The sequence below is a fragment of the Mus caroli genome, unplaced genomic scaffold, assembly GCF_978045245.1.
Source record: "Mus caroli unplaced genomic scaffold, Mus_caroli_1 scaffold_1, whole genome shotgun sequence".
NCBI lineage: Eukaryota > Metazoa > Chordata > Mammalia > Rodentia > Muridae > Mus > Mus caroli.
This window is the reverse complement of record NW_028227256.1, coordinates 146929016-147205131: the sequence shown is the minus strand read 5'-3', so window position 1 is coordinate 147205131 and position 276116 is coordinate 146929016. Positions and strand designations below refer to the sequence as shown.

The 276116-nt window shown below is 39.1% G+C and overlaps 2 protein-coding genes across 3 annotated transcripts; one reads left to right on the top strand and one right to left on the bottom strand.

The window, feature by feature from the left end:
- The first annotated feature begins 48894 nt into the window (after positions 1-48894).
- On the top strand, positions 48895-183410 carry Pla2g4a (phospholipase A2 group IVA). Of its 2 annotated transcripts, XM_021162091.3 has the most exons (18): positions 48895-49007; positions 75377-75475; positions 85849-85930; positions 103797-103945; positions 105018-105131; positions 118949-118986; positions 120405-120546; positions 133565-133701; positions 140852-141074; positions 142097-142211; positions 148546-148683; positions 148786-148878; positions 152625-152696; positions 156147-156386; positions 162427-162611; positions 170506-170701; positions 172093-172250; positions 182837-183410. In XM_021162091.3, exons 2-18 carry the CDS (start codon positions 75443-75445, stop codon positions 182966-182968), a joined length of 2247 nt encoding a protein of 748 aa, XP_021017750.1. In that variant the 5' UTR covers positions 48895-49007; positions 75377-75442; the 3' UTR covers positions 182969-183410. The 2 variants fall into 2 exon arrangements, with proteins under 2 accessions (XP_021017750.1, XP_085697890.1); XM_085841764.1 differs by lacking the exons at positions 48895-49007; positions 75377-75475 and adding an exon at positions 85587-85741.
- An 81550-nt stretch (positions 183411-264960) lies between these two features.
- On the bottom strand, positions 264961-265323 carry LOC147006152 (ferritin light chain-like). The gene has a single exon (XM_085834735.1). The coding sequence runs from the start codon at positions 265321-265323 to the stop codon at positions 264961-264963; it is 363 nt and encodes a 120-aa protein (XP_085690861.1).
- Between the last annotated feature and the right edge of the window lie 10793 nt (positions 265324-276116).

The following is a 276116-nucleotide window of genomic DNA, read 5'->3' as shown; positions in this document are numbered from 1 at the left end:
TTTATTCTTCAGTTTTATGCCTACTTTCTGCTGCCTTGGTTCTGTCACATAGTGATGCTATCTCCCAGGGGATACCCTTTATCTCCACATGAGCAATGGGTCCAGCTAATGGTGTCTGCAGCTCTTGACTCACTCTGACTCTGCTAAGATAAAAACTAACCACACATGCTTTTGACATCTCGTCTATTTGGGAACATGGTACTAGACAATTGCTAAGAAAACAACATGCTTAAATGGACTAGAGACTGCAGGACAAACTGTCCTTGGGGCAGCAGCAAAACCTCCAGATTGTCAAACCATCCAAATTTCAAAGGTGCTGACTTGTGTGAAGGCAGCCATAAGATCCCTGTGGTTGCCATCAGGATCCAAAATGTTTTTTTTTTTTGTTGTTGTTGTTTTGTTTTTTTTTTAGAAACAATATCACAATTTTAATGATTAGAAGTTTTATTTCTTTTGGTCTTCTTATATGCTTATAATGTTCCCCCTTTCCCTTACTAATTTCTTACCTTCCTGCTCCTTAAGTATTGGTGGCATTCTCAAAACATATTTCATGTCCTTCCTTCTTTACTGTCTGCCTGCCTACCTTCCTTTCTTCCTTTGCTTAATTTTGGAGACATTATCTCAGGTATCCTAAGCTGTGCCCTAACTTTTTTTTTAATTAGGTACTTTTTTATTTTACATTTCAAATGCTATCCCAAAAGTCCACCATACCCTCCGCCCCAATCCCCCACCCACCCACTCCCACTTCTTGGCCCTGGTGTTCCCCTGTACTGAGGCATATAAAGTTTGAGAAACCAAGGGGCCTCTCTTCCCAATGATGGCCTTCTTCTGCTACATATGCAGGTAGAGATATGAGCTCTGGGGGTACTTATTAGTTCATATGTTGTTCTACCTATAGGGTTCTGACCCCTTCAGCTCCTTGGGTACTTTCTCTAGCTCCTCCATTAGGGGCCCTGTGTTACATCCAATAGCTGACTGTGAGCATCCACTTCTGTGTTTGCTAGGCCCCAGCATAGTCTCACAAGAGGCAGCTCTATCTGGGTCCTTTCAGCAAAATCTTGCTGGCATATGCAATAGTGTTTGGGTTTGGTGGCTGATTATGGGATGGATCCCCAGGTGGAGTAGTCTCTGGATGGTCCATCCTTTCGTCTTAGCTACAAACTTTGTCTCTGTAACTCCTTCCATGGGTGTTTTGTTCCCTATCCAGGGAGGAATGAAGTATCCACACTTGGGTCTTCATAGAGCCAAGGATGAGCTGGGAATTAAGATTCTCCTGCATACATCACCATGCCTGGGGTCATATGATCCTTAGGGTTGCTAGGTAGGACTTCATGTATACAGGCAAACACGCTACCAACCAGATTATTTCCCCAGTCATGTTCTTGCTTCCTTCTTACTCTATCTATCTATCATCTATCTATCCTAGACCTATTTTCCAAATTTCAACTATCTTAACTATCACCTTGGGACTGGTGACCCAGTTCACTAAGTAAGAACACTTATCTCCTTATCTCAGGCCTGAGAAACTGAAAATAACCCTCAGGAACCTACATGGTAGAAGGGGAAAAATGGGGACTAGAGAGATGGCTCAGCAGTTAAGAGTACCGTCTACTCTTCGAGAGATCCTGAGTTCAGTGTGCAGCACCCACATGGTGGCTCATAAGGATCTGTCATGGGAATCACCCTCTTCTGGTGTGTGTCAAGACACAACACTCACTAATTAACAATGTTTAATAATTTTATTCAGTAATTAATATTTTTAATGTGAAGGAGAAGGGGCAAGAGAAAATCAGCCTGGTCTGTACAGCAAGTTCCCCAATGGTTAGGGCAACATAGTGGGAGTAAGGCTGATTTCATTAAAGGTTTTTCTTTGGGGGTTGGGGTGGGCTGGGGTGGGGATGGCGGTCTGGCCAGAGGTCTTTCTTCTACTACTTAACCCCTTGGTGATTTGTTGTCTCTTTCCTGTGCTGTAGCTGCTTGTTTATGGTGTGGCTTTCTAACCTTTATCTCTCTAGAGATGCTCTGGGTGCATTCCCCTGAGGCAGAAGGGACTGCAGAATCCGCCCATTTGCCTTGAGAGTTAAGTGGATCTTACTCCCTCCCTTTGTGTCTGTCCACGCAGAATAAGATTCCAGACACAGTCTAGCACCGATCCAGTCCTCACTTCTCATTATTCGCCACGCTCTGAAAAATACAAAGAACAGGGCTGAGCCTGTTCTTTGGTTTTGGGGATTCCCTCTGTGGTGTGATGCCTTTTGGAGGAACCTGAGCAAGGAGCGCAGCTCCTCAGGCTCTTGCGTTGAACTAACAGCAGTCTGTTGTCAACCTTAGAGCTGCAGCCTCTCACCCACTACCGATGCTATCTGTAGTCAGGCATCCTGCTGTATTCCTCTGACCCGTTTTCTGATTTTTCACCTTTGACGTTAGCATCACACTGTGCCTACGTAAGTGAGCCACACCTGTCTGTCTCACCAGCCTGTGGCAAGAACCCGCAGTTCTCAAAGAATGCCGCATACCGTTAAAAGTTGTCCATCTTACTTTACCTGCCCTCCTTCAGGGTGACTTCCATGAGCTATACTCTCTTTTTTATTCTTATTCTCGTAATTTAATTTACAAAATGATATAACTTAATCACAAGGTTTCTCCCTTCCGTTTCCTCCCTCCGAATTCTCGCATATACACCCCGATGAACCACACTGGCTAACTGTGATTTCTTTATTTCGTTCTTTTCTGTTCTTTCCATATCATTTTCTTTTTCTGCTTCTCTCCCCTGTTGCCACCTCTTTCATCATCTGTTTAACTGAAAACCCAAAGAGCGGCTTGTGGTGATGCACACCTATGATTCGAGCACTTGAAAGGCAGAGGAGGCAAGAGCCCAGAAGTTCAAAGTCACCCTTGTCTGCATACACAATTCAAGACCAGCATGGGCTATGTAAGACCCCCGTTTCGAAACAAAGGAGCACACAGAGAAGCAATAGAGTGATATTTGGCAGGCCTTTTCTGTTCCATGGATTTATTAGATGGATTTCTAAATCCAAACAGCTCAACATGCTGTGAACCAGATTGTTCTAGTATACAGGCCTCCAGCTGCAGCTAGGCCTAACTTTAGAGTGAGCAGAGGTTGCAACTTTAGCTGGCTGTGCGGAAGGGAGGCTCCTCCCAAGATCCTTTGATAATCTTTTCTTGCTTCATCCCTGCAGTGTGTGGCTGGCTCCAGGCAATGTGTCTGGGAGAAGCTGTCTTATGCTGAGGGAAGCAGTACGCTGAAGGCCTGCCTTGAGTATGAGTGAATGAGAATGAGTGATGTCACTGTCATGGGCGTGGTATGGATAAGGTGAGCCTTTATCCTTTGAGGGTACATAGGTCTCTGATCAATACCGGAGTACATGTTCATCTCAAGTCCTCACCACTATGGCCTTCTTTAAAGCTTCTTGCTGGATTTAACACAGAAGATTATCTATACACTCACAAAAGTCTTATTACCTGAACGGTGTTATTTTTATTATCCTATTAATAGAGAATTGCCACAAAACCACTCAGAAGCTCAGCCATGTACCTTCCCCTGTGGAAAGAGAGCCCATGCTATGTTAACAAACGCAGCTCCCAAATTTGCCAGGTGGCCAGGTGCTAATTGTTTCTTGCTGATGACCTAAGTCTAACTTTTCTTTTTTTTTTTTTTTGAGACAGGGTTTCTCTGTGTAGCCCTGGCTGTTCTGGAACTCACTTTGTAGACCAGGCTGGCCTCGTACTCAGAAATCCACCTGCCTCTGCCTCCCGAGTGCTGGGATTAAAGGCGTGTGCCACCACGCCCGGCTTAAGTCTAACTTCTTGCAGGAAGAACTCTCAACTAATCAAGGATAGTGTTCTGTGATGCCCTGTTTTCAATGTGCTGTGAATAAGTCCTTTCAGCTGAGAAATCATAGTAACACATAAAACAGGGTGAGACTTAAATGTGGGGCACAGCTGCGCTGAAGTCTTGTCTTTTGGAGCTAGAGAGGAATCTTTGAGGTTATTAAGTAAAGCCCCTCCCTCGTTTGTAGATGAGGGAGCAAAAGTCCAGAGGAGGTTGGGAGTAGCTCCGGGTCACATAGAAAGCTTGTGCCAACCTTAATTAAGAATTAAGGCCCATTCTTTTGTTTTTGTTGTTTCTTCTGAGAGACACCATTTCTTCTTTTCTTTCTTTCTTTCTTTCTTTCTTTCTTTCTTTCTTTCTTTCTTTCTTTCTTTCTTTTTAAAGATGTATATTTTTTATTTATATGAGTACATTGTTGCTGTCTTCAGATACACCAGAAGAGGGCTTCAGATCCCATTACAGATGGATGTGAGCCACCATGTGGTTGCTGGAAATTGAACTCAAGACCTCTGGAAGAGCAGTCAATGCTCTTAACCACTGAGTCATCTCTCCAGCCCTGAGAGACACTATTTCTCGTATTCACCATTTCCCTTACCTCACCTTCTGTGAGGAGCTCTGCTACTGGCTTCATGGTTCCAGGACCCTAAACTCTAGCAGCCATACTTATTTTCATTCATCAGAGAGTAGAGTTGCCATTAGATTGGTACTGTGGATCCTAGGGAGATATCTCGGGCTTGTGATTAGTGTTTCCATGATAATGGGGGATGCTGCTCAGATGGCAGTGCTTGCCTATCATGCAGGAGGCCTTGGATTAGATCCTCAGCCCTGTATAAGATAGGCACGGTGGCACAGGCATGTCACCCCAACACTCAGGAGGTGGGGACAGGAGATCCAGATCATACTTGGCTACTGAGAGTTTGTGGTTGGTCTAAATAACCTTATCCTGTTATGATCATTTTAATCATAAATATATCAACTGTAGAGAGTCACTATATTACACCCAGTACCAAATACTTGATGTGTTTTCATATGCTTTCTTCCTTTCCCATTGCCTGTAACTGTAAGCTTCCATGTTTGATTTTTTTGTTTCAGCATCTTGAAACAAAATTAATCAACAATCAGCTAAATATTATAAAGGTACTCATGTCAAGTGGCTGTCCTTGGGTGTAAATCTAAGGGGAGTTACATATAAGGACCATGCAGTAACTGGTGCCCTTTCTCTTTTAGGGGGATCAGATGAAAAACATTCCTATTTTATCTTCAGAGGATATCTTTTTGGAAAGAATTCTTAAAGGTGTGTCTTTCCCAGTGTTAGCTTTTTATACTAAGAATCTTGAATGTAATCACAAAGAGCAGTTGGAATGGAGCAACCATTTTGGTAAGCAAACAGGACTCTAGCCTTGGTTTCTCTGATTCCTGTAAGAGCCTGTATCTTTTTAGAGGACTTGTTGCTGTCCCCAGGGAAAAAAAATAAACATTAAGAAAATTGGAAGTGGTCCTGTCATTGGCTCATGTGCAAACACAGTGGGGGACCACTTTTGTTAACATCCTGCTTTGAAAGGGAACTGGGGAAGCCGAAGTTTATCTTTTCCTGACAACTTTCTGCTTCTGGCAGGACCACCCCACTGTCCATGCCCTCAGGACCTCCGTCTTCTTGCATCAATAAACAGGCCTTTCTGACTTCGTCGTCCAATCTAAGCATAGTTTCTACTCAGCTTTGCCAACTCATTTACACAGCATTTATATGCCATCATTTCTTCTCATGTCCTTTGAGGCAAATTCAATGACTGCTTCTCTTACTCTAAAGTTTATTGCAATTTACCAGCTTTGTCCACCTTCCAAGGAAGGTTGGAGGCTTACGTCTACCAAAAAGTTCTCCATTCATGCAAAGCTCTGCACATATAAGCTGCTCCTGCTGCTCTTGTTCAGTCTTGGGCAGTTCAACTCCTGTTTCATGTACATCCTCATAGATGAACTATACTTTGCATAGCTGCTTCTTCAGGAAGACAGGCCTTACATAGTATTTTGTCTGTGACTACAGGGTCTCACTACATAGTCCAGGCTCTCTTATAGATCATAATTAATGAAATTATAGGCACATATCACCATGCCCAGCCACTAACCAGTGAGTCTGGCAGTGTTTTAGTATTAAAGTCCAGTTACAAATTAATTGTAGTTCTAGATACATAATTTTCAAAACTAATACTAAAAGTAGCATCTACATCACCTCCCCAAATATTTGTAATTAATGTATAGGAGTAACACTGCTGCATTAAAACAATAAAATATTAGTGAGATAAATTAACAAAGTCCTTAATATATACAAAGACTCAATATTGTTAAGATATTCTGTGGCCTCCAAATTCCCCAATCCTTGTGCAGTGTCTCTAGTCTTTTTTTTTTTAAATAAGAGCCAAAGGAGTAAGTGCTCAGCATTCCTTTTTTTAAAAAAAACAAATTTATTTATTCTATATATGTGAGTACACTGTTGCAGTCTTCAGACAAACCAGAAGAAGGCATCGGATCCCACTACACATAATCATAAGCCACCATGTGGCTGCTGAGAATTGAACTCAGGACCTCTGGAAGAGCAGTCAGTGTTCTTAACAGCTAAGCCATCTCTCCAGCCCACATCTCCAGTCTTAACTTTAAATGATTCTTTTAAAGCACACTTTCTAAAAGTAGAAGTTGACAAGGTAATTGTAAAATGCATATAGAATTGATTCAAGCGACTTAAATAAAACAGTTCTGTATGTGACTTTAATTGTTTTACAGGGTGATTCTCTAAACTACATGTCCCTATGAGCAAAGCAAGTGTGACCTCTACTTCAAGTCACAGACCCATGGCCACAAATGCAAAAGTCAAAACATGGAGTTCCTAGTTAAAAGAAATAAAGGAAATGGATTGCAATCGTTTACTCGGAAAGTGCCATGTGCTGTGGGTTTAGAAGCGACAGGTAAAGCGAGCCATAGAAGAACCAGAAGGAGACTGCTGACAACTCTGGTTTAGCAGTACACACTTTGAAGAAGATAGATAGATAAGTCCACCTCCCCCCTAAATACTTTCTTAACTTTTAAAAACTAGTATTCAGAATATATAAAGAATTTCTACACCCTCCACCAATTCATTCTATCTTGAATGCCAGTGTTTTGGCCTCTCCCAATTTTTACATTTCAGTAATAATGAAAAGCAACCCAGCAGAGGTGTGAAGCAAAGACTTCAGCCTGTACTACACAAAGAAAGATCCACGAGTGGATAACACACATATGAAAACTCGTTCCTGTCTTTAGTCTTTAGAAACCCCATATTAGAGTGTTTATATGAAATCACTTCACACACACACTATAAATGCTGAGGTACAAAGGCAGGGCTGGGCAGGCAACTTAGTGCCTGAGATGCTTGCCCTGAATTGAGTGGCAGCACCTAATAAACCAGGTGTGTTGACATACATGGAAACCTAGAATTCCAGCATTCTGGAGGCCTATACTGAAGGATTAGTAGTTCAAGGCTAACTCTAGCAACATAATGCATTCAAGACTAGCCTGGACTACAGGATTCTTCTCAAACATACATACACATAAATAAATAAATAAACAGATAAATAAATAGAAAAATGAAAGAAAAATTTCAACATTACATGCTGACAAAAGCACAAAACAAATGAAATTTATTTTTCTTGGTGGGAATGTAAAATAGTTCATTAAAAAAAATGATTTGGTTGGTTTTGTTCTTCGTGTTTACTCTATAGCTCAAGGTAGCCTTGAACTCAGCAATCTTCTTGTCTCGGTCTTCCAAGTGTTTGGATTACAAGTGTGGGCTACCATGGCTATCTTCTTTATTTTGTTTCAGACAAGATTTCCCTACTTAACCTTTAAATCAATTTTCAAAGTTGAGGGTTCTGAAATTTTTAAACAAATCTTTCCCTGTGATCTATAAATCTCACCCTTCAGGTTTTAATCAAGAGAAATTATAGTAGGTGTCCAAAAGGTTTGGATATGAACACTAACAATATACTTGGCTAGAAAAAGCCTAATTCTGGAAATAGCCTACATTGACCTCCGTGAAGGGCTTGATACATAAAAATATAATGGATGGTTGCCAAATCATTAGAAGAAAGAAACTATAAATAGTTATCATAATATAGTAGCATAATACAGAGTAATGCGATTCTGACATAAAAAACACCTATCTAAAGCCAGATAGAAGAAACATTTTAGAGTGATACAAATCAGAGCAAGGCTGTTGTAGGACAGGAAGACATTGGCTAGAAAAGGGTAAAATGGGATCTCTTGGGGCTGCTATCCCCATGTTTCTGTAGGACATGGGACATACACATTTACCTTTTTAGGTTGTTTTGCTTTGTTTTGGGACAAGATTTCTAGTTTTGGTTGGCCAGGAACTAAGCACCTTAAGTTTTTAGGAATGACCTCAGGCTTCTGGTATTCCTGCCTTCTTCTTGTAGATGATGGGGTTACAGTTGTGTGCTATACGTCTAGATAATACATTGTCCCTTTGGGACTCAGGTTTCCCTCTCTTTTTCTTCTGGAGAAGATTAATGGGGAGCAGAGGATGACGGAGCCCACAATGGAGGGGGATTTAGAGTCTAGCTCAATGAGTCATGGGAAACACAGGGATCACTCCCTCATCCACATAGTTTTCTGACTCTGCTAGTCTGTCATTATGCACTAACCTCAATTCTCACTCAGCAAGTTTCCCATGACATTGTAAAATATAATTTTCCATTGTTATTCAGGGACAGGTCATTGAGTCTTTATTGCTAATGTGGATTTCTTCAGATTCCATAGATTATTGTCATTTTACAGCACAAGTCCTCTATGACGTGGTGTTCCTTCTGCCAAAAGTTTTAAAGTCATAGACTAGTGTGTAACCTGTGGTAAAGAATCAATCTCTCTCTCTGTCTCTCTCTCTCTCTCTCTCTCTCTCTCTCTCTCTCTCTCTCTCTCTCTGCTTAAACAATTACCTTACGTCATTTTCTTTTTGACTCAATAGCACACAGAATAAGTGCCTGGCAAGCTTCTTGTTTCCTAGGCTACAACCAAATTCTACTTTAGTGTTCTATTGTGTTTTCACTGTGGTTTCCATGTTATTATCTGTCCATTGTCTTGAGAGTGACTGAACAATACTAATAAGTAACCTGTAGGTCATAAAAACTGAGACCTTCTCAAACAGTGTATATAAATTCTAAAATCTAAACATAATTCACTTTCTGCAAATGGATTTGATAAAGAGATGAAGAATTTTCATACTTGTTAGGACTTCTGCATGGATATATTGAGTAAAGAGGCAGTTTCTTTTCTTTACTAGGTACTCTTGAGTGTGTCGGCAAAGTGTAGAGGAGTTCCTGTTTTCTGAATGTATTCCAGGTTGCTAAAATGGGGCTTCATGTTTCTGTTTTGAGGATATGAGCAAACATACTCCATGGATGGAGACATGGATTATTTTGTTTATGTTTTAAAACAACCACACATACACAAACAAACAAAAAAACAGGCAAATGAGTGGGTTCTTGTGGGGCAGTGGGCATGGGGGATACAGGGAGTGGGAGAAAACCTGTGTCCCACCAGAGTGCTCTGGGTGGGCAAATGCGGAAGGACTACTGCACGCTTTCCAAGCGGCCTTGGGTGGTTGTCTAGCTGCCAGAAGCTACAGACCCAGCCTCTGGGGCTGGAAAAGGGGCAGTCCAAGGTCTTTGGGCCTCATGGAGGTCAGAGATAAAAGGTTCTCAGCCTCGGGCATCCCAGATGCAGCTGGACATGGCAGAAGAGCTGAGAACAAAGTGGAGGTCCCGGGGGTGGCTCTGTCATCCTTGGGGCTGAAGGAAAGAGAGGGCAGGGAAAGAGGGGGCGCTGGGTGGTTCCCACATGGGGCAAGAGTCCTTGGTCCAATCCATGGCTGGATTGCAGGAAGGCCTTCCCGCAGGAGGTTAGATGCAGCTCTTTAGGGAAAAGCCTATTCCATCGTTTAAGCACAGCGGGCCTTGATGGGCAGAGATAGTCTATGGATTTAGAGCTCTATTGTAGAAAGGCAAAGAGAAAGAGAAAGTGTAAAAGAAAGAGAGAAGCTGGCCATGGTCATGTGGAGAGAAAGGAGGGAAGGGAGAGAAAGAAGGAGGGCTAAAGATGAGAGTAAGAAAGGTGAGAGTTCAATTGTGATTAAAAACTGATGGTACTGGTATAGCGACAGACAGGTATATCAATGGAATAGAATTGAAGACCCAGAGATGAACCCTCATACCTATGGTCACTTGATCTTTGAAAAGGGAGCTAAAACCATCCAGTGGAAAAAAAAGAGAGCATTTTCAACAAATGGTGCTGGTGGTTATCATGTAGAAGAATGCGAATTGATCCATTCTTATTTCCTTGTACAAAGACCAAATCTAAGTGGATCAAAGACCTCCACATAAAACCAGAGAGAGTGAAATTTATAGAGGAGAAAGTGGGGAAAAGCCTTGAACATATGGGCACAGAGGAAAACTTCCTAAACAGAACAACAATGGCCTGTGCTGTAAGATCAAGAATTGACAAATGGGACCTCATAAAATTGCAAAGCTTCTGTAAGGCAAAAGACACCTTCAATTAGACAAAAAGGCCACCAACAGATTGGGAAAGGATTTTTTACCAATCCTAGATCTGATAGGGGACTAATATCCAATATATACAAAGAGCTCAAGATGCTGGACTCCAAAAATTCAAATAACTCCATTAAAAAATGTTTACAGAACTAAACAAAGAATTCTCAACTGAGGAATACCGAAGGGCTGAGAAGCACTTGAAAAAATCTTCAACATCCTTAATCATCAGGGAAATACAAATCAAAATAACCCTGAGATTCCACCTCACACCAGTCAGAATGGCTAAGATCAAAAGTTCAGGTGACAACAAATGCTGGTGAGGATGTGGAGAAAGAGGAACACTCCTCCATTGTTGGTGGGATTGCAAGCTTGTACAACCACTCTAAAAATCAGTCTGGTGGTTCCTCAGAAAATTGGACATAGTACTACTGGAAGATCCAGCAATACCGTAACTCCTGGGCATATACCTAGAAGATGTTCCAACTGCTAATAAGGACACATGCTCCACTATGTTCATAGCAGCCTTATTTATAATAGCCAGAAGCTGGAAAGAACCCAGATGTCCCTAAACAGAGGAATGGATACAGAAAATGTGGTACATTTATATAATAGAGTACTACTCAGCTATTAAAAACAATGAATTTATGAAATTCTTGTGCAAATGGGTGTATCCGGAGGATATCCTCCTGAGTGAGGTAACAGAATCACAAAAGAAGTCACTTGATATGCACTCACCGATAAGTCGATATTAGCCCAGAAACTTAGAATACCTAAGATACTATTTGCAAAACACAAGAAAATCAAGAAGAAGGAGGACCAGTGTGTGGATACTTCATTCCTCCTTAGAATAGGGAACAAAATACCCATTGAAGGAGTTTCAGAGACAAAGTGTGGAGCTAAAATGAATGGATGGACCATCCAGAGACTCCCCAACCTGGGGATCTATCCCATAATCAGCGACCAAACACAGACACTATTGCATATACCAGCAAGATTTTGCTGAAAGGACCCTGATATAGTTGTCTCGTGTGAGGCTATGCCAGTGCCTGGCAAATAAAGAAGTGGATGCTCACAGTCATCTATTGGATGGAACACAGGGCCCACAATGGAGGAGCTAGAGAAAGTATCCAAGGAGCTGAAGGGGTCTGCAACCCTAAAGGTGGAACAACAATATGAACTAATCAGTACCCCCAGAGCTCATTTCTCTAGCTGCATATGTAGCAGAAGACGGCCTAGTCAGTCATCACTGGGAACAGAGGCCCCTTGGTCTTGCAAACTTTATATGCCCCAGTACAGGTGACGCCAGGACCAAGAAGTGGGAGTGGGTGGGTAGGGGAGCAGAGCACGGGGAGGGTATAGGGTATTTTTGGGATAACATTTGAAATGTAAATGAAGAAAATATCTAATAAAAAATTGAAAAAAAAAGAAAGGTGAGAGCTTAAAGAGAGAGAGGGGAGGGGCCAAGCAGCCCCTTTTATAGTGGGCTGGGCTACCTTGCTGTTGTCAGGTAACTGTGGGGAGGAGCATACCTGGCTATAGTCAGGTAACTGTGGGGTGGAGTCTAGCCAGAATGCCAGAAATTTGGGACATTGTCTGAGTGACTTATAGACACAGAATTATGGATTTGGGGACTCTGTGGTGGCAGGCACCTGTCTCTGGGAACATGGCTTACTGTTCTGTCTCTTGAAGAGTTTCCTACCGAGTCTCTGGAGCAAGCGTCATTCAGCCAAAACAGGCTGCCTTTCACATCCCCCATAGATTCTATTAAAAACTCACCTTCCTGTGAGAAGAGAACATTGTTTTAGATCCTTGACTTCTGGCAATTCTTGTCCTTGTGAGTCCAAAGAGGAAAAAAAAGTATATGTCATTGTGTAAACTCAGGTATAGCTGGACTTCACACAGGACATTTAGAAGGGATCTGGCAGTGAGTTTGGAGTTGCCCGAAGCTTAATCTCTCGAGAAGTGTACGCTTGAGTGCTTGAGTTCCTGGAGGCATGTTTTCCACTAAACCCAAACATGATACTTAGGTTTTAATATTCATGTATCTGGCAGCCAAAGCTTCATGAAACTTATACACTAGTACTGACAGGTAAGGCTGTCATCATTCCTCCGCAGAAAGTCTTCCTTATTTTAATTTCTTCTCCATTCCAGGACACTCCTCTATGTTAGGAACATGAGCATTTACTGATTGTCTTAGGGTTTTACTGCTGTGAACAGACACCATGACCAAGGCAACTCTTATAAGGACAACATTGAATTGGGGGATAGCTTACAGATTCAGAAGTTCAGTATATTATCATCAAGGCAGGAGCATGGCAATGTCCAGGCAGGCATGGTGTAGGAGACACTGAGAGTCCTACATCTTGTTACTGAGGCAAACAGGAAAAGATGGCTTTCAGGGAGCTAGGATAAAGGTCTTAAAGCTCAGGAAAGGGGCATGGAATAGGGAGGTTTTCAGAGGGGAAATGAGGAAAGGGAATAACGTTTGCAATGTAAATAAAGAAAGCATCTAATAAAAAAAGCCTTTCTCCAGCCTCTAGTTATGACTAATCTAATTTTGTTTTTTATAAGTTCACTTATTGTAGATACTATTGATAAATGCAATCACACTCAGTATGACAGCCTTTTTTTTCACTTAACATAATACTTTGATGATTCATCCATACTTTACCAGGTTTACTTTTTTATTGACCAGGCATTGTATTGTAAAGAATTATACTGACATGTTATATTCTATTTGTCCATTATCACTTGATCAGTGTTTGGATTGTTTTCTTTTTTGCTATAAATAATGTACCTGTGAATTCTTATGTACAAGTCTTTGGGAAAGCGTTTTCCTTTCTCTCAGCTGCTTCAGAGGGAACTTGCTAGATCACATAGCAGTTTTGTCCAACATTTTAAAATTCTGCAGAACTGTTTTTCAAAGTGGCTGTGTCTTTTTTACATGCCCAAAACACTGTATGACGGAATCACTTACTACCCATGTTTGCCACCATTTGTTATTGCCTGTCATTTTTGACTAGAGTCATCATATTGAGTGTGCAGAGGTGTCTCACTATCACACTCCCGTTCACTAATGGCCACTAAATATCTTTATATTAGGTTATTAGATAATTATATATGTATATGTATATGTGTATATAGGTAATTAAATAATTATATATATGTATATGTGTGTATATTCTTTGGAAAGATGTCTACTCAAATTCTTGATTCATGTATAAATTCATCTCCTTGACTCTTTGTTATTGGATTTGTAAGGCCTATTATGGATACAAGTCCTTTGTCTTATAGATCTATCATTTATAATTAAACACATGGCCATCATTTGCAGGTGTGACCCTTAAATTATAGGGATGACAATTTTATTTTCTCACAATATGCCAAATTTTGATCATTGTCAGAACTTTCTGTGTGGAAATTTGAACAAATGGCTACTCACTCCAGGTAGATTTCAAAGACAGAACAAAGGATCATCCAACAAATAATTTTGCAAACCACTGAGTTGTCTTGGCTTACTTACAAAGCATAAGTTTCTAAGCATATATTACTCACAGGAACAAGAGTGACCTCAAAGCATCTAGTTTTGTGTCAACTTGAAACAGGCTGGAGTTATCACAGAGAAAGGAGCTTCAGTTGGGGAAATGCCGCCACGAGATCCAGCTGTAAGGCATTTTCTCAATTAGTGATCAAGTGGGGAGGTCCCCTTGTGGGTGGTGCCATCTCTGGGCTAGTAGTCTTGGTTCTATAAGAAAGCAGGTTGAGCAAGCCAGGGGAGGCAAGCCAGTAAAGAAACATCCCTCCATGGCTTCTGCATCAGCTCCTGCTTCCTGACCTGCTTGAGTTCCAGTCCTGACTTCCTTGGTGATGAACAGCAGTATGGAAGTGTAAGCCAAATAAAACCTTTTCTCCCCAACTTGCTTCTTGGTCATGATGTTTGTGCAGGAATAGAAACCCTGACTAAGACAAATTGGTACCAGCATAGTGGGGTATTCTTGTGACAATCTGACCATGTTTGGGGAGGACTGTGTTAGGACTTTGGAACTTTGGGCCAGAAGATCCATTTGGTGTTAAGAGCTCAGTCGAATGCTGTGTAGGAGCTTGGAAGATAATGTTGAGAACAGTGCAGAAGATGGAGGCCTGGCTTGTGAAATTTCAGAGTGAAGATTAAAGACTCTTTTCAGGGCCAATTATATTTTGATTGTGAAGATTCTGTGGTTCTGGTTAGCTGGGGCTGAAGAATCAGCTGTGATTAACAAGACACCAGAACTACTAAAGCAAAACCTTTGCATTACTTGGATTATTGATGCTGGTTAGCTGGAGCTAAGAAATTAGCAGTGATTAAGAGAAGACCAGGAGCTAGAGAAAGTACCCAAGGAGCTAAAGGGATCTGCAACCCTATAGGTGGAACAACATTATGAACTAACCAGTACCCCAGAGCTCTTGTCTCTAGCTGCATATGTATCAAAAGATGGCCTAGTCGGCCATCACTGGAAAGAGAGGCCCATTGGGCACGCAAACTTTATATGCCCTAGTACAGGGGCGCCAGGGCCAAAAAAATGGGAATGGGTGGGTAGGGAAGTGGGGGGGGAGGGTATGGGGGACTTTTGGGATAGCATTGGAAATGTAATAGAGGAAAATACGTAATAAAAATATTAAAAATAAATAAATAAAATAAAAAAATAAAAAAGAAAAGAAAAGACCAGCATCATTGAGGTGACATCTTCTGGGAAATGTTTTCTGAGAGCACAGAGGCTGTGCTCCAGAGATAGCCAAAGTTGTACCTTGTGCTGTGGCTGGATTTGGTAATGTGTAAGTTACCCAGGTGATACTGTGAGAGGCCATGGAAGGCCACTGGTGAAGGTGCAGCCTCAGTTGCAATTGATGGCCCAGGACTGAAGGGGTCATGCAAAGGAGTTGAGGCTTGGTACCATGAAGAGAGCCTATGAGAGGCTAGTGTTGAAGCCAAGTTACAGTGGAAGACAGTGGTGTTTTTGAGATGCCAGGACCATGAGATGACCACCAAGAACAGCAGCAGCAGTGGAGTACAGGCAGCTGGAGCCTAGAAGACAACATGTGTGCTACAAAGGGCATGGCTGGAGAAGTGACCCAAGCCCTTGGAGGGGCCCAGAAGATCGTGAGTTAGATCCCAGACTTTGGACATTTGGAGTTTAATTTTTGCTTTGATTGTGACTGTGCCCTGATATTTCCCATTTTGAAGGAAGAAAATATTTTAGTGGATCCCACAGTTAAGAGACTTAATTGTAAAAAGACTTTGGATTTTAAAAGATATTGGGTATTTTATAAGGATTGAACTTTTAATATGTAAAGACTGTGGAACTTTTAAAGTTATTTAGATCTTGGGGATGAATAAGAACTAAGGGTTGAGGCTTACTAGTGATGTGTTTGTGTGTCAAGTTGACAAGGGGTCAATTGTACTGGCTAGTTTTGTGTCAACTTGACACAGCTGGAGTTATCACAGAGAAAGGAGCTTCAGTTGGGGAAATGCCTCCATGAGATCCAGCTGTAAGGCATTTTCTCAATTAGTGATCAAGTGGGGAGGTCCCCTTGTGGGTGGTACCATCCCTGGGCTGGTATTCTTGGTTCTATAAGAGAGCAGGTTGAGCAAGCCAGGGGAGGCAAGCCAATAAAGAACATCCCTCCATGGCCTCTGCATCAACTCCTGCTTCCTGACCTGCTTGAGTTCCAGTCCTGACTTCCTTGGTGATGAACACCAGTGTGGAAGTGTAAGCCGAATAAACCTTTTCTCTCCAACTTGCTTCTTGGCCATGATGTTTGTGCAGGAATACAAACCCTGACCAAGACAGTGTATATGTGCCTATTATCAGCAATTCTTATCCTGTAAGTTGCCACCCCTGCAGGGGTTACATATCAGATATTCTGTATATCAGATATTTACATTACAATTCAAAACAGCAGCAAAGGTACAATTATGAAGTAGCAACCAAAATAATTTTATAGTGTGTGTGTGTGTGTGTGTGTCACCAAAACATGAGGAACTGTGTCAACGGGTTGCAGTATTAGAAATGTTGAGAACCACTGGCCTATATGCAAATAAGCACAGTTACTGTTGAGTGTTTGAAAAGAGTATTGGATTCTCTGGCACTGGAGTTAAAAGAGTTGTGTGAGCCACCTGATGTCCATGTTGGGAACTGAACTGAGCTTCTCTGTAAGTATACAGGACACGGATATGCACAGTGTTCTCTGTTATTCACTGGGTTATCTCTCTTGCTACCCGGTTATTTATTTGTTTATTAATTAATTAATTAATTAATTAATTTATTAATTTATCAAGACGGGGTCTCATTCTCTAGCCCAGTCTGTCTGCAAACCCAATCCATGTGCTGGCTTTGAACTTGAGTTATCCTCCTGACTAAGCTTTTTAAGTGTTAGGATAACAAGTATTGACACATATATCTATCCTTTGATCCCTTTACACTCCATGATGCTAGAAATTCAGTAAACATGTTTTGAATGCTCTTTTCCAAACTTTCATCTTTGTTGTTTGTTTTCTTCCATTCATACCTGAATACATTTGAAATCTCATGATTTTCTATTTATTGTTCATTAAAAGGCCAGTGAAAAGAATCAGACCCTGAGGTCCCAGCATTTAGACAGTGTTCAGTGAGGTTCACAGATCAAAACTAATGATTTGTGTTACTAAAGGCATAGAGTTCTGATCCAATTTGTCAAGCCAGAGCAGTATTTTCTGAGAAGAGGAATTTGAAGGATTTTATGACAAACTAAAATTTATTAGGTGAAAAGCATGTGAGAGATGTTCTGGGAAGAAGAGATATTGGCATGGCCCATTAGTAGAAGGGTCCTGGTATATTCTAACTCTCAAGAAAGGCAATGGGCCTGAATAAGGAACATCATGAAGAAAAAGTAGCCAGTGAGAAATTTGGGTCTGAAGCAATCTGACACTAGTCAGAGAGGTTCAGAAAAGTTAAGTAGTCTCAGGTATTACCTTGGAAGAGTCAAAGAAAAGAGAACATCATGAAGTTGGTTTTATCAGCAGTTCATAGAGATTGATGTGTGAGAGTCAATTGAAGTGACCAAAGTCTAGACAGATTGGAGAGGTAGTTTAGTGTACTGTCAAGATTCTGGGGATGGGGGATGCCAAGAGATAGGATACGACAACCAAATATTTATTCCTTTCACTGAAAGAGGTGTTGAAAGGGTGGGACAAAGACCAAAGTTTTAGTGTCAATCTTAATACATTTGTGGTATCTTTTAGGTTTATATGGAGGTTTCAAGTAGAATGGCTGATACACCTGTCTATAGAGGAAATGCGGAGAACAAGTGTGGAGTGGAGGCTGAAGGAAAGGCCATCCAGAGACTGACCCACCTGGGGATCCCATCCCATATACAGTTACCAAACCCAGACACTATTGTGGATATCAAGAAGTGCTTGCTGACAGGAGCCTGATATAGCTGTCTCCTGAGAGGCTCTTCCAGAGCCTGACAAATACAGAGGTGGATGCTCAAAGCCAACCATTGGGCTGGGCATGGGGTCCCCAGTGGAGGAATTAGAGAAAGGACTGAAGGAGCTGAAAGAGTTTGCAACCCCATAGGAAGAACAACAATATCAACAAATGAGACCCCCTATAGCTCCTAGGGACTAAACCACTAACCAAAGAGTACACATGGAGGGACTCATGGCTTCAGGTGCATATGTAGCAGCAGATGGACTTGTTGGGCATCAGTGGGAGGGGAGCCCCTTGGTCCTGTGAAGGCTCAATGCCCCAGTGTAGGGAAATGCCAGGGTAGGGAGTGGGAGTGGGTGGGTGTGTGGGAGAAGAGGCTCAGAGAAGCAGGAGGAAGGGAGATGGGATAGAAGGTTTCGGGGGGGGGATTGGTAAAGGGGATAACATTTGCAATGTAAGTAAAAAAAATCCAATAAAAAAGAAAGATAAATAGTAATTTAAAAATATTAAGGGTCAATAAAAAGAAAAAGTTGTAGCCTACAAAATGTTACAAATAGGCAGTTTCCTACTTATTTACAGTAAGGAATGACCTTACTGTAGGCCTTACTAATGTAGTAGGCTTGCTAAACATGATCATTTATAAAATTATGGAATTATCAGTAAGAGTTTAAGAACACAAGAAATATTCCAACATAACACATAACTCCTTCATAAAGCTAGATCAAGCATGTCCCTCTCTTCTAAATCACCTTGATTACGACACTAAATAACTCTTCCCCACTTTTTTTCTTTTTGCAAAAATGTTTTATGATGTACTCCTGATAATTTTGTTTATGAGTTTCAGTGTGTTTAGGTATATTTCTATGTATTTTGTCTTACATTGTTTCTCATTGTATTCATGGTATTATACATTTTTCACTGAGTGGAAAAGTTTGTAACTTTCTAGTGAAATTTCATAATCCCAGATAGGTCACAGACCCTTGAGTACGTGATTTGAATTTCTCAATGATGTGAACCAAGCAAATAGAGTTTGTGTCACTGAGAACCCTCGTGGTGGCATCACTCTCATGCTCATGGCAAGTAGGCCCTCAACTGGCTTCCTAATTTACAAACATCTGTAAATATTTGCACGTCTCAGAAAAGAAATGGTCTCTCTCAAGTGATTATTTGTGGGAATGTGAGTAGGAAATCATAGCTTATTTCAGATGATCACATCTGGATCTCAGATGGAACTTTTGATGGTGTCTGACTGTAGCAAACTTAGAAGCACAGTCTCAGAAGGTAAATGCTGATTCAGTCATGAGACACTAATATAGAGCTCTGTGGAACATTTACATTATGTTTTTAAAAAGATTCTTTTTAAATCACCCTAATTAATAGACTGTAAGAGAGCTAAGAGATATCTAGAGTCTGTGTTTACATAAATTAGAATATCTCTCTCCATTCATTTTGAATCACTACTCTATTTATTCCACTCTGCCACTGCCTCTATGTAATCTCCACACCTCCTCAGCAAACAATTCTTGGAATCACCATTGTTATCTCATTCCTTCATACTAAAGTTACTAATTTTTGAAGCTATACCATATAGTATAGGCTGGCCTTGAGCTTCCTTTGTGGTTGAAGATGAAATATGCATTCCAGGTCTTCCTACCTCTATCTTCCAAGTTCTGGGATTATAGATATATGTTACCACACTCCACAGAATGTGCATTTTTGATGCAAATTCCTCTAAGGATGGTAATTAATAGAAGCTCACTTATTTAAATGCACTTTACTATCACTATAGGAACCAGATAATTTTCCAATACAAGGTCACAACTGGAAAAGAAATAGGAGAAAGCTATTGTCTTAGTCAGGGTTTCTATTCCTGCACAAACATCATGACCAAGAAGCAGTTGGGGAGGAAAGGGTTTATTTGGCTTACACTTCCATACTGCTGTTCATCACCTAGGAAGTCAGGACTGGAACTCAAGCAGGTCAGGAAGCAGGAGCTGATGTAGAAGCCATGGAGGGATGTTTCTTTACTGGCTTGCTTTCCCTGGCTTTCTCAGCCTGTTCTCTTATAGAACCCAAGACTACCAGGCCAGGGATGGTACCACCCACAAGGGGCTCTTCTCCTCTTGATCACTAATTGAGAAAATGCCTTACAGCTGGATCTTGTGAAGGCATTTCCCCAAATGAAGCTCCTTTCTCTGTGAGAACTCCAGCCTGTGTCAAGTGGACACAAAACTAGCCAGTACAACTATGTTAGATAAGAAGAAAGATATCATAAGAGAAGAACAATAATGGAAGCCTGGAGTTCGGGGTACAAGTTTTCAAGTTGTACCTCAAAGAAAGGCTTTCTATTTCTCACACAAAATGCTTCCAAACAATTTTTGTTTTAAGGATTTACTTATTTTTGTTTTATGTATATGACTGTTTTGCCTCCATGTATGTGTATCCAACATGTACATAATAACTGATGCCCACAGGCATTAGAGGAGGACTGTGGTAGTTTGGATGAAAATGGCCCCTATTGGCTACTAGGAAGTGACACTATTAGGAGGTATGGCTTTGTTGGAAGACGTGTGACACTGGGGGTGGGGTGGGGGGTGGAGTGTGCTTTGAGGTCTAAGATGCTCTAGCCAGGCTCAGTGTCTCACTGTTTCTTCCTGCTGCCTATAGATAAAAATGTAGAACTCTTAGCTCCTTCTTCAGTACCATGCCTGTTTACCTACCACCATACTTCCAACCATGATGATAATGGACTAAATCTCTAAACTGTAATCCAATTAAATGTTTTCCCTTATATGCATTGTTGTGGTCATGATGTTTCTTCATATCAATAAAACTCTAATGAATATAAGGGCGTCGGATCCTCTGGAACTGGAGTTACAAAAAAAATCCATTCAATAGATGCTAGGAAATGAATCTACTCCTCTTCATGGGCAGCAAGTACTTTCTGTTAGCTCTCTCTCTCACCTCACAGATGCCCTTTAAAGATTTTTGTCATTTCAATGCTCCAGAATACTCAGTTGTAATAGATAAAAGCAAAGAGGGGCACAGTGGTACAGTCTGGTAATCCCAGAACTTCGTAGGGAGAAACAGGAGGATTAGAAGTTCAAAGTTAACCTTGACTACACAGAATATTCCAAGCCTGCCTAAGCAAGGTAAGGTCCTGTGTCAACCCTGCCCCCGCACCCCCCCCCCGCCAAGTAAACAAAAGTAGGGTCAAGCACACAAGTGCAGATCATCTATAGGTAAACATGTATCAAGTATGACCTTGAAGGGAACGAAGTTCACATTTTCAAAGGATAGACCAATTTGATCAGTCTTTTTTTTTTTTTTAATTGTGAGGGAGAGTCAGTCAGATAACTTAAACTCCTCCAACCATCTCTTTTTCTAAGTTGATTTGATAATGATGGAAAATTTTAAGCTATTGAGATGTACATTTAGGTGTCTTCATGAATGACACAAGAAACATGTTCATCTCTTCAAACACAGATACAATAGACTAGGAAGTAAAATAAGCAAGGAAGTTCTAATCTGGGGTCATTAGTTATATTACTCCTAAATAATAAAAATCATCTCAACTGTGCTTAGGAGCCATTGAGCTAAATATTTAGGGGATCACCTAATTACTTTCAACTCTGGAAGTTCTCCCAGTCAACAAAGTAAATTGTTTATTGTTGCTGATTTGTAGCATCGTAAGGTTGAATCAAGTTGTGACCTGACTGTTTTGAGTTTCTGAGACATAGTCTCTTTCAATAGCCTAGCCTGGCCTTAAAATCACTCAGTAGCTGGGCCTGATGTAAGATTCCTGAAGGGTCATCAAGAAGACTCTGAATAAAGGTGCTCACCACCTAGCCTAGTAACCTGAGTTCATTCCCCACAATCAGCACAGTGGAAGAAGAAAACCAACTTCTCCATGTTGTTCTTTGACCTCAACATTTGTGCCATGGTATGGTCCATATTCTCTAAGGTTCTTTAGAGATTGTGTTTAACATTCAACTAGAGATACAAAAGTGTATAGTGTCTTGTTTGTCAATTCAGGATGGTCTATGATGGCTTACCTGATCCTAGCAGATAAAGCACTTGAATGCATTGTTAAGGTATGTAACAAGAAAAGAAGTCAATCCATGTCTGCGGGGGTTTTCATGAGCCCAGAAGTGCAATTTTATGTGCTGATATGTTTGTAGATATATTTGGGGTCATTTATCTAGAGATAGGGTCTTACATCTGTAGCTAGTTTCACTCTGAACTCATAGAAATGCTCCTCTCTAACCTCCTGAGTGCTGGTGTTATTGACGTGGAACACAACTGGATTCATGTAGACATTTAAAAGAGTAGTAGTTTCTTCATGCAAATTAGAAATGGTCACTACTGTGCTTCTCATCAAGAAGTGTCCATGTTCTCTTACTCACCCTCACTATGGAAGTCTACATTCTTAACCTTGACTCATCTGGTCACTTGCCCATTCAATCACTTACTGAAGTGTGTTTTCAAGACTTAATGAAGTATGTACTGTAACATAGGTGCTGCAATGATCAGGAACTTACCTAGAGACTAGCCTGCTTACCCAGCGTTTTCTCATCTACTGATCTTCTACATTCAGTTGCAGATCTGTAGATTTGACTTCCTTACCTGTATTAGACTCTGCTGTTTTCCTTTCTTCTACTCCTATCAAAGGCTAAGCACATCACTGCTTCTCGTGTAGGCTTTAATGCTCTGGAAAGCAGACAGTGTAATTAGTTCTGAGCCAGACTGTCTATAGTGAGACTCTATCTTCGAATAAACTGATCCTAAATAAACCTAAAAAAATTACCAACTCAGAGTCAGTGTAATGAGTCAGGGCTGGTGTGCTTTTGGTGTATACTGCTCTCTCAAGTTTTAGGGGCAGAATCAATTAAAAGGGCAGACAGAGAAAATGAAAGCATTAGTGTCAATGTTTTCTCTTTCTTTTTACTTCATTTATGGTCTGTTTACTGCTTACAATTACTTTTCAAGGAATGAACCATCTGCATATTAAATTGGTTGCTCATAGAAGTAGAGGTTCCTATGCATGGTGGCTCAAATGGAAGTAGACTCGGATGTTTGAGTGCCTTGTCCCCAGTCAGTAGAACTGTTTTGGAAGTACTAGTAGGTGTGACCTTGTTGGAGAAGGTTTGGCCTGTTGGAGGAGGTGTCTCTGGAGGTGGGCTTTTGAGATTTCACAAGCCCATGCCAGGCCCAGTATTTCTTCCTCCCTGCAACATTGCAGATCAGATCTGAGTTCAACCTGTTGCTCCAGTGCCATGACTGCATGCCTGTCACTACACTTCCTGCCATGATTATTGTGAAACTGGAAGCAAGTTCCCACTTAAATGCCTTCTCCTAAAACTTTCATTGATCATGGTGTCTCCTCATAATAAAACAGTAACTGACATACTATGAGTGAATGTTGCTACATGTATGAATATTTTCAGCCTTCTATTTTCATTTTTAATAGAGTGTTGAGAATAGGAAACAAGAACCATGAAAGGCTGCTCCTAAAGAGGGACATGGTAATGAAGGAGAGGTTAGAGACCTTCCAAAGAGAAACAACCAGTCTGGCTTCTAGCTGATTGTCATTACTTTCTAGAGAAACACAGCCAACTCATGTGTGCCTTTGATACAGCACTATTTAAACCAGGCATGAAAGAGACTCTAAGAACTCATTGGTACATCATCAAATATACTTGAAACTAAAAAAATAAAACAAAACAATCTTCCTTCCTTTTCTTCAAAGCACCCTATAAACTCAAGCATTGATGAAAGCACTTCGGAGACCACATTCAGAACAAGGGAGTTGCAGTCAGCAATTATCCTCAATGAGGGAGGGGTCATGGTGTGGAAGCTGGCAATCCCCAAGCATGATATTGAGGTGTAAGCAGCTCCCCTCCCCTGTGGAAAGAGAAACAGTCCTAGTGTTACTCTTTAACCACCCAGAAGCCTTGAAAGAACTAGGCAGGGCATTCAGAAACCTAATGAACTATGCTGTACATGTAAATGTTCTCAAGACTTCTTTCCCAAGGCGGGGCAGGTTTATTAATACAGTCACAATTTCAAGGGCACACAAGGTTTTTCACTTACAACTCCGTTTAATATTTTTAAAAATCCTTGTACCTGCACTGAACACATTTAGCAGCAAAGTATTTATTTTTATTTGCTTGTTTCGGTTTTTGATGTTTGATTCGGGATTTGACTAGACTCAAACTCAGTATATAGCTAAGGATAACATTGAATGCCTGTTACCACAGCTCAAGTTCTGGGACAAGAGTAATACTTAAAGATTTTTTTAAAAAAAGTTTTTTGTGTTCTGCCTGTATGTATGTCTATAGCTACAGAGGCCTGAAAAAGGCATTGGATCCCTTGGAACTAGAGTAACAGATGCTTGTGAGTCTGTGCTAGGAGTCCAACCCAGGACTAGAAGAGTTAGCCAGTGCTCTTAAACACTGAGTCATCTCTGCAGCCCATGAGTAAAAATTTTAATTCAATACACATACCTTGAAATATCTCTGTTCCTAGAATGTGAGCATCACTCCATCTCCAAGTGAGCTGCTTTGTTAAACACATTGACTTGCCATTGAAATCACTGAAATTCCACTCAACATTCAATGCTTTTTCAGACTCCCTTAGGATATCTCTGGTGAATAGATAGTAAGACGGACTGCTTATGTTGCCTTTGTGTGTATATAGAAATCATTGGGTACAAAGTTAGGTTAAAGAGAACTTTGTTTAATATAGTTGCCAATATTTTTGGGAAAAACAACCATTGCTCAAAAATTGATAAAATATCTTAATAGGTCTCTAGAAAGTGTTTGCCAAGATTATTTTAAGAATAAAAATAACTAACCTGTAAAAATTGCTTTCACTCTTAAAGCTGGAGCAAAGATCAAGTAGTCCAGGAACAGCTCAGCTATTTTTATGTATTAATGTATAAGGCATAGAATATATAACTGTTTAGCTGCTTCCATTTCAGCACACAGGGTGTTAATGTGGAATGGTAAACTCATGGGAGGGGCAGTGAGAGTGGTCATGGAAGCAGCATCAGTAGGTTTCTGGCTTTTATTACTATGCAAAAGGAAATGAAGATTCCCCTTATTATTCTTAAGCATTTCTTTTATCTCTACTTTTAATATTTAGATTTAAAATGAATGGAAATCTCCAACTAATGGGGGTGAGGAGGTTGGGGGCATCTCCAGGATGAGACAGAGATCTGGGATTAGGGAGGCATCCAAAAATCAATGGGACTTAGTTGTGACTCACTACACTGGGGTATGGAACCTGAAAAGGCCACCTCCTATATCTGGACAGAAACCCCAGTGGATTGATAGAAACCCCAACCCACCCATAAAACTTTCAAGTCAAAATTTATCCTGTTGATAAGATATGCAGGCATCGGGGAGGGAGCAGAGACTGACAGAATTGCCAACCAATAACCATCCCAACTCGAAACCCATCCCATAGGCAAGCACTCATCCCTAGCAGTGTTAATGATTCTCTGTTATGCTTGCAGACAGGAACATGTTATCCTCTGTAAGGCTCTACCCAGCAGCTTTATCAGACAGATACAGACACTCACAGCCAAACAGTGGATGGAGATTGGAGACTCTTATGGAAGAACAGGAGGAAGGATTGTGGGCCTCACAGGGGATAGGAGCTGTTTTAGTTAGAATTTTACTGCTGTGAACAGACACTGTGAACAAGGCAACTCTTATAAGGACAACATTTAATTGGGGCTGGCTTATAGGTTCAGAGGTTCAGCCTATTATCACCAAGGTGGGAGCATGGCAGCGTCTGGGCTAACTTGGTGCAGGAGAAACTGAGATTTCTACAAGGTGCGAGCAGAATACCGACTTCCAGGCATCTAGGGGTAGGGTATTAAAGCCCACACCCACAGTGACACACCTACTCCAATAGGGTCACACCTAGTCCAACAGGACCTCTTCTAAAAGTGTCACTCCTTGGACCAAGAATATACAAATCATCACAGGAGCTCTGCAGGAAGACCAACAATGTCAACTAACCTGGACCATTGGGGTTCTCAGTGTCTAAAACACTCACCAAAAAGCTGAACCTAGGCATCCCTGCACACATGTAGCAGATGTTCAGCTTGGTCTTCATGTGGGTCACCAACAACTGGAGCAGGAGCTATCTCAAAAGCTGTTGCCTGGTTGTGGGATATGTTCTTCTAGCTGGGCTGTGTTGTCTGTCCTCAGTGGGAGAGAAAGCACCTAGTCTTGCAGAGACTTAACGTGCCAGTGGGAGAAGGGATCACCAAGGGGACCTCACTGGACAAGAGGAGAAGGGGGTTGGGGGTAAGGATTGTGGGAGGGGGTGACCTAGATGGGGGCAGTGAGTAGGATGTTAAGTGAATAATTTTTTAAAAATTCAATTAAATTTTAAAAAGCTTTTATTTTATATGTTTCTTTTTCCTTTGTTCAGTCTCCCTCATGTCATCTCTATCCCTATTGTCCTCAGACTTCTAAGCATCTTGGTACCATATTCTATGATCATGTGAGCCTTAGGCAGCTTCCCATGTGTTAGGCAAGCATGAAGTATGAAATATTCCAATCTTACTACAAGACTGTGAGCACACTGCTCCTTACTACCCGAGACACTTCTCCTGAGTCTATGTCTTTTGAGGAACATGAGAAATGTGATTCAATCAATCATCTTTAAAATACCAGTTATAGTGACAATGAGGAATAAAAGTGTTTGCAAAGGATGTGATAACATTTTAAGTAGGTCTCAATAGCAATACACTGATTTCTTGCAGACTGCTTGGAAAGTAATTATGGAAATGCAACATTAAATGGAAATACTGAGGAGTCTCAGGTGGGTAAGTTCCACCTGAACTCTTGGCCTGTTTAGTCATTCTGCAATTAGACTTGCTTACTGGCTAAGAAGAAGGGCTGGTGAGGCGACACACCTACCTGCTGACCTATTGGAAAATGCCTGGCTCACTGACCTCCACATGGGTCAAGTCTCTGTTCCTTTCCCATTTGTCATTGTGGTGGTTGGTGAGACATGCCCCTTTATTTTTGGTTTCAATACAAATTAATAACTATAGGAAAGTTTAGGAGGATTAAAATCAAGGCCGTTCTTATTCTGCGCAGTTAGCTTCCTCAAACTTTCTTGCAATTTAAATACAATTTCAACAATTTAAATCATGAATGTGCTTTTCTGGTATACCACAATATCACCAGCCCCACTTTCTAAGTTACTTAGGATGATTTTCTGAAACAAATTTCACAGATATAGAAAATTGAAGATAAGGCTAATGAATGTTTAGCAAGCATTTAGATAAGATGGCCTGCACTTTATGAAAACTTCTTGGCTAGGTGTCTTGATTAATGATGGCTGGCATACACTAACGTCAACGCGCAGACTAAACTTTTGTTTTGTGGTGTCTCTCATTGGGTACTTCCCCCAGACATTCATGTCTGGGTAGTTCTGTATGATCCTTGGTTTGTAACATGAGCTAGTTCAGTATTTTCCTCTAATGAACACAGATATGTGACTCTCTTCCGTTCCCGTCTATGCTTTCTTTAATTCTTGATAGCCCCCTAATGTACTGATTTCTATTATACAACAGTTAAGAAAGTAGGAAAATAGGGTTCTATAAGGAGTTTAAACTAAAAATGTATATTTTTTGCTATAAAAGATTAAATCCTCTGTCAACTACATGGGTTAATATTAAAAATTATGGAGATCTCATGATAGTCAGCCCCATAAATGTGAAGATTTTATTATAGATTGTTAGTTAACATCATCTTAGGTTACTTTTTTTTATGTGTATGGGCATTTTGCCCATATATGTATGTATGTATGTATGTATGTATGTGTGTATTTATGTATGTGTGTGTGTGTATATATATATATATATATATATATGTGTGTGTGTGTGTGTGTGTTTATGTACCATGTACATTCTTGGTGTTCTTAGAGGCCAGAAGAGGGCATCAGACCACTGGGACTAGTGCCAGGGACAATTATATATCTTGTGGATCCTGTTTACTCTGACTTGCTGTCTTTACACTAAGGTAGAATGGGTAAATTGGAGAGTGACTTTTTTCATTACTTATTTTCAATGATTGTCAGACAGTGCTGTAAACAATAAACCATGGAATAAGAAGACCAATTTCAAACTCCACTCGTAGCATAGATAATTCAGATCATGCCATATTCTTGTAGCTTTAAATCTTATGTATCAATGAATCTGGCAGTAGCATGTATCCATAATCACAGATCATTGTGGGCACAAATATGAGAACAGTAAAACTTCATGTATCTGACATGGCTCTACAGAGGACAAAACCTATGGGATAGATGATAGACAGGTAGGTAGGTAGATAGATAGATAACTAGATAGATAGATAGATAGATAGATAGATAGATAGATAGATGGATAAATGATAGATAAATAGATGGTAGATAGGTGAATGATAGATATGTAGATAGATAATTGATAGATAAATAGATGATAGATAAATAAATGATAGATAGATGATAGAAAAAAGATGGTAGATAGGTGATAGATATGTATGTAGATAGATTATAGATAAATAGATGAAAGATATATGATACATATATAGATGATAGATAGATAGATAGATAGATAGATAGATAGATAGATAGATAGACAGACAAAATGATTACTAAGTGATTTCATATGGGAATTGATGCAGTAATATTGAAATCATGAAGTTCCCAAATTGCCATCCCCAAACTAGAGAAATGGGAAAGGTGGTGGGGCAATCCATCCCACGACATGAGCAAAGGCTTGAACACTACTCTATCCTGTAGAGTAACTCTTGTTGGGGTGAAATGTCCCCCAAGCCAAAGCTCTTACGAGCCAGGAGCTCCAATGTCTTAAGGTGTGAGAAGGTATGACCCATCTCTGGAACAGAAAGTTCATTACATTCATACCACCCCTTGGCATATTCTTTTATTGAATATCACAGTGGTAAGGATGTATATTTTTCACTGAATATCTTGATCCAGATGATGACCATCTCGTGAGACACTTTTGCAGTTGTGTTTACTAACTTACATGGCATTCCTAAGCCCAGTCAAATTAACATCAAATTTACTATCACTCTATATAAGAGTGTTTGTTATTAATACAGTCATTGATGCCAATGTTTCAGAGTCTTATGTGTAAATGTGTTTTTATACTCCCAGTAGTTTATGAGATAGTGGAGGAGATGTTGGGATTATTATTTTTTTAATGACTGAATAAACAGTTTATACAAAGATTTGAATAAGTCATGTTGAATATACAAATGAATTTTTATAAAAAGTAAACCTAGGAGGGCTGTGGTAACCCAAAAGTAATTTTCACTTGTTTTCTTTTTTCTTTGTTTTAGAAAAAAATTACAGGGTAGAGAAGAGAGTAAAGTTTTCAATGAGGAGTTGTCTCACAGAGAATAAAATAGTCATACTACTGAAATCCTGTGGACCACAAGAATTTAACAATGATTCCAAGATAAACCATTTGTAGCTCATTCACTTGAGAATGAGGCTGAAATTATGCAGGGAAAGAATGAGCCAAAAGCAGAAGAGAATTAAATATGAATCAACCAGAAAAATGAAACAACACTAAAAAAATAAGTTCAGCTCAATTCTGGGAAGATAGCTTGCCTCTTACACAAAGGAACCTATTAAAAATTCAACCTGATGTCATCTTTATATTTAAACTAGTATTGATTCAAATCAGAAATTAAAAACATATGAGGTCCTGTCATGAAACCATGCTGAGATTAATAAGTCTCACTGCTTGCAGAGTTGTAAGAAATGTTATATAAACCCCAACAATATTCTGGCATAAATCAATACATGCTACAGATAGGATCTTTTAGGGGAGATTTTTACTGTGTATCCCAGGGTAGCCTTGAATTCACAACAATCCTCCTTCCTCGGAATCCTTAGTGATAGGAATACAGACATTAGACAACACAGCAGCTCAGGTATCACTGCATTCTGATCTAATGAGAATGTACAAGGTTAGGAATAAGACTGAAATAAGCTGGCATGGAAAGCAATATAACTCTTGCATATTGTCAGTACTGTACAATGTAATTGCATATTAAAACGTTTACTATAAAACCATCCAAGACCTAAAAAGGGAAGTAGACACAATAAAGAAAACCCAAATTGAGGCTACTCTGGAGATAGAAACCCTAGGAAAGAAATCTGGAACCATAGATGCAAGCATCCGCAACAGAATACAAGAGATGGAAGAGAGAATCTCAGGTGCAGAAGATTCCATAGAGAACATCGGCACAACAATCAAAGAAATGGAAAATGTAAAAAAAGATCCTAACTCTAAACATCCAGGAAATCCAGGACACAATGAGAAGAGCAAACCTACTGATAATAGGAGTGGATGAGAATGAAGATTTTCAACTCAAGGGACCAGCAAACATCTTCAACAAAATTATAGAAGAAAACTTCCCAAAGAGATGCCCATGAACATACAAGAAGCCTACAGAACTCCAAATAGACTGGACGAGAAAAGAAATACCTCCCGACACATAATAATCAGAACAACAAATGCACTAAATAAAGATAGAATACTAAAAGCAGTAAGAGAAAAAGGCCAAGTAACATATAAAGGCAAGCCTATCAGAATTACACCAGATTTTTCACCAGAGACTATGAAAGCCAGAAGATCCTGGACAGATGTTATACAGACACTAAAAGAACACAAATTCCAGCCCAGGCTAATATACCCAGCCAAAGTCTCAATTAACATAGATGGAGAAACCAAAGTATTCCACGACAAAACCAAATTCACACATTATCTCTCCACGAATCCAGCCCTTCAAAGGATAATAACAGAAAAAAACCAATACAAGGACGGAAACCACATCCTAGAAAAAGCAAGAAGGTAATCCCTCAACAAACCTAAAAGAAGACAGCCACAAGAACAGAAAACCAACTCTAACAACAAAAATAAAAGGAAGCAACAATTATTTTTCCTTAATATCTCTTAATATCAATGGACTCAACTCCCCAATAAAAAGACATAGACTAACAGACTGGCTACACAAACAGGTCCCAACATTTTGCTGCTTACAGGAAACTTATCTCAGAGAAAAAGATAGACACTACCTCAGAATGAAAGGCTGTAAAACAATTTTCCAAGCAAATGGTAGGTAGAAACAAGCTGGACTACCCATCCTAATATCTAATAAAATCGACTTCCAACCCAAAGTCATCAAAAAAGACAAGGAAGGGCACTTCATACTTATCAAAGGTAAAATCCTCCAAGAGGAACTATCAATTGTGAATATCTATGCTCCAAATACAAGGGCAGCCACATTCATTAAAGAAACTTTAGTAAATCTCAAAGCACACATTGCACCTCACAAAATAATAGTGGGAGACTTCAACACACCACTTTCACCAATGGACAGATCATGGAAACAGAAACTAACCAGGGACACAGTGAAACTAACAGAAGTTATGAAACAAATAGATCTGACAGATATATACAGAACATTTTATCCTAAAACAAAAGGATATACCTTCTTCTCAGCACCTCATGGTACCTTCTCCAAAATTGACCACATGATTGGTCACAAAACAAGCTTCAACATATACAAAAATATTGAAATTGTCCCATGCATCCTATCAGATCACCATGGACTAAGGCTGATCTTCAATAACAAAATAAATAATAGAAAGCCAACACACACGTGGAAACTAAACAAACTCTTCTCAATTATAGCTTGGTCAAGGAAGGAATAACGAAAGAAATTAAGGATTTTTTTGGAGTTTAATGAAAATGAAGCCACAACATACACAAACTTATGGGACACAATGAAAGCATTCCTAAGAGGAAAACTCATAGCTCTGAGTGCCTCCAAAAAGAAACTAGAGAGCACACACATTAGAAGCTTGACAACACACCTAAACGCTCTAGAACAAAAGGAAGCAAATTCACCCAAGAGGAGTAGACGGCAGGAAATAATCAAACTCAGGGGTGAAATCAACCAAGTGGAAACAAGAAGAACTATTCAAAGAATCAACCAATCGAGGAGCTGGTTCTTTGAGAAAATCAACAAGATAGATAAACCCTTAGCCAGATTCACTAGAGGGCACAGGGAAAGTATTCTAATTAACAAAATCAGAAATGAAAAGGGAGACATAACAACAGATCCTGAAGAAATCCAAAACACCATCAGATCCTTCTACAAAAAGCTATACTCAACAAAAATGGAGAACCTGGATGAAATGGACAAGTTTCTAGACAGATACCAGGTACCAAAGTAAAATCAAGATCAGGTTAATGATCTAAATAGTCCCATATCCCCTAAAGAAATAGAAGCAGTCATTAATAGTCTCCCAACCAAAAAAATCCCAGGACCAGATGTGTTTAGTGCAGAGTTCTATCAGACCTTCAAAGAAGATCTAATCCCAGTTCTTCACAAACTATTCCACAAAATAAAAACAGAAGGTACTCTACCCAACTCATTCTATGAAGCCACAATTACTCTGATACCTAAACCACAAAAAGACCCAACAAAGAAAGAGAACTTCAGACTAATTTCCCTTATGAATATTGATGCAAAAATCCTCAATAAAGTTCTCGCTAACCGAATCCAAGAACACATCAAAACAATCATCCATCCTGACCAAGTAGGTTTCATCCCAGGGATGCAAGGATGGTTCAATATATGGAAATCCATCAACGTAATCCAGTATATAAACAAACTCAAAGACAAAAACCACATGATCATCTCGTTAGATGCTGAGAAAGCATTTGACAAAATCCAACACCCATTCATGATAAAAGTCTTGGTAAGATTAGGAATTCAAGGCCCATACCTAACCATGATGAAAGCAATCTACAGCAAACCAGTAGCCAACATTAAAGTAAATGGTGAGAAGCTGGAAGAAATAACACTAAAATCAGGGACTAGACAAGGCTATCCACTCTCTCACTACCTTTTTCAACATTGTACTTGAAGTCCTAGCCAGAGCAATTAGACAACAAAAGGAGATCAAGGGGATACAAATTGGAAAAGAAGAAGTCAAAATATCACTCTTTGCAGATGATGTGATAGTATATAAAAGTGACCCTAAAAATTCCACCAGAGAACTTCTAAGCCTGATAAACAGCTTCAATGAAGTAGCTGGATATAAAATTAACTCAAGCAAGTCAATGGCCTTTCTGTACACAAAGGATAAACAGGCTGAGAAAGAAATTAGGGAAACAACACCCTTCTCAATAGTCACAAACAATATAAAATACCTTGGCATGACTCTAACTAAGGAAGTGAAAGATCTGTATGACAAGAACTTCAAGTCTCTGAAGAAAGAAATTAAAGAAGATCTCAGAAGATGGAAAGATCTCCCATGCTCATGGATTGGCAGGATCAACATTGTAAAAATGGCTATCTTGCCAAAAGCAATCTACAGATTCAATGCAATCCCCATCAAAATTCCAACTCAATTCTTCAAGGAATTAGAAAGGGAAATCTGCAAATTCATCTGGAACAACAAAAAACCTAGGATAGCAAAAACTCTTCTCAAGGATAAAAGAACCTCTGGTGGAATCACCATGCCTGACCTAAAGCTATACTATAGAGCAATTGTGATAAAAACTGCATGGTACTGGTATAACGACAGACAAGTAGACCAATGGAACAGAATTGAAGACCCCGAGATGAACTCACACACCTATGGTCACTTGATCTTTGACAAGGGAGCAAAAACCATCCAGTGGAAAAAAGACAGCATTTTCAAGAAATGGTCCTGGCACAACTGGCGGTTATCATGTAGAAGAATGCGAATTGATCCATTCCTATCTCCTTGTACTAAGGTCAAATCTAAGTGGATTAAGGAACTCCACATAAAACCAGAGACACTGAAACTTATAGAGGAGAAAGTAGGGAAAAGCCTCGAAGATATGGGTACAGGGGAAAAATTCCTGAATAGAACAGCAATGGCTTGTGCTGTAAGATTGAGAATCGATAAATAGGACCTCATAAAGTTGCAAAGCTTCTGCAAGGCAAAAGACACCGTCAATAAGACAAAAAGACCACCAACAGATTGGGAAAGGATCTTTACCTATCCTAAATCAGATAGGGGACTAATATCCAACATATATAAAGAACTCAAGAAGGTGGACTCCAGAAAATCAAATAAACCCATTAAAAATGGGGCTCAGAACTGAACAAAGAATTCTCACCTGAGGCAGAGAAGCACCTGAAAAAATGTTCAACATCCTTAATCATCAGGGAAATGCAACTCAAAACAACCCTGAGCACTTCACACCAGTCAGAATGGCTAAGATCAAAAATTCAGGTGACAGCAGATGCTGGCAAGGATGTGGAGAAAGAGGAACACTCCTTCATTGTTGGTGGGAATGCAAGCTTGTACAACCACTCTGGAAATCAGTTTGGCAGTTCCTCAGAAAATTGGTCATAATACTACCAGAGGATCCAGCAATAGCTCTCCTGGGCATATATCCAGAAGATGTTCTAACCGGTAAGAAAGACACATGCTCCACTATGTACATAGCAGCCTTATTTATAATAGGCAGAAGCTGGAAAGAACCCAGATACCCCTTAACAGAGGAATGGTTACAGAAAATGTGGTACATTTACACAATGGAGTACTACTCAGCTATTAAAAAGAATGAATTTATGAAATTCCTTGGCAAATGGATGGACCTGGAGGGCATCATCCTGAGTGAGGTAACACAATCACAAATGAACTCACACAATATGTACTCACTGATATTAGCCCAAAAACTTAGGATACCCAAGATATAAGATACAATTAAATGTATGAAACTCAAAAAGAACGAAGACCAAAGTGTGCACACTGTGCCTCTTCTTAGAATTGGGAACAAAACACCGATGGAAAGAGTTACAGAGATAAAGTTTAGAGCTGTGACGAAAGGATGGACCATCGAAAGACTGCCATATCCAGGGATCCATCCCATAATCAGCTTCCAAACGCTGACACCATTGCATACACTAGCAAGATTTTGCTGAAAGGACCCAGATATAGCTGTCTCTTGTGAGACAATGCCGAGGCCTAGCAAACACAGAAGTGGATGCTCACAGTCAGCTATTGGATGGATCACAGGACCCCAATGGAGGAGCTAGAGAAATTACCCAAGGAACTAAACGGATCTGCAACCCTATAGGTGGAACAACATTATGAACTAACCAGTACCCCAGAGCTCTTGACTCTAGCTGCATATGTATCAAAAGATGGCCTAGTCGGCCATCACTGGAAAGAGAGGCCCATTGGACTTGCAAACTTTATATGCCCCGTTACAGGGGAATGCCAGGGCCAAAAAGTAGGAGTGGGTGGGTATGGGAGTGGTGAGGGGGGAGTGTATTGGGGACTTTTTGTATAGCATTGCAAATGTAAATGAGGAAAATACCTAATAAAAATTAATTTAAAAAAAAAGTTTACTATTTGTCTTCTGAGCAGCAATCATGATACTCTGATAAGTGATACGAAAGAATTAATAATCGCTAGCTTAAAAACATATACAATGTAGATGGTGATAATAAACCAACTTGTAAAATAACATAACTAAGATCAACAGTCTAAAAGATTCAAATTGGTACAGCTTGAATAAGCAGCATGCGTGGGTGATTACCCAGGACTACCATGGAAGATGGTTAGGGGAGGCCTGAAACACTTTCCTTAAGGTGATGAAGCCCTATCCACTCCTACAGCCAGTTCTAAGCAATGACCCATGCAAAGGCACAAGGACAAATGATATGACCTTGGGAAGGATGACAATTAGATTTTAGCTGAAGTACAGGTTAGAGTATAGAAAATAATGGGTGACTTATGTGTGAGTGTTGGATTATGGGCAAGTCTTGAGATTTGAAAATTACAGTGTTGGTAAAAATAGGAATCTACTGAGTCTGGGAGTCTAGGGAGCAGGAATCTGTGATTAGAAGTCAGTGAGGAGAATAGAGATACCCATCTGCCCATCTTTCTCTCTCTTTCTCTCCTTCTTTCTCTTTCTTTCTTCCTTCCTTCCTTCCTTCCTTCCTTCCTTCCTTCCTTCCTTCCTTCCTTCCTTCCTTTCTTTCTTTCTTTCTTTCTTACTTTCTTTCTTTCTTTCTTTCTTTCTTTCTTTCTTTCTTTCTTTCTTTCTGTCTTTCTCTCTTCCTCCCTCCCTACCTCCCTCCATCTCTCCATTTCTCTCTCTTTCTTTCTCTCTCTCTTTCTCTCTTTCTCGGTTTCTCTCTTTCTTTCTTTCTTTCTTTCTTTCTTTCTTTCTTTCTTTCTCTCTCTCTCTCTTTCTTTCTCTCTCTCTCTCTGTCTCTCTCTCTCTCTCTTTCTTTCTTTCTTTCTTTCTTTCTTTCTTTCTTTCTTTCTTTCTTTCTTTCTTTCTTTCTTTCTGACAGTCCTAGAACTCACTCTGTAGACCAGGCTAGCCTTGAACTCAGAAATCTGTCTGCCTCTGCCACCCAAGTGCTGGGATTAAAGGCATGTGCCACCACTGCCCAGTGTCTGCACACCTGTTCGTCACTTGCACATGTCTCAGAATGTCCTGTGAATTTGGGGGCAAAACAAAGAATACTCTGAACATATTTAGACACATGGTGCTTATGCCCCAGTGAAAGGATTTACAAACACACAAGACACAAACAAATGCCATAATTACCAGATTACTGCAATGAAGGAAATGAAAGTGAATGAAGATGTGGGAGGTGGGGAGCACGAGCATATGCATGCATGTGTGTCCCCCCAACACAAACACACACACACACACACACACACACACAGAGATACATAGAATACTTGTATGTTTATTAAGACTGACCTCACTTTTCTCTGCTCCCAAGAGTCAAGAGTACAGCTCAGCTATGAGATTTATTTATTTATTTATTTATTTATTTATTTATTTATTTATTTTAAATTTGGAGCTAATGCAAGGAGAATGGAACCTCACCTCAGTGACATCCCCATTTGGATTTGAAGACTTGTTGATAGAATGCTTTCCTGGCATGCACAGGGTCTGAGTTTGATCCCTTCAATTAAAAACAAAGAATAGGTAAAGCTGAATAAAACATATGCAACAAAGAAGAGGAAACAGGAAGGCATAGAGAGATGATACAATTATATTATTATAAAGACTTACACCAAAAAGCATGACCTCAGTTCCAAACTGACGTCTAGTACCCTAACCATCGGCAACCCTACTAATTTACATGACAGAGTCCTCACAGCTATGCCCCACATACTGCCTCTTTATTTGATTTGTGTTTGAAATCATATACTTAGGATGTGGTCTTAGTCTGGTGAAGTGATTCCCAGGAGACAGACAAAATTCAAAACATTGGAGCACACTGGAATTTAGAGGGAGCAGGCAAGAACCAGGTGTTCAAGCAGACAAGATGTGTAATGAGTGAAAAAGGAAGGACCCCAGGTGCTTAAACCTCCTCTGAGGTAAAGAGGCAGTGTGTCACCAGAGCTAGGAGCACCCAGTCCATACATAAATTGAGTAAATGACCAGATGTCAGTTTGGAACTGAGGCTGTGAGTTCTAGCTTAGATCTTTGTAATAATATAATGGTATCCATCTCTCTGTGACTTACTCTTTCCTCTCTTTGTTGCATATGTTTGATTCAGTTTTGCCTACCTTTTGTTTTGTTTTAATTTGTTTTGTTGTGTTTTTGTCGTTATTTTGTGTTTTGTTTTGTCTTGTTTGTTTGTTTTTGAGTCATAGGGATCAAACCCTGCCCCTTCTGCATACTGGGAAATCACTCTATCAGTAATATTTGTGTTTTTCTCCTCAAGAGTTTAAGGATCCTAAAAAAATTCTTAACCCAGAGTGCATTATCAATACCACAGTTATGTGTCTTCATATTTATTTCCTTTTGAATTAAGATCTCATACAGCCTAATCTGCTCACAGGCTCACTGCTGAGGTTGGCCTTGAACTCCTAGTCTTCTGCCCCCACCTCTCAAGTATTGAAATTACAGATGTGTGATGGATATTCTTACTTGAGATGATTTTTCATTATTAATGTTACCATGTTTTAAAAGGTAATTTGCCAATTCAGGGTTGGATATGACCTTAAGTTTAGAATGAGGGATTTCTTTACAAAAGTTTTAAACTGCTAAAGGCTTGGTCTCTCGCTAGGGTGTTATTAAGACTGAGTGGAATGTGAGGGTTCCACCTGCACCAATTGACTCAAGTTACCGGCAATAGGACAGTATTATTATCCCTCATCTCCTCTACCCCCCATTCTGTCACTGTCTCTTTCTTGTTGAGGTTTGGTATTTTGCTGTGTATTGCAATGCTACCAGCAGGTCCCCACAGACAAGATAGAGTCCACAGATCGACCAAAATGATGCTATGTGACCCTGCCCCCAAGTTATTTCTAATTGGTAAACAAAGATGCCAATGGTCAATAGCTGGGCAGAAGAGACAGAGGCAGGGTTTGGATTCCCTGGCTTGGGGTCTGAGGAGAACCTAGAGGGAGAAAAGGAATGAAAGAGAAGCCACCATGAGTTAGGTGAGTGATAAAAATGTGGCCCCGAGGGCTGGCCATTTGGAGTTCAGAGCAGCCCAGATGAAACATAGTACGTATAATTTGGGTCCATCTTTAGGGAAGCAGATGCTAATAGCATAGAAGGTAGATATCTGCCCAGTTCTTGTGCTGTTTAAGGCTTATTGTAAATAATAAAAGTTGCATGTCTTTGATCTGGGAACTGAATGATCAAAGGTGGGGTAGAAACTCCTGATTGGGATTAAAAATTTCTACACTTTCTCCGATTTTCTCTGTCCTTGTGTCTCTCTGTCTCTCTGTTTCTGTCCCTGTCTCTGTCTCTGTGTCTCTATCTCTGTCTCTGTCTCTCTCTGTCTTTCTCTGTCTCTCTCTGTCTCTCTCTGTCTCTCTCTGTCTCTCTCTGTCTCTCTGTCTCTGTCTCTGTCTCTGTCTCTGTCTCTCTGTCTCTCTCTCTCTCTCTCTCTCTCCTCTTTCCCTCTGCTTCCTGGCTACAGTAAGTTGAGTAGATCTGCTCCATTGCACCTCAACACCAGGAAGTTCTGCTTCACCACAGGCCCAGAAACAATAGAGCCAGCTGACCATGGACTGAAAATGAAACTCTTTTTTTTTTTTTTATAAATTGTTTCTCTGGACTGGAGAAGTGGCCCAGAGGATCAGAGGAGTGCCTGCTCTTCCAGAGGTCATAGGCTCATTTGTGAGCGTCTCCACCGCTGCTTACAGCCATCTGACCTCCACTTGCAGGGCATCTGATATCCTCCTCTGGACTCCTTGGGCACCACGTATGCTAGCGGTACAAACACACACACATAGGCAAAGATACAATTTGCTAAACGCATGAAACTCAAGAGGAATGAAGACCAAAGTGTGGACAATATGCCCCTTCTTAGAATTGGGAACAAAACACCCATGGAAGGAGTTACAGAGACAAAGTTTCGAGCTGTGATGAAAGGATGGACCATCTAGAGACTGCCATATCCAGGGATCCATCCCATAATCAGCTTCCAAACGCTGACACCATTGCATACACTAGTAAGATTTTGCTGAAAGGACCCAAATATAGCTGTCTCTTGTGAGACCGGGGCCTAGCAAACACAGAAGTGGATGCTCACAGTCAGCAATTGGATGTATCACAGGGCTCCCAATGGAGAAGCTAGAGAAAAGTACCCAAGGAGCTAAAGGGATCTGCAACCCTATAGTTGGAACAACATGATGAACTAACCAGTACCCCGAGCTCTTGTCTCTAGCTGCATATGTATCAAAAGATGGCCTAGTCGGCCATCACTGGAAAGAGAGGCCCATTGGACACGCAAACTTTATATGCCCCAATACAAGGGAATGCCAGGGCCAAAAGAATGGGAATGGGTTGGGTAGGGAAGTGGCAGGGGGGTATGGGGGACTTTTGGGATAGCATTGGAAATGTAATTGAGGAAAATACGTAATAAAAAAAAATAAAATAAAAAGGAGAATTTGCACAAAAAAGGAGAAGGTTTATGGTAGGTATGTGAGAGAGAATCACCAGAGTTGGGGACCTCTGGGAGAGTTCAGGGTGGACACGACTCTGAGCTGGGTCAGGTGAGGAGATGGGGAAGGAAAAGAGGGGAACCAGGTACAGCAACCAGGAGCCCCAAAGGCACAAAAAGAACAGGCAACCAAAATGGTTGGATCATATAGGGAAGAGCAGCCCAGTCCTGTGGGCTGGAGAGTTCAGGATGGTGGGGTGAGGTATGCCAGCCAGGAGAACCCTGCTACAGGTAAGTACTGAAGGGTGCCTGGAGAAACTGGTGGCCAGGTCTGCTTGGATATGTTAAATAGGCACCTCAGCATTTGTCCAGCATTTGAACCCTAACAGGAACCAACTGCCACACATTTTCCACTGACCATCACAATATGCTTTGGCCTGTTTGTCCTACCATTCATAAATAAATAAATAAATAAATAAATAAATAAATAAATAAATAAATAAATCTAATAAGACATTTTATTTTTAAGTCCTGGAAATGGATGAGTGTAGATCAGGGTGTAACCCTTGCAACCAATGCTTCAGTTCCTCACTTGTAAAATAAATGTTCTCTCTCTCTCTTTCTCTCTCTCTCTCCTTCCTTCCTTCCTTCCTTCCTTCCTTCCTTCCTTCCTTCCTTCCTTCCTTCCTTCCTTCCTTCCTTTCTTTCTTTCTTTCTCTCTCTCTTTCTTTCTTTTTGGTTGTTTGTTTGTTTTTGTTTGCTTGAGGCAGTATCTCTGTAATTCTCGCTCTCCTCAAACTCACAGAAATCCTCCTGATTTTGCTTCCTGGGACTCAGACTGGGAAGAGCATTTAGTTATGATGATTTGAAGAGGCACTGTCTTCTCTAAATGTGTAAGATTTTGCAAATCAAAACCAATTTTTTTTTTTGCTCATCCCTTTATCTTTTGTGATTTCAAGATGATGGCCCACAAGATAGTCATCATATGAAAGCAAAGTCTGTTTATAACCAAGGATGAGTTCGTTCTCTCCCTCGGGTGTGTACAAGCAGCATGGTTAGGACTTCAGGCTGCCTCCAGGTTCAGGAGCTTTCCTCAGCACAACTACTGGAGATTATTGCTCTCCCATTTTCTTACCTTCCTCCTGTTCCTCCCAGTATGAATCGTTTCACTACAATATGCTATTCAGACATGACTGGAGAGTCCTGCTTTCTTCAGTCAGCCAGTTCTGGTATGTGGTAAAGTCTATAAAAATCCTAAGGCCACAATAGGAGAAAGAGCAGCATATCAGAATAGGTTAATTGTGATAAGAATTCAAGCCCTGTGCCTTATCTTATAAAAAGTGTTTAATCAAAATTAGAGAACACTGTTAAGCTACACAACAGCAAGCAGTATAGGAACACACATTGTATGTTACATGCAGAAGAGAGGGCTCCTGGCTTTTGGGATATTGGTCCATCATCATGTCCCATTTTCAATTAGTTGATGTGAGCTGTTGATTCAAATTATCAAAACTACAAGTTAATAGAGAATTTTGCTAGTTGGATATTATTGTCAGTTTCATACAATTTAGAGTCATTTGAAAAGAGGGAACCACAGTGGAGGAGTTGATAGTTGATGTGGGAGGGCCCAGTCCACTCTGGGTGGCAGAATAGATTTTTGAGATAGTCCAAGGAATGATACAGGATGCCAAGCTTCCAATCTGAAGCTACTACAAGTAAAGGAATAACAAGAGTCTGTTATACAGCAAATAATGCACACACACACACACACACACACACACACACACACACACACACGTAGTAGTGTGCTAAGTTATGTCCATAGCTCCTCAAATTACTTTGTTACTGTGTCTTGGTTAGCACAGTAAAGCATTTGCTTTACTGTGAACAGACACCATCACCAAGGCAACTCTTATAAAGGACATTTATTTGGGGCTGGCTTACAGGTTCAGAAGTTTACTCCATTATTATCATAGCAGTAAGCATGGCAGCAGGCAGGCAGACATGGTGATGGAGGAGCTGAGAGTTCTACATTTTGATTCAAAGCCAACCAGGAAAAGACTTTCTTCCAGAAGCTAGGAGGAGGGTCTCAAAGATAACACACACAATGACACACTTCCTCCAACAAGACCACACCTCCGAATACTGCCAATTCCTGGGCCAAACATATTCAAACCATCACAACATGGGATAAAGCTTGGTGTGATTAGAGGAAGTGATTGCTTTCCTTGTCATTTTTCCATGAAAAGAGAAGAAAACGAGAAGCATTCGGTTAGTTTTTAAACCAACTTTTCAATGAATGTACTGTCTTAAGGTCAGAAATTTCCTAAATCAAAATCAAAAACAAAAACAAAAACGAGGTTGTTCATAGAAATATTGGGTTCACTGATGCATCATTAAATTGTATTATTAACCTCTTGTTGCTTAAGTCTACTACTCAGCCTTCACTGCCCAAAGCCTAGCCTACTCAGATAGTTGGAGAAGGATGGTGTCACCTATTGCTGAGTCTACATCTCAGCATCTGTGGTGTTTCTAAGCAAAAGCAATATGGGCTCTGCAGACTAGTTTGAGATCCATCCAGTGTTATAGTGACTATAGAGACCACTTATGCCATTTATAGTCTATCAGTTTCTTGGTGTGAGCCTGGTCCCTCATGGATACATGGCAGATTTAAGTTCTGGGAGCTTTGTGTGGCTTGTTTGATCTCCCGGCCAGACTGGACCCAGGTGGAAATCAGCCTCCACTCTGAATAGATACCACACATCATTAGTAATGAGCTAACAGAGCATGTTAGCATTACCACAATACCTGCTGTAACTATGGGCATGCTTTGAAGGTTCTTGAGTCTTGAAGTTGAGAAAAATTTATTCTGATGACAGAATTAGTAAAACAATCCTATGTTCACTTTATCAGTTTCCTATTATATCAGTATTTAGTAGGTTGATAATATGACAATATTATTTTTAAAATTTTTCTTCTTTAGATTTATCTTAATTTTTGTGTGTTTACATGAATACATGTATGCATGTATGCTTGGATGCATGTAACCATGAAAGCTGGCAGGGGTGTTGGCTTTCCCTGAAAGTGGAGTTATAAGGCAGTTGGGAGCCACTGTAAGGATTCCAGGAACTGAACTCAGGTTCTCTAAAAGTGTTCTTAGCCACTGAGCTCCGTCTTCAAGCCTCAAGTGTCATGCTATTCATAAAGATTCTCAGGAGTGTTCTAGTGACAAATAATAGTTGGGAAAGCAAAGTATTTCCATGGTTGTCTACTTGAAACGTTCTTGAATGATAAGAACCACTGTTCCTGAACCAGAGAGAAGCATGCTGCTTTCTTCTCTGAAGCCTGCCCTTGTAGTTCCCATTTCTAGTCAGGTCTTTTGAGCAGACTTGCTCTGAGTTCAAGTCCCCAAATTCTACTTAGAAGATCCCTTGCCTTCCTACAAGTGACCAATTCAGCCATGCCTGTTTTGCACACCAACATTGGGGTGGCGTGTCTGGCAGAATGTGGACCATGTGTTTAGCTCATAAAGACCCCAGTTCCTAGGATTCCCACTCTCAACTCCTAGGGATTGGACTCTCAGCCATAGTCATGGGTTTTGTGCCAGATGATAACTTAATCTTGTGATCTTATGTTCATTAACTTCTTACAATGAAGGAGTGGGCAGGTATGCTAGAACATTGAGTTTGCTATCACTCTCTGCTGAATTCCTTTGAGACATAGTCTCTCCCTGACCTAGAGGGAGTGTTGTTTAGCTAGGCCAGCAGCCAAAAAGCCTCAGCACTTCTTCAATCTCTATGCTCCACTGCACTGCAGTTTCAGGTATACAAGTCTGTCGCTTGTATAAAAACATATGCCTTGTTGTAGGGCCTGCTGGGATCTGTACTCAGGTCTTCCTGGTTCAATAGTAAGCAGTTGTAACCACTGTGCCATCACAGTTGCTGCTTTTATACTCTAAAGAACTACAAGGAGAGGTCCCTGAAAAATGAACCACAGTCTTGCCTCTGGATTGTCTTCATTGTGTCTTTTAAACAACAATGTAAAATCTTGATATGTATAACTTAAAGATCACAAAGTCCAAGCAATAATTTTTGCTGTATAAACTTTTAAAAATCTCTTTGGCAGTTGTAGCTTGCTTTGTTTTGTGTTATAGAATGAATGGTAGTAATTATAGTCTTAGAAAGGGTATTTAAAACAAAACATGATTTGTAGTGCCAAATATTCCCCCTCAGTATTTTTTTTTCTATAATTTTTAGATGACAGAACTGATCCCACCTAAGATTAAACTCTTTACTTGTTTGGGCATAGTTTTTCAATGTAAACAGCATCTTGAAGATATACATCTCAGACTTTGGACAGGATGTGTTAGTGCCTGTCTGTAATTCCAGAACTTGCAATGTGGAGGTGGGAGGGTCAGGAGTTCAAGGTCAGTCTGAACTATAGGACACTGTCTCAGCAAATTAACAACAAACAGACAAAACCATAAGTCATGCATATTGTGTAAGCCTGTACCAAGTATGTGTAAGACATCAAGTCTAAACTGACTCTGAACTGTGGGTCTTATATTAACTAACGTGCACAGTACAGAATTGCAGCTAACTTCAATCTAGTTTATTACCAGCCTGTTCCACCCTGAGGGGCCCCCTCCTATCATGCCCTAGTGCACTATGCCTGCTTGATAGTGTTCGATGTTTCTCTTTTAACATCACCATCTATCCCATTCCCATCTAATCTGCTTTTAAGAAGTCTAGCTACTGCAGTCCCTGCAAAAGCTCAAAGAGACCAATGACAGCAGCCTCTGAATTCAGAGCAGAATGTTCTAAATAACCCAGAGCATCTCATTCTAGCTCCAAATCTAGAAGTCTGTCAAAACTTTTAAAAACCTCACCTCCGACATACATTTCTAAAGTTGCCTCCAGCTACTTTCCCCATAAGCTCTGCTGTATGCGAGAGATGCTTTTTCACTACACTGGGTTAGATCTGACCTCCTCTTCTGTTGTTTGTTTCCCCACCAAATTCCAACAGTGGCTTCAGGATCCCCATTGGATTCCTGATTTAATTTAGCCCTTGTTTCTTCCTCATTCACCTCAGTGCTTGTTGTTCAGGCTCTACTTCACCCCCTAGCCCTCCCCTTCCCACTGTCCACCCCTCCTAATTCCCCAACCCCCAGCCCTCCCTCCTCCCTCTCCAGCCCCCAGCACCCCCCCAACTCCTGCTGGAATTCTCATGCATGTCTTTCAAGTTTCATGGGCCAATTTAGATTTCATGGGCCTACCTCCTGGTTCTTTTGTCTGGAACATTCCTCCTATATTTGGTTTCCTCCTCCAAGCCTCAGCCAAAATGTCACTTCCTTAGACAGGCTTTCCAGGACCACCATAGCTTCTAGAGTCCATCTTGTTCTCATCCAATACCTTTCAAAGTCCATCATCTAGGATATAGGTCCAGGAAGACATGGAGCCTGTCTGCCCTGGCTGTTCTCTCTCTCTCTCTCTCTCTCTCTCTCTCTCTCTCTCTCCAGTACCTCCTAGAATGCTATTTCATTTCACTCCTTTGCCCCCATGGATTAAGGAGGATGTCTATTGATTTAAAGGTTGATCTCTGCTAGTAACCCCACAGGGATCCACTCAGAAATGATGTTTTCCCAACAATCTGCTTTCCCAATAACCCTAGACTAGTTCATACATAAGGTTTATGTACCAACACAGTAGTGTGTGACAAGATATTTAACTTGGCTGTATCATCAATGCTTTTCTTAATGGGCCACCAACAGGAAAAACAATTGGATTATTTTACTGATTTGTGTGTGTGTGTGTGTGTGCATTCGAACAGTGCATGGTGTGTATATGTGGATGTTTATATATGTTATAAGTATATACCTGCAGGCTAAAGGTTGATATCTACTGCCTTCCTAGGTTACTTTCCACCTTATATATTTCTAAAAGTTATTTTACTTTTTTCTGTCACTTATCTGTGGATGGCCTAAAAGATATGAGATTTTCTGGAGCTGAGATATAGGCAGTTGTTTGCTGCTCAACATGGGTTCTGGAAATCTAGCATCAATTCTCTGAAAGAGCAGCAAGGGCTCTTGAGCCATTTTCACCGACCCCTCCTCCTTATTTATTTATTTATTTATTTATTTATTTATTTATTTATAGGCATGATCTTTTAATAATCTTGGAGCTCACCAACTCAGTAGATTATCTGGCCAGCTTACTCCAGAGAGCTACATGATTCTACTCTCCAGTGCTGTGGTTGTAGAAATGAATTGGCATTAATAGGGATTCGAGGGACAAGGACCCAGATCCTTGTGCCTCCTTGGCCAATACTTTTAGCAGCTGTGTCATCGCCCCAGACACTCATTTAGCTTATTTGGAGCAAGTATCAGTCTCTCATTAATTAAATGTTTCATTATTTATTTTTCTATGTTTATATTTACTCCTATTAAAATTGTGTTTATTATATGAAATCATATATTATTCAATATCTTGCACATGCATGTGCACATGTGTACTTCTGGAGGTAAGACGATAACTTTCTAGAGTCAGTTTTCTTATTCCATCATAGTGTGGGATCCAAGGATCAAACTTGGGTCAACACAGTTTTAGTTTTTGTTTTTTTTTTTAAACCTACTGAGCCAGTTGGGCAGCCTTGTTTGTTTGTTTGTTTGTTTGTTTGTTTTTCCTTTTCCTCTCTCCTCTCTCCCCTCTCCCTTTTCCTCTTTCTCTGAGCCTAGGGCTCATGCAGCTGTAGGTGGCCTGGAACTGCCTATGTAGACCAGACTGACCTTCAACTCACTGAGACCTGCCTGCCTCTGTCTCCCTCTGGAGGGCTAAGATTTAAGGGTCATCCCATGACCAGCAATTTTTGGAAAAAGCGGTTTGCGGTATATATTTATTGCAAGTTGTCACATTTTTTTACTTTACTTACAAAAATAAATGGGATAACTGTAGACTTTGAAGCCATGTGATAAATAAAATGAAATGAAGTCCTGGCATATGACTATTTTTTGTTATTTGGGTAAAAATCAAATTATCCGTTTTGTAGTGTGTCTAATTGAAGAAAAATGACGTGAATGTAAAGAATGAGGATTTTTCAAAGTAGGTGCTGAGGCCTGATTATGTATTTGAGAGACTGAACAGTAGACTGTTCCTGAGCTTGCAGGCAGTGGTGTTATAAACATACATATAAGAATTCTGTTATTATCTTGGCCCTAGGCAACTGATGTGCTAAAGAAAAACCTTCTAGTGACATCTTTCAAGGCTTGGCTACTTGAGAAATACAGGAAACTTACTCAGAGATAATTCTCTCTACTCAGAATTGCCTCAACACAGAGGCAATGGGCTTAGACTACACACTGTTGTCAGCACATTTAAATTCCAACAGCATAAATATTTTCAAAACCCTGCAGTGCCTGGAAGTCCTTCTGTGAGATGAGTAATGGGGTTTGTGCCCATTGTGACAGAGTCACTAAAATTGGATAGGCATTCACTGCACCAAATTTAGAGGGATCTTGGAGAGCAAAAAACAACTCGTGAAATTATTGCTGCAAGTGGATAGAAGGAATTAGGGCAACCTAATTCCTAACCCAAATGTTGGTGAACACAACTTACGTGTAGCCATATTTTCTGCAGTGGATTACCATATTTATCTTAACTGCGTGAATCTTTCTATTCATACCACATAAACTTGTACTTTGTGATAGAATGGAGGTGTCAGATTTGCCTTTTACTTTACTCATGAATGGAAAAGGAGCCTTTAAAAGTGCAACTGCTAGGCATGTGCTTTTGATTTCACGGAGGTGGTGGCAGGAAAGTTAGGAGTTCAAAGTCATCTGTTGCTAGCCAGTTCACTTTGAGTCCAGCCTTGGCTGCATGAGAGCCTGCCTCCTACATCAAAACGGAGTAAATTATGAAACGAGAACAAAAATGCATCCCTCCTTGGCTTATGCTTCAGGTCTTGCCTCCCGTCTTCTGCTTTGAATTTCTACTCTGACTTAGCTTCCTGATGGACTGTCAGGACCTGTATGCCCAAATAAAACTTTCCCTTCGCAAGTTGCTTCCGGCCAGAAAATTTTATCCCAGCAATAGAAAGCAAACAGAAGAAGAAAAGATGTGCTTTTAAGAAATATTGAGGATATTAATTAGGAGATAAATGGTGGAGTTGTAGAGAGGAAGGGGCTCTGCTAACTGCCGTTGATATGGAGAAAGCCCTGAAAACTTTCTAACCAGGGTACTTAGAGTAACAGGATTTCATGAATTGTCAGGACGTCTGTTTGCCTTGAGATATGGCTTCACTATGTAACATAGGCTGACCTTGAACTCATACATGATTATTTTTTTCTACTTCACACATGCTGGGATGACAGTTGTGAGCTACCAAGCTTGTAATAGATACAATACTTTCCTCACATAGATGTTATTATATGCTTCAAATTAGATTGCAGATTCTTCCTGATTTGTTGTTATTTCTACGTCGGAACTTATGGGTTCTATTCTTTGAAATGGCTTAAACAACTCAGAGGTTTTGAGTTTGGGGAGAAAAGCTTGAACAGGTTTGCTTTTCAAGGTTGTCCAACACTGTTCAACTGTAAAATGTATATGCATTTTGTATTTGCGGTTTGTTTAAAACTTCACCTTTTAAAGACTCTAAAAATTCTCAACATAATTCATTATCTTTTCAATTTCACTTTTAGTCTTTTGGAAAAAAGAGGAAGTAGTGACTGCTTAAGGGCAAGCAGCAGCAGCAGTCTCTCTCTCTCTCTCTCTCTCTCACACACACACACACACACATACACACACACAAACAGGCACGCACATGCATACCCCCAGGACCAGTTAGGTCACATGTTTTTAAAGCATATTTTTATGCACACCCCTAGGACCAGTTAGATCACATGTTTTTAAAGTATATTTTCTGACTTGAAAGGCCTGTTTCTGAAAACTAAACATGTCCATTTAGAATGGTAGGCTTCACCAGAGGAGCTCGCTTGAATTCCACCTTAACATCCACAGAGACCAGCCCACTTCTTAGCCCCTCCTACCAGCGGGAGAAGACTTTCTTGAAGTCGGAACTGTGAAGGGCTCCCGACTGAGAGCCAGAAGGCACAGAGAAGCCTGAGGATTCTCTTTTAATTCTGGGAACTGTAAGCAATGCATTTACTCTCCCTGCCTGCTTCCTCTTGCACTTTCCATCGCTATCCGTGGGCAGCTTCCCAGGAGGAAGGCAGCCACGCGTGCTACAACTTCACTTCTTTCACTCCTCTGCGTCTGGGAAAGGGTCACAAAGCAGGCTTCAGTTTCCTTCTAAGTGATGAGGGTTTGGTTTCCTGTGTTTAAGAGCAGATTGGAATAAAGGTATAGGTTGTTTCCTTCAGCGGGTGCTGGGAAATTGAGTCTTTATAGAGAAGTGAGTTGGCGCGCCTTTGTGTCCCACGTGATGCTACCCAGTGATTCCTGACTCCTGAGTTTGAGTGCTGCTTGTAAAGATGTTTAGGGGCAGTTTGGTGACTCATTTAAATTTTAATTGATAAAAATAGTTATATACGCAGAGCATTCCTGGGTATTTAATGGTTTGCTGTGTGATGTGACATATAACACTGAAAAACTAACCTTGAGCTAACAAGCACCCTTGCTCTCAGGCTTTGGGTAACTTGTAACAGGAGAACAGGTCAAACTTTTTTTTGGAAAATACTCTATCAAGTTGCACGCTTGAATTTTGAATGTGAATATCATTTTAAAACTGGGGTTCAAAAGATGGAAGGGGGAAAGGGACTTGGTTTTGAAATAAGTGACTTAACCTCTTTACGTCTTTTACAATTTGTAATGATTTAAATAGATTCATCACTTCAGAAACTTGGTTATGAAAAATGCTCCTGATGTTAGCTGTTGGTTTAAACTGTTTTCACTGAAGGCTGGTGAAGAGCATTAGAGATGTGCCACTTAGAAGGGGTGGATTCGCCGGGTGTGGTGGCGCACGCCTTTAATCCCAGCACTTGGGAGGCAGAGGCAGGAGGATTTCTGAGTTCGAGGCCAGCCTGGTCTAAAAAGTGAGTTCTAGGACAGCCAGAGCTATACAGAGAAACCCGGTTTCAAAAAACAAACAAACAAAAGAAACAACAACAAAAAAAGAAGGGGTGGATTCTAGTATTATATTTGGGATTCTAATTTGGGAAAAGGAGTGTATTTTGTGTTGCTTCTATTTGTTGGATACATTTGAAATTGCAGTCAAAGAGATTCACAGAGAATTTAATGAAATAGACCTATCCAGTCTGAAATTATATCACAAATATAGTGAGACCTTGCCAATGAAGCTGGTCTCTGTTTTCATTGAGCTCACGAAGAGTTAAATTTTAAATTAAGCAATAATTGTGAAATGCATAGAGAAGTTTAATGGCCTTCTCTCAAAGTTTTACAAAACTTCCTCTAAGAAAAACATATTTTATGGGACGAGACACTTTCATTTTAACTGTATATGTTTTTTAAATAGCATTTCATATTTATTTTTAAATAGAAGAAATAAAATTATGAAACACATGCCTTAGCCTTTGATAAGGTTCATGTCAGAGAACTAAATTGGCTTGTCTTTAACCCTTGTCTTTCCTAGTGTTGTTCCTAGTCCTGAAGCTGATTGTTCCATTGTTTAAATATTAATAAACATGCTTGAGGAGTATAAAAAGAGTAAGACAAAAGTTTCCATGTTTGTTTTCCCTCCCTTTCTGTATATCACCACATCTCCCCACAGTACTCTATCATGCTGGTAAAATTATATATATATATATTTTTTTCTTTTTCTTTCTTTTTGATCACTAACTCCTTTACAAACATTTTGAGGACTCAGAAGTTCTCCTAAGGTAATGAACATATGCTTGTCCAGTGCACACAAATTTGAAAGAAAGAAAGCAATTCACATATTTGCCAAAGACATGGCCATTTCATAAACCTCTGGATTTTCTTATCATTTATCAAAGTTAAGCAGCAAACGCTTTCATGTGTGAGTAGGAGCTGCCTCACTGTCATACTGAGAATCTCAAGGGGCGCTTGTTCACTGATAGGCACGCTAAGCACCCTACTACCATGAATAGAACCACTTCCTAGAAAGCTAGTGACCTAGATTCTAGACTCAATTCCAACAATGATCTCCATGAAATATTAGGCCTATCATTGTCTTCAACTTTTGATGAGTCTTTTTGCTTAAACACAATAAGCATAAGGGAGAAATAGATGCAAGTTTTTCATTGGATTCTGAAGTATATCTGTATATTCTGCTTTTGTCCTAACATTCTGAACTGTATTTCTCAGATTGATTGTGTTTTTTAATATTATTTTTATTACAAAAATAATTCACACTTATTGTCAAAAATCTTGTTAAATAATAGAAAAATTGCAAACATATTTTTAAATAACTGTGACTCTATATTCATCCATACTTTTAGCAAATACTATTAAGTCTCTGCTCTGAGTCATATATCATGTAGGGGATGATAACCTATGAACTAAAGACTATGAGCTGTCTTCAGTCTGTGGAGATGTTGAACTGACCAATCATACATTATTGAATATTTAGATTGATTGTAAATATTAATCTAGAACCATTATATTAGTTTGTATAGCTCAGTATGGTTCAGCCTTACAAGTGCATTTCTAGATAGCAATGAGATCATAAACTACCTAGTTACTTAATCTCCATATTGTTATTTTTTAGCTGTAAAATAGGAACAAAAATAAAATAAAAATGAAATTCAGTATGCTGACAGTTCTCAAAATATTTAACTAAATGGCACTGAGTACTAGTTCATCTTTGCCATTTTGCTTTGGAAGAGTGTATCCATTCTTAAGGAGCTTGAGTAAGCTTAAGTAGCTTAAGTATTGGAGTTTGCCTAAGATAACATTGAATGGTATCATGCAGAATAAGAAGAGAATCCGGTCATTCAGACAGCTGCTACCTTATTTACAGTTGTATCTCTTTCTTAACCAAGTTTGGCAAATGTTCAGAATGGTTACTTATAAGGGTGTGTTCCATGTGACTTTAACAATTTTTTTCTCAGTGTTAACTTTCAGCCTAGCAAATCTGAACGGCTATAGTTCACATTATCAAACATCTTTTAGAATTCTCATAGATCTCGGAGAATGTCAAGGGTCTTAACAATACAGGTGTAATTCCAAAGTAGAAATAGTAACCCTGTAGACACTCTTCCTTATTTATTTATTTATTTATTTATTTATTTATTTATTTTTGGAGTTTGTCTCAGTGTTGAATGGAACTTCCCTTCACAACAGATGGTAATGCACAAGAATGTGAGAGCAAATCATGTTCTCAGAGAGTCATAGTTCAACAAAATTGAGGAAATGCAAGAGAATTCTGAGAAGATGCCTCAAGATTTCTGTAGCATCTTTCACAGCACTGGAGAGATCCAGGCTTGCTTAAGAGAAAGTAGAGCAAAAGCCAAGAGCTTGTTATGTGATGGCTGCCAATAAGAACGTTTGTAAAAAGAATGCCCACGTTTGTTTGTCAATAATCAACTTTGACCAACTCATCATCTTTTACATCTTGAATACTGGGGTAGCAAACTGGGATCAAAAAACAAAGCTGGGAACAGACCATGATTAAGGGTTTCTTTTTAGAAAAGGCAGCTGGCAGCTAGCAGGGAAAGTATTCTTCCGATCTTTTGATACCATCACCTGTGTGTGTGTGTGTGTGTGTGTGTGTATTGCAGGTGGGGCTGCAGCATGCTTTTGCTGCTCTTGGTGTGTAGACCTCAGTGTTTTACTGTTCCTGACTCTTAAACCACTCATAGTAATCTTTAAATACAATTTCCTTCTCTTCTTAAACAAATGTAAATAACTCAATGCTGACCAGAAGCAGTTTTGAAAACCTGTACTACCAGTTTACTCATTTAATTAATTCAAATGTCTTTACGGAAACTCAACAGGCATTTGTTGAGTAAACTGGGACTAAAAGACAGTAGACAAGGCAGACTTTATCTTTCTCTTCTTTCTCATTAGCATGTGCAGCTGTGAACAATTTGCTTAGTCTTCCACTCCTTTGCTTGGCCTTGGAGTCTACAGGCAATTTTATCTATTTTAAGTAAAGAGTAGGTTTTGAGTTAGCAGAAAGTGTCCCAAATATGTCTATTTTTTTGTATTCTTATCAAATATAGAAAACTTGTGTGTCTGCAAAACTCAACTTATATTTTCTTGCTCATTTGTTTGTGTTTATGAACCATTTTGCAGTTGTTTAGTTTGAAGAAAAATATGAGTTCTATTATTATCTCCTATTTATATAGTGCTAAATGGTTTATAGGAAGGCTACATAAGAACTTTATTCTTAACTGAGTCTGGTAATCCCAGCTATTTGGGAAACTGACACAGAAGTTTAGCAAATTCAAGGCCTACTTGGGCTACACATTAAGGTCCTTTGCTTGTCAAGCATTCTCTACACTGTAGATTCTTCCCCAAATACTGAAAAAGAAAAACGAAACAAAACAAAACTAAAAAACAAACACCACAAACAGAACAGAAAATTCCATTCATTTTTTGTTTTTTGTTGATGTTGTTGTTGATGAACTAACTCAGCAGAGCACTACTGTTGACATTTACAGATATGAAAAGATAAATTGGGGGGAAAATCAAATCTCTCTCTGTACAAGCTTGTGTTCATGGCATCCACCTGATATACTTTGTATACTTTTTATTGGAGCAGCCAAGTTGTTCTTATTCCCTCTTCTTGATGTGCCTTATTCGTGATTGTTAGCCTTCTCCAGCTGGGGTTAACAGAAAAACTCTAACAGGAGGCTCAGCACAGATCATGGTCCCAAAGCCCAGTCCCACAGAAGCTCATTGCTCTGTCCTTGCCAGCTGCTCAGTGATTGACAGGACACTGCTCCGACATCCCAGAATGACTGAAAAGATTAGTTTCAGATTTGTAATTTCAGGGTGAACTACTTAGTATTTTGTATAGGCACATAATGCTTTAAAGAAAATAAGGCACATGATATTTTATCAAATCTACAAAATAGACATATTAAAGACTGATTTTTTTTTATGAATCACAATAAGAAATACTTATTTAACGGAAGGATTTACATCCAGGTAGCAACAGAAAAATTTTTTTAGATTATGTGGAGTCTTAAGGTTCTTTCAGTCTCTGATTATGCTGGACCGTATAAGGCATTTGCATTTACTCTTTGTAGAACAAAGTGAGAAGTTGACTTTTCCGTGCAATCTAGAAGCTTACAGGCAAGAGGACAGATGCTCTTCGCAGGGCTTATAAACTTCAATTACGAACTATTCTCAGTATGCACATGCATGACTTGGTCATAAGCAACAGCCAATGCCTGGATGCTGGGTGCAACTCCGTCTTTAGAAACATTAGGTCAGCAAATAGCTTTAGAATTTCAGCCAGTGAATTGGCACACTTCCTATTTGCACCACACTTCATACCCACAGCTTTGACAAGATAAGCAAGTTGAATGCAGTGTAAAAGCAGCGAACTGGTTGTTAACCCCTGGGTGAAAGATATGTCCTTGTTGGATTCAAGGATCTGAAATTTCAGAAGATATTACTCATTTGGGGTCATCTAGGGGAAGAAAAAGTGTGCCTTAAATTTTTTAGGTTCTGATGTTTATTTATGGAAACAAAAAGGCAATTGATTCTGTGGATTTTTTAGCCCGTATTTTATGCAATATTTTGAAAGCATTGAAAGAAGTAATTTAGAGCAATTATGTGAGAATTTATAAAAAAAAATCAATTTAGAGGAAAATGCATTAAGATGTATACATGTATAACGATATAGATCACTAATACATACTATTTCATCTATAATTATGGTGTCGTATTAACAATCAACTACTTATTCTGTCCACCATAACCTTAAATAGCTTTCTATATCCTTTTCATCCCACTGTCATAAAGAAGAGGGGGATGATTTTAAAATCAACTGAGTTTATGAAGATAGATTAAGGAATAAAAACTGGCATTTTTATAATTCATGGAAGAGAGTTTTACTCTCACTGTACAATGCACATTCCCAAAGAACATCTTCTAAGTATTGGTAGAGTCCTGATTCTCAGAAGGTACAACTTACACACTTTACAAAGATTCGTTGTAGCAAAAATTATAATTTAAATACATTTCTTGAAATCAAGAGTTAGATGCATGCCTGTAGTCCCAGGCAGGGAAATCACAACTTGAAGGATTACCTGTGATACAGTGTGAGTTCAAGGCTCGCCTGGTCAATTTAAGGAGGTCATAAGTCACAGTGAGGAGAGAAACAATAGGGATAGGACAGAGCTCAGCTGTAGTGTATTTGCTGAACCCTTATATCAAAACTAAAAAATAAGTATCAAAACAAAAAGGGTTACTTTAAAGCTATTAAACAGCTATTATAATCTATTACTTATAGTTATTTCTTGAGTCAGCAACACACAGGGATTTAAATTTAAAAAATATAAACATTTACAATATGGAAACAGAACTTCCTCCTTCCTTTGCATTGTCTCCAGTGATGCCTCTCTCTCTTGTCAATGGCAAATGATGAAATGGTCGACGTAAGAAGACTGGAGGGATGAGAGGCCTTGAGCTTGAGGTGCATAGAACAAGGGTAGCACGGCTCATACACGCTCCTGGCAGAGAACAGCATTTGTAAAGGAACCTGCAAAGAAGCAACCATAAAATCAGATGGGAAAACAGGGGTTTAGGGTAATGTGGGAGCTCGGGAAGGATGGTGGTTCCAGAGGAAACTTAAGTTGGGTAGGATGCGGGTGAAGAATTGGCTTCTATGTTAGAGAAGGTGGAGGTTGTTCCTGATCTTCCCCAGTTCCGTCTCAGGGCAGTGATGGAGACACACTTAGAGGAGAAAGCAGACGTGGAATAGAGATACCGGAAGCAGAGGGCAGGGCAGATCTGAATACAAGGAAAGGATCCTTTCTAGAAGGATCAGGGACTGGTGGAGACTATAGTACGCTGTCCATTAGATGATCTGGTTGAAGCTAATGTTTGATGATTCAGGAAAGAAAATCTTTGCCATCAGAGAAGAGTCCTTGAGGGGTAAGGAGGTAGAAATCTCCCATTCAGAGCCATGTGCACTAGGTCTATCCAGGGGGTGGAAGGTTGCCTCTTCCGTGAGTGATCTTCATGTATAGGACGGTCCTAAGCTAAGAGAGTATAGGAGGGTGAGGTCCTGGAAGGTGAGACGGAAGTCAAATCACTTCCATGAGTGGGGATGCCTCTTCACGTTCTGAGGATGGGAATCTAAGATACACCCGTGGCTTGGGTGGGTGGGTGGTGTCTCGGTAGCAGTTGATTTTAGAGTGAGTGTGTCTTCTGTTTTAGTTTTTTGTTCCAAAAAGGAGAAGGAAGGAAAGAGAAAGGGAGAAAGAAAGAAGAGAGAAAGAAAAAAAGAAAGAAAGAAAGAAAGGAATGACAAAGGAAGAAATGAAAATCTTGAAAATAAAAGTGTATTAAGTAAAACAAAGAGCCAAATAGTACCAGACCTTAAACATAAAACACCTCAAACAAAAATACATAGAAATCCAGGAACGTTTAGGACTCAGGTTCTTTAATGCAAGTTAGTTAGTAACTGGCAGGGTTTGCCACACTTTGGCTTGGTTTCCAGTAGGCAGGAATGGAGCCTTTGTTCTTCTCAAACCTCTGTTGGATTCATGCCTCTCCCTGTCCATGTTAGGCCTGCTTCCACACTTCATCGAATCTCAATGACTTTCGACCTGTTCCAAGAGCCGACACACTCTGGAATCTATTTTCTTCATGTACCCAATTGGTAGAATTACTGCTGAAGTTGATTTGAGTTCTGAGTTCTGTTTGCCTCCTCCCTGGCTCCTGGTAGTTCCCAAGTGATGTCCTTGGGTCCCACTTGAAGTGCATTGAAAGCCTTTTGTCTACCACGTCAGTTTCAGAGGTAAAATTAAAAATACATTATTATTTTAAGACAGCAATTTTGGGCTGGAACTCAATATTTAGCACACTGTGGAGCCTCAGCTTCCTCCTGCTGTGATTACAGGTCTGTGTAACACCTGGTTCTGGAGTGTGGGTGGATCTGATAAGAATTTGATTACACTCATGGAATTCTACCGTACCTGGTTGGGAATTAGCAGAAGAGTCCTTGCCTGGCACGTGTGAGATTCTGGGGTCTATCCCTAGTACCACCATAAGCAAAAGTAAATCCAAACTGAACCAATCATATTATACTTGAGACAATTAGTAATAAAACAATAATCAAAAAGAGAAGCTTTCTCAGAATCCTACTATTAGACTGTGCTGTTTTCAACCTGACTTCTTTTCTTTTCTTTTCTTTTCTTTTTTTCTTCTCTTCTCTTCTCTTCTCTTCTCTTCTCTTCTCTTCTCTTCTCTTCTCTTCTCTTCTCTTCTCTTCTCTTCTCTTCTCTTCTCTTCTTTCTTTCTTTCTTTCTTTCTTTCTTTCTTTCTTTCTCTCTCTCTCTTTCTCTCTCTCTTTCTCTCTTTCTCTTTCTTTCTTTCATACTTTCTTTCTTTTTTTTTAAATCTGAAAGTCATTTCTTTTGCTTTTTTTTCAAGCACCAGAGTCTTGGGGAACAGCTGGCTATCATAAGCAAAGTGATGGGTTCTTCCTACTCATGACAAAAACAGTATTATTGAAATATTGACTCATATATTTCTTCAAAGCTAAAAATAAATCACATTTTTAAAAGTCCATTAGCCATTTTCATAAATTCTCTGTACATAAAAGAGCCTTACTTCTGAAATAATTAGAACCTAAGTCTGAGAGGCTCAAGCTGTCCAGCATGTAAGAGGAGTGGACACACTGGTCAGAGGCTGTGAAATTTTCTCTGGCCTTGCATTGAATAACTGTACTGCCCTGTGCTTAAGAACCCCTTCCCTTCCCTTCTTTCCCTCTCCCTCCTTCCCTCCCCCTTTCATGAGAATCATGAAATGGAAAGTCACTGTATGCTTCTCTCCTAGTTTGGGCCGTGTTCCTTAGGTTATATCTTGGTTAACAGTCAGCCAACTCCTCATCTGTAAAACTAAAGAGAATGTCAGACAGTTTTGTTTTATATATATATATATATATATATATATATATATATGTATATATATATATATATATTGAAAGAAACTCACCTGAGACCCTACAGATTTGATTAAAACCTCTGGTATAGCTTTTTAGCTCAGTCACAACGGTGGAGGAGATACACAGCTGATATTTGGAAGAAATTATAGTTATTTTAGTCATCTAATTCAATCCACCTTTGTATAATATTCAAGGTGTAGAACAGGAGCATTACGGTGCCAGCAAAGGACAGTGGCACAGAGAGAATTCCTTTTCTCTCACTTTACCCAATATAGTTCTGCCAAGGTACTGTATCTCATCATAATGGCTTCCCTTTATAATCTGATGGCTTTGTTAAATGGATTTCACCTCAGGCTGTATTGAGGAGTTCCTTCCTAACCTTCACTAGACTGCCACCAGGTACCAAAACCAAAAGGTGAGTAAGAACGATTGAGAACACTTCCCTCTAGTATAAACTTTATCTTTACAGACACCTTAATCCTACAAAAGACTGGGTTTGTTCCTCATTTCAAAAGGGAATTGCCTTTCATAGTATCTGGAGATATATTTTTAAGATTTCTTACATTTGAAAAGAAAATTGTGTCTTCAAACCCCTTTTCCATGTTACAAAATACTGGACCCTCAGACTTGTGTTCTCATGTCTAATGATTAAACTTCATCATGATGCTTAGACAGCTGTGTGAAGTGCTCCCCCAAGTTTGCACACCCCCCTTACAGTTTTTAGTTCAGTTGTTCCACTTAAAGATTCTGTTGACATCACATTTTAAAGTACAAACAAGACCAGTATCCCAAATTTCCAAATTAGTTGCTAATTTATGCTGGTCAAAAAGCCAAGCACAGAAATTCATTTTGAATGAAAATGGAGACAGTTCTTGTCATCAGATAGATTTCCAGAAGGATTTGCCTGGACTTTGTAGGGCTAGGAACAAAACAAAACAGAATCCCAAAGCTCATTGGTTAAAGAGCCACTGGGTCCCAAAGAAGGATTTCCATAGAGCCATATTTGCAACTTCCAGTCTGTAGAGAACTCACAGCCTTGGCTTCAAAGCACACCCAACTTCTTGGCACTTTGTGCCACTTTGTTAGATGTGTTTTAAAGGGTTGACACTGCCTGAATCACCTTCTCAGTGTCTATACGGGGAAGGCAGAGCAATCTTCTCTATATTTTCTGAAAGTGAGTGTCCAGCTGTCCCCTAGCTAAGCTAACTTGTCTGGGCTTGTCTGTTTCTTAGGCTGCTGGTTATAAACTTGATGCACAATGATGACTAGCATGATAAGTGTGTTTCCTCCAATTTCAAAATTTTACAACTTTAAAATATGGCAAGAATGGGCACTTGCTTAGGTGAAAAGATGGAAAATAACAGCCAACATGAAAGTCAAGGAAAGAACATGAGAAAATTGTCTGGGGACTGAGGTGGTTTGCTTTGTTTGTAATTCACTATGTAACTGGGCTGGCCAGTTTGCTTACTCTGAAATGCACAGGTCTCCCCTCTCACCCTCCCCCACCCACACCCCACACCCCACCCCCAGTCAGTGTTTCCTAGTGGCAAGGTGGTGTAGGAAAATCCTACTGGGAGGGAAGCAGTAACTAGTGTTCATTGATGTGGAATGCCCAGGGCTGTGCATTGGAGCTTGCTGAATGGTCAGGTCTGGTGGCTGCCCCAGGGAAATGGTGAGTTCTGCCTTCTAACCAAAACTCTGGCTCAGTGATGGACTCAAAACAGGTAGGCTTCTCATTGCAATGCCTACTTCAGCAATTAACCCCTAAGCATCCACAATCCATTCCTCTTTGCTGAATTCTGGATTGCTATGCCTATGTTATTGAACTGTGTTTTAAAGGGATGATCAATTTAGAAAAAAGATCCATCAGATGGGCCATAATCCAGCCAGCCAGATGTTCTCCTAGCAGAAAATTTGAACACACAGACACATGGGGCATTTGGGAAGAGGGAAGAGACATGTGGGGGCTGAGTGACAAGACCAGCACCTGTATGCAACAAGGGGTGCTGAAGGCACAAACATGCAGTGCTTTGAGTTTGGACTTCTACTTTCTAGAACTTTAAGAAAATGAATAATTATCACAAATCTGTAGTCTGTGTCTCTCTCTCTCTCCCTCCCTACCTCCCTTCCTTTCTCTCTCTCTCTCTCTCTCTCTCTCTCTCTCTCTCTCTCTCTCTCTCTCTCTCTCTTTCTGTGAGACAGGACATTTCTGGCATGTCTCTAAGGCTTCCCACTATTTCATTTCTTCTTTTGCAATTTCCAAATTCTTCTGGATATTGTCTTTTAAAAACTGTTTATTTTGTGAGCATATGTGTGTATGTAGATATTTCTTGTGTTCAACAGCTGTATGTGCTCACTCTCCTTTCCTCTGTTTCTGTCTCTCTGTCTCTCTGTCTGTCTGTCTGTCTCACTGTGTGTGTGTGTGTGTGTATTTTGGTCAGAGTACAGCTTAGAGTTAGCTTTCTTCCTTCCGCCATGTGGGTCCTGGTTATTGAACCCAAGTCATCAGGCTTGGCAGCCAGTGACTTCCCCACTGAGTCATCTTGCTTGCCCTTTAGAATCTTATTTGCCATGTCAGAATGATATAGAAAGAAACAATTGCTACCAAACAGGTCAGAACTCTAGGGCTGGCTTAGTCCTGTTAATGTTTCAACCTACTTGGGAGAAATGTTTTATATCGCATGGATGTAGAGTTTGCCTGAGTTCAAACTGTCAATTTGACCAGTTATTTGGCCTGCTAAACCCATTTTGTTTTAATCTCAAAATTGTGAATAATAATTACTATCTTGTAAAGAAAAATAAATGTGGAAGTATGTATACATTACTTAATAAAGTAGCTGGGGAATGATTAACAAGTGTGTATTTAATCTTATTGTAACTTGTTGTGTTGTATTCCATTGATATTCCTGGGAGGCCTGCTCTTTTCTTATGGGAAACAGAGGAGTGGATCAGAGATAAAGGGGAGGCAGAGGGGAGAACTGTGGGTGGGGACTGGGGGGAGAGGAAACTGTGGTCAGTATGTATTTATTGTATGAGAGAAGAATAAACAGAGAAGAATAAAAAAGTCCAAAATATTTAAGTAGACATTTAATGAAATCAATTTGATCGATCATATATCTATCACAAAAATAAAGTTTGATATGGAAAAAAATTAGTACTAAAACAAGCAACTGCTTAGATACCTAGTAGTTTATTGTTCTAGGTTCTATGAATAGAGAATCCCCTTACATGTATTCTCAGTGCATGATTCATTTATACTCTGGAAAGTTTTCTCCAGTATACTATGAAAAGTCATCATTTGCTTATTTGTCCTTTTAATCGAGAGTAATTAAATAATTGCTCCTGGTCCAAGTTGAGAACGTGGGGAAGGAAGCAGAACTCTCCTTGTGCTTTTCAGAGTCAGGGCCACCACTGTGTAATGAAGTACACAGCTGTGCTGAGCTATCACATGGAAACACAAGGGTCCGAACTAGTAGATATATCAAGAATGCTTCCTCACATTGCATTTATGAAGAACACGGAATAGCTGGCAGACAGCTCCAGGGAGGACCTGGAATCTTTAGCACTAAGTCTTTCCTTAACGTTTCCTTGCCACCTTCCTGTGTATCTTCCTACTTTGTGCTTCTCAGAAGTCTTAGTTTAGGCCAATAGACTGTGTTCTGCTGGCTGGTGCATGCTCTGTATGTGGTTGTGGGTTTAGAGTGAGCTTTAGGAAGGCACATGTGAGTGATCAGGAAGAAGCATTAGAGACCTAAAAGAGAAAGCAGGGAGAAAAAAATACATCAGCGCCAAAGGAAGAGCATGGGTTCCAGCGTATGGCAACAGGTGCCTCGTCTTGATATGCTGGGTAGGCTCTTCCTCCACATGCCTGCTGGGAACCTAGTTGATAACCTGTGTCTTCGAGACTGAGAATGCGCATTTACATCTTCAAGGGAACAAGAAAGCGCTCAGGCTTTCTGTGCTAAAGTAATGTGGCTTGGAGGACATTTCTTATACATGCCTTCTTAACTACCTTTTTATTTGTTTGTTTTGAGACAGGGTTTTGTTATGTATCCTTGGCTTACCTGGAACCCATTATATAGACCAGGCTAGTCTCTAACTCAGAGACCTACGTGCCTCTGCCTCCTGAATGATGATGAGATTAAAGGCCTATGCCACCATGCCTGGCACATTTACTGTTTGATTCCTATTACTCATTTTTCTCTGTCTGTGGTTGATAGAATGCTTTGGTTAGCTCTAGTTTAAAAAGGAGAAGCATCATTCCTACCATTCCAGAACAGAACTTTAGTAATGCCTGAGTGGTTATGCATATCTAGGGAAGATGCTGATAGGACCCAGAACCAAGTTCTTTTGTTTCCAAAGCAACTGCTTATCCACCATACTGAAGAAAACCTTGGTTCTAGTTAGCATCAGACAAGCCAGTGGACCAGTGTTTTTACTTTTTAAAGAACTAGTTGATTCGAAATGTAAGCACTTTATATTTTCTAGTAAAACTCAATGTTGACCATTAAAAAAAAAGCACAAAATCCTTAAATAAAAGAATTGCTCCACAAACTGTCCAACTTCAGACTTCTTAAAACTCCCCATAGAGCCGAACACCTCCTATAAAGTTGAGGCAGCTTGGGAAAGCATACAACAATACATTATTTTCTTCATTTCATTGGATTGTGGTTGGAGTTGACATATATTTGCTCATTTTGTCCAATGAGTCTGTGAGATGGAAGAGCCACCTCTTCATTTTATACAACAGAATACACAGGGGATCAAGACAGGAGAGGGAGCAAGCTCTATTTGGCTCTGGCTGAGGAGGTGGTGCTATGCTGTGAAAGCTCATGTCACTACACAGGAAATGCAATTCCTGTCCTTCGTGCCACCAGATGCCACAGCTCTAATTATACCATGCTCTCCCTTTGTTACATCATCTTCTGCAGAGAGACAGAAGTGACAAAGCACTTCAGGGCAGACTTTTTGTTTTTATTCACTTCTTCTGAGAAGCCTGTGTTGCTCCAACATGACTAAATGGATTTTGGTCACAGCATACGATATTAATCACTTATTGAAAGCCAACAGAAGCAAGTGGGCGTTGGGAAGTGTATCCCAACCCTGAGTATTCCAGAGGTTTCTAATTATAGGGCATTGGGGTGGGGCATAGGGATGTATAAAAGACCAAGTGAAAACAAAAAACATAAAAAATAAAACCAAAACCCTCCCAAATCAACCAAACTGTGAGGTTCATATCTCTTACTACAGGCTTGGAGGTAGTCTTTACGCAGGAAGATTGGTTGTTTAGCCTAGTTAGAAGAAATGAGGAAAAACCTTCTGTTTTGTGAAGAGTCATTATAGCAGTTGTGCAACTTGGCTGTAGCAAGATTTCCAGGACTGAGCTAATTGTGGGGGTAAAGGCATTTTCCTAGTGTTTACTATGGATAGTTGGGTAGAGATGGCTTGATACCACAGAAACCTAAGGTATCTGCTGCTGTTCCTGTCAGTCACGGGCGGGGGAAAGTGGGTGAGAGGAAGCTGACTCCTAACCAGAACTATACAAGTGGACTCACTGACAGTAACTACTGAGGAAAAGTGACTGTATCCTAACCCAATTACCTTAGGACTGCTTCACTTCCTGGAGTGAAAATTGTACATATAAATGAGGTCTGTTGACATTTCTTTTTAGAGACACAGCCTCACTATGTAGCCTTGGCTGATTTTGAACTCACAGATTCACTTTCCTTTGATTCCAGAGCCCTGGGATTAAGGGCATACATCACCACAGCCCCCATAACATGTACTGGGTTTTAAAATAAACTAGAGATAGTTAAGATAAGAAATCATTAAAGTGCTATACAGAGTTTTTGTGTGCCTTTTACTAAAGTTCCCCATTGTATATAACCAAAGCCAGGACACTAACATTGGTATAGTAGCATAAATAGGCTGCCACGCTCAAGTATTACAGACTTTGTTTATATGCTTACAAGTCTTTGGTAATATTTAGTCTGAAAGCTATTGACTTTTGACTGCAAATAAATTTGCTGTTTTGTTTTTGAGAACATTTCTTACTATGTAGGTGTTCTTTATTGTTTTTTTTATTTGTGCATGTGTTTATTATTATTTACTTAAATGTTTAGGTTTTTATTAGCCTGTTCCATGATGTGATTTACGGTGATATTTTCAAATATGTTTATAATACATTTTGACTACATTCACACCTCATTACCCTTGGTTCCTTCCCACTTCTGCCGATTCCTTTTCTTTTTTTTCCCCACTTTTTTTAAAATTAGGTATTTTCTTCATTTACATTCCCAATGCTATCCCAAAAGTCCCCCATACCCTCCCCTCACTCTGCTCCCCTACCCACTCACTCCCACTTCTTGGCCCTGGCATTCCCCTGTACTGAGGCATATAAAGTTTGCAAGACCAAGGGACCTCTCTTCCCAATGATGACCGGCTAGGCCATCTTCTGATACATATGCAGCTAGAGACATGAGCTCCAGGGGCTACTGGTTAGTTCATATCGTTGTTCCATCTACAGGGTTGCAGACCTTTTCAGTACTCCTTGAGTACTTTCTCTATCTCCTCCATTATGGGCCCTGTGTTCCATCCAATAGATGACTTCTATATTTGCCAGGCACTGGCATAGCCTCACAAGAGACAGCTATATCAGGGTCCTTTCAGCAAAATCTTGCTGGTGTATGCAATGGTGTCAGCGTTTGGAGGCTGATTATGGGATGAATTCCCTGGTGCAGTAGTCTCTAGATGGTCCATCCTTTCCTCTCAGCTCCAAACTTTGTCTCTGTAACTCCTTCCATGGGTGTTTTGTTCCCAATTCTAAGAATTGAATGGGGTACAGAGCTAAACAAAGAATTCTCACCTGAAAGAAACTCTGAATGGCTGAGAAGCACCTGAAAAAAATGTTCAGCATCCTTAATCCTTTGTTCTTCTTCAGTTTCATGTGTTTTGCAACTTGTATCTTGGGTATTCTAAGTTTCTGGGCTAATATCAACTTATCAGTGAGTGCATATCATGTGAGCTCTTTTGTGATTGGGTTATCTCACTCAGGAGGATACCTTCCAGGTCCATCCATTTGCCTAGGAATTTCATTAATAGCTGAGTAGTACTCCAATAAACACATTAGAGTTACAGCATAGGCTATTTAATAGGCTATTTACAAAAGTATGAAAAACTGACCAGTGGTTCTACCTCTCAAGAAAATGTTTCTCTCGTTTAGCACCCACTAAGTTCTTCTAGGTCTCCAGAGAGACGCTGGGGCTCCTAACACTATCCTATTCTAGGACACGATATTGTACATCCCCATCTTGTTCATGTCCTGTGATGGTGATCACAGATGCTGAGTGCTCAGGAGGATGATGACCCTGTCATGTCCAAACGACAGACTCCACACCACTCTACTCCCTTTCCCCAGCTATTAAATTCTTTCCATCTTCTGGTCTACAGTGTCCCTTGAGCCTCTGGGAAAGGTGATATAGATGACTGTGCATTTAGGGATGCCTTATTCTTAGCATTTTGACTAGGTATGAGTCTATACAGTAACCTCTACACACTACACAAAGTGAGCTACTTGATCAAAACTGACACCAGCCTTGTTTATGGGTAAAAGCATAAATATTTTAAGGCAATTTGGCAGACCATCATATCTATCTCTCTCCCTATCCCTATCCCTATCCCTATCCCTATCCCTATCCCTATCCCATCCCTAACCCTATCTTAATCTAATCTATATCTATCTTATCTCTATTTATCTCTATATCTTTATCTCTATCTCTGTGTATATCTCTATCTCAAAAACAAACTAACCCCCCCCCCAAAAAAAAACCCAAAGCAATAACGACAACAAATAAACAAAACAAACCAGGGTATCATCACCAGTAAGGCCCATGACTTCACTGACCATTGACTTTGATCACGTTTTCAGTACCAGACATGAATTCCTTCTTGTGGAGAGAAGACCTCAGTTCCAATTAGAAAGTAATTTGTTAGCCCACAGTCATGCCAATATTGTCTCATTTTGCCTTGCAGGTTGGTAATACAACATACAGGGTCCATAGCTGAGAATGTTGATGATAATTATTCCCTAGCAGCCCAAGAGCCTGTATAGTATCTGTGAAAACTATAAAACGAGCTGTCTGGGAGGAAGAATCACTTTCGTCTTGAATTCTCTAGTCTTGTATGCTGTGCCTTAAGCAATAGAGTCTTATGATTTACTCCTGGCAGGCAACCAGCAGCAGATACAGTAGCTCTCAGGGTTCTCTCTGGCCAGGCTGACCTTGAACCTATAATCTTCCTGACATAGCCTACCAAGTGCTGGGATTACAGATCTGTGATGCCTCATCTGGTTTCATATTTATTATTGATAGAGATAGGGTTTGAAATTTTCTCTGCCATTGAGGTTTCTGTTTAACTGCATCTCATTTCTCTATTGACTTATTTTTAGTCTTCTGATCCCTGTAATCAGTAGCTACTTTCTGGTGATCCTGTTTGTTTGTTTGTTTGATTTTGGCCTGGTGGTTCATTTAGATAATTTTGTTAATATTTCAATGATATTTGAATGAGTTTGTTAGTAGTTCTAGGAATTAAGCTAATGTATTAATTTATTACAGTCTTCTTCACGTGAGTAGTAACTTATTCTTGTAAAATAGTCTTTCCATGTAGTTACAGTGCTTCTCTACTTATTTGGCTATTGCTGTTCCATGTATCATATCTGCATTGTTATAAATCATGTTTCTATAAACCTCATCCTTCTATAAAATATAGAGATAAAACTAAAACTTATATTGAATCTGATATTCTTCATTTCTTCCTGTGAATTCAGATCATCTGTTGTCATTTCCTTACTCCAATATAGCTACATTTATAACTATATATATAGTGGTAAATAAAAAATGATCAACAGAATAGGCCATTATACTGATATTCTGTCTGCTCATATTTCTGAAAGAGTTTGGTGGCTCTGTTTTTCTCAATGTACAGCTTGATTCTTTGTGTACTTTGACCATGTGGTCCCACTGTCTTCAGGATGTTGTTGGTTCCAATGAGAAGGCATTTGTTGATCTTTGGTTATCTCATGCATGTGCAGTTGTTATTTCCTTGCTCTTAAAATTCTTCTCTCTATCTTTGAATTTCACCAGGTTGATTATGTGTCTAGACAACATTCTTCTTTGTATTTACCCTACTTGGAGGAACTGAGCTTTATTGAAATGTTTTTAAATCAGGTCCAATGGAATTTCAGCCAATTATTTGTTAGCATTTTTTTTTTCTTTTCCTCTTTCTCCTTGGAAATTTTTGGTGTATGATTAACACTATTTTTTGTTGTCCTTTTTATTATTCATTTGTTTGTTTTAAAAACCTTGTTACATTTTATTTATTTATTTATTTATTTATTTATTTATTTATGTATTTATTTAGCGTGTTTATGTGTGTGCTTGCCATGGAGCTTGTGTGGAGGATGTCAGAGAACAATGTGCAGAAGGGGGTTCTTCCTTCCACCATGGGGATCCTGGGGTCTGAATTCAGGTCCTCACGCTTGGTGGCAGTCATCTCTACCAGCTGAGCCCTCTTCCTGGCCTTCTTATGTTTACTTCTGAAAATGAAAGTCTAGATTACACACCAAAGTGTAAATTGTATGTGATGGTGTCTTTTGATTCTGAAATGTTCTATGGGTAAGTTATTGCTACTGTTGAGTTGTTTCAGTGACGGTCCTCAACTTTTTCACAGACGTGCTCTCTTGTGGTCAAGCTTAGGAATGTTTGCTCAGGTTACCTCTGTCCCCATTCTTGCGTTTGCTTTCTGTGTCCTTTTCTTAAGGTTCTTTCTGGGTTAGCATGGTTTAGTTGTCAGCCAGTGCTTGGGCAAAGATTTACTTAAGGATCTTAAATAAGTAGTACATCTCTGCTATGACATCTGTCTTGCAAGTGGCTTGAAGAATACCTTCTAACTTCGGACAGTTTATAAGTCCCTGGCTATGTTTTCCTCTCTGCCTTTAGGATCCTCACATGGCATAACTTTACCCACTTTCTTTTTTTTAAACATATTTTTATTATTATTATTTTTAATTAGGTATTTTCTTCATTTACATTTCCAATGCTATCCCAAAAGTCCCCCATACCCTCCCCCCTTCCCCTACCCACTCACTCCCACTTCGTGGTCCTGGCGTTCCTCTGTACTGAGGCATATAAAGTTTGCAAGACCAATGGGCCTCTCTTTCCACTGATGGCCGACTAGGCCATCTTCTTCTACATATGCAGCTAGAGACAAGAGCTCCGGGGGGTACTGGTTAGTTCATATTGTTGTTCCACCTATAGGGTTGAATCTAAGTGGATCAAGGAACTCCACATAAAACCAGAGACAGTGAACCTTATATGGGCATTTGCCCATCTTCTTTCAGTACATCAGGAATATGCTGGACATCACCAAGGCCTTTCTCCATCAACCTTTCCACATCTGTTTTGTTGGAAATTGTATCTGGAGCCTTACACATTGTTCTTTTTGCCATATTTAATTTTCTGGCTAGTCTATTGTCTGGTTTTGTTGTTGTCTCAGACAGTATGGATCACATTATAGCATAAGATGTATCTGGTGGTTGCTTCTGTGATCTTTGGTTTCTCTGACAACCTCTGGGGTGTGGAATTTTCCATGTTCTGTCCAGTAACAACCAGCAAGGCAGCAGAGATGTGTGTATTCACAAGGCTGCACTGCCTTACTAGTTAGAATTTCATGCTGAGAAACTGGGGAGGGTAGGAACAACTCCTTCCTAAAATGCCAAAGGTCTTCATTCTCTCTGGTTCTTGGCATGTTGGAAGATATGTTCCTATGCCTTATATTCTTTTGAAGAGTTGTTAATTGATTACTTATGACATTTCTGCTTTGTCAGTGTTTCTGTAGCAAGAACTTTTCAACTTCTTTTCTCTGCTGTTCTGGAAGCTTGTTTAGCTTGATATTCAACCTTTAAGTGGAACTTTTAGCCAAGATGCTAACATATTTTTGTAAAATAAAAAATACTAAATTTGGATTATTGGTGTACTTTATATATTGTGCATGGTTTTGTTGTTTGTTCTGTTGGTTTTTGTTTTGATTTTGAGATAGTGTCTCATTTATGACAAACTGACTTCAAACTCATGTAGCTGAAGATGACCTTGGATTCCTGATGTTTCTATCTCCTGACTACTAGGATACAGATGTGTATCATTAGTTGATTTGGTTCTAGGGAGTTGACTATAGATGTGGTGTGACTATTTGATGTCTCACCTTGATTTCTCCTTAATAATGGTCTGGAGCCTATGATTGTAAGCCAAATAACCATTTTCCTCATCTAAATTGCTCTTTGTAAGTGCATTTTGCCATAGAAAAAGAAGTTTAAAAAATGGAGCAGAAATATTAGATCTAAGGAAGGGAGAAGGAAAGTAAGTGATCCACTTTCTCTTCCTGCAATAGTTTCTGCTTTCCATTCTAAATGGACCTGGTATCTAAATCCATGAGTTCATTACTTTGGCTCATTGCAAAGGTTAACGGAAATCTTCTAAGGCAGCCTGAAATTTCATGAGAGATGGAAAAAGTTTAGACCTGGGTGGAATTAAAGGAGACAAGAAAAAGGAAGTTGTTCTAGGACTAAAGGATTAATGCCATGAGTCATGTTTGTCTATTATCTAGTTATCTCGTAGTTCTTAATGCTGTAGCTTTAGAGAGGTGGAGACAAGGAAAGATGGGGGTGGATTTAATAATATTAGTTGCATCTAAGTACACTGTATGCATATATGAAATTACCACAGAATAATATAAACATTTAGAAAGAATATTAGTTGGATACTTAACCTGTTAACTGTCTCAAACACATTTCCTGCCAGGGAAGTGTCTGTCCAGGTCTGGCTGGAGGATGTGGTTTTGGCTAATAGTCGGATGGTGAACATGGTAGTTATGAATGGAGTTACTGGATGGGAAAAGAGGAAATAAAGTTGCTGACACCAGGCTTTGGTCCCCAGCAACAGATTTCCTCTAAATGAAGAGTCATCTCAGTTCTTGTGGAATTTTCCTTCTTCCTCTTTTTATTTTTTAAAGTGCAGGCTCATTTATAGCATCTTTTTTGCTGTTAAATATAGTTAGGAATGAACAGGAGGACCATTGAAAGAGTGTTATTGTGAGAACTTCCTATATGCACACGCTTGCCATTATTCCTAGTTCTGTCCATCATCCATCATCCATTGAACACATCTTTATCTTGAACCTGCTCTGCTGTAGGCACCGTGCTATGCACACAGAACAGCAAGGTGAACATGGCCACTGACTATAAGTCTGGCTTTAGTTCCATAAAGGAAGGCAGACATGTTGGAATGGGAATTAAAGGCTTGAAGAAATATAAAACACAAACATAATCAGACATGCTTTGAAGGTCACCGAAAAATCTCTCAGTGGTAGTGACCTTGAAGCTGAGTTCTGACGCTTAGGTCTCTTTTAGCTGGTATACAAGTGATGCCTACCGAGGCCTGCAGGATCTAACCCAGCTTCCTTTGTAACCTCACCACCAACCATTTTTGCTGTTGGTTTTTATTTAGTAGCCACAGGTTCTCTCTCACTTCCTCCACATGCCTGCTGGGAACATTATCTTCTAAATCCACTCGTTTACCCTCTTCACAGCCTCGCTTTAGGAGACGCTTGCCTTTTCCTGTTACGTTATTTGCTTTGTGATTGTTCTGTAAAATATAAGTTCTTACAATGATGAGCAGCTATGTCAATTGTCGCTTTATCTCTGGGACCTTGGAATATGATTGATAGACATAGCTAAATATTCTACTTGAATATTTGTTAAATAAGTGGATGGACAAAAGAAGCAGATTATAGTTTTGCACCTGAGAGAACTTCCTACACTTGGAGAAAGGGAAGGTGATCTGTATGGTTGTGAATAGAAAAGAGGAAGGAAATGGGACGGGAATGGGGATGTAGATGAAAATCTAATCTTGAAGTCTCCTACATCAGTGTTCGTCAAATGGTGTGAGTTGAGCCATAAAACGATTTTGGTGGGCTTCTCTTATCATTTAATCAAACGGGACAATACAATACTGTACCATGTTCCTAGTGAAAGCATCACATTAAGCTTTCTTCCACATATATATGTATGTGTACACATTCATATTATGGTATGGCAGAAAAAGTTTTCTTGTTTTAGTGTGAAGTAAATAAGTATGAAAAAATCATTTACTGATCAAGTGAAGACGATCTGATTTTCTGCTATAAGACTAAAGGACTCATGAAAACTATTTTCACAGAGGAGGTAGATTTCAAGGTGCCCTTCCATCAGAAGGCATCAATCCGAGAAGATGATCCTGCTTTTAGTAACATAGAAGCGTTAGGTGTTGTGCAGCACTATGTTGTTCTTTGCTTTGTCTACAATCTCTAGGTTTCTGGGAGGCAGGAGCTCTGCCTTGTTTACTGTATCTGGTGCCTAACATATGCTCGTACTTAGCAATGACCTAGGGGTTGCATGAATGACCAGATTAGTCTACCGAGAAATGTTTGTTTCTCTAAAGCTGCAGTTTGTGAATTCAATAGCTATAGAAGTCAACACACATGCAAGACAGCCATTCTGCCACAGAACTACACCATAGCCCACCTACAGCTTTTAACATGAATAATTTGGGTGAGAATAATTTTCGTGAAAATACCAGTCATAACCCTCTTTGCTTTCACAGATTCCAATATGGATCTACTATAACAACAACAAAAAAAACCTAAACATTAAAAAAGAAACAAAACAAAACAAAACAAAAACCCATAGTAAGCATAAAAAAACTACCAAAACAAAACAAAACAAAGCAAAAAGTGCATTTTGTGTTAGCCAGTTTCTCCTGGAATGTGGCCTGCCCTGACTTATAGGTTATATACCCAGAGATAGTCTATTGGAGAAAATAATTTTCCCTTTCTCAGAAGGTATCGATTGATTGTAATAGCTTCTAGGTTAGGAGTAGAACTCTGTGTTCATCTCCCCTTCTTAGAGCTGGGATTTTTTTTTTCCCTTTTTGAACCTGTATAGGTATTGTGTATGTTATCACAATCTTTGTGAGTTTTGGACTTATGTATTATTTTCAATTGTAATTATGTTCATGTGTTTATGTTTATGTGAGAATATGTGTACATTTAAGTATTGGTGCTTGAAAACTCCAGAATACAATGTTGGATGCCCCCTTGAGTTGGATTAGCCTCGTGGTTAGGGATTAGCAGAGTGAGATAGGGTTGCAGTTTACATGTAGTTTATCTCTTCCAAACCTCAGGTTGTGTGTTAGTCATACCCTTAGTTTGCTTCTTTCTTACTAAGATAAAGACCGTGGGCAAGGGCAACTAGAGGAGGAAGCAGTTAATTTGACCTCCAAGTTCATGTTACAGAGTATCATTTAGAGAAGCAGGACAGGAATTCAAGGCTTCCTGGAGGGAGAAGCTGAGCAAGATGAATAATAATCTGAAATCATCAATTGCATTTTCTTTTTTAAAATTTTAAATATAGGGTCTCATGTTGCCCAGGGTGATCTCAAATTTTGAAGGAGTAGATAACTGACCTTGAATTGCTAATCTGATTATATCTACCTCCCAAGTGTTGGAATTATAGGCATGTAGCATTCCATCTGACTTTTGGAAACTAAATGTCAAAATTAACTTCTGTGAGCCCAAACATTAAAACTGTAACACAGAGGTCCTTGGTGATAGCCTCATTTATCATCACATTTTTCTATGGGTGGTGAAAGAAAATAAAGACAAATATCTCACGAAGCCCAGGTTGGACTTGAACTCCTACTGTTCTTGCCTCTACCGGTGAGTCCTGGGAATGTGTGTTTTGCCATGCCTGGAAAATGTTTCATTTAAGTTTAAAGTAAGGCAATGAAAAACAGAAACACACAAACAAACAAAACCCACAACAGCTTTATATTGGTTTATTGAAACAAAACCAGAAAGATGGTTTAAAGTTGATTTAAAATTCTGTATACATGCTAGGCAATGATGGTTCAGCCTTTAATCCCAGCTTTTGGGAGGCAGAGGGAGGTGGAAATCTGTGAGTTTGGGGCCAGTCTGATCTACAGAGATAGTTTTAAGACAGCTAGGGATACCCAGAGAAAACCTGTCTTGGAAACAAACATGCTTTGTGCAGCCTGATAGAAATATATGATAAGCAGGACCAGCGACGTGGTTTGCTGAGTTAATATGCTCAATTCCAAGCCTGCAACATGAATTTGGTTCATGGAACCGACATGGTAGAAGAACCATTCCTATAAGTAACCCTTTGACCTTCACCTACAAGTGACACATTTGCATGGATATACACATAAACACTCACACACATTCTCTCTCCTGCACAAATAAGAAAATGTTAAAAATGCACAGCTAAAAGTAAACATAATTATCTTTAAGCTGGGCATGATGATATGCTGTTTTAATCTCAGCCTTAGGGAGGTGGAGACAGGACCAAGAACTCAAGCTCATGTCCAGGTATATAATGTTCAGGCCTTATAAGCCCCATTCACTCATGATGAAATATTGATGAACTTGGTACTGGCAGGTTGTAGCATGTAACAATTAAAAATCAATCCACGCTGATGCCAGCTATGCTCCAGTAATGCAGTTTCCCCTCCCCCATTGGTAACTGCAAACTGTGATGGTCTTCCCTGTTTCCCCTGGGTGGTTCTTCCCTGTCCCTCCCTCCCCCCATCGCTCATATCTTCCCAACCATCGGCCCCTTGTGGCTAGCTGTCCCAAATCCCCATAACCTAGTAAAATCAAAACTCTAGAGGCTTGTAATTTATCAGTCAGATTTATAGCAATAAATTCTCAACCCACAAAATGCCCACGCAATGAACTCAGAGCCAATTGATATTGACACAAGCTGCCCACCTAGATTGGTCAAATTGCCCTATATTATTCTATGCTCTTCTATGATATCCATAGCTACCTGTGGCTATTTAAAGCCACATGGATCCAGTTTGTCCTCTTCCTCTATCTTTCTCTCATCTCTGTCCTTTCTGTTCCCTCTCCTCTCTCTCTAAAATTCATTGCCCTGCCTTCCTTTTTTATTGCCCAATCATAGACTCTACCCTTATATTTCACCTGCTCTCATCTGCATAGATAGCAATCCACAGCATGTAGCCACAACTGTTATGAGTTCCTGTGTACAGGAGCCATGTCATGTTTACAAGACAGTGTTTCACAATATTCCTTCACAACCTTCAACTCTTATATTCTTTCTGTTCCATCTTCCACAATGTTCCCAGAGCCTTAGTGCCAGGGGTTAATATAGATGCTCCACTGAAGGCTAAGGATTTAACAGTCAATTGTTCTAGCACTTTGACCAGTTAAGAATACTGCCTACTAAAAAATGAAATCTGGTGATGCCTGAGATCAGCACTGATATGTAGTATAAACAGAAATATTTAGAAGTCCGTTCTATATGCTCATTTAAGAAAATAGGGAGAGTAGACACTGTCTTAGGACTCATGATTTTCTTAGCCACAGGGTTTTGACCAGGTTGTTAGTACCAGGCATAGATTTCCTCCTGTGGAGCAGGATTCAAATTCAACCAGAAGAAAGCAGTTGGACACCCCTTTCACAGTCATGCTACTATTACATGAATGGGTACATCTTATTGGCAGGTTGTCACAGCTGTGTAAGAGCGTTGATTGACATAAATCGATCAATTAATAAATAAACTGGAAGTCTACTTTCACTTAACTGTTTCCATTTAAACTGGAGGCTTAGATGTAAAAGGAAATTCTATCAGCAAAATTCACATTTAATATGAATGCATTTTAAGACTCCTAATAAATACCTAAGGTGAGAAAGCTATTATTTTCCTATTGTGAATTTATGTAATGCTAAGGAACTGAAAATGCAAAGAATATGCATCATTTAAGTATTCTTGAGGTAATAATTTTAGAAAGAACTTTACTCCTTTTAGTTATGCATATGTGTGAGTGAGTGTGGATTTGCACTAGTGAGTGTAGATATGCTTGAAGGCCAGAGGAGGGCTTTGTATGTCTTGGACCTGGAGTTAGTGGTGGTTGGGAGATGCCTCATGTGGGTGGGGTGAGGTGTACCAGGTCTTCTGCAAGAGTATTACAGTGCTGTTAAGTGCTGAGCTATCTTTCTAGTCCCTCATTAATAATTTTAATTTTCTAAAATTCAGTAAATTTCTCATCATGTACTTGGCAAGTAGAAGTAAACTAAGACAAAAATCTTTTGAAAAAATTTGAACGAATAAATATAGAAGTTAAATGCAAACTATGCTTAACCTTCCCCTATAAGCTGTACATAAATAAAAAATATATACTGAAAAGTCATATAGAGAGAGCTCAGTAGACCTGGTCTACTTCTGTAGACTTGCATATCCTAAGATGCCTAGTCACCATGGTTTAACCTTGGAACTTAGTCGAGGAGGAAACTTAATGATAATGATTGCTTGTTTTGTAGGTTTCAAGAAGCTACAGTACCAGAGAAGACCTGGGAAGTGTGAGAATTTCTGCAGCTGGGACCAAAATGTCTTTCATAGATCCTTATCAGCACATTATAGTAAGTGGTACATTCCTTCTGGGAGGGAAACTTATGTGGTGTGTGTGTGTGTGTGTGTGTGTGGCACACACACACACATGGGTGCCAGCAAACAGAGCCCATCACAATTATTAATTACTTAACTATAATACAGAGGATAAGACAACAAGATTGCAAGGTATGAGAAGCCTCATCATCTGTTTTCTCAAGATGGAGACACAGAATATGTGGAGGCATAATTTAGTGCTAATATAAAGTCCTGTCTTAATTTCATTTCCAACTGCTGTGATAAATTACTCTAACAAAAGCAAATTAAAGGAGAAAGGGTGTGTGTGGCTCATAATTCCAGATTAGCAGTCCATCATAGTGGGGAAATAAAGATGGAGTGATATGAAGTAGTTGGTCATATCCACAGTCTAGAGCAGAGAGAATGAATGCATGCATCTTTGTGTTCATTGAATTTTCTCATTCAAATAACATAGTTAAGATAATACCCATAAGACACATCCCCAGGTCAACTGATCTAGACAGCCCTTCACTGAGACTCTTCTCCCAAGTGATTCTAGTATGTCAGGTTGACAGTTAAGATTAACCATCACAGGGCTTGAGAATGAAGGGGATATGTTAGTGTTAATTACAGTCCAAGAACTCATCTTAGGCGAGATGAGACTTCTCAGCTCAAATAGCAAGACAAGGAAAAAGAAAGCACCCTCTATATTCTGTTCTATTCAAGTTCCATCAACAGATTGGGTGATGGAAATCCTATCACAGTGAGGATGGTCTAGTTTAGGCAGTTCACTAATTCAAATTAGGAATCATATTAAGTTGATTGTCAAAAGATCCACCGTAGTTGATGATTCTTCTCTTTTACCCATGTCTGGCCACAAGCTCTCTTTTTACTGGAAAAAAATGTAGACATTGCAATTACTATTCATGTTTTTGCTTTTGTACCATGAAATGTATTTCAGAAATCCAGAGGCTACCAAGATTTTTAAAAAGATAATTAATTCATTTTTAATTTTGTGTCTGTGTGGGTATGTGAAGGTGAGCTCAGGTATCCAAGATGGCCAGAGGTGTCCAATCACCTGGAGCTGGAGATAAGACAATTGGGAACCAACTGATTACAGAGCTGGGAAGCTTATCATGGTTCTCTAGAAGAGCAGGATGCCTTCTTAACCATTGAACCATCTGTCCAGACTAAGGCTATTAATGTTTATCTTTCACTTCTCAAATTTCTCCTTAGTTCTTTATAAAATCTCATCAAGTTTTATAACTTCCATTCCATGTGGTTGTGGTCCTATGCACTTCCACTTCTTGAGATTTTCTTTTAAGGACTTTTAAGGACTATGGCAAGAATATGGGTAAGTCTATCTTTGGGTCATTGTCTTGATGTCTTACCTCTTCATGCTACTAATTGCCTCAGAGTTTGCTCATGAAGAAATCTAAAGGTAGAATTATTTCTCAAGGACAGAGCTTGGTTTGCTCCTATCAGATGCTGTTGTAATAACAGCTTCCTCCAAGATTGAAGTGTTCTGTTCTGTAGGGATTCTCCTTAAGCAGGAAGGAGCTAAACAACCCATAGTAGGTTCAGGAAGATCCAGCTTCCTGGAAGGAAATTTAAAACTAGAGTGACTTCCAAAGGACTTTCTCCAACCTGGTGAGCTGTGTGCAGGCTGTGCAGAGTGCTCCAGGTTCCAAGCTTTTGGAAACTGTCACCCATGCTGGGGTGGGTTTTGGTGATGCTGATGTCTTTGATATATTTCTGCTCCTGTAAGGAACCTGGCACTGATACTCCTGTAGTTGCAGAAAAACTCATTAGTCCACTGTGAGTTGGATTGTGGTAGCATCTGTGTTTTGGTCTGTCATAGACTCACTGTCTTGGAAGAATAGATATGTTTGTTGCATCTCCCTAGGGAAAGTTTTGTCAAACAACAGATGCCTAGAGAAAGTGACACACTGAATCTTAGTTCCATAGTGGTTGTTTTCTGGATGGCCTGGGCTGCATTAAAATGTCTGCCAGTGCATGGGAGGGTTTTATATGTTATCCCCATGGTACACATTGTGTAATTTCTTTCTGTTCTTTTTTTTTTTTTTTGAGACAAGCTCATGAACTCACAGTCTTTCTGTTTCTGTTTCAAGGGCTAGGATAGTCTTAACTGAATTTTCTCCCATCAGTTGTTGCAGCTATTGGACATTTTAATCAGTTTGGAATGGTATTTCCAAACATCCATACAGCATGCATTCATCATATCTGTCTATCTCTCCTCTACCATCTACCCCACATGCCCTTCTGAGTCCCCAGTTATCAATTGTTTAGTGTGACCATGAAAGGGAGTCTGTGTGCTCCTACAAGAATGAGACAATGCTGATCATTCCTTTAGAGAGAAGGAACAGGATGGGGCAGTACCCACACTAGGTACTTGTCCTACAGTGAAACTGCACATCAGGAAGTGAAACTGAAAATAAGCAAGAAAGGTGAGGGTAATATCAGGGTGGAGGTTTTTTTACGGCTCTGAAATCAGTTGGAATTGCTAGTTGCTGATCAAAGATCACTATCTCTCTTCTCAGTAGTAAGATTCTGTCCGTCCTGACTGTAATATCATCCTTAGTGCAGCCTTCAGATTAGGGTTTGGTTAAAGTGCATCTGTTTATGTATAGTCTCTATCTTCTCTTCCACCTGATTAGTTTTAGGTTAGTTTCTTTAGCTCTTTTAACAGTACAATTTTGACTCTAGGCAAACCATCACAGTGATCATATTGGCTTGATCTAAGTTGGTTGACTTTTCAATGTTAATCATCTTAGTTACCAATGTCAACATAATTGTACAGAATCAACTGAGTACACTGGCTTTTTTTCCCCCTATTGTTTGGTAAAGTTTAATTCACTATGGAAAAGATTAAGGATGAGGACAGACACTCAAAGTAAGGTAATTCTAGACCTGCAGGCAAGGCTTAATTTTGGTGACTAAGTCAGAGACTGGGGCTTAGATTTGACATCTCAATAGAAATAGAGCCAGCTCCTGCCTAGTACTGTCCTGAGTCACTGGTTTCCCCTGGAGAATGTTAGTTATGGAGTCAATGTCATTTCCTTTGGCGGCATCTCCAAGCCATAAGCAGCCGTCTATCATCCAAGTTAGGACCCAGCCCAGACTAAGCTCCTTTGAAATGATATGTGATACTGGATACTGGCTTTGGGATGCCATGACAAGACACTCCTAGACTATAGGGATAATCATTTATCAACAATGAACACACATTTCTCCAACAGTGCAAGCTCTGTCTGCTTTATAGCTACTCCCTTCTTCATGCTTACAACTCTGAGGATGAGACGGTGGAGACTGTGGTGGCAGTGTTTAGGAAACAGTGCGACATCTGAAGCTTTTTTAGTGTTTCCAAAGTTAACTTGGGTAAATCAAGAAAGTGGTCTGTTTGGACTGATTTCTTATGAGGAATATGGGAGTGCGCCTTACTTGTAATTAAGATGAATTGAGACTAATGCAAATAGGCACAGATTAGAACAGAGGGCTGGAAGGGTCAGAGTAAGACTAGCTTCGAGATCTCTAGGTAGGTCAACTACACATGCAGAAACAGGACTTTTTCTAATGTAGGAAACCATCTATTCTCTTCCAGTAAGTGGAAGCCATCGTAATTACTATTGGTTTGGCTTTGGTCTCTGTTCAAGCCAGGAGTGTACAAAGGAGAAGACACAGAGGATAGTCATACTGGAATCTAACAATGGTTTACCTTTTATGAAAGATAACTCACCAATAAATCATTTAACCTAACAGAATTATACTTTATTGATCTTTAAATGTAAGTATTAATACACAGGGCTGGAGAGACGGTTCAGTGGGTAAGACCACTTGCTGTTGTTCCCAAGTACCAGAGTTTGATGACCAGAGTTCTAGCAATGTAACTCACAACCATCTGTAACTCCAGTTCCAGGGCACCCAACAACCTCTTCTGGCCTCTCTGTGCTGCCCACACACATGGCATACACACACACACACACACACACACACACACACACACTCACTCACTCACTCACAAATAAATTATCTTAGATACTAAAGCCTAATATAATTTATAGTAATACATATTATTTTTATAAAATCTGTTATAAAATAATGTTGTCTCATGGAGTCGACAGAAGGCATCTTGGGAAGACTGAGAGGCAGCATCCAGTAGAATGCCTTGAATTTGATGTGTGCTCAACAAGCCCTTGTGATGATAATATTTTTCTTCTGTGCTTTATTAAGAAGCACTTGTGCTGGGCAGTGGTGGTGCATGCCTTTAATCTCAGTACTTGGGATGCAGAGGTAGGAGGATTTCTGAGTTCGAGGCTGGCCTTGTCTACAGAGTGAGTTCCAGGGCAGCAGGACTACACTTGAAAAACCAAAAAGAAGAAGAAGAAGAAGAAGAAGAAGAAGAAGAAGAAGAAGAAGAAGAAGAAGAAGAAGAAGAAGAAGAAGAAGAAGAAGAAGAAGAAGAAGAAGAAGAAGAAAGAAGAAGAAAGAGAAGGAGGAGGAGGAGGAGGGGAAGGGGAAGGAGAAGGAGGAGGAGGAGAAGAGGAGGAGGAGGAGGAGAAGAGGAGGAGGAGGAGGAGGAGAAGAAGAAGGAGGAGGAGGAGGAGGAGGAGGAGGAGGAGGAGAAGCAGCAGAAGCACTTTCTGTGAATATCCTTGCAACAATTTAAGGATTAAGGTAGAGATAGATAAAAGTATTGCTCATAAGTTTCATACTACAGGGGAATTTTAGACATTGAATATTCATAGGCCATTACATGTTCAAAGACATAGATGAGCACAGATTTTTGGCAGGTAAGCAAGCTTACATGTAAGAATAATTTTATGTGTGTGATCTCTTCTTCCTCCTTCCCTCCCTCCCTTTCTTCCTCCCTTCCTTTCTTCCTTCCATTCTTCCTTCCTCTCTCTTTCTCATTTTCCTTCTCCTTCTACCCTCCCTCTTCTTCTACTTCTTTCTCTTTTTCCTCTATCTTTTCCTCCCCTCCTGTCCTTCTCCCTCCTCTTTCTTCCTCTTCCTTCTCATTTTTCCTTCTTCCTTTTTCTTCATCCCTCTCCTACTTTCCTTTTCTTTCTTTCTCCTCATTATCTTTTTTCTTCTTCCTCTTTTTCTTCCTGTTCTTTAACAAGGATCCCACGAAGGTTAGCCTAGTCTCACCTTATGGCAAGGGCTGGTTTTGAATCCTTATTCTCCTGTATCCATCTCTTGTGTGCTAGAGTTCTAGCAGACATCTAAACTAGTTAATTTTGAGGTCTCTTAGGTAGAAAAATCCAGTTCCCAAGGTTGGATTTTCCAAGGCATTTTTCATTTTATTTTAAGCCTAAGTATTATTAGTCTTGGTTTGTCTTTATCTAGATGTCTAGTTGTTATAACATCCAAATTTATGAAAAGGCAAAATCTCTTGCATTGTTAACTTGTCTGTTATTTTAGAAGTACCATACCCTCAACTTTCTCCCTCTTCCTTAATATCCTTTTCTCCTGTCTTGTGATCTTTTGTCTAAATTTATGTGTTAAACATGCAGGGAGATAAAAGCAAACACCTATGCATACATTTACATGTAAAAATTTAAGTCTAAAATATGCATATGAAAGAAAATTTATTTTTCCTGTTAAGTTTGAATCATTTTACTTAAGATAATGGCTTCTAGTCCCAGCCATTGCCTGCCAAGTTCCATGGCTTGTGACTCTATAAATATTAGACTAAGTTTGCCAATATTTTGCTGAATACTTTTGCATCTATGGTAATGAGGGACATTAGTCTATAATTTTCTATTGTTGTAATATTTTTATCTGGTTTTGAAGTTCAAGTAATGCTGCTGCCAGCAGTGAATTAAGTACTACTCTGCCTGTTTCTATCCTCTGGAATTCGATTGTACATAACTCTTATAGTTTTTCATTTGGTAGAACTCACGAGTGGATTAGGTCCTTTCTCTTTGGGAACGTTATCTATCCCTGACTCACTTTGTTTTGTCAAATGTGTGGTATTCAGAATCTTTTCTTTTGATGGATTGTCCAATGAATTGTTCTAGTTTACCTACTTTTGTCAATTTTGAATCAATTTTTTAAGAATTCCTTTTACTATCATTTTGTTGTCCATGAAATTTATTGCTTTTTGATTTCTGAAACTAAATAACCCACATTCTCATTTCTGAAATGCCTTGGTTAAAGGTTTATTGAATTTATGCTATTTTGTTTTATTTATTTACTTTTCTGAGACAGGGTTTTACTATGTAACCCTGGCTATCCTAGAACTCACTATATAGTACAAGTTTGCCTTGAACTCACAGAAATCTCCCTGTCTCAGCCCTTTAATGTGGAGATTAAATGCATGCAATACCACACCTGGGCTAGTGTTTTCAAAGAAGGAAGGTTTTTTTGTTTGTTTGTTTGTTTTTGTTTTTGTTTTTGTTTTTGTTTTTGTTTTTGTTTTTGGATATTGCTTTTTCTCTTCTCATTTTGAATTTCAATTTTATTGATATTGGCTTTAATTTACTATTGTTTGCTTATTTGTATTCGAACCTGTTCCTTTTTTGTGTTTCCTTTTTTTGTTGTTTTTTGTTTTTTGTTTTTTGAGACAGGTTTCTCTGTATAGCCCTGACAGTCCTGGAACTCACTTTGTAGACCAGGCTCGCCTTGAACTCAGAAATCCGCCTGTCTCTGACTCCAAAGTGCTGGGATTAACGATGTGTGCCACTACTGCCGGGCTTTTGTGTTTCTTAATATGGAGGATTAGTTTACTTATTTTGGATGTTTGTCTTCGTTTTAGTCAAAGAATTGGATACTATAGATTACCCTCTCAGTTAGATAAATTTTCCTAAGCTGTATTCTATTTTTCCTTTAATTCCTGCTATTTGTGATTTTCTTTTATTATTTCTTTGACTCACCTGTTATGTGTGCACTTGTCTCTGTGTATTTGGGGGACTTTATGAATCTTCAATCTTTAATTTTTAGTTCATTTAATTTCCTGCCTTATGAAAACAGTTTTATTTCTGTATTTTAAATACATTGGGGAGTGCTTATTGTTTGCTTTGGTGAATGTGCATATGAGATTGAGAAGAATGAGTGTACTGATGGTAGATGAGATGCTCTGTAGATATTTACATGGTTGACTGACTGAGCTCTAAGGTAATATGTCTTTACTAGGTTTGGGCTTGCTGTATCTTACTGGTAGAGGGCTATTAAAATCTCAAGCTGCGATAACAGATCTTGCTCTTTCTTCTTGCTCTTATATATTATATTTTGCCTCATGTATTCATGATATATTACTTGACACATACATATTAAGAATTATTATGACTTCTTGAAGAATTTACTCCTTAATCCTAAGTAATGCTCCTCTTTATTCCTGATCATTTTTCTTCCTTAATGTTTGGTCTGTCTGAAATTAAAATTAAAATAGCAAACCTGTTTTTTTTTTTTTTTTTTGGATTAATGTCCACCTGGCATATCATTCACCATTTTTCACATTTGTAGTGGGCTTACTCCATACAGCTAATGCAACCTAATTTTTAACACACACTAGAGAAATGACAACCATTTTAACAAATGTTCACACACGCACACACACACACATATGCACACACACACACACACACACACACACACACACACACACACACTGAATCAAAAACCCTATTGAAAGACCTGGAATTTCAATAGTACTAATTAATAAACTTTATAATGTAAGACATAAACAATGACATTTTCAAAACAACTCTATAAGCACAAGAAATAGTACTAAGAATTAGCTTAGGGAATAAAGTGTTTGCTGTGCAAGCATGAAGATCTGAGTTTAGATTCCAGCATCCATATTAGTTGGGCACAGCAGTAGCACACATCTGTAACTCTAGTACTGGGGAATGAGTGATGGAGACTAATAGATCCTGGGGGCTGATGGACCAGCCTTTTTCTTTTTTTTCCAAAATGAAGAGCTCCAGGTTCACAGAGAGACACTGAATTAAAAAATTAAGGTACAGAGAAGGTTGAGAAAACACTAGATACTGGCCTTTGTCTTCCATCAGTACATAAGAGTAAATACACTCAAATGCAGATGTGCACACATGCAAACACACACACACACAGAGAGAGAGAGAGAGAAAGAGAGAGAGAGAGAAAGAGAGAGAGAGAGAAATACAAATGGCTAGTAAATCTGGAAAACATGTTCAGCATCTTTAGCTATAATGATAACAATCCTGGCATGGATATGGACAAAGAGGAGTGTTGATTCACTACTGGAGGGAGTGGAAGCTGACATGGGTGATATGGAAGTAGAGACTCTTCAGAAAGTTGAAAACAGTATTGCCATATTACCCAGATCTGTCATGCCTTAGTATGTATCTGAAAGACTTTACATCCTACCACAGAGATATTGCACACAAATATTTATTGCTGTCTTCTTCACAATAGCTAGTAAATGGGAGCAACCAAAATATCCATCAAGAGATGAATGAGTAAATTGTGTTACATATACATTTAAAAAGTTTTGTTTGGGCATAAAAATGAAATAATGACCTTTGCTGGAAATTAGGTGAAACTGAAAATAGCTATGTTACATGCAATAACCCAGATCAAGAAAGTACCACATGCCTCTCATACCTGGAAGCTAGCCTTAAATTTATGCACAAACACGTGTGTGTGTGTGTGTGTGTGTGTGTGTGTGTGTACATCTTGAAAGTAAAGGGGAAGTTATCAGAGGGTATGCAAAGCTCAGGAGGGAGGTGAAAAAGACAGGGTGATGGCTTGTATGTGCCATGAGAACAGAAGGGAGGATGCTGATATGGAAAGGAAGGGGGACAGGCAGAAGTTTATGGAGGGCTCTAGGAGAGGAGTATGAACCAGGACAGTCTATAATCACATGTGTGTTTAAGAATGCCATGATAAAACACATTACTTAGTGTGTTTATTTAAATTAAGTGACTTGATCCTTGGCACTGCCTAACAGGAGCTGGAGGAGACACACAGGCCTGTAGTAATAGCTATTCCACAGGCAGAAGCTGGAGGACTCAGAGGCTCACCTGGGCTACATAAGACCCTGTTAATCTGTGAGTCAGCCTCAGTTATCTTTTAAGCCTTTTGCCTATAAATTACCACTACTCCATAATATTGCCATTATCTCAGATTTTTTAAAAAATTAATTTTAAAAGTGATTCGTTTGTTTTATATATTTGAGTGGTTTGCCTGCACATGTGCTTGTGTATCAGATACCCGCAGAGATGAAGGCCTCAGAGACCCCAGGACTGGAATTACAGGAAATTGTAGGCTGCCATGTGGGTGTTGGGAATTGCAACAAGCACTCGTAATTGCTGAGGCGTCCTTCCAGTCTAGCTTTTAAAAAAATAACTGTAGACATTTTATCTTCCTGGTAGGTGTATTAATATTAACTGAAGTAGACTTCCATAAGCTTGAAACAAGCAAGAAACAAAACGTGTTTTAACTATTTTTCTCTTCCTTCCTACTTTCTTTCTTCCTTCCTTCTTTCCTTTCTTTCTTTCTTCCTCCCTTTCTTTCTTTCTTTCTTTCTTTCTTTCTTTCTTTCTTTCTTTCTTTCTTTCTTTCTCTCTCTTCCTTTCTTTCTTTCTTCTTTTCTTTCTCTTTCTTTCTTCTTTTCTTCCTCTTTCTTTCTTTCTTTCTTTCTTTCTTTTTTTCTTTTTTTCTTTCTTTCTTCTTTCCTCTTTTCTTTGTCTTTTTTTTTTTAGTTGCTCTGAAAACTATGTACATTCCTACTTCCCTGTTTGTTTTAGTGAGTAAGGTTGTGAGATATCCGGTTTCCATTTCAGCCAGGTGTTTAATGACCCCCCTCCCTGTTAACTTTATTATGTGCGTGCAGACTTCCAAGCTCTTAAAAAACAGAACACTGTTTTGAACATAGTTTATAACAAATGCATTTAAATCAATAAAAGTAGTTCATTTATCATTGCTTTGGGTCCAGAGTATTTTGACCGCTGCCTCAGAAATGTCATGCAGAAGACTTCTGGTGGGTTCTGGGTAGCAGCAAGAGAAGCAAACAAGCCTGAGTGATAAAACCTTCTTGCTAGGGTTCACCTCTCTGAGCAACACTTCCTAGTCAGAGGACAAAGCCCAATTGTGCTCCTTCTGCCTGCAATCCCGATTTACATTTTCCCCTCCAAGTAGCAAAGACTATCTCATGCTCACAGTTAAGCTGTAGTGAAGGCTTAAGGCAAGAGCTAACCTCCTCAATGATTCTGTGGTGGGTGAAAAGAGAGAGTGAAGAGAGGAGCAAACCCTAGCATCACAAAATGTTTCTGGTATGTGTGTGCTGGTTTTCAGCGAGCCTATTCTTAATCTGTCTCAGGGAAACAATGAGATTCCTTGGGAAATACTTGTTTTATGTTTCTTATTATTTGATTTCTAGGTGGAACACCAGTATTCCCATAAGTTTACTGTTGTGGTTCTACGTGCCACCAAAGTAACGAAGGGGACCTTTGGCGATATGCGTGAGTACTTGATTTGTTGTGCGATTGGAGATGGGGATTATGTATGTCTCAGGAGGTGGGGGACTTACTGTTCAGTAGCTTGATTCCTTGATAAGCCAGGGGTTTTTCCTCCTTAAGTGCAATTACCTGTGAATGTCTGAACCATCCTGAGGCTGTTTGTCATCTGTCGGGATAGCCATTTACTTTGTCTTTACATTAGCTGAGAGCAACTGCAGTCCGACAAAATGACAATCTCGTGACATAGCTCTGTGGAATTCAACATTCTATTTCATCCTATTTGGAAAGAGTGCTGAGTCAGGACTTCAAACAGGTTGCCTTTGTGAGGTATTGTGCTTATAGGATTAAAAAGTGCAGTGCTCGGAATTCTTCTGCCTCTGAGTGTTTATTATGTATGGGATAGCTATAGAAACTGGTGTAGGACACAGCCTGGGGATCAGGTTGCATTAACTTGTTGGCTGTCTCCTTCGCCATGCTCAGCAGCACTTTTCCTTGTTCTTCTGAGAAGACCAAAGCTCAAGGGTGTGGAGTGCAAAGAAAAAAAAATGTGTAAATATGGTGAAGGTGAATTTGTGTTTGAGTATTGCTATAGTGGGGTAATGGGTGGCTGAACCCTCAGAAGTCTTGGAGAAAGGATAAAAAGCATACCTTTAAAACGGCCGGGCACATGGGCAGCAACCCACTGCACGTGTCAGAAACACATTTGTTTTGTTTCTCCTCAGCCCACATATCACTCTCAGCTAAGACCTCTGACACCAGGTGTGTGGGGGTTTTCACCATCAGCAAGGAAGCAAATTGGTTGTGAAGTAGACATCAGCAGTGTCTCTTCCGACTCAATTCAGTGTGTCTGATTTTGGCTGTGGCTAACTTTGGATCACACAGGACTGCGTTCCCAAGACTTCTCTTCTCTCCCCACACTTACAAGCATGGGGCAAGCTCCCACTTTTTAACTTGGGCTTCTGAGCAACTGGTGAACGAGTAGTGCTTCCTTAGCTCCCAATTCATTTGATGGGAAAATGGCTCATGGAGCCAGGGAAATATGTACATTTATCACTTTGTTATGGAGACATCTTTAAGGCACTTAAATGAAGAGATAGACCCAACATGGTGGCAAATACATTTAATTCCAACATAGTGAGTTCCAGGAAAGCCAGGACTATATAGATATGTAGAGAGACTATCTCTAAAGAGAGAGAGAGAGAGAAAGAGAGAGAGAGAGAGAGAGAGACAGAGAGAGAGACAGAGACAGAGACAGAGACAGACAGACGGACAGACAGAGGGGGTAGGGAGACAGAGAGACAGATCAGGGTGCAGAGTTCCCTGACTTCTTTGGGCATCACCCTTTGAGAGCCTCTCTAGTTCAGCAGATCTGATGGGTGTTTTTCTAGTCCTGTGCTTTGGGTTTTTGTGGGGACTATATCATGTCTCCTGCTGATAAAACTGGAACCCAGCAAGGCTTGTCTCCTTAAGTGTTTTTCTTGACCTATCTGGACATAATTGTCCCCTCCAAGGTGTGAGGCAAGCCTCTTCTGGAATCAGTTGCATCTTATGACTTACTGTTATACTAGACTGGGTGGCCAAAGAATTTCTTAATGGTCAGAGGGAAGAATAAAGTTCCTGTGATCTGCTGAGAGGGTGGGAAATGCTAGTTTCTGTGGCTTGTCTTGGAGAAGAGGTCATGATTCAGGAACCATGGAGGAGAACAGAATGTGCTTGACCACAGCACATCTGCAGAGTGACGCTCCATGATGGTGAGCAGGGGGAATCTCAGGCAGAAGGAATCTTGGGTGGAGAGTGGCTAGCATTGGTCCAGCATTGCTAGTCAGTAATAGAGACTAGATGAGTATGCATGGCTAGGACAGCAAGCACTAAGGAATCCAGGGTCTGGGAGGGAGACCATTGTCTAAGTGGTAGGAAGAATTGGATGGCATTGAAGTGGCCAATCACAGGACCAAGTTTTCACTGAAAATGTTCGGACAACAATAGATTAGATGTTTAAACAAATGAAGTAGTTTGGTGGAGAATCAGGAAATGGTTTTGTTTTTAAAGACTAGGAAGGACTTGTGCTTGCTTGAAGTAGTAGTGAAAAGGCCGAGAGAGGAGAAAATTAAATACTAAAAAAGAATGACTGTAAAGACTTAGCACATTCCATCAGTAAACGCAGAAGAAGCAGGAGGTTGGTGGAAGTCAACATTAAGAAGAATGGGGCTGACTCTAATGGTGTTGGTAGAGCTGAACAGTAGAACTGAGCATAAGAATAGCAATTTCTTCAAAACTAATGAGACTCACTGGTTTAGTGCCTTGAACATCATGCTTCTGTCTAGCCTGCCTAATCCTGCTTGTCACTGTGGTCCTTTTATTCTTATTTGACCTTTTACAATTCTTTGCCCTTCTGTCATTTTAAGTCAGAATTTTCCGTGAAAAAAAAAAAAGCATATACTAAGTACATGGCCAACACTTACCGCTTCTGATATTAGCAACCATGTCCCGGAGAGACCGGCAGCTGCCTTGTTCTTGCCTGATCCAGAACCCTTAGTCAAAAATCCTGGGAGTGGAATGGGTCAACTGTTAAATGAAAAGGCCTTTCTTCCTCTTGTGAAGCCCTGTGCCAATAACTTGCCAGCCATGCAAACAATAGTCCTGATTTGACTTTTACAAATATGGCTTTTATCTCTTAGACAAAGCAGCCGCGGTCCTCTTCCACCAATAATCGTTCTGTTGTGTAGAGACAATGGGTGTGGCTACACTTGGGATGTGACTCGGACTCACTGTGCATATGTGTATATTAACTAGAGCTGTGTGGCCTCTGATAGTCTAGACTGATAGGAAAGCCTCTGATAGTGTCACCTGGTGTGGACTGGATTCCTTTGGAACCTGAGGCATTTACTGTAATTACTCCAGGAAGTAGACTAATGAGAATAGTGCTGAGTTGATTTCCGTGCCTACAGTGGATTTGACACAGGTTAGACCATTGGGCTCCAGATATGTTCTTTTAAAAGTAGGGTTAATGAGAGGAACTGCCATTGAATATAGGTGAAAGGCTCAATGATCAAGTGTTTAGTCAGTGTTCCCAAGACCTGGAACACATGAAGAGCAGAAATCCCTATTCCATGTTTATTTTACATATGTGAGTGTTTTGCTTATGTGTATGCATGTGTCTGTAGAAGTTAGAAGAGGAGGTATGCTTCCCTGGAACTGTGGGTGCTGGGAACCAAGCTTACAAAAGCAACAAGTGCTCTTAATTGCAGAGGTATGTCTCCAGCCCCACCATATTTCCATTTTATGCTTCCTGCATTTATTTGAAAAGAAAATGTTAGCTCTACATGTTGGTATAGAAGAATGATGGCTAGCATTTTGACTACATTTTTAAAGGGGTGGGGCATTGTTGCCAGCTTCTAATATCAGGTAATGATGTGACAGAAGTAGGAATACACAAGGAGGAGAACCAGAACCCTAAGGCAAACAAGAACAAGATAGTTGTCAGTCTCTTTTGGGCATGGCTGATGATCTTAGAAGCATTAAATGTTGATACTACTGTGCATTGTTTGTATCTAATGTCCCAGAACCAAACACATTCTGCATCAGTGTGGTCAAGGTTGTTAGAAATGCAGCATAAAGTTCAAATTTGCACCTGGCTAAAGATCATCACCATACTCTCATTTCTAAAATAGGTAGTTTGCATTAAATTGATATACTCTTATTTTGAAGTCATAGTCAGTTATCTTACATGTTGCACGTAACAGGCAGCATGAATGCATAGGTTGGGAGCTGAGTCTTGGTGGGTGTGACACTTATTCCATGACTTTTCTCACAGAAGTTGTACCTGCGAGGAACGGCTGCACTGGTGGCAGGATTTCAGTAAGTTCTCCCTATGTCAACAGAACCATGATGGTGAACTAATTGTGGAACCAAACACATAGCAGAGCAGAACTATTTGAGTTCCTGTACTGAATTCTTGCTTCTTAATTTTAAAAAGTGCCAGGGAATACATAAGTCATGGGACAGCAGAGGCCAGTTCTAGAGTTTAGATGCAGGTAAAGCCAAGCTTCATTCTCTTAGAAGAGATGAGACAACAAGTCTATTGGGCTTTGTTCAAGGGGGTCTTTAAAAACTAATGTAGAGATTTTAATATGTAATTATTGTTGGTATCTATGGAAGAGGATTTTGTGTTTATTTGTTATTGAGACATGGCTATGTAGCACTGGCTAACCTTGAACTCATTACAGAACTCCTCCTGCCTCAGCCTTCCCAGTGCTGGGACTCCAGGTATGTTATAGCATACCAAACTCTTAAGGCTTTTCTTGGCCTCTTTATTGGACACTGAGAACTTTCCTCTGCGGATTTTACCCTAAAAATATCGGGCTTCTAAAGATACTTATAGAATCATAGGTAGGCCTTCCTTTTCATTGCTCAGGAGACAGCAGAGCTTAATGAGGACTTTTAAACAGAACAAAACAATTTAAGAGTGATATGTACATGTTTACAGGGTCATAGTATTTATATGATTACCAGAAAATTTTATTAAAAATTGAGAAGTTTCATCAAGGAGATGAAGATCAAGCATGTAAGTGATGTAGGCATGGACGATCCATTGAGCACTTTCAGCAGGCAGGATGCTTCTGTTGGTTTTCATTCTTCCTTATGTGTACAGCTTCAATATTGAATAGTGGAGTAAACGTCCAAGTGTTTTTAGTTTTTACTGCTTGTACTTATTAAAACAAATACCATAAGCCCCTTACCACCTTTATTTTGCTTTCTAATTCCTATAACGACTGCGCAATTCCACGACTAAGCATTTTCACCTAGAAGACTAACAGAAACAAACACAGAGATTTAAATCCTGCATCACAATTCCATTCTTTGATCCTGAAATTCATTAGACTGGAACCATGATTAAGCCAGGATACTAGTAGCAAAAGTGCATTGTTTCTTTTTATTGCTCCAAGGACCTCAGTGCCTACTCAAACTCAAGTGGTCGCCTTTTTGTCAGGTCCTGTATACACATGAATATTCCCAAGCACCTAAGTGCTGCATCTCCTATCCCAAGGGATTCCTAGTGCTTAATGCTCCTTCATCTTAGTTTGTGACTAGACTATATCATATTTGCCTGGTATTTCCTCTGCTTTTAACCACTGCAGCATTATAAACATTGTTTTATTCACCTCTGCAAGTAGCTTTGGTTGAGACAAGGCAAATCTTGTTAAGAATGTGTTGTCTGTGTGAAATTTAAATAAATATCATCATTTGTACAAATTGCCAGAGAATATGAGGTGTAAAATCAAGTTTACTGTCAGAATGTAAATGTGTTTTTGAAGATTTGTATGTATGTATATATGTATTCGTGTGTGCCTGCATGTGTGTGTGTGTGTGTGTGTGTGTGTGTGTGTGTGGGTGTGGGTGTGTGTGTGCTTGTGCCCTTGTGGAGGTTAGAAGAAGGTGTCAGATGTCCTCCTCTATTTATTCCATTTCTTCCTTTGCAATAGGGGCTCTTTTAGAACTAAGAGATTGCATTTTCTTGGCTAAGCCGAAAGCCAGAAAGCCCTATTGATTGTCCTGTCTCTGCCCCTCTTAAATGTGGACTTAAAGATGTATGCAGGGAACCTGATCCTTGCATAGTTTTGATCTCAGCTTCAGGCATCAGGAATTCACAGCAAGTATTCTTAACAGCTGAGCCATTTCTTTAGTGCCATGGAAGAGTTTTTATGGACATTCATGGTATGCCTTGATTTTACTAGCTTCTGAGAAAAGAGATACTCTAAAGTTCCACTTCCATCTTCAAGAGAGATGCTCACTTATGAGTCAGCAACAATTCTGAATTGGCACTTAAACAATGCAGAACAACCACCCATGACATTCCAGAAATAATGATCAAAATGCCTCTAAAATTAAGTTTTAACTACATGTCCATGTACAAAGTGATTATTAAGCATACGATATTTGCAAATGCTCAGTGAGTCTTGAATCTACTGTGTTGTATATTTTGCATTCTAGTGATCAATCATTCTTAACACACCAATGAGTGGTCATGTGACTTTTTATGCTCACACTCAGGGAAAGCAACACTCAATTAGCACATTTCTAAGTCACTTTGGGTTTGACTCTGGGTCTGTTTTGGTCAGTGTGACACAAGTTGAGGTCATATGGAAACCACTGCACAGGTGATTCTGGGTCATATTATAAATCTGACTGAGCAAGCCATTATGAGCAAGTCAGTAAGCAACATTCCTCTATGGCCTCTACTTTAGTTCCCACCTTTAGATTCCTGCCCTGCCTTCCCTTTGTGATGGACTGAAATAAGTAGGAAATGAAATAAGGCCTTTCTCCCCCAAGTTGCTTTTGGTCTTGGTCTTTGACCATAGCAAGAAAAAGCAAACTTAAGACCAAGCCCCAACTCATTAAAGGTAATGAGTGTGGGTGGTCTCCCTTATTCCCTAAGAAACTACAAGAATTCTAGGTGTTTAGAATTTCCTATAGTGCAGAAGGAAAGCCTGCAGCAAGCATTGATGATGACTTCACTGGCCTCCATCTTCAGTTCCATGGTTTTATGGGTCCTGGCCTTCTGCTTTTGTCAGGAAATGAAATCCCTAAGGGAAGACTTCTTCTTAGTTTGTGCAACAATAAAGAGCACTTGTGAACCTCCATAGGATAATGATGTTGACCCCAGACCCATGGCTACCAGATCAGGCCTCACACAGTGGGTGAGAAGCATAGCTTTCTAGCCCTTTGGAATGCAAGAAAGTTAAAACTCAGGTGAATTTCAGGAAAGATTGCCATCTTTTTTACAACTGATTTTAAAATTGTGTGTGTGTATGTGTGTGTGTAAAATACAAATGTATGCTCATGTGTGTTAATGTTTTTCATGCATACCACAGCCCATATGTATAGTCATAGAGCTCTACAAGTGTCAGTCAGTTATACTTTCCACCTTGTTTGATCAGCTCTTGTTCATAGCTTCAGACCCTGGCTACCTGACATACAAGCTTCCAGGAAATCTCCTTCTTTCTGTGAGGACATTGTGACACTTAGTGGCTTGCCTGACTTTATGTGTTCTGTGGATCCATAATTACATCACCACGACTGCACAAAATGCTTTTGTTTTCAACCTACCAAGCCATCTCCCGACTGACCTTTTTCAGTCTTGTTTTTAAAGCATCAAGGTAAATTCCTCCTTTAAGTCCACCTGGTTAAAGCCTCTTCAAAAGACCACAAGTCCTAGTGATTCCCCATTACAAGCACCCTGTTTCTAGACAACCTACATGCCCTCCCTCTGACTTTGTTTACTTTGTCTTGGAAATGTGAACATATCAGTTAGCATTAAGTTACTTATCTGTGTGCTCGATACACTGCCTGTTGTTGTGGAACCATTTCCTGTATCCACATAAAAATGTAAATATTCTCAAACATCTCAACTAAGAACTTAAGGAGTACTGGGGAAATAAATCAAGTTGATGAGCTTCTTTTTGCTGCCTCAGTGAGGAGAAAATTGGAAAAATAGCTTTATGTTACTCCTCCTGTCCAGATTATAAATGTCTGTGTTATTTCTGTCCACATTTTATTAGAAGTTTTCTGAAGCACACAATATAGAGATTTTTATTAGTAATTATGTACTTTAATTACAGAATTTCAAATCTTATTCTTTGGAACTGACTGACCTTGCTCTTTCCCATCTGCTACCCTGACGTGTGTATTTGGTAATTTCTTTCTCTAGGGTCAACCTTTAGGATATGACTGAATATGAGTTTTTAAAGAGTTTACTAATATGTTTGGAATGTTTTTGAGTCCACCCAAAAGTTTAAAGGGCTCTAAATCTAATGAAATTATTCCCCAGCGGTCATTTCAGAGGAGATAATTTCAAGATGAGTCAAGTGTCTCCTAACATGTTTATCTCACATGTCTTCACTCTATGTGACAACGAAGAGAATGTGTTAGGCATGGAGAAGTACCAGGTGCTAAAGTGGAATGTTTTCCTCGTCTGCTTAGATCCTCACATTCTATGTGAGTTTTCAAATAACTTTAGGAGTCCATTTAGGCATTTTCCTCTGCACTTAAATTTGAAGAGGTTTGTGTGTGTGTGTGTGTGTGTGTGTGTGTGTGTGTGTGTGTGTATTAATTTAAGTCTTAGGGGTTCAGTTAACAATGCCATTGTCTATTTCAGTAACCTTGGCTAGGTGGGATTTCACCCAGTTTAGAGAATTTCACCCTTTATTTAATAGAGTACGCAGAAGAGGGTTACAGCAGTATAGGTATATATAGGTGGCATTGAAGAGAAAGTTCATTACCTGTCCCAGTAGGGATCCCTGCACCCAGCCCATGTGCTGCTTTGAAGGCTCAGCCATCATCTACTCATTTTGGCCCTCATCACTCCTGTCTCATTCAGGAGCATCCTTGAGTTCCTGCTTTTACTTTTATGTACACTTTGAAAGGCCAATGTTCAGTCAAGTGAGAACAAAAGCTTATTTTCCAAATCTCTCTTACAGTTCAGTTATGTTCTCAGTCTTCTTTGCATGGACTAAAAGCATTCTTTTTTTGCTGAAAAAGTTATAAAAGGCTATGATTAAAATGTAAAGGAATTAACTTTTTTTAAAAAAAATGAGATTAACCTTTCTTAAGTTCCCAAAGTACTTTCTTAAAATTTCTGTGTCAAATAAAATAGCCCCATGACTCTAGAATTTTAAACATTTGTATAAACATGTCTAGCATATTATTTTTAATGTTTTAAAGTTTTTTTCCTGAAAATAAAAAACTTTTATGTTTTTAGAGTTGTGTAGAACTGGAATGGGTAATTAAATATAACACAGATATAGTTGGAATATCACCTAGTATCACATCTCCATCCTTGGAAGTTATTTTCTGTTTTTACAGCTCCTTTGATATATCAAAATACTTCAAGTTTTGCTGTTGTTGTTGATGATGTTTTGTTTTGTTTTGTTTTGTTTTTGTTGTTGTTGTTTTGTTTTGGCCAAGGTTGATCTTGAACTCTATGTGCTGGGGATGAACTTAAACATCAAACATCTTATCATTCCGTCTCTACCTCTCAAGTGTTGGGATCACAGGCATGCACTGTCATGTCTGGCTTCAGTGAAATCACTTACGTAAATTTTCAGATAAAATTCAAACATAAACTGTAATAGCAACATGGGAATTTTGACTTTGGAAAAGAAATATTAAGGAAACATAACCAAGGCTTATTGTAGCAACTTTCTTTCACTAAGGTCCTTACTGATAAATGCTTAGTGTCCCTGTGTAGTCAGGGCTTGCCAAGTCCCTCGAAAAAAATAAGAGAAGCTTCCTATCTGTGGCAAGGAACTACACTGAATGTGGCTTTCCCACCAAAGAGGAAGCTGTGCAGAGGCCAGAGCCAGCACTCTGTGTATTGCTAGGCTCACGTGGCCACTGTTTGTCAACTGTGTGACCTGGGGGAAGCTGCTCAGCCATTTCATGTCTATTCACTATTGACTGTTACCTGAAGTGACAGTTACATCTTCTTCTCAGGTTCCTTCACAGCATAACTATTTGTTAAATAACCAGAGGGGCTGAGCGAAGTTCTCAAGACTTATACTTCATGTCTTTCTGTGACTCTATGAAACGTGGTGGGTTGTTGTTGTTGTTTTGGAGACATGGCCTCATGTAGCACAGATTGGCCTTGAACTCACTACATAGGCTAGGATGACCTTGAATTTCGGATCCTCCTGCCTTCCCCGAGTGTTAAGATAGCAGGCCTGTCTGGTTTGGGCAGAACTGAGATTTAAGTGGGGATTGAGCTCAGGGCTTTGTGCATATTGGGTAAACTAAGGTCCTTAAGTGTATGCAGCAAGGACTTAACCAACTAAGCTGTCTCCCAAGACCTAAGAGTTACAACAAAAGCATTTTGTTCCCTTCTAAATGGTACCACAGAGACTTAAATAAAATGGTCATACAAAAGCAACAAAAGTTGAATTTTGTTGGAGATCTGCAGATACCATGTATTTTTTTTTCCACTTCAGTATTTTCCACCATTCATTGGTGTTACCTTTCAGTACTTTTAGCCCGAAGGATTCCAGTTCTTAGCCTTTTCTGGAGGGAGCATGGGCTGATACCTATAAACACCTACCCTGATGCATTCCTGTTCTGGTAAGGAACTATTCAGGGAGACTCAGAATTTGTTTTTCAGTCTTTCTTTGAAATACAGATGAAATACAAATACACTTGGAAGAAGTGGCTGGCACTAATTTTTTTTGAGATACAAATCAAAAACAATGGGGGCTATATTACGAGAGTTATGGCATATTACTGAGGAGTAGAATGGAGATAAGATTGAGCCAATAGTGAGACCTACCTGTTCCTCAGTGTCTCTCATTATTAGATAACCTTTTATGATATTCATTATATTCTTGTGATGTTTTGTATTTCATAATTTGCTGTTGGCTTCGCCATTCTACCATTCAATACTGGATAAGAAGTAATGGATCCCTGTTAGGATTTACAGTGTAGTACAGACAGAAAATACTTAAAATTGCTTTATTTGCTGCAGCTGTGGCTTAGAGAGACTGAGTTAAAGCCTGTTGTTTGTTTTCTGTCCATATATACTTCTGTGCATGTGTGTAATATGCATGTCAGTGTGTGATATAATGTGTACTTGTACACATACACTTGTATAGACCAAAGGATGCTGCAGAGCATCCTTCTCTATCATAGTGTGTCTGATTTCTTTGAGGCAACGTCTCTCACTGAATATGGAGCTTGTGATTTTAGGTCAGCCTGGTAGCCTGTAAGCTCTACAGATCCTCCACTCTCAGTGGAGTATAGAGATTCGGGCATGCAAGGGAACACAGTAGGCTTTTGATGTCAGTCCTAAGATTCAAAGTCCACCCTCATACATGTGCAACTAGTATTGTTAACCACTCAGCTATCTGTTCAGCTGAGTTGAAGCCTGTTTCTGAAGGATCTTGTTTGACTCGGTACATGTCCACAGGTCTGTCTTTTTCTCTGTGGTGGGAGTAGTTGTGTCTAATGAGTAACTTGCATCAAGTTACTTGTCTGTAGATGCATATATACTAAGCTTGCTGGGAAAATGAATTTTAGTTGCCAGTTTCACCCTACTGGAAAGCAGAACAGTCAATTCTTTGCCTAGGAAAGTACAAACTAAATTAAGAGCATGACGAGAAGACCTTATTCCCTTTAGTCCCAACTCTCCTGTCTTTGAGCTCTTTTCTTGAACATTCTTAGGACAATAGCAGTGGCTGGATAACTTTTTAACTTTCAATCTGGAGAGAAAACAATGAGAGGTGCAAATCTGAAGTACAGCTCTGCTGTGTTAGAACAAAGATTTCTACTCCCAGCCTGCATGGGCAGAATGTTTGAAACAAGGGGGATCTCAGGGTGCTCTTTGGTTTCACTGTTAAAGACAAACAATAGCATTGCAGTGTGTGCTAGAGGAAGAGTCGCTGACCACAGGGGAACTTGGGAGTTGGTGAAGGGTCTTTCTGGTTTATTTTTGTCCCCCGCCTCACCATGTTTAGCCCTGGCTCTGCAGGAAGTAAAGTTAAATACTGTGTTCCAGAAATCCAACTGTGTGGTGTTGTGAAGAGTGCCTGCTGAGTTATCCACTGCAGGTTTTGGATTATATTATGTTCACGGTAACCTTGGTGCTTGGTGAACGAGGGCAGCAGTGTGTGTGGAATTATTACTGACGAGCTAGATAGAAGGTTCATTTTTAAGGTGTAAGAAACAAGAACTGTGGAGAAAATTGGATGTAAAAAGCTCAGAGGGAAGGGAAGCCACTCTGCTTTCTAATTCCCGCAGCTGTAAATGATGGTGGTGCAAAGTCAAAAAGCAAAGCCAGGGAAGAGTACAAGGTTTACGTCTAGTTTTTGTTTTGTGTTGTGTTGCATTTTGAGAAAGAGAGATGGAAAGGATATGGGTTTGGTTTCTGCATACTGAAGGATTTTTCCAGGTAGTAAGAACAGATTTATGGCCTCACAATGGAGATAGAAGATGTGGATGAGAGAGACACCAGTGCTCTGTGTAAGCCAGAGCCCTTGAGGGACGGTTAAATGGTGTTGCTGACCACCCTGTCCTAGGAGCTGTGGGAGCCACTCAGCTATCTTAGAATATCAGTACGGAAGAGACTGGCTATCCTCAAACCTGCTGATTATCATAACAATTTCAAAGAAATGGCTACATTTGGAAACATCCACAGTCAGGCTTTTAAGCAAATTCCTCCTTAAGTCCTGACCTTTCTGGTTTGGGGGTAGTTGAAAACTAAAGTTTAAATAACAGCTCAAAACCTCAAACAAATTGCTGACCATCATACCTGCTTTACTTTATTCTTGGAGATGGTTTTCATGTGGCTACTTGAAAATAAATAAGTGTTACACAGCATCAGTAGTGGTTAGCTGGACTGTGCTTAACAGTGTATGGCTGGGTAATTCCTGTACAGGAGGGCAAGATAACATTTGTTACGTTCCTTATGCCAAGTGTTTATATGGGTATTATTAGACTGTCATTGTTTAGTTTATTCTAACCCTATAGTGTATAAGTCCTTGGTTTTGAAAGGTGTGTAAAACAATCACCTGATTATGTTACTAGAAATGGAGATTTCTAAACCAATCTGAAGATTCTGATGGGAGCTGCATTTTCCTTCCTTCCTTCCTTCCTTCCTTCCTTCCTTCCTTCCTTCCTTCCTTCCTTCCCTCCCTCCCTCCCTCCCCCTTCCCTCTCCCTTCTTTCCTCTCTCCATTTCTTTCTTCCTTTGTTCCTATGTGTTTCTGGGATGCACTTAAGGCTTTGCACATTCAGATGAGTCCTCAGATATCCCCAGTTCCAGTTTGCATTTTAAACCCACCACTGTAGATGATTCTGGCATAGTAACCAATGGTCTCAAAAAAGAGAAACAAACTTTTTTTGTTGTTCTGTTTTGTTTTGTTTTCCAGACAGGGTTTCTCTCTGTAGCCCTTGCTGTCCTGGAACTCACTCTGTAGACCAGGCTGGCCTTGAACTCAGAAATCCGCTTGCCTCTGCCTCCCAAGTGCTGGGATTAAAGGTGTGCGCCACCACTGCCCGGCGAGAAACAAACTTTTAAGCTCTCTACCACTTATGGTAAAATGGATTCTGCATTTTTGGGAACCCTCTTTTTGAAATCTTTGGGGTTTGTTCGTGCCTCACCTCCAAATCAGTAAATTACTCATCAATTTTATTTCAAGCAAGGAGTTTAGATTGTCTTGGGGTAAAGTGGAAGAGAAAAAATAGATTTTTTTTTTTTTTTAATAAAATTGGGAGTTAAGGAGCTGCACCCGTTCTTGTCATGAATCACATAGTCTGTGACCTGGATAAAGCTGAGTGACAGATGGGACTGTTATGACTTCAGGCAGGCGCTCCTAGAGTTTATGAGTAAGTTTCAGAGCCATGGAATTGTGAAGCTATTTCTGGAGCATGTAGCTTCATGTCATCTTTATGATAATAAAGATGGTCTTTATCCTACACCCCCATCATTTTTTGTTTGTCAAGAGGTAGATAAAGGATGAGAAGCAGGAGAGTTTCTGCCCACACATATTTTCGCTTCATTACTTCTTTAACTGGAAACAATTCAGGTGTTCACTGGTTAATGATTAGTGGTGCAGCATAAATGAATGGACCTGTGGGTATTAATTTATAAGATATTAAATAGACAGGGGGTTCTGTTCTTTTCTTGCCTTTTATTGATTCTTTTTTTTAAATTATTTTTAAATGCATTTCTAGGAAATTCTCTTAAAGCATTGGGCTAAGTTTTTGCCATCAAAATGGACTGATTTCCCTTCCCACAGATTCTAACTGTGCTACTCTTCCAGCCATTATTATAGTTCCTATAGCATGGACATGAACTTTAAAACTCATACCTTAAAGTTTCCTTTCATTCTGGAGATTCTCCCAGGGATGGTGTCTCCTGCCTTTCATGATTAGCAGAAAATGAGACTAAAACATCAGAGTTTGGAGCTGTTAGTAGTCCTCATTCTGACAGCTGCTCTCGTCAGCCCATCAACTTTTGACATCTTAACTTTCAAATCTCTTGCTGAAGAAACAATAGGAGAAACAAACAAACACAAACAAAACACCAAAACCAAGCAACAACAAAAAAAACCCCAATAAACATGTCCCTCTTTTCAAGCATTTTAAGCTGTTCACTTTGACTTTATTTAAAAATAAAGTAAATATTTGCAAGGCAAAGGAATTGAACGAGATTCTAATTTTCAAGATGTTTTCGATAGTTTGACATATGAAGATGGAACAGATGTCTTTAAATATGATTTTTCCTTTCATTTTGTCTAATTTAAAATGGTTTAAACCAAGGCAGGCACTGAGAGTCCAAACTCACTAAAAAAAAATGGTCCTGTTATTAATTGAGACCTTACACTTTACTAATTGCTACTTCTTGTTTCTCTTTGGTGTCTTCCAAGGAACTTTACCTTCTGTTTCCTTTCCCTGTCTGCTCTGTGATCTCTCCTTCTTCCTCTGAGACTCATAGGAAAGGATGGAGAGATAACTGGATGGTCAAGAGCAACTTGTTGTTCTTACACTCTGTATCTTACACCCGGTGCAATTCCTAGTACCCACTTGGTAGCTCATAACCATCCTTCACTGCTGATCTAAGGGATTCGGTGCCTCTTTTCACCTTCAAGGATATCAGGCACACATGCAGTGGGTGCACATTAAGTAGGCAAAATGCTCATACACATAAAATGAAATAAAATAAAATAAAAACATCTCTGATATAAGACTCAAATATCAAGCCTCAAATAACAATCCCTCCACCTACGACTTGACCTGGTTTTTGCATAACCACTTGGGTGAGTGAGCGGGGAGTCACCAGTGTGATGTATCTGCTTGTCTCCCATTTATCTTGCTGTTAAAATTAGGCTATTTGTTTTTGACTCACTTTCATAATTCAAATCTACAGTTTAGGGCTTGGCTCTTTATCAAAGCCAAAGTACCTTTTGACAGGCAATCCTGGCCTACAGTGTGAGCTTGAAAGTGCATTGCGTGAATGAATGATTATCACCCACATGCCTGCCCTTCCCATATAGCTTTTATGTTCCAGAGTGGGTTTTCTTAAGTTTCTCCCCTAATAGTCTGGGGAATATATTTGAAAATGAACAAACACACAAAGGGCCCAGTGAGAAAGGACAGGCCTAATGGGGTGACAAATAGCAATGTTCCTTTCTTCGTTTCATTTGCTGTATCATATTCTCATAGAATGTATTTACTTGTCTTCCACAGAGGAAAGCCTGCTTCTCCTTACATTCTCTGTATGCCATAACTGTTCTAAATATGCTGATTTGCTTCTTGTTTGGCCTCTAAAGCTCTGGCTAATTGTGTAGAGTCAAAGGAGCAAGTTGAGGGGACAGAACCACCCCAGTGCCTTTCTCTTATCACACTTCATGGATGCCTTGCTGTCCTATAGCTCTTCTTGCTTGGTCTGGGAAACATACATGCTGTCTTAGAAAAGGCAAGAGCTGCCTGTTCTCCAGAGTGGGATTTCACCTGTGTCGTCAGAAGCTGTCCTATGTTGGTGATGTCAGCTAGACAGTACATTAATGCATTAATGATGAAGCCAGCACCCTGCCTGCTCATTGTCGGTTTAGGGGCTGAGATGAGTTTTTACAAAAGCTCTGGACATTTATATGTCACACTTGCCTTGAGACTCGCTGTCCTTGTCCAATGTCCCATGAGGTCTGAGGTAGAAATTTAAACATAAAACAATTCTTTGTGTATCTTTATACAATTAGGACAAAAAGAAAAAAAAACCTAATAAAACAAACTGTGAGCAGTGTTTCAAAGAGTAAGTGAAGAACATTGGTTATGTTATTTGATGTGATGATTATGGAACACATGATATATATGGATAAAAATTTATTTATATCTATGAAACAACACTGGTCTTTCTTATGCAAGCTCTAGATGCTGACTTATATGCCTTTCTAGCTTTTGCTCCTTTGATCTTCCTCAAATGTCTTGCTCCTTGTCGTCCAGCACACAGCCATCTGTTCACCACACTGGTCCAAGGTTGATGGGCCGCCAGCAAGAAGCTCATCTCATTGGATCTGCTCTTTCATAAGACTGCCACCTCTTCCACTCTTTCTTTTCATAATATATCTCTTTTTAAATATTTTTCATTAATCACTTTTTTTTAAAAAAAAAATATTTCCTCCTTAAGAGCCAGGTTGGCCCTCTTCTCTCAATGTAAGCAGAATGAGTAGTGAGACACCTCCCACTGGCTGTAGGGTGTGTTGTCAGCTAGCACCATACAGTTATTCATGAGGGGTTTGGTGCAGACCAGCTCATTATTAGATGTGTTGTAGACAATATGAGTGGTCATCATTCTGAGTATAACACAGGGTCTTAGGTGAAGCTCCTGAGGTGCAGTTGCAGGACGCTGTACTGTTTCCTTCCTTAAACTTGGGCTGCTGTATATGGGAGGGGTCAATTTTAGTGTTGGTAGCAGAATAGCTCAGCTTATTCTTTCTTTCCTCTGGTAGGGCTTCCTCTTGACCCCAGTCTCCCAGTTCTTGTGCCAGTTGTTCTGAGTGATGCCCGTTGCTGAGTTGATGGTGTTGGCTGAAAAGATATTTATATTTCCTTATTTCCTTGCCTCTCACTCTTTGTCCAGCTCTTCTCTTCATGGAAATCTGTGTTTTATGTTCTCATCCTGTTTCTTAGGGACAAGATATCATTAAGGCTTCAGCTGATGAAATTAGATGACCCAAGTTCAAGGTGTTTCTCTGGAGCTTAGCTGTAGGTCAGAGGCCTGACACATGTCAGTTCCTGTTGCTTTCTTCATATGGAGTATTAAGATAGAGTACATATTGTATTGTGATGTGAGAGTTAAATGAGATAAATGTGTATTGAAAAAGTTTATCAAGAACCATCACTAATTATTATTGGTGGCCACATAGGAAAGGTTGTGTTAAAGACAAATGCAGACCTTATATTTTACTGTGGCAGGTTTTAGTTGAGAGATTCTGAAAGCATGAAAGGAACATATTATGATCCTTGGCCTCAAGGTATTTATGGTCTTAAAGGAAACAAACAGAGGTATCGTTTCACACATACAATAAAAGTACAAACAGTGGTATAACATTATCAGGGGAGTCAGTGTACTCAAGGAAGAGGGGCCAATCACCATGTATATGATTTGAGTAACTTAGTTAAGTATAAACATAGTAGGAATAAAGTAAAATAGTTCCTTTACACGCTTCTCTTTCTTTGTCGTTAAGGGAGCATGAATAGGCATGACTCAAGTGGACTTTTATGTGACATAAAAAGGGCTTTCATTGTTTTAGACATCTCATTTTAGTTTGATACTGCCACAGTAAAGACAGGCTAAGGGCTAATACGAGTGCTGCATCTTAAAGCTGCCCAGCCTAATTTCAGGATACCTGTTCATTTTGGAGATGATGGAGTTTCTGTCAGTAGCAGTACTCATTTTGCCGTGCCTTTTACTGTGGTGTTAGGTAAGCAAAATAAGCAAGATGATTTTTCTCATGTAGACCAATACGAGGATCTTGAATTTGTGATCTTGTTACCGTTACAGCCCTGTAGTGAGGGTCGTGCTGTAGAGTTAGATAAATGCCATTCCTCTCATTGTGGGGTAGCTGGATCCAGCAAGATGCTGGCCCTCCAGGTGGGTGAATTTCTGAATAGATTGCTCTATAAATGATTCCTTCTCATTCTTCTGTAATGAAAGGAAGGGACAGATGATGGAAAAAAGATACCACCTGGTGATGTTCTGTTGTATGTTATCACATTTTGATGTATAATACTGCACACTTACTGGAAGTAACTTAACATCTGACATTAACAAAAAGGTGAGACTGTGAGACAATTTTGTCTTCTTCTCTTCCATTGATTTCCATAGTGGACACTCCAGATCCTTATGTGGAACTTTTCATCTCTACAACCCCTGACAGCAGGAAGCGAACGAGACACTTCAATAATGATATAAACCCCGTGTGGAATGAGACCTTTGAGTTCATTTTGGATCCTAATCAGGAAAATGTTTTGGAGGTAAGTGAATCATCTGGGGGATGTGAACAATGCTCGTTCCCATGCAGCAAGACATCAAGGATCTTCCTCACTGACTTCCTTCTCCTCAAATTACTGTGATTGCCTGTGAGCTGGGTGTCATGCTTGCTGAGTGTCTGGATGGTATGCATGGAGGTATGTGAGGATCCAGGTAGAATTTCAGGATACTTGTGCACTTTCGAGAAAATGTGGTTTCTGTTCTAAAGATGGGAATTCTTTAAACAAAAAAACAAAACAAATAAACAAACTAGAATATAAATACTGTCAATTGCTCATAAGGTCTATTTATAGAGATTTTAAAAAGTAGACACATTGATTTTCTGTATTTCTTTTATATATTTCAAAACAAAGAGGTAATAATATTCCATTTTTATAAATATTGGTCAGTCAGGAATATGTAAAATTTATTGCTTTCAATAGAAATGTAGTTTTAAGAGGGAGAAAAAAGACTATTTTTGTGTATTAATTATTGAGACTTCTAGGGGATATGTGTATAGCTTACTTGTCTAGAATGGACTAAAATTAAAAACAAAACAAAAACATGAAATCCTTAAGGGACTATGAAATATTATTTTAGATAATTTTAAAATAATTTTTGAGACAGGTTCTTGCTACATAGACCTGGCTGACATGGAACCTACTTTTTAGAGAAGACTGGCCCCAAACTCCTAATATCTGCCTGCCCTGCCCCTTGATGCTGGTATTAAAGGTTTTGTGTTACCTTACCTGATCTAGAACTTTATATGATAAACAGGTTCTTTAAAAATACCTTATTTTTTGATATAATGTGTTGAGTGTTTGGATGGTATTATGTCTGTACACTATGTACATGCAATGCCCATGTAAGCAAGACAAGGACATTAGATTCCCTAGAACTGGAGGTACAGACAGTGTGACATGCCACAAGGGTGTGGGGAATTGAGCCGAGGTCCTTTTGGAAGAATATCTAGTGCCCTTAACTGATGTACCATCACTCTTGTCCTCTGAGACAGACATTTTAGAGAGTGCTTCTAAAGATTCCGAGAAACATCTTACGTTCTGCTTTGCTTTGTAGATCACACTGATGGATGCCAACTATGTCATGGATGAAACCCTAGGCACAGCTACATTCCCTGTATCTTCAATGAAAGTGGGAGAGAAGAAAGAAGTCCCTTTTATTTTCAACCAAGTAAGTAGCAGCATAATCATGTTCCACTCCATATTCCAGATGCATTGATTTATTTTCAAAAGTTGGGCTTAATGTTTGGAAATATATTTTTTCTTATCAACTTTATCTTTCATCTTGTTTGCTCTTTTGCTCCCTGTCTTTACTTTGTCCTCTCTGGTTATTCTTTGTGGGGTTGTGGCTTAAACCCAGGACCACAGCCCTTACACAGGCTAGGCAAACACTCTATCATTTAGCCATAGCCATAGACAATTGTTCTAAATATTCTCTTATTGTTAAATATATATACCTTGATTGAAATGATAGATACTATGAGGTATTGATATTTTGTTGTTCCAAATAATAGCAGTGAAATGAAGCATCTATTTTGGACTCCACTGGAGGGTCTGTTAGCATTTGGGATGATAAGATGGTTGCAAAAGGCAAAGTATTTCAACCTTGGGTCCTACTTGTTAGAACATATATTTACTATCACTATTGTAAGCACGCATGTTTACTGTCAATATATTGCTGTAAATTAAGCATCTCTAAAGAAATAATTCTGTCTCAAATAATTAGGTCCAAATCAGTAAAAGATCAGAAGAAATAATGTTGGATTAATTTTATTATTTTTGTACTTTCAGAATTATCACAATTCGGTAGTTATTTATTAATTTATTAATGAAAAAAGAATTCTTGGATAAATTATTTGTGCAGAACAAATGCACTGTATCTTAATGCATGAGAAACATATGAGAATCAAACTAGACGTCTTAGGTGAGACATGTAATTGACTGGTAGGCTAGTGAGCACACAATATCATGCCCAGGGAAACATTGCTTTCACTCACCCTTAGAATGACTTCAGGTTCCTCCTCTCACACAAACCTCTAACATAACACTCAGCTACCCCATGCTGCTTATCCTATGGCAATCTCAGATAACCTTGTCCCATTTGATCTGGTATTTTCTAGCAGTAACTTACTCACACTACCCAACTTAGCAATTTCCACTGGTAAATCAAACCATATAGACTAAAAAAGTCAAATACTAATTATATGTGCCTGCAGAGTCGGTCAATGACTTATGTGCATACTATGGATGTGCAGTTACTTAGAAGTTAACTGGAAATCACAAGGTTCCTTGAGTAGTCCATGTGATCTCATTACCCAGAGACTTTGAGAACCCACATCTGTGCATTTCCATGGGTCCTTTCTCTTCTCTGGAGGGCATGTGTTCTATGCAGTAACAAGAGATTCATGCCTGACTTTCCTGTGGATACCTCTTAACTTCTTTTCATTCATTCATCTTACAATCATTTATTGAAAAAACTATGATGTATCAGCCGTTTTATTTGTACAGTCATATAAGGAATACGATACAGGGAGTTCTCTCAGTTATCTTCTTCTGAGGTAGAGATGGTATTGGATTAGTAATAGTAAGTGGAAGGAGGTGTGTGTGTGTGTGTGTGTGTACATGTATAATAATAAGAAATCACCATTCATTGAGATAAATATCAGTAAGGTCAGTAAGGTGTGTATAGAGTTTAATTAGAGTGCATAAGAAAGGAAGTTTTTCTTGTGAGAGGAGTTACCAGGTCATTTGAACAGTTTGAATAGTGAACATAGTGGTTAATACCTTGACATTTAAAGCTTCCATTAGGTCTTTGTATTCTTTATCATCATTTGTATCATGGAAATTTAGTTGTTTCTTTGTGACTCATCTTATTCATCTATAAAAATAGAGAGAATATCTTACAAGGGAATTATTATGATAACTATACATGTTAAAATATAATATAATGGTCATAAATAAATTGAATTATAACTTGTTATACTTTTTGCATAAAATATAAGCTATATGTCATTTTGATAGTTTAAATATTAATATAATATAGTGTTTTCTATATTAAGTATAAAAATTAAAACATAAAGAGTAAGCATGGTATATGCATGCATATATAGAGTGCTGCCTAGAACAGTGACTGGTACCTATTAAGCACTATATATGAATGTGTTTTGCTTTTGGTATTGTTTGACTTGAGGAAAGGGTAGCTTTTCAGGGGGCAGAGATATAGATTTCAGCATTCCAGACATAAGCAACTGCAGTCTTGAAAGTAAGAAAGCAAGATGAGACCTGTTGAGTTAAAGGTTTACCAGGTCCATGCTGGTGAGTGCTGGAGCAAGGAGCATAGAGGTGGTCAGAAACACCTGAAAGCTCCCCCATCTGGTACTGTAATAAGATTTGTTGAGAGCGTTGTAAGCTTGGATTAGCCTTTCCGAAAACAATTTTTTTATTCCTCAATCTCTGATCCAAGAACTGATTATGTAGGAAGACATTATGGAGAAAAAAAATTTTTTCCTCTCCCTCTGTCATTTGCTATCGTTAAGTTATATAACTTGTGATCTCTGAAGAGATGGTCTACATTCCTGAATTGAGAATAGGTTATATAATCACTTCCCTTAGTGTGTCTTGGAAAATAGTTAGGCTTTTCTTCATTACTTTTCTTTCTAGAGTCCCTTGAAATTTTTATTGAATGTCTGCCTTCCATCTGATGAGCTCGAGTGCTCACTGGGAGAAAGGGAATTGGCTGGTTGAGTGAAGGGTCCGGGGTTTTTTCTCGGATCATGTGGGAGAGCCCCATGGGAGCCTTGCCTTCCTCTTCATTTCCTGAGATAGGATCTGCCCTAGGTGGGTGGCTTTCTGTCTGCAACACTCACAGACATGTAAGAAAGAATGAGTCGCTAGGGAATGCTGGGAGAGCAGAGACTAAAGTAAACCTTCACCATGATTATGACAACATGATATAATAAGAACACTTGGCTTTGGTGAAAAAGCACAGAAATCACAAGCCAAGACATTACTAGTCAAAGCTCTCTCAAACTTTTGGCATTGGGAAGTTAATACTGGCTCAACCCGAGGAGAGTCCATGGCCAGGACACAGCTGGGGAATCAGCAGGAACCTCCAATTGGACTTGGGCTGACTCCCAGGGACAGCTCTGTCCATTTGGCTGTAGAAACAGAACTAGGCATCTGTAATCTTGTTTGTATTGACATTGTTCTCCTTTCAGATGTTTGACTTGTTATTTGCTTTCTCTGAGTCTCACTTTCATCCATAAATGATGGTTTAGAATGCATTATTTCCAAGTTCCTCTCTCCCTTCGTTCCTTTGACTACGTTCTCAAAACGGACCAGCAATTCTTCCCATTTCACAGACGTTCAAAATAAAACCAGCAAGGACATATTACATAATTTTAAAATTCTGACTTTGTCAGTGGAATGATAAGCTTCAATATGAGGAGAATGTGAGGGCTTACTGCATGCCTGAAGCTTACTAAGTATTAGGGAGAGGCAGAGACGACCGTGCTCAAGAACCAAATGATCTGTGTGAAAAGTGGGTAGTCATGTGTACTGTGCCGAGTAATACGTGAGGAACCTGAGTGCTCCCTCTGACTTCTTTAGTGATGAATAAAGAGTAGATGACATGATGGGCAGAATCCTAGTTCCAGAGACTCACATTCTGGTAAGGATGCTAACAGGGCAACAGTGAGCAACTATGTAATCACTCAACAGCAGCTCGTGATAAACACCAGGAAGAAAATTTCACAAAGCAGTGTAACAGTGCTGGGTGTGCCTTAGGGTGTGGTGGCACTTGCCTGTTACAAGCACCCAAGAGAGGCTGAGGCAGGAAGATGAATGTCAGGCCAGTTTGGCCTACATACCCAAATCCTATCTTCCAAAAGGAAAAACAAAAGGGTCTGTAGAGCTGCTTCAGGGTGTAAGGGCACCTGCGACCAAGTCTGACAACTGGGTGTCTCATTTCACCCAGAGTGACGTGGTGGTGAAGTCATGACTTATTCTAAGTTACCCTTGCACCTTCAGTTAAAAGTGCTTGTGGCATGTGTGGGAGACCGCGTTACACACATACATACATGCACATTAAATAACTAGTTGAAATATAAAACAACAACAACAAAGCCACCCCCACCCCCAATAATCTGACGGTCTGACAGATAGCACTTGGTAAACACCTAAAGTTTAGAGTTCATACAGCCAGGGAAGAAGGCCGTCTAATCCGTGCCCTCACCCCCATCCCCAACACCAAATTTTATTATGACGTCTTTCAAACATAAAAGTTCAAATGTTTCTACAGCAAACAAGCACATATCTGTCATCAAGTTCTATAGTTCACATTCTCCTGTTGCATGTGCTTGCTTCGGGTTTCTGCAACTCTCCACTCATCCATCAGCTAACTCCCTTTGATACATTTCTAACCAGATGGCAGATGGCAGCATGCTTTACTGCTAAGCACTTCAGTATTAAGTGCCAATCAGGAATTCTCTAGGATCATTTTGAGTGCCATGTGCCTAGTACAGAAAACGTGTGCATAGAGCTAAGGAAATAAGCCACTCGTTTATTAATTCATTCATTTCACAAGCACTGTTGCCTTCTGTCATTAACCTTCGTCTGTTGTGTTTGTTTGCCACCCATTGCCCATCTTGTCACAAAGAACCACTGAACACTCGGGAATGTGCAGTTACTTCTCAGCCACTGATTTCCACCTTGAGCAAACAAACAAGTGTCCTGGTCTTTCTGCAGCTAATATTCTGTGTAGTAAACCAGATGAAAAGCAAGTTAAACCAGGGAGAAAATGCTCCCTTTAGTAGTACAAACAAATGACATACAAATCAGGGAAGAGGAATAAAGGGATTTACATATGTGTGTGGTGAAGTCTGTAGCAAACATCATCCTAGAAAGTGTGGTTGAGGAAGGAATCTTAAAAGCTGAGAGCAGAAGATATCCCAGGTAGAAAGCCTCTTCCTCTGGTTTCCATGTGTCTTTCTGGGATTCTAGGCTTGGGAATGTGTGGCAGTGTTGATAGGTGGTGGATTGGAGCCTTTAAGATGTGGGGCTTAGTAGGAGGTATGTAATTGTGCGCCTTACCTTTTGAAGGGATTGATGCAGACCATTCTTGGAGGATGAGGAATTGTTAAAAGAACACAACTTGTACTTCCACATGTTTTGGTTCTCTGCCTTTGACATAATCTCTGGAAGTTCAAATTGTTGCCATACCATCCGTCATGAGGCCTTCATGGCGCAACCTGATTTGAACTTTCAGACTTTTAAACTATCTAAGTAATGTAACCCCATGTTGTTGTTTGTTGTTGTTTTATTAATAGCATACATAGCTTCTATGGTTGTAATAACAGAAAACTGACCAATGCAGTCTAGGAGCCCAGATTACCTGGCAAAGTACCTGTGATTCTCATTAGAATTGCCTGAGGAAATGCCTGAGGGAAGCGATCATCTTGGATTGGCACAGCAGATTCAAGAACATGTTTCTAAGGCTAATCACAAGAGGATTAATGAATGGATGAAGAACAGGTACAAAGGCTCAGGACACAGCAGCACTTGGATTTGAGATGCAAAAATTGACATAGGATCTTCCAGTACGAGTAGTGACTCATAGCAGGTTTGTGCCCAGGTTACAGGAAGCTGAGAGCAAGCAAGATTAGACTTTTTCCTAAGAAAGGGTTAGCAAGGTCAAAGTTACCATGTAAAGATACCTGGTGTTGAATGTGTGTCAAAAGGGTGGATGTCCTAAGAGTACAATGTTTCCCTGGAAAGTAACTAGAACAGGAATGGGCATGGAAGGTGATAGACAGAGAGGTGAAAGCCTCTCTGACATCAGCACTAATGTGTAAGAGTTGACTCGAGCAATTTCTTAGTAGGGGTGAGGGCTGGTGAGCTGGAAAATAGGAATTGCTGTTTGAGGTTCTTCCCTAGAGCTGCAGACTTATCTGTTTTAGAGTTGGGTCTCCAGTTTTTGGTGCAACGGGCATTTCTCAAGTCAAGATTAGGTTGTATTGTTGTCAGAGCTTACAGAGCAGCATAGCTTTCTCCTGAGAGAAGCCTAGTGGCCAGTGGAGAGCATCTGGAACGGCCTCTGGGACGGCCTCAGTCTCAGAGCTGGGAGGCTTCTGCTTGTTGGAGTTCATGGCTTGTGACTGATTAGCTTGAGCGATGGTAGACTCGTCATTATTGCCTCATCCCATTATCGAGGAAGGAGAGTTACACCTCGTGCCTACATCGTAGAATTGTGGTGATGGTTAAGGAGGTTGATTAACCTGGGAACGTATTAATATAATACATGGTCCAGCAACCACCAGATAAATGCTAGATATTCTCACTATAATTGTTACTGATCAGATTCAACTGAATATGAAGCACACATGCTTCATGAAAGTGATTTAGCTGGATAATAAACTTATTTGTCTTTATTGACGTAAATGCACTCATTATTTAAACACAAAGAGAGCTGAATTCAGCAGCCATTTGTCTGAAAATGATTCAGACTACTCTAGTCAGCCATTCGTGAGTTTATCAAATACAATCTTTAGGTTATAATTGACAATTTTGGTTCTCAGTTCCAAACCTTTCTAAAGCTGAGACCCTTTAATGCAGTTCTTCATGTTGCCGTGACCCCCAACCATAAAACTATTTCATTGTTACTTCATAACGGTAATTTTGCGACTGTTATGAATTGTAATATGGGACTGGAGAGGTGGCTCAGATATTTAAAGTGCAGGCTGTTCTTCCAAAACTCCTGAGTTCAGATCCCAATAACTTTATGGTGGCTTGTAACCATCTATAATGAATCATAACATAAATATCTGTGTTTTCTGATGATCTTAAGTGACCCCTATAAAGTCCAACCCCCAAAAGGGTCATGACCCGTAGATGGAGAACCACTGGTCTAGATCCTTCAGAAGTTATTTGGATGTGTGTAAACTAGCCCTCTTCAAACAAACCATGAAAATGCTACAGTTTGGAAGCCAGACAGAAAATATATGTTCATTCTTTTTCTGGATAAAGTAAGTTTGTTTTGGCCAATACTGCAGCTTCAGGTTTATACTATGTTTTAATTTTCTGTCTTTATTTAGATGTTAGCATTATTGCTTAAAAATAGCCATATTTCATGCTTCTGTGGCAGTGGTCTAATTTTGGCTGATTGCTTAGTCATGATTCTCACTTAAAATGAGTTCTGTGGAAGAGATAGAGTCAAAACGATGAAACAATGGAAGCTATGAGTGTGAGTTCAGGATGTTAAGTTTCTGTTGGGGTGATTTCATTGAGGAACTATGTCTCGTGTGAAGTCAAAGACTCCACATTAGGTAAGTTCAGGAGATAAGGTAGAGTTTGGAGGAACATCAAGATACTACAGTGACCCCAGGTCATGGTGTTCAGCAGGATTCTGGCTTTACAGTGTATAGAGCACTGATCCATTTACTAGAAGTCATACTTTAAAAGTTGTGAATTCTTTTCTTTCTTTCTTTTTAGTTTCTTTTTATTTTAAATGAACACTGAAGATAGGAACCTGCACTTAGGTATGTTAGGCAAGGATTTCACCAAGGAACTGTAGCCACAGATTTTAAATTTTGCTGTTTTGTTTGACCACCAGTGGGAGTACACTACTATTACTCCCATCCCACTGTACCATCAACAAAGGATCCAACACTTTACAGGGCACTATTTTGCTAATCCAAAGTGAGCTGGTGGGTTAGGTGCATTCAATGCCTTTGAATTATAGTTCCTTTGTCCTAATAGGTTTATCAGCACACAATTTAACATCAGTGACATCATTTCATGAGAAGTATGGGAATCATTGGATAAGATGGTGTGCTGTAGAATTTTATGTCAACTTGACACAAGCTAAAGCCATCTGAGTGGAGGGGACTTCAGTTAAGAAAATGCTTCTATAAAATTTGGTTCTAGGCAAACCTATAGGGTCTTATCTTAATTAGTGATTGATGACAGAGAGTACAGCCCATTGGGGGTGGTACCATCCCTGAGCTGCTGGTCCTGGGTACCATAACAGAGTTGGCTGAGCTGTTACCACTTGGAGCAAGCTGGTAAGCAGTGCTCTTCCATGGCCTCTGCATCAACTCCTGCCTCCAGCTTCCTGTCCTGTTTGAGTTCCTGCCTTGACTTCCCTTAGTGTTGAACCGTTACCTGGAAGTATAAGTTGACATAAACCCTTTCCTTCCTAATTGCTTTTGGTCATGGTGTTTCATTACCCCAAGTAACCCTCAGACAGATGTCAAGGACATCAGACCGTCAACTATGCACAGTATAGTCCAAATGAAGGTCAAACAATTTCTGGCTTTAAGAAAGAATAGATTTTTTTTTATTTTAGACTTCTAGGAATAGGCACTGTGGTGAAGTGACACATCTCATAGAGCAATCTTCACAATATATCATATATCACATCTTCACAATATATCATATATCACATCTTCACAATAGCTAACTTTTAAATGACAGGGTATTTTAGAATGTTCCTTTATTCTTGCTGTTCCTGTTTTAGGCAGTAAGTTCTGTGAAGGAAGTACAAAATAAGCAGCTACAAGCCATAGTATAGCTAGAGTTGTTTGAATACTTTTGTTAGTGTGAAAGATTGAAAACTTGGGATTTGCTTAGCTAGTACTAATGAAAATTGTGAAGTTTAACAGACAAAAGCTAGAGAGACCACAGAGACAAAGTGACTCGTTGACAGTGTTTTAAGGAACCTGGGTTATTGTATGAAACTACTTACTGTCCAGGTCTTCATAATTCTCACTGATGGCTACATTTGTTAAAAAGTTAAGTTGAGGAACTGTAAGGTTATAGAGCACAAAGAGGAACAAGCCACAGGAAAAATCGTGGAGCATCTTCATCTTTTAAATCTTTAAAGATTGCCAAGGGTAGACTCTGGATGGCGGTTTAAGTCTTTAAAGATTGCCGAGGGTAGACTCCGGATGGCAGTTTAAGTCTTTAAAGATTGCCGAGGGTAGACTCCGGATGGTGGTTTAAGTCTTTATAGATTGCCGAGGGTAGTCTCTGGATGGCGGTTGTTGAGTTCTTGAGTAAGAAAAGTTTCTCAATAGGAAACACGAATTTTATGTTAGTCCAGTTTTATATATTAAAAATGCTATTCCTAAGTGTCCCCTTGTGCCAGTGACTCCAATTGCACTGGCAGACTTGCAGTCCCCACTCCCTGTTCAGAATACTCTTTCTTGTCAAGTTCATATTTTGTTCTTCCCAAGAGAGAATTATAGGCATGGTATGGAAATATGACTCTTTCTAAAAGTAACTCTTAACTTTCAAAGTTTCATTTTATTATCTTGCAAGGGTCAGATAAATGCAAGTACACTGAAAACGTCATTGTCGTTCCTTTGAGGGATCAGAATTCAAAATAATGACTTATTGACAGGAAACAGGTATTAAAGTGTGTGCATAGTGTATTATAAGAAATTTGAAGACCTCTTTACTAATAGGAAAATAGTGTTTGACTGCATGGATCTTTTCAGTGTACTACTAGCTTAAAAATATCTCTGGTACCAGACACTGTATTTGCTTTTTTAGTTTCATTCTTTTGACATATTCAAGAGAAGCCATGGCTTAGGCACATTAGAGATTATGTTAAAGTCTGAAATGCTGTTTTAAACAATAGTTTCTCTACTCTGGTTGCCTGTGCTTTCTCTGACTGAACATGTGCCATGGGAGATGTCAAAATTCTTCTCCACCATGGAATGCAAAGAAGAGACTTTTAGTTTCCACATGGGTGCTGCCTGCCTTTTACATCTCTGATTTTGAGAGAAGTTGGAGTTATGATTTGTTCAGAAGGGGCTGATGGTGGGGAGCTGCCTCAGAGATTTGGTCCCCCTTCTTTCTACTGCAGTGTGTGGGAAGAAGCTTCAGTCATTGTCTAAGACCTCACAGGAAGTGCATATTTTTGTAGCTGTTTTAGCTGAATGACATGTTCCAGGTAGAAGATGCAGAGATCATGAATATCAGATTTCATGGCAAGTCTGAACATAGTGCATGGAGCGGGGAGGCAGCTAAACTTCCTTCTGATCCTCTGTCATCTGCTTGGGCAACACAAGGAAGTTAGGGGCTGACCCATGACGAGAGCCTCAGCAACACATCCTGAAATGTTCCAGATGACAGAAACATCCTGTACCTGCTTTTATGCTGCCTTTACCTCAAGATCCTTGTCTTCTATCTAGGATCAGAATATCTTAAAAGGAACATGGATAGAAAGGGTAACACAAATATAGCCCCAAACATGGCATACCAAATTTTAGATTTTTGTTTTATCAAGTCAATGGAACAGTGAGGGACTAGATACCTTCAAGCATTGAGTATTTTAATAACAAAGTGGTGTCAGAAGCTGCCAGTTGAAAATTCAGTTCTTTATTAACTAATCTCATGAGGCACACATTGTGATAGGGCATGAGAGTTTATTTTCTATCCATTTGTACGTGGAGATTTGGCCCTTTGGAGAGAAATACACTCAGCCTAATAATGGCAACTTTCATTATTTCCTAGGAACAAAACAGAATATACAGCCAAGTATGATGGGGGCATGGTTGTAATTCGGAGCACTGTGGCTAAGGAGGAATTACCAGTTCTAGCCCAGCCTAGATTATAGAGGGATACCTTGTCTCAACAAACAATCAGACAAACAAACCCCCAGTACCAGTGGCCACTACAAAACAGAACTTGTGTTACCTATGTCTGATTTATCTTACTAAATATCCCCAGTAAAATTATTCAGTATAAAACCTTTCCCACATCCCCTTTTGGAAAGATTTAAATGGAAATTTCAAAATGTGAAATTAGGCATAATACCCTGGGATGTGGTCAGGCAATACTCCCATTGATAGATGCTGATTATTTTAAAGCCTGTCATTTTGACTAATATTGAATGACAATTCATCTGGGCATGTATAATTTCCTTTGTCCTAGAATATCTGGAATATTTTTATCAGCTAAAAAAGTAATATCTAAATCTTTCATGGATTAAGATTTGTAAAGTTAGGCAGAGGAAATTTTCTGTGGGTCAGACCATCCCAAGGTTTTATCTATTAGTGATTGTATATTTCTCGAAAGAACAAGATTGTCAATGTCCTTCACAGACACATGTGCATTCACCAAGCATTCATTAGGAATGGATTGCCCATCAGTTCCAAATACTACTAGCAGTATTTGAACTAGTAGTAGAAACCTACTGAAGTTCAGTACCTGTGAGACAAAGTTTAATATAGATTTTATTAACTTTTACTTATAAAGTTCATTCTGAGAATCATCTATGAACTCATCTTAAACCTTTAAAAAGCTCCTGCTATTTTGTCTTCTTCCTATACCATGAACTCCAAAGTAATAGAAATTCGATAGTAGCAATTGAGCAGTCATTCCAACCTAAGTTCTTTTGCTAACTGGCATAATAAAAGTAATAATATCATCTTAAAATTATACAACCACTTTCAGGACATTTTCCCATTAGTTCTTGTGACAGTCTCTAGGGATATTATTTAGTTCTGATACCATCAGTACTAATGACAGAGGTCTTGCAATACAGCAGAGATGTACTCTCTGCAAAGGCACCATTTCATAAATTTCGGTTCTGTGGATATTAGTTAATCCCCTTAAGTTAAACAAGATTTGACCAATAAACTTGATATCGTTTGGTTAGCGCTCAAGTGAGCTTGAGAAAATACAACCAGGATTTCCCACATTGCATTGATAGATGTGTCTTGGAGCCTACTAGGTGTCCAGTAGCTAGCTATGAGTATCCCAGTTCCCGACCTGTGGCTTCTTATACACATGCATAACTTCCTCCAAGGCTTTCTTTAGTTTCTTAGCGTGGTGGATGTTGAATCTTCAAACTTAAGCAACTGGCAGACAGTACACTCAACAGGAGTGTACCATTTTTGTGTGTGTGTGTGACTTTTTTATTGATTCTTTGTGAGTTTCACGTCATGCATCGCAGACCTGTTTGTTTCCCTGTCCCTTTGCATCCATCCTTCTCCCTTGCAACCTCCCCCTCAAAAGAAAATATAAAACAGAAAACAAAACAAAGCATAAAATACATCTTGTAATAGAAGATGTGGTGTGTCACAGTGTGTCCCACAGTACACCTCTGTGTCCACACATCTTCACTTGCAAATGTTCATTGTAGTGAGTCATTGGTCTGGTTTGAGGTCTCTGGCTTCTGCCAGATCCTTATCAGGACTCCTCTTGGCTATCCTGTTGTTTCCCTCTGTTATGGAGATCCTGAAGCCTCGGATCATCTGGACCAGACCTTTCACACACACACACTATAACAGTTCACAGATGATGTAGATTTTGGGGTGGTGCAATTCAAAGACCTGGATCTGGGCCTGGGTCTTAGTTGGGTTGTTCAGCCCTCTGACTCTCCCACATCTGCACTTCCAGGTCAAACTCTCCAGCACTATCCTGGTTAACCCATCCAGTGATACTGTTGGCAGGGGCAGAGTCAGCTCTCCCACTGTCATTACCTAGGGCTTGGCTCACCTGCACCTATGCCACCAATGTCACTTTCACTGTGATGGACAGTTGAGTTGTGGTGCCCACTCTCACAAATGCTGCAGCCTTCAAGGAGTTGGGCCAGCTCTCCTGCTGGGACTGGTTCACCCATGCCTTCACCATCAAGGCAAGCTATGCTGTGTTGCCTAGACAGGGAGCAGGGCCCACTCTCCCAAGTGATGCTGCTGGTGAGGGGCGGAGGAGGCTCTCCCACTCTTGTAACCCCAGGGCCAACTCTCCAGCCATTTTGCATATTTTCTGAATAATAATTATAGAACTGAGTACTTTATTTTAATATAGGAAGAAAAGAACAAAGCAGAGCCATTTCTTTCTTTTTTAATAAAATTACCATATTTGACAATTTCTCTCTCTCTCTTTATATATATATATGTATATATATATATACATATATATACACACACACACATATATATATATATAATTTAAAATATTTCTCCCCATTCCCACTCTCATCTCCCTTCCACTCCTGCCACCATCACGTCTTCCTCCTTCATCGTCCTATTTTTACTTTTTGTCTTCTTGTTTGTTTTTATGATGTACTTATTTATTAAGAGTTGCTTGCATGAATGTGGTTAAAAGTTTACTCACTGGAGCATGGGTAACTTACCAGTGGCTATTGAAGAAATTGATTTTCCAACCATTACCTGCTAATAACTCCTCAAGGAGGGGTGGAGCATCATGAGTCCCTCTCCTGTCTGTGATGGAATATTGAGGGGTCCAACCTTGTCTGGACCTCGTACAGGTAACCATGGCCTCTGTGAGTTCCTACATGCAGTGGCCATGACATGTATGGAAGACAGTGTTTCATAGCATGCCTACCTATCCTCTGCCTCTTACATACATTCCAATGCCCTTTCACTGTTGTTTCCTGAGCCTTGCAGTTGGGTAATAGAGATGTTCTACTTTGAAGCTGAACACTCAACATAGTCAGTTAATTTTAGGACTTTTACCAATTATAGGTCTCTGCATTAACTGTTTCTCACTGTAAACCAAAGCTTTTCTGACCAAGACTGGAGAACAGTAATCCATGAATTTAAGCAAATATTTAGAAGGCAGTTTGGCACCATGACCACTTAGTAAAACAGCAGCAATAGATTTCACCCCAGGGCCTGTGACCTCCCCTGCTGCCATGGGCTTTTGAACAGGTTTGCAGTATGAGACATGAATTCCCTTCTGTGGATCAGGTCTCAAATCCAATCAGAAAGCAGTTGATTATCACCGTAACAACCATGCTACTGATCAGGAAAAATACTTGCTAACATAACTTATTGTGTAGAGGTGTATAATACTAACAAAAATGTAGAAATGTATTTATATAGAGAGATCTGCATGGAACTTTCACTTTTCTTTTATTCTTTGTTTTACTTGTCATTTAAAATTTATTTTGATTGCTCTATATCAATCACATCTGTTTTATTAGCTCATCTAAGTAACATGTTCCTTTTATAGGTCACTGAAATGATTCTGGAAATGTCTCTGGAAGTTTGGTAAGTTTATTTATTTAATCAGATGATGAATATTAAGTTATATTACTAGAGAAAATACTTGATGTGTGAAATAATTCCTAAAGTTTTGAATATATAACAGTATCATTATAGTCTCCTTCAGCTATCTACTCATTTAAAATATCCAAATGGCAGAGTTGTGCATTCTTTTCTTCATTTTCCAGTAGTCTGGAAGCAGGGTAGTACTTAGCAGAATAAGAGCTTGTTTTCAAGGGCTCTCCTTCTAGTAACATGTTTATTCCCATGGGTATAATTACAATTTTTAAAGCCTATTTCCTATTGCAGATTAGCCCCTATAAGTGTAATAATTCTTTCCAATGCATTATGCTTGATGTGGTTTTTTAGCAGAGTATAGGTTTTAAGGTATTGTTACTATCAGTATTCAAAAGAAGTATTATGAATACTGGGATTTCAATGTCTTATAGATGCCCCTAGATTTGTGGGTATCTGGAGTTCTGTTATTTAAAGTTCTTTACTTTTCGAAGGAGTCCTCCATTAGACAAGGGAATTTATCAAGATAATATTTCTGAAAAAAAAAATGTTTTCTGGGAGTCAAGCACTTTGTTCTGTTAGTGAGTATTATGATGTTAGCATAGTCAGGGTGCAGAGACAAGGGACGAACACCTGACCATGTAACCTCATGAAGGACTGAACCAAAGACCCACAAACATCCTTCTGTACCGAATCACTTCTGAAAGTCTTTACTCTGCTAATATACAATGTGAGTTGGACACTTTTCCATTGCTGTTATAAACCACCACGACCAAGGCCACTTATAAAAGAAAGACTTGGCTTGGGATTGAAGGTTCCAAAGGGTTAGTGTTCATGGTGGTGGAGTAGAGGTAGCAGGTGGAGGAGATGTAAGCAGCAGTTAAGAGCTCACATCCCCATCTAGAAACAAAATGTAGAGGGCACACTGGGAGTGGCAGGAAAGTGCAAACTCGGTCAATAAGTGACATTCTTTTCTTAGCATCACCATACCTCCTAATTTTCTCCAAACAGACACTTGGGCAGCAAATTATCATAAGTGCCCAAGACTTATGAGGGACATCTCACCCAAACCATTACAAGATGTATTGGGGACTCTTTTATTTTACCTAAATATCACTGGTTTTTTTTTTTGAGAAAGCATTTTTAATTTGTTCACATCTGAATACATATTATTAATATTTTATTTTCTCTATTTTGAGTTCAGTGTTAGATCATTGTTTGCTATAGGACACACACTGATTCAAGATAATAATCAGATTGTGTTCTTGTTTAAGTTGCTTCCTGGGAAATGGCTTGAGGGAAGCAGTTGACGTGTATTAATGCTCCTTTGGGGAACTTAAGAGGGTGGATGCTATAAAACAAGGCTCCTGGGAACACTGGCTTATTGACTTTTCTGTTTTCCACCATAGTTCATGCCCAGACCTACGGTTCAGCATGGCACTGTGTGATCAGGAGAAAACTTTCAGACAGCAGAGGAAAGAGAACATAAAGGAGAACATGAAGAAACTTTTGGGTCCAAAAAAGAGTGAGGGGCTTTATTCCACACGTGATGTGAGTCCAGAAATTTTAAACGTTATTACAGTCTACCGATAACATTCTAGTATTTTCTTCAAATATATCCCTTAATGTGGACATTTTTTCTTCAGCTTTTGGAGTGGAACAGTGGTTCAAGAAAAAGCTTTGAGGAAGGTCCAACTGAATATTGATCATATTTGGTAATAGTTAACAGCTATAGTAATCATTTTATAAGTGTTAGTTCCAGAGAAAAGCTGAAAGGAAAACACAGAAAATTCCCTTCATGTTCCATTCACACATCTGTATAACCACCCAGGCTTAGAATTCTCTAGTGAAACCGAACCAAAATCGTGGGGTTTAGGAGAGAGAGAGAGAGAGAGAGAGAGAGAGAGAGAGAGAGAGAGAGAGAGAGAGAGAGAGTTAGTTTAATATGGAAATTGGCTCCTGTATATTATGAGCAATATGAAGTCCTGTGATATGCTGTCTGCAAGGCAGAATCCCAGAGAATACAGGAATATAATTTAATCTGAGTCCAAAGTATTTGATGCTATAACTATAAAGGCCTAAAAATTAGGATGGCTGGGGTAGTGCGATAGTGCTGTTGATATCATGCCTCAGAGACTCAAGGCCTGAGAAGCCATCGGACTAGGAATCCAAGGACAAGAGGAGATGGATGCATATTTTGCCATGACTCTTCACAAAAAGGACAGAAGTTATTCTTTATATAGTCTACTGATTTAACACTAGACTTCTTGGAAACCACCCCTATAAATGAATGCAGAAATACTGTCTTCTTAGCCTGCTGTCTGAGTATTCCTTGACCCAGTGCAGTTAACACAAAACTTACCATTGCATTTTTTAACTGTTAATCTTCTACATCAGAATGGTAAACTTGTTAACATCAACAAACCTGCAGCTGATGCAGAATGGCTCAAAGTCCACAGTTTACGTAAGGGTTTGTAATGAATGTACATTTTATGGATTTTGACAAATGTGTAATGGCCCATGTCTACAGACTCAGGGGAGATAGTTTTGTTATCTTGAATAGCCATTGTCTTCTACCTACATGGTTCTTCCTTTTACATCACCTCTGACATCCACTAGTCTTTCTTCTGGCTATCAGATAATATGAAATCTTTTCAGAGTTGATTATTTTATACAATAATAAAGTAAATTTCAGTTTATTCCACATTTTCTCATGTTTTTTTTTCTTTTTTCTTTTCTTTTTTCTTTCTTTTTTTTTTTTTTTTTTATTTTAGCTTCTTTCCTCTTCTTAGAATTGAGCAACCTCCACTGTGTGGATGTAAAACAGTTTGTATTCTCTAATGCAGGTTTAAGCCTTTTCCCCTTTATTTTTATTCATGTGTTTTGTTTGGGTGTCTTGTCTGCAAGTGTGTCTGCTCACTGCACTTATGTAGCTCCTATGGAGATAATTAGAGGGCTTCGGGTCCCCTGGGACTTGAGAGAGTTGTTAGTGGCCATATGGATTCTGGGAATTGAAACCAGGTCCTATGGAAGAGCAGCCAGTGTTTTTTAACTGCTGAGCTATTTCTCCAGTCCCCAATATAGTTTGTTTGTTTGTTTGTTTGTTTGCTTTTTAAATAAGGCATGCAAGTACTAATCCTTTTAGAAAAAAAATTACCAAAAGATGAACACAGAAATAAGGTTTGCTTAACTAGTTTTCTAACATTCTGTAGCTGAATTGAGTTCTTATCAAAAGAAGAGATTAAAAAAATGTAAGGTTCTATGCCTCAGTATAGGGGAATTCCAGTGTCAGGAAGCAGGAGTGGGAGTAGGGGGAGAGGCAGACGGAAGAGGGGACTTTCAGAGGGGAAACTAGGAAAGGGGATAACACTTGAAATGTAAATAAAGAAAATATCTAATAAAAAATAAAAACATAAAATCAAAAAATATTTATATTTCCTAGCAAAGAGCTTCAAAAATTAACAAAGTAGTCAAAAAATGAGTTCTACCTATCAAGAGCTCAGAATAAAAGAACTGAAGACAGTTATTAACAGTACAATATTTGAATTTACTTTAACTTTTTTTGCTTAAATTACAGTGAATATTCAGTAATATATTATGTAAACCTTTTATCATTCACTTGCCTGTTTGTCTGTATATGTATGTATGTAGTATGTATGTATGTATGTATCATCCTCATCATCTACTTAATATCCCCTGTATCCCTCTTTTCCTCTCTACTTCTATTTCTCTATTTTTATCAATAAAATCTATAAAGATAAATTACTGCAATAAAATTTCTTGTTAGTGGTAGATCAGAAATTCTTGGTTTATTTCCATTAGCTTTTTCTTTTAACTGAATATTTTAACTAACATAATTTTGTTCATTAAATTCATGAATATGTACCCTTCCTCTCTCTGTCACACACACACACACACACACACACACACACACACACACACACACACACACACACACACCAGAATTTCAATATAAATGAGAATTAATAACTGAGTAAGGTCACCCACGTGGCATGAGATGGGAAATTTCCAGCTATGTTTTCAGGGAGCCCTGAGGTGAGAAGCCAGCTGCTGATGTTGGAATGGCTTTGATTTCCGTGGAACCAACTTATCAGTAAGATAAGGTACTGCCACTTAGGGATTTCATGAAAGGGAGAAGTGAAGCCTCCATTTAAATTTCTATTTTAAAAAAATGCAGAGAACGAGTTTTCTTTAATTGTGCAACATCTTTTTCAGTCTGACAGATCTCTTGAAGAATTTATGAAAGCTTGTTGTGTTTGGCTACTAGTATTTGGAGAAACCACTTTTTTTTAAGCATATAGTTTGTTTTGTTTCTCTATTTGTTTTTAATGTAGGTAAGAAGGCTTTCACCAGCAGTTCTTCAACTGCCTTTTGTTTCTGTCTTTGCTGTTGTTAGACCATTAGCACCTAGAAATTATATTTCAAGTTGTTCTGGTTTCTGTCATATGTCACTGACTGAAGACACCTGTGCTAGCTCCTGGAGATATGGGTGGCAAGGATGGTTTCCTTACTCGGTGACTTTAAAGCCTTTTTTGACAGATATCTAAGCAAATGAAACAAATGATGCTCTAAGGGAAGCCATGTGCAGGGATGCTGGAGTGGGTGGGAAGATGGGAGAATACTGGCCAGGCCATGTGGAAGGAAGGAGCCTGCTGGGATGAAATGGAGGTTCTCTGCATTCATGGTTGTCTCCATCCCTCAGAAGAGCCTGGCTCTCAGGAAGGCCCAGATCCCAGGCTCTCAGCCTAGCTGCTGTTCAGTTATTTGCAACCATTTTATTTTTCACTTCAACTCTCTTTTTACTCCATTCACAGAGAATAACTTGGCTCCTCATCAAAGACAAGTAAAAGTTGAGAGCTAAGAGTTCAATAAATCTTTCTCTTCTAGTTTTTGGCCATAAGATTGACAGGTACCATCTGTACCTTTCCTTTCTAGTTTCTCTTCTACTTTAACTAGGGAATTTCCTTTTCTTTCAAATGCAAAACCACATCAGATCACAAGCTTTTCATAGGAACCAGGATGTGTTAATTATGCAGCCCTTCCCAGGCCCCTCCACATGGCATCTATGTTGTCAGCTTCCACTTGGGTATGGATATTTTATACAAAAGGGTCTGCATGCTCTTTGCAGCCCACTTTGTACCTTTTCATGCTTGAGGCATCCCTCTTCACTGCTCTATTGCATCAGTTCCCTAACAGATGCTGAAAGTGTCTTATTTGGCCTTTCCTAACCACACAGCTGCTGATGTCCTCCTGACATTTGAAGCACTGCCCCTACACTTTGCAACATCTAAGTCATCATGGGTCTTGATTTTCTTATCCAATCTCCTTGTTCTCATCTTTGGTTTCATCACCAGTGTGCCTCTCAGGATCCCCAACTTCATGTTCCTAATACTGAAAACACCATCACTATTCTCTATAACTCCTCCTTCCAAAAAATAAATGTGATTGCATTATACTCTGTTTTTGTACTAGAAGGTATACTGTTTGTTTGTTTTTTCTGAGTCTATCATGCTTGTACCTAAAAGTACTTGTACAGATATTCATTTGATATCTGCTTTCTCCATTAGCATATAAGCTTGAAGAGGGCTGTGTACTGTCTGTGATGTCTACCTGTGTGTTTCTGGTACCTAGCATAGCTCCTAAAATACGTTACTTAGAAAATATTTTATGTGACTTAGGAAGTACGATTGGGTAGGAGTTGACAGCATTGCATTAATGGAGAGGTAAAGTAGAAAAAATGGAGGAAGAGGGGGACAGAAAGGAATACCACGCTTCCAAAACAGAGGAACACCACTATCTGGATGATAGTGAAGAGACGAAGGTTTAGATGAGAGGATTAGATTCTTAAAGCAGACACATCTGTGGGCCATATGAGTCTGGATGTCCAGTGGTCATTTTTTCTTGGGGTTTCAAAAGAGTAGTTGCTGCTGCGACCCCTGATCCAGCATTTCCTAATGGGAAAAAAGAAACATATTAAATCTTCCTAGAAAAATCAAATTTGGCTTCATATTTGTAAATGTGGCAGTATACTAAGTTGGTTGTTTTGTTTGTTTGTTTGTTTGTTTGCAGTAAATGGATAGTTAGGTAGTCCCTTTTCTCAAAAATAGTATTCAAAATGTAAATTTCATTTATTTGAAGATGGCTCCTAGAATTCTGGTTTGGCGTTTGTCTATCCCTTTCTCTCTTGTCAGAAATCATCAGCTTAGACATAATCCACACCTCAGACTATGTGATCAATAGTGTCATTTCCATAAAAACAAGATTTCTCTATTATCATATTCATCTTTGTGTCTTTTAATCTGTCGTTCTCCTGCTCTCTATAAAGATCTTCAAGTTCTCATCAGTATTTCATAGTTGCACTCTAGGTATGGGACTGTAGGTTGTTGTCCTCAAGAACTGTCTTAAGAAAACCCTAAAGTCAGGAATGTCCCATCCTGCTCTTGCTTTTCAAAAGGAGACGGTATTCAGTGCAGGACCTGATGAGTTTAAATCTTGAGTGAACTTAGGCACACACTGTGTTGCTTGTGCTTCAGCCATAAAGTGAAGATGATATCTCTCATAGAGTCAAGGCAATGGACATCAATGCTTAGGATGTATCTAGCAAAATGTGCAGAGCACACAGTGAAAGACCCACAACGTGAGGACTCCCTCACGTTCTGACTCAGGAGAGGCGACACCCCAAAATCACCCACAAGAAACGATCTTGCTGCAACTGCAAGAGGATTTTTATTCGAGAGCGTTCTCGGGCCCATGGTCATACACCACGCAGGGGTAGAGGACCATGGCGCCCCGAGTAGCTGAGTAAGGGGGTATTTAAAGGAAGAAACCACAATTCATGGAGGTGGGGAGGGTGTTGTTGGAAAATACCAAAAATACCAGTTAAGAGTCACAAGGAAGTATAAAGTCACAAGTGTCAGGTTATCTCTCAAGACAGTTTCTAAGAGCCCCTAACAATCTAAGAGCCCCTTAAAGATAGCACATTTGCATTGCAGGTTCCAGTAATGGTCAGGGTGCCATTCTTTGAATTGAACCCAGGAAGAGGGTAGGTGGAGGAATGTCGCTATCTGTTTTATGACCAGTACCTGGAGTACCTGGAGCACTAAGCCACAAAGGCTACACTCCCAAGCCTGGGCCCAAAAGCCTTGAATTTTGTTTTTACTTTGCTATACTTTTTTAATACTTCTTCATTCCCCACTTCTTCTTGTTAGTAGTTCTAATCTTAGAACTAGACACTATCTTTTCCCTGACATAGTTGATCCTTTAGGGCATGGTACTGTTGTCTCAAAACTAAAAGCCACACTGCATTAATTCTTGTTTTAATAAAGGTGACTTGCCTATTTAACACACAAGGTCCTATAATGAAAAGCAGAAGCAAAATCAAAAGGGGTCCCATAAAGGTAGAAAGTAGGGTGGTCAAGAGTACAAGATAAGGGCCTTTCCACCCGAGTCTCAAGGTTTTCTGCGTGGAGACGTCTAGCAGGTCTTCTGGAGCAGGCCTTCTGGAGCTGCTTTTTCACTCGCTGTCTCACTCACTGGAGCACCTTGAGCCTAGAGAACAAAGGCTGGGAAAGCAGCATGTCAGCACTATGTACAGAGGCTATTTTTACCAGTGGAGGGGGCCCCCTATAGAGTAATTTATACAGGGGTCAGTCTAAACTGTCCAGGGGTGTTTCTATCCCTGAAGAGCAAAGGGTAGGAGAGGAGAGCTATCCAATCATTAGCGCCAGTCTCCGCTGTCAATTTGGTAAGGGTCTCTTAATGGTTTTATTTATTCTCTCTACCTGTCCTGAGCTTTGGGCCTGCATGCACAATGTAACTTCTAACCGATCTCTAATATCTTGGCCAGTCCCTGATTTACCTGGGCAACAAAGGCAGGTCCATTACCTTGGGAAGATTTCTTTTAGAAATTCTACCTCATCATAGCACAGGCCTTGCAGCTTTTGGCTATTTCTTCTGCCAAGTCAAAGAGTCCTATAACATAGTAGTGAAAGGACCTAACCACACCTTTGAATTTCTTGGCCCCCAGGCCAAGTCAAATACTGTCCATAACTTGATAGTGCTCAGGGGTGTATCTAAAGCTGGTCTCTCTGATGTCATAATAATCTTTAGGCTCCTTGACTGCCAGGATCATTGCTCCTTGAGTCACCTGTTTGGCAGTTAGATCTGCTATCTGATTTTCTTTAGCCACAGCATCTTAGGTCTTTCTCTGCAGATGTCAACAGCCCTCTCTGTCTGTATATTGCTCCGTACAGTGGCAAAAGCATACCTGCTGTCAGTGTAGACTTTTCTTTTGCCATTCATAGAGCTTGTCTCAAAGTCACAAGTTCAGCTTTCTGGGCCGACGTCCCTTCAAGGAGGCTGCTGGCCTAGATCACTTGCTTTCTGTCCACCACCGTACTGCTGTCCCCGCCTTCTGCTTACCTTTAACCTCAAGGCTACTGTCATCAGTGTACCAGCTCGAACCCTCAGGCCAAGGCTGATCTGATCCTTCAGATCATTTCAAGTACCAGTTTCTCAGCACAGTGATGAGTAGGTGCAGTCTCACGCAGTGGGACAGCAGGTGGAATGAAGCGAAGGTCACTCGTACAGTCAACAAAAAGTTCTGATGTGTCACAGGAGCGTTGGTAGTCATCCATCAGTCAGGGGGCTTTTGGATAATGTTTTCAAGAGCGTGGGATGCCATTACAGCTAGTTGCTGTCCCAGAGTGAGCTTATCAACATCCTTGACAAGCAGATTATGGCAGCAATAGCTTTCAGGCAAGAAAATCACCCGCTGGCAACAGGGTGTAACTTGGATAGGTAAGCCACTGGCCTTTTTCAAAGTCCCAAAGTCTGAGAAAGGACTCCTCTGGTGACCCCTGATCTCTCTTCCACATAAAGAGTGAAAGGCTTGGTTAGGTCAGACAAAGGCTGGCCATCAGTAGGGCCTGTTTTATTTCTCTAAAGGCTTTCAGGTGATCTGGGATCCACACAAACACTTCCCCTTCCTTGGTTAGGAGGTACAATGGGAAGCTAAGGTCGCCAACCCAGGTGTCTAGAGTCTGTAGAAGCCAGCAAGTACCCAAGAATTTTCTTACTTGCCTTGGCATAGTTAGCCACTACTTCCCGTCTCGAAGGGTATCTCAAATAAGTAACTTCAGTCTGACACAGCTGAGCCTTTTTAGCTGAGGCTCGGTCTTCAGTTGCCCAGGTTTCCTGTCTAGATCCTGTCTTTTTCTTTCTCTCCTATCACTGCAGCCAAGATTCTAGTCAAAATTCTCTCTTGTCTAAGATCCCTCCTGTTTTCTCTTTCTTCTGCCTCCCGCCTCTCTCTCTCTCACACACACTTTCTCTGCCTCTTTCACTAGATCACATAACTGTCTCTCTCTTGTAATACACCTTCTAGTCTCTGAATTTTCTTCCTAGGTAAGATCAAAGGGAGTGAACCGCCTGAAGGCTTCCATAAGCCTTTCAAGGAACATTGAGGGAGGTTCGATCGGCCCCTGCATTACCTCTTACCTTAGCCAAATTAGTGGGCCTGTCTCGAGGCACCTTGGAGACCAGAGCCTGGCATTAGATTTTCAAGCTCTCCTTACCTTCAGCCATGTTGCAGTCGCAACTGGGGCGAGTCAAAGGGAATCCGATGTCCATCTCATTTTGTAGCTGTGTAGACCGCCCGTTGGCTCCCGGGCTATTTTTCTAGCCTCTAACAGAATTTTCTCTCGCTCTTCGGTTGTTAAGAGCATCTACAACAGCTGTTGACAATCATCTCAAGTAGGCTGATGAGAGAACATAAGGAACTCTACAAACCCTGTGAGGCATTGGGGAGCCTGAGAAAGGGGGTGGTTAGTTCTCCAGTTATATAGATCAGCCGATGAAAAAGGCCAATATTGCAAGGGGACAAGTTCATTGGGTCCTGGTGGGGGGCCACCAACATAGATGCGGAGGGGTAAGGCAATGGTGGAATCGGGCCCATATCCCCCCTATGGACTACAACCTCTCTGACTCCGTGTTCCCGCTGCGGGCCCTAGTCCTTACTTCAGTCCAGTGATAAAGAGTCAAAGTCAAAGGAGTTGTCACTGTCTGTCCCATCTCGAGCTCGACAATACACACCACACAAGCAGACACAAACATAAAAGAAAAAAGGAACCAAAACTTCGTGTCAACCAGAGACACCAAAAAGAGTCAGCCGGCCTAGAGTTAGGACGCTGACACATATTGTCAAGGAGAAAAACTATCTCTTGACTACCGCAGGGGTCCACCAGGCGTCCCTGGTCCTCCCCCTGTCCTCCCAGGACGTCTCCCAGGGTGAACGGATGGTGGGCACCTGGATACGTCTACCCTTACCCACCCCACTCTCCTTCCTGGAGCACAGTCTCACTACTGAGCGTCCGCAAAACCGAAACTGCGATCGCACCGAACAGAACACAGAATCAACACAGAGACTACACAGAGAATCTTACCTCCAAGTGGGGTCTAGGACCCCTGGGTGGTCTCGCAAAGAAACATAGGACAAGACACAAACAACCCAACACAACAAGCACACGTTCCAATGTTTGTTTCAGAAAACAGACACTCAAAACAGAGACACCGGCCGGCACACACACAAGAGGGGATCCCCATACCTCCAAGTCGGTTCTTGGGTGTTGAGGGGTGGTCGCGTTTTCCAGCCAACGCACCAAATGAAAGACCCACAATGTGAGGACTCCCTCACGTTCTGACTCAGGAGAGGCGACACCCCAAAATCACCCACAAGAAACGATCTTGCTGCAACTGCAAGAGGATTTTTATTCGAGAGCGTTCTCGGGCCCATGGTCATACACCACGCAGGGGTAGAGGACCATGGCGCCCCGAGTAGTTGAGTAAGGGGGTATTTAAAGGAAGAAACCACAATTCATGGAGGTGGGGAGGGTGTTGTTGGAAAATACCAAAAATACCAGTTAAGAGTCACAAGGAAGTATAAAGTCACAAGTGTCAGGTTATCTCTCAAGACAGTTTCTAAGAGCCCCTAACAATCTAAGAGCCCCTAAAGATAGCACATTTGCATTGCAGGTTCCAGTAATGGTCAGGGTGCCATTCTTTGAATTGAACCCAGGAAGAGGGTAGGTGGAGGAATGTCGCTATCTGTTTTATGACCAGTACCTGGAGCACTAAGCCACAAAGGCTACACTCCCAAGCCTGGGCCCAAAAGCCTCGAATTTTGTTTTTACTTTGCTATACTTTTTTAATACTTCTTCAACAGTAGTTATGCAATAAAATGGTTCATCATAAACACTTTTGGGGGTTGTTGATTGCATAGTACCCTGTAACAATAATTGTTAAATGTACTATTCTCAGTTGCCTGCCTGGAAAGTGAGCTAGTCAAATTGTTAAGATTTCTAATAGTCTATAAATACTCAGCTTTAAGACAACCACAACCACAACAACAACAAGCTGCTATTTTGCATGCCCGATGTGTCCACTTGAAGTAAAGTTTTTAAACCATCACATTCTCTTTCATTATTGTAGCTGTCAAATTTAAATCTGATAAGCAAGCTTGCTATTGGAATAATGTCTCTAATTTGAGTAACTGTTCCCCTGGTGAAGGGCTAAAGTGAGTGCCTATGAGTAAGACCTCTAAGGGTTTTGTTGAGGGAGGTTTGCTGTGTTAGGATTGTTCAGAGTCCATTATTTTAAGACTGATTTTGATTAGATGAAAATTTCAGATTAATTTGTGTGATGAAAATTAATCAGATGAAAACTCAGGTCTTTTGTGTGAAGACAAATGTTACTGTGTAGTCTCTTTGTTCCTGAACGTTGATTGGGGTCTACAATGTGGATTTGGAAGGGTGGAGAAATGAGAGAAGATCCACCCTTCATCAGAGAGTTACAACAAACATGCTTTTCCTTAACAGTTATGTCATAGGATACTATGCAGTTAACAACAACCCCCAACAGTGTCTATGAAGAACTGTTTCATTGCATAACTACTGTCTCAGCCATTTGTGTTCATTTCCTTGACCCTATGAGAGACATCATCTCCATTTTATGGCTGAAGCACAACCAACACAGTGTATGCTCACATTCACTCAAGATTTAAGGACTGTATTTCATGTTAAACAAATCACCTTAGACAACCAAGAAGCATGAAGTGACCCTTATCATATTCCATATCTGAGTGTTAAACAAAGACTAGAGAAAAGAACAGACAGAAGAAAGATAGAAAAAAGAAAAAAACAGCTTCTGAAATGGATTGTGGAAAGACCCTTGAGCTGTTGAAATAATGTTATCCTGTTTGTATGTTTCATGTGGACCATTCTCCCTCTCAGTTCCCCTTTATTCTCAAGTGAGACTTTGCACTATTGATTCTCACTCTATAAATTCTTAAAGATTGTCACAGGGCAGACAGTGTAAGATGTCCTTTGTTGAGTCTGGAAAGGTGAACTGAGCAGATGAAATCTTACTTGGTGCCAGTTCTCGAGCACAAGCATTAGACTGAATGTTTCTTATCCAAGGTATTTGCAGGACTTGAATGACCTTGGAATGCAGTAAGAGCTGGAAAGTTGTCCTGAAAAGTGATGGACAAGAAACCCATACTGCAGTCAACAGGGGCCTGAAGGCCCTTGAGAATCAAGGATACAGAAATGAATGCATGTATGAGAAATAATGATCTGGGGACTGTGGGGGCAGGTGTAGATTTGTGGTAAGTCTGGTTGACTACCTTAGCACAGATTACTCTCTGTCAATGGTTGGCTCGTATTCAATAAGCTAGAGGACAGAATAAAAAAAAAAAAAAACTGTAGGCTGCCTAGTCAGGACGGACTTGCACAGTACTTCCTTTGGACTTTGTACCATCAGCTTTTCTGGGCCTGGACCTTGCTAGTACATATTGCAGGTTTGGACTTTCTATTCTCTACAGTTGTGTGAACCGATTTCTTATAATGAACATCTTTCTCTGTAGACACACATTGTATTGGTTCTCTTTCCTTACTGAGCACTAGCACAGGGTGATGGAAAAAATGTCTTTTGTGATGGTTAGATCTTGGAGTCTATGGAAATGTCAAAGCCCTTAAGCACCTCAGAGCTTTCTTCTCTAAGGAAGAAAATAGTATTTGCAAACCCATACATCGAGAGAGATTAAATCAAAATATGGGCCTTTCGGTAAAGGCAAGTTCATTTCCTGTAATCATACCCGAAAGAATGTGAAATATTTTTGGACACATTTATACACAAATATTAATGATGTTAGGTCCAAATATAACCTAAAACTTAACATTTCTTATCTGATTTTCTCCAAATAGCAACCAGGACTAACAGATGCACAAATTATTTCTCTGGATGTTATTTCAGAAATGATTGTTTAGAAGACTATTTTAGCATCCAAATTTACTCTTCATGTACCAATTAGATACATGAGATTGTAGCAGGGAAGACAGTGTAGGATGCCCTTTTGGGGGAATCTGGAAAGGTACATTGAGCAGATGAATCTTTACTTGGCATAGGTTTTAGAACTCAGCAACGTTATGCTGATACAATTTGATGTTATACATGAGTATGAAATACAGTTTGCCTATGCATCTGGGAGTTTCTCTCTATAAACACCATATTTTTCTATGACAATGACAAAGAGGAAGGCATTAGTTGTACCTTAGCTTGAGTCTTGGCTGTTATGGAGGCTATATTGTGGGTGCTTAACCCGTTTCAAGTGAAAACAAAAACGGCCTCTCATCACATGCCCAACTCTTACTGCTAGCACCAGATCAGTTACTCTGTGTTAAAGATTCTCACTATAAACATGCCTTGAAAGCTAGCTGCTTGCTCAACTGTAGGTTACCAGGTGAGAGGCTGACAAGTAACAATATTCTTTTTAGGCCTTTATGGGATGTTTGAGAGACCAAATGAATCAATGACCTGAAAGCAAGGAAAGCAAGCTACAGGCTACACAAGGCTAGGCAAGCATAGAGATTGGCTATGGGTATTATTGTAACTCTTATTAAAATAAGATGTTTTCCAATTGACTATGATTCTTGATTTTTAAGATGAAATACATTTTGGGTTGTTTTTTTTCTCTCTCTCTCTCTTTTAAATGTCAAGTTCCTTATTTACTTTACATCCTGATGGAAGCTTTCCCTCCCTTCTCTCTCCCAGTCTATCCCTCTCTTTAGCTTTTCCTCCTCTTGTTTTTCCTAAAAGAAGGGAGGCCTTCTATGGATATCAACAAGTCTTGGCATATCAAGTTGCAATAAGAACACTAGGGGAATTTTCTTCTGTTGGGGCTAGAGGAGGCAACCCAATTAGAAGAAGGAAGTCTAAAGGCAGACAATGTAGTCAGAGACAGCCTTGCTACTGATTTTGGGTCAACTAATGACTGGCCCAACTTGAGATCCATGCTAAGAAACACTTCTTGAAAAAAATTAAATTTACAAAATAAGATGAATAAACATAGAAAAGAAAATTCAATACTGCTGATGCATGAATAACATATTTCTTTATATTAAAATGAAACATGCTTAACCTTAAAATTGAAACTGAAAAGAAATTAATCTATAGTTTTTGCTGTGTGTATAATCTCTGTGTTGTTTCATTTTAGGTGCCTGTGGTGGCCATTTTGGGTTCAGGTGGGGGTTTCCGGGCCATGGTGGGATTCTCTGGTGTGATGAAGGCACTGTATGAGTCGGGGATTTTGGATTGTGCTACGTACATTGCTGGTCTTTCTGGATCCACATGGTTAGTATACATTTTTAATTAATTTAAATTTAATTTTTCTAAAGGTTCATAACTTATCTAACTCAAACATTAGGAAAAGAGGATTTAACAAATTGAGTCTTCTTATTACTAAAATGTTTCAGTGTTGTGCTATAGTCAGTTTAAGAATGTCTTACAATAAACGTTTCTATCTAGTTAAGACTTTGACTATTGGTTTACTCTTTAAAGCCAGTTTTGACGAACATTGTAGTTAGGGCATAAAGCAAAAAGGATAACCTAGTTGAAGATAATTTTAGATAAATATGACAGTAGTGGAATAGCATACTCCACCCATAATTAATTTAATCTGCCTATAATTTGCTGATTTGAAGTCCTCCAGAAACATGTCTAAGTCTATATGATTCACTAGGTATTCATCTTCCTCTTTAGGGCAAATAGGAAAAAAATTGCAAGATGCTAAAGACAGCAGAAGAAAAATGGCTCTGGGCAGCACAGACACAGTAGGCTTCATTGTTTCTCATCTAACTAAATATTAAGCTAGATATTTAATTCGATTTAAACTCCCCTGAACTAGGTGGATAGTGGTGACATTCATATAGCTATTATTTATGTCCTGTGGAATTTTTATTTTGTGAATAATAATTATATAATGTTTTCAGAGAAACACTACATAGTTTTTGGTGTGCCCAGCCCACACAAGCCCACGAAAAAAATCAAACAGACAACTGATCTTGTAGTGCCACACAATGTGAATCCAAAAGCTCAGGAGGCAAAGGCAGATGAATCTCTGAGGCTGAGGCTAGCTTGGTCTAAAGAATGAGTTTTCAAGACAGCAGGAGCTACATAGAGAAACCCCATCTCAATCCCCATCTCACTACCCTCCCAGAAAAGCCAACCCCCTCAAAAAGAAAATCAAATAGACGATCTTATTCCGAAATCTCAAACCAATTGTAATAAGATGCATCACCTTATTACAATATATCTGTCTCTGGCCTAGAAGGGCAGTTTAGTATCTAGGTATGGCAAAATTCATGTGATATACTATTGTTTATATATTTAGCATTTTTAAAGTATCTGCGTCATTTCATCCCATGAAGTAGAATGTTTTTTTCATTTTTCTTTTTTTCTTTTTAGCTAAATAAAAATGGAGTCACAGGCTAAGTGACTTGTTTATCTCTAGATGGACCAGCTTTAAGTTCCATATTCTAATTTTTGGTACTAAATTATAATGTTGTATTAGAGAGTTGGATATATGATATATGATATGATATGATATGATATGAGTGCCATGTTCTAAGCAATTGAACCAACTAGCTACTTCTTACATATTATATAGAGTTTCCTATGTAGATAATACAGAGTTGTTGAACTCTTTCCCTAAATCCTTTGAACCAGATTCTGTGATTAAATAACCAATAACCCAGGGCCACATTTGCCACCTTCATTGTACCCTCCACATGATTTATGTCTTCTGACGGAAGGGTGTAGCCTGTCATTATTCTTTCCCTTGAAGGAAAGAGCACGCACCTGCCTGTTCAATGAGTAATGTAATGTAAACACTTAGACCCTTTTGTTCAATCTCTTACTTAATAAGTTTGTGATTTGCCTCTGCACAGTTTTCTTCACTCAATATTAATTAGATCCTTGGGCCCTTTCCTGGCTACTGCAAGAAGTCCAATTTCTTAAACTCACCCAATAAGTGATGTCTAAGCCTTGAACACTGACTTGGGGTAGACTCATGTTCTTGAGATGTGGGTTAGACCTGTAGTCATTGCGTTTGTCATTGATTTGGCAGTATCTTCTTATATAATCGTGTAAGGAGTGTGATAACATGCCATATGAAGTGTAAGAGAGTTTTAAATTTGTACACACTTTCATACAGACATGATGTCAGCTCTACCCCTTTTCATTTGAATATCTGCTTTACCATCTTCATTCCATTTTCAGGAATGACCTTCAGTCTTTAAATATTTGTGATACATGCTCACTCACAGGCTACTCCATGTGTATATATTGTATATATTTTCCTTTATTTCTTTGGTGGAGTAAGGAGGTAAGGGCTGTGATGTGTCAGACATACTGTCCTTCTTTTAGGTTCTATGGCATCCCATCTAATCGCTCTCTCTCTCTTCTGTGACTTCATTATTTACTTACATGGATTTCTTCCTGACGCTAGGCTTTCTCCATGACTTCAATTTTGCCATATTATATGTGCACAACAAGCTTCAACAGTTCTACAAACCTTTACAAATTGACAACTTGGCGCTGTTGTAACAAACAGTTTAGTTTGTAGAATCCTGAGAAGGGTACAATGTAACACACAAAGAAAAGAGAAAGAAAACTAATAGAAATTGCAAGAGAGGTGAGAGAAGAGACTGGAGGGAAAGATGAGTCCCAGAGCACAGGCATGGGGATAGCTCTGAGAAACAGGCTATCCTGAGTTTGGAAAATGTATGTGGTTTTAATTAGGAATCACTTAATTCAGTTAAGTGATGTCCTTTCGGTCATGGAGTTATATGAAAGAATGCAGAAATCAAACGTGGCAATGTGAATGCTTGAAAAAGTGGGATAGAAAGGAAAAAAAAAGAGGACAGACATTGTTTGAGGAGACTACAGGGCTTCCTTGTTATGTTTTGCAAATTTAAGAGACTTGGATATTGAGGTAAATGTCTGAAGTGCAGGGAACAGCACAGAGAGGTAGTTGAAAGACAACAAAGGAAAAGGTCATAGATCATGAGCAAAAAAAGATTTAGAGAGAGACAGATCACAAGGTAGAGGCCACATACAGGGAGAAGTCAACTCTGAAGAAGCAGCATTTCCCGGGGTACAAGAAGGGTGGCAGGTAGGTCATGCTAATGAGTCTTCTTTGAGTAAGACAGGTAAGAAAGTAAAATGAAGAATTTAGAAAGACTTGGAAAAACAAACTACACTTCATTGTTCTGTAATGCTTCATGTTCATAATTTGGCAGAAATGAGTTAGTACAAATATATGTGGAGTAGCCCTGGACCTCCCAGACAGTTTTCTGTGGTCACAATATTCAGTTTCAGGTTAGACAAAGGTTCACTTATGACTGTAGCTACCTTTACAGTAATTATTTCTGAAATTATTTTTGGATGGTTCCTATGACTCATTAAATATAAACTCAGGAGACTTGGCATGAGTAAGTACGGAGTGTCATGGTACTAATTCTGTGTTCTCTTGCCTAGGCTCTTAACAAAGCTCTCTCCCACAGAGAAGCTGTTGTCTTGTAGCACTGGCAGAGGCTATATAATCTTAATTACCATATTTGTACTGGATTACTGTCTAAAGAGAAATCAAAGTGTCTCTGTGTCTGTAGACAATGATAATAGTGTCTTGTCAATTAAATTGACTAACATAAAATTTGAGAATTAAAAATGTTCACTAGTGTGGAGGACTCCTAAGATACTGTGGACAGTCTTCTCAAGTTTACAGAATCTTGATTGAGAAAGAGAGTTACTTTGGCATGTTTTTGCTATAGAAAGTCTGTATGTATGCACCCAAGAATTCTAATTCAGAAAATCCAAGGACTGGGACACTAATGCATTGCAGTGTGCACTGTGGCCTGTAGTATTGGAAGATGGGGTCTACACTGAGCCTTTTCCTTCTGAAATGGCATAGCACTGAAAAGTTTACACTTAAATTCATTTACATAGAAATAATGATGTCTCTTCTATAAAAAAGTTGAAAATTATAAGTAAACACTTACAGATTTTCATGTGAATAAATATATGACCGTTTAATTCATTGATTTACACATGTTCTGCCAAAGACATTCCTCAGAAACTTGATTAGTAAAATTGGGATCAAAATTAAGGCTTAACTGTAGAGTCATAACATGGAATGACATATATGAACTTCATCTGTCCTTATATGCATTAAACTACATGTATTTAGTTCTGAGTCCATCCAAGGAGACAAAGAGGCATTTAATCTTAAAGAGATGCACAGAAAAACTAGTTGCCTATTATTTTATTTTTAGCTACCACTCAAGCCAAAATTCAAATCCAAGTAGACAATGATATCAAGGAAAGGATCCCGGCTCACTCTGATGAATTCTAAAGAATATGTACTCATAGGGCGAAACAGTAAAGACCACTAACTTGGAGCCAAGGTTTTTGTGTTTTGTTTTTTTACACCAGAACTTAAATTCCCAATCCAAGTGCTTCCTGAGAAAAACGGAAAGTAGAGATAGAATGAAATTGAATGACTCTACTTCATCATTTGTAAGATAGAGGCAAGGGAAGAAGGGAGCCCTTCTCCATGGGATCCAGAGAACAGTGAGCTCACATCACAATACAATGTATGCATTATATTCCCTCGCAAAGGCCTTTCTCTGACATGGACAATTGAAGATTATCATCAACCTTTAGCTGTTGAGGAAAGACTTTTCTTAACTTGCAGGAGGGATAGATTAGTATTGAGAGAAACACAAAGGAGGAGAGAGTCTTTTGATCTTGCTTGAGGCAAGCCTTTGGGAAGAGTACTTGTTACAGTTCATATTGATTTATTCACAATTTAACTAAATATAGATGAAGAAGTTGTACTGCAGTGTACATAGAATTTAGATAATTTATATCTGTTGGTATACAGTAAGGAATGTCAATTTCCAGAGACAGAATGACCACATCAAACCCTTCTCACTTGGGTTTAAAAAAAAAATCATACTTTGACTCAACTGCTCCCCGATATGAAGCATTGCGTGCCTTATTCACATTTATCCTGTCTCATTCTGGGAAAGACTTAATGTTCTTTGTCATAAAACAGACTAAATTTGGTACATTAAATATAGAAATGAAAGAAAGAGAAATGTAGTTTGAAGTAAGAAAATAGGTGCTATAATACCTTTTGTGGGCATGTGACAGTTTAGAGCAAAGTTTTCTAGACTTCAGAAACATGAAATGTGTGTGAAGATAAATAGTACACATTTTGAAAAGTTACAGGCATATATGTTGAAGTAAATTAGTAATTTGTGTTGGTTTTTTGTTTGGTTTGGTTTGGTGTTGGGAATTTAACTGAGACTCATACATACTAGCCAAGTGTTCTACTACTGAGCTAAATCCTCAACTATTCTTGCTAATAGAACAAAGAATTTCTTTTTAAAACTCTGATAGGGTGTGAACTATATTCTGAATATTTTCAGAGGTGAGCATGTTAAGAGTCTCGAAAGGGTGATTTACTTTCAAATATTATGATGTCCTTAAATTTAAAAAAACTATAGCTACATATGCATTTATTCAGCTTAACAGGGTTCAGAAATTTGGGTTCTTGTTGATGTCTATGAGTCATGATGTAGACTTTTGGATAATTATCCAAGTACATGAAGACTGTATTTTTAAGTGCTCTATGTTGTACTTTTATAGTTATTTGATGATTGTACTAACCAGAGTTCAGGGTTTTTGATGACGTATCTGTACCAGGTGTTGGAGGAGTTATAAATTCAGTTGGTATGATCAAAACATTTGAGTAGTTTTTCTTTTTTGTTGTTGAGCATCTGTTTTGTCTGTGATCTTTCATTCTTTAATCATTAATTTATTTTTTAAATCTATTATTTTCATCTTGTTTATAAGAAACTCTGCATCCACATGGACATTCTAATAGACTGTTTAGTGAGAATAATTTTGTTCAGTGAAGACTAAGATCCTGTAAAGTCATTAAAATCTCAAGCCTACACTTTGGAGGCATTGGGAGTAGCTTTGCAAGTTCAAGGTTTGTCTAGGCTGCATAGTGAGACCATGTTTCATAAAAGCAAACAAACCATACATGTTGATGAATGCCTTAATCCCAGCCTTTAGGAAACAGAGGCGGGAGCGAGTTTGAGGCTAGTCTAGTCTACCTCTTAAGTTCCAAGACAGCTAAAGCTAAATAATAGAAAAACCCTGAAAAACAAAACAACACATAAATGATAGCCAATTAATGAAGAAAAATAATAAAACTTACCAGAAGATCAGACATGCTTTAAATTCTAATTCTCTTTTATTGATTGATTATATGGAAATCTTACTGACTAATTAATTCTTTCTTTCCTCATTTTTATGCCAGAATATTTGCAGGTCACGTGACTCTTTAAGGCCTCTTTAAGATTACTAGGAGTATTTAACCCAAATAGTGCCTAAAGCCCAGCATGTCTCAGTAAGTTTGGCTTACCTTCCTGAAGAGAAGATAAGCCACGATGGTGGGCAGAGATGAAAACCTATACTATTTTATGGATTTGCTTGTGTGGAATGGTAGCATGTCTTCCATTGCACTTTGTTCTGTTGGAGCAGTAAGCTGTTGCATATGTCAGATTACCCACTGAGACGGAAAATGGTAATAATAATTTTCCCAGAAGAAGGTCAGAATTTATTAATGGAGACAGATAAGGAAAGAATCTCTCCATTTGATAACTACAGTACTAGAGTTTTGGGATAGCAGCAGAGAGGCTAGTAACAAAATGATCCATATCTGCTTAGTAAATTAAAGGCTTATGGTGAATTTTTTTTGGTATCACTTGAAGTAGCCAAATATCTGATGGCCAACAGGAGTCATCTGGCAGGACTGCCTTAATCTTCTCTAGGCTGTTTGACTTAGGTTCATACCATTAAGAACGCAGAATTCTACCTGAAGCACCATTTTGGATTTCAAATAGTTGGCCAATGCCAACAATTTTAAAAAGAGAGAAAGGAGAAAAAATAAGGAAAGAGCATAGAAAAAAAGAAAAATCTGCCTCACAAGTGCCAAGCAGACAGCACAGTTTCTCCATGTAGATCATCATGGAAAGTGAGATTATCCAGTCCCTGACTGCTTTTACATCCAGAAAAGGTCAGTTAACACATGACTCAAAAATGTTGTCATCCATGTCCAGTAAGTATGATAAGGACAATCATTCTTCGCAGACTTTTGGGTAGTAGGTCTGGCCATCCTTTTCTTTCAACTATGAAGAGTCTCCATTGCTCTTCCAAATACATTTTCCCCTAAATTGCTTCCATCGTAGAGCAGATCAAACCCACTTACATCTTTGTTTCTTAGATAATTACTACTTTCAACCAGAAGGAGATGTTAGCCAAATATATCTACTGTTCTTTATCTTGTGGTGAGGAGTGCCTCCTTTCTTTGTAGACCTTCTAAGGAATGCCTGCTATCTTTACTAATGAAGTTTTGGTTTATTTACAGGTACATGTCAACGTTGTACTCTCACCCCGATTTTCCAGAGAAAGGTCCAGAGGAGATTAATGAAGAGCTAATGAAAAATGTCAGCCACAACCCTCTCTTACTTCTTACACCACAGAAAGTTAAAAGATACGTTGAGTCTTTATGGAAGAAGAAAAGTTCTGGCCAGCCTGTCACCTTTACTGACATCTTTGGGATGTTAATAGGAGAAACACTAATTCAAAATGTACGTCATAGTCAAATAATAATCCCTTTAACTGTAATAGGAAATGTAAATTATGTTTGTTGTCTGACCTTGAAGTGGGTATAAGACATTTTGTACAATCTACTTTGCTCAACTTATTTCTTCACTAGTGTATGTGCTAAGCCTATCCATCCTCTCTGCCAGATGTTACAATTCTTCACTGCAAACCAATGCTCATCAATGAATTTAAACTATTGTCAGTATGACATGGGGAAGAACTTTTACATTGTCCTTTGGAAATGTCAAATTGTCACTGCCACTCCCCCCTTGAGTGGTAAGATGGTGAATAGAGGTACTATTTAGGTGAGATTGTGAATACAAGTGATATTAAAGGCAGGAAAGAGGAGGTTTTCTCTCCTCAGCAGATAAGCCCATGCACTGCTCTTGTGGGGACATGAGTTCAATAACCAGCACCTATGTCTGGCAGCTCATAACTACCTGTAACTCCAGATTCAGGAGGTGCCAATACCTCTGGCCTTGGTGAATATCTGCACTCACAATCATATATGCACACAGAGATGCATATTCATATACATATTTTATTTTTTATATTCATATTTTAAAATAATAAATTGAAATGGTAGAAGAATACTCTCTGCCTCATAAGAGACAAATAAGGAAACGGATCATGGGAAACAAATGGACTTGATGTGTCACCAGAGGGTAACATTTCATCTGAAGATAAAGCAGGGGAGACAGGACAGCCTGTGCCAGGGACGCCAGCTGAGAGAACTAGTTCTCAGCACTCTAGCTGCCAAGTCTTCCTCCACTTCAAATGTTGACACAGTCTTCTGAGATTTAGTTGTTTTAAAATACACACATCCTTTTCCCTGGAACTTTATTTCTGTCGTCTTCTTGAGACCACAGATTTCCAGAAATAATAGGACTTCATTTCATTATAAAATGCAAATTATTTGCTTAGAAATATTATCTTGAATAGCTTTTATCTGTGCCCATGTCTATGTATTTAAAGCCATCTCTTCTTTCCTTATGTTTGTGGACAGAGAATGAGCATGACCTTGAGTAGTTTGAAGGAAAAGGTCAATGCCGCCCGGTGTCCTTTGCCTCTCTTCACGTGTCTCCACGTCAAACCTGATGTGTCAGAGCTGATGTTTGCCGGTATGTTCCATTTATCCTAACATTCCTTGAAATGGAGATTTCAAATGCTTTTCTTTACAGACAAAGTCATAATCAAGTTCATTGCTAATTATAATACATTTTCTGTAACCTCAGACAGTTTGAAAATATTAAGTAAGGTGACTTTTTTTCCGGTTCAAAGCGGGTATCCCGCCAAACTTTATCTCATGCCCATTCATTTACATCAGAGAACTGAAAGGCAAAGTCATGCTGAAAGAACTTAGTTTCAGACTCGTCCCCTTTTTGCTGTCTGCAGACAGTACGATGCCTGGTGTTCTTAAGGCATGTTTATATTTGTGATTGAAAAGCAAAATGCCTTACCTCTAATAAGTAAAGTTCTGCTTGTGTCTTTTATAGCTTCAGTTCTTGGGTGCTCTGAAAGTACCTCATGTCTCTGGGGACTCCCAGCCGCGTTTGTGTACAATTCAGGGACGGTCGTCGTGGACTGGTTTTAGGGATACAATAACTCAGTAACTTTATTCACATCATGCTCTTTGAAAAAACAACTATGGATTAGCAGATGTGAATCCATAATCCTTTTGTAATTTATGCCTCTTTTTTCTTGACTAAATATGCTCACACAAGAATATTTAATAGTTTATTTTAAAAAGTGATTTGTTCACTAATATATAATTATTTATTAATGATGTGGATCAAAATATTTTTTGTGCTTATGACTTCCAGAAAGCACTACTTACAATGAGCGTTTTAATCCACATTTAGTGGATCATAAGGAGGTAAGTATTTTTAACTTTGTTTTACAGGAGTACAAGTAAAATCTTAGGAACAGGATGTGACTTGTATCATCAGCATGATCCCAGTCCACAGCAGAATTGAGAGATGACCTTGGAAAGCCTTTGTTCTTGTTTTGTTTTGTTCTGTTTTGTTCTGTTTTGTTTTGTTTTCCCGAGACAGGGTTTCTCTGTGTAGCCCTGGCTGTCCTGGAGCTCACTTTGTAGACCAGGCTGGCCTCAAACTAGAAATCCGCCTGCCTCTGCCTCCCAAGTGCTGGGATTAAAGGCGTGTGCCACCACTCCCTGGCTGCCTTTGTTCTTTTAATAGCCTCGTATTGTCTAATTATTGACCTTGTTTGGAGGCAGACTTGTCAGGCTCTCAGAGTTACCCCTCTCTCTTGCTAAAGCACATTTTTCTTGTCTATAAGAACTTGTCATTTCTTTGGGAAATTTACAGTAAGTATCAAAGAGATCGAAAAAGACTACGCTTATCTTTTGGTATACAGCCATCAGCTTCTTGTCGCCTACATTCCTTCATCTCTTAATAATGTTTTGACAAATGCCTGTGATAAAATATAGGAAATATGTCAATCAACATCAAGCCCTAATTAAATTTCTGTCCCATTTTCACAAATTTGAGTGTTCTATAAAAGTTGAATAAGAAAAATCAGTCTCCAGGATCTTAAAGACAAATAGCATTTTGTATATAAAAGTGAGTTTAGCGACTGTGCTGTCAATGATGGGAGGGAGGCGTCTATTCAGAGTGAATATGCATATGTCCAACAGCATGAAGAATCACAGCTTTGACCAGGAAGTAGTTCGTCAGGGATGAAGCTTTATTATACAAGGGAATTAAGTGCTATAATGATACACAGCCCCCTCTGTAGCTATTCTTTTAGAGTTGACTTGAAATGTTGGGGATTGGCTTATACCTTAGCATTCACATTCTACGTGAAAGATTGGGACAGCTGGAGAGATCATCTTTTACCCTGTAAGCATTGAGGCAAGACCAGAAGAGCATGAGGATTTAATTTTTCAGCCTTGGCTTCTATGCTGAAATCTCTCTGGCAGGTCATTTAATCTCTCTCATGCTTACTTCCCTCACTGTTTTAAATATTACCATCCATTACCTTTACCATGTGTAAGAAATTATAATGACAACTCCTGGGTTTTGCACAAAACTGACAGTTGTAGAAACACATATTCTATTAATATTGTTACAATAACGGAATGGCCTTTTCACAGTGCCAACTATCTTCTCTGAGATTTTAGTTGACAGTCATTGGCAAGGAAAAAATTAACTATAGTAAGAATAAGTAGTTTCATGGAGGCAAATGGCCCAGTTTCCTCTTTATCTTGGGTCTGGATGCATCTGATCTAGAAATGCCGTTCTGAGATGCTATGTGCCATTAACCTTCATTGCTAAGCCTCTGTGATAGATAAGGAGGGTCAAGTTGTGTCTTCCATTAGCTAGTCAAGTTTTGTACTCAGATAAGATGTTCTGAGTTGCATATCATGACTGTTGAAATGGTTTGACTCAAATAATTAGCAAAGAAAGAAAGGAAGGAAGAAAGAAAGAAAGAAAGAGTGTAAACATGCCTTGTGTTTACTGCTTAAAATGCTTTTTCATACAGAACAGAACGGCTGAAATAACCAGTGAATTATTTTCTAGAATGCTGAAGAACCCTACCAGCTAAGAGAAGCTTTATCAACAACTGTGCTTCATAAATACCAGAGAATGTTTTTCTTCCTTCTTGGAATATCTTTAGACGATTTTTCCTTTGGAAGATTTTCAACAAATGAACATTAGTGTTTAAACCATTAAATCGTCTGACTCCTCCACTGTGTTCCACTGCTAAGATTTAAAACTACATTTAATATTTTCACAAGGGGTGAATAAATTACATACACTGAGTATGACTTATGGTTATGGACTCAGCATCATGATAAACTAATCAATTTTGAGACAAGATCTTGCTACACATCTCATGCTACCTGCCTTAAATTTCTCAGTTGTTGGGATTACAGAGATATGCCACCATGCCTTGTCTTATGCTAGCTTTTATGATTAAAAGCGTAATTTTGGAACTCATTGCCTTTTCTCTCAAAAATCTCACTGAGGACACAAAGTTAAAATCTGGACAAACTAACAATGTACATGTAACATATAATTGTTGGAGTATGTAGATATGACATAGGATGACATTGTATATCTTTAGTATAGTCATAAAAACACCTCACAGGGACAATTGAAGTATGATTCAAGTTAGATGTGGAGGCAAAAGGCATCTTTGAATAGGAATGGCATGGAAATATTTAGAAAAAAGCCAAAGGTCTATTCTAGGGAGTCACTAAAATTCTTGAGCTCTGCATTTTGGAGTCCAGGACTTCTTCACACACTGGTGTAGACTAAACGTCCATGAGAAAGACTTTAGTGCTGAGTTAGGAACAATTTGCTCCCCAGCTCTGTCTTTACTTAGTTTTATGACAATGGGAAAGCGTTATTGTTTTGGTGCTAGGCAATTAAATTAGTAGGCTAGTGTTTTTGCAAAAGATTTTTTTGTTTCTTTGTTTGGTTTTTGTTGAGGGCTTAGAAAGATGGCTCAGTTAAAAACACTTGATGTTCTTGGAGAAGACCTAGATTAGGTTCTCATGATAGATAACAACCATCCTCACTTCCAGTTTCAGAGGAGCCTGTGCCTTCTTCTGATATCCATGGGTACCAGTCATACATGTGGTACATATACATACATGTAGGCAGAATATTTATATACAAAAATAATAAGCCTTTAAAAATGTTTTCAAAGGTAACTGGAAAGGAAAGATGGTTGAAGAAGAGATGGTTCTTATTTCCAAATTCAAATTGAATCCCTGTGATGAGTTCCTGAGGGCAGGGAGATACTCTTTAAGAAAGAAACAAGTAGGAAGATGTTCAAGGCTAGTCTACTATGATGACAACTTTCACAGACTCAAACAGTTTTCAGCAATTAGTGAAGCAGTCAGTCAGTAGCACAGTTGCCTGGGCTGTGATAATGTAGTTTACCAAATAAGTAGGAGAGGAGGGAAGGTGATTTTTTTCAGACAAAGCCAGTGGGAGGTGATGATAGAACATCTGAGTGTAGTCCTGAGCAGGAAGTGGGAGTGAGCAGATGGGGGTACAGGAGTGAGGCCGAAATTGAAATGCATGAGTCAACAGCTAGAGAGCTGGAGGACTGGGGAAGAAGCCTTCAGCAAGGGGTGGAGGGGAGATTTGAGTTTTGCAAAAATGTCTGTCATCACAATGGATAAGCCAACAGAAGCAATAAAGGAGGGATCAATCAAAGGGAAAGAGGAAATTTTCACAAGGTCCCAAGACAGTGTTAGACATGGAAACACTGACACAGGAGTTTGCCAGGTACCCTCTGCCTCACTGCTAGTCCTGTCTCACCAATGCCACACTGCTCAGTTGAAAACAGGCCTCTGTCCTATGGAGCATCTGTAGGGGTCCCATTCAGCTTGGATTTGAATGAACCATTCTAGCTCATCGCAATTATGATTTTACAACTTGCTTTTTGAAAGAGGCTAGTGTTCTCCTCCCTTGAGTAAACAGTACAGGTGAAGTAGGATTTATTTTTTTCTTAAATGATAAAATTATTCTTGGGCATTCAAATGCTTGAAAGTTAAAAATCTTTCCCATAGTTGATATGGTTCACTATCCCCATTGAATCAAATAATCAAACAGCTGGTATTTGTTGAATAGGAGAGATCAGCATTTGACTGGGATAACTAATACAGGAAGAGTGCCCTTCCCCACAGTGAGTTCAAGTATTACCACAAAACAATCACAGAATGGCTTGTGATTTTTGTCGTCATTTGCATTTTGGTTGTTGAATGATATATTTGAGACAATATCACCTCACAAAAATAAACAGAGCAAAACTGGGGTGGGATAAGATTGGGAGTGGAGATGGAGTTACATGATGTTGCGTCTTTATAGAGAATTCCTAATAACGACATCAAACTCAGGGTTGAAAGAAGCCATGTAATTGCAGAAGGGAATAATGAGTAGTGGACCCTGTGGAAATGGCCTTGATTTCCAAGGAATAGCAAGAGAACTTGCATGGTGAGGGTGTGTGATAGCAGAGTTGGTGGGAGACTGCTCAAACTGGGCAGATGGCGAGTAGGGTGCCTTTCAATTCAGAGCATAAGAAGGCAGCCTTAGAAGGCTTTCAGTTGGTATCAGTGTTCTGTGATTTCTATTTTTCTATGTTTATTTTGATACTAGTAGGTGGGAAGCAGAATGGGGAATGCTGAGGGAAAGAAGAGGGTTGAGACATTTTAGGAAGTCACCATGGCGATCCAGGGAGAGGGCGGAGCACTCTGTGTAGTGTGCTGATGATTTCTGTGGTGATGATGCTATATCGAAACATGTCTGATGATCGACCATATAGCACTTGAGTTTTCAGATGTGAATTATTATGTCAAGGGAGGCAGTCATAAAAGATGTTAAAGTAAGATTGATGCTGTGAACAGTGGTTCTAAGAAGGGAAGCCAAAAGGAACAGTAAGTATGGAAAGCAAGAGTCAGATCCCAGACATTCTTTTTAGATTCACTAAAGTGAAGATCACTATTAGACACAGTGATGCCATGGGCAGACCACAAATATTGCAGTGGCTGCTATTAAGTGAGCTATTGAGATGTGTCATGGCTTTCCCGATGCTTCCTACATTTCTTAGTTCACTGGGACTTTAATCTTACAAACCATCTACTGACTTTATTCATGCTAAGATTAGGGCATTAAGACCGGTGGAGATAGTTGATTTAGTCAGATGAGCACAGTTAGCGAGCCCCAGCTTAGGGATGGATCCCAGACTGTCTGGCTCCACTGCTTCTGTTGTGCAGTGTACCTTCCTGTTCCTGGCTTGGTGTATTGCTAAGAAATCAGAATCATAATTTGGCATTATGGTTGGGACTTTAGAACAAATGACTAACAGAAAAAAAGTTGAATAAAGGTACTGAAAATTCTTCCCCATTTTGTTAGAGGTTTGATTTACTATAAAGAGTTTGATTTCTTTAGTCTCCTTAATGGATTTTATGTCTGAGTTAGACTTCTTCACTCAGTTTTACAGTCTTAAATTTAAGATGGACTATGCAAAAGAAGTCTGAATTTTTAAATAGAAAAAGATAGTCACTTGGTGCCGATTAGAAGAGAACTTTTTTTTTAATTTTTAATATTTTTTATTACATATTTTCCTCAATTACATTTCCAATGCTATCCCAAAAGTCCCCCATACCCTCCCCCCCCCCACTTCCCTACCCACGCATTCCCATTTTTCTGGCCCTGGCGACAAAGTTTGGAGCTGTGACGAAAGGATGGACCATCTAGAGAAGGGAACTTTTATATTGTCTTTTTCATCTGTTTTTCTTCCTCAATCACTACACAGTGTCATAGGGATTGGTTTGTTTGTTTTTTTTTTTAAACTAGCTTAAATAAGTGAAATTAATCATGGTTCTGTTAAAGCCACTATTAACTATGTGTGACTATATATGTCAGTATGTCATTTTTCTATTAATGAAGTGTCTTGTTTCTAAAATGCTTTTAGATTGGGTGGAATTTAGTCCATATGAGATTGGCATGGCAAAATATGGTACCTTCATGGCTCCTGACCTATTTGGAAGCAAGTTTTTTATGGGAACAGTTGTAAAAAAATATGAAGAAAACCCCTTGCATTTCTTGATGGGTGAGTGATCAAACCCTCTCTCTCCCTCTCTCCCTCTCTCTTTCTCAACTAATTTAAATATGAATGCATTTTAAGTTACTCTGTGTTTCTCTTTTATTTTAGGTGTCTGGGGCAGTGCCTTTTCTATACTGTTCAACAGAGTTTTGGGAGTTTCTGGCTCACAGAATAAAGGTTCTACAATGGAAGAGGAATTAGGTATTGTAAAAGTCTTGGGATGATGAAAAGCTACACTGATAATTAACTATACTGATAAATGACTCACATATATGTGGAGAACATTAAATCTTCATAAGGATTTTAATTCTGAATTCATCAGTAACTTGGTTGAAACAATTTAAGTGTTTCCTAAAAATCATGTCCAAATTATTGAAGCACTGTTAATGGCATTTCAGTTGTGAAATTTACAAAGATTACTCATTATTCCTAAGAGCTTTACATCTGGCATTCGTTTCTAGCTTATCAGATGATTCTAGTTCACACTACAAAAGCAAGAACAAAAAGTAGATAAATTAAGTCATGTCTTGTAAGCTAAAACTAATGATTTTCTTTAAATCAAACATCCTATAATAATTCAAAAATGAGTGTTCTAAATCTTTAAAAAATAGACAACCTCTATGAAGAACTAGTGGGTTATATTCATTATTAAAATAGAACTCTAGAAATATGTTTTTCTGGATGAATAAATTTGACTTAAAAAAAAAGTGGTGCATATCATCATGACTTGCCCAGAGGTTTGAGGTCTACACCCAGTAAGCACTATGTTTTGATGAACTGTGGAATTGAATGCTGAATTAGAGATTTTGGGACAAGGATGTGGTACCATGTATAGAGCACTCCATAGCCTGCAACATCCTGCATTTGATCCCCAGGAACATGAACCCCGGCATGGGGCACAAGTCAGAGAACTCCTCAGGACACATGAAATCCTGTCTCAGAAAGAAAACAAATAATAATGAATGAGTGAATTTGGAGCCAGTGTATCAGGGATTAGGGCTACCAGTCAATTACATCTTCCCCGCCCCCCTGTTCATGAAATATCTCTGGTCTGTTTGGAGAACACAGAATATAAAAAATGACATGTTAAAAATAATTAAGTCATTTTTTAAAATGTGTTTATGTAAAATATTTACTTGCTCTCCCCCCCTAATATGTGACCTTCAGCGATCATGGGCAATGGCTATTGACATAACGAAGCTTTATGCAGAAGAGAATCTAATTGTAACATGGCGTGGAGCACCACACCTGTCCTTCTGAGCAGTAGCACTGTTTCTCCTCCTGAGAGATTTCCTTTCAGTTGTTGATAATTATATATAGCATGCAAAGATTCATCAGTCTGTTCTTTAAGCGTTCCATTTGTTCATTTGGATCATTCCTAAGTAAGTATTGGGAAAGTGATTGTACCTTTTCATTAGGACCAACTATTTCTAGATACACATTAAATCAAGCAGAAAGGGCAGTTATAGCTTGTAGTACTTGGTCTATCCAAGCATCACTAAGGTAAGGGGCGGGCAAAGTGGGTACTACCTGGAGCCAGAGGTGATCTTTAATACAGAGTCACTATTTCTTCATGGTTAAAATATAATCAAAGTATATAAAGATGAAGAAGGTCTGCGAGGCAGCTTCACTGGTCAATAACTTATCTGGCATGTGCAGGGTCCTAGATTTGATCCCCAACATTATACCACCAACAACAGCAAATCGGGGTTCCCCACCAGAAGATCATAAGATGACACCTAATCTGAGCTTTATAGGAAGATCTAGATTAGCCTGAGCTAAAGTGTAGGGATGAGGTAACCCTGCTTGGTTTATTTTAGTGGCAACCCAGGTAGATGACCTGTTCAACTTTAGCTTTGTGGAAGTCACTGAATCTTTTCTGAATCACTCAAGTCTTTTCTGAACTACGTGAAGGTTTTTAAAAAGAGAAAGGAAAGCAGAGACAGAGCCCACGCGGGTGGCCTGCTTCCTGTGTTCCTTCTCTGCTGAATAATCCTGATAACTCCGGTTAATTATTATTTTTTTCCTCCTAAGGCAGGAAGAGAATAGGGCCGAAATTACACATCAGAAGGTGGGCGAGACAATGGCGGCAGGCCAAGGAAAAGGAAGATGTTTACAGTGCACAGTGCTGAGAAATCTCTGTGGAGAAGTCCCCTCGGGGCCAGCAGTCTGGCCACTGGCTGTTTTGTGTCAGACTGAGGGCAGTGGATATTGTGTTCTTGGGCTCCACTGGTCAGCAGGAGGCATGTTAGCTCAGATTATGTAAGGGTTTCCAGAAATGAAACCGAAGAGGTGACTGAGGGGTCTCGGGACTTCTGGGGACTGCTTCATCCTTTGACTAAGTGGGGTCTCTCTTTTTAAGGGGCACCCAGAGGGGACTTGTTTGCCTGTTTGTTTGTTTGTTTGTTTGTTTGTTTTTTACTCTATTACCTTAGTGAAGATTTTAAGGTGAACTGGAACCCTGATTAAATAACTTTAATGAAATAATTTACTTGCTCAAAGAGTTGTTTGATGTGAGAAATTTTACTACTAAAGTGAGCTATGTGAAGATACAAGAGATGAGTTCAGATAAATCCAGTCAAGCTCTAAAAACATCCTTATAAAGAAAACAGTGCGATTTTCTTAAATTAGCTTACCAAATGCAGCCAAAGTAGGACGTACCGAAGCCATAGAGACACACAGGAGAAAATGTTTAAGGAAAGAAAAGTGCAGATAGCAGCAGAGCAACCCAAAGTGTATGACAACTGGGCTGTGTCTTTCTTACTGCCTGCCTCTGCTGTGCAACAGAATTACTGCTGTCACAGTTATAATAGGAAAAGAAAAATCACATTTTGAGTATTTTATTTTGTTGAATTTTGTAGTTATAACTAATGCCAGTAAAAGTGAAATTTAACCTCTCAGGAATTTACTACCCTTTTCATTATGTAACTGTCCATGCATCTGCTATTTATGTGAGCTTAACAAATATAAAGAGAGTAATATGGGAAGCTGCATGCCACACCCCTTGGTTTTTTGAGCTTGCGTTTTCCCCAAGTGGTTCTGTGAGTAAAATTGCTAAATTTGGATCTAGTGTATTGTGATTGAATAAAGAAATATAGTTTTTTCTATTTGCTAGCAAAGAAAAAGAAAGTCACTACAAAGCATAGTGCACATGAACCAGCAGAAAGTCTGATTTTCCTACAAATATTAATCACAAGAATTGTTGTCAGGTTTCACAAATTAGATGCATTTCCCCTGGGAAAAGGAAGGTGAATTGTTAGACCAGCTTTTACCACTATGTCGATGTCAAGGCTATGTAGTGCTTCTTAGCTTTCATAGCTGGTCTTAGTATGCTTTGAAAAAAAAAAAAAAACACATACTGGAAACCGACAGATGGTTTTCAGTGTTGGCAAAAAAAAAAAAAAAAAAATCAGAAGTTAAATAAAGTGAGTATTTGTTCTCCATGTTCTGGAGACTGTTTAGTAGATCATTTGTAGATCTGGTTTTGTCCTTTATTCTCTTTCATAAACACTATTTAAAAAATATAATCAAGCAGTTATTAAAGTTACAATGAACTCATAAGAGCCCTGGCCTTAAAACTAGGAATTGATAAATTTACGCTAATTTTGTTTACTGGGATACTATTTCACTCAGTGATACATTTTTTAAAAAACTAGCGAATCTGATAAGTCTTCACTTACAACACTAAGGCTAAAGTTCCAGGTAGTCTCAGTAGTCCTCCTCCTGTAGTTTTGCTCAGATCACTTCTCTATAGTTAAAAAGGAATGCGACCACCACATAGCCCTGGTTGGCTTGGAACTGGCTTTGAACCCGGAGAGTTCTGCCTGCCTCCCACCTCCTGCGTGCTGGAATTAAAGACTTGCACCAATACTCCCTCATCTGCCCCGTAAATTTAGTTGTGAATCTGATCCCCAAGATGTCTCAATGATTTTGTCTTCTTCCCATAGAAAATATTACAGCAAAGCACATCGTGAGTAATGACAGCTCCGACAGTGATGACGAGGCCCAAGGACCCAAAGGTGAGAGAGTGAGAGCTTCTGGGAGAGTGTGAGCGGAGGAGGGAGAACATTGTCCATCCAACCCATCTCTATGTCTCTAAGCACTGATGACCTTCTAAGTCCTGAAGTGTCAGCATGGGGGCTATCCAGAGGCAGACAGGACTGTTGCATAGAACATGAGAGGCAACACAATCACACCTTTCCCTTGCTTTTAACGTCTCACATATATGTACATACTCCAACAGATGGGCCTGTCTGAGGTGGTGCCCGTACTGAATTCTGTCCAAAGCCCAATTAACGAGCTGGGACCTCTTAGTGTAGAAAGTGGGACTGGGGAATATGTTTAGTGTCTTTAACATTTGTGAAAATATTTATATTTAAATAGTCATTCAGCCATGTGAAAGGTCTGCCTGGGCTCCTTAGCTTTCTGCTATGGCTAATAAACCAACTCTAAGTAAGAACACAGTGGTAAAATATGTTAAAAGCATCAAGACTTGTTGCACATTTGACCTGTGGGTATCAGGGATTCATTTTGCATTGGGACACAGCAGCAAGATATCAGTTTGGTGTGGGTCAGAGTGGTCAGCAGGACATTTGGGATGAGGATGAAGGTGAGGAGGATGAGTGAGGATGAGAGAGATTGGTTGCAGCATCATGGTATTTGTTGTTAATGAACAAATGAGAAGATTGCATATGTGGACAACTTTCCAACAAAACAGTTGATAAAAATGCACCCAATAGTTCAAACATACACACACACACACACACACACACACACACACACACACACACACCCATCCCAGTTATCACTAAAAAGTAAGATTCTCTTCTCATAGCCAGGTTGCTCTTATGTCTTTATAAGACAAGTTTATGCAAGGCTCAGAGCAGTTACCTCACCACAGGATGTAGCTGCTCCTGACCATGGCATAGGGAAGAATGTGCTATGTCTTATAAACACACACACACACACACACACACACACACACACACACACACACACACACACACACACACGGGAGGGGGAGGGAGCAAGAGAGAGGGAGAGAGAGAGAAATAAAAAATAAAAAATAAAACAAAAAACTAAAAAGCAGCCTCCCTTCTGGCATCTAAGCCTTTAGCAGGGTGGTGCCAAACTAGGGTTCAGTGCTGGGTTACCGATTTGACTGTTAGCCCTGCTTAATAGCTGAAGCCCTGGAAAGACCCCAGCCCGCAAGAAACACACCTTAATTTGAAAGTCTTCATTTAAAAGTTCAAATTTTACATTTGGCTAGTTGATCAGACTTGCAATTTTAAATTTGTTTTTGATGAAGGAAACAAGCCAAGTACAAAGGGGCCCTATGCCCTATGTCTAGTATTTTGAGAATAGTTAGGAAAGGTCATGGAATGGACGTAGCTGATTGTTACTTACTGAGTAAATCACATGAGTGACCAGGACATTTAATCACAATTCAGCAGTAGCCAGTTTTTGAGGCTGAGAGGTTTAAGAACGTTGAATTTGCTGTTTTTGTTTTAGTTTTGTTTTAAGTTAGAGGTTGACACTGTGAATATTTTTTTTTTCATTAGTTCTTACTGTTCTTTTAAAACAAGCATTTTAGGTTCCATGAAAGATGGAACAGATAGGTCATTTTGGTAAATCTCCTGCCCCATTCTCTCCCAGACAATGCCCCCTCCCCGCCCACACTATACCTTGTTCCATCAGAGTGGTGCTCTCTGTTACATGGATGCCCGTCAGTGGACATGTCCTGGTCTCTCTGCGCTTGCTTGCAGGAGAGTTCCCTCTGGGGGTTATGCCCAATGTGGGTGATGCACTAGAGTGTCACATGGAGTCATTTTCCAGCTCTCAAAATCTTCTCTACCTAAGTAACCATTGGTCAGCTGGGGAAAACTAATTCCTTTGCTCCCTCCATACTGTTGTCTCTCCCGGAGTGGTATATAATTGGAAACATGCCATCTGAATCTTTTTCAGATCCATTCCTTTTTTCTCTATAATGAAGAGTTACTCTGATGTCTGCTTACGGCTTTATGTGTGTTTAGTATATATTTATTGGAAATTGTAGAAGTTGAATATAGATGCTCATCTTTCAAAGCACACGAGGTGGTGGTGGGTGGAGAGAGTTGGCTCAGCAGTTAAAAGCATTAGGTGCTCTACCAGAGGCCCCTGGACTCCTGTGGCAGCTTACAACCGGCTGTAACAACAGTTCCAAGGGATCTGACGCCCTCTTCTGGCCTTCTCAAGCAATACATGTAAATGTGCAGACAAAAACACCATAAAGTACAAATAAGGTTTTTTAGAAATTAAGAAAAATAACCCATGGGTCTGGAGAGATGGCTCAGTGGTTAAGGGCGCCGACTGCTCTTCCGAAGGTTGTGGGTTCAAATCCCAGCAACCACATGATGGCTCACAACCATCGGTAATGAGGTCTGATGCCCTCTTCTGGGATGTCAGAGGACAGCTACAGTGTACTTACATGTAATAAATAAATAGATCTTAAAAAAAAAAAGAAAAATAACCCATTAATACACAGAATTTTATGTGTGCGTGTATAGTTATGCACTTGGTTCCTAGATGCCAGAGCAGAAGTGTTCTGATCAGGTGTTCTTTGACACCGATAAGATTATGCTGCAGTTTGCCAGCTGTAAGGCTTTCTATTCCCAGCTGGAATCTAAGGCCAGCCACTTCCCTGAGAACTTTACCCTGAGATCCAAATCACAGTAACTCTCATTATAATTCTGTGCGATTGACTTCCTAATGAGGAAAGGAAGGCTGGAAAGTGGTTCCTTCAAACTCACTAACGGTGGAGAGGATTAGAGCACAGAATGAGCCCTCCCCTAGAGTTGATCTGGGCATAGTTTGCGAGGAGGAAATCATTTGTCATTGCTTCTCTGGACCACTGGTGAATTTTAAAACACTTTATATCATTTGTTTAAATTACAGAATTTTAAATCCCCAGGCTTTATAAGCAGGTCATAAGATCGATGCGTGAGAGTGTTTATTTATCAGCAGTCAGATGGTGGGTCTGCTGTCCTGCCTAGCTTTGTGTAATCCTCGGATGTTTATTAAGCAGGATATGGACTCTTAGGAAAAATTAGAAAACATAGGTGGTATGAAGTAATATGGACTCTCAGTGTGTGTCTGTGGTGTGTGTGTGTGTGTGTGTGTGTGTGTGTGTGTGTGTGTGTGTTGGATGAAAGAGAGCTAGGGAGAGGGAGAAGGAAGAAAAATTTTTATGTGAAAAATTTAAATTAATCCAGAGGTTTCAGTGAAGATTATAGACTGACCTTGTGTGTAGGTAAAAGGTAACTATGAGGACTTGAAAACAAACAACGACTGGGCGTCTATATTATTTTATTGCACAAAAGCCCTAGAACTTTAGTTTTAATTTTGATGATTAACAAAGCTAATAATAGCCAAAACCTGTACATTTGGCATGTGTGTAAATATTTGGCGTGTGACATATTCCTCCCCTTCAGGCACTGAGAATGAAGAAGCTGAAAAAGAATACCAAAGCGACAACCAAGCAAGTTGGGTCCATCGGATGCTAATGGCCTTGGTGAGTGACTCAGCTTTATTCAATACCCGAGAAGGACGCGCGGGAAAGGTGCATAACTTCATGCTGGGCTTGAATCTCAACACATCCTATCCACTGTCTCCCCTGAGAGACCTCAGCTCTCAGGATTCCTTCGACGACGAGCTCGACGCAGCGGTAGCAGGTATGTAAGCAGTGTAAGCTACTTCAGGATATCTTTATTTTGAATTGGGGAGAAGCATTGTAATTATGGCCAATATTTACCTAGACTCAATTTTAAGAACATTGACTTGTGAGAGACATTACTACTACTGCTACTCCTACTACCACCACTACTACTGCTGCTACTTTGAAGAAAAATACATTGGTTAGGAAATGGCCTAGCCATGCTAGTATAGAAAATATTCCTTGAAATACTTTCTTGATTGATCAGGGTTCCCCTAGAGACAACAGGAAACCTCTACCGTAATACTTATAGAATAGTGTAAAATAGGGAAATAGGTGCTTCCAGAGTTATTCCAAGGATTAGAGAAGCAAGTCCGAGGCTTCCAGGAGTGACTCCAAAAACACCAGACTCATTCCCCAAACGCCTCCACAGTCGTGCCTGGCAACGGAAAGAGAAGAAGCAGCAGCACAGCTATGTCTCATTTCCTCCTTTCTATCCCGTGGGCGGGTCTCTTTGGAAAAGGCCAGGTCTCTACAGATGGGATCTTTGAGGATGCGATGGAAGTTCTCTAGGCCTGGCGCCCCCTTGTGGTAACAGGGAACGTGCAGCACAGGGGTTGGAGTGGAGCCTTCTGCAGTGTCCATCTGGACAGGGAAAATTCCTCTCCAATTTTCAGGCAAGATTAGGAAACTTTGTGAAGTTGCTTGGTTAAGAATCTAGTCACTTTCACACTTGTCCCTAAGTGAAGTTCCCAAGTGTAGTAACCTTTTATTCTTCAGTTCCCTGTGACTTAAGATTAAATGTTACGTTAGCCTTGCTGGTAAGTACTATGGGATACATCTTTTACGTGGTGGCCTGAAATTTTCCTTTCAGTTACACCATCATCTTTTCTTAGTCGTCTAAATATCATTTCTTAATCATCTCTGTCTTAAGGTCATTACTATGATGCGGTAAAACTTTAGATCAGATATTTAAAACAACAACAAAACTCCCTGAAGCTTTCCCAGCGCCTTTGGAAATTATGATAGGCTTCAGAATTTGTTGTTGGTTTCTGTTTGTTTGACTTTAAGGGGAACAAATATTGCATTCTGTGTTGTGTGCACGGCCTTAAATTCTTGGATATGAGTTACCATTTTTTCTTTATTTCTTTATTTCTTTTTTCAAGATAGGGTTTCTTTGTTTAGCCCTCACTGTCCTGGAACTCACTGTGTAGACAAGGCTGGCCTTGAACTCAGAAATCTGCCTGCCTCTGCTTCCCAAGTGCTGGGATTAAAGGCCTGCGCCACCACTGCCCGGCATGAGTTACTTTTAATTATACATTTATTATCCCTAAATCTATGCATATTATCTGTAATAAAAGTCTAATTGTGATAAAGTAAGTTTACCCGAACTAAAAATGGATTAAAACATAGAGCTGGAAGTATTATTTTTCTTTTTTTGTGACTATACTGTTTGTCTTGACTGTCCTGTGGCAAATGCTTCTTTTGAAACTTGTGCTTTACGGTGACTGCTGACAGAATGAAGCAAATTATACTCATAGCTGGTAGATCTATAAAGGACCTTCAGCTACTTAACTTTCTAGACAAAGGATATCAGAGAAACCAGTTCTGTTGTCTTTGTTCCAAATGGCTCAGCAAATCTTGGCTTGGGCCACAGGTCTCAGGGTCTGGCTTCTAAGTCTTCCCTCCATCACACACCACCCATCCCTGTGGCTTCATTAGTCATTGTTTTGCTGATGTAAGAATGGAAGTTTTCTTGGTGTATACTTTGCTTCATCTCTTTTTCAGTATCATTTTGCCAAAACAGTTCATCTGAGGTTTGCACTGCATACATCCTAGCAAATGTGCCCCACATTTCAAGAACTTCCTAGTAGTTTTATAGTGTCGGATATGCTTTTATTTGTCAGTGTTAGGACCATAAGAGAAAGCACAGAATTCCAAATTAATTTTTGTTAATATTAAAGAATACATTTATGTGTATATAAACAACACAAAAACATTTGGGACATATTGAGAGTAAGCAATCATTTGTTGCTTAAGTGAGATGAGAATTGAAAGGGGCCACCCTGTATTTTGACTAGCCAAATTTGGTGACGGTAGGAATTATACCTCTTTATTGTTAGTCTTAACAGTTGTTCAAAACCCTCACCTGGCTTCTTTCTTTCATTCCTTTCTGCATTCGTCCAGAGTTTAGATGCACTTGCAACATGCTTGGACCTCAAGATTCACTGGGCAGCATGTTCTGTGTAACCACTGCTGTTGTGAAGATTAAACACACTTTAAGGCCTTTCTTCCAAGAGCTCGCTCATGGAAGGATTTCTCTGCTTTGGCTATAATAACACTAATAGGAAAGAGCAAATGAGCCATTCTGAGGGAGCTCTAGGTCAGTGAGGGCATAGCTATACACAAGTGTGGCCAGGCTGGGGATTCCCCTTGCTGTGAGGTTTGGAGAATAATTGCTGTGTATATATACCTTGTCTCATACCTTTTCCCTGAAAAAAAAAAAAAACAACCAGTTATTAGCAATTTAAAGAAGTAAAAACAACATAAGGAATGAATCATTCTAAAGTATATAGCATATGCACTAAATATTTGTTCTTGAGATTTGTTTTAGAGTATTACATTTTTGTTATCTAATTATGTGTCAGTATATGTGCACAAGGAGGCAAGAGAGGTGTTGGCTCTTTGAGGCCAGACTTCCAGTTGTGCACTGCCTGATGTAGGTGCTAGGAATTAAACTTGGGTCCTTTGCGGGGACAATTTGTGTCCTTAAACACTGAGCAACTCCTCCGGCTTCAGTGTTTGAGAGGCTCTTGACATGTTCTAATGGAAAGTTGGTTTCTGTACTTGGAAAAAGGTTTATTCTTACATCTCAGTAAATACTTCATTTAAATTATTTTTAATGTGTTTCATGTTTACTTGATTGAAATACATATGTAAAAGTTCTAATTAGTTCAATAATAAATTCCTCCAAATGTATTATTTAGATACCACCATTGCTCGACATAATTGTGTATTAGGCTGAATTCACTGAGCTTGTTAGTGTACATACAGATGAGGGTTTTCCAGAAATAAACCTTATCTTCTTCCAGTCCTGTAGGAGTTTTAGAAAAATCCCATGTTTACTGTGAAGGCTAAAAGGTTTATCACAAACTGTGATCCCTGTGGTTCAAAGGGGTTTAGTAAATTCCTGTTTATAGCTCAGTGCATAAAGTCACTTACTGTCTTGTCTGACACCCTAAGTGAAACCCCCAAGACTCATAGGAAAGATCCAACTCCCTCATGTTGCCCTTAGCCTCTATACATGGGCAGTAGCATGTGCGTGACCTCCCGTCCCACACAGAAAGAAATAAATAACAGTAATAAAAAGTAAAACAAAACCCCAAATACCCCTTCTATATTGTACAACTGAAATGCACCTTTAAGATAATGAGGAGATATTCCCCTGTTTAATTGTCCACATTCTTTATGGGACCTAAGGAAAAGTAAAGGCTTTACATTTTAGATTTTGTCCAAAGTACACATTAATATTGGAAGAGGCTTATATCTTATTCTATGGCAACTCTGCTCATACATATTAAACTTTGAGTGCCTTAAAACAGTTTCTTAGTCTAAAATGAGTAAAAAGGTGCAGTTATCTCATAACTATGACTTCAGCTTTCAGACATTTTGAAACAAGATGAATTATAAAATAATAAAAAATCGCCATATTAGTTGAGTGTAAAATAGTTAATTGTCTGTAGAAATAAATTTTGGAGGAGTTATTCATCAGTCATGTGACTTCTTTCCTGTTTACTTTGTGTTTATAGTGTTTACTGTGACACACATTATCTTGACTAAGATGTGGATATGAGATAATTCAGGCCAGAGTTCAAGACACAGATATCCAAATATTTATCTGTTGTAAATTGAATCTATGTGATGGATTCATCAGATACAACTTAACTCTTTAAGGCAGAATTCTCAACTGGTGGGTCACTACGCCTTTGGGGTTGAACCTTTCATGAGAGGCATATATCAGATATCCTGCATAACAGATATTTACATTAAAATTCATAATAGTAGTAAAATTATAGTTATGAAGTAGCAACAAAATTATTTTGTGATTGAGAGCCAGAACTGTATTAAAGGGTCGAGACATTAGGAAGGTCATGACCCACGGCTATAAGGAACCATTACTGACTTATAGCAGTGTTGTTTCTGTGTATGTCAGAGAACCAGATTAACTCACTCACAGGCTTGGGGAGTTTGTGTGCTTTCAATCACAGGAGCATGTTTGCCCATTGTAGCCTAAAACACATTTTCCACATATTAGTACTTGTCGTCACATGATAAATTGGTCCTAAGAGTACAAATATACTTTCAAAACCCGATCTCCTCCCAACCCCCATCCCTTCCTCATAAAATACTGGGAGAGTCTACTGAGTTTAGGTCCTACTTTGAGGGCTCTAATACTTTCAAAGCCAACTGACACTTAAAACCCAACCAGGCCTTTTAATAGTTGGATATCTTCACCAATTAGTTGGCATAATTCCTAGTTTGTTATAAAGTAACAATGAATGGTAGCTTACTGTGGGGATTAAGAGGCTCTTCACACAAACCATTGTTATTCCCAGGGATGGCAAGGAGAATAGTAATATGCCATCTATATGGCTATTCCTGTAAGATATTCAATTCTGACTTGCTGAAATCTGTTTGATGATGAAAGTCTTATTTTGTATGCAGCACTGCAGTTAATGATTCCCAAACGTATGCTGATGGCAACACAACAAAGGTGGCTCAGTGTCAGTTTATCTTGGAGGCAGGACAGTGGCACTCAGTTGCATGCTGTTTAGGAACCCACCTAGAACATGCTCAGCTCCTCAGAGACAATCTTGGGCTTAAGAAAGGGAGACAGCTGGTTTTCTGACCTGTTTTTGATGACTCTCTTAACTAAAACCAAAAAGAGAAAACACTGGGTTTGCAAAGCCAAGCTACTTATGAATTCTTGTGTTTTATTATACTAGGAAACCTCTCTGCAGTAAACAAACATTTAACGCTGTGTTTACCCATGCTCAGGTGCTACTGATGTGTTGCCATGGAGCTTGAAGGCATTCGTGGGTCATCTCTGTGCTCTCCAGTGGCTGCCTTTTGAACTATCTACTACAAATGACTTCAGTGTTCTTGACTGTATGCTGCTCTCTCCTTAGCCTTTGTACTTCTATGTTGTCAGGTCTTTGAGGCAAGGGTTCTGAAATTATTAAATAGACAATTCCAGAAATATTGGTTCTGTGGTTCTATTCCAGATCAAGGATGTCATCTCAGAACGGTCTCCTGTGGTCATGGAATAGGTGGATGCTCACTCCTCCCTCACCACGGTGTCTTCTGATACTTTTGCCATGGCATTCCTCACTGCCATGTCCTGTCAGTGCATTTACTTACAGTAGTGACAGTAGCCTCACAGCATCTATCAGTGTGTACTCGGCTTGTTCAGTCCCCAGACTTGTGCCTGAATGTGGACACACAACTAGTGCTTATGGAGTGTGCTGTTTAGACTTTTATCTTGGATCCTTATCTCATAGTATAATGTCCACTCAGTCCAGATGGAGGCAGATGGATCTGTTCCGACTCTGCCTCTTCCCAGATGTTTCATTTTAAAGATGGCTTTTATTTTGTTTCATCCTCCACTTCTAAATGTCCTCTCCTTTGCCTCTCTGACAAATAATTAAACAAGATGATGTCTGAAGAAATGCTTTCAAGTCAGTTAAGACACTGTAATAGCATATAATACTATCAAAGGCATCATGGCTAGTGTCAATACTGGAGGCTGAGCTAAGTTCTTCCCTTAGCATCTTATTTCATCATTGCTTTCATTTTGATACTACAGATGAAGAAACTAAGACTTAATGCTATTCATTTAACTACATTTGTTAGTGTTCAACCTATACCCGAGTCTAACAAAGCTGGGGAACCTATCCACATGATGCTCTGCCTCTCAAGTATAAGATAAACATTTGTATATCTGAACTAATGTCAAATGACCACTTCATTCATTCTTCCCGTGCCTTTCCTTTTTAAAGATCCAGATGAATTTGAACGAATATATGAACCACTGGATGTCAAAAGCAAGAAGATTCATGTGGTAGATAGTGGGCTCACATTTAACCTGCCGTATCCCTTGATTCTGCGACCTCAGAGAGGTGTGGATCTTATCATCTCCTTTGACTTTTCTGCAAGGCCAAGTGACACCAGTCCCCCTTTCAAGGTAAGGAGGACAATGCTCAGGGTGCACCCCACAGTGGGCTGGGTGCCTGTTACGGTTTGTATATGCTTGACACAGGTTGTGGCACTATTAGGAGGTATGGCCCTACTGGAATAGGTGTGTATTTGTGGGCATGGGCTTAAGACCCTCATCCCAGCTACCAGGAAGTGAGTATTCTGCTAACAGTCTTCAGATGAAGATGTAGAGCTCTCAGCTTTGCCTGCACTGTGCCTGCCTGGATGCTGTCCTGTTCTGCTCCCACCTTGATGATAATGGACTGAGCCTCTTAACCTGTAAACCAGGCCTAATTAAATGTTGTCCTTTATAAGACTTGGTCATGGTATCTGTTCACAGCAGTGAAATCCTGACTAAGACTGTGCCCTTATATAAGTTAAGAATCAAGGCAATACCTATATGCCAATCTGATCTGAAAAACCACTCAATTAGTAGTTCCTTCTTAGGTGACTCTAGACTGTATGAAATTGTCCGTTCAGTCTAATTGTGGCAAAAGTTCCTAGGATGAAAAGTGGATAATACTTTAAAAATGTTAATATTCAAAATATATTAATATTCAGTCTCTTTGAGGCTGTTAGTGGTATTCAACAAGAGAACAGGAATTGGTAAGATAATGGTAAGTTCTATGCCTTGTAAAACATCAGGACATGAATGTGTTGATGCTTCCTGGAGTCAGGGAACAGGGAAGTGAGTGAGTGAATGGTATATAAACTGGCCAGACATGACTGCCAGCACATTGGAAAGACTGGGCTGCTCTGATTGTGACCAACAGATAGTAAGCCCATGAGGAGGACTCCAGGGAAAAATTTAACACTGGAAGGTAGGAAATGGAGACTTGGTGGAAGATTTCCAGCAGACAAATAAAATCATGAAATTGGAATCTTAGGATGATTAACCTGAGTTGGCAGATGAAAGGCGAAAAGGTTAAAGTTATGACTTACTGTAAGCCCAGTCTAGGATAATAAAATATTGTACTATGCAAACCACAGGCAGAAACTGATGACCCATGAGGGACAAAGAGGTGGTAGTCTCCAGTGATGACTCCAAAGAGGTGGTTCTGATGGTGGAAGGCACAGGAGTATTCATTTAACCAACAGAGTGAAAAATATCAAAGCCATCACTTTATGAGTCAGAGCTTTACTACTGAATGAGATGGTACTACCACGGACTTCTAGGGTACCACTTAGTAACACAAATAAGAGAAATATTTTAAAGGGTTTAAAAATGTTTCATTCTTATGATTAAGTAGAACATATACTTAGTAAATATATGAAAAAACAGAATATACATATGTATATATCAAACATTTCTATATAAAAATGCTGATGTTTTGATGATTTGTTCCTATTCTAGTCTGTCTTTGAAGGCATGTGTGTATGTGTGTGGATGTCTGTGTGCAAGCATGTGTATTATATGTATGTGGTATACTCGTTTGAGTTTGCAACACCCACTACTTTAGGCATACATTAAGGCCAGAGCAGTATGTTAAGTATCTCTCTGTACCTTGTTCCTTTGAGAAAGAACCTCACCATCTTTGCTAGGCTGGGTAGAGAGCTAGCTGTCATGGCCTGCCTGTCTCCCTTCCCTGGCTTTTGATTGAAGGCAGTAACAGTCAAATAGTATTATAAGGACTGCTGCTTTCTTTAGAGCAGATAGGACACACTGTTAAGAAAATATCTGGTGTAAAGAGTCTCATAATTCCAAACATTATTCCTATTAGTTTCTCTAAGAAGAGCAGCCCCGTGTTTCATTTTTCTTGAGTTTCACTTTTATTACTCATTTAATAATGTAGGTATAGACTGTTACTGTTTGACTTTCCATTTAATGCCTACCTGTCAGTAGCCCCCATGATGCTTGTCTTAGTGGCCAGATCATTCATGAATAAACAGACTGAGTTTAGGGGGAAGGCTGCTTTGGTTTTTATTGAGGAACAAGTCAGCTGGGGGTACAGCAGAACTCAGGTTTACTACTGGTATATTTTCCTGTATTTTATGAAGAAATATTTCAAGCCATGTTGTTAAAACTCGTTCTAGGTTATATCACATATCATGTATTGCACATGGGTCTGGGTAACTCTTTCAATGTTCCTTTGAAGGATTCACATGCAGAGGCCAGCCACAACATTGGATCTACTTTGTCCAATAGAAGGAAAAGGAAGGAGGCAATGAGGGGGGCAAAGGACAGAAGTATCAAGGAAGCTTGGCTGGCTATGCATACATGTGTTAGGAATAATGTGTGTTAGCTCAATTCATCTCCATATAGGTCATTTGGGGGACCCACAAATAGAACAAACTAATCTGTGTTTGTCTACATTAGCCTCATTTATTTGTTGGTCATGGTCCTTGGTATAGAACTACCATGCATGTAATTTACTTCTTCACTTGGGTCTCATCATAGTCTACAAGAACTGACTCTGGGCTCACTATCCTACCAGGCCTAGTGAGGGGAACTACCCACTCAAGCCAGTCCAAGAGACAGAACTACAGACAGCAAGGCATCTTGGATGATGGAGTGGCTTGCAGAGACACATTAGCCTGGGTTAACTTTGCAAATGGCAACCCATCATGCCTGTGGAGGACTCTGACTGTTGTACCTGTAGGTTTACCTCTCCAGTTACTTTCTTAGAGTGGCTATTTAAAAAATGACATCATACATAGGGCTTAAAATTACAAAGAAGTGTAGTGTTGCAGTTCTGGGGAGCCAGTAGTTGATGAGGGTATGAGCACGGCTGTGTTCACTATTAGGATTCATGGTAGAACTGTTTGATTTTGTGGGTTCTGGTAGCTCTGCACATGCTTTGCAACGTGGTTTGGGGACCTTGGTCACTACCTCAGTTTTTACTTGATATTTTTATTTATCTATTATTAGCAAAACTGTCATGGTACTTAACCCCTACCCCACAATCAAGGCTGATCACAGCTCAAGAGACTTAATTATATTGTGAAGAGCCTTCTTCTGGCCAGTAGGATGACTCAGGGATGTTATCCTTTGACTTACACACACACACACACACACACACACACACACACACACACAGAGAGAGAGAGAGAGAGAGAGAGAGAGAGAGAGAGAGAGCACAGCACTCATACATATACACACAGACACATACATTCACATACACAAATACACAGGCATACACACACAGAGTAATGATATTATGATAATATGTTTTTGAAGAACCCTTTTCTTTAATAAGGCCACATTCACAGGTGGGTGACTAGGTTATAGGATAATCCTGTTAGGGCCTCCTTTAAGTCACTGGAGGTTAGAGCATTGTGGTGAGCACATATACCCAATATTAATTTTCCCAGAGATGTTTTTGCAAGCATATACCCAGATTTTAGTGGAGCACTAACTGCCCCAAGTGTTATGCAAGCTTTGTGTCCCCGTACTCAACTGCATTATGAGGCTCATAAAGTCTAACAAAAGCAAGTCCCTTATTAGAAGAGATGGTAACTATAACAACCAATAGTAAATTCTAAGTGGTGGTTCTGTCTGTCCGTCCTACCTTAGTTCCTTTAGTATTTTTAATGATTATATTGTTTTAAACATTAATTATTTATATGCTGTTAGGTCATCTATCTCCACAATCTTAAAAATAGGCTTTAAATAATGAGGAAATTATAGAGTAGTAAAAAAATATGTATACTATGTTTGCATACAGATGAAAATATCATTTTCTGTTGTGAAAAACCTATTTATTATTATGTATATGTCTTTGTATAGAGAAATATATTGTAGGTCCAAATTAATTAATTGGTAATTCTTGTGAAAGGGCTGTTAGATCATTCCCTAAGGGGTCACAACCCACAGGTTGAGAACTACTGTGTTAAATTATTTTAAGATTTTTGTTTGTTTTTCAATTATAATTTGGTACTCAAACAGGAGTATGGGCATTTTTGAAAGTATCCCTTTGAAAGCGGATCCCTAATTCTTTATTTGATAAGAAGCTGTGTTTGCAGTTAGTACTATGTAAGCTTAAGATGTTGACAACAGTGAAGCATCTTGGGGTATCAAGCAGCCACTGACTCTCTGATGTTGTGATTTGAGAATCAAGCCTTTTGGCTCACTAAAACGTTGTTTTTGTTTTAACTCTTTCAAATTGGGGGGTTTACTCACAGTCTGTGTCATTGTTTCTCAGTCTTACTGGAGAGAAAGGAGACGTCAGGAAGGAGACGTTTTCCATCCTGTAATCACTGCCCTTGCAGTCACCGGTGTTTAATCTTTTCCACATTGGGATTGGAGCAGAAAAGGGAAAGTTTCCATCACTTCCTGATCCCAGCATAACTCTGTCCAGCTAAAAATAGCCAGACCTTTACCTCAACTCATTCCCTTTCCTTCTTTCTCCACATAGCCACATATCATTTGGTCATCCCCTGACTCATGTTAGTAAACACTAGAAAGCTGCTTTGCCTGGCCCTCACGCAAGTTCCTTACTGTACGAGCCTTGGTCTGACTGTGGTGTTGAATAATCAGGAATGAATAACTGCGGATAGGATTAGACATGAAATAGCAAGAGGAGTTTGGCAGAACGGGGCAATGGGGGAGGAAAGAGGAATAAGAAAAGTCTTCAAGAACCTCAACCAAGAAGTTTTACATCTGTTAATTTCTTCTTAGCAAAGCAGAATCATATTCAGCAAAAACATTTTATAAAAGCAACTGCTCTCATATGCATTGAATCCCCTTTTTCTTAGATTTTATTTCTTTGTACATTTTGGGAGAATCGATCAACTTAAAGTTCATGCCTTTTTAAAAAAAAATTTCAGATTCCTTGAATATTTAGGATTTTTATTGCTTATTTTATATAATTTTCAATCTCTTTTGAGGCTGAGAGGAGAGACCAAGAGGGCTTGAACACTATAGAAAGAACTAACTACTGGCAACTTAGGAATGATGAGTAGAGAGTAGTCTTCCCCTGGGAAGGGCACACTAATTGCTTACGCAATTCCAAATGCTTAGCAGTAAATATGTGCAAAAACGTACCATTATATAGACTGATCAGTTCTCTTTAGGGATATACCCATATACGTATATAAACACATATGCATGTAAAATTCAGTACTAAAAACGGTATAATTTCTGAATTCGGATGTACCAGATTGAAATACTTGCTGTCCACTCAAGTTTTTCAAGTCTCATCTCTAATCCTCACAGCTACGCTGTGAAGATGCGAGTGGTGATCAGTTTCATTTCGCAGAGGCAGGAAGCAAATCGCTGAGAAATGGAAAACAGTGACGCATAGGAGAGATGTGCTCAGGAGCTGGTTATGTCAGGGACAGCAGCGACACTTTAGTCCCCATGCTATCCTGTGGCTCACAATCCCCACAGTGACTTTAGGCCCCCTCACATGTTTGGTGCCTGGTAGCTGTCGTGTCTAGGCAGCGGGTCTTGGATCATCTAGTTAGCATGTATCTGTCTCAGCTGGGCCTGTCTTCTGCCTTTCCTATTTTCCCAAAATGTGGAACTATTTTCAGTTGTCTTTCTCACGGACGTAAATACATCAAAGCTTCAAATGCAGGTCTTCTCTTAAGCATAGGACATAGTGAGAGGCTCAACAGTATTTGTTGTATAAATGAGCAAATACACTGAGGACATAGTGTAGTCGTATGGCCCTGTCTTCTGGAAATGTGTAACTTTTTAATAGCACCTCTGATAGTTTTGAATATGAAAGGTTGTCCCCCACCCAACAGGGTCTAGATGCTGTACTGCTGAGAGCCATTCAACTACACTCACTGTTTTGCCCTCAGCCAGTGATGGTTAGTATTGAGCAAATCAATATGACAATAATAGCTTAAAAAACCACCATCTCTAAACATCTTTTAGTATGGTTCCTGATTTTCCTCCTTTCTCTTTCTTCTGTTTTCTTCTTTTTATCCTTATTGATTGGATATTTGCATAGCCTTTTCTGTGTGAGAGATGGTGATCTAAGTAATTCCTTTTATTCAGATTATAATCTGTGTTTTATAGCTAAGAATAGTAAGTTCAGAAACATACCCCAGGCCATGGAACTGACATTTGGACTCAGGCACCAGGCCCAATCTGTGGTTTTACACCGTGGCACTTTATAACCATGTATTTATTCTGGCTGCAGAAACTACATAGAAAAAGAAATGAGGCCTATTTTTTCCTGACAACGTTCCACATTGATTCCCCAGGTTAAATTTAGTTCTAAATTTTATTTATTTATACTTTGTATGGTGTGTGTGTGTGTGTGTGTGTGTGTGGTGTAAGTACACATTCATGTTGAGTGCATGCATATGAATGGTGGTGTACATACACATGCCTGCACCTGGGTGGGGAGGCCAGAGGCAGCTATGGAGGACATTGGTGTTTTCCTGAGTTCCTCCCCCCCCCTTCTTTGATGTAGGCTTTCTCATTGAACTCAGAACTCACTGACTTTATGCACTGAGGTCTGAAGTTGCTTTGCATTTCCCTTTCATAAGCAGAAGCCACAAAAATGCTAATTTAGAGGCATACAAATATTTTATATATATATATATATATACATAAAACTAAGTCATTTCTAAAATATGTATAATTTTATTACAAATTTAAAAATAAAACAAAAGGAAACATTGTTTTAAAAAATTTACTAGTAATACAAAAATCCAATGAAATAGGAACGTCCGACAACCCAAAGCTCTAATACTAACTGTGTGTAGTAGCTACTGAAAAAAACAACCAGCATTTTTAAAAAGTATTTTCTCTACAAGCAATCTTACCAGCTATACAAGAACGTATACCATGTTAATGGTGAACAACACTTGAATTTCACATTCTTAGTAAAATAATTTAATTGATATGCTTTTTTTTTTAATGCTTTGATGGAGATGACAGGTATAAAATCCAGTGACAGGGCATCTTAGTATTTCCATTGCCGTGATGAAACTCTGTGACCAAAAGCAACTTTGAAAGCACAGGGTTTAGTTCCTTTTATAGCGTGTAATCCGTCGTCCAGGGAGTCAGATCAGCATCTGGAGGCAGGAACCTAGAGGCAGGAACGGAGGCTGAGTCTGAGGCAGTGGAGGAGTACTGCTCACTGGCTTGCTCAGCTTGCCTTCTTACATACTCCACAACTATGTGAATATGAGTGGCAACACCCACAGTGAGCTAGACCTTCCTTCATCAATCACAGATTAAGAAAAATGCCCTGGCTCTGGAAAGAAATATTGTGTTGAAGAAGCAGAAGCAGGAGAAGCAGAAGAGGAAGAGAAAGAAGAAAAGAAAGAAAGAAAGAAAGAAAGAAAGAAAGAAAGAAAGAAAGAAAGAAAGAAAGAGAGAGAGAGAGAGAGAGAGAGAGAGAGAAAGAGAGAGAAAGAGAGAAAGAAGGAAGGAAAGAAGGAAAGAAAAAGAAGGAAGGAAGGAAAGAAGGAAAAGAAAGAAGAAAAGCTTCCCACAAGCTTGTGTACAAGCCAGTGTTACTGGAGGCATCTTGCCAATTGCGGTTCCCTTTTCTCAGATAAAGCTAGCTGTGTCAATTTGACAAAACAACAACACACCAACTGAGACCCAGAGTTTTTCCATTCTTCACTGTAAAAGTCATCAACCTCCCAAGGCTTAAAACCCATTCACATAGTTGTAAATATTTTGAACCATTTATCTTTTTCTTTAGTAAGTTCTTATTCAAATCAGTTCATTAATACATTTGTCAGATGTCTGCTGTTTAGCCAGTCCATATTGAGAACTGATGTAACGGCACTGAGGTTGTTTAAAGAGTCATTTTTACAGATATTGGCAATTTGCACAGCCCTTGAACACAGTGATTTTTTTTTTCTTTTTTGTCTTAGCAACTGCTGGCAGATAATGGATGTAGAATAGTGGACAGACCAGATGAATGAATGAAGACTGGACATTTCTAAATGCATCTTTCTCTTCCCTGCAGGAACTTCTGCTTGCAGAGAAGTGGGCGAAAATGAACAAGCTTCCCTTTCCAAAGATTGATCCTTACGTGTTTGATCGGGAAGGATTAAAGGAATGTTACGTTTTCAAACCTAAGAATCCTGACGTGGAGAAGGATTGCCCAACCATTATCCACTTTGTTCTGGCCAACATCAACTTCAGGAAGTACAAGGCCCCAGGTATGTTTCTGTAAAATTGAAGTCTGGCTGGCAGGATGTTTGCTATTAAGCTGTTGATACTATTACACTGAGATTGTCCCATGAACTGTGACTGTGGGGAATGCGCCTCTTACCATGACAAACAGCAGTAACCTGGGAGCCCAAAGCCCTTCCTTCTTTCTTTTTTACCCCAAGATTCATGTTCCTTATAATAGAGAAACTGAAAGATGAATGATAGTCTTAGCTAAAGATGATAGGGCATTGAACCAGCATCTTGGGTTTGGTAGGTGTCCAATTCATAAAGGATGTTTTAAATAGTTTGACTTTCAACTTTGTGAAATCATGAAAATCAAAATCATGGAAAATGCTTTGGGAGTATTAATTGATCACAAAACTCTCAAAAAAAAAAAAAAAAACCACACCATTACTGATCATTTTGGGAGGCCACATTGTATTTTACAGCAAAGGAGATCTAATTCAAGAAATGGTTACTCTGTTTTCTCATATCTGAAGGAGTAGGTAGACTCTAATGCATCCTAAAAGATTCTCATTAACAAAAAAAGCATTCTCCCATCCAAGTACTAACCAGGCCCAACGTGGCTTATCTTGTGAGATCAGATGAGAGCTGGCGCATTCAGGGCGGTATGGCGTTCTTAAGGCTTTAATTGCTAAATATTTCTCAAACCAGAAGATGCAGTTTTCCATTTTGTGATTAGAAACTCCCCCCGTCCCCGCCACCACACACACACTGGGTGGTAATGGGATATAGGGAAGTTTTTCCCTAGATTTCTCAGAAGGATAAAGAAGAAGTGAGAGTGGAGTTGTGAGGCAAGTCTTATCCTGGAGAAAGAAGGCTGGCTAGCATCTTTCGTTTTCAAACTGAAACCGTAGTTTCAAATTGAAACCCTGATTTTAAACTGAAAGCAACCTAGATAATATTCTATTACTGGTAGTTCTTGGGGAGAAACCAAGAGGTTGGTAAGTATAGGGACTTCTGATGGTTGAGTAGGGTTCAATGTTTTGGTTTGGATTTCCCCGGAGGAAGATTCTCAGGACAAACTTCAAGTGCAGAGGGTTTATTTGTAAGGGAGTGAGGAAGTGATACTGGGCAGGGAGACAGACAACATAGCACATGTTTGTATGCCAGCTACTCAGAGAGGAACATGACCCATCTGGGGAAGGCTATAAGGCAGAGCACCCAGGATATAGGGTCATCCTTCCCACCCACGCTAGCAGGCAAGGAAGCTGGGTATCTTCCCAACTTGAGCGTGGCTGACTAGGGAATAGAGTTACTTTTTAGAATTACAGACTTTCTGGTGATTCTCGGTGCTGTTCTTATGCTTGTTTTGTATGTTTTGGAGATTTTTTTTTAAGTTTTCAAAAGCAAGATGCATATTCTTTTTGGCATATAGGTGTTCTAAGGGAAACCAAAGAAGAGAAAGAAATCGCTGACTTTGACATTTTTGATGACCCCGAATCGCCATTTTCAACCTTCAACTTTCAGTATCCCAATCAAGCATTCAAAAGGCTACATGATCTGATGTACTTCAACACACTGAACAACATTGATGTGAGTATCTCCCACAGCAGATAACATGGAAACTCATTAGCCTACACATGAATTTATTAAGAAGACAGATAAGGCTCTGAGGTGACCATATGCAAAACATGGTGCCTTATTTTCCTAAATTATCTCACTAACCTCTAGTAGACACTAAAAGTCACGAATAAGGACATCACTGTCTGTGGCTAATCAGAACCACACTTTATGCATTGTTTGTTGAAGTAAGTGTTCCTTCCCAGCTTCCCTGATATATGTATTGTATCCATTTTATGGTAAAAATAATTTATAAAAGGAGGGAAGTGGAGGAAGAGCAGTATATGGGCAGGAGAGAGTGTAACCATGAATGTCCTTATTGCAGAAGTCTCAGCAATGGCATAATGTTTTCAAATGTTTGGTTCTTGTAGATCTTGACAGTATCACCAAATACTCCAGTCCCCTGCATTTCAGCCTTTGAGATAGCCTGTGTGCTTTGTGAAATCGACTTCTGAAGCAAGGCTTTCCCTTCAGTATCAAACATTCTTATCACTAGCATATCTGCTCTTGAAAGTCTTTGCCTGTGAGATTGCTTAGTGTTAAATGCACCCTTTTATAGTGCTGTTGTGTGATTGAGATCATCAGCTTGTGGGCCCAAATCAAAGCATCTAACCAGTTATTATCACCTATGAAAGCTGAGCTCATTGGATTAGGAAAGAAAATAAGAAATGAAAGAGAATTAGAGTTGTGTATCATGTATGATTTGGTGGTCTATTTGGAAATTATGAATGATTGTGGATTATGAATTATGGAGGTCAATTATGAAGACTTTGAAGGAACACATGGCTGTGTTGTTTCTGTGGAACCTAACTAGATTTGTGCTAAAGGAAAACTGACATCCATCAGTGTTCATGCTTTTTAGATCATTTTCCTTGAGACAGTTAAAGACAGGTCAAATGCAATCATGACACAGTAGCCATAATACTTCAAAATTTAATACAATTTTGTCATCATACAAGAATATTTCTAATAAACTCCAGTTCCTATAAATTCTAAAATTACTCCTTTATTGCCCATATTTTCTAGTAGGCAATGACTAATATGCAATGTACTTACCAAAAGTTGTAACAAATTATTTGCTTAACAGATGCTTAATAAATCTTACATGGGATGCTTAGTAAATCTTACATGGGAATAAATATTTAAAAACCTCATTCTACCTTATTTCTGTAGTGATGCTTACAATTTAAAGAAAATAGAGACATGAGTTTTGTGACATGAGAAACACAGAGAAAGTTTGAAAATAATGTTGTGTTTTATGTTGTTTAGATTTCATTTCATGTAAGTGTGTAGGAGGGGGCATGTTAATATAGGTGTCCCCTGAAGCCAGAGATGTCAGATATCCATGGAGTGGGAGCCACAGGCAATTACAAAGTACCTTACATGGGTGATATGAATGGATCTCAGGCATTTATGAAATCAGTATGTGTTCTTAATTAAATAGCCATCTCTCCAGTCCATAAGTAGGGCTGTATTTTATAAAGTTTAATAATACCAAAAGAAAAGAGAGCTAAAGAGATCCTAATATTCTATTTTGAAAAGAATAGACTCATATAACTTTTGGGGTAAACTATATTAAATTTGATAAATTATCCTTTAATGAAAAGAAATAGAATTGTAAGAACTATAAATATCCCCTTAGAAATAAAGATATTTGAATACAAATTCACATATGTATTTTAAACAACTATGTTTCTCTTGCTATTTTCAGTTTCCATTTATATTAGACCTGATAAAGCATTTGCTGTAAGCTATTGTGTAGTATCTACTTACATACTTTACAAGCATTCCTCAAGGTAGTTTATTTGATGTAGACATGAAAAACTTAAAGCCTGAACAAAAATAGACTGATTTTCAAAACAATCATCCTGACTATAGCTCAATAAACTTTATATACTCACAAACTATTAACAAAGCATTATATAATAATATATTTGATCTGTATAAAAATTAAGAATTTTATATATTGTATTTTCATGATAGTCAGTGTTACCCCAAATGCACCTCCCAATTCCATGCACACCCATCTTTGTGTCTTGTTTTTAATATTTTTAGTATGTCAAGTCCAATTAGTGCCACCAATATCCTCTTGACTGTGTGACTATCCTTTAGAAACAGTAATATCCTTAAAGAAAAAAAAATCCTCTTCTGTTCCTAGCTAGAACTTTATAACTGCCCCCATGACTCCATATGATAGGATTTTGTCTGGTTTGAGCTTGTACAGATTTCATGCTTGGTGTTATAACTGCTGAGTTTGCACATGCAACTACCCCCTTTTGTGTAAACCAACATTTTTTTTAATAGCTTCTGCTAACATTTGAGGCATGATATTTAGAGGCAAAGATACGGGTTTTATAGTATTTTTACATAAAGGATAGGCCATGGCTTAGTTATGTTTTTATTGCTGTTATCAGATGCCATGACCAAGGCATCGTGAGAAAGATGAGAAAGAGTTTACTGGGGCTTACTATTTCAGAGGATGATTCTGTGATCAGGATGGCAGGGAAACATGGCAGCAAGCAGACAGGCATAGGACTGGAGCATTAACCAAGAGCCTACAGCTTGAGACACAACCATAAGGCAGAGAGAAAGGTAACTGGTGATGGCAATGACTTTTGAAACATCAAAGCCCACTCCAAGTGATACATGCACTCCAACAAGGCGACAAAATACGATCCTTCTCAAACAGTTCCACTAACTAAGGACGAAGCGTTCAAATATATGAGCCCATGGGAGCCTTTCTCATTGGAATCACCACAGGGCCACTTGTCACTGAACATACTACTCAGACGTCAGGAGATTTGGATTCTTTATCTTAAAGGCAGGAACAATAGGATTCATCGCAGGGGCAGTGTGACTATGAATGTGTAACCAGGTATGGCATAAACAGTTCCCTGCACACAGAAGCCACTCAAACATGAAGATCTTAGCTTTGCATGACAATCTCCTGCTGTCCTGAAGTGCATGGAGAATCTAAATATGAAACAGTGAAAATGTTAAGAATTTACCATGTAAACAAGTTTTATAGATGGTGACAGTGTAGGCATTAAGTAAATATATTTAAATTAATTAATGTAGGCCTTTTCCTAAATTAAATGGTCATTTTGACTTACAATTAAGTGGATTGTGCCTCCCCCGCTCCTTCTCCCTCTCCCTCTCCCTCTCCCTCTCCCTCTCCCTCTCCCTCTCCCTCTCCCTCTCCCTCTCCCTCTCCCTCTCCCTCTCCCTCTCCCTCTCCCTCTCCCTCTCCCTCTCCCTCTCCCTCTCCCTCTCCCTCTCCCTCTCCCTCTCCCTCTCCCTCTCCCTCTCCCTCTCCCTCTCCCTCTCCCTCTCCCTCTCCCTCTCCCTCCTCTCCCTCTCCCTCTCCCTCTCCCTCTCCCTCTCCCTCTCCCTCCCCCCCCTCTGTGTCTTATTCTATTTTTACTGATATCTTCTTGGTGACCTCTTGCATTGCCTTTATCCAAGAAAAACACATTTTATCACAAAAATTATTGGTAAGTGGTGATGCATAAAAATTATTCAAGTTTTGCTGAGCTTATGATGCAGCACAGTACATTGAATTCATTTGGTTCAAGCCTCCCACACCATCTCAGTGGAGCAAGACATGGACGTACACATAAGCAAACGTGCACGTGGATCATCACAATGGTTTCATCTGGCATAAACTGGAATAAAACAGGATGTAAAGTCGTTAATCTACCAAATCCTAAAACAGTTTTCAACCTTGTGGCCAGAGGCACTGTGGCATAAGGTGTATTCTTGCAATTTGTTTTCTGATCTGATATTGGTCTGAAAAGGCCTCTGTGTATCCTGCAGCGGGGACTCCTGCTGCTCATTCTCTGAGGACTCTGTCCTTTCCAGTGCTGGGCTTCTGCTTTGGCTCACATTTTGACAGCAGTCTGGCTTTTTCATTAGCATCAATTTTCTGCCCTTACTCAGTCCTCCCAAATTCCTTTACGATGAACACTGCCGTGATGCTTTTACAGTTAGGGAATTTTGTGGGATTTAGATTTTCTTTTCCTTATTAGAAACTTAGGGTATAGTGACTTAGACTGGTGGACGTGTGGTATGTGGTATACAGAGTCTTTGGATTCAGACAAAATTGTGTGTCTAGTCATTGCTCAGCTGTCTCTTAACTGGGTGACCTTGAACTGGTAGGTTATTTTCTTCTTCTGTAGGGGAAACAGTGATGCATTTTGTAGGATTAGGGGTTTAGTTAAAATAACTTAAGGGCTTAGGATATAATAGGAACTCAGAAAATTGAAACAGCAAATATAATGAACAAGTTTTAGTTTTTATATTCTTTTCTGCTTATAATTGTGAATTATGAACTCCATAAAAAACAGGACATTTAGCTTCTGGACTCTAGGACTAGTGATCATAATTCCTGGTACTTCACATGAATATACTATTTTCAGGTATTTATTTTTAGAAGCCATCGACTGGTTGAATATAATGAGGGTGAGGATAAAAGTTGCCACTGGTTGTAGATGGAGTTGTTGACCATGAAGCGTGTTTACAGCACATACCTGCCCATGTAACATGTACACTCAGAAACCATCACTTTGATCTGGAGGGAGCGTGCATTTGAAGGACTGTTTCATAGTACCTGTTGATTTGGCTTGTTTTCCATTCTTATTTAGTTATCAGTTCAGTAGGCAAATTCAGACAGATTCCATGGTACTATTATAATCACTCAGTTCAGTACTTGCCAGTGTGCATCATCTGCTGACACTTTTGTCTGATAGTTGTATAAAGTGTTTTTATTAGTTTCTTCTCTTGTTGATTGTGTGACAAAAGCAGAAGATGTTTGTTTGGGTTCATAAATTGAGGGCATCATCCATGATGGTCGATGAAGGTATGACTGTAGGATCATGAAGCAGCAGTGACAGTAGTGACAGTCTCAGAGTGGTGAGGACGACAGTCCATAGGATGACACTGCCCACTTTTAAGGTGATTCTTTCCATCTAACTTAACAAACCAGTCAGAAATATGCTCAGAGATTTATCTTCTAGATGATTTTAGATTGTGACAAAGTGGCACTTGATGTTGACCATCATAGTGTTAAAAAGTATGTGTTAATCAGAAGGAGGGAAAGTATGTGTCTTAAGTACTAGGAATTAATTTTTAGCCTAATGGCATGTCATCATTATGATTATACTGGCTAGGTACAAATTACAGTTTTTGCCTATGCAAAAGATAATCTGCAAGTTGAATATTCTGACCTATTTTATTAGGGTTGCAGGGGACGGGAGACAGTGGTTCCTCCTGCACATCACACACAGTCTTGGCCAATATCCTAAACAAAATGTGGATCAACTAGAGAAAAGCCTCGTGTATTCATTAGAGCATGGTTCTGCACAATATGGGATCCTTTAGAGTAAAGATTCAACATTCTAAACTGAACTACTACTTTTTAATTTTAGGTTTGGGGATGCATGGACAGATGTACAGAAATATGATTGTTTTAATAGAATGTGTAGTGTCTAATTCTGAGAGAAACCCAGAGAGGGTTTGTTTGACTTTTTTTCTCGTGTTAGTGTAGCATTCTGTCCTGGGTATGAAGCAGGATGCTTTGAAGTGTGTGTGTGTTTGTGTGTGTGTGTGGGGGTCCGTAGGATGTGCCATCAGATGGGGCAGAGCCTTCCTTTATGAATGTTTCTGGGGAAGGAAAGATGGGGAGTAAGGCCAAGACTTTCTTTAAGACCTCGGGCTTAGAAAATGGGAGTTCTAATGTCTATATTCCCCTTTAGGGAAGAGAGACCCTACTTGTCCTGGATTATCTGAGGACGAATAGAGAAAGGACCAGAAGACAATAGACAAGAGAACATGTTTCCAAGGCTCTTTTTTTGTTGCTGTTTTTGAGACTTTCATTTGAGGGTGTGTTTTTCTGAACCCTAACACCCCCACACTAATCCGCCTTTCATGCTCTGTATGACCTTATCCCATCTCATTTGTACATTGGTTCAATGTGTCTTTATCATTAGATGTGCCAGGCTATGTTCAAAGACACAGAGACATAGAGCACCAAAGAACAAAAAGCCCAGGTTGCAATCTTATCACCCAGGAAGCTGAGGTAAGAGGTTCCTGAGTTTCCTCTCAGGAAACTCTGTTTCAGAGAAAAGAAAGAAGAAAAAACACCCAAAAAACAAAAACAAAGACAAATGTATGAATACCTACTATTAACCAAATATTTTCTCCTAAACATTCAACACTTAAAATCAGCCAAAGAAGCATGATGGATAGATCTAAGTGTGTGTGTGTGTGTGTGTGTGTGTGTGTGTGTGTGTGTGTGTGTGTGAATTTATAGGCATAGGAATCAAGTAAAAAAAAAAAAAAACTAGAAGAAAATGCCAGAAGTCACAGTTTTGGAGTGGGGACTGAGCTTAAGTCATAAATCTTCCTCACTCTTTTCTCTGTCAACCATTTCTCTCCCAAGTGGCCTTGTTACTTAGTGTTCTACATGCACTTTCTTTTCCAACCAAGCCAACCAGTTTCCATGTGTTTCATATGTCCTGTGTTTACCACAGCATTCCATCCTTAGCTTTATATGGTTATTCATGGAGAAAATTGCTTGCCTCCTCTGCTTATGAAATCATATGTGTTTAACTCCAGTTATATTTTCCTCATGGTTTATCCTGGGCATTTATTAATCTAGAAAATATTTGTTATATGCCTTTCATAGTCTCAGTGCTGTGGTCAAACACTAACAGTCCTGGCTTTCATGGTATTTCAGACTTACATAAAATCAAACATTAGCCAGGAAACTCACAGTAATTTTTATGAAAATAGTAGTTGTTTCTTATGATGGTAATTATTTTTATTCCTCTCTAAAGGTGTGTCTTCTCTGTAAGGTTACACCATAACATTCTCTCCTGGACTACTGTTTTTAATTTGATACTATAAGCATCTCAATTTGTCTATAGACCCCTCAAAAATCATTCATTTTGGTGGAAGGGAGGAAGATCTTATTTTACAAGTTTTATTTATTTATTTATTTATTTATTTATTTATTATCTACTGAAAATGCTGTAGTGTTAAGGGAACTGTTTTTAAAAAAGAAATTGGAAAGTTCTTGAATGGTGTAGAAAAAAAGATGGCATGGATAATACTTGGGATAAGCAGTGAGGATACAGAAGATTTGGAAACAATGGATATTATTAGAATAAACTGGGAGGGGAGGATTTGAAACCCCATGGAGGGAGAGAAGCAATTATACAAACCCTCTAAGGTCATTTCTGGTTAAAAAAAAAAGGTAGAAAGATACAGATACTACATAAGACATGTTAGATTCATCCAGATGTATCATGTAGCTTCTAAAAGCTTTACAATTAGCAAGTGATTTAATACTAAGTTTTTCTTGGCCTGGAAGCATTAGGTTCCCAGGGCAGCAGTAGGGCTGTTTTATGAGGAAACAGAAGCCTGTTCAGTGGTTTCATAGTGTTAATATGCCATCTAGTGGTTCAACTTGAACATTCTTATCCCAAATGACTTGGATTTTTAGTTATAAATGCAAATCCTGGAATGAATACATGCATATATATATATATATATATTTCCCATTCATATCTCATTATATCTCTGTGATACCAACGTTGCTAGTTTTTTCTATCTTCCTTATTTTTTTTTTTTTTTTTTTTTTTTTTTTTTTGGTTTTTCGAGACAGGGTTTCTCTGTGTAGCCCTGGCTGTCCTGGAACTCACTTTGTAGACCAGGCTGGCCTCGAACTCAGAAATCCGCCTGCCTCTGCCTCCCGAGTGCTGGGATTAAAGGCGTGCGCCACCACGCCCGGCTCCTTATTTTTTTATAGTGTAAAATATTGAACACAGTGCCCCCATATACACTAGGCAAATAGTCTAAATTGAGCTAAAAAAAAATCTTGGTCTCCAAACTTTGTTCTCTCTCTCTCTCTCTCTCTCTCTCTGTGTGTGTGTGTGTGTGTGTGTGTGTGTGTGTGTGTGAGTCAGACAGCCATCACAAGTATACTATTTCCGGGGTCTTTTCTGTTCTAAAGCATTTTGTATGGTTGTTTTACCCTTCCCTGCACCAAGGGTATACATCTGCATCTGGTGTGAAGGAGCAGAACTGACTGGTAACACGGCAGCCAGCCAGAATCTAGAAAGACAGGGACTATTAAAAGTAAATACAGAAGGTTATTTGAATGGCAGGATTGATTTGCCAGTTCACACAGTGTAATGAGCCCATTCTTGCCCATATTGACTTCTTATAAGCTTTATAGCCTCCTAACTTTCATCACACACAGTTTATAAGCAATGGTACGAGCACATGTCTGTTGTAGGATGTTTCTCTATGTGCTAGTCACTGTCCACAGCACTTTCTAGCAATATTCTCCAATTCCTAGCAACCTAAGATTAATAACGTTATTATTGTCTTAAAGAAGCCAGGAGTAGAGAGACGGGTCAGCAGTTAAGAGTCCTCGATCTTCTTGCAGATGACTCAGGTTTGGTTCCCATGCACTCTCTATAAATGGTTACAAGGGATTCAACTCCCTTTTCCACATTCCAGAGACACTGCATACACATAGTGCAATTGTATGCAGGCAAAATACTCACACACATAAAATAAAAATACGTAAATCTTTAAAGAAGAAGAAACGATCTGAAGTGTGTAGGCTGATTTTCATCTGTTTCACACAACCTGGACATGATTGGGCCAAGGAGGCCTTTGACTCAGGTCTTTTTCAATAGATCTGAAGCATAGAATAAGTTATGTCTCCCTTATGTGTAAATGGATTCTGCCAACATGTAATTAAAAGACTCTGTAATATTTGACTCTGGTTCTACAAGCAGAGACTAACAATATTTTTTAACCATATGAAAGACTCAAGTTTCTTCAGGATAAATTCTTTTCTGTTTTTTTGTTTTTGTTTTTGGTTTGTTTTGTTTTGGTTTGGTTTGGTTTGGTAATGTGACAGCATATTTAACTAGCCACTCTGGAAGAAATAGAGGTTTCTACCAATGGGTGTGATAAGTTGCTGGATACTGACCACATGTGCACATAACTGAGTCCTCCTAGCTCTGTTCTAGGCACTGGAGCATACTTGCTCGGTGACCTGTGGGGTTAGGAAAAGCCTTCTGGATGGCCTAGTCGGCCATCAGTGGAAAGAGAGGTCCATTGGTCGTGCAAATTTTATATGCCTCAGTACAGGGGAACACAAGGGCCAAGAAGTGGGAGTGGGTGGGTGGGGGAGTGGGTAGGGGAGCGTGTGGGGGACTTCTGGGATAGCATTGGAAATGTAAATGAAATAAATACCTAATTTTAAAATAAAGGAAAAGCCTTCTCTCTCTCTCTCTCTCTCTCTCTCTCTCTCTCTCTCTCTCTCTCTCTCTCTGTGTGTGTGTGTGTGTGTGTGTATGTGTGTGTGTGTGTGGCCAGATGAGCCTCATGAGGTCTGAGTGGGAGGAAGTCATGGGTCTTGGGCTTTTTGAACTTTCCAAGCATGTCTGTTCACAATGTAGAACTGAAAGTAAGAAGTCAATGCTTTAATCTTACATAACAGTCCCATTGAGGATAAAGGGGGCTTTGGAGTGGCCATGTAACTGGTCTCTGCCTTTAGTGTCCCAAACATCTGTTTTTTGACCACTCTTGTGGGGAGGTTGAGGCTTTTTGATGTTGATACATCTCTAAAACAGTAGCAGAGTCCTCTTGAGCTTCCTCCCACCCTACTCCCTAAGCAATTTCCCAACTGCAGTAATGACTCTGTCCAAATCCAAATTCCCCTCTCTCCTACAATTTCTAACAAGGTTAATTTTTTTTTTTTTTTTTTTTTTTTTTTTTTTTTTTTTTTTTTTTGGTTTTCGAGACAGGGCTTCTCTGTGTAGCCCTGGCTGTCCTGGAACTCACTCTGTAGACCAGACTGGACTCAAACTCAGAAATCTACCTGCCTCTGCCTCCTAAGTGCTGGGATTAAAGGCATGTGCCACCACTGCCTGGCACAAGGTTAATTTCATACCAGAAATGATGTATATTGCCTCTGATCATCATTAACTTGGATAGACATAAGGTAACCCTGGATGGATAATAGCAAAGTATTTTCCTGGGCGAAATCACAAGGTATGGTGTGACACTAGTTCTCTACTTGTTAGTGAGAATCAGGAAAATTTTCCAGCAATATAACTTCTCTGTTCACTAGGGGACAGCTTCCTCCTTTGTGGTCTCCCATCCCATCTTTAACTTTAAAAAACAAATTACCAATTCAGTATTTCCTTTCCTATTATCACTTCCTAATGAAGGATTGATGGAACGTAAATTTACCTTACAACAATTATTTTATTCTCAATGGTACTCTTAGAGTACATTTTCACAAGACTGTAGTAATGAGATCTTGCACAGTCTATGCACAAAAGGATCATATTTCCCTCAGTAGAATTCAAAAGGGATGCAAACACACACATACCACACACACACACACACACACACACACACACACACTTGCAAAGAAAATAAAAGACGGAAAGAAACGAGGCTTTTGTTTTCAACCAACGGATGTTTCAGGGATTTATAACTGCTCATCATTTATCTTCTGTGTCTTTTGGCAGGTGATAAAGGATGCCATTGTTGAGAGCATTGAATACAGAAGACAGAACCCATCTCGTTGCTCTGTTTCCCTCAGTAATGTTGAAGCAAGAAAATTCTTCAATAAGGAGTTTCTAAGTAAACCCACTGTGTAATTTCTGTGCTGGGATGATCAAGCCATTTGAATTCCATGACAATTTGAGTTCAGAACACATTAGAGGTCATCTTACTATGCAGAAGACACTGGCTGCTACTCAGAGTGGTGGAGATTTAGCTATGTGTTAGGTGAAAATGATGCTGAATATGTAATACTTAGCAACAGTTTCTGACAGTATGAATTTTTTGACATTAGCATAGGGCTATATACTGTATTTTAAACATTCCTCACATTTTTACCTGTACTTTTTATATAAATATAACTATAACATGTCTTTTCTTTTGAAAATATTTAATAGCTTAACTCAGTAAAAGAGACTTCCCATTGTGTGTGAATGTTATTCCGAACTAGATTTGTTCATGCCATGTTACAACACTATTTTTATTTAAATGTTTATATTTACACATACGAAATAAATACTTTGCTGTACAAATTACCACTAGAAACTTGAGTCTTTTCTATCATTTCAAAATCTTTCACAATGAGTGGGCTTTATATGATGTGTGTGTACGTGTGGCTGTATATATGTATGGTTGCAAATGTGGTTATGCCATTATGTATGTGTGGTGATCAGAGAACAACTCAATGTTAGTCCTTCCACTCTGTGTGAGACAGGGTTGCTTTGCTGATCCTGTGTAAGCTAGGCAGCTGCCTTTGAGTTTCCAGGGCTGAACCTGTCTCTGCCTCCCAGCTCACCATAGGGTGCTGGGATTGCAGATACACACTGCCCAGGTTGGCTTCTCATGGGGATTCAAACACAGCTCTTTATTCTTTATATATATTAGGTATTTTCCTCAATTACATTTCCAATGCTATCCCAAAAGTCCCCCATACCCTCCCCCTGACTCCCCTACCCACCCACTCCCACTTTTTGGCACTGGTGTTCCCCCGTACTGGGGCATATAAAGTTTGCATGTCCAATGGGCCTCTCTTTCCAGTGATGGCCGACTAGGCCATCTTTTGATACATATGCAGCTATAGTCAAGAGCTCTGGGGTACTGGTTAGTTCATAATGTTGTTCCTCCTATAGGGTTGCAGATCTCTTTAGCTCCTTGGATACTTTCTCTAGCTCCTCCATTGGGGGGCCCTGTGATCCATCCACTGAAAACTTTAACCATTGAATCATCTTCCTGGGCCTTGTTATTCTTTAATGGAAGTGTTTTAGCATGTAGTTTTATGCTACCATCTTTGCTCTTTCACCTTTAGCTCCAGGAGGTGACCATTCCCAGTTTCCCTTGAATCCTTGGATAAAAGACACATAGTTTGTTCCTTTACAAATTTCCTTCTTGAAACAATTGATGGGCATTACTGTATCCCACTTGGAAAAGTGTGCCCTTATTAATATTTTTTATCTTTGTCTGTCCACCTGCTTTAAACTTCAGTGGCTAGTCCCACCTAGCCCCTGCCAAACATCCATGATCATCTGCCTGTGGCAGTGGCCACAGGCTCCAGGTCTCCCTGAGACCTCACATGTTTGCTGTGTTCTTCTTCCTCCAAAGCATGGCATAAAACCTCTTTCCTTCCTTGTGTCTTTTTTCCTTTTGGGACCTGGAAGTCCTACCTTTACCTTCTGCCCAGCAATTAGCCCCTGGCTTTATTTACTGATAAATCAAGAACCAATGGGTTCAGTACTGCCCCATTGAAGGAAATATTTTACTTTTAGTATGAAAGGTTTTCAGATTCACTGGAGCAGTTGGGTTGCTATGATTCTGAGATAACCTCCCAAACATAACTTCTTCCTCTATTTCCTCTGCTCTTGGTCAATCTCTTTTGAGCTAACTTTAAGCTCTCTGTTCTTTTGTTCTATAATTTTCTTTCCTCTTACATTCTTTCTATGAGCAATGAAAAACAGCAATTTAAAAAAAGGATTAATTTTTAAATTGATTTATGCAAAAGACAAAGGAGTAGCCATTATACCCCTTTTGGCATTCTGTAGAGTCTGAGAGACACAATATTGATTAATACAGGCAGAAATGCTTGTCTTGGGCATTTCAGAGATATTTTAGCTACTGTTATATCATTATGCAAAATACCTTCCATAAGCAGTGTAAAGAATGAAGAATTTCATTCTTGGTTGCTTATTGGGGTCATCAGAAACTGGGAATGGTCATCTCCTAGAGCTAAAGGCAGACAAGCAAAAGAGACACCTGGTGGAATCTTGGAACAGCATGCTGACAGGAGCTTTCCACCCAGGAGGATGGATGTTCACCTCATGGCAGAAGGTGATAGAAAGGCTCTCAAGATGAGACGTAGTGCCAAGAACACACCTCAGTGACCTAGTTTCTCCACCCATCCCCCTCTAACAGTTCCAGAGTCTCCAAAAATAGGTCACCAGCTGTAAATTATCATTATAATATGTGAGCCCTTTAGTCAGATGCTTCATATCTGAAACATAATTAGTTTTTTAACCAACAATAAACAAGTTAGTGTGCCAAAGCATGGCAAGTAAAGAATGGACAAGATCTGAGAGCTGCTGGACATGTGAGACTTTAAATGGGCTTTGGGGAGTAACAATGTAAAATTGCAGGAAAGCAAGGATGTGACAAGAGCATTCCTGAAGGAAATTGAGCACAGTGTGCTCTGCAGTGCAGCCTCACACATGCTTTGGGAACCAGGAAGAGGCTGAAGGCCCAGCATAGAAAACTTGACAATACTGTTTATTTCTAATAAATATTATGGTGCTAGAAATCACATCAGGACAATACAGTTGTTTGTGTTTCTTTTATTCTGAATATCCCTGTGAAGGATCCAAGCAAGATAGTCATTAAACTTAGCTAAAAATCCTCAAAATAATATCAGACCTGGGTGTGTCTGGTCATCTGGTGTGTGGTCTTTATGTCACCATCTATAGAGGTGAATATGGTGAAACATGAAAGATCATTGTGTGTGAATTCATAATGTAGTTAACTACAATAATACTAGCTTATTGTTTAAAGGCAGCTTTGTCAATTTTCTGTTATGAATTTCCTGGGTAGCCAATTTTATTTGAAAAGAAAACAAATCGATGACACACTTTTAAAGGAGTACTTGTATATTACAATAACTAAGAAGCTAATCAATATGAACAACTTCAGTGATGAGCAAAAATCATTTCACTACCTTCTAGAATGCCTCACTTCCAGGATTGTCTTGTGTAAAAGGCACTACCTCAATAGAGTCAGTCACAAAGAGATTATCAGATAAAACCAAACTTGGGGAGTACAGAATGGTTAAAACAGGAAGTCTAGGGAAAGAAGTTGAAGAACTTTTTTTTTCTTTTTAAAACTAAAGAGATCTGACTACTGAGAACTTTGTGGTCCTAACCGGGGTTCTTCCTGCTAAGGACATCTGTGGGATGATTGGTGGAACCTGAGTGTGCATCAGAGGCTTTGATCACAGTCATATAGTAAAGCTAACTCGATTTCAAAATGGTCTTTGAGATGGCATCCCTTGGTACAGTTCAGGCTACCCTCAAATTTACATTGAAGCCCAGACTGACCTTGAAGTTGCAACTGTCCTGCCTCAGGCTCCCCAGTGCAGGGACTAGTTGTATTGTAGTTTTCTAGCAGATTGCCCATAATTTAATAGATATGCATTACCCAGAAGGCTAGGACCTGAGATTGACAAAATATATCTAAGAGACAGACAGACAGACACACACACACACAGAACCAGTTTCAACAGTGTCACAAATGGTTCAAAATAGTGGCAATAAAGTTTTAGTCAGAGGATTCTCTCAAAAGGGATTTACATCATGGTTTCCCTTGTTCATATCCATAGTAGTCTCTTTAACCAATTTTTCTATATTGAAAAAGCCCTAAGAAATAAATCACTGGGTAATATTTCCACAGAATTTTTCTTAATGGCTTTTAAATACTATATATATGTAAGCAGTCCCTCAACCCAAGGGAGAAATCAGGTTCTTAGTAGTCAATTGGGCAAGGAGTCAGCGGATGACAAACAGACACGAAGACAAGGGAGTGTTAGATCTGAATATAATTTTTCAAAGCGAGCATCAGACTTATATTACAGAAGAAAACAAGGAAGTTAGGTGATACATTGAGGTCATCTGGTGCATAATAACTCTTTACACAAAACAGAAAAATGCAATCATAAAAGCTAAAAGGAACCAGGCAGTGTTTACAACTGGGATAAAAGTCAGCCCTTCCTAAGGTCAGCTTATTCTTAGAAGCCAGGGGCAAGGGTTTCACACCCTTGCCAAGTTCCAATTCTAGTCTATCATATAATCCACCTTCTCCCTAGGCTGTTGTAAATTCCTGTATATGGGAACGACTTGGCTGTTATTCTAATTCTAGTTATTTACTCTAGTTCCTTCTTAAATCACAACCCACTTTCTTTCTACTATTATATAATGTAGTCTGCCATACATGACTGTAATGAAAATTCTAAGTTTACTTTGTTGAACTAGCCCTGAGATTTCTAGCTCTTATCCAGTAAAATACTGAAAGAAAGCATACAAAACCCTTCACCATGATTGCAAGGATAAATCTGGACCACTTCCATGTTACAGGACACCAAAGACTCCAGGAAACCACTTTGCCTCAGGACTGTAGCCAAGCTTTTGGACTAGTCACACAGACTCCACTGGAGTGGGTGTGGCATATATACATATATGTGTATATATATATATATATATATATATATATATATATATATATATACACACACACACACACACACACACACACACATATATATATTCATTCTTCACCAAAATATTACAAAACAGTCCCTAGGCCATATACTAACATTCTTCTCCTGGTGGTGCCAGGCCCCCACAGTTCAAATATCCTTCAGCACCAATGACTTCCATATTTCTCCTAGGATCACACATTAAACTCCACTTAAAGCATTTTACCACTTCCCAAATATGAAGTTCCCAAATCAACACTAAATAGCAAATGAGTGTTTTGTTTTATATATATATATATATATATATATATATATATATATATGAAACAGTAAATAAGAATATTGCCCTATTTTGTTGGACTCTGAACAGTGAATGTCTATGGACATTTATTGTTTCTCATACATGTAAAAAGCCATGTTTGGAGTGAATGACGAGTATTCCTCCAGATACCCTGTACTATGCTGTAACACCCATCCTTCATGTTTCATGATACTGACTGCATTCTTCTGGGAATTTCTCTAACTTGGTAACATTGGCTTAGGTGGTTATGACAACCTTATTGGAAAACCATAAGAATGATTATCTGTAGTTGGGGTACAGGGATCACTGTATCTCAAAATGGGTCCATTCCCTGATATCTTTCATGGTCCAGAGTTCTATGTTAAGACTTCAAACAAACCTACCTGTGGTGGAGCAAGGATGTCACTGTGGAGGTGGGCTTTGAGACCCTTCAGTGGGAGTAGCTGCTCATGAAACAGTCTTCTCCTGGCTTCCTTTCAATGAAGATGTAGAACTCTTGGCTCCTCCAGCACCATGTATGCCTACACACTGCCATGCTTCCTGCCATTATGATTGTCTAAAGCCATCAAGGAGAAGTTAAAAACCAGCAGGTAATCTTCCTGAGATTTTTCCACCCACTGACTGTCAAAGTTGATGGCAGCTTTGCTTCTCTAGACAAGGCTGAGATGCATTTCATTTTAGGAAAGACTCTTGATATTAGTATGTTTTTCCTGTTATTACTAAATATACATAACAATCACTCAGGTATTAGCTCACCATTTTGAGCAGATCTCTGAAGAACAATGAAGATATCCTGTCTTGTCATGATGCTATATAGACAAATAGATGATTTCTTAATTATTAATGATGATCCTTTAAGAACCCCTAATATTAGTAATTTTTAAACTCTTTTATAATAAGATTGCTATTAAGTATTTTCTGATGTCAAAACTATATTGAGAACTCTGCCAGTGTTGAAGTGTGAGAGTTAATTGCTTCTGAGATTATAAGAAGGCATCTACAAACTTAGATCACATTCCAAGAGGTTGTAAAACAAAATGCCAAAGGTCATAAAAAGAGAATTTAGGATTTACTATAGGTGCAAGGACAGAAGATGAAATAATCACTGGGTTTATCTATAGAAAACTTAAATGATAACTTAGTTATGGTCTTTAACTCTCCATGAATGTGTAAAGCTAGTGGCAGGTAATGAATGTTTAGCCAGATAATTACTCTTAATGGTTATGCATGTAAACATTCTCTGTTGTAAGTTTCTCATTCAATTTATGATTTGAATTTATGTGTAAACTTGTGGTGAACCTTTTATCATGTGATCATGTATTCTGAAAGATGTATTAAGTGCTGAGGACAAGAAAGAAGACAGAACTGAATTCATGATGAACTTAGAAGTAAGGGCAAAACGTTGGGAGTAAGGGCATTATGAGGAGGAACGAGCAACATTAGAAGAAGAGATCAGAGAGAACTTTATGAGAACAAGAGAGAACTTTCTCAGATAAATTTTTGGAGAACCTTTTAGAGAGAACATTTTGGAGGAGAACAATTATAGAAACATCTTGGAGAACTAAGAACATACAAATAAAAGCTAAAACCACTTTTTATCTTGTCCTTTTGTCTTAGGGTTTTATTGCTGTGAACAAACACCATGACCAAGGCAATTCTTATAAAGGACAACATTTAATTGGGGGTGTCTTACAGGTTCAGAGGTTTAGTCCCCTATCATCAGGCAGGAACATGGCAACATCCAGGCAGGTGCAGTTGGAGGTGAGAGTTTTACATGTTCTTCTGAAGGCTGCTAGCAGAATACTGGCTCCCAGGCAGCTAGGACAAGGGTGTTAAAGCCCACACTCACAAAGCCACACCTACTCCAATAAGGCCACACCTCCCAACAGTGCTATTTTCTGTGGCAAGCATAAAAAAATCTTTTTCTTTTCACACCCTTTTTCTTTCTGGGACTTCAACTAGGAGGCTGGAAGTTAGAGACACTTAGTTCTTTCAGATATTGAACAATAGCTATTTAATCCCCTGCTGTCTTATGACCTGGCCTTAGATCAACTCAGGCAGGTAAACTACAGCAGCAAAGTGACTTAGACTTAAGATAGGTAAACATTTTATTATTAAACAGCAACCCTAAATGTCTCACAAGACCAAGTCTTGTCCCTGCTGATGCTCTTCCCCCTCCACTGCCTCAAGAGGAAACCAAGAAAGAAGAACAGCTGGGTTGCAACCCCCACACACCTGCAGATGATAATGGATTGAACTTCTCAAAGTGTAAGCCAGCCCCAATTAAATGTCCTTTATAAGAGTTGCCTTAGTCATGGTGTCTCTTCACAGCATTGACAATCTTAACTAAGATAGAAGCTGGTACCAGGGACTGAGGTATTGCTGTGATAAGCCTTACGATGCTTTTGTTTGGAGGAATGTGGGTTTTAGGACTTTGGATTTGGAAAGCAATGGGATGCTTTAAATGGTGTTTAATGGGCCATCCTAATAGGAATATGGAAGACATTGGTGCTGAGGGTGAGGCAAATTGTGGGAGGTCTGCTTCAAGATGCTTCAGAAGAGAAGAATATTAGTATGTGGCCTAGGGACTGTTTTGTATATTTTGGTAAAGAAAGTGGCTGTGTTTTGCCCTTGTCTAAAGAGTCTGCTCGGGGCTAAGGATAAAGTGTAGAGAGTCAGATTAATTGCAATGACAAGGGAAATCTCAGAAAAGCATAGGCCTTGCCCTCTGGTTTACTCTCATGAAGAACATTTTGGCCAAGTGTAGCAAGCTTAAACAAGATAAATGCAAATTGTTTGGGTCCAAGAATAAATGGGCATCAGGAAGTAGAGTGGACCTGAATTCCATGTTCATGGAGATAAACAGATTATGAGAGTGATGACCTCAGGGCAAGATCCTACCCAGCTAAGCTTATTGTTTATGCTTTTGCCATTGAACATGGGATAGTTATATCCAGGGGTTATTATTACCTTGTTATTGCTTTCATTTAGACTTTTAATCTGAAATTAAATACAATTCAGCAATAGAGGGCACACCTGTGATACAGATCTTGAGGCTGAAAGACAAAGGCTTTTGATCCAACTCTTGAGAAATAGTGGTCATGAAAAGGTTAGATCCAGGATTTTAATTTGAGCATCCAGGAGACAGCCATGTAGATCTCTGAGTTCAAGGTCAATCTACAGAGCAAATTCCAGGACAGCTGAGCTTAGGCAGTGAAGGAGTTGGAAAACAGAAAATTGCTGCTGCTGCTGTTATAGAACAAGCCCCAGCAAGTACTAGAAATCAGTAACTTTGGCCATGTACTTCTAGCTTTAGAGTCAGGAATAGAAGGGACTCCTGCATAATTGACGCTGGTTAGCCAGAACTAAGAAATTAACAGTGATTAAGAAAAGATCAGCATTTTAAGTGAGATGGAATCTTCTGGTAAGTGTTTTCTGAGAGCACAAAGAAGTTGTGTTCCAGAGATAGCCAAGGTTGTACCTCGTGCTGCAGCTGTACTTGGTAATGTGTACAGAAAAAGAAAAAAAATATGTAACTCATGAAGTAACGAATGACAAACACACAAACATACATTGCTGTTGAGGATTGTTCTTCAATATTAGGTAACATGGGGAATTTTCATGATACATCAACCTTCAGGCTGAATATTTAAAAGATAAGCAGAATTGCAAATGGGATTTGGGAGACAGGTTATTTTTCTACCGCAATGAGCTTATTTCTTTCTGCTGGATTCTGTATCTTTCAATGCATTCTAACATTGCTTTAGGGATTCGGGACACTGATTCACTGATGTATTAGCTAAAGACACTCTAAAACTTCAAAATAGTTTTACAAGTGAGTTGCTCGTATGCTGCAACAAGCTAAATTTGATCAGACAAAACAGAACAAACCAAACAGGGAATTCTGCTGTGAAATCCAGTGACCCGAGTATGAAGCTGAAAGGAGATGCATAGCTCCATATATGAAGGTAGACTTCATCTATAATGCCTGAACAAAAGTGACTTCCCTGACCTCTGTGAGCAAACACTTGAGAAGAACTAATTCTGCCTCACAGTTTGAGAGAGAATAGCTCATCATAGTGAGAAGGCATGGAGGGTTGGTGTAGGTGACTTGCAACCACGTTGATAGCCCAGAAAACACTGACAAGCCCAACCCCTACCAGCAGACTCTTTACCTCAGAAAGGACCCATGATTCCCCCATATCTACTACCATCTGGAAACCGAGTACACATGAACCTAGGGAAGATATTTCACATAAACCATAACTGAAGGCTAGAAGCAAGCTTAGAAAATTTTTTAATAAGATTATTCTATGCAGTGTTTTTAATGGAATATTTCAAAACAGAGGTGATGGCATTATGATAGTCATCTCTGAATAGTTTGATCTTCTAATACATTCTTTTTTTAATTTTTAATATTTTTATTACATATTTTCCTCAATTACATTTCCAATGCTATCCCAAAAGTCCCCCATAGCGCCCCCCCACTTCCCTACCCACCCATTCCCATTCTTTTGGCCCTGGCATTCCCCTATATTGGGGCATATAAAGTTTGCAAGTCCAATGGGCCTCTCTTTCCAGTGATGGCCGACTAGGCCATCTTTCGATACATATACAACTAGAGACAAGAGCTCCGGGGTTCTGGTTAGTACATCATGTTGTTCCAACAATAGGGTTGCAGATCCCTTTAGCTCCTTGGGTACTTTCTCTAGCTTCTCCATTGGGAGCCCTGTGATACATCCAATAGCTGACTGTGAACATCCACTCCTGTGTTTGCTAGGCCCCGGCATCGTCTCACAAGAGACACATTCTTAACGTTGCCTCTCTCCCTTCCAGAATTCCTGGCAGAGATAGTCTTTGAATCATGTTCAGTGATTAATCTAGATACATTTTCATTTCCTGCTCAGTTCAGTTTCATAAGTCAGTCACATATATGCATCAGAATAAAGGTGGCTTGAAAATTATTTCTAGGTCTCTTGTGACAATGGACTTAGACATGAGACAGTTCTAAATAAGGGGAAAAAAAACCTTAGATTTGTTCAAAAGTAAAATGAAAGCCATGACGAATTCCTTGTCTTGGTGCTTATCATTTACTTAGAGGATGTAGCTTCAAGGGATCCATTTACTGGGTGGGGAATAAGTCCAAGTTTAGGTGACTGCTAAGAGTATGAGCTTCTCCAGTTCAGTTCAACGAGGCCACACATTCTAATTATGTCACTCCTTGGGTCAAGCATATTCAAACCACCACAGCTGTCTTCTCTAATAACTCTCATGCTCTCTCACAGTTTACAATCAAGATCATCACTTTGCATTATTTTCTCCTAACTCCTGCATTTGGTTTTATTGGTCATGCCATTAGCAATGCTTTTCTTGTTCCCATCCTATTGTCCCAAAATGTACCTCTGTATAAATGTATAAAGACATCATCAGTTCTAGAAGCTTCCTTCCTGTGTTTCCTTGCTTCCCCATCTAAGACAGGACGGGACACAACATCATGTAACATTGCTTTTTATTGTTGTTTTTGTTTTTGTTGTTGTTGTTAGTTAAATGAGAAGATTTTTGGAAAGCATTTATTTTAGCTGTCTGATGTGTTTGGAACAGAAATAAAACGGATTTAGTCTGATTTGCTGCCAGGTATCATCCAAGTTTGTGGAGAGAGTAAATGACAGAAAGCTGTGGAGTCTTCTTTGATCTTAAAATTTTTCATTTCTTGCTAAAAATGCTGCCCCTTTTTGGAGTATGCATATCATCATTTTTAAGGGCAGGAGTCTCATCCCACATAACTGGCCCCTTTCCAATCTCAGTGGCTTTGCTAGAGCCCCTCACAGCTTGGGCTCAGCTCACCTGCTCAGTGTCCACACCAACCATGGTGAACAACTACTATTTGTGCTACTCAAGATGTTTAAAATTCACAGTCCTCCCAACATTCAACATAATCAGGGCCTAATTCATCAAAATGAGTTATTGGCAACACAATGAATGTTCTTTGTGTGAATTATAGCAGCCCTTGTTAATTGCCTGAAATCTGCAAACCTGCAGGAAACATTTGCAATAAATTGATTTTTTCCCAGACATTGCCTTAGCAATAAATAAATCCTCCCGTTGATTAATAAGTACCCCTTTTGATTTTGTTCCTTTTTAATTAAAAAACCTGAAGGCTATCAAGAGGAATCTCAATACCACATCTGGCAAAATACAACGGCAAGTACACAAAACAGGTCTGAGGCCCTGAAACTGTTCTCCCTCTAATCGCCACTGTTGAGACCATTTCAGTTGCTAATGACAGGAACAGAATTCAGATGAGCAGGCAAAGAAAATATTTTCAAATTTATATGAGCAGTAGTGTCCAGTCCCAGGTTTGATCAGAAAAGAGTGTGAAGTATGCATCAGTATCTTTCTCCTCATTCATCTCTGGGGCTCTTTGCCTATCTAGCAAGCTTGCTCCTGTCCATAAGAGTCAGGCATGTCAGTCTATATAAATCTGTGGACCCAGACAAATATATTCTTTCTATACATTGCCTTTCAGAGCTGAACCCTGAACTACCTACTGTCTACTGGATGCATCCACTTAGGTTATAAGTGGAATAGACATCAGGATGAAGTGGAAATAGTTTTCTTGAGAACCTCTCTGCTTGCAAGATATTGTCCTACAAGCTACTGATTAAAAAATAGGAAAAAGAAATGAATTCTTTCCAGTTCTAACATGTAGATTTTAGTGGATGTACATGGTAACTACTTGGCCAATATGTTTTAAGTAATAATTTTATATTGAAAGCATGCTTTGGAAAATATAAATCAGAATACAGCAATGGTGGTATCTGCAGCATCTTAACGGGAGGATTCAGGCAAGGATGGTTTTAAATATGCAATATGTGAGCAGCAATAGCACCCAGGCCCATGGATCTTGTTATGAGTTTTTGTTTATACTAGAGAAAAATTCAGAGTCAAAAATAAAGACTATCAAGCTCAGAAGCACGTATATTCTAAGAACTTACCAGCTAGGCAAGATTGATCACATAAGAAAGATTCAGAGCTGAGAATATAGCATAGTTGGTAGAATGCTTGCCTAGCATTCAAGAAGCCAGGGTTCAATCCCAGTACTTTATAAACTAAGCATGCTAACATGCATCTTTAATCCTAGCACTTAAGAGGTAAAGATGAGAAATTTAAGGTTATCCTTATCTATAAGGTGAGTTTCAGGATAGCCTCATCTTTTCATCTCCTGTTTCAAAAGCAATAACAAAGAGCTTAAGAAAGAGGTAAGATTTTTTTCTTCCTGAGGCTTTACTAACACTCTGAGGATACTTGGATTCTCTAGATTGATCTATGAATAAATGGCAAGGTATTTTTTAAGCTTTAAAAGTTGGATAATTCTGATTTTTTTCTCTACGAAATTCAGCAATTCATTTTCATGCCCTTTATCATTCAATATTGTCAGAATGAATGATGGAAGGACAAGATTAAATTATAGAGCCACAATTTGTATTATTCAAATCATTGAAGGACATTATAAATAACCTTATCTAAAGAGAGACAAAAGTTATATTCTTTAATGACTCATATGTCAATATTTGTAAATCCCATTAAGCGACTTTGAAAATGCCTAGTGATACAGTTGTAATGATTTATTTTCTAGTGTGTGCAATCTTTGATTAGATTAACATCTCTTTGATCAGTAAACAGCCTCTAACCGTAGTTGGCATGACCTTAGCAGTCAACGGGACAAATATTTGAAGAGAAAGAATCTTAAGTATTTCTGACTTGTGCTTGTTAGCACTGGTACTCTTTGATTTAATAAGAATAAAAGAAACACCCGAGTAAATGTTATCCTAGAAGACTTTGCTTTTTGTCATTCATGTTTACAAATGCAAAATACCTGGAACAAGAACACTAGAAGTAGCTAACATTAGTGTCTCTGTATAGCATTGATGTATTATATATATATATATATATATATATATATATATATATATATATATATATATATATACATACACACACACACACACACACACACACACACACACACACACTATACAGAAACTGCTTTTCTGGGTGCTTTGTATCATGATTTATTTTAATCCATAGCCCTATGAAATGCTGTTACTTCTAACTTATACTGCAGATGGGAACAGAGGTGACAAGATTACAGAAACTTCTCCAGCTCAACGTTACATTCTCACTTACTCTATCTGGGAGCCAATGCAGTTTTTACTACTATATGGACCCTCCAGGGTCCCTCTGTTCTGTTCTTCCGCACTTAATACTCGTGAGTTTCCCAAAGAAACTTATTTAATTGCCTACAACTTAGCATCATCTTGCATCTTAGCTTGTGTTTCTCAGGAGGACAAAGTTTATAGTACATTTCCTGCAGAGAAACAAGAGGCTTTGCTTTGTCTAAAGTGACTCAGATTTATTCGAGAGGGTGGGATAAATATTTGTAGGGTCTGATTGAAATCTCACTGTTGAAGCAAATCCACCTATTTAAATGGTTTCCCAGTGTTTGGCTTTGTAGGCAAGGGTACTTAAGCTAATTGTATTAAATATTCAAATTTGTGAACTGGCAAGGGATAGAACAATTAATTGGATATAGTTTCCCAGGATGGCCGTAAGCCACAAGATGTTTCAGACAGACTTTGAAAAGAGATGGAAGAAATAAATGATGTAAAATTCAAATGGTTTTACTAACTCTCACTATAACATCAGGAATAAAATGTTACAAGCAAATAGGGCAATGTGGCTTGCCAGCCAGATGAGTGCTTTGGGTTGAATAAATGCTGGGGAGTCGAGCAAATTGGAAGACCTTCATTTTCCTGTGCAAAATTCTCTCTGAGTAGCTGAAGATAACCTTAATCTGCTAACCCTCCTGCCTTTTCTCGCTGAATGCAGGGATTTCAGGAGTGTGCCACCGCACCTGGTTTATGTGGGACTAAAATTTAAACAGAGGGCTCTCCGAATGCCAGGCAAGTGCTTTATCATTTGAGTTACGTCCCAGGTATGAAAATTTCTGTATAACCTTCTGATGTTTCAAAAAACCTTTTACAGGATTGCTTGAAAGTGAAAGAATGTCTTCCTTTTGAATCGTGAAACACCGTAAGTAATGTCAAAGTCGCCAGTAGGTGTTCAAACTCTAATCATCACTATCTTTCTCCATGAAGTATCACATAATCTGAACTAAGTAATTAAGAAGCAAATAAATAGAACCTTGCAACAAGGAATATTTCCTCCTGTGGCTGACACCTTGCTCTCAAGAGAGGGCATGTGTTTCCCTCAGGTCCATAGAAAAGATTCATCACTTTCTCTCTTGTAGCACACTTGGTCTGCTTTTGTATTCATAGTGATTGCTCTCTCTCACCTCACAGTAGCTGCTGGAAAGAGCTTAGTACACAGAGGCAAAGCAACCTTAAAGCCTTACAAATGTCACATGCTGTCAGGGACTTTCAAGTAACCCGCCTATGGCTGTAGTGTCAGATGCTAACCCAAGGATGAAATAACAAAGTGGCTACTCAGAAATGCTCAATGACATTGTAGTCTAATGATCTTCTTGCTTGCACATGTGGACAGCTCTGCCCTTTTCCCTGGCTTCTTCTTCTTTTCTATTTTTTTTAATTGAAGATCGGTTTCCCTTTACAATATGTTCTTCCCCAGCCCCAACTCCTCCCACATGACTTTTCTTTTCCAGTTAACACAAAGAGGATAACATTAAGAAGGGGAACTTTTCTATTTGTTCTCTCAGTGTTTTCACTTCAATAATATGAGAAACTCAAAATTTTGACTCTTTAGAAAGAATTTACAAGAATCCTTTCAGTACTTATTAAATAATACAAGGGATAGTTTTTTTTTTCCATTTCTTTTCTTTTTTCTCTTAGATAGTTTCATATAGCTCATGTTGCCTGAACTGGCTAGGTTTATGTCAATTAGACACAAGCTAGGGTCATGTAGAAAGAAGGAATATTATAGTAAATCAGAAAATACCTCTATAGGCGTGGCCTGTAGGGCACTTTTTTTTTTTTTTTGATTGATGATTGACATGGGAGAGCTCAGCTTATTGTGGGTAGTTCCAATCCTGAGCAGGTGATTCTGTGATCCTGATAATATGAGAGAGCAGGCTGAGAAACCCATGGGGAGCAACCCATGGGGAGCAAGCCAGTACCCGTCCATGGCTTCTACTTCCATTCCTGCCTCCTGGTTCCTGCCTTGAGTTCTTGCTCTGACTTTCCTCAGTTATGAGGTGAGAGCTGAGAGTTGTCTGGTAAAATAACTCCTTTGCTTTCCAAGTCACTTCTCATTATGTGTTTTATTACAGCAATAGAGACATAATTATGACATAGCCCAAGCTGGCTTTGAACTCACTATGTAGGCTGCAAGACCTTGAATTCCTGATCTTCTTGCCTCAAATTCACTAATGGCACTCATTACAGGCATGTGCCAACCCACCTGGCTAACTACTTGTTCTTGAAGCACTGTGTCTCAGAATAATGAAAAATAACTATTTTATGGCTTATCATAAATATTAGCTCTCAAAGAATAATGCATATTCACTAATTTCAGATTATTTTAGCCTATGTATTCATGTATGAGTATATATTTTGAATTCTGTCTTTGGTTTGTTCACTGGTTCATGGAGAGAATCTGGTTTTCCAGTCTGTGTTGTCAGACACTTTAGAGACCACTGGGTTCATCCTGGCAGATTCTGTTCCAGCTGGGTTTTCCCTGTTCACTACAATCTACTTGTCAGACATCAGAGTGTCTGATTCTGGTCTGAGTTTTACTGAATCCACTAGATGCAGTGGTTAGAAGGATTCATCTGAAAGCCACAAGAGTGTTTATCTTCTACATCAGAAGTATAAGGCAGAAAAAAGAATGATTACAAATGCTTGGTTCAAAGCTTCCAATTAGGCTGCTACCCTGCCCTCAGGGCCTTCTGCTTCCAAACTTTTTAAACAGTTTATAAAAATAAAATTAATCACACTGAAAAGTTTATTACGAGGTTCTTTATGTTAACTTAGACTCTCTTAGCTCTACATTTTAGGTGAGTGATTTGAGGCATTTCCTGACATTTTACTACATTCCATTTCAAACTGATTTGCTCTTGATTAGCAAATCAGTTGTGTGTAACAGGTAGTGAGTCAGTAGCCTTAGCATAAGAAGAATCTTGCCTAACGATGACCAATATCTTAAGGGGCTCTCTGAGGGTCATGGTGAGGATTATTGCAGATGAAACCTACGAACATTTCAATCTGAGTTTGGCAGAACTGTAAGCAGTCTGTCAGTCAGCTCTAAATTATCACTACCACTATTAGAAATTGCTCAGAATCCTCTTTGTGAGCTGTTACCACCCAACAGTGTGGGAGCAAAGCAACGTGAGCACCACCGAAGATCGTGTCAAGAAGGAAGACTTTTGACTTTAACCCACATATGCAACAGTCTCACCCAATTATAATTAAAAGTCAACTTTAGATCTTCTTGCATTCATCCATAACCAAACAGCTGTGATGGCATCAGGCAATACAATAGACCTACAAATTATGTTATGTATACATTTATTAGTGCTCCTTTTTATCCTTCTCCTAGAAGGAAGGGCACAAAAAATGTTTCAGTTTAGTGACCCAAGTTTATACCCCCAGAGAATGATAGAACTGGGTTGGGGGAAACATTTTCAAATAAACTACTATAATATTTTGATCTACATAGTATCCATTAATATCTCTTTAGCTACTCTAGTGCACGATGTCAATAGTTTGAACCAGGATGGAACTCATTAAATCTTGAATGAAGTTCAGACTGATTTCCACTTCACAGGAGTCAGGATGCCCAGCCCCTTTGACTCAGTTCATCGAGGATGGCTGGATTATTAGGCCTCTGAAGAGAGCTCATCTCTGCAAACTGTGAATGCTTTACCTTATGGGAGAAAGGTGATTTGATGAATCTGATTAAAGAAATAGGCTCAATGTAAACACATGGATCTCTTTTTTCCCTTTATTTTTTTGTTTTGTGTGTGTGAGTTTTTTGCTTGCATGTCTGTGTGTCATGTGTGAAGTTCCCAAAGAAGCCAGAAGAGGACATTGCATCTCTTTGGAACTGGAGAGACAGACTTCAGGGACGCTCTGGAAGTGTAGCCTGTGCCTTTATGGGCTGAGACACCTCTGCTGTCCCACAGTGATCCTATTAAAAAGAAAGAGAAAGACAGGAGAGCCAGAGATGAGAGGAAAAAACAAGGATCTCAGAGTATACTGCCAAGAAAGAAAACGGCTTTCAGAATACAGACTTAGAGCACTGCTTCTCATCCTTCATGTTGTGGTGACCCTCCCACCATAAAATAAACTTTACTGGTACTTTATAACTGCAATTTTGCGCTCATTTTATAAATTATAAAGTAACTATATTTTCTTGGAAGGTTAGGAGTTGTGACCCTCATGTTGAGAACCCCTCTGTCTTTTAGAGGCTTGAAAGGCAAGGGGACAGATTTTGTCATGGTGTCTAAAAGGAAGCAGCCATACTGGACCTTTTTTTTAGTCCTATAGTTGCCATTTTCGATGTCTCACCCTCACTTCTGTATGACATAAGGCTTGGGTCTTAGGGTTTCTATTCCTGCAGAAACATCATGACCAAGAAGCAAGTTGGGGAAGAAAGGGTTTATTCAGCTTACACTTACCACATTGCTGTTAATCACCAAAAGATGTCAGGACTGGAACTCAAGCTGGTGAGGAAGCAGGAGCTGATGCAGAGGCCATGGAGGGATGTTCTTTACTGGCTTGCTTCCCCTGGCTTGCTCAGCCTGCTCTCTTATAGAACCAAGACTACCAGCCCAGAGATGGCACCGCCCACAAGGGGGCCTCCCCACTTGATCACTAATTGAGAAAATGCCTTACAGCTGGATCTCATGGAGGCATTTCCCCAACTGAAGCTCCTTTCTCTGTGATAACTCCAGCCTGTGTCAAGTTGACACAAAATTAGCCAGTACAGCTTGTTTAAGAGACTGTTACAGAAGCAATAGAAAATGAACGTATCTGGAACCCATTCTTTTCTATAAGCGTTCTCAAAAGTCAGGGTGTCTGATTCATTCCCATCTAGATCAGGGTTCTGAATGACTTGATTTCAACATACACGTGAGGTTTTCAACTCATTTTTGTCATTAAAAACTTTTGGGAAATTCAGTATGAGAGTGTAGTAGAGAGAACGATGGGAGATGGGGCATGACTCTTTAAAGCTTATGTGGCTTTCAGTTCCCTATGGAATTTTGACAAGGTCTTAGGAGCCATTTGTCTTGTACCACTAAAAAGATCATTTACCCATCAATAGGAACAGCAGCAGTTGGTGATTCTGGGCTAACTGAAGTTTGGAGAGCTTTATTTATGTAGAGGAATGCATTCATCATGAGTTAACCATGCGCGAAACACACTCTTTGTAACTTCTCTAATTTATAAATTTAACTAGATATTTTGCTTATAATTAACCTTGAACTAATTGTAAAGTTGTAAAATAAACTTTTATGACCATAGGATTATTTTCAGTTTAATATGTACACTTTTAAAATATTTTGCCTACTGTTTTTGTCTTCAACTGGCAATTCTGCTTACTGGAGTGTTATTTAGAGAATAATTAATGAAGTAGGTTATAAATGATTAAACATCTTTGCTCATCAATGATAAAAAAAGAATTTATCATTTTAATGCCATTTCACAAAATGTCCACTGGGTGGCAGTATCTTACAAGAACAAATGGATAATTTTTTTCTGGTTGTTAAATAGTTAATCTTTGCCATTCTGTTTATTTTTAAGAAGGTACTAGGGTTGGGTGGGGTGCAGGAGCTTATACTGTATTTAATATCTTTTCAAAATAGAAAGAATTTTAGCAGTGCAACAACTTTGATTTATAATATAATTTTTAAAGTGAGAATTTACTTTGAAATAAATGCCTTTTATAAAAAAAACAAACAAACCTCATAACACATACTTAGTTAATTCTTAAGTCTGTGAGAAAACGTGTAGAAGTCCTTTAGCATCTGAATAGGCAGGCCATGATGGCAAATAACATAACCTGTGATGGCACTGCCATGACATTTATCCCAAGTCTTCTGAGAGTTTTCAGGAAAAATATTACATGATATGCATTTACCACATTCAATAACATAACTATTTTTTCCTAGCAATCAAAATCTTCCATGTTAATGACAGGCTTTTCTGATCAAGACACTTCAGTGCTACAATTTGTGGTCAGATCAAAATTATAAGTTTTTTGTTTTTGTATTTAAGGAATAATTCAGGCAAGAAAGAGGCTATCCAGAAAACACTTTAGTGAATGCATGAATAAATAGCATTTCTGTAATAGTGTGGTTGGTACATTTAGTCAGTGAGTGAGTCCCCAGGGAAAGGTTCTCACCTGATCCCTAATCCCTCTGACTCACAATCACCTCACAGTTGTTTATTACTAAGTCTTTCTCCTTTAGTCTCTGGGCTATGAAGCAGGCTGTTAGCACTAGTTTACCTGTTCCTGAGATGTCACGGTAGCTTCTCAATGCCTCATCTTCTTACTTGAATAGATATTTGAGGCTCTGATTCGTTAGCATCGAGTATTGTAATATGTTGATTAGTGCAAGTTAAAATGTACTTTATAGTGTTGAGTGCTGTAGTTTCCCCTAATCATGAGTAAGAAACAACTCTCTTTCAGTCGCCCAAATTTCAGTGTCAGCAATCTCACAGTTAATAGTTCTTGCCTTAACTATTGGAATGAATACCAACTGAGCTTTTGAGGTATAAATACAGATATTTCAACTCTGATCCATCTGTGTGTGATCCCTCAGCACACAAACTAGAAGAAACCTGCTGAAATATTTCCCATGGAAGGGTAGATATTTCACACATCTAAAAGGTGACTTTGGTGGTATTCATTTTTAAAAATTTGTTTTTGTCACTTCTACCTATGTGTCAGTGTGTGCACATGTGTGCAGATGACTGAGGACGCCAGAGGCATCAGATCCCCTGGAGTTGGAGTTCCAACTGGCCTGACCTGGGTGCTGGAAACAGAACCCCCATCCACTGGAAGAGCAGTAAGTGCTTCTAACCACTCAGCCACCTCCCACCAGCCCTTGTATGGTGGGAATTGATTCGTAGATGTTTTAGCAATAATTATCAAATATGAAAAAATGTTTCAGCAATGTTTTCATTGAAATGCTACTTTTTCAGATGAGGACAAACCTGGAAGGTCTGAAAAGGAAAGGCAGTGCACAGAGACAGAACCAGGCTCAACCAATCGACTGGAAGAAAACAGCTGAGTGTGCATTCAGTGGGAAGCATGCAGTGGCCAATCGTTATCTCTGTTATTGACTGGTTGGTCATAGAGTGGGAAGCTTGCAATGGCCACTCAGTATCTCTATTTTGATTTGGTATATCACACAGTGGGAAGCATGAAGTGGCCACTCAATTGGTATCCCTGTTATTGATTGATTAGTCACACAGTGGGAAGCATGCAGTGGCCATTTGGTATCTCTGTAATTGATTGGTTGATCACATATGCTTCTTTTGATTAACATTAGTCCTTTATTTCAAAATTAATTTCCTATAAAGAAAATATCAACAGACACCAGTATGTTTTGACCATTTTCATCTGCCAGACATGCTGTCTCATTGTCTGGAACTCTAGAAAAGGTAGAGTCACACAAAACAGTGGTAAGACATTTAGTGTGGTACCTGAAATATAGCATTGAGCAGTGGCTGTGCTAAGCCTACAGGGTTTTCCTTTCTTCCTTCCTCCCTTCCTTCCTTCTCCCTCCCTTCCTTCCTTCTCCCTCCCTTCCTTCCTTCTTTCCTTCCTTCCTTCCTTCCTTGCTTCCCTCCCTCCCTCCCTCCCTCCCTCCCTCCCTCCCTCCCTCCCTCCCTCCCTCCCTTCCTTCCTTCCTTCCTTCCTTCCTTCCTTCCTTCCTTCCTTCCTTCCTTCCTTCCTTCCTTCTTTCCTTCCTTCTCTCTCTCTTTCTTTCTTTCTTTCTTTCTTTCTTTCTTTCTTTAATTTTTTTTTAAAATTACACGATCCACTGACTTCCATCAAATAACTCACAAAATTTTGGAAAAACAAGATACATACCACTGAACATTCTGCTAATAAAAACAGACATAATAAGTCCATGTGTCAACATATATAATCTTATTCTCCTCAATGGAACTGATACCACAGTCTGAAGAAACTTACTGCCTCATATAATATGTGGAAAATATATTTAAGAGAAATCCTTGTCAAACTCACTTAACTTTAATATTCATCTGGGGGCTGGTTATAGTAATGATAAAAGCCAGCACCAAATATCTGATTTTATTTCTTTTAATGTTTTTTTTTTTTGTAATCTAATTCTTTTTCCAGTTTTTGTACCCTGAGTTGTCCTTTTCCATCTTATAGCCTAGTAGCCTGAGGAGTAGATGAGCTGGCAAGAGGAGCAGACAGGCTATGAATGTTCCATGTCTGCTAGTGGAACAGCAACATCATGCAGCAAGGACCTTCGGAGACAGGATGTTTTCATGTGCGTGAGTTAGTGGAATTAAAAATCAGTAAATGCTTTGTGGCTCCACAGCTCAGTTCTAGAATGGAAATCAAATGTCACCAATGACTGCTGTCTGTAGTCTTCATATGACACCCAGGGGCAGAATCGGAAAGGTTAGGTCAGGTCTCACTCTTCCAATCTCATGAAGAATGAGTATAGCTTCCTAGGTTTGAATTATTTTAACATTTACTCAGATTTGAATACAGTGGCATTACTGTTCAAAACCCACAGCCCTTTGTTTCACAATGTATTAACAAAGAACTACATAATTTTGTAAAATATTTTGTTACTCCATTTCCCCAAGGCATTTATATTTGAGTCAAACTTTATTGCTGTAAAATCAATCACACAAACCATAGACTCACACATTTTACTTATATAATCTTTGTCATCCTACCAGTGTTGGTGGGGAGGGGAGGGTATCTCTGCAAATGCCCTGGCCAGCACAGTACAAATCCACATGAGGCAAGAAAGAGATTTGCGTCAGCACAGCTCGGTAATTGGTGTTGGTTCAAACTTCTAGAGTATGGCACTGAGCAGTTTATTTTAGGCATATGTAAGCACAATTTTGGGAAAAAAGTTACCTGATGATAACTCAATCTAGTGTGCAACAAAGCTTAAGATGTGATTACATAGAAACTCTTTTCAAAGTACATATCTATAAAGTACATTTCCACATCCCTAAAGATGAGTTCTATCCATTGAAAAACAACACTCAAGATAAAGGTTTAGGGAGAATTACTGGGATAGAAGCAAAGTCTAGGGAAGCCAGATGTGGTCTAGCCATACAGATACCACAGAGGTCACTGGGTTATCAACATCCTCTGCTCCATTTGTAATGTGCATGTGACATTTTACATGAGAGGGGTTCTATGGATGGAGAAACAGAAGTCAAGATAAAGGTCTGGGAAAGGAGAGTCTGATAAACATAAGAGACTGGGGGAGTCAGGTATGGTATGGCTCTCTACAGGTGCCACAGGTCACAAGGCTATTAACCACATCCACAACCAGCCTTCTGGGCAGAAAACAAGTTAGACACCTCTTTCTTTGAAGAGACAGCCCATGTGTTTAACATGGCCGTTTTTCCATGTGTTTAACATACCTATCTGTGAGCACTAGGAAATCATCATGACCTCAGCAATTTTCATCTGGAAAACTCACATTAGCTTAAAAGAAGTAAACACACCATCTCTAGGAAAGGTTTGGATTGGGGGTGGGGGGTGGGGGTTTGGGGGGGTTGGCTGATTTAACTGAAGAGCTATGGCTGCTTTGACATCATCTGAGAATTTTGTTCCACATCCATTCTTTGAGGATCTTAAGGCATTTCACAAGAGCCCAGTTTCATGTACAAGCAGGTCTATCAAAAGGGAATACAAAAGGAGACTTCCCACTGCCTCTTTTCTATATAAGAACAAGGAAGACAATCTTAAATTATCTCATTTCCATGAATGCAATGTCGGTATCTAGACCCAATACTGGCAACAAGAAAGGGAGGTCATTGGTTATTCCAGATAATTCTGTGAAGAGAAAGTTTGCTGGGGAGCCTGCTGTTAGGGTATTTTTATGTAATGTAATGTTATGTTATTATTATTCTTTTTTTTTCCTTAGGACAGTTTTCTCCCAAGACAGGACCTTCTGGTTCTGCCACCTTAAAATGCTTCTTTCCCTGGGTCTGTTACGTGCAGAAGGCCCTTTCAAGGGGAATGTCAATTTGAATGATTACTGTCATAGAATCTCTGCAGTGAACATGCGCACAGATGCTGGTATGCAAATGGACCTGAGAGATCATGAAAAAGGATGGGTCACACTGTTCATCTCTCTAATTCTCACCCTTTGTTGTGTTTACATTGTCTTTGAGCACTCTTGGTTGTAAGCCAGAAAGTTATGGTAGTCATTATAGGAAAAAAAAAAAAGACTTAATTCCCCGTGCATGTTAATGAAATGCCCTTCAAAGTTGCAGGCATTAAACTTGGTCTTGCAATCAGGTTTCTGATGTTTAGGGGGAATGGTAAAGGACTTAGATATTTAGTGGCAGACCTATCTTTCAGAGAGACAGTGACAGACAGCACAGCGTGCTTGCTGCTTCTTTCAATTTCTTGGCCAGGCATAGCTAAATCCTGTTCTATTTCATGCCAAAGCCAGTGAGTTAATGGGAGAAAGAGGAATAGCTTAGACTCTGATGAGCAAGCTGGGACACTTTGATGTGAATCTCTCCTCCTGTCTGTGAAACAGATCCACATTCCTCAGTCTCCTAAAGAAATAGAGGTTCCTGATATATGCTGTGTTAAAGAAATAAATAAGTATACGGGGGAAAAAGAGGCATTCATTATTTGTGGGACAGTTTTCTTTACATTTAAAACTAGTAGTAAAGGGTGACGTTGATTTCTACAATAGAGTTCTCAATAAAGACTTTTGTTCACAATTGAATAGATTAATGAAAGAATTTTCCATTCCTGCTTTAGTGTTTTAAAGTGATAATCACTGCTCAGATTTGCTGTAAATAAAAAAGAAAAGAAAACAACGACAACAAAAACTACTCAATGTACTGTAGTTCACCACTGAAATTGCTGGGCACATTTACATAGTTTGCCTCTGTAGTCAGTGGGAAACTGCCTGCGTCTCTGCTTGCATGCTTTACCTTCACAGAAAGAAAGAGTGATCAAAACCCCTGAGTCTCAGGTCAAGTCAAATAATTGGGCTTCATCTCTAATATTTTTCTGGCAGTGCTGTAGTCTAAATGAAGGAGAGCAAAAACATGCAGAGGAAATAACAGAGGTTGAGCAATCTTGAGATATATATATATTGCATTCTGTCAGTTTCATCTAAAGAGTACGTCCCTGAAAGCAATGCATACTTTATAAATCAGGTGAAATTATTGGTAACTTGAAAAATGTAACAACAACAGCAACAACAACAAAACTATCCCCACGAGGAGAGAAGAAGGCATTAAATAAGAACTTTCTGTATTAAATACTTAGACACTTCCTGGGTATTCACAATGGGCTGGAGTGAAATGGATCCTCCATTACAATTTTAACACGTTAGCACAGCCAGTGAAATGCCTGTGTTGTCTCCTGGATCTGAGGTAACGGGGATTATTTAGTATTCATGCCAGGGCAAGAAATCTGCTCCCTGCACTTTAGTCCTCCAATTCCATAGAATAGAGTGCCAGTGTGTGCCATATTGGGGAGCACAGAGTTTGAGAAATACTCCTGATGTTATAGGAGAGATTACAGAACTCTTTCTGAAATTTTCTCAATACAGACTGAGTTTCATCAAGTTTATTGATAAGCACATCTCTTCCTTGTCTCAGAAAGAAACACTTTCCCCTCCCCCCAGGGATTTTTCTTTTTAAAAAAAACCAGTCCAAAACAAGAACAAAAGTTATTACAATGCTTGTAAAAGTGTTACACTCCCATTTCCAGGGTCTATACACATACAGTTCTGTTATAAATTGTATAGATGTATGGTGGTGTAGATGTGTATGTAGACAGTATATAAATATATTTGTTACTTTCCTATAATTTGATTCTCTTAAAAGTTCTGGAGGCAAGGTGTAACGAAGTCATGTGAACCAGGCAACTTGTCCTAATGATACAGAGGTGACATGGGGCTGATCCAAAACTTTACTGCTGTCTCCTCAACATTCCATTTTCTTTCAGGATAACCTACACAACGATCATCACGATAAGTAGGGGGAATTAAATGTGTCTATTTTTGATACCGAGTTCTAGAAACATGTCCCTTTGACTTCTTACATTACTCCCACCAGAATGACAGGGTTTACTATTGTCACTCCATTTGTAATCAGAGTCCATACAGATTAAACCGAGTGCCCTGATATTCAAACAAGTATGCCAAATGGTGGTCAACGAGGCAGTATGATATTTTTCCTTTAATCAAACCAATTGCTGAGTATAATTATAATCTTGGAAGATACAGTTAAAAAGATGTTGAATTAAATTGAGCTCTGAAAATTGCTCACCTCATGATTCCTTCTGATTACATCTTGGCATAATTCCACCAAGTTTCAGTATGTAATTTAGGGATAATGTATAATTGGTATCTAAACCATTGCGACTTCTCTGCATTGAAATGGGAGGTGGATTTTATTAGTAATAACTATAATAACTGAGCTGAATAGCTTGTGCGACTTACCTTCTCATTAGGAAATTATTTTTCAGCGGGAATACCTTGCCTTTACATATTTAGTTCAAATTTTAAATAGAAAATTTATTAGTAAGACAAGTGTTTACTAGAAGATACATTTTTTAAAGAGATAATATAGTTAGGTCCTAATTAAGCAATTATTTCCCCTGGTGTTAAATTTAAAAGGGTATTTTATGAGGTCTTATTTGCAAGAAAAATTTTATCCACAAGAGAAACACTCTAATGATATGCAATATGCAATAAGACTTAGGACCATGGTGTCATAATACTAGAAAAAATAATTGTCTCTTTCAGGTACATTATAAAACATTTTGTTAATACGACTCATAGAGAAACATCACTTTAAAGTTAAAAATTCACTAAAATAATCATACCAGATAATGGTATCTACCTGCAGGTAATAGTGTTATTCCTAATGAACTAATGCTAATATACTCACCTAAACGGCAATCCTCTTAAAGGGGACTCTCAAGTTAAGTGAATCTGAAGAACTGGTTAAAGCAATTTTCCTCAACCGGTGGGTCGTGACAAGTGTTACATATCATATATCCTGAATATTAGATATTTACATTCCAATTCATATCACTAGCAAAATTATGGTTATGAAGTAGCAACAAGATAATTTTGTGGTTGGGGGTCACCATAACATGGGGAACTGTATTAAAGGGTCTGATCATTAGGAAGGCTGAGAACCAATGGGTTAAAGTAAGTTTTTTTTTAAGCATACATTTCTTTTTTTTTATTAATTAGATATTTTCTTCATTTCCATTTCCAATGCGACCCCATAAGTCCCCCAAACCCTTTCCCCCCACTCCCCTCCCCCCACTCCCCTCCCCCCACTCCCACTTCTTGGCCCTGGCATTCCCCTGTACTGAGGCATATAAAGTTTGCAAGACCAATGGGCCTCTCTTTCCACTGATGGCCAGCTAGGTCATCTTCTGATACATATGCAGCTAGAGACACTAGCTCCAGGGGGTACTGGTTAGTTCATATTGTTGTTCCACCTATAGGGTTGCAGACCCCTTTAGCTTCTTCAGTACTTTCTCTAGCTCCTCCATTGGGGGCCCTGTGTTCCATCCAATAGCTGACTGTGAGCATCCACTTCTGTGTTTGCTAGGCCCTGGCATAGCCTTGCAAGAGACAGCTCTATCAGGGTCCTTTCAGCAAAATCTTGCTAGTGTGTGCAAGTGTATGGTGTCAGTGTTTGGTGGCTGATTATGGGATGGATTCCCAGGTATGGCAGTCTCTAGATGGTCCATCCTTTTATCTCAGCTTTTTTTTTTTTTTTTTTTTTTTTTTTTGGTTTTTCGAGACAGGGTTTTTCTGTATAGCCCTGGCTGTCCTGGATCTCACTTTGTAGACCAGGCTGGCCTCGAACTCAGAAATCCGCCTGCGTCTGCCTCCCGAGTGCTTGGATTAAAGGCATGCGCCACCACACCCGGCTCTCAGCTTTTTTTTAATGCAGCACTATTACATGTTAAATACAGACCCTGAAAGATCCAACCATGAAGAAACTTAATTGTCTTAATCTTTCTTATTTCCTTGATCACAGTGTCTCCTTATGTAGTAACTGTATTGACAGTTAAGGAGTCTAAAAGTCCTAATAATCTTTTTATTCAGAATGCCAGGGATCAAAAATATGAGTGGTAGACTTTGTCTTCTCACATTCTGGTTAAACTCTTCTTGTTTTTGTTCTTCTTCCTCCCGCTTATCCCCTCCTCCTCCTCCTCTTCTCTTCATTTGAAAATACTCAGTAGTCAATAGGTCCATCTTTTCTCAGGCTTTGAATTTACTCTGAAGAGACACAACCTCAAAGTTTAATATGGCAGGTTAAAGAGGATATAGTTGTGAGGGATTTAAAGAAATTAACGATGCTACAAAGATGAATGATGGGGATTTAGTAATCATTGGCTCAAAATGCTCATTATCTATATTTTGGTATCTGCATCTCTAGCATGAGAACAATTTCTCTGTTTACTATAAAGCTTACCCAAGCTGTACAACTTGGGATCCTTCACAAATGGCAACAATCACAACAGTGCATGCCAGCTATCAAGAAAGTGGCTATCAAAGTCATACCATAGGGGTTATGTTTATTTTCTCTAAAATATCCTTTTGTCATCCTTTCATGAAATATTCTGTATAAATCATGGAGAACTATATAATACCTATATTCTTTTGGAAATTAGTATTGACTCACATTGCACTTGTTAACTTATTCAACAATATTGATCACAATATTGTCATACAATCATGTGATAGATATTTCTCTGGCTTCTACAGATATATCAGCAAGTCAAACAGAAAAAAAAAACATTCTCCTTTCTTATATTTGAAATTATAAGCAGGTTCTTATACTTTTAGTGAAAAGAAAGAGAAAATTTTAGAAAATTGGAAAAGTAACAATAATAGCATGATAAGTGTGACTTCACTAAAAGTAAATAAAGCCTGGTGTTTCTTAAAAGAAGCTTGTTTCTTGGCAGAAAGTGCAGAACCAACATGCTAAGAATGCCTCTGGCTCTGCCTGGCCCTTCCTTTCTATTTCCATATCTCTTTACTAACTTGAAGATACAATTTATCTCATATCTCTCTTTCTTCTCAGAAGACAAACAATAAAAGATTAATTTTTATTTTCTGAAATTTGTTTATTACTCTCTATTCTCTCTGTGTGTATCTATGTATGCTCACGTGTGCTTGTGCACTTACACACATGCATTTGTGCATGTCACAATTTGAGGTAGTGCCTTCCCTCATTTCACCTTGTGGATTTGAGGGAATAAAACTGCTTGTCAAATTTGCTGCACATGCTTAGCCCACTGAGCCATCTTGCCAGCCTTTATTTAGATTTAGAGCCATTATCTCTGAGCAGACTGCATGTAGGAGCAGAGAAAAGCAGCTCCCTATTGCTGAGGGAAGAGAGAAATTTGATATGAGTCTTGGCTGAGGGTGCTGGCTACCTCTTCACTGTGCAAAGAAAGGGTAACATTGCAACAGAGCATGGCAGCGGTTTATTGACAGCATGCATGGAATCTAAACATCCTTTTACGTAGATCATTTCTTCCTCCTATGAAAACAGATAATTCCATGGAAACTAAGATTTTGAGAATGAGAAACTAAGATTTTCAGGTGAAGATTATAAAGTCATGTTGTCAATCATGCTAAATGAAATTTGCAATTTTATATATGAGTTTTGAATGAGTTCTATCACTTTCCCTGTATTGAGAATGTAAGTCTGTATTCCATGGTACTTTATTCCTGATGCAGATGCCATTGATAAATGACAAGCGATGCGGAAGCTTGCCCCAGTGGCTCACCTAGCCTGGATAATGTGGGCCTTCTTTGGGATGCATGGTGGTTAGTGTTCCTGTCAATGAAATCACAGGCCCTGCTAAAGACTGTCAGCTGCCTATTCCTTTATTTCCAACATAGTATTTTTATTGACTATTTGGGAGTTTCACATAATGCACTTGCCAATCTTCCCAGGTCCAGATCCCTGCCCCATCCTTGTGACCTCTGTCACCCAAAAAGAAAAAAAAAAGAATGAAAGAAAAAATAAATCACAAAGTCCAGTTTGTGTTGCCCATGTACTCACTGGAACATGGTCAAACTCCCAGCGGGAAACCCCTTAAGGAAAACTGAGTCTTTCCCCTCCCCACCCCCACCCCAACCAGAATTCTACCCTGTATTCTCGTCACTGTTCAGTGATAATAAAGGTGCCTACTTTATGGGTATTACTTGATTAATAAGACTTGTACTCAACAAAATACTTGCCATCTTTGACATTCTACCTCATGTTGATCTGCTCATAAGATTATCTGAGAAAAGTTTGTTAGTATGAAGACGCTTCAAAAACTGACACTATTAAGAAATCCTTAACATTTGCATGCAAGATAACCATGTGATAGTCAACTTTAAACATTCTTCCATTTGTCTTTTGCTTGATAGGTATATATCTATATGAAATATAGATATATTTGATATATATAGATATATATTTGATATATTATATATACAGATATATTTGATGTATAGAGGTATATTTTTATATCTCTATCATCTATCTATCTATCTATCTATCTATCTATCTATCTCTCCATCTAAACATTAAAAGTTTGAAATTGGAAATTAATATCTTCTATCTATCCTGCATGCTATCTATTAGAATAACAATGAATTACACTATCATATTGTTCCTTTCATGACTTTAATACGTCAAACTTTATTTAATTAATTTCTGGGTAGGTAAGACTGGGTAAAAAGGCAGAAATCAACATGAATAGATTTAGGTCCCAGTGTGAAGGAAAGTCACCTGGATCCTGGTGCAAAATCCCCATTTACAAGCTTACAAAGAAATTGCCCTAAGAAACCCTGTTGATCTTTCATTGTCAGGGAAACATCCTGAGAGTGATTTCTCAGGTGTATCAGAAATTTCAGAATGCATTGCTGGTGGTGTTAGTTAGACTCCTCATCTAAAAGGATGCTTTCTCAGGTAGGATTTTTGTTTTCTATTTCGTGAAAAACAATGTATCAGAATCCAGCAGAACATGAGTGCCAGGTCTCAGGCTGCCATATTGTGGCTACCACCCTTCCTAATGCTGTGGCTGAACTTATCCTCTTTACCTTCTAGACATTTTTCATTGACAGCTTTATTTCTGATGGTTGTGTAAGACAACACATATAAAGAATTTATGTGGTATGTAACACTTGTTTCACATGTGCTAGCTCATTATTGTTCCAATGGTAGATAAACTGTTATTATATCATCTTACAATTTTAAACTCCTTTTTCATTGTTTTGTTTAATAATCATGATGCCACCTAAGGAAAGAAGTTCAGAAGGAAAATCTCTAGAAAATTAAAAATAATTGAAATCCAAAGTTCTTGAGATTCAATCATTTCCTCAAAGACTTCACCTCTTAATACTATGTGTTAGAGATTGTTTGAGTACATTAATTTTGGGGAGACTTCAACTATCATAATGCAATACTTGACCATATCATATTAACTATATAGTGAAAGGTTAGTCTTTCTGTTTTCACTTCAGTTCATGCAGCATCTTCAACACATGATGATTTTTCACAGGACAGACATTTGGCATTATTGACGTAAATGACACAGAGGACATGGTTATGGGTTCAAATGCAAACAGGTGAGAATAAGTAAGGAGCCGAGGAGGGAATTTAAGGTACAAGTACTGCTAATGATGGATCTGGGCGGAATCTTTTATGGTCCAACTAAAATCCAACGTGATTGCTGAATTGTTTAACACTGAAAAAAATCAGCTAAAATTTAAAACAGTGCACATGGAATTAAAAATGGAGAGCACATTAGCTAATGAGTAATTTCCACATCTCTCAAAACAGCCACTTCCCTGCTTTGTTTTTAGCTTTGCAGATTTCAGTGGAAAGAACAGCTTTTATTCTCATATTTAAGTTATCCCATCGCTCATTATAAATTGCCTGCCTTCAACAATTATGGAAGATATTAGGCACAGCAAGACAGGAAGAAAATTGAGTCAGTTCTGCTAAAGGAAATATTGCTTTTTCTATAGCGTTTACTAATGTCACTTTGAGAAATCTAGAGTATCTGTTTTTCTGTTCAATTATTAAAGACAATATGCTCATGAGACTGAGTCCATTAGTTTTGAATTTTGCTTCATGCTGTTCTGTATAAGGAGATGTTGCTCCACTTATACTGGGCAATATTTGGTCTTTTGATATTTTTCTTTCTGCATATTGCACTATGACAGTGATTTATACGTGCTCTAATATATTTACTGATTTTTGTATATTTGAAAATAATTAAAAATGCTAAAATGATTTTTAGAAAACTAGTGACTTAAATATAAAATCTGTCTTTGTATTCCATTAAAACTTCTACATAACCCTGAAGCACATGCATCTTTAGAAAGAAAAATGCTATTTATCAAAAAAGAATAAAACACCTGGCAACATGTACCATGCTACTTTAGAAATGCATGTAGGAATAGCTATGGAAAACACAAGATATTAAAATACGATCCATTAGAATTTTATTCAATATTCTCTCCAAAAATGATTGCATAAGATTTATTGTATTAGGACTGCTATAAAAAAACATACAAATTTAAGGACTCTGTTATCTTTAAAATAAAATCAAAATAACTTAAAAGAATAGATAACTCTTTATTACTTGCTGTATTTTTGCCACCAGGTATTGTTACTAGAATTTCAGATGTGACTTTCTTGGACAATAAATATCATGTTGCTCAGAATCATTTCTAGCTATATTTAGACGATGAAATCTTGGGAAGTTCTGAAACAAAACAAAACAGTTCCTCTACATGGAATAAGTCACACGATATCTGGTACCAAATGTGACTAACTTCGGGAATTCTTAATTCAGTTACCGTGTGTGGAGAGTATTTGTCCAGGCATTTGAGGGGGAGATGGAGCTTCCACATTGGCTTCCACAGTGTGGCAGGAAAGACAACACAGCTGGGTGTAACATCAATGTTTTCCCAGACAAGCCTATTTAGAGAGATGGAGAAAGGTGTGAGGAAGCTATCAAGCTTGGTGCTGGTGAACCACCACCTTCAGCAGCTGCCAAGTCCTGCCTTTCAGCCTGAGGTGATGAATTTCAGGTGTAGGGGAAGCAGCTGCCAGCTACTGGACTCTCAACATCTTCCTCTTTTGTCTGAATTTTAGGAGAACATCCTCACTTTCAGCTTGTACTGCAGAGTCAAAATAAAGTGATACAAGCTGATGAAATAGACAGCTCGAGAAACCAGAAAGGATTCTGTAGTTAGCCCTGTTAGGCAGAGGTTGAGAGAAGTTCAGATTTGGATTTGTAAGAAGGGGATCTCCAAAGGAGTCTCGAGGCAAGAAAGAACTCTTCCAGGCATTCATGCTACAGCATGCATGTCTCCCCAGAGCTCAGGTGACTGATGCCAAAATACTGCAAATCCCCTTCAGGTCTGAACTACAAAGTGAGATAAGAAGAGAAAGCCTAGGGAGAAGGAGAAGAAGATAGGGAAAGATGGAGGGAAACATGCAAGGAGGGAGAGGAGGGAGAGAGAGGGGGAAGAAAAGGAGGTGGAGAGGTGGAAAGGAGAGAAGGAGAGAGAGAGGGAGAGGCAGAGCCAGATACTGAGAAACATAGAATGTTAATTAAAACTGTAGCTGGCATTGAAAATATAGCATAGAGAAAAATAAAGCTAAAATGTTTCTACAAAGAAAAAAAAAACAATAAGAGAAATGACAATACGGGGTTGAGGAAGGAAAGCTAAAGCGAGAAAATGTGGCCAGATTTGAGAAAAGCAAAGGCCAGTATCAGCATAGGTGTAGGGATGGGAGGAATGCATTGCGCCCCATGTCAGCAAATGCCCAGGCTTGTCTGGAAAATGCTACCCAGAGGCAGGTGTGTTTTACAAGTCCTCATAGCTTCTCATAGGCTCCAGAAATGACCAATTCTGCTGACACCTTGGCTCAGTGTCTCAGTCTCCAGTTCTGAGAGGGGACACATTTCCTTCCAAGCCTTTCTGGCAGCTCTGGGAAACCACAGCACACTGAATTTAACTATGGAACTCATTAATCTATGTAGCACTGGTCATTTCTGCTATTTTTCTGGTCTTCTTATACATTTCGGTGAGATTGAGTTCATGCTGACTAATTTTCCATTTATAATTTACAATGAACATTAAGTTGCTTTGCTCTGCCAATGAAATATATTCACGTTAGATTTTTCAATTGCAGTTTTATTTTTCTCTGATCATTATTTCCACCAAGCCTGTTTTCCCTGGATTAAAAATTGAGAATGTAAATTTTGCTAAATAGATATAATTTATCCCACACAATTAGCTCTTTATAGTTGTGAATATGGCAATTTTGTTTTTATGCTTATGTCTATACATGATTTTCATTATGCCTTTCATGAATTACTATGTACATTTATTTCTGTTATGAGAAAACTGTAAATACTGTAAAACTGGACTTGAAGGAGACAGAGACAGACCCTGGTGCTGAAGACAATTGAGAGCTACATATAGAGATATTTACTCAGATAAATTGTGAAGTCAGAAGCCACATTTTCAGATGCTCGTTTAGATAGAACCAGTGCTTCTTTTATGCTAGGATTCAGGCCTGAGCATGCTGACCAACCTAGCTCATATCTGGGTACAGAAGTAGTCTTTGAGTCAGTCTACAGCAGCGTTTACGCAATCTGCAAGATTCTGGAGTGAGTAGAGGAGTCAGAGCTGTAGAACCACATGTCATTACTGAATAAGGCTGGTTCTAAGTCTACCGGCTGGCTACCAGCATAGAGCCACTGTGGCTACAGCTTGAGATGCTTGCCCTGTTGGGAGACAGAAAGCAAGGGCATGGTGTCGTCTGCAGCCTACAAGCACATTGATCCTTACAGCAGCTGACAGAGAGAACAGGTAGTTGTGCTGCAGCCTGGAATTCTCCAGGAACCTGTCCCCAGACACCCTGACTAACCCCAAGGTCACCCTGATTCTGGGCAATAGCAGCATATCCCAAACAAGTCTCAGCTATCTTCCACTGTTTATGGTGCTTCAGAGACCAGAAACCTTGAACCAGACCAACAACCTGGAATAATGAATATTTTCACATAAATCTGTTTGCATAAAAATATACTGTAGGATGCACAGAAGTTTCCAAAGCAAGTATGATGAGCAGACACAAGATGGAGAATTGAGAAAGATGGAGGAAAAGATTAGTCACTGAGCATTGTGAGGAGACCTGGATTCATGATGGCAGTGATAGGTGTAAGCAAGGGCTGAGGGGGGCTGGGGAATACATTGTTGCCAAGTATGGCCAACAGGGTCGTGCACAGCGGTCTGGAGCTTGGATTCTAACTCAGTCCCTGAACATGCTGCTCAGTCACAGCATCACCCTGGTTCTGAACAATAGGATGTCCAAGACGAAGAATGGTTCATGTTGCACTGGACCTCCTTGAACGATCTCTATGGTCTGTGCTGCCCCTAGAGACTACTTTGATATCTGTGGTCCACTGAACCAGGCCATGTACAAGTCAGAAGTTCATGTGGATGTCCATGGTCCTATTATACCAGGAGCCATGTTATTTCCCTCGCCTCAGATTCTATGCAAAGGCTATACAGATGTTTTTGGTCTGGGCTGCCACCTGAAGCCATCCTAATCTCTGTACTCTGTGCTTCCGGTGGGGGGCCATGTTCATGTAAGTGGCTTTTGCTGTCACCTGAGGCCATGATGATCAGGTCTATGCTGCCTCTGAGTGCCGTATCTAGGTCCATCGTCTTGCTGCAGTCAGGATTTGTGTTGATGTCTTTGGCCTGTGATACCACTGAAGGCCATAAAGATGTCAGTGGACTGTGCTGCATCCCAAAGTCATGTTGATGTTCATGGGTTGTGGTACCACTGGGGGCTATGTTGATATGAGTGACTTGTATTGGCACCTGAGGCCATGTAAATATCTCAGGGCCATGTCTGGGTCTATGTTCCTATTGCAGCCAGAGTCTGTGTTGATGATCATAGCCTATGTTTCCATCAAAGGATATGCAGGTGTCTATGGCCTGTGTTTCACCCTGAACCCATGTTTATATCAGTGGGCTTTGCTGCCACCAAAGACATTGCTACCCACAGTGGGCTGACCTCTCTCTCATCTGTCAATAATTCAGAAAATGTCCTATACATTTGCTTGAGGCCAGGTCATATGGAGTCTTCTTTTCTTTTTCTTTTCCAATATATTTTTATTAATCATTTCAGAATTTTGTACAATGCACATCATCATACTCATTTCTCATCCCCCCAGTCCTCCCTGCTAGCCTTGTGCTTCCCCCATGCTCCTCAATAAAACTGAACACCAAGTTCAATTTGTCTTGCCCATAAACATATTGGAGCATGGTCAAATTCCCATCAACTATGAAGAGCTACACTTCAGCATCTTAATTACAGTTTTTATGGACTCTCTTCAATAGCTTCCTGCCTGAACTATATCTTTCTTTCCCCAGGGGCAGGGAGTGTTGTGTCAGAAGCTTCGATGCCCCTCATCCTCAGTTATTTGTCTGCAGTCATCGAGGCCACTGCTGAAGAAGCATCTTTGCATGTTGCAGCCAGCAGCATGGATCATGGACTTCACATAGTTTCCAGTAGCAGAACAGATCACTTTCTTACTTAAGATTCTCTCTTCTCAGATGACTTCAACTTGTGTCAAGTTGGCATACAATTATCTACTATGTCCCCAAACTCTGGCCCCTCCTTGAGGTGACTTATTTCCCTCTCAGCAGGTAACTTGGCCCACAGTTACCTCTGCATGTACACAGTCTCTGGCTTTTGTTTTATCCTTTCTATAAGTTGATACACTTCTGTGAGCAAGTTACAGAAGGACTGAGAATTCCTCCTTACTCAGTTGTGGCTCATGCTTCTCTCTGTGTGTGTGTCTCTCTCTGTCTCTCTGTCTCTCTCTCTCTCTCTCTCTCCCTCCCTTCCCCTCCCTCGCTCTCTCTTTCCTTCTCTCTACCTTTTGCGAAACACACATTCACTTTTCCTTCTTTTTAAGGTATTATATTTTATAATTGTGTCCATGTGTAGGTATGTGTATTTGATTGATGGGTACCATGGAGGCTAGAATGCATGTTGGAGACCCTGGAACTACAGTTATAGCCTTCTGTGAGGTGCCTGACATTCCTGTTGTGAACAGAGCTCTGGTTCTCTGCAAGAGCAGCAAATATTTCTAGCTGTTGAGCTTTCTCTCCATTCTCAATTTAATCTCCTTCTTCTTGTGCTGGTGATCATTTGAACTAAAGTTTCCCCTTCACCCATTTCCTAAGCCCATGTCCCAATCCTCCCTGCCCATTTCCTCTCCAGTAACAAGATGACATATCCATATTTTGCCATATTTTATGGGTTAATTTTCTTATCCAGAAGCACAATAGGAGATTGTGATGCATCTTGGGGTCCAGCCATGGTTCCGGTCTCTCAGGGTGTCCAGATGCCAATGCACACCAGCCTGGAAGGATGAAGCAGAGTCCAGAACTGGTAGAGTTCTGTAGGATTTCACTGGTCTGAGAGTTGAGTGCTAGGGTCCACAGTGTAGGGGGAAGAAGGCCTTCTCTGAGGATTTTAGTGTTATAGCTCTTTTAGGTCAAGTCCTTCTCTTACGATCTCCAATGAAACTGTTCTCTGAGATGATCTTAGCGTGTGTATATTTCTTTATTTGGGGTAGGCTTGTATACATACATTTAATTGTGGTGATCCAGGGGTATGTATTGATTTTGGAGAGCAGGCAGGAGTTTTCAGGGTAAATAAAAATCACTGGCTAGAATTTAAAGTTCTATGAATGTCTCCTTTACACAAAGGGGCAATTCAGGAATTCCAGGTATTTGCTGGGTGGGTTCTTATGTGTATGTGTGTGTGTGTGGGGGTGTATGAGAGGAAGGAGAAAAAGAGGACGTTGAACTTGTAGGTTTGCAAAGGACTACTCGACCTTCCCCAGATATAGAATGTAAGGTTTTGGGTTCCCCAGACAAGGTCAGAGAAGGGGAAGCCATGCTGGTAAAGGGAGTCCCCTGTTTCGCAAGAAGCTCACAGAACTGTCTGAGAAATGGTAGAGTGTGATCTTAATTAGCATCATCTAACAGGGGATGGAGATTATGGCATCATTATGAATCTTCCACCCAGTGCAATAGACAATAAAATTGTCAGAATTCTTTCTGCTAATTGTTTACAGAGCAAACAGTAAGCAAACTAATATGGTAATTTGAGTCCACTTTCCACACACAATTAAAAAGAACCATTCAATTGGGAAGAAACAAAGCCATCAGAGTGGCTCTATTGTACTGTCTTTATTGGGCATGCTCTGTTTCAACCCTATCCTTTCTCAGCTGGGAGCCATTTTGAACTAAAGCAATATACCTGTCAGTTTACCAGAGGTGGTTGACTTTAGTCATATTCAAGAACTTTGTGCTTTCAACAAAACCAACCAAACCAACCAACCAAAAAAAAAAAAAAAAAAAAAAACCCAAAAGCCATGGTTACAGTTGTTAGACCTGAGACAGAGTAACTTTGTGTAGAGAATCATAAGCTTGAAAATACCTTTTCATTAGTGTAATACCCTCAAAGAAAAGTATATTGGTTTTTAATATTGACATGCATATACTCTAGGGGGAAATTTAAAAAAAAATCTTTATGTTTTGAGATCAATTACAACAGATATGAACTGTTAGAAGAGTGAACAATTTCATCCTTGAATGGTTTATTGGATTGTTCTGTTAATGTATTAAATCCTGAAATGTTTATAATTAAAGAGAAAGGACTCCTTTCTTCTGTAGTTCTAGTCCACTGGTTTTCAACCTTTCTAATGCTGCCACCCTTTAATATTGTTCCTCATGTTGTGGTGACCCCTGACCATAAAATTACTTTTGCTTCTACCTTATAACTATAATGTTGCTACTGTTATGAATCATAATGTAAATATTTGATATGAAGGATATTTGATATACAAGCTCTGTGAAGGGATCACGACTCACATATTAAGTACCATCTATACTGCAAATACAATTTGCCACTAAAGTCCAAAATAGTTCAGTCAATGTGGAATTCAGTCCCACCACACTTCTGTTGGAGACAGAGTTTTGACAGTTTACTGCCTGTAAACAAATTCCTGAAGGAAAACTACTCACAGTTAATATCATAAGGTCTCCAGCAACAGTTTTGTAATGACTTAAGCATTTGACATTTTTTTGAAGTCTTAGAATCTATAATGTTTCTTTCCTGTCACATATAGATCATGTCTCTCAGAAATTCTGACAACTGGCCAGAGCTGAAAGTGTTCCCTTATCTTATCTTCCATCCACATTCACAAAACCTGCCAAATCCAAATCTAACACATCCTTTGGGAAACAGGAATGTTCTTCATGGTAGTTCACTTTTGCTTTCTTTTTGGTAAGCCTAGAGATACATTTTATATACCATGTATTTTGGCAATATAAATTCTTTTTCTCAGTCACTTAAATAAACATTTGCTATCTAATTATTTTCTGTTTTGTGTATAGGTGATTTGTCTGCATGTTAATCTATGTGCCATCTGTGTGCCTTGTACTCTTGAGGGCCAGAACAGAGTGTTTGAGCTCCTGAAACTGGAGATGCAGGGTGCTTGAATTGAACTAGGGTCCTGTGGAAGAGCAGCTAGAGTGATCAAGTCTCCTCAGCACCTTTTCACTCATTTTTAAAACAAGATAAGATGCAAATAAACAATAATATTAAATTTGTAGAGTTTTTTGGTACTATTTTAGTAATTGTTTCTTCTTCTTCTTCTTCTTCTTCTTCTTCTTCTTCTTCTTCTTCTTCTTCTTCTTCTTCTTCTTCTTGTTCTTGTTCTTCTTCTTGTTCTTCTTCTTCTTCTTCTTCTTCTTCTTCTTCTTCTTCTTCTTCTTCTTCTTCTTCTTCTTCTTCTTTCTTCTTCAACTTAGTTAAAAAACAAAAGCTATTGTGAATTATAGGGAGAACATTTAACTGCAGGTAATTTTTATCTTTATACTTAGTTCTGACTTAAATTTGTGAAAGAGTTCCACGCCAATTTTTCTCAGTTTCAAGTTCATAATTCTATAAAGTTGCAGAGTTGGATGCAATAATTTCTAAAATCTGGTTTTTTTTTTGGGGGGGGTGGTTTTGTTGTTGTTGGTTTTTTTTGTTTGTTTGTTTGGTTTTTTTTGTTTGTTTGTTTTTTTCCAGACAGGGTTTCTCTTTGTAGACCAGGCTGGCCTCAAACTCAGAAGTCTGCCTGCCTCTGCCTCCGGAGTGCTGGGATTAAAGGTGTGCACCACCATGCCCGGCCTAAAATCTGTTTTTGTTGTCATAACCAAATGATTCTCAATAGTCATGATATCCTATCCAGATCAAACATTTCTGATCTTGACATCTATTAATTTACGATGCATATCAGATGTGTCCTCTGGTAGAAGATGAAGCTAAAACTAACACCTCTATGCCACCACTGTTGCCTTGTAATTTCAGGTATGTGACCACAGCCAATGACAATAGTGTTCATGACTCATCTCAATATCCTTTTCAAAGCTTGGACACATGGGGCAACCAATAGACATGAAGATGAGCCCTTTAGAAATCTTTAAAATGGATTTATCTTTGTATCCTCATCATTTAAAGTCTTTGCCATTTGAATAATGGAGAAGGAGAAAGTAGAATGGTTTGATGTTTGCATAGGGTAAGACACAGATTGGTGGTGTTTGCATTGCACTATAGAAATGAAGGCAGGAGGAAGCAATGGCCACAGGAAACATCTAGAGTTCTATTAACAACTCCATATTTTGACAGTTTATGTGGGAGTCCCAGCTGTGACCAAAAGAAACAATATGGTGTCACTTTGACATTGCAGTTGCTCTTAGGGCAGGTTGAGTTCTGTGTTAGTCTCAGGAAGATACTGTATAACATTGAAAAGTGAGCCAGAACCTTCCAAGTCCTTAATGAGCTGACTGAAGAAAGAAAGACTAGAAACACTATAAAACTTTGTGTATATTCCCCCAGTTCTCCCAGAAATGGTAAGAAAAGAAAGTGATTTCATAGTGTTCTACACATACTCAAAATAAATGGACAAAAGGAAGTAACACACACACACACACACACACACACACACACGAACATGCACACGCACATGCACACAAGGGGTTTTGGTAAGATGTTGTTAAATCAGAACCAGTTACTTTAGGCCAGGGAAGAATGTGAACATTTGAAGCTAAGGCAAAGAGCATAAAAGTTACGTAGATAGCTTAATAATGACAAATGCTATAATGTCAGATCATTGTATCCAGAGTAACTACATGATATTGCAAACTTCTGAAAAGTAGTTTTAGGATCTTTTAGGATCTGTTAGGATCCATCTTTCTTCCTTGGAATCACAAGAATAGACAGCCTGATTTTTCAAGTTGTTGCCATGATTGTTCCTTATCACTTCTTCTCGGTTAGGCATTGGCATAGATGTAGCCTTCCTATTATTATTCTGTCTCCATCTATAGAATCATGTCACAGATGGTGAAGTGATTACGAGTGGCCAAGCTGTACATATGGTTATTAAGAGCGTACAGCATACCAAGAGTTATGATGCTCTTGCAGATGCTGCCAGGTTACGGTAACCATAACCTTTTTGCCACATTGTGAGATTTCCACACAAAATTGAGGGCAGACCTATATAATTTCCTACAGGGACCCTTTTTAAACGTGTGTGTGTGTGTGCCACATATATGTGTGTGTCTATGAAGGTCTGAAGAGAGAGTGAGAGTTGTAGGCAATTGTGAGACAAGACCTAAAGGTTCTAGGAACCCAGATCCAGTCCTCTGTGAGATCAGGAGCACTGTCAGCTGTTAACCTAGCTCTCCAGCCCCTATCAGTTAACTTCAACTTCCATCATAGTTCATTGTGTCTATTAATATACTAAACAATATTAAACATGTGATTGCATTAATGAAAGAAAGAAGCATTAGGCTCGACTGGAACAGTTCTTAATGTTTGTGATTTTACCTGCTCCATCCACTCAGGGAAAAAGCCTTTGGCACATGATTTTCTCTTTCCCTCTACTCTTCCTGTCTTTAACACTGAATTTAATATCGTTGAAATATAGTTGGGATTAAAAGTCATTTACTTGCAAGAGTGATATTCTCAGGAGATGTGAAGAAAATTCGATGAAATTACTGTTTTTTAAAAAATATGCTTCTAAAAAAATGTCATATCTTTTACATTGGCAATTTATTGCCATGCTTCCATAAACAAATTACTTGTGCACTTCACAGACAAATGGATAAATTAATGATGATTCCATCTAAAATCTAGTCCTGAGGTGATGTATATAAAATTATTCAAACTTCACCATTTGTGCTCCATAAAAGGACAGCTAAGAGTAGTTTGTAATTCCTGGGGCATGGATTTCTGCAATCATTTGTCCTCAACAGATATAAGCTTGGAAATCACACTTTTAGTTTTGGTTGAGATTGGCTTCCACCTGGAGGAGATGGAGTTACCTGGAGAAAATTGATAGCAGCACACATATTTGAGGATTGGCAAGGAAATAGCTGCATGCCCATGCCATTGCAGCACAGCACTTCCTTTTGAATTTGAAGATTCCTCAGAGTAGGTGGAAAAAGATTAACAGAGGCTAAACTTGTAAAGAGTGATTACATATACACACATAACGACAGTGGAGAAAGACCCTCTAAATTTGGAAGGGAACAAGGACTTCTGGGAGGGTTTAGAGAGAGGAAAGAAAAAGAGGGAATGATGTAATTATAATATCAAAAATAAAATAATTAAAAGAAATTTTTAACCAGAGACTATGAAAGCCAGAAGAGCCTGGACAGATGTTATACAGACACTAAGAGAACACAAATTCCAGCCCAGGCTACTATACCCAGCCAAACTCTCAATTACCATAGATGGAGAAACCAAAGTATTCCACAACAAAACCAAATTCAGCCATTATCTCTCCACGAATCCAGCCCTTCAAAGGATAATAACAGAAAAAAGCCATTACAAGGACGGGAACCACGCCCTAGAAAAAACAAGAAGATAATCCCTCAACAAACCTAAAAGAAGACAGCCACAAGAACAGAATGCCAACTTTAACAACAAAAATAACAGGAAGCAACAATTACTTTTCCTTAATATCTCTTAATATCAATGGACTCAACTCCCCAATAAAAAGAGATAGACTAAGAAACTGGCTACACAAACAAGACCGAACATTTTGCTGCTTACAGGAAACTCATCTCAGAGAAAAAGATAGACACTACCTCAGAATGAAAGGCTGGAAAACAATTTTCCAAGCAAATGGTATGAAGAAACAAGCTGGAGTAGCCATTTTAATATCTAACAAAATCATCTTCCAACCCAAAATAATCAAAAAAGACAAGGAGGGGCACTTCATGCTCATCAAAGGTAAAATCCTCCAAGAGGAACTCTCAATTCTGAATATATATGCTCCAAATACAAGGGCAGCCACATTCATTAAAGAAACTTTAGTAAATCTCAAAGCACACATTGCACCTCATACAATAATAGTGGGAGACTTCAACACACGACTTTCACCAATGGACAGATCATGGAAACAGAAACTAAACAGGGACACAGTGAAACTAACAGAAGTAATGAAACAAATGGACTTAACAGATATCTACAGAACATTTTATCCTAAAACAAAAGTATATACCTTCTTCTCAGCACCCCGTGGTACCTTCTCCAAAATTGACCACATAATTGGTCACAAAACAAGCCTCAACATATACAAAAATATTGAAATTGTCCCATGCATCCTATCAGATCACCATGGACTAAGGCTGATCTTCAATAACAAAATAACTAATACAAAGCCAACATTCACGTGGAAAGTGAACAACACTCTTCTCAATGATAACTTGGTCAAGGAAGGAATAAAGAAAGAAATTAAGGACTTTTTGGAGTTTAATGAAAATGAAGCCACAACATACCCAAACTTATGAGACACAATGAAAGCATTCCTAAGAGGAAAACTCATAGCTCTGAGTGCCTCCAAAAAGAAACTAGAGAGCGCACACATTACAAGCTTGACAACACACCTAAAAGCTCTAGAACAAAAGGAAGCAAATTCACCCAAGAGGGTTAGAAGGCAGGAAATAATCAAACTCAGGGGTGAAATCACCCAAGTGGAAACAAGAAGAACTATTCAAAGAATCAACCAATCAAGGAGCTGGTTCTTTGAGAAAATCAACAAGATAGATAAACCCTTAGCCAGACTCACTAGAGGGCACAGGGAAAGCATCCTAATTAACAAAATCAGAAATGAAAAGGGAAACATAACAACAGATCCTGAAGAAATCCAAAACACCATCAGATCCTTCTACAAAAGGCTATACTCAACAAAACTGGAAAACCTGGATGAAATGGACAAGTTTCTAGACAGATACCAGGTACCAAAGCTAAATCAAGATCAGGTTAATGATCTAAACAGTCCTATATCCCCTAAAGAAGTAGAAGCAGTCATTAATAGTCTCCCAACCAAAAAAAGCCCAGGACCAGATGGGTTTAGTGCAGAGTTCTATCAGACCTTCAAAGAAGACCTAATTCCAGTTCTTCACAAACTATTCCACAAAATAGAAATGAAAGGTACTCTACCCAACTCATTCTATGAAGCCACAATTACTCTGATACCTAAACCACAAAAAGACCCAACAAAGATAGAGAAATTCAGACCAATTTCCCTTATGAATATCAATGCAAAAATCTTCAATAAAGTTCTTGCTAACCGAATCCAAGAACACATCAAAACAATCATCCATCCTGACCAAGTAGGTTTCATCCCAGGGATGCAAGGATGGTTCAATATACGGAAATCCATCAACGTAATCCAGTATATAAACAAACTCAAAGACAAAATCCACATGATCATCTCGTTAGATGCTGAGAAATCATTTGACAAAATCCATCACCCATTCATGATAAAAGTCTTGGAAAGATCAGGAATTCAAGGCCCATACCTAAACATGTTAAAAGCAATCTACAGCAAACCAGTAGCCAACATCAAAGTAAATGGTGAGAAGCTGGAAGCAATCCCACTATATCAGGGACTAGACAAGGCTGTCCAAACTCTCCTTACCTATTCAACATTGTACTTGAAGTTCTAGCCAGAGCAATTAGACAACAGAAGGAGATCAAGGGGATACAAATTGGAAAGGAAGAAGTCAAAATATCACTTTTTGCAGATGATATGATAGTATATATAAGTGACTCTAAAAATTCCACCAGAGAACACCTAAGCCTGATAAATACCTTCAATGAAGTAGCTGGATATAAAATTAACTCAAACAAGTCAATGGCCTTTCTCTATACAAAGGATAAACAGGCTGAGAAAGAAATTAGGGATATAACACCCTTCTCAATAGTCACAAATAATATAAAATATCTTGGCGTGACTCTAACTAAGGAAGTGAAAGATCTGTATAATAAAAACTTCAAGTCTCTGAAGAAAGAAATTCTAGAAGATCTCAGAAGATGGAAAGATCTCCCATGCTCATGGATTGGCAGGATCAACATTGTAAAAATGGCTATCTTGCCAAAAGCAATCTACAGATTCAATGCAATCCCCATCAAAATTCCAACTGAATTCTTCAACAAATTAGAAAGGGTAATCTGCAAATTCATCTGGAATAACAAAAATCCTAGGATAGCAAAAACTCTTCTCAAGGATAAAAGGACCTCTGGTGGAATCACCATGCCTGATCTAAAGCTGTACTACAGAGCAATTGTGATAAAAACTGCATGGTACTGGTATAGCGACAGACAAGTAGACCAATGGAACAGAAATGAAGACCCAGAAATGAACCCACACACCTATGGTCACTTGATCTTGGCAAGGGAGCTCAAACCATCCAGTGGAAAAAAGACAGCATTTTCAACAAATGGTGCTGTCACAACTGGCGGGTAACATGTAGAATAATGTGAATTGATCCATTTCTATCTCCTTGTACTAAGGTCAAATCTAAGTGGATCAAGGAACTCCACATAAAACCAGAGTCAGTGAAACTTATAGAGGAGAAAGTGGGGGAAAGCCTCGAAGATATGGGCACAGGGGAAATATTCCTGAATAGAACAGCAAAGGCTTCTGCTGTAAGATCAAGAATCGATAAATGGGACCTCATAAAATTGCAAAGCTTCTGTAAGGCAAAAGACACCATCAATAAGATAAAAAGGCCCCCAACAGATTGGGAAAGAATCTTTACCTGTCCCAAATCGGATAGGGGACTAATTTCCAATATATATAAAGAACTCAAGAAAGTGGACTCCAGAAAATCAAATAACTCCATTAAAAAAATGGGGCTCAGAACTGAACAAAGAATTCTCACCTGAGGAATACCGAATGGCTGAGAAGTACCTGAAAAAATGTTCAACATCCTTAATCATCAGGGAAATGCAAATCAAAACAACCCTGAGATTCCACTTCACTCCAGTCAGAATGGCTAAGATCAAAAATTCAGGTGACAGCAGATGCTGGCAAGGATGTGGAGAAAGAGGAACACTCCTCCATTGTTGGTGGGATTGCAAGCGTGTACAACTACTCTGGAAATCAGTCTGGCGGTTCCTCAGAAAATTGGACATAGTACTACCGGAGCATCCCGCAATACCTCTCCTGGGCATATATCCAGAAGATGTCCCAACTGGTAAGAAGGACACATGCTCCGCTATGTTCATAGCAGCCTTATTTATAATAGCCAGAAGCTGGAAAGAACCCAGATGCCCCTCAACAGAGGAATGGATATAGAAAATGTGGTACATTTACACAATGGAGTACTACTCAGCTATTAAAAAAATGAATTTATGAAATTCCTAGGCAAATGGATGGACCTGGAGGGCATCAAGGGAACTCGCACAATATGTATTCACTGATAAGTGGATATTAGCCCAGAAACTTAGGATACCCAACTTATAAGACACAATCTGCTAAAAGTATGAAATTCAAGATGAACGAAGACCAAAGTGTGGACACTTTGCCCCTTCTTAGAAATGGGAACAAAACACCCATGGAAGGAGTTACAGAGGCAAAATTTGGAACTGTGAGGAAAGGATTGACCATCTAGTGATTGCCATATGCAGGGATCCATCCCATAATCAGCTTCCAAACGCTGACACCATTGCATACCCTAACAAGATTTTCCTGAAAGGACCCAGATATAGCTGTCTTTTGTGAGACTATACCGGGGCCTAACAAACACAGAAGTAGATGATCACAGTCAGCTATTGGATGGATCACATGGCCCCCAATGGAGGAGCTAGAGAAATTTCCCAAGGAGCTAAAGGGAACTGCAACCCTATAGGTGGAACAACAATATGAACTAACCAGTACCCCGGAGCTCTTGTCTCTAACTGCATATGTATCAAAAGATGGCCTAGTCGGCCATCACTGCAAAGAGAGGCCCATTGGACTTGCAAACTTTATATGCCCCAGTACAGGGGAACCCCAGGGCCAAAAAGGGGGAGTGGGTGGGTAGGGGATTGGGAGGGTGGGTATGGGGGACTTTTGGGATAGCATTGAAAATGTAAACGAGGAAAATACCTAATAAAAAAATAAATTATAAAAAAAAAGAAAAAAAAAGAAATTTCCTTTGAAATGTATATCAAATAATAGCATTAACTGATATTGGATTGTGAAAGTATCAGTGGTGTTGAAAAGTCATCTGAAAACTTTTTTAAAAAATTAAAGTTTGTTGCAATAGTAAGACTCTAGACAAAAATCAAAATTGTCTTATTTCCAGAGGATCCGACTATAAATATTCTTAAATTAGAGCTTAATTCTTAACATCTTGTACTTAAAATCTTCTTACCTGGAAATTGTCAGCCAGATTTCACAAGCTGTCCTAAGGTCCCATTACATTACTTGAAAAGGGAATTGAATGGAATTGGTGAAGAATTTGTACTAACAGAGACTGCTCTGTAGTAAGTTTGCTTTTGTTGTGTAAATTGTCTTAGGTAAGTTCCATCAATGAGGAAGAACATTTACTTAAATGGTCCTTTCGGAAGAGAGAATGGGGTTATTCATACCTTGATGATGTAATCACTGTAGTTTCCAGAGGAAATGGAGAGTCGTCTCAATTCAGAAATGATTCTATCTCTCAAACCAGTGTCGTACGACCTTGCATGTACAGCTTCACTTGTATTACTGTGCAGAAAAACTATTAGAAAGTTTCACTCACTTAAGATCTCCCTTGGAGGTCTTAAGCACATCCCCTTGGGCAAGCCTGAAAAGGAAACATGGCTAAACCAAGAAGAACAGATTGTTTTTTAATAATTCTGAAACTTGCTTAATGAGTTAGGCAAAGGAAGTTAAGGGTTGGGGGTGTAGCACAATGGCAGAATTTCCAATGCTGACCTTACTTATATGAGAAGGATGAGGAACCCCTCTCTTCTCCCTTCCTCCCTCCTCCCTCCTTCCCTCCCTTCCTTCCTCCCTCCTCCCTCCTCCCTCCCTCCATCTCCCCTTCTTCTCTGTCGCTGTCTCTCTCTCTGTCTCTGTCTCTGTCTGTCTGTCTGTCTGTCTTTCTCTCTTGATTTTACCTTCTACTTAATGAATGCTTATTTATGATTTTATTTTTGGATATAGATTATCTTATAATCTATGCTTGCTTCATTCTGGCTGTGGCTTTTAACTTCTGATAATCTTGCTTCCATCCTCCAAGTGCTGAGATTATAAATGAACACCACCACAGTTAACTAGTATCTTTACATACTTTTTCGAATAGAGTTTAGATTGCCATGACTTTCAGCTTCTCCAACGGTCAAGTAGTTGAGGTCAGTGAGAGGTTCCTAATCTGAAGAGTCTAGTTTCTTCTGACATTGCATTTTGTCATCAAATAACGAGAATTTAAGTTCATTAAATAGATCCAAACTTCAGTTTTCTCCTTTTCTTTTCTTTTCTTTTCTCCTTTCTTTCTCTTCTCTTTTCTTTCTTTCTTTCTTACTTTCTTTCTTTCTTTCTTTCTTTCTTTCTTTCTTTCTTTCTTTCTTTCTTTCTTTCTTTCTTTCTTTCTTCTTCTTTCTTCTTCTTCTTCTTCTTCTTCTTCTTCTTCTTCTTCTTCTTCTTCTTCTTCTTCTTCTTCTTCTTATCTCTCTCTCTCTCTCCCTCTCCTTCCTTCCTTTCTTCTTTTTTCTTCCCCTTTATTTTTTTTTTTATCTATGGCCTGAGTAATGAGGTTACTTGGTTACTTGTCTTTCTTGCTCAATTGTAATCAGAGATGGAAAAGTATCCAAAAAATATAGAAGTTTCAGTGACATTAGTTTAAATGGCATTTAGGCAATCCTAACAAAATAGGGTGTGTTACTTCCAGTCTTCTTAGTTTAGGAGGAAAAATCTCCATACATTTGACATTTGGCATAAATATTCCAGAGAGAAAATCATGGAGAGTATGGAAGAAAATCATGCATATATCTACTAAAGTATATTTCAAAACAAGTTGATCTAGAATTTCCTGATGTCTGCTGAATAGTAGGTAAAGGTTAACTGAACCATTCTGCTGTGAAGTACATGTCCCAGAATACTTATTGTCTTAATCATTGTTCTAGTTCTATGAAGAGACACTATGACCAAGGTAAGTCATAGAAGAAAGCAGTTCCTTGGAGGCTTGCTTCCATTTTTCAGAGGTTTACTTCATTATAGCATGGTAGGTAACATGGTTTCAAGCATGACATTCTACAGTAGCTGAGAGTTACATCCTGATCTACAAGCAGAAAGAGAGAGAGAGAGACAGACAGACAGGCAGAGAGACAGAGAGCCTTGCATAGGCCTTTGAAACCCCCAAGCTCACCCCCACTGATATACTTCCTCCTAAGAAGACCACATCTCTTAATCCTTCTCATTTTTATCCCACTCCTGAGTGACCACACATTTAAGTATATGATGCTATGGAGCCATTCTTATTTCAACCATCACATTCTACTCCCCAGATCCCATAGATTTAGGAAAATAGCATAGTGTAAAATGTGTTCACTCCAACTCAAAGTTCATTAGTCTCTCAGTCTCAACTTGACTTTAAAAACCCAAAGTTCATCGTCTCATCTGATACTCATGGCAATCTATTAGCTATAACACTTGCAAAATCAAAATTCAAAAGCAGATCTGACACTTGTAGCATACAGTGGCACAGAAGATGCATCATCATTGCAGAAGGGGAGAAAGGGAACATAAAACATTTCTGTACAAAAACAAAACCTAAACCCAAGCAGGGCAATCTCCAAACTCTTCACCTTCATGTCTAATAGCCTAGCACTCCAACTCCTTCCAGCTTTGTTGCCTTCACTTCTTTTTCTTGGTTTGAATTCCCACCCAGAATAAAGTTCTCCTTGTTAGGTATCCCACAACTTTGTCATCTCCATCATGTTGGGGTGTTTAACACAATTCAAGATTCATTCTCTTAGATTCACACAATGGTCTCTTTGGGCTTCAGTGATTTTCCTTAGCAGAGCAGGGTGATTATTACCACAACCCTTTCTTGTATTCTAGATTGTAAGGCCAGACCCCTCTAGCAAAAGCTGCTACATTCTGCTGCCTTCTGGGGCTGGAACTTGACCCACTCTTTCAAATACATTTGCAACAGCTTTCTGTTTTTGATGGTTTCTTTCACTGCTTAAGCTTTTCTTTAATTTGGTCTCATAATTTGGAAGCTTAATTAGATGTGGTCTTGACCAGATATCTCCTCTCCCTTTATTCCAGTTAGTATCAGATTTGTCTATAAACTGTTTATACCTTTGAGCAATGGTCATATCTCCAACATTACATTTCTTGGTATTCCTTTTCTTCTCAAACTGTACTGCTTATATTTTTCCTTGCTCAAACTTACTCCTTTTTGTTATAGATCTACATTATTGTGACCACGAGGAATCATGGTACTTAGTCAATATTAGACTGTCTTGAAATTTTCTCTGAGAAGACTATTAATCTAAAACTCCACCATTTGATTTTTATGATAGGGTAAAATCCAGCTATATCTTAGCAAACTATCACAAGAATGGTCTGTAGGTCATTTAGTAATATTTTCCTCTGAAACAACTTGAGTTGAGCCCCCAATATTCAAATTATCCTCAACATTGTCTTCCATGGTCCTACTAAGATGGCCCATTAAGCCCAGATTAGGGTCCAACTGATTCTCTACTGTAAATTCCTGAAGTATTCTATATTTTTTTATCAAACAGCATGGTTAGGCCTATACCCACAGCAATACCCCAGTCTCTGGTGCCAACTTCTGACTTAGTCGTTATTCTATTGTTGTGAAGAAACACCATGGCCAAGGCAACTCTTATTAAAGAAAGTATTTAGTAGGGGGTTTGCTTATATTTTCAGAGAGTTTAATCGATTATCATGGGATATTTGGCTTGGCATGGGCTTTTGAAACCTCAAAAATCCATGCCCAGTGACACACTTTTTCCAATTCTACATTGCCTAATCTTTCTAATCCTTTGAAAAACCTTCACTCCCTGGTGACAACACATTCATATATATATATATATATATATATATATATATGATACTATGGATATCATTTTTATTTACCCCTTTTTCTTTACTTTTATTTCATAGTAATTTTTATTACTTTTTTCATTTATATACTTTTTAAAAATTAGGTATTTTCTTCATTTACATTTCTAGTGCTATTCCAAAAGTCCCCCATACCTTACCACCCCTTACTTGCCTACCCACCCACTCCCACTTCTTGGCCCTGGCATTCCCCTGTACTGAGTCATATAAAGTTTGCATGACCAATGGGCCTCTCCTTCCACTGATGGCAGACTAGGCCATCTTCTGATACATATGCAGCTTGAGACATGACTTCCAGGGGGTACTGGTTAGTTCATATTGTTGTTCCACCTATAGGGTTGCAGATCCCTATTGCTCCTTGGGTACTTTCTCTAACTCCTCCATTGGAGGCCCTGTGATCCATCCAATAGCTGACTGTGAGCATCCACTTCTGTGTTTGCTAGGCCCGGGCATAGTCTCACAAGAGACAGCTATATCAGGATACTTTCAGCAAAATCTTGCTAGTGTATGCAATGGTGTCAGCGTTTGGAGGCTGATTATGGGATGGATCCCCGGATATGGCAGTCTCTAGCTGGTCCATCCTTTCTTCTCAGCTCCAAACTTTGTCTCTGTAACTCCTTGCATGGGTGTTTTGTTCCCAATTCTAAGAAGGGGCAAAGTGTCCACACTTTGGTCTTCGTTCTTCTTGAGTTTAATGTGTTTTGTAAATTGTATCTTATATCTTGGATATTCTATGTTTCTGGGCTAATATTCACTTATCGATGAGTACATATCATGTGAGTTCTTTTGTGATTGGGTTACCTCACTCAGGATGATGCCCTCCAGGTCCATCCATTTGCTTAGGATTTTCATAAATTCATTCTTTTTAATAGCTGAGTAGTACTCCATTGTGTACATGTACCACATTTTCTGTATCTAGTCCTCTGTTGAGGGGCATCTGGGTTCTTTCCAGCTTCTGGCTATTATAAATAAGGCTGCTATGAACATAGTGGAGCATGTTTCTTTCTTACTACTTGGAACATCTTCTGGATATATGCCCAGGAGAGGCATTGCAGGATCCTCCAGTAGTACCATGTCCAATTTTCTGAGAAACTGCCAGACTGATTTCCAGAGTGGTTGTACAAGCTTGCAATCCCACCAACAGTGGAGGAGTGTTCCTCTTTCTCCACATCCTTGCCAGCATCTGCTATCACCTGAATTTTTGATCTTAGCCATTCTGACTGGTGTGAGATGGAATCTCAGGGTTGTTTTGATTTGAACTTCCCTGATGATTAAGGATGCTGAACATTTTTTCAGGTGCTTCTCAGCCATTTGGTATTCCTCAGGTGAGAATTCTTTGTTTAGCTCTGAGCCCCATTTTTTAATGGGAGTATTTGACTTTCTGGAGTCCACCTTCTTGAATTCTTTATATATATTGGATATTAGTCCCCTATCTGATTTAGGATAGGTAAAGATCCTTTCCCAATCTGTTGGTGGCCTTTTTGTTTTATTGATGGTGTCTTTTGCCTTACAGAAGCTTCGCAATTTTATGAGGTCCCATTTGTCTATTCTCGATCTTACAGAACAAGTCATTTCGAGAAATCCTAAACCTGATAAACTGCTTCAGTGAAGTAGCTGGATATAAAATTAACTCAAACAAGTCAATGGCCTTTCTCTACACAAAAGATAAACAGGCTGAAAAAGAAATTAGGCAAACAACACCCTTCTCAATAGTCACAAATAATATTTGTGACTATTTTTGTATTTTTACCTTGGCGTGACTCTAACGAAGGAAGTGAAAGATCTGTATGATAAGAGCTCCAAGTCTCTGAAGAAAGAAATTAAAGAAAATCTCAGAAGATGGAAAGATCTCCCATGCTCATGTATTGGCATGATCAATTTAGTAAAAATGGCTATCTTGCCAAAAGCAATCTACAGATTCAATGCAATCCCCATCAAAATTCCAACTCAATTCTTCAACGAATTAGAAAGGGCAATCTGCAAATTCATCTGGAATAACAAAAATCCTAGGATAACAAAAACTCTTCTTAAGGATAAAAGAACCTCTGGTGGAATCACCATGCCTGACCTAAAGCTGTACTACAGAGTAATTGTGATAAAAACTGCATGGTACTGGTATAGCGACAGACAAGTAGACCAATGGAATAGAATTGAAGACCTAGAAATGAACCCACACACCTATGGTCATTTGATCTTTGACAAGGGAGCTCAAACCATCCAGTGGAAAAAAGACAGCATTTTCAACAAATGGTGTTGGCACAACTGGCAGTTATTATGTAGAAGAATGCAAATTAATCCATTCCTATCTCCTTGTACTAAGGTCAAATCTAAGTGGATCAAGGAACTTCACATAAAACCAGAGACAGTGAAACTTATAGAGGAGAAAATGGGGAAAAGCCTCGAAGATATGGGCACAGGGGAAAAAAATTCCTGGATGTCATTTTTATTCCCGACCACCACAAAGTATTTCTCACCAGTGATCCATATAAGAAAATCATCCTATTCTTTCCCAAACACCTAAAATCTGCTAAGGCACAAAGCTTTCTCTGAATCAAGTTGAAAATGGTTAACTTGTGTCTAAAGGCTATGTGAAGGGGGTTAGAAGGAGTTAGAGTTGGTTGGGAAATCTGGAGAAAGAAGTTCTGGTTTACAGAACTTAAGGCAATATTGCATGTTTGTGTAAATGCCACTCCTACAGTGTAACCTCTTACAATAATTGTGAATAGAGCCTCTGAAATGGTCATGGCTCTGTACTGGGCATCTGAAGTCTTGACTGGCAAAGAACATTTCTTAGCACTGTACAGTGTATGTTTTCCTAGAGGGATGCACTCATTCTTTTCCATATATCCAACCAATGTTATACATTCTGCCATGATGGTCAGTTCTAGGTAGTTGCCTCCCTCTCTCTCTCTCTCTCTCTCTCTCTCTCTCTTCTTATGGATCAGAATGTTACACCTATATATAATATTATATTATTATACATAGTATACAATAATAAAGTATCCAGGACATAGTTTATTATTATACTATATTTTGAAAGAAATAATAATTTATTTAAGCATTTAAACATGTTTATTAATGGATCCCAGGGTGGGGTACTCTCTGGATGGTTCATCTTTCGTCTTAGCTCCAAACTTTGTCTCTGTAACTCCTTCCATGGGTATGTTGTTCTCTATTCTAAGTAGGAATGAAGTACCCACACTGTGGTCTTCCTTCTTGATTTTCTTGTGTTTTGCAAATTTTATCTTGGGTATTCTAAGTTTCTGGGCTAATATTCACTTATCAGTGAATGCATATCAAGTGACTTCTTTTGTGATTGGGCTACCACACTAAAGACGATAACCTACAGATCCATCCATTTGCCCAAGCATTTCATAAATTCCTTGTTTTTAATAGCTGAGTAGTACTCCATTGTGTAAATGTACCACATTTTCTGTATCCATTCCTCTGTTGAGGGGCATCTGGGTTCTTTCCAGCTTCTGGCTATTATAAATAAGGCTGCTATGAACATAGTGGAGCATGTGTCCTTATTATCAGTTGGAACATCTTCTGGGTATATGCCCCGGAGAGGTATTGCTGGATCTTCTGGTAGTACTATGTCCAATTTTCTGAGGAACCACCAGACTAATTTCCAGAGTGGTTGTACAAGCTTGCAATCCTACCCGCATTGGAGGAGTGTTCCTCTTTCTCCCCATCCTTGCCAGCATCTGCTGTCACCTGAATTTTTGATCTTAGCCATTCTGACTGGAGTGAGTTAGAATCTCAAAGTTGTTTTGATTTGCATTTCCCTGATGATTAAGGATGTTGAACATTTTTTCAGGTGCTTCTCAGCCCTTCGGTATTCCTCACTTGAGAATTCTTTGTTTTGCTCTGTACTCCATTTTTAATAGGGTTATTTGTATTTCTGGAGTCCAGCTTCTTGAGCTCTTTGTATATGTTGGATATTAGTCCCCACTGGGGGATCCATCACATAATCAGCCACCAAACCCAGACAGTATTGCATATGCCAGCAAGGTTTTGATGAAAGGATCCTGATATAGTTGTCTCTTGTGAGGCTATGCCAGTGCCTGGCAAATACAGAAGTGGATGCTCACAGTCATCTATAGGATGGAACACAGGGCCTGCAATGGAGGAGCTAGAGAAAGTACCCAAGGAGCTAAAGGGGTCTGCAACCCTATAGGTGGAACAACAATGTGAACTAACCAGTACCCCCAGAGCTCATGTCTCTAGCTGCATATGTATCAGAAGATGGCCTAGTCGGCCATCACTGGGAAGAGAGGCCCCTTGGTCTTGCAAACATTTTATGCCCCAGTACAGGGGAATGCCAGGGCCAAGAATTGGGAGTGGGTGGGTAGGGGAGCAGGGTCGGGGAGGGAACTTTCGGGATAGCATTTGGAATGTAAATATATAAATAAATAAATAAATAAATAAATAAAATCTAATTAAAAGAGGCAAAAAATGTTTACTAATTCAGTCATGTGTATATTTTTTCTAACCTTTATTAAAGTTAGTGTACAATAATGACTTTCACATGGGTATTTTCATATAGATACATCTTTATTAGTAACCATCACTCACCTTCCCTCATGTCTCTTCCTATCCTCTTCTCTAACTGATCCACTTCCTCAATCTAAGCGGTCCTCCCTTCTGATTTCATGTTTTATATATCCCATCTCCCAATCTTGCTCACCAGAATACCCCATTCCTTTAGAACTCTTCCTCTCCTGTAGCCCACTTTCTTTTGAAATCATGGTTTTTCAAGACAGTGGTGAAACTGGGGTTCATGTTCAACAATGCTGGTCAACATGGATTCTATATTTAAGCACATGTACAAACATATACACATGTGTGCATTGTCAGTGCTTGTAGGGATGGATAAGCCCATGATGATGTGCAATAAAGATACACCAATTAGAAGAAGAAGAAGAGAATGCCATTATCCAAGGTAACGGTTAACAGGTATTGGCTCTGAAGAAAGAAAGATTTTTAACTTTTTAGACTATGAGTGGTGGGTTGTTTTTGTTTAAGTTTAAAAGAACAAATGATAAATTTTCTTTCAAAATATGGTATAATAATAAACTATGTCTGGGATACAAATAGCGTATGCTTAGCCTCTGCACTTTGTGCTTCTATTCATTGAGTTCACTAAGTGTTGTGCTACAGAGCTGTGGGAGAACTGAAGGGGAGGTATTGCTCCTCTTGTTCCCAGCTGGTAGGCTGAAGAGCAAGGCTCCCAGGCAATTTTCTAGTGTACCTAGATGTGTAATATTTAGCCCTGTGGTGCCAAGGTAACCTGACTTCTGTGCTATCCCAAGTTTTTTAAGAACAATATTCCTAAAAAGCCAACAGAAAAGTGAATATAGATGTACACACACACACACACACACATACACACACATATGACTTAGATCTGTCAGATCTTTATTTCTATTACATTTATTGTTTGAGCTTGTTTCATTGAGGTCAAGCCAAATTACTTAGATTTAAAGTCCACTTTCCTATGAAAGACACACCTTAAATCAATGAGAGGCTCTCAATGGGAGTAGGAGATTGAAACATGATAGCTATAAATATTTTAACTATGTTCTTTCTAAGATTTGTTAGTGGTTTCTAGTGGTCAATGTATAATTTTCTTCAGTGGTGTAGCCACTGACAAGCTGTCAATGTTCTAGTGATAACCTTTACCCATGCTTGTGGAAGGCCCTCTAATTAAATCAACAGGTGACACACACACACACACACACACACACACACACACACACACACACACACACACACACACAGTAGGAAAACTGGGAAGAAATGTTTCAGCAGGAACAGGAGGTAGAAGAAAGAAAACAGTGGTGGGTGCAGAAAATGACTAAATTTTATTACACACATGTGTGAAACTGTTGAAGAATTAAAAAAAATAATACTGTAGACCTAATTAAAAAAAATAACACTGTAGAGCTAGTTTTTCTCTGTTTCTTTCTTTGGAGAAATTTTGTTTCTAAACCACAAGGAAGAAAGTTTTCAGTAATCTGACCATCTGTCTTTTCTTTTTAAAAATGAATATATGTATATATATGTATATATATCATATATATAATATATATATGATAAGAGCACAACTTAGTGGATTTAGTTCTCTAATTCTACCTTTACATGAGTTCTTCGCCTCAAATTCAGGCCACTAAGGTCTAGTATGACAAGTGCTCTGGTCTGCTGATCCATCTCACAGGACCCCTACATTCTTTTTCTTTTTCTTTTTTTAAATAACTTATCATTAGAACATTAATTTGACTTATATTTCAATATTTATAGAATGTTTGGATTTTTTTGTTGGATTCGACCTTCCAGCCAATGGGAGGCTCCTGGGATGCTTTGCCATCTTGATTAGCGTTAGCTGCAGGTGTCAGTTTAAAGCAGAGCTGAAGCAAACCGACCATCACCAGGCAGACCCTGGGATGAGGGCCTGGTTTTCTCTTCTGTGCTCATTAAAGAACTATACGTCTGGCCATGACTCAGAAGGTACCACCACCTCTGACAGCTTTGATTTAGGAATAGACTTATTTTGTGACTTCAGCAATAAGTCTTTAGATAGCTTGGGAACAAGAGTGTGTGGTCTAAAGTTTAAGAATTATAACTCTGCTTAGCTCGGTTGTGATATATCTGAAACACACCGGGAGTGCTAAAGTACCCTGCAGTCATTGAAAAGATAGTCACATTTTGGGAAACAGATGGCAGAACTGATGCTAAGTTTATGTGGAAACTCATCTGTGACGAATAATGAGACAAAGTTTTATAATGAAGAGAATACAAAGAAGAACTCATGACTCAATATGGGGTTACTGGTATCCTGAAATGCAGGAAAAGAAAGCAAAAATGAGACAGAGATGTATGCATTGAGGCTACAGAGAAAGCATTAGAAAAGTACAGCTGTCTCCAATCATTTTGAAATGAGATAAGGTATAACTTTACTAATAAATGAAAAGAGTTTAACTGAAAAAGACCTCCAGACAAGGAGAAATGTAGACAAATGAACAGAGATACATTTATCAGACATGCAAATGATCAGATATTCTCTCTCATTCATATAAGACATACATATGAACATAGAGGCATGGGGGGGGGCTTATCTATCTACTTTAGGCATTTTCTGTAATGAACTAATATTGAAAGGTATTCCAGGAAGAGATGTATCAAGGCAGAGAGACTCAGCAACCTGTATAAAAATACAGCGAGACACAGCTCACAGATAGACATTTCTGAACTGTTCTTTTTTATAATGATATACCTTCCCTGGAGACTTTTAGGATTTTGTATTAAAGTCATTTAAAACTGTATTTCATTTTAAACTCTTCTGACAATATTGCCTTTAGGCATTTGCTTCACAAGCTATATTAAAGTTATCAAAAGGTAAGTTTTAACCCATGGGCCAGGGAGATTCCCCACTTCTCACTTTTACTAATAAAAATTAGTGGATATCACTATTAGCTTGCAATTATTGGTATGGTTTAATACATATTAGAACTTAAAATGGTTGCTAATGTCTTCTTTCAGTATGGTGTTAATGATTGTACATGCCATAAGGCATCCATATAATCTAATTCCTTTGTATTTGTTCAGGCACAGTAAGTATTTTTAGTGGAAGAGAATATAAGAAATGAATCATTCCAACAATAACTATGCATTTACTCTTTCATGAAGCTTTACATTACTTAAGGATTGATTTTGAATACGTGTATGTGTGTGTAAAATACATTCTTTCAATTCTTCAGTATTAATTTTCTAAACAAAAATTGTAAATGCTTATATTCTCCTTAACACATAGCATAGCATTGCTAATCAGACAGTATAATTCTGATTTCTACTAATTTATTCCTTGTTCCACTGTTTAAGTTTGTGATCATATTGTGTGAAAATTGCCTTCTAAGATATATGCCATGCACACATAAAGATAGGCAGTATATAATGGATAATTAGGAAAATGGTTATTATGGATAGAAAAAGATTACATGTTATTTTAGAGGAGACACACTTTTAATGTCAAACAGAAAAATAAAATATCTTTACCTAATTTCCAAAGATAGTGTAAATCATGTACATTTTAAAGCAAGTATCAAAATGTCAAGTGGTATTGATGTAAACGTAGAGCATTATATATTGCTGAAACAATTTTTAAAGTTCTATTTTCTCAACTTGTTACTAAATAACATATTGTCAAGCTATAACATGAAATTCTAATTATCATAAAATATAAACTATCATATTATTGGTAGAAAGCTTAGATAAATTACAGACTATTAAAGTCCAAAATTTTATGAATCACAGTCAGTCAAAATTGAGGTATGAACACCCAAGCTAAGATGTTCCCAAGATACTCCCAATGGATTTTGGCTTTTTGATAGTATTCTCGTTCGTTCCTCTTTTGGATGTTGGAACATGATCTCTTGTTTAACTAATAAGATATTGAAATACAATAGACTGTGGCTTCCAAAGAAATTTAGTGAAATCTCTCATTTTGTTATCATAGCTCTGGGGGGCTAAGCCAAGTCATAGGACACACAGCCTCCTAGGGTGGAGTGACCTGTCTTGGACACATATCTGCCAGCATGAGTCAAGACTTCAGATAATTGCAGCCCTGATTCAAAATCCTGATTGCTCTCATCATAAAAATCAGCTACTTCATAAAGTACACTGAGTTGAATTAATTAATAGTTTTGTAATGTTACTCTTGAGTTCATGATCCACAGAAACAGAGATTATAAATGTATGTACTACTTGCCTGAGTCTTTGCTCCACTTACTAGTTCTGTACAGATCTTCTGGACTGTTTAATTTGAGCACACATTGGTCTTATAGTTCTAATTCTAATATTAAACATGCAAATGGCATTGTGATCAGTACTGGCTTATTCTGGGTCTCAGCTACATCACTTTTTATGTTTATGTGATTAGAAATTATAGTTAGATGATATCTATAATATTTTCTAGGTTTATGAGTATATGAGAGTATTTGCATTGGGTTAGTCATGTCCAATGATCGGATTTGAATATCGAAAAGCCTCCACATCTATTAATATTAATAACTTGTTCTTGTTTTGTATTTAGGATCACTCAAAGGATAATAGAGTATTTAAAAATAGATTTAGCAATCTATTATATACTAGCTTCCGTTTCTTATTGACATCCCTATTATAGAAGATAAGTTGCAAGATGTATGACCTATTGATTAGAAATGAGGAAAAGATGAGCTATTGTGCTGCTCTAATCTACAGGCACATTTAAATCACTGAGAGAGTTTTAAAAATACTGATCCTGGAACTTCATCTCCTAGAAGCTAAATCAGAATTTCTGGTAAGTTCTGGTAATTTCTGGGGAGGGGATTAGGAAGAGTTTTTTGTACTTTATATGTAACTTCAATTTATGGACAATGATGAAGACCTCTGCCACTTTTGGGCAGTCAGTTGTTGTCAAATGAAAACCATTTTGAATGAGCCCATTGCACACAAAAAAGACATTCACAGCTGTGCTAGAGATGTGTACACAGGAGGAAGAAGCACAGGTCCAGGCTACTATGAGAAGGTAGAGCTTGCCATATGGTAGATCCATTTCTAGCTGTATGAGAATTCTCCATACTAGCCTAATATAGTAGTTTCTATTTAAATCACAACATGAAGGATAAATGTAATAGCTAAGATTTTTTTGAAATTGATAGTTTATGTTATCTTAAGATATTAGTGATGGCTGACTTTTGACAGGCAGTCATAAAATTTCAATAACTTTGCAAGTACTGTTAGAAGTAAAAGCTTCATGTTGCAAAAATTAACATTTAAATTTTAATAAGTTAAAAAGCTTCTTCCTTTTTTAAAAGATCTATTTATTCATTTAATGTATATGAGTATGCTATTACTGTCCTCAGACACACTAGAAGATACCATTACAGATAGTTGTGAGCCACCATGTGGTTGCTGGAATTGAACTCAGGACCTCTGGAAGAACAGTCAGTGCTCTTAACCACTAAGTCATTTCTCCAGACAGGGAGATGGGGAGGAGGTATGGGATGTACAGCAGTAAGAGGGTGGATGGGGTGGGGGTGGGGTGAATAAAATATGGTGTGTAAAATAATAAATAAATAAACAAATAAATAAAAATTAAAAAAGCTTCTTCCACAAAACAATAAAGATAAAAAGAAAATTATTTCTACCCATAATATTATGGGCAGAAGGTATGACTTATGAGATAAGGAGCAAAACAAAATAAAACGCAAAAGTCAATGAATAGAAGAGAGGTTGTTCATCCTAACGAGCAAATAAAGCTTACCCTATGTTGCATCACTTATTTTAAAATGAAAATATTAACATCACTTACATTTACTTCTACAGAGTTACATGCTTCAACCAAAAAGAAACAATTTACAAATCAGCTTTCTATTTCAGTACTGACGCACCTAAATTTGAATTCTAAGAATATAAAATAAAATTATTTTATTTTATGTGTGTGAGTGTTTATTGCATGTATGTGCACCATATATGTTCAGAGTTCTGTCAAGGTTTTCTGATTCTCCAGGAATTAAGGTTTGTTTGTTTGTTTGTTTTTGCCTTGGAGCTAGAATTTAGGATGGTTGTGAACCACCATTGCAGTGCTGGGAACTGAACCTGGGTGATCTGTAAGAGCAACACATGCTCTTAAATCGTGAGCCTTTTCATCAGCCTCTCCCTCTTCACCACAGGAATCCATATTTAAAGAGCACGAAGCCAGTGAGGTAGGTCAGTGGGGAAGGATGTCTGCTGCAAAGACTGAGGGCCTGAGTTTCTTCTTCAGAACCCATAGGATGGAAGGAGAGAATTTACTTCTGACAGAGGATATCTGACTGCCATGTGCATGGGCATCTGTAAACACTTGCACACACACACACACACACACACACACACACACACACACACCATTTTAAAAAATTAACATACAAATGGATACTTGCAAAAATAACTCTCCAATGATGCTCATTTCATCACTGATAAAACTGGGACAATTTGAAGTGATTAAACTGGCATTGCAAATGGACAAATAATATCTATATAAGACACACATGACAGCATAGGACTCATATATATATATATGAGTAATATATATATATATATATATATATATATATATTATATAATATATTATGTAATATATATATATATATATATATATATATATATATTACATGTGAATAGACTTATAGTCACCCATAACGAATATTGTGACAGAGATTATGGGAAAGATGGCTATAGGGTCTGTCCATTAAGTCATAGTGGAAAAGCTTTTAGTCACTCTTTAGTTAGAGGTCATAGAGAAATCATCTTGGTCCTAACCAGGAAGGAAGTCTCTTCTCTCTTCATTACATCTCATTTGTTTTGATTATTTTAATGTTGTGGTGTTTTGTGTGTGTGTGTGTGTGTGTGTGTGTGCAAGTGTGTGTGCAAGTGTGTGTGCAAGTGTGCACATATGTATCATGTTTCTCTATTTTTCCTCATGCAATAGCCCACTTTATTCACAGTGCCCAGCAATTTATACACTGAGGGTTAAGAAGAATCACATGAGTAATGTGTACCATCACAAGGACAAGCCACATGTGGCAAAAATAGGTCATTCACTCCACAAAAGCTTATAAACACATAACAATAGTCAGTTGTAATGAATTATCTGAATTCATTCACTCCTACTAAACATAAGAAGAGCACAACAGCATAAACGGAGAAAAATTCTGTATATTTTAAGAAACGTTGGTGACAAGAATCTTTTTTGGTTTCTTGGAGTTTTCTCACAGGCACTCAGAAATCACCTCATGCAACTCCATTCTTGGACCGTGTTCTGATATCACCCCCTTTAATTTTTATTTATTTAATTTATTTACATTCCAAATGTCCCCCTTCTTGGTTTCCACTCCACAAACCTCTTATCCCATCCCCCTTCCTCCCTGTTTCTAAGAGGGAGATCCCCCAACCACCCATGCACTCCTGTCCCACTGCTGTAATATTCTTCTACTTCCAGGCATTGAGCCTTCACAGGACAAAGGGCTTCCCCTCCCTTTGATGCCAGATAAGGCAATCCTCTGCTACATATTCAGCTGGAGCCATTTGTCTCTCCATGTGTACTCTTTGGTTGGTGGTTTAGTCCGTGGGAGTTCTGGGGTGTCCAGTTTGTTGATATTGTTGCAAACCCCTTGAGATCAGAGGACAAGATGTGGCATTGGCTCTCTCCTTTCCTGTTGGAAATGGGGATTGAATTCAGGTTGTCATCAGTCTTAGCATCTAGGGCTTTAACCTATTCAACCCTATAAGATATGCAACATAATGTACAATGTAATATATGACATGTAATATAACAAATACATAATATAATGCCTTTGAGTTTCTGCCAGTTACAATGCTGGTGGCTGAGTTCCCTGTAAAGTAAATTCTAAATAAATAGCCCATTCATTTTCAGATAGTTTCTGGCTGTTTATATCACCATAGCATGTGAATTTTGTGGGTGTTTACATGAGAAAGATCAATTTATGCTTACATCGTTAGAAAATCAGTAATGTCTAATTTTCAGATAGTCCCAGATATCAAGATTAGATAGCTGTAGGAGTTGAGGTGTGGAGGTGTTCTGTCTTCATGGTTTTTCGAATTTGCTTTTTTTTTTTTTTCAATGAGCACATAAAAGTCATGTGTATAGAAACAAAATCACTTCAAGTTCTAGGTCAGGTTATTGTTTTTAGTCAGTTTTCCACCACTGTGACAAAACACCTGGGGCAGACAACTAGCAACATAGAAAGGTTTCTTGTCATCCAAAGCTTCAAAGGTTTCAGCTCATACTGCAACAGCATCATTTTGTACTTGTCAGTGCTAGGAGACAGAGCAGAGGAGTTGCAACGACCACGGTCCCTCATATGCCCTTGAGAGACACTTCCCTAGTAACCTAATTCCCTTCTACTAGGCCTCATTACCTAGCAACTTCCTTGTTTACCAGTAATATGCAGGAAAAAAGAAAACTCCAACTCCAGAGGACATTTAGGCCTGAATTACAGTTGTACTTATGTTTTATGTCAAAATGAAAGCTCTATACATAACACGACACATGCATGTGTGACTCCTATCCCTAGGTGGTGGCGCTTAGTTTAGTAGACTTCCCCTTTTCTTAATTAGTTTCGAAAATAGTTTCTTCTTTCACATGTCAGGAAAGTTTTATTATAATAGGTAGTCCTTAAATATGAAAAATAAGTGGAATTGAGAAATACATTTTTAATTATAAAAATGATTAATGAGTGTGAACCATTGGAGAACTCCCTGATTCAATGGTCTCCATTATTTAGCCATAACTCATATAACTATTATCATTCCAGGGTGAGAAAAAGTCCCCTTGGATTAATAAACATAAATCTTCCTGGTCATCAATTTTCCCTGATGTTTCTTTAACAAAGGCCAGAAAGATTAGATTTTTGAAGAGAGCATCGCTCATTTCTGTCAACATCTGATTATTTATCCTTCTAAGTTAAACAAAACCCCAGCTAAGGCAAAGACAAAACTTTGAATAAATCTGCAACCTTCAATTACACAGCAGACAGCTAGGAGGTAAGTGTACAGGGCCAGTGTCTCAGCCAAGCCCAGAGCTGCTCTTCTGAGTTGAGGCCGAGGCTAAACATCTAGCCACAAAGATGGACCTCGTCTTATTGTGACACAGTGTGTTTCTGGTCATACGGCCACTCCTCATTTACCCCAGATTCTCTCTCCATATGTTCTATGTTCTCATCCATAGAAGTGAGATAGTTACCAGGGAAGAGGCAGCACATGGGGACAAAATGGCATTCAGACATAGATCTTAATTCTCTCCTCTGTCACACTGGTTTTCATATTCACAGTGCTATGTGGGTTAGCCCCCACCGCCCACATGCACACATATGCACAGTACACACATACATATACAATAGTTATTTTTTTGTATTTATTTATTTATTTATTTATTTATTTATTTATGTATGTATGTATTTGAGACAGGAATTCTCTGTATAGCCCTGGCTGTCCTAGAACGCACTCTTTAGACTAGGCTGGCCTTGAACTCAGAAATCTGCCTGCTTCTGTCTCCCAAGTGCTGAGATTAAAGGTGTACACCATCACTGCCTGGCTCTAGTTATTTATTTTTAATAAAAGCAACAATTTTATATTTTAAAACACAGCCTGGGAGAAATCTTTCCATGATATATTTGAATAACACTTTAATATAATTTTTTTATTCACTATTTGAGACTTTTATACCTGCATACAAAATATTTTGCTAATATTTACTCCACTTTTCACGTTAGCCAGTTCTAGATCTATTCTTTACATTTTTACCACCCCCATCAAGTTCTAACTGTGCTGTCCCTGTACTTCTTATGTTCATTATATCTACATATGAGAAATAAACTTATTTCCTTTATTGTTAAATTATAATGAGCTTTTAATTATAAAGATAGTTTGACATTATTGTTTTTTCTACCATTTTATAAGCTTCACATACACTCAGAGAGAGAGAGAGAGAGAAAGGGAGGGAGGAAGAGAGAGAGAGAGAGAGAGAGAGAGAGAGAGAGAGAGAGAGAGAGAGGGAGGGAGGGAGGGAGAGAGAGAGAGAGAGAGAGAGAGAGAGAGAGAGAGAGAGAGAGAGAGAGAGAGAGAGAGAGAGAGAAAGAGATATTTTCATATAAAAGAGTCTAATTGGAGTTACCTTTTCTGGGGGATAATAATCCTGTCCAGATGCCATAGGTGACCAAATAAAAAGCCCAGGGCTAGTTGTAGAATAGTTCCCTCTGGAGTTGTTGGTCAGGAGAGATACTGTAGACCCACCAAATGATACAGGCTACTGACATTGCTTTTGACTTGCCCCTAGAACTTGATGGTCAGAGCCTATTGTTGAAAACATCACACTCTTTATTACAGGACATAGAGAAATCAAGTTGGTCCTGACTTGGAAGTTTCCTCCTGGCTACCTTTCATTCATTTTTGTTTCATTTGTGGTTGTGTGTATGTGTGTGTGTGTGTGTGTGTGTGTGTGTGTGTGTGTATGCACAAGTGTGCACCATGTGCATCATGTTTCCTATGTATTGAGTCAGTGGACAAATTGTGGGAATGGCCCTCTCCTATCTTGTGTGGATTGAGGATTGAATTCAGATGGTCAGGAGGTTTGGTATTAAGGACCTTTACCTGCTAAACCCTCTTGCTCCTTCTGTCCCTAAAATAAAGTGTGTGTGTGTTGCTTAACCCAAATAGCACTGTGGATTTGTAAACAAATGAGACAGAGGAAAGTAAAGTCCGTGTCTAATAACCATTGTTCTTTCCTATGTGGCTGCCTCTAAAATAATAAAAAAAATAATTCAGAAGTAGTAAGGTTTCTATTCCTGCACAAACAGCATGACCAAGAAGCAAGTTGGGGAGGAAGGGATTTGTTCAGCTTACACTTCCATACTGCTGTTCATCACCAAAGCACGTCAGGGCTGGAACTCAAGCAGGTCCGGAAGCAGGAGCTGATGCAGAGGCCATGGAGGGATGTTACTTAGTGGCTTGCTTCCCCTGCATTGCTCAGCTTGCTTTCTTATAGAAGCTAAGATTACCAGGCCATGGATGGCACCACCCACAAATGGACCCTCTTCCATTGATCACTAATTGAGAAAATGCCTTACAGCTGGACGTCAAGTTGACACACAAAATCTGCCAGCACAGAAGGGAATATTAAAAGACATTGAATTTTAATTGAAATAAATTGATGGATAGAAAAATAAACAAGTGGAATGATATAAAACCATAATCTGGGACTCACACCATTGGTTAATCTACATATCTTTGTATTTGGATATCAATAATAATAAAGGAAGTAACTGGAGAAGTGGCTCAGTGGTTGAGAGTGTTTGCTGCTCTTGCAGAAGAACAAACTTTGCTTTCTAGAACCCACATCAGGCAGCTCACAACTTCCTGCAACTCCAATCCTGGGGCATCTTCAGATGACTTCTCCAGCCTCCGAGGGTATGCAGGCATGAGCATATGCACACAAAGGCATGGAGACATACATCATACACATTTATAAAAAGATGTGCTCGTCCCATGATCTCTGTCACAATATACATTACAGGAGTCTGTAAGTGTGCTCATAAATGTCTCATAAGCTTTCATTCAGTTCTGGGAGAGAAAGGACAGTTCTCAGTTAGATACTTTCTGAAAATTGCCTGCACACCATTAGGGTTGCTTTGTATATCGTTGCCTTTTCAGACTCTTCACATCCCCCTGATAGCTTCACCCAGCCCCACAGTGGTGTTATAAAAAATACTTCCACTTGGTCATTTTGGAGTTCCTTATTCATTTACTCAAGAACTTTGTTATTCTGAAGCACTGGTTTCCAGTCACACATCTCTGTATCCTTATCAAGTCCTAGTCTAGTGATTATCATTCACCGTGAAGCTAATTATAATTGCCAACTGTTTGTGTTCTATGTGCCATAGTTGTACTTGTGCCTTCACCAATGGAAACTGATAACAAAAATTAACCAGAAGCACAAATCTTATATAAAACTCCTGAGTCTTACTAGAAAATTGCAGTGCGTTCTTGTGACGTGTCTCTCACTGCTTTTGAAGCTCACTTTTGCTTATCTGATCTGCTTTATTTTAAAAATGAGAAGCCAGTATCTGGACAGGAATGACAGGACTAGACATTCCCCTTATTCCTCTTTCTGGAGCCACCCTGGTGCTTCCTTTTCCATGCTGAACTGATTCTAAGTTCAAGTTGGAAGGAGGCAACTGGGTAAATTCTTCCCTGTAACCTCTAGAGTTTCAAGTCCTCCTCTACATGGCACTCTGGCTAAAGGAGGGTGATACTCCTCTATGCTGGCCTTGGAAGGTAGGAATAGGTGTGGAGGAAGTATTGTAGTAACCAAAAGAAAGAGAAGGGATGTGAGGATTACTAAATTTCATTTTAAATCAATTCTTTATCATCTTTAATGTGTTGGTGGAGAAATTGTTCAGAGGATTGACCAATATAGGTAGGCAACTATATGGCAGAATGTGGGCTACCTGGTCATTGTGGCATGGGGGGAGAGGGAGTGAGAGTAGGGGGGAGGGAGGGAAGAGGAAGGGAAGGGGAGGGAGAAGGAAAGGGAGAGGGAGAAGAAGATTGCAGTCTCATCCTGTCTTCTGGTGACAAGACAATGCTTGTGGTTTGTGCTAAATTTTAAGAGTATCTGCAGCCTCACGAATTAGTTTGCAACTAAAACATGCCTTTCTTCCCTTTTTGTTATCTATTCTACAGATGATGATGGTTAATTCTGTATTAACTGAAAAAACCCAAATTGGTCATATAGTTATAGTCTATCCACAAGAAGAGGGCACAGCTGCCGTGTGGATGCCCGCTGCACTAGGGCAGTATCACACTGACAGTTTCTAGGAATCTATTTGCAACCAAGTAATTTGGCCATTATAATTTTGCTCTGAGCACCAAGGGGTGATAGTTTCAGTGTCTGAGGAGAATGTCAGCAAATCTGACTTCTAGCTAGGTCTTAGCTTTGGAGTCACTCCCCTTAAGAGATGTAGCTCCTTTAGCAGGGCATAGGCTGTTAGGTGATTTGTAGGCAACCATGGTGGGTTAGCTAGTGATGGATGTGGCATGTTCTAAACTTCATGGAATTAAACACAAGATAACTAAAAGGCACACCAAAAACACTTTCTGAAAACTCAAAAAAGCATAACCATTCAAAGTTTGAAGAAACCCCAAATCTTCTCTACTGCATACAGGTTTCTCAGTTACTTCAAATGCATCTTGAAGGTAAAAAGATACTTTTAGAGATACAGATAAGTCTAAACATTTTGGTTCAATTATCTTTTGTCATTATTTTTTTTTATAAACTGAGGAACATATTTTTAAAACATTTGTATATTAGGATGGATGGCCACAGGGCATAGGAAAACCATTTAACATTTTTTACTACTGTCTAGTCAGTTAGATGATAGAATATGCTGTTCTTTTCCTTGGGAGATTAAGAAGAAAAATGTCTAAATTTTTCTCTGGTAAACTATTTCAAAAGAACGCTATCCAATATTTCTGAAGTGGTAGATGTATTATCTCACTTCTGCCAGAGAGCCCCCTTTCAAACACTCTTAGTGAGTTTGGCTTATGGCTTTGTCAGAGTACCTGCAGGATTGCTATTGACCTGTTTCTTTAGCTCGCTATTGAGACATTCCACAGGCCAGACTTGTCCTTTCAGTTAATTCCCAGGCAGACACAATCAAGAGGAGCACTGTGTGCCACACGGACGATCTGTCTCTCCTTGGCTGTACTTGCTCTTGTAGGTCGTCTCTGACTTAGAAGCTACTGGAAAGTCTTTGATAAATTAAAAGCCATATATATTAAATTGACATTTAGAGTGAATTGGCCTTTGGTGGTGAAAGGACATTTTAAAATATTTTTTCTCCCTCTGGAAAAAGCAAAATTGTTTAAGCTGTGTTGAAAATTAATTAGGGTAGTTGAGGAACAGACTCAGTGGATAAAGTGGCAAACAAGCCTGAGGACCAGGATTTGGATTTCCAGCATGCATATAAAATCCAGTTGCTTGGTGGGCCACTTGCTATTGTATGCTCTGAAGACTGACTTGGGAGTTTCCTGTGCAAGCTGGCCAGCTAGACAAGCAGAATGGGCAAAATCCAAATCTAGTGAGAGGTACTGTCTCAGTCAATAAAGATGATAATGATTGAGGATGAGGGCACTATCTGTCCTCTATACACACCTGTACACATGTATGTACACATGCATATGCTCACAAACATGTGTACATGCATGTATGAAGACATACTACAGGCAAATACACAATCAAATATTAATTATCAAAAGAAACCAGCAATAAAAATAAATGATGATAAGATATTTTAAACATAAAGTTGAAAAAAATGATAAAAGAGTTTCATATTATTTCCTCAAACATTATTGGTACTTACATGAGCCAAGTGCCAACTGGGCAAAATACTTTAAAATTTTTAATAAATAATAATAATAATAATAATAATAATAATAATAATAATAATAATGTGCATGTTTATAAAGTAAGTGCAAGGGTCCTAGGGCAACTTCATGGAATCGGTTCTCTCCTCCAACCTTCATGTGTAGTCTAGGGATCAAACTCAGGTTATCAGGATTATGTAGCAAGGGCTTTTACACACCTAAACTATCTTACTGTTCCCATGTGAGCAAAATAAAGCAACTTGTTAAGTGAGTTTTTTTTTTCCCTTGAGCTGAGGACCAAACCCAGGGCCTTGCACTTGCTAGGCAAGCACTCTACCACAGCTAAATCCCCAACCCGAGATTTTTTTTTTTTATATCAAGGCAATAGTCTATTCTTCATAACTAGCATACTAGAGAAAGTACCCAAGGAGCTAAAGGGGTCTGCAACACTATAGTTGGAACAACATGATGAACTAACCAGTACCCCAGAGCTCTTGACTCTAGCTGCATATGTATCAAAAGATGGCCTAGTCGGCCATCACTGGAAAGAGAGGCCCATTGGACTTGCAAACTTTATATGCCCCAGTACAGGGGAACGCCAGGGCCAAAAAAATGGGAATGGGTGGGTAGGGAAGTGGGAGGGGAGGGTATGGGGGACTTTTGGGATAGCATTGGAAATGTAATTGAGGAAAATACGTAATAAAAAAAATTTAAAAAAAAGCAACAAGCCTATATCTGGTATCAACCTTTACATATGTTGAGATCAATATAGGCAAATGAATCACACCACAATACAAAGCTCTGCACACACACACACACACACACAATAAGGCAATAGGATGACAATAGAATGAAGAGACAACTTAAGAGACCTGGATTAAGTATTCGCATGCCATGTATCTGCTAAAGGATGGATTCCCAAAGGACACAATGAGTTCTGCAATGTCACGGCACAAATACCTAGTAACAAAACTGAAAGATGGAGGGAGGCTAAGGGACTTTTCAAGAGAAGGTATAGAATAAACAATTGGAGTATGAGAGCCCAATGTTACTAATAATCAGAAAAATAGAAGGGAATGTCTCAGGTCAGACAACGTGACTACTGTCGAAGGACAAGTGTTGATGAGGACGTGGAGAAATGGGAAGGACTCTTGGGTGATCGACAAAATTGTGCAGTTAGTATGTAAAAGTTCAGAGTTTCCCTACCAAATTAAAACTCTTATTCAGCAAGTTCATGGATTTTACTCAACGAAACTGAGAGTCAGGATCTGAAGGAGATAGATCCTCTGCCGTGTTTAAGATGGCATCATTTTTGTAGTTCCAAGATGTGTAAATCATCCAGAAGTGACAGAGGGCTAAAGCAAACATACCATAAAACACACAAAAAGGCATCACTCAGTACTTAGAAGGAAAAGTCAATCACATGAGATGACAGAGGTGAACTGTGATGAACAGAGTAAAGCAGTCAGAAGAGAGAGAGATTGTTGTTGTTGTAGTTGTTGTTGTTGTTTTATTCTTCAATCCCTTTTTATACTCAGTCTCCATCAACCTCCCTGCCTTCCCCCCACCACTCCCCATCCCATATCTCCTCCTCTAGTCTCCAAGAGGATGTCCCCATTCCCCACCCCCACCTCACCAGACCACCTCATGCTCTGGGGGTCTCAAGTCTCAAGAGGATTAGGTCCATCTTCCCTCACTGAGGCCAGACTTGGCAGTCATCTGCTGTATGTGTTGTGGACCTCATATCAGCTGGTGTATGCTGACTGGTTGGTGGCTCAGTGTCAGAGATCTTGGGGGTCCAGGTAAATCAGGTCTGCCCTCCTCCTCAGCTTCTTCTACCTTTTCCCCATTCAACTTCTGTCCATTGGTTGTGTGCTAGTATCTGAATCTGCCTCTTCCAGCTGCTGGTTGGGCCTCTCAGAGGGCAGCCATGCTAGACTCCTGTCTATAAGCATACCACAGCATCAGGAACAGTGTCAGGCCCTGGGCCTCTCTTTGAGCTGAATCCCAATTTGGACCTGTCACTGGACCCCCTTTCTCTCTTGTTCTCCATTTTTGTTTCTGCAGTTCCTTCAGACAGGAACAATTCTGAATCAGAGCTTTTGACTGTGGAATGGTAACTCTATCCTTCCTCTTGATGATGACCTGTACTTCCACTGGAGATGGATTCTACGAGTTCCCCTGCCCCACTGTAGAGCACTTCATCCAAGGTCCCTCCCACTGAGTCCTGAGAGTCTCTCACCTCCCAGGTCTCTGGTGCATTCTGGAGGGTCTCCCCAACCTCCTACCTCCTGAGGTTGCCTATTTCCATTCTTTCTGCTGGCCCTCAGGGCTTCAGTCCTTTTCCCTCACCCAATATCTGATCATGTTTCCCCCTTTCCCGGCCTGTCCCCTCTCCCACCCAGGCTCCTCCCTCCCTCTGCCTCCCCTCCAGGATTGCTTTCTTCTCCCTCCCAAGTGGGATTGAGGCATCCTTACTTGGACCCTTTGTTTTATTAAGATTCTTAATTTCTGTGGATTCTGTCCTGGGTATTCTGTACTTTTTTGACCAATATCCACTTATTATTGAGTACATACCATGCATGTCCTTTTGGGTCTGAATTAACTCACTCAGGAAGATATTTTCTAGTCCCATCCATTTGCCTGCAAAACTTGTGATGTCCTTGTTCTTAATAGCCGAGTAGTATTTTATTGTGTAAATGAACCACATTTTCTGTATCCATTCTTCCCTTGTGTGACATCTGGGTTGTTTCCAGCTCCCAGCTATCACAAAAACGCTGCTATGAACATAGTGGTACACATGCCTCTGTGGCATGGTGGAGCATCTTTTGGGTATATGTCCAAGAGTGGTATAGCTGGATCTTCAGGTAGATCTATTCCCAGTTTTCTCAGGAACCACCAGATTGATTTCCAGAGTGGTTGTACCAGCTTGCAGACCCACCAGCCATGGAGGATCGTTCCTCTTTCTCCACATCCTTGCCAGCGTGAATTGTCACCTGAGTTTTTGTTCTTAGCCATCCTGATTTGTGTAAAATTGAATCTCCGGGTTGGTTTGATTTGCATTTCCCTGATATCTTAGGACTTGGAACAATTCTTTAAGTGCTTCTCAGCCATTTGAGATTCCTGTGTTGTGAATTCTCAGTTTAGTTCTATACCCCATTTTTTGATTGGGTTGTTTGGTTTTGTTAAAATCTGCCTACATGAGGAATCCCATCTTATCAGTCAGAGAATCCTCAGGAGGCCATGGGTGGTTGGCAAGTGCTGAAGAAGGGATACAACATCATTAATAAAAACAAGCAGAGAGTTTCTGTTAGAGAAGACAAACTCTAGGGAGCTGCTTTCAGCATTGAGTCTACAGTCAAGTGCATTTTGCACTTGCACATTTTAGAACATAGATCTCATGTTATGTTCCCAGCACAATACAGTAAAACCATTAAAAAGCTATCACTACTCTGCCATGCATTTGAAGATACAATTTTTGGTTCAAGTATTAGATGTTCAGCCATCAGTTTGAATTGTGTATTTCCGTTAATGAGAAATGACATTTAAACACAGCCCCTGAGAGCAAAACTGCTGCTGAACCTGACAATTCAATGTGATAGAAGAAGAGCAAAGAAGGTAAGTGCTTGCCTGTTCTGTCCTCAATGTCTGCTCAGCACAAAAGCACACTTCCCCAGACTCCACCCCCACCAGTGCTGCAGACAGGCTTAGGTGAATAAGAGGAAGAACTTTGCATAATAGCTTTCTTCCCACTTAGCTGCCCACTGGCAGCTGGTGAAAATTTGGGGCCTTTCAGGTGTGCTTCAGCATAGCCACTGACTACATTAGGATGGCATCTTTACTGAAGTGTCTGATAGAGTATGATCAGGTCATGTTTGGGACTGGCTGAGATCTGCCTGGAGCACCAAGGAGAGGCAAATGTACAATACTGGGAGACAATGTCAGTGGATCTAAATGGAACAGTGGGTCTTATTAACTTCAGAGTCTTTCTTAAGCAGCACAACTGCTGGCACAACTGCTTATCACTTCAACAAGGGATAGGCTGCAGCAGGAATTTAATTGTTAAAAATTTACTGTATTCTCAAATTTTGATTATTATAGATTCCATATATGTTGCATATTCATGTTGTTTCACATATCTCCTAGAACATAGAAAACATAATGCATATATCATATATTTACATAAATATGGGGAGAGAGAGAACAAGAGAGAGAAACCTATTATCTTACTTTTAGCTTTTAGGAATTTACTTGCAATATATCTTTTGGACCCAAGAGGATCCAAACTCAACTTATATGTTGAGTTCAGGAATTGTGGGTTGAGAGAATTCTCTCTCTCTCTCTCTCTCTCTCTCTCTCTCTCTCTCTCTCTCTCTTTCTATATATATATATATATATATGTATATATATACTATTTTATTCAAATATCACCAAAATATAATTTTCAGAAACATTGAGAGTAATATGTGAGAAAATATTTGTTAATGTGACCAAGCCCAGTTAGTGCATTAAATTAACTGTTGTTATAGTTTGTGTCATACCATGGTAGGTGGTTGGGAAGAGGACTCATCTTATTTGTACAACATCAGTCCTTGGGGATAACTACTGAGCAATCCTCATTCACCCTCTGAGTGATCCACACTCACCAACTGACTGATCCACTTTCACTCTCTGAGCTATCCACACTCACCCTCTGAGTGATCCACCATCTCTCTCTCTCCTTGGTTGTTCTTCCCTAGCTGATGCAGTGAGTGGGTTCATGCCCCACCCCCACCCGCTGTAAGCATCATTCCAATCGGCTGCTGCATCTGCTTAGCGTGTAGTAGAATCCCAAGAAGACCTCTCTGACTTCATCTGCTCACACATGTAGCATAAAGCAGTGTCACTTCCTGATGCCTGATGGACCATCAACCTTGCCTTTCTGGCTTTGAAACTCTTTCTTGCCTACTAAACTCCTCCCCTTCCAATATCTGGATAACTTGTTCACAGTTTTGTCTACATTTCTTGCTGTCACAAGTGTTCACACCTTTGTGTTTCAAAGTTATAGATATAAACAGGGTTATTGTTCTTTGGTGTCCTTTAAAAAAAATCTTGCCCCTTCTCTTGTAGAACTAGTACAACTAAAAAGAAAGAAGACATAGGTTTTGTTTTTACTTCCTACATTAACTATATTGTTTTAACAGATGATGAACTGCCAAGAAATATTCTCTGAAGAACTGATTGTTTTTGTAGCTCCTTGCCCCCTGAAGAGATTCTGTCTCAGAACTGGAGAGATGGCTGAGCACTTAAGAGCACCCACTGCTCTTACAGAGGACTTGGGTCTAGTTTTCAGCATCCACCATAGTGGGCAGCTTTCAACACTGTGAAACTACACTTTCCAGGTCTCTGACATGGCATTTTGACCCCTGAGGGCACCTGCAGTCATGCGGTGTACATACAGACAAGCAGATATGCATACATATCCATAAATAAAAAGAAATAAGATTAAAAGATCTTCTGACTTTTATCAAAGTCAATTTGAAGCCTGCTTTCTGTTTCCCTAAGCTCCATCCTCATGCCAGAGACCCAGTCTCACATTTTCCCCAGGGTCCTGGAACTTTCAAGTACAAATACAGACAGTTTTTTAAATGTCCACTAGATGTCACCATTGACCAGTGAACTCTGACTAACTTGCTTTAGTCTTGAAACAGGTGTTTATAATGATTTGATCCCTAAAATAGAAACTAGTTAGAAAGAAGTCTGTAGACAAAGGAATTAAGATGATTTTGAGTGGGAAGTAACAACTCTCTGCAGTGCTAGATAAGGCGCACCCACACTGCCATTACCATCTGTTCTACAAAACTCTCCTGAGGAAACAGGGGCTCTTGTCCTTTCTTCAGCAGGTAGACTACTGGAAGCTTCTAACTTCAGCTTTGCACTGAGAACATAAAGGTTCCTGAGAAAATGTGGGGTGTGTGTGTGTGTGTGTGTGTGTGTATGCATACCTGCATGCACGCGTGTGCTCACACACATGCATATGATGTGCATGTTTTGGGAGTGTGCACATGTCATGCATACAGGTCTATAAGGAGGCCAGAAGTTGATGTTGGGTGGAGATCCCAATTCAGGTCCTCTTGTTTGCATAGTGGGACGTTTATTATTTGAGTCATTAATCAATTTCACTCATCAAAAACTTCAGTTGGCCTTCAATTTTCTTACTTGTGAAATTAGTGTTTTAATTTAATAATCCCTTTCAATTTTGAATTGTAGTATGTCTACGAAATTCTTGTATCAGATCATAACTTCTTTATAGTCTTTTCTGGAACCCATTTTGGAGTCCATTGACATACTATCCTCCTTTTTTATGCATAAGTGAGGGAGCCCGTATGAGCATTCCCTTCTCTTTTTTTTAATGTTTTTTTAAATTATATATTTTAGTTATTTACATTTTAAATGTTATCCCCTTTCCTGGTTTCCCTTCTGAAACCCCCTCTCCCCTTCCCCCTCCCTCTGCTCACCAACCCACCCCTGACATTCCCTCATACTAGAGCATAAAACCTTCACAGGTCTAGGGGCCTCTCCTCCCATTGATGACCAACTAGACCATCCTCTGCTACATATGCAGCTAGAGCCATGAGTTCCATCATGTACTTTCTTTGGTTGGTGGTTTAGTCCCAGGGAGCTCTGGGGGTACTTGTTAGTTCATATTGTTGTTCTTTCTATGGGACAAGCATTCCCTTCTGTGACCATTGTTCTTTCTATACTGTGATTAACGGTAGCAATGTATAATGAACTAGGTAGTTTTGTTATGGATTTGTTTTAATTGTGATAATTGGATTGACCCACCTTTAAAGAATATTATAATCTAGATGATCATAGAAATATAATATATACTCATGTGTGTAAATGAACACTCAGAACCCTGCCTTGCCACACAAGAAAGTCTCTTTTCTGTTGTCAAAATCACACCAAGATTGAAGTTTACTCCCTCAAATATTTTTCTTTTAACCAAAAGTTTTGTGCCTTACTTTCACCTTTCAGTTTCTTCATATTCTTAGTTCATGCCAAGGCCTCAGTAAGGAAAGGATAATTTCTTGAGTCTCCCACCTCAACATTACACTTTTCTTGGAAAAAGTTGAGTTAATATTTATCCTATAATGTTTAAATGACCTTAATCTTTGGGTAAATCAAGGTATTTTTAAAGACTCATTAACATAACAACAATAATTTAAATGTAGATTATTTACTTAGTTTTCAGGGTTTCTTTGAGAAACAGAATATAACTAAGAGAATATGAATTCATAGTGGTTGGGTTTAGAATAAGTGCTCAGTGGTTAAGAGCACTTGCTGTTCTTAAAGACTCTAGTTACCTTTCTAACACCCACATCTGGTGCCTCACAACTACTTGTATCTCCAGCTCCAGAGAGTCTAATGCCTTCTGGATTCTGCATGCACCTGCATTCATGTGTATACATTTCATATATATATATATATATATATATATGTATATATATATAATTAAAATAGATCTTAAAGTAAAATGAGTGTGTTGTGGTTCAGAGAGGAGTATAAGCCAAATATATTTTTTAAAAGTATTTTCAGAGCTTTCATTAAAATATGTAGCATTTGCATTTATGAGATTTCTTTCTCTGTGACAAAATGCCTGATTAAATAAATCTCTAAGGGCTTTCTCTTGGCTCATGGTTTCTCAGATTTCAGGCCAGAGTAGTTTGTTCCTCTTTCTTCATGACTACACTAGAATAAGATGTAGTTTTTCTCAGGGTGACCAGAAAACAAAAGAGAGGAGAGGATATCCCCCTAATATCCTAACTTCCTTCTACTGAGTCCCAATTTCTACCACAAACTACCAGTAGTACCACAGACTGGAGGTCGAACCTTTGCTTTGTAAGCTTCAGAGGTATAAATGGGATCCAAACTCCAGCAGCCACCAAGTACACACCTTCCTTTCTTCTGTGGCACATAAATTGAATTGGGATTCACAGGGTATAAGGTGAACATCAGGAGTGAATGGATGAGGTCAAAGTGAGGTTAAAAAAAAACAAACTCAAAATTCAGAAGAAAGTTTACATGCAAAAGATGAGGAAAGTCATAGCTCTTAGTTTGTTGAGGTGCATTTCATGAGTCATTTGAATTTGAATGTTATCACAAGGCTCATTTTGATGATTTTTAAGAGATCTGAGACATGCAGAGAGCAGATAGCCAAGGCACACACGTGCAGAAGCATAGCAAGTGCTTATTGGAAACATCAGTCTTGCAGCTGACACATGTAATCAGTGCAGTGATCTAATAAAACCTTTTGATTCCCCATGAAATATCTTTTATGCTTCTATATGAGTTGCAACTCTTTCTATAGAATTTCTTGGCAATCCCAGATGATCAGGGACATTTCTCAGACTATTTTCAGCTTGGAAAGAAATAAAGCAGACCTACAGTGTCCCTGTGATGGCCCTTTGGCAGCCCCAGTGCCACCCTTTCAAGGGGTTAAGAGAAAGCCCAGGCTGGAAATGGAGCAGCAATTACATACTGACTGGGAAAATTGCCAGTTGTTCCTAGTTTCTGACCCTCTCTACAAGGTCCCAGCTGGTATGCATTTGAAATTTATACCTTAATCATACTTCATACTTGACATTGTTTTGCATTTTCCAAAGAACATTTAAATACATCTTTTCCCTTTGATATTATCTCCACCATCGACCTACACTGGTAAGGCAGATATTATCAACCGTGTTTACACACTGAAATCTAGTATAAAAACAAGGCAACATTTTGTATAAGGTCACACAAAACTGTGTCAATGAGTGTTCAGATGCAGAAAGCTCCTGTCTGTTTTAAAACACAACCTTTGTCTCACTGTTGAGAATATAACTCACCAAAGCTTCAGTGTTCCAAATTAAAGACACAGCTGTTCCCCCCACTATACCCTTTATGCCAGATCCTCCCCACCCCTCACCAAGTATGCATCAGAAAAAAAAAAAGCTCCTGGGAAGTGAGACTAAAATGATGAATTAGTTGTTTCTGCAAAATGAGTAGTGAAATTTGTGATGGGATTTTGAGCACAGCTTCCGCGTTCGTTCTTCATTTAAATAGAAACTCCAAGATCATTATTCGGAGTGGCGTGAAGTATCACCAGTTCTGATCTGCATGAGATGCAAATTTAGAATTTCCCCAAGTGTGATTTTTATGAGGGCTTTATGCAAAAAAAAAAAAAAAAAAAAAAAAGAGAGAGAGAGAAAGAAAGAAAAAAGAAAAGAAAAGAAAAGAAAAAGAACCCAAACCCATGATTTTATGTTTAAACTAGTCAAAGTCCCTTATCAAAAGGCCTGTCCCAGCATCTCAAATATCTGACATTCTTGCTGGGGATCCTAGATGATTAAAAAGTACAATATCACCCTTACATGTTTTCCACAGACACCCATCCTCCAATTATACCAGTGGAAAGCTATATTAGAGAGAAAAATGCTGTGTGTCCTCAAGTACTCTATTATTCTCCCTACACGTTATAGTTATAACAATTTAAAATATTTTCTGGTAATGTTAAGATGGTTGCATAAAACCTTCATGCCCATAAATTAAGATTTAAAATGTATTGACATTTGTATGTTTCTTGGCCAGCTGAGGAAAATTAAGCAAGGGAATTTAATTAGCAGTATGTGTTTATAAGTCCCAAATGGCCCAAGCTTAAACAGCTAAACACGGCAGGGTCCTAGTACACGTTGAGGAAAAGAGCTGTGAGAGAAAATGAAAGGTGCAAGGTCACAGAAAAATGTAATTTCCTCAACCATCTTCAGCGGAGAGGCTGCATCCTGAACAATCAGGAAATCCTGATGGGCCTGCTTATTCCACAGCTGCTCTCGCTGGCTGAAATTGAATTTCCCTGGGTACTCATGAGGCCAACTGAGAGCTTACATTTTCCCTCTACAGCTTGCTTTGCACTGATTCCAGAAGCAATTGACTCCGTTCACTCCTAGATAGAATGGATAACCTGTAGTGCTGAAAAGTGAACCATTAACCCTTTCTTCTTCAGAACACTTCAGTAAAGACGCAAAAGAAAAGGATGAAGCCTTCAGGGTTCCATATTGGATGGGTGTGGTCTTGATGACTCCGAGTCCCTTTCGAGCACTTTGGGATTCACAGAGACACTTTACTTACAGAGGACTTTAATTTCTGCTTCACAAGAACTTGTGAACAAGGCAGGGATCAAGACCTCTTCCCACAAGAGATTCGATGACTCATGAAGGATTGTTGATGTTTGAAAGGGCTGGCCTCCACGAGTGGACTCCATTTATCAGTTTGTTTTATTCCTATTATATCGATTAGTATACTTTGTGAAATAAAGTTTCATTTTTTCTTTTCGTTTTTAGATTATAATTTTATCACATTTCTTCCTCCTCTTTCATCCCGCCAATCCCTCCCATGTACTCCTTCTTGCTCTTTCAAAAAAATTTTTTTTTGGATGCCAACATTTTATTCAGTAGCTTTTAATTTTTTATTAGGTATTTTCCCCATTTACATTTCCAATGCTATCCCAAAAGTCCCCTATACCTTCCTCCCCACCCCCCCTCCCCACCCACTCCCACCTTTTGGCCCTGGCGTTCCCCTGTACTGGGGCATATAAAGTTTGCAAGTCCAATGGGCCTCTCTTTCCAGTGATGGTCGACTAGGCCATCTTTTGATACATATGCAGCTAGAATCAAGAGCTCTGGGGTACTGTTTAGTTCATAATGTTGTTGCACCTATAGGGTTGCAGATCCCTTTAGCTCCTTGGGTATTTTCTCTAGCTCCTCCATTGGGGACCCTGTGATCCATCCAATAGCTGACTGTGAGCATCCACGTATGTGTTTGCTAGGCCCCGGCGTAGTCTCTTTCAAATTTATGGCGTGTCATTTGATTAAATACATAAATAAAACCTGCTCAGTCTTGAAATGTTATTTGTATGTATGATTTTAGGACTGACAGATTTGGTATTGGACAACCAATTGGTGTGCTCTTTCTTGAGGAAAACTATTCTTCCAGATTGAAGCATTTCTTAGCTACCTGCAGTTTTTGTGTAGAGTTCAGCACTCATGGGCTTTTTCCCTTCCACTTCAGTGTTCTGGTTGTTGTTCTTCTTGTTCAGCTCCTATTTGGCAGCTCCATGGGTGAGACATTAAGGGTGTAGCTTCTGTCATTCTAGGAGATGAAATCTCACAGGAAACTCTTACAACTCTGCACCCCCACTTCTGCAATGATGCCTGAGCCTAAGATGCTGGAGTTGTGTTGTAGATTTATCCATTGAGACTGGGCTTCCCAGTTTCACATTTTGACTAGTTGCAGTTTTAGGGATGTTTTCCATCTGTTGCAAAGAGAAGTTTCCTTGATAAATTTTAAGGGTTAAATTTATCTGTAGGTTTAAGGACAAACTTTTATGGGGTTTTGCTTGTTTGTTTGTTTGTTTGTTTGATTGATTGATGTTGGCTTTTTTTTTTTTTTGGTTTTTTTTTTGCAAAGAGGTGGTAGTTATAGGTTTGGTTCCAAGATCCATGGCTTCATTAGCCTTAATATATATATTACATAGCACAAAAAATTAAATTTAAGAAGTCCATAAATTTGAAAGAGAGAAAAAATGTTGTTCAGTGGAGTTTGGAGGGGAAATGGGGAAGGGGTGGGGGTAAGAATGTAATTATAATAAAATCTCCAAAAAAAATAAAAATAAAAAGAGAAAGAAAGAAATCATGCCTTGACCCTCAGTACCAGACATGACTTTCCACTTGTTGAATGGGCCTTAAGGTCAATTAGACAGCTTTGGTTATCACCAAAGGAAACTCACTACTACTGCCCCAGGGTTATCATGCCATGTCAGTCATTGTTGTGATTTTAATTTTTAAAAAAATTAAATAGAGGCTATCATTAGTTTTAACATACACCCTGGGGTACTTATATTTATTTCCTGTCTTTTGGAAGTATAATCACTTGTAGGGATGGAGAGATGGCTCCGTAACCAAGAGCACTTGCTGCTTTTATAGAGTGGGTTTGTTCCCAATATCCACATCAAATGACTTACAACCTCCTATAACACTAGCTGTAAGGCATCCATAGCCATTTCTGGCATCTACAGATATTTGCACAAATGTACAAATCTATAAACACACAATGCATTTAGAAATTATCATCTACATTGTTCATTTTGTGGCAAAATAACTTCTGCATCTCTCAATACTTCATTTGAAGTTTATGTTTTTTACATGTCTTTTTAAATTTTTCCTCCATTTCCTACCATTTCTATCTATCTATACATATGTCTGTCTGTGTACTTCAAAAAGCTTTATTTTAACCTTGTCCAAAGCTTGGGAGAGACTTCTGGATGGTTACAAAGCTTTCTAGTGACTGGTCAGTTTTGAGATGACATCGGAGACTAGCTGGTCCAGAGCAGAGAAGGCTTGTGGTCTGGGTATTCTGTAGAGCTTGGTTATGTGATCATCCACCATCTTATGGATGAGTTTTTCCTCCTTAACAAGAAAATGGTTTTCAAGGAAGTCACAGAGCTGTGGGTCTGTGAGGACAGAATTCCAAGCATGAAGATCCAAGAAGGTCTGGTTCAGGTTCTTCTCCAGGGCCATGACAGTATCTACAGCCTCCTGGGTTTTACCACACTCATCTTTAGATGACTTCCAATCATCCTGGAAGAGCAGATGGCCCCTGTGCTCATACTGGAACTTGAGAAGATCCAAGGATGCTTTCATGCTTTTTGGCCAATTCATAGAAGTGGCCTACATCTTGCAGAGCTATATCACCCTGTCAAAATAGTGGCCCCAAACAGTAGAGTTACTGTAGGAAGCCAGTGGGTCTAAGTTGAAAGGCAGTTGAGGGAGGCTTCCCCTTCAATACCAGAACATTCCATGTCATGACTAATCAGTAGTATGGAGCTAACTAAAAAAAGCTGGTGCTGGCTGGTCCATAGAGCCTATGGTGAGGAAGATGATCCCAGAGCTGTGACTGGATGGATTAGAAGGCTGTTTGAAGCTAACAAAGAGGGAGTCCCCTGGTCTATTCTTTCCTAACACACTTGAAGCTAGAACAAAGCCAGAGCTTCTCCAGGGTACTGCCTTGACTATTTTCTTAAAGGCTTTGCTCTCATGAGGACTATGGAAACTATGATTTATTTTTCTGTATTATTGTTATGTTAACACAATGTACTATGCTGTCCTTCAGCTTCAGTTCTTGTGCTCTCCACTCTGTCTTATCATACTTTTCCAGAGGTCTGGTCAAAGCATGCAGGAAAACATAGAAAAAAGATAAGATTCTGTGTCTGGTTTCCTTGCAAGTGACCATGGTAACCTGGGTGGGCTCAGTGACACTGTTAGGAATACGGCTCTGTGTGCTGACATTCTCCTTTGCTATATGCATTCTTCACCTCCTAGCAAAGACACATCACCTTTTTGAATTCTTGAATTAGACTTCTTGACATTGGAAGCAGTTGAACGGTTTTGTATGTCCTGATGGTCTTGTGTAAGCTGACTATATTAAGGAAGAAGTAATGGGCTCATTAAATTCCTTTTTTTTTCTTTTTCTCTGTCCAGAAGACTATTTCAGAATGTATTTTTACCTTTATAACATGAATGAAGAAATAGGGATCCAGGTCTCACAGCTTCCAGCTGGTAAACATGGAATTTAGTTCATATCTAATTCTATTACCTATTCTTAACAGATTTTGTAGGTTACACACTTGATATTTGTAAAAGATATGAAGAGAAAAATGCCTTATTCTTTAGGGGGTTACCTATGGCTCCAATCCCACCATTTCTTGACTCATCATTGTGATACCAGGCAAGGGCTTTCTCTATGAACTCTGAATTGGCTCTCACGGATCTCCACAAATAAAGAATGGTTCCAACAAGAGTCACTATTTCTTCCTACTGAACAAATGTAGAAAGTGTTAGTACCCACTCTATCAGCCTCTGTTAGAAAAAACTGATCTTTCAGGCAACTTGAAGTATGGAAACCAGAAGTGGTCATTTGAAAGGGAAAAAAAATTCCTGTCATCTATTCTTTTCCAAGAATTTCAAAGGCCAGAGCAACTGTTTGGATGTATCTGCATAACTGGAAAACTTTATCCAAAATAATGAGAATGAAATGCAATGTTGTATTTTATAAGAAAGACAAGCTATTAACATGACAAGATGATATGATGTGTTTGTGCTCCTTGTGATGTGTTATCTCTGTGAGACATCAAACAAGAGACTCTTCTCATTATGAAGGACCCCTGAGTAATATTGTCAAAGTCACTGTGAAGCCCCTTTTCATGCTAGCTGTACTACTACATTTTTTATTAGGTATGTTCCTCATTTACATTTTGCTATCCCTAAAGTCCCTCATACCCTCCCCCCCACTCCCCTACCCACCCACTCCCACATTTTGGCCCTGGCATTCCCCTGTACTGGGGCATATAAAGTTTGCAAGTCCAATGGGCCTCTCTTTCCAGTGATGGCCGACTAGGCCATCTTTTGATACATATGCAGCTAGAGTCAAGAGCTCCAGGGTACTGTTTAGTTCATAATGTTGTTGCAACTATAGGGTTGCAGATCCCTTTAGCTCCTTGGGTACTTTCTCTAGCTCCTCCATTCTCTGTACTACTACATTTTAATCATAAATTCCAAGTAATAGGCTTTTGACATCGATTTCTTATGGGAGAATTTAAAGATATTTGTTTTAGTTTTCTAAGTTTCATGGAAGAATAGAACCTAGAAACAAATGGGACTTTGGAGGGATGTCTGGTTTTGATACTGAATAAAATTAGGGAATTTAAATTTAAATAGGAAAGGGAATGTGAAATCTTCTTTGTTTGGAAAGAGCTGAAAATGAGTAAATGTTTTGGAAGTTTCCCCAGTTACGATTTTTCATATGAACAATCTAGAATTGCCAATACAATAGGATTCTAGATGTTTTCCATTAACATCTCTTTCAGAAGTTGACACTATTAGAACTTTACTACCACACTGAGTCCTCACACTCCTCTCCCTCCTCTTTACCTCCACCATCTTTGGTTTTTCCTTGAAAACAAAGGAGTCTTTACAGAGTAGCTCAGTTGTATAGTTGTGGGCTCAAAGGCCACCCCCTTTTATTCTCTGGACTGCTCTTTCCAATACAATTGTGGTAATTTTCATCATTAAACTTAGTTTCATTCTTCCATACAATTCATGTACAAATACCAAACCTACCTATGATAATAGGACAGAAGATTAAGCTCAGAGTTTAAAGTTAAAAGGAGAAAGGACATATAAACATGTTTCTAGTTATGAAGTGATTTTTGTCAAGGGTTGGACACAGGCAATCTATTAGAATGATATTCTTCAAAGTTTAGTATTTTTAGTTGTCTCTTCTTCCTCTTGATTCTTTCTATTGTTGTATGGAACTCTCATAACTAATATAATCTATTGGTCTATTTCTTTTTTGCCTTTGTTTGCTGTCCTTTTGGGGTCTTATCTACAGAATCATTACTGATATTGATGTGTTTCAATGTTTCCCCCATGCTTTCCTTGAGCAGTTTTGTAGTTTGAGGCCTCAGGTTTATATCTTTGATCTATTTTGAGTTGGTTTTTGTATTTGTTGAGTGATAGAAGTATACTTTTTCTAAATATAAATATAGATCTTCCTAAAATCATGTATTGAAGAAACTGTCTTTTATGCATGGTGTGCTTTTGATGTGTTTCTTAGGAATCAATTAGTGATAGATACATGGATTTATTTCTGAGTTTGAGTTTCTTTTTCTAATATTTTCCCCTTTCAATAGCTAACTATACAATCAGTTTCCCAGTTCCAAAATATTAAAAGATTTTAGTTAGCTTCAAATCTTTAGAAAAACACTACCAGGAAAGCTTTGAATGTTGACTGAACTAGACCAAGACTTTAGATCATAGGCAGCTTTGCTCAGTGGTACTTACCTCTGGGATATGACTCCCACACCCTTCTACCTTTTCATTTTTTAGTTTTGTAGCTAATTGAGGTTAGATATTCAGACTTACCTTTGGCTTCTGAGTTTTTCAAAGATAGGATGTTCCAATGTGTTGAAGTAGAAAAGGCATTTAGATATTAGACAATTGTTTTCACTGGTGTTATAGTGGTTGGACAATGCACATGTGAAATGAGAGTGAATAATGTCCCATGACTACTTGATATTCTGAGCAAAGCAAAACTATGAAATAGACCACTCTTTCTTATTTAGAAATATATGCACTCTTTTATCGTAACATCTCTTTTCTTTTCTTTTTACTTTTTTACTTCTGTGTCTTCCAAAGAACATGTTGTATCTATATGAAATGCGACAACTAGAATGAATTATTTTATTTATTTGACAAAATATTGATAAAACATCATAGCAGATGTATACTTTTCCCTATAAGTCAAATTCAATATATAAATTAGAAATAACAGTCTGAAAACATTCATGCACATTAATTAGTGTAATATCATGTAAAGTGGATCATTACCTAATTGGTCTTTTCTACTTTTTATGCAGATTGTATTTTCTGATAGCACATGTTCTTTTTAATCCAACAAGATTTGAAAAGATTTGAATTACCAGTAAGGGTACAGGTAGGTCAATTTGTTTGAAAAGAAGACAAAACTACAATTTTGAAATAAGGTAAAACACCACTACCACCAGCACCACCACCAGCACTACCAACAACACCAGCACTAACTAGCACCAGCAACATCACCAGCACCAGCATCCCCACCATCACCATCACCAACACCAGCATCACCACATCATGACCGTCACCACACCAGGACCACCACCTTCAACACTCCCAGCATCAGCACCAGCACTACCTTCACCATCACCACAGCCAAACCCAGAATACTGTCAAGTTGAAAAGTTTGCAGCCTAAGGCAGAAAACACTAAAAGAATATGTTGACATTAGGAATTAATCTCTGTACTAGTAGAACCCAAACCAAACAACTCCCTGACAACAATATTTTACAGACGCATGCAGTATATCTCCTTCATAGAAAAAGTTCTGTGTGGGCCACTGAATGGTGCAGAAATCTTATTATCAGGAAATGGAGATAAATTAGAAAAGGCTCATACGCTGAAAGATAGACAAAGGTGTGTGGAGTTTATTCATTAGGAAATATAAATGAGTGAAAAATATATTTTGATTCACCAGCATAGAACCTCTAAGAGTTTGATAAATCTAGCACAGAGCCACATAGTTGTATGAGTATAAGTTAGAAGCATGTCAGGGTGAATGGGTTCTCTATTTAATGGGCAGGGATAACTTAACTAGACAGCATTACCAGTTCAGCATATGGTCTTAAGCTTCCATGAAGATGACCAGAAATGTTGAGGCTGCATTTTTAGCCTTAGAATATAAACAAACCCTTTGAGGAATGTCAACATTCTTGTTATAAAGGCTTGCTGGCAGTGTTGGGTAAGAAAGTTGGTGTGGACCTGTTAACACTAGGCATGGGAGAGAAAGAAGATTTCCCCCAGAATGTTATTGTCTCCAGTTAAGAAGTGATCAATTCAAGGAAAATGTCATCTTCTCCAATGTAAGAAATGATCCACTGGAGACAACTGTTCTCTTCTCCACTATAGGAAATGATCAGCTGGGGATAATGTGGAGATCTGAGAGCACAAGGTTGTCTTGTGAGCATTTTTAACATTGCTGTGTTATAGAACCAAACCATTTGCTTTGTAGCCAAGCAGTGAATCCATGTGAGGACCATGATGAGGCAGTAGAGAATTTCAAACCTCCAGTTTAAAAACAAAGAGAAGTTGTATCACCAGCCGAAGGCAGAAGTGTCAGTGATAGAAGTACCAACCTGGAGGATGATAGAACCTAGAAGCATAGTAAGCATGGCCTTTATGGGATAAAATTCTCGAGCCAGATGATATTTGAAGCAAAGTGCAGCAGTGGTCAGTACAAACTACCCTTCCCTGTTGAGGCTGCAAACTGCCAGCTGACTACGTCAGTAGAATTTCTTTTGGGATGATGAGGTATGAAGGGTATGAGGAGGAGGAACACAGAAACTTTAAGAAAGCTTAACTCATTCATTAGGGGTAATGACATTGCCTGACCTTTATTGGAACTATGAACAAATATTTGGCTTGGAGTCTTACGTACCCAAACATGCTTGATCCAGGATTCTGTTATCAGGGAGACAGTTTTGTCTGCCTTTGGGTTTGTACATGGAGAAGAAAACAAAGATAATTTTACCAACTTTATACAATGTGGTTCAAGTAGAAGGTTGGTTGTAAAATCATGTGCTGGTCTAAAGTAGTGCACATCACATACACTTACAAAATCTATGTATTATATCTATAAATAGATTTTTGCTTTGTTTTGGAACAGGCTCTCATTATGTGGCCTTGACTGTCTTGGATCTCCTGATGAAGTACAGGCTGTGTCTCAAATTCATAGAGATCCACTTGTTTCTCTCCAAGTTCTGAGATTAAAAGCTGTTGCCACCACAACCATGCTTGAGAGATATTTAAATACCTCATTTCCTAATTTTCTGAAGTCCACGGTTCATCCTATTGTGTTAAGAACATAATTGTGTGTATAGAATGTTCACAGTGTCATGTACAAAAAGATAGAGCTAGGATTTGCTATTAAAAGATAGTAGCTGTAAGAGTCTTTGCATCTGCAGCTTTAAACTGCAGTGTTTGCACCTATGAAACCTTTGGTTATCATACTGTATTGGTGGTGACTTATGTACAAGATGAAAATGACAAAATTAAAAGATCATTTCGAAAATATAAAAACAAAATTTATTGTCAGCTTTATAATTTTATATACATTGATATTTCCCTGTGTACAATCAGTGAAATCAAGAACTTGGAAGTCCCACTAGTGAGAGAAGCACAGTGGCAGGGGCATGGCACTTCAATGTCATATGAACATAGAGTTACATTATACACTGGACTGTGTTCTGTAGGATGTATTCTGTTCATACACATCCGAGACACCTAAGCATGTACACAAATGATAACATTTCATTAGTTCTGAGTGTACCTTGAATGTACATGCCATCCAAAAGAATGCAAGACTCAACAGTCTTGGTGCTTATGAATCCATCCTCAAGCAATACACACACACACACACACACACACACACACACACAGAGAGAGAGAGAGAGAGAGAGAGAGAGAGAGAGAGAGAGAGAGAGAGAGAGAGGGAAAGTTGAAGAAAGTCTGATGAACCTCAGCAACAAACAAGTTCCTTCTGTCCAGAGGAGTAAGACAGAACTTTGAATTGGTTTCTGGCTTCTACTTTGTTCCCTATAGATTTCCCATAAAAATAGTAAAGGGAAGACAGAGTTTTCTCTGGCTTCCTACATTGCTGGCTTACTGAATGAAACAATATAAAGATTAAATTTCAGTTTTCATGTATGTGAAGGCCACAGGACCGTTTGCACTGTTGACAACCAAAATAGGACAGCTTCATAACTTTCTGGTTAGTCACTTAGTAACTGAGTGTGTGGCCTCTGTCTGAGACCAGGAAGCCCTGGATTGCCATGTTGGGATGATTCTTAGGTGGCTACCCAGTGATTTCATGTAGGGATCTTCCCTTTCCCAGGTTCCTCTAGTATTTTCCATTGCCTTTACCCACTTGAATTGCTGTGTTTTCTGATTTGATTCCAAGGTTAGCCAACTTCTTTGGCTTTATATTTACTGTACTCTTTGATTTTTTTTTCTTCCTGGGAAGTGGCCATTGTGGTCTCTGGCTTTATGAAACCTTCCTCTTCTGTTCTTTTCTATGCTGTATGGTTTATATAGAGCACCATTGTAATGGGTGGCACCTCCCTCCTTCCTAGAGTCAACCTACTGGGGTATGTGATGGCAAATTGGAACAGGTATGCTAATATTTACATGAAAAAGGACAAGGTGGTATATCATTGTAATATAATTTGACCATTGTCTATATTGGGTTTGGGGAAAAGATGACCATTGAATGATTTCCTAAATAATTGTCTTAGTTAACATCTCTTTTCCTGTGAAAAAAATGGCATGACCTAAAACAACAAAGGGAGCAAAGAACTTAATTTATGTTACAAGTATCAGGCCAAACTCCACCACTGAGAGGAAAGAGGGCAGGAAGTCAAGGTAAGCACCTTGAGGAAGGAACTGAAGTAGAAACCATAGAAGAGCACTGCTTATTTGCTTGTGCTTCATGGCTTGCTCACCCTGTTCTCTTTATCACCCAAAACCTACTACCTAGGAATAGTTAGTGTCCAAAGTAGGTGGAGCCCTTCCACATCATTACTAATAAAACAAACAGAAAGGGCCCTAAAGATTTGTCCACAGGCAAATCTTATGAAGCCATTTTTTTCAATTATAATTCCTCTTCCTAGATCTGTCTAGATTTGTGTCAGTTGACAAAAACCAACCAGCAAAATTAACCCCTTGTCAACTTGACACACACAATCACTTACTAATCTATAATTTTACTTTTTTACCCTAAGATCTGGTACAGTATAAAATATTCCAAAGTTTAAAAGTCCCAGTCCTTAAACAGTCAAATTAAAGCTCAGTTTCTTTAAAATATCCAGTTTCCTTCAACGTCCAAAGCTTCTCTGAAATATCCACAGTCTTTATAAATTATGTAAAGTCTCTCTAAAATATCCAAAGTCTTTCTACAACTCTAAAGAGTCCTTAAAAATCCAAAGTCTCCCGACTGCAGGCTCATGTAAAATCAAAACAACAAGTTATTTCTTTCTTACTCCAAGAGTGAAAAAAAGGGTACAGTCACACTCAGATCAAGGCAAAATCTATGTCTTCCAGTGTAAAACTCAGTGCTAGACTTCTGGGACTCATAATCATTTAGGGCTTTCCACAGAACACAGAGTGCCTCTCATAGACTCATAGCCAAAAGTTCAATTGCCACAACTATTCTCACACTATGTGTATGGTCAGGTATGTTACAGAAATACCACCTGACTTGGTACAAATTTCTTGGGTTTTCTAGTGCTGTGATGAAACACCATAACCAAAGCAAAGCCCTTGACATAAAAGGGCTTATTTCATCTTGTAACTTTCATGTCACACTCAATCACAAAAGGTAGTTAGGGAACGAGCTCAAGACAAGACCCTGGAGGAAGGAATCATAGAAGAAACCATCAAAAAAATATTGCTTTTTGGCCTGCTCTACAAGGCTTGTTCAGCCTACTTTCTCAAACCACTCAAGACTACCTTCTTAATAACGGCACACACAGTGGGTGGAGCCCTTCCACATCAACTATGAACTAAGTAAACACCCTACAGACTTACTTTTAGGCCACTGTTAGGAGACATTTTCTCACTCAAGATACCTCATCTCAGATGTGTCTAGGTTTGTGTCAATTTGAGCTAACATGATCACTATTTCTCAGTAGGAAGTGCTTTAAGGAAAAGTGAATATAGGATATTCCCTATGATAAGGCTTTTGAGGCCATACACAATTAAGACTTGTCTCTCATTGGAGGAAAAATTATGGTACAGATAGAAAAGGGAGACATTGTTCTAGAAACCAAGGGCCTGGTGAAGGTCAAAGAAGAAACAGATACTGTCCAACTGGCAGGTATTAGACTCTTGATGTTAGCACACTTAGCGGAGGAATTGGCAACCAGCATTCCCAACCTAAGGGAATCTGGAGAAGATAACAAAGATACATGATATGGATTGATATCTCCTTTTTTGAGCTATATGGGGGTGTTCTCTATTGGTGGAGCTTCTACTGAAACCCAGGTTGAATAGTGCTCTGAAGATTTTTCTTTAGTGCATCATATGATGGCCAGTTGATGGGACCCTCCTAGGTTCTTACTCCCTTCGTTACCTCAGACACATGGAAATGAAATCCTATTGAGCTGAACAGCTGAAAGCAGTTGATTTAATTACTCCTATCTTTGTCATGCAGGTTCCAAAGCTGGGCAAATATTCGGGCTTTGCTAGCTACTCTGATTGGAAATAAAAGTGGGTAATGTTGATAAAGCCGGGGAGGAAGAGGGCAGATGCATTAGACAACCCCATCAAAACTCATCCCAATCAGGCTGTTACTTGGGGAGACCCTTATGAAGTTATCATGGAGACTAGATTACTACATCTGGATAAATGTAGGAGATGCATTTTGGAAGACTTTAGGAGAGGAATACTAAAAACAATAACAGCAGCTATAACAAATATATCAACAATAGCAGCAGCAGCAGCAACAACAACAACAACAAAAATAGCAACAACAACCAAAACAACAACAACAACCTCAATATGGTTTAGGCAGTGCCACAAAGTGATAGTGACAATCCATCTGAATTCTGAAATGGATCAATCAATATTAAAAAAAAATGATATTGACCCAGAGGCTGCAGAGAATGTCTCAGCAGGACCCATATTTCACAGAGTGCTTACTGTGCCCCCATGACTGGATATAAGGACTTACTTTCTGCTACTGAATGCTGCCCCCCCCCCACTCCACACACATCAACCAAGAGAAAAGATACTATTCTTATAAGAGAAGAGGACATTGTACATGAATCCTTAGAACAGATTTTAGAAGCTATTTGGCAGGAGAATAAGCCGAAAGTAGGATACTTGAACATTTTTTTTCTTTTTTGGAAGTTAAAAATGGGAGGGATAAGAGCATGAAGCTTATATGCTTAAAGCACTTCCCCCCAAAGAAGAATATATGAAAAGGAATGAGAAGATAGAGCTTAGCTCCTCACAGATGTGCCAGTTCAGCTTATAAGATGAAGGGATTTTGATGACTGATATGAGGCTTACAGAACACTTACTGCTTCTTGTGCATTTGTGGAGGATTTCTTTGGAACTTATCTTGAAGCCTAAAAATATTTTGCAAGAAAAGCAAAGGGAACTTTCAAGGTCTTCAACAGTCGGGGCTTGAGAGATATTGGCATATACATAATGCTTTAGGTGGAGCTTTTGATAAGTGACAATATATTATTCTTGTAGCCTTAAAGAGAATAAAGAAATCGAAGCCATGATACACAGATATTTAACATTCAATTTTCTTTTAAAGTTGACCTTAGCAAGCATAGGTTTGGGGATATCATGACCCTGCCACATGTTTCTTGGTGAGGTATGAAGAGAGATGCAGTTTTTTCTGGAAACAGATTTGTTCTTAATAATAAACTGGCATATTTAATAATAATAATAAAAAAACATTAAAAACATTAAAAACCATTGGGCTAAAGAAAAATAATTGCTCTCCTTAGAGAGCAACACACCATTATTTCCATCTTTTTAAATTTATTTTTACAAACAAAAGAAAGGACATGTCCAAGTCAGGGTCATGAAAATTAGGATTATTTTATAATTCTCTGCTTTTCCATATTTTTTCAAATTTTTACAGATGTAATACATGTGTTTGCTCACCAGAATGATTGTATTAATGTCTCATATGTCTTACACCTGCAATCTAAGCCTTCGTGTTTAGACACAGAAGACGAGAGAATGATCAGAACCATCAAGGAAAGACTAGAAACGAATGTAATTACGTTTCTATGTATGCTCTGAGCCAGTCAGAATGATAGTCAAAT

Excerpts from the sequence above, each read along its gene's own strand:
- Pla2g4a (XM_021162091.3), top strand. The coding sequence starts at position 75,443 with ATGTCTTTCATAGATCCTTATCAGCACATTATA. Across the intron at positions 75,476-85,848 it reads ATCCTTATCAGCACATTATA|GTGGAACACCAGTATTCCCA; the intron begins GTAAGTGGTACA and ends TTTGATTTCTAG. Across the intron at positions 156,387-162,426 it reads GCTCGACGCAGCGGTAGCAG|ATCCAGATGAATTTGAACGA; the intron begins GTATGTAAGCAG and ends TCCTTTTTAAAG.
- LOC147006152 (XM_085834735.1), bottom strand. The coding sequence starts at position 265,323 with ATGAAAGCATCCTTGGATCTTCTCAAGTTCCAGTATGAGCACAGGGGC.